At 37.4% G+C, this 288358-nt stretch overlaps 4 protein-coding genes and 1 long non-coding RNA gene across 11 annotated transcripts; 1 reads left to right on the top strand and 4 right to left on the bottom strand.

The window, feature by feature from the left end:
- Positions 1-50796: 50796 nt before the first annotated feature.
- On the bottom strand, positions 50797-62395 carry C1H3orf38 (chromosome 1 C3orf38 homolog). 2 transcript variants are annotated; one of them, XM_004002845.6, is made up of 3 exons: positions 61859-62395; positions 58649-58887; positions 50797-56584 (listed from the first exon to the last, which is right to left on the bottom strand). In XM_004002845.6, the coding sequence occupies exons 1-3, from the start codon at positions 62217-62219 to the stop codon at positions 56009-56011; spliced, it is 1176 nt and encodes a 391-aa protein (XP_004002894.2). In that variant the 5' UTR covers positions 62220-62395; the 3' UTR covers positions 50797-56008. The 2 variants fall into 2 exon arrangements, with proteins under 2 accessions (XP_004002894.2, XP_012043383.2); XM_012187993.5 differs by having other exon boundaries at positions 50797-56581.
- Positions 62396-68697: 6302 nt separating this feature from the next.
- On the bottom strand, positions 68698-159481 carry ZNF654 (zinc finger protein 654). Of its 2 annotated transcripts, XM_042230402.2 has the most exons (9): positions 159237-159481; positions 131350-131495; positions 107225-107306; positions 91701-91836; positions 88676-88878; positions 87955-88094; positions 81025-81166; positions 72409-74755; positions 68698-71806 (listed from the first exon to the last, which is right to left on the bottom strand). In XM_042230402.2, exons 1-9 carry the CDS (start codon positions 159423-159425, stop codon positions 71799-71801), a joined length of 3393 nt encoding a protein of 1130 aa, XP_042086336.1. In that variant the 5' UTR covers positions 159426-159481; the 3' UTR covers positions 68698-71798. The 2 variants fall into 2 exon arrangements, with proteins under 2 accessions (XP_042086336.1, XP_042086325.1); XM_042230391.2 differs by having other exon boundaries at positions 68698-74755.
- A 261-nt stretch (positions 159482-159742) lies between these two features.
- On the top strand, positions 159743-166640 carry CGGBP1 (CGG triplet repeat binding protein 1). The gene is made up of 3 exons (XM_004002842.5): positions 159743-159938; positions 160524-160727; positions 162608-166640. The coding sequence occupies exon 3, from the start codon at positions 162627-162629 to the stop codon at positions 163128-163130; it is 504 nt and encodes a 167-aa protein (XP_004002891.1). The 5' UTR covers positions 159743-159938; positions 160524-160727; positions 162608-162626; the 3' UTR covers positions 163131-166640.
- A 63-nt stretch (positions 166641-166703) lies between these two features.
- Positions 166704-198277, bottom strand: LOC105611303 (uncharacterized). 5 transcript variants are annotated; one of them, XR_006055807.2, is made up of 5 exons: positions 198150-198277; positions 183275-183378; positions 181747-181810; positions 174522-174691; positions 166704-168998 (listed from the first exon to the last, which is right to left on the bottom strand). It is a non-coding gene; the product is annotated as an uncharacterized LOC105611303 (long non-coding RNA). The 5 variants fall into 5 exon arrangements; XR_009597840.1 differs by lacking the exon at positions 181747-181810 and adding an exon at positions 175647-175791; XR_006055811.2 differs by lacking the exon at positions 198150-198277 and adding an exon at positions 190692-190880.
- Positions 198278-211899: 13622 nt separating this feature from the next.
- HTR1F (5-hydroxytryptamine receptor 1F) lies at positions 211900-213168 on the bottom strand. Its single transcript, XM_015092402.4, has one exon. It carries the CDS (start codon positions 213133-213135, stop codon positions 212035-212037), a length of 1101 nt encoding a protein of 366 aa, XP_014947888.1. The 5' UTR covers positions 213136-213168; the 3' UTR covers positions 211900-212034.
- Between the last annotated feature and the right edge of the window lie 75190 nt (positions 213169-288358).

Raw genomic sequence — 288358 nt, 5'->3', positions numbered from 1 at the left:
AATGATATAGTTGGTGTAGATATAGATATACATATAGGGGCTTCCCTTTTGGCTTAGACAGTGAAGAGGCTGCCTGCAGTGTGGGATACCCAGGTTTGATCCCTGGGTCGGGAAGATCCCCTGGAGAAGGAAATGGCAACCCACTCCAGTATACGTGCCTGGAAGATTCCCTGGATGGAGGAGCCTGGCAGGCGACAGTCCATGGGGTTGCAAAGAGTCCGACATGACTGAGCAACTTCACTTTCTTTTCTATGGCATGTATAGACACAAATGATGTGAGATGACAGAGCATATGATCATCATTTTTAACTTGATTTGACACTTAAAAATATTTTCTTAGGTTATTAAATGGTGTTCAAAAGCAACATGATTAAGGACTGGTAAACATATATATGCTACACATAGATATGTGCTACACATAGATATATTCCATATGTGCATAACAGTATATACTGTTGTGTTGTACAGTTGCTAAGTCATGTCCGACTTTTTGCAATCCCAGGGACTATAGCCTGCCAGGCTCCTCTGTCCATGGGATTTCCCAGGCTAGAATACTGGACTGGGTTGCCATTTCCTTCTCCAGAGTGTATATACATGTATATATATTGACTTATGTAATTTTATAATAAATATTCTATAACTGAGTTATAATTTACGTTCTTAAATTTAGGTTAAATTCCAAGACATAAAACAATATTAGAGTGCTGTGTAAAAATTTTAAAACTTGACAAGTCATAAATCAAGCATTAATGAATACCTTATTAAGGACCTGAGGCACTATTAGGATAGAATAGTTGTACCATCCCTGACACAAAGATGAGATGATGCCATCCCTGGTGCAAAGGGAAGGGGGGATGTGAGGAAGTCTCCTGTGCTATCTTGATCTGAATGATTTTAAGATTAGAGGTTTGTTTTCCTAAAGAGAGCTTCAGGATAGGTATGTGAGGTGTAAGAAGTTGAGATCATTTGTGAGATGTCCTGATAGAGGGCAAGAGCCGCCATCCTCGTCTAATTCATCATCCTCAGGTCTGGATGGAAGGGAGGCAGGACAAGTAGAACATGGCAACAGAGACCAGTCTACAAGTTCGTTTTAAGAGTTCTTCATTTCTTCCAAAGACGAGAGCAACAGAGGTAACAGAAGCAAGAATTCTGCAAGAATGTAGACAGGTCTTTCAGTAAATTCACAAAAGGAAGCTACACTCTTGATATTTAATTTCCAGACTCCTTACTCCCATGGTAAAATGAGTAACTTCTCAAATTCAGCCTCAGAGTTTAGTGGAGGTTATTTTTTAGTTGCTGTTTTTATTCTTAAAGCTGAGCCACGAGGCATGTGGAATCTTAGTTTTCCTGTCCAGGGATCAAACCCATACTCCCTGCAGTGGAAGAGTGGAATCTTAACCAGTGGACCATCAGGGAGGTCCCTAGTGTTTCATCTTTGGAGACTTCCATGACTTTCAAAGGGTTACATTCACCAGTTTTTTTTTTTTTCTGATTTTTAAAAATCAAATATCAAGACATGTTCTGACCATCAGTTATAGTCATTGGTTACAACATTTGGCAATGCAGTGTTGAAAATGGAAATGGAGAGGATCCCACTGGCCTGGAGATGGCTGGGTAAGGAGTTCTGATTTCTAGGGCTTATGACCCCATGTTGAGGAGCACCTTCCCCTCACCCCACCTCCCACTAGATATCCAAGGTTTTGCCTTCATTTTCTTAGGCTAACAGGTTTCCTTGAGTACTGGTAGGGGAGGGGCATTGAAAGTGGGTAGTAAAAGGAGGTTCAGTTTTTTCTCCTTCACTTCTGCCCCCAAACTTTATCTAAGTACTTAATCCTATTTCTTTTGGGGTAAACCCAAACAGTTAATTTTCCACATTAAGAGTCGCATCTTCCTTTCCTGTAAGGTGGTGGCGAATTTTGGTAGCTGCCAAATTGCCTCAGTAGCTCCATGAGAAAGAATGTATGTCATCATTCACTAGAAGATGTTATGCAGGTTGGAAGTATTGATATATTTGTGCAGGTCACCAAATCTGTCTGGGAAATGGTTCAGAAATGCCAGAGTCCAGAATGGATCACTGTAGAGTGCTGTATTTCTTTATTTCTGGGTCTCCCAAAGCCCAGAATGGAAGCAGCACTCTAAAGGAGTGTGGGAGGGAGGAGTCAAAAAGAACCAGAGCATAGAGATCTTAGCATTGAGACAGAAGAGTGAGAATCAGCCATTTTATCTTATTCCTGGGTGGGGTGGAGTGGGTGAATTGTTGCAAGATCTTCGTACTTCCACAGAAAGTGTTATAATCACTGGCTCCAACTGGACAGGACTGATACCTATAGTGCTGTACATGTTTCTGGAGGAAGTTTCAAAGGAGTCACAGTAAGTGAAGGAAATTCCAGCAACCACACATGGAAAATTAAGAGCAAAATAGCCAAGTCAGGGCAGGATAATGAGTAGAACACACTTGCAGAAGCCATGTGGCCAGTTTCTTTCCTGCAGCCCACCCCTCTCTGGGAAGATTTTCTTTTAATCAAGGATGAAATTCGTAAGAACTTGTTATGGGACACAGGTGCTGTGAGACAATAGAATTTAGAGTGCTGTGTTTCTTTTTATTTCTTTTGTGGGTACATATTAATTCTAAATACAGACTTACAATAAATCATTATACCCAGATGTCTTCCTATAAAGAAGTTGGAGTTCTGCTGAAGTGTTGCCTTTCCAGGAGAAGATGATTCTAGATTTCTGAGAAAGAACTGACATTTAAGAGGGGTCTTAGCCTTCCAAAAAATAATAACACAAAGGGCCTTCAGGTCATTGGCCCCTTTTTTGTTTTTTGCCATAAAAGTTGATAGAAACAACATAATCAGAAAGGAAAGCTTAAAAAAATTAAATGCCTATATAATTTTGTGATATGAGGGACTTAAATATGTGTAGAAGTGAAAGGAAAGGACCTCATGAGTATAACTGAATTTGTTAAGCACGATGGGTAATACGACCAAATAACTAAAAGGAGTAACAGTCAATGTTATCATTTAGGATTGCCAAGAGACAATGTGACTACTTGAAAAAAAAAAAAAAACCTTTAGAATAATGATGACTGTAAACAAGGGAATATTATGTATCTTTATGAACAGTTGGTTCCATAGGAGTAGGAATCTCAACCATAGTAGCTTAAATATGAGGGATTTTTTTGAGGCCACCTCTCATAAAAAGTCTATAGGTTGGTTAACTCAGTAACATGATGATGTCATCAAAAATCCAGGTTCTTACTCTGTGACAAAAATCACAGCAAGATCCTCTATGACCCACCTCCTAAAGTAATGGAAATAAAAACAAAAATAAACAAATGGGACCTAATTAAAGTTAAAAGCTTTTGAACAGCAAAGGAAAGTATAGAAGTGAAAAAACCCTCCGAATGGAGGAAAATAATAGCAAATAAAGCAATTGATAGAGGATTAATTTCCAAAATATACAAGCAGCTCTTGCAACTCAATACCAAAAGGAAAAAAAATAAAATCAAAAAGTAGGCAAAAGACCCAGACATTTCTCCAAAGAAGATGTACAGATGTCTAGTAAACACATGAAAAGATGCTCAACATCACTCATTATTAGAGAAATGCAAATCAAAACTATAATGAAATATCACTTCACACAGGTTAGAATGGCCATCATCAAAAAAATCTACAAATAATAAATGCTGGAGAAGGTGTGGAGAAAGGGAACACTCTTGCACTATTGGTGGGAATGTAAATTAATACAGCCACTGTGGAAGATAGTATTGAAGATTGTTTAAAAACTATACATAAAACCCATAAAAACCATATGACCCAGCAATCCCACTACTGGGCATATACCCTGAGATATAATTTTAAAAGACACATGTACCCCAGTGTTCATTACAGCACTATTTATAATAGCTAGGATGTGAAAGCAACTTAGATGTCCATCAACAGATGAATGGATAGAGAAGCTGAAGCTGTGGTACCTATATACAATGGAATATCACTCAGCCATAAAAAGGAATGCATTTGAATCAGTGCTAATGAGATGGATGAACCTAGAGCCTCTTACACAGAATCAAGTAAGTCAGAAAGAGAAAAACAAATACTGCACATTAATGTAAAGGCTACCAACTCCAGTATTCTGTCCTAGAGAATTCCATGGATAGTATAGTCCATGGGGTCACAAAGAGTCAGACATGACTGAGTGACTTACACTTTCACTTTCAATGTATATATATGGAATCTAGAAAGATAGTACTGATGAACCTATTTGCAGGGGAGCAATGGAGACTCAGGCACTAGTAGTAAAGTGCCACTAGACCAGGTGGCACTAGTAGTAAAGAACCCACTTGCCAGTGCAGGAGATGTAAGAGACGTGGGTTTGATCCCTGGGTTGGGAAGATCCCCTGGAGGAGGGTATGGCAACCTACTCCAGTATTCTTGCCTGGAGAATCCCATGAACAGAGGAGCCTGGCAGGCTACAGTCCATAGGGTTGCAAAGAGTTGGACATGATTGAAGTGACTCAGCACACACACAATGGAGATGCAGACATAGAGAACAGACTTATGAACATGGGAAGGGGTGAGGGAAGGAGAGGGTGAACAAATGGAGAGAGTAGCATGGGAACATAAAAACTGCCGTATGTGAAATAGATAGCCAGTGGGAATCTGCTGTATGACCCAGGGAACTCGAACTGGGGCTCTGAGATAACCTAGATGGGTGGAATGAGGTGGGAGGTGGGAGGAACTTTCAAGAGGGAGGGGAGATATGTATACCTATGGCTGATTCATGTTGATATATGGCAGAAGCCAACACAATATTATAAAGCAAGTATCTGTCAACTAAAATAAACTTAAAAAAAATGATTTCCAGGTTCTTTCCACTTGTTTTTTCACGGTGGCCAGAAATGAGAGCTGCAGTTCCAAGAGTTACATGTATTAACATTCAGAGACAGAAAAATGAAGCACAGATTAATTCATTGCTTTTTATGAGTAAAGATACAGTGTCTCAGAAACCCCCAGTAGCAGTCCCCCAGTAGCAGTCAGGGCCTACTCAAAAGAGAAATCATCCAGCAGGTTAAACATGGAAGTTTTATATAAGAATTATTAACTACAATAAAACAGTAACTATAAAATACAAAGAACCTCTCTATGGTATTTGAGACGTAATAGTGAGTCCTGGAGGAACTCCAGCCTCGTCGAAGCAGGTGCTTCAGCCATAGGCGAGCAGGGAACTTGGCCCGTGTGGAGTCTCTGATCACATCACCAGCAGCCATGCCCAGTGCAGGCCCGGGAGCAGGGTCATTTACCCGTGGTACGGGTGTCCAGTGGGAGTCTGGCTTCCTTGTGTGGGGTGGGGAGAGGGAGCTAGAGAAGACCTTTAAAGGGCAGTGCTGGCAGGGAGGGGCTTGCAGAGGGAGCTAGCTTTCTGTATGGATTCTCCCCCTCCGTACGCCAACCCCCCACTTTGGGTCCCAGGTAGCTGCACACAGATCAGCCAGGTTAAGGCCAGGCTGAGACTGCAAGATCACAGAGAGATTGAGTTCTGGGCCCCAGGCTCAGACAGGTCTCACCCAAAGTCCCCACACCCACAGTTCAGGCTGCAAATTGAAGAAGTATGTGCTTCCCAGGTGGCTCAGTGGTAAAGAATCTGCCTGCCAGTTCAGGAGACATGAGTTCAATCCCTGGGTTGGGAAGGTCCTCTGCAGAAGGAAATGGCAACCCACTCCAGTATTCTTGCCTGGAAAACCGCATGGACAGAGGAGCCTGGTGGGCTACAGTTCATAGGACCATTAAAGAGCTGGACACTACTCAAAGACTGAACAACTTCCCCCTACAATGCCTCTCCAGCACCCTCTACTGAAAATTTTAGCATCATGAGAAGTGAAAAAAGTGAAATGTAAAAGGGAAATGCTTACAGGAGTTTCATTATTTATCATAGAGTGTATGTCCAAGGGTGCATTCAGAGCTGAGAGGCAATACATTAAGAGCTGACATAGCCCTGGATGACTTTCTCTCCTATCTCCCTGGCCAGAAGTGCATGACATGCACATGCCTAAACCAATAATGGATGGAATTAATCACTATATTTGGCTTAGACTAATCAAGCTTTTTTTTTTTTTTTTTCGCCCAGTAGTCATGTATGGATGTGAGAGTTGGACTATAAAGAAAGCTGAGTGCTGAAGAATTGATGGTTTTGAAATGTGGTGTTGGAGATAACTCTTGAGAGTCCCGTGGACTACAAGCAGATCCATCCGATCCATCCTAAAGGAAATCAGTCCTGAATATTCATTGGAAGGACTGACGCTGAAGCTGAAACTCCAATACTTTGGCCACCTGATGCAAAGAACTGACTCATTTGAAAAGACCCTGATGCTGGGAAAGATTGAAGGCGGGAGGAGAAGGAGACAACAGAGAATGAGATGATTGGATGGCATCACCGACTCGATGGACATGAGTTTGAATAGGCTCTGGGAGTTGGTGATGGACAGGAAGGCCTGGTGTGCTGCAGTCCATGGGGTCGCAAAGAGTCAGACATGACTGAGCGACTGAATTGAACTGAACTGAATCAAGCTTTACCTTCCTAGGGCTGGAAAGGTGCTTTCTTTCCAGAGCACAAGATCTGCAAGGCCAGTCAGGGCTCTGCCCTCAGGAAGAAGCCTGAGATTGGTCATGGGCAGGCAACCCACAGCACATGCTACCCAGGCTTCTGTTTCAGTGGTTTTGGATACCCCAGGTCAGAAAAATGGCAGAAACCTACAGTCTATTTTCTCCTAAAAAAAACTTTTTTAAGTCTCTGAAACTTTAGCAAAATGAGTGGAAAGCAGATGATACCAGAGAGCAGAATCTTACAATATTTAAGTAGCTGAGTTAGAAGATTCTGTGTGTTTTTCATAATGTGAAAATTATCATTGGGCTGCCGTCTATGGGGTCACACAGAGTCGGACACGACTGAAGCGACTTAGCAGCAGCAGCAGAAACTAAAAGCTTGTTATAAGAAGGGAAAATGTTAATTTTGCTTGCTATGAAAAGAGAATGGGAGAAAACTTCAAGTATCCATCAAAAAAAGTCTCTAATCCTCACTTAGAGAAGTCTCCAGAAACTATTTCACCATTGAACCACTGTCATCCTAGCCCTCTGATAGAACCTGGCTTCTCCTTTTATTACTTGCTGATGTCTCTGCTCTTTTGCACACTCATTTGAATGACCTCATCTTCTTCTTCCTTGCCCTGCTTTTTCCGTATGATAAATCTGAATTCACATTTACCACCATACACTTTATTAGCCACACCTTCTGTCTCCATTCAAAGGGAGTTGTACCAAAAGTGTGCTTGATGGTGAAGCTGTTGTTGGCCAGTTCAGTTCAGTTGCTCAGTCATGTCCAACTCTTTGCATCCCCATGGACTGCAGCATACCAGGCTTCTCTGTCCATCACCAACTCCCAGAGCTTACTCAAACTCATGTCCATAGAGTCAGTGATGCCATCCAACAATCTCATCCTCTGTCATCCCCTTCTCCTCCTGCCTTCAATCTTTCCCAGCATCAGGGTCTTGGCCACAATGTTGGTTACAATATTGGTCACAATGTTACTAATTTAGAAATTACATCTGCTCAGTCTGAAATATTATTTGGTGAATAGTTTTTCTTATCTGCAAAATATAAATATATGGAGGACAGACATTGTAGTCCATACACAATTTCATTTTTTAAAAGATATTTTAAGTTAATATGCCATCACTTTTAATGGGATAAAGACAACCTTAACATTAAAAAAAAAAATTCAAGTTTTTCCACTAAAGAATTATCTCCTGCCAGCTCAATCAGTAGTCACCTCTAAAACATGATAGGAATCATACATTTTAGGGAGCATTACAAGAATTTACCACTAGGAGTCACATTTTGGGGTGACATGTAACAAAGCTTTGGTAGCAGGCTAGTATGTCATTTACTCACTGATGTGGGATGTTGTCACTGAGACATATTTGAAAGCTGCCAAGACCTTTCTGAAGAACAGAATGGCCTCTTTGTTTTGGTGATTTTGCCTTCTTTGGGAGAAGAGGAATTGTATTTATTCACAAATTTTGAATATTGAGTATATTCAAGACTTCAGAGCTTAACAGTGAAGTTCTATTTGGATGTGTGACTTAATCATTGAACCTCATTTAACACATAGCTAAAATGTATAGTCAACTCTAAGTAAAATTGGGCTTAGAGATTTTATACTGGGACAGCTACAAAGTGTCAAACTCATCCTATAACTAATTCAGGTTCAGCACCTCGATCTCCCAGGTGTAGGAAGAGGTTAAGGTCAGATCTAGGCTGCGATATGAGAGGGGAAGCTTCCTTGGTGCATCCCTCTGAGCAACCACCTTCTTCCCTATAGTCTCTCACTGTTACACCTGCAAAGTGCCCTCAACTCTTTTCTTTCACTTTCCTCCCATCTTGATAGTTGAGCACTCCAACTACCCTATCCTCATTCAACCAGGGGTTAAGAAGAAAGGACTCAAACATTATGGGTGGGGTGGGGGGGGATTGAAGGCAGGAGGAAAGACTGGCCCTGTTTTAAGGTAATCAGGCAGTTTTTGTCTTACAGCTGAGTAGATTCAAATTCATGTAGTTGCCTGGATTCAAATTCCATGTTTGATCCAGTATTTTCTGTACAACCTTGTTGATGTTATTTAATGTCTTTGTGCTTCAGATCGCTCTTCTGCAAAATGCAGAGAAAAGTCATACCTACCTGACATGGTTGTTCTTAGATTAAATGATTTGATACAAATATAGTTCCTAAAATAATGCCTGAGACAATGTATATATATCAAGTCAATGCAAAGCATTTTTCAAAATAGAGAATAAAAATGTTACTTGATATACACATGAAGTTTAAATAATTTGAGTGTCAATAATTTATGAATATAAAAGTGTATGAATGTAAAAGTCAATAATTTTGACTAGAAGGCAAACGAGCAATTAAATGATTGAAATGCTGAATTGTATATTTATTATATTAAGAAATTTTTAACAAGTGTAATTGTGGCCAGTTTTTGACATGTGCTTCTGTTAAATTTTAAATACACTGCTTTTGCAAATCATGCTATTCAATTAAATGAGTATTTATTGAACAACTGCTGTTTGTAAAGTTATTCCAATTATTTATTATTATGGGAAAACCTTCCCCAACACTTAGTGACATAAAATTGTAACTAATTTATTATGTTCATTATATTATAGATCAGGAATTTGGGTAAAACATAGTTTCTCACTGCTGCATGATAACTGAGGTCTCAACTGATGTTGAAGTTGAAACTCCAATACTTTGGCTTTCTGATGCGAAGAGCTGACTCATTTGGAAAGACCTGATGCTAGGAAAGATTGAAGGCAGGAGGAGAAGGGGACGACAGAGGATGAGATGGCTGGATGGCATCACTGACTCAATGGACATGAGTTTGGGTAGACTCCAGGAGTTGGTGATGGACAGGGAGGCCTGGCGTGCTGCAGTCCATGGGGTCGCAAAGAGTCGGACACGACTGAGCAACTGAACTGAACTGAAGTGAACAACTGGGTTGAGATGGTTAAACAGCAAAACGGAGGCTGAATGTCTGGAGCCTCATTTCTGGGTGGCTGCTGCATGTCTTGATTCTTCTCCATACCGCATATGCTAAGTCTGGAGTGTTCAAGATGCCTTCTTCCTCAAGTCCAATTACTACGACTGGGATGGCTAGAACAGACGGGGCAGCCCAGGTATCTCTCTCTCACCTACCCTCTCCACGTAACTAGCTTGGGCTTCCTCAGAGCATGGACTTCTCATCCTTAGACTTCTCATATGATGGTTCATGACTTCAAGAGCAAGTGTTCCAAGAAGCTAGGCCAGAAACTGCAAAGCTTTTAATGACTAATCTCAGAAGCCCCCAGACATCACTTTTGCTACATCCTATTGACCTGTAAGTCACTAAAACTAGCACAAAATCAAGGGGAAGAAAATTAGAAATGGGAAGAAAAGCAAATAATTTGTATTTTTTAATCCATCTCAAGTCAATGTCATCAACTTAATGTATATTTTTTCAAGCTACTGCCCATGACAGTTAACCTTCTCAAAAGAATTGTTTACTTGGTTGTATCTACTCTCTCTTTAATGGCCTCTAATCTTATGTTAACCCTCATTATATCACTTACACTCTTCTCAAAAAAGTTGTTAATGATCTCCATGTTCAGAAATAAACTGGAAAAATTTCAGTATCATTTATTTTGATTTCCAAAGGGTTTTTTTTAACACAGTTGAACACTTTCTTTAAAGAGTCTCTCCTCTAGGCTTTTTGACACCTTTACTCTCTAATTTTTCTGTTTCTCTGGCTATTTCTTCTTGGCATTTCTACTTCCTCCTTTTTTTCCACCCTCTTCCTTATCACCACCATATATGCCCCCCACACCCCCATCAGTTGTCACCTCTGTTTTAACCAGTACTCAATCCATTCATTTATCTTTATCTCTACTGCTACGAATCCAGTCAAAACCCAAACTCTCTAGCACCTGACTTTTTTTTTCAGTTCCTCAACTACCATGCTCCTAACACCATAGCATCTTTCTCCACACTGATCTCTCCAGATGGAAAATGCCATTCCACATTGTAACATGTATACTATCATGTAAGAATCGAATCGCCAGTCTAGGTCCGACTCAGGATACAGCATGCTTGGGGCTGGTGCACGGTGATGACCCAGAGAGATGTTATGGGGAGGGAGGTGGGAGGGGGTTCATGTTTGGGAACGCATGTACACCCGTGGTGGATTCATGTCAATGTATGGCAAAACCAATACAGTATTGTAAAGTAAAATAAAGTAAAAATAAAATTTTTTTTTAAAAAACTAGCAAAAAAAAAAAAAGGAAAGAAAATGCCATTCCTCCCTAACTGTGTCCTGGCCAGCTCTCACCCTACTCAGAGCTGAGTTAAGTTACTAAGTCATGTCCAACTCTTGCAACCTCACAGACTGTAGCCCACCAGGCTCTTCTGTTCATGGAATCCTCCAGGCAAGAATACTGGAGTGGGTTGCCATTTCCTTATCCAGGGACCCTGCACAGTCTCAGCTTAAATACCATCACCTCAGAGACAACCTCATCTCTCTACCTAAATTAGGTCTTCCTACAATTCTTTATCATTTCTCTTCATAAAATATATTTCTAATTACAATTGTATATTTGCTTATTTTATTTCTTTAACATTGTGTCTAGTAAGTAGGTTGTAAGTTTGATGAGGGAAGGAATACTATCTTTTAAATCACTTTTGTTGATATAATAGTGATAATTTTTGTCTCTGGAGTTAGATTACCTAATGTATATTCTGAGTACAGGACCAGCTATGACTTTGAGGAAGTTATATAATCTATTATGCTTCAGTCCTCTTATCACAAAAATATGGATAATAATTAAATATGTCTAATAGGGTTGTGGCAAGGACTTAATGAAATAATATGTATTAGATTAGCAGAAAGTCTAGGACATGGCATTGTATGCTTATTAAATATTTTCCATTGATATTTCTATTATTATTATTTCTGGTGCAGTGCATGGAATATGGTGCTCAATAAACATTTTTTTCTTTTTTAATTTAAATTTGTTTTTAATTGGAGGATAATTATAATATTGTGTTGGCTTCTGCCATACATTAATATCAACATGAATCAGACATAGGTATATGTATGTCCCTTCCCTCTTCAAGCTCCCTCCCACCTCCCACCCCATCTCACCCCTCTAGGTTGTCACAGAGCACCAGGTTTGTGTGCCCAATAAACATTTAATTATTGGATGAATGGTGAAAATTAAACATAGCTTGAGAAAGGTACTTTATGTGATGTAATATGTAATTTTTATATACAGTTTATATATTTTAAAAGATACATTTTGAAATATAAGGTAATAGTATATGAAAGAACTAAGGGAAAATTATTCTTATATCAGGCTAAACATTTCCCTTGCCTCAATGCCTGCTCTGTATTAAACTAAAACATGTCTTAATTATCTCTTTACAGATCATATAAAGGTTAATTCCAATTAGTCCAAGTTGAATATTTACATATTTTGAATGAATGACATTCTGATTAATGAATTTTTCTGTATGTATGATTTATTCTATTTTTTTTTTGAGGGTTTAAAATGAACTTTTTATTCTATATGCCTGTTACAGAATAAAAAAGGAGAGGGAATAGTGTGTCACAAAGTTCTATGACAATTTCCATAGCTAGAATTATTAAGAATTAAGGGCAAAAGAATAACACAGAAGTCAATACCTACCAAAATGTCCAGCAATACTATTTTCATCTGAAATAATTTAGAAAATAAAAGTCTGTGTTGAAAGATAAGTAGTGCATCCAAATAGATCACTCCAGTTGAGTCAACTGTGACTCTATTTTTTTTTTTCTTTAAACCAAAAAAGACAACTGACATTACCATTTTGTTCTTAAATAGGAAGAAAAAATAACTGGGAATGACTACCAAAATGTTAACTTAAATTTTGTTTTATCAAACTCCTTAAGTAACTAAATAAACATTTCAATATAATTTCTATTATCAGCATTTAACAGCTAATAATCACTACTCAAATTAGATTCCATTGATATTAATTATATCAACAACTTGTCAAATATATTAACGGTCTGCTACTGCTAAGTCACTTCAGTCATGTCCGACTCTGTGTGACCCCATAGATGGCAGCCCACCAGGCTTCCCTGTCCCTGGGATTCTCCAAGCAAGAACACTGGAGTGGGCTGCCATTTCCTTCTCCAATGTATGCAAGTGAAAAGTGAAAGCAAAGTCGTGTCTGACTCTTGGCGACCCCATGGACTGCAGCCTACCAGGCTCCTCTGTCCATGGGATTTTCCAGGCAAGAGTACTGGAGTGGGGTGCCACTGCCTTCTCCATATATGATTTATTCTAAAGTAAAAGTAAATTATACATGCTGATGAATCATTAAATTTGATTCATATAAGCATTTTAATGAAATAATTGAATAAAATTTCTCATGAATAAGCATATATTTGTGGAATTATTATTAGAAGACAAAAATTGACCTGTGAAATTAAAAGAATAATTACCTATTTAAAATGAAAAGGGAAAGAAAAGGGTTCTTTTCTCTATAACATAATTATAATATAGTTACTAATTTATAATATGGTTTGGCTTTAATATTCTAGGAAAAGATTCATAGGTGATAGTCAGACTAGATTTATAGGGGCCAGTATATAACAATATAAGTTTTGTTCTTTTCCCTTCCCACCAAATTTCCTATGAGAAAATAGAAATGAAAATTCACTCAAATTACAACTCGATATCTTACAAATTTCCAAATCAGTTATTCATCCATTTCTAAGCAGAAAAAAATATTATTTCTATTTATGGTAAAATCCAGAAACAAATTTACTCATATATATTTTAGTCAGGTTTATTCTTTTTTAGTAATTCAGTTTTATATTTTATTTCTGAATTAAATCCACTAATATTTCTGAAGGACATGTTCAGGGGATTCAATTATGTTATACATTTAAATATGTCTAAAATGAATTTTGTTCAGTTATAATGGTTTATATAATTAACCATAATCTGCTCAAACTTTGTTGCAAAAAAATCCTTCCTATGAGAGTCTTTTAACAGCATTCATAAGAACACAAGGTGTGGGGCAGGGAGGTAGGCAAGGAGCATATATTCATTTTGGTAAGGAAATCTTAGAAAAGGCCACTCATTTTATTAGGAAATGTTTTCCTAAGAAAGCAGTATTTGCCAATTCACTTCTTTTCTCTTAAACTATAGAAAATCATGGCAATCCAAGATTTTGTTCTATGCCTTTCCTTGTTTAAGAATGATAAATGATTTTATCTCACTACAGTCCTTTGGCCAACATGTATGGGGTTTATTGCAGCCATGAGAAAGTTGCATAAGATACTGGTGGCTTCTTTGTCTCCAAATTTACTGAAAATGTTTCTATAATCATTTTGTTAAATATCTTCCTATTGACTATGCCAAAGCCTTTGACAGTGTGGATCACAATAAACTGTGGAAAATTCTGAGAGAGATGGGAATAGCAGACCACCTGACCTGCCTCTTGAGAAATCTGTATGCAGGTCAGGAAGCAACAGTTAGAACCGGACATGGAACAACAGACTGGTTCCAAATAGGAAAAGGAGTATGTCAAGGCTGTATATTGTCACCCTGCTTATTTAACTTATATGCAGAGTACATTATGAGAAACGCTGGACTGGAAGAAGCACAAGCTGGAATCAAGATTGCCGGGAGAAATATCAGTAAGCTCAGATATGCAGATGACACCACCCTTATGGCAGAAAGTGAAGAGGAACTAAAAGCCTCTTGATGAAAGTGAAAGAGGAGAGTGAAAAAGTTGGCTTAAAGCTCAACATTCAGAAAACAAAGATCATGGCATCTGGTCCCATCACTTCATGGGAAATAGATGGGGAAACAGTGGAAACAGTGTCAGACTTTATATTTTTGGGCTCCAAAATCACTGCAGATGGTGACTGCAGCCATGAAATTAAAAGACGCTTACTCCTTGGAAGAAAAGTTATGACCAACCTAGATAGCATATTCAAAAGCAGAGACATTACTTTGCCGACTAAGGTCCATCTAGTCAAGGTTATGGTTTTTCCAGTAGTCATGTATGGATGTGAGAGTTGGACTGTGAAAAAGGCTGAGCACTAAAGAATTGATGCTTTTGAACTGTGGTGTTGGAGAAGACTCTTGAGAGTCCCTTGGTCTGCAAGGAGATCCAGCCAGTCCATTCTGAAGGAGATCTGAAAGGGATTTCTTTGGAAGGAATGGTGCTAAAGCTGAAACTCCAGTACTTTGGCCACCTCATGCGAAGAGTTGACTCATTGGAAAAGACCCTGATGCTGGGAGGGATTGGGGGCAGGAGGAGAAGGGGATGACAGAAGATGAGATGGCTAGATGGCATCACTGACTCGATGGACGTGAGTCTGAGTGAACTCCGGGAGTTGGTGATGGACAGGGAGGCCTGGCGTGCTGTGATTCATGGGGTCACCAAAAATCGGACACGACTGAGCGACTGAACTGAACTGAACTGAAGTAAATTTAATTCTTTGAAAATTACTGATTCCTACATTGTTAACTCTCATTTAATCAGGGCATTCTGGTTTTGCAAACAGAATTTATTTTGTTTTTATGATGCAATTTGGTTTTTTATTTAAATCAATTAAAAGGAGATGAAAGTGTGCCTGCAGATCCAATAGGAAGAAAAATCCTATCCTACCTGTCATCCTTACTGGCTTATGTCGTGACCCACCACCTCACTATGCCGTTGCTGCCATCACACAGCAAGCAAAATCTCTAAAATGCATCCGTGCCCACACCCACACCCACACCGCTGCCACAAACACACACAGCGATGTCTCCCATGACCCCAGATGAGATGTGATATGATACCATTCCTGCGCTTATGTTATGCTCTGTGAAGTTGACTCTAAAGCAGGGAGATTATCCAGGTGGGCCTGATCTGATCATGGATCTCTTAAAAGCAGAAAGCTTTCTCCAGCTGATAGCAAAAAGACAAGTCAAAGAGATCTGAAGTGTGAGAAGGACTTGCTGCTATGAGGATGGAAGGAGCCACCCTAAGAAGGATTGCAGATGGTCTTCTAGAGATAAAACCAGAAGCCCACTGATGGCAAACAAGGAAACAGAGGCCTAACATAACTGCAAGGAATTGAATTTTGCCAATAAACAGGGAAGACACCATGCTCCAGTTACTTACAAAGCCTGCAAATACCCTCTGTTCAGCGTTGTAAGACCCTCAGCAGAGAACCAGCCAGGCCATCCCAGATTTCTGATTTACAGAACTGAGTGATAAGTGGGTTTTGTTTTAAACTGCTAAACTGGGGATACTTTGTTATGCAGCAACAGAAAACCAATACAACTAGGAACAATCCTAACATTTACCAAATGACTCACTGAACTTATATGATGATTTGGATCTGTAACAAAGTACTTCAATTTGTCATATGTTGGTATCCTAACCACTGAGCGAGCATACACATGAAGACAACTATAGTTTGCCCTGGTCTTTTAAGTTCCTTTTTCAGCAACAATAAAAATTCTTATCATTATTCTTTAAAAATTGAACAAAATCTATATTCTAACAACTCACAATTTACTAATAATATGACTGAAATTTGAAGAAATATTTATTATAGCTACTTTCTTGAAGGGAGATTCCATTTTCACCCCAGATAGATCCATATTAGGAATCATTTTTAATAGTTTGATAATACTGCTTGTCAGCAGCAATATACATTCTTGTTCTAAAATATACCTCTATCATCCAAAATATTATTCACAATTGCCCACATGTGCCTGCTACACATCTGTTTTCAGCTTTTCTATCCCTATTCCTGGATTGTACTCTAACTCTTCAATGCAGTGATTTCTTAAAATTTCATCAACCGCAAATTAACCACCATTCCCCCCTCTTCCCATTTCCAAATGATTATCCACACCTGAAGACTTTACAACTTAACAGTACTTCTCTGCTTGCCTGGCATTTCTTTTAAGACTATTTTCAATAATACCAGCATCTTAAAACAATTTTAAAAATTGATATGGATGTGAATGACTTATTAGCAGTCCAGTTGAAAGAAATTAACAAGTGATTTAATCTGAATAAAGGGAGAAATAAAAAATAACACAAAAGTTTCAAGTAGATGTCCTAAAGGAAGATGCCAGTAACAGTAACAACAACAACAACAACAAAATACAGAAGAAGAAGCAAATCTGGAAGGAAACAGTGAGTAGATTTTAGATAATTTAATGTTCATTCAAATACTGAAAGGAGAGATTTGTACTAAGATTTAAAATTTTATATGAAGATTTACAACTTTATACTAAATCCTAATCTCCTCTCCCAAATTTTGGATTCTTCAACTCCCTATTATTAAGTAAATCTGTACATTTCTTTATACCTAGAAACTTAATTTCATTTGTATGTAATAAACTATACTTAATGTGAGTATAAGCCCATACTCTCATGTAAGAAATCATCTTCTACTATATTTCTCTTGGTAATTCAGGGATTGACAATCTCCTTTAGGAAATATTTTTCCAAACTTTATAGCTAGTTTGCTATTATGACCAAGCAAGGAAATTTCACTTCCAAGTATAACCACAAACCCAGCTACTTTCCTCTGTAAACTATTGTTCCAACATATTTCAGCCTGAAATTTTCCAGCTGTGCTCAAGGGCTTCTCACAACCACATGGAAACTATTTCTTGGGGCTTATTTTTAATTATAGCCTTTACTCTTTTTTGGTTCTTCAGATATTTCTGCTCCCAAGGTTACATGATGCTCTAGAGACATAACATTTGTGACAGTACCACTGTATGATATTCTACAATAAGGAATATCACAGGACAGATGGAAGCATTACCACAGAATTTGGATTTGTTTTTGTAGTTTATTCAGAAGGATGTCCATATTACCATTAATGTGTGTGCTTTGAACTCATCAGATGTTATTCATTCGGTTAGATGCCTGTGAATATGCCACACAACTAGGATCCCACAAAATGTCATGCTAAGCAAGATCCATACCCTTAATGACAGAAGTGGTAACATATATTACACATCCTTCCAGTAGGAAAATGTAGTAAGGAACATTGTGTAACATGTCTGATTTGAGAAGCAAGCTCCTATTGATTGATGTATCTTACTGGCAAAGGTTTCAAGCGAACTCTCAAGTTAAGTCCTGTTTATTTCTTATAAATCATCAAAAGTAAACCAGAAAGCTCAATAAGGTAGATATAAATGTTTTCAGTTCAGTCTGGAATAATTATAATGGATATATTCATAGTTCTTCCTCAAATTACTAGAATCTCAAAAGTTCAGGTGAATTCTAAAGTAAATCCAGAATTTGTGTATTCCAAGAAGGGGTAAAAGAGATCCAAGATGTAGTCTATCCAATAAGAATTCAGGGCCCACCATACTGCTTAAGGACTATTCAAGAATTGGCCAAGAATATTCAAATGATTTCTTTATGTGGGTGTCTGGAACATAGTATCCTGCAGTGGCTTTTGCCTTAATTTTTAGAGCTTTTTTTAATTAAAAGGATCCATACACTATATTCAGTATAATTTTTTTTCAGTGAAGTGTGTATGAGGAAAGAGGTGGAGTGAAAGTAGTGTTTATTAACTGAAAATTAGCTAAAGTAAAAGTGTTACTTATACAAGGTAGCTAATCATATAGGGTAATTCCCTTTCTACAGATGATGAATCTGAGATTCAGAGACACAGCATGACTTTCCAGTAAGGGCTGAGGAGGATTTAAACTAGAGTGTCTGTTTTCATTTTGAAATTCCAGTTCCCATGCTTCTTCAACTGTATAACACATGGTCCTCTCAAACTTATCACATTCTTAATAAAATTTTTGTTTGAGAAATTACTATTGCCAGAGTTAAATAGCAAAAATAACTATGCCACAAGACAGTGGTTTTCAAGGTAGGGTTCCCTAACTAGCAGCAGCTGTATCATCTGGGAAATGGTTAGAAATAGTCTTACACTCTAGTCCTAATGAATCAAAGTCACAGGAAGTGAGCCTGGGCAATCTGTGTCTTAACAAGGTTTCCAGCTGATTCTGGTACACATTCAATTTTGAGCTCTAGAATAGGAATTCTCAACATTTGATGGTGCATCATTATCACCGGTACAACTTTTCAGACTTGGATGCATTCCCTACAGTTATTGCATATGTGTAATTCTCACTTGCAGAAAAGGTTGTGTGACATTGCTACAGACAGTTCATGAGAGCAGCGAAATTCAGTTAAACAAAGAGCTTCATTATTTTCACATTTGGTCAATCTAATGATAACACTAAAGCAGTGGTTTTCAAGAGGGGACAATTTTCCACAATATATTTTATAACATTTTTCAGTATTGTGAGATTGAATTGTATCTGTAAGGATTTTATGTCAGACTTTTAGTTGAATATTTGTTTTGGGACCTGTGAGTGGAAAAACAGATAGATCTTGCCTTCTAGATATATCTAGACTTGCCTTCAAGCTATCTAGACTCTACATGTGGTTATAGAGAGATGACATCTTTGAAGAATAATATAAACATGTATAGGAAAAAACACTAAGCAGGGTGGAGAAACCTCATTGAATATACTGGTTTCATGGACTGAATTGTGTTCCGCAATATTCATATATTAAAACCTTATCCCCCAATGTAACTGTATGTGGAGATAGGAAATATAAGTAAATGATTAATGTTAAATGAGGTCATAAGGGTAGGACCCTACTCCGATAGTACTGGTGTGCTTATCTATAAGAAGAGGAAGAGACACCAAAGAGTTCAATCTCTCTCAGAACATGGACAGAGAAAAAGCGATATGACACCACAGTGAGAAGGTGTCCATCTACAGGACAGGAAGAGAACCCTCACCAGAAACCAACCCTCCTAGCACTTTGATCTTGGACTTCTAGGCGCTAGTTCTGTGAGAAAATAAACCTATGTAGTTTAAGCTACCCAGTCTGTGGTATTCTGCTATCACAGCCCGAGAAGACTACTACACTGGATGCATGGAGTCCCCAGAAAAGATAGCTTTTTATATTGGGAATAAACTAATCCTGGAGAATAGCTACATTTACCCACCCACAAATGACTGAAAAGTACTTATCAGTAACTAATGCAACTTGCCAGAACACAGTATAGAACTTGTTAAAGGAATGCAACAAAGTCTAACACCCAACAACAAGAAATTGACCATGTCTAGCATCCAATCAAAATCTTCTAAATGTGCCAAGAAGTAGGAAAACATGAATCTTAACCAGTTAAAAAAAAAATGCATTGATATAAACAGGCCAAGAAATGATAAGGATAATTAAAAGGCCTGAAAACAACTACAATAAATATTTTAATATGCTCAGAATTTAAGAGAACATAAATATAATGAGGAAAGAATTGGAAGATGTAGAAAATACTCAAATGAGACTTCCAGAAATGAAAACTCTATTATCTGTCATGAACATGTTACTGGATGGGTTGTCAGCAAATTAAAAAATTCAAGAGGGAAAAAGAGAAGTAAATGGAAGATACTGCAATAGAAACTATCCCACAAAAAGCACAAAGAAAATTAAAAAATAAATAGAATCTCACTGTCCTGTGGGACAGTATTGAGCAGTCTAACCTGTGTTTATGGTGTCTTGGAGTGGGAGCATGGTATGTGAAAGAAAAGAGTCGAAGAGAAAAAATACTTGAAAAAAAATAACTTTTTCCAAATTTGATAAAAATTGTAAACCCAAAGACTAAAAAAACATACACAAGTTTTTTTTTTTTTTAAAGGAAAACTATATTGAGAACATTATAGTTAAATTGCGAAAATAGGTAATAAAAACAAAACCTTAAAGGAGAGGAAAGATTTGTTATGTATAGAGGGCAGTGATTAGAATGATTTCAGACATCTCATTGTCAAAAATAGAAGGAAAACTACATTTTAACATCTTGAAAGAAAACAAAAAGTCAACCTAGAATGTTTTATGCATGTAAATATCTTTTAAAACTAAAAGTGAAAGGAACTTTTAAAAAAAGCTGAGAAAAGTCATATTAATAGTTTCCAGTCAGGAATTAGGAAACATGAATAGAACAGGCAGAAGAAAAGTGATACCAGATGACAATGAATCTGCATGAAGTGGAGAACAGCATCTCCAAAATGGTATGGGGGCAAATAAAAAATACCTTCATCACCAATTTTATTTAAAATGTCATTTTAAAAAGTACATAAATTAATCCCTCCAAACCTTTATATTTTTAAAACAAGTTTCCCATGTATTTATTTCTGTAAATTTTACATTTTTTTACCCTGAAGGTGGATTGCAAGTAGAGTAAATGGGAAAGAACTCTGTATCTTAATTTCATCCCTATAATGATTATTCACTCTTTATCATTTTGGTTTCTTTTCACTTTATATTCCAGCTTTGTAGCTAGTAAGTGTGGATGACATTTAACTATTTTAAGACCATTTAGTTCTGAAGCACCCTCAGTGATTTCAGCATATAACAATTGCTCTTCAGGACACACTGCTGCTGGAATTCTCAGTCTGAAAAAGAATGTAAATGGCTTATATTGAATGACATAACAAATTCTCTCAATAGGAAAGAGCCTAGTCTTTTTCACTGTCTGCCAAAAGATACTCAGCACAGTTTAAAGGATCTACATTCTTGCAAATTATGTACTGAACATAATCGTTGGGATTTTTTTTATTCTTTCTTTCCCCTGAATAATAAATTCAGTGAATATTCCTAAAACACAGTTTAGTAACTGATCCAAATGTTTTTCAAATGAAGTCCTTTCAACTAACAAATTATCAAAATCATGACTGACTGGAGAATTATGTTGCAAAAAAAAATTATGTTCTAGTGAAATATCACCAGAATCAAACATTTTTAATGGATTTCTTACCCAAAAAGCTCTATTCCTTAAATACTAAGCATATCCTGTGCAAGGTATTTTCTGCAAAAATAAATATAAAATTAAAGGAAAAAGAAAACTAATTTAAAAAATTCTTAAAAGTTTTTAATGTTTACAGTTGGAATTTCATAGTATAGCAGGAAGCAAAAAACTAATCTTGTACTTTCTTATAAACCCTCCAATGGCTTCCCACAAATTCTGGAATAAAGTCTATAGTCTTTGTCATTTCACTCACCCAGCTCAATGTTACCTTGGGCTGGAAGAAGCACAAGCTGGAAGGAAGATTGCCAGGAGAAATATCAATAACCTCAGATTTGCAGATGACACCACCCTTATGGCAGAAAGTGAAGAGGAACTAAAAAGCCTCATGATGAAAGTGAAAGAGGAGAGTGAAAAACTTGGCTTAAAGCTTAGTTCAGTTAAGTTCAGTCACTCAGTCATGTCCGACTCTTTGCGACCCCATGAATCGCAGCACACCAGGCCTCCCTGTCCATCACCAACTCCCAGAGTTCACTCAGATTCACGTCCACTGAGTCAGTGATGCCATCCAGCCATCTCATCCTCTGTCGACCCCTTCTCCTCCTGCCCCCAATCCCTCCCAGCATCAAAGTCTTTTCCAATGAGTCAACTCTTTCCATGAGGTGGCCAAAGTACTGGAGTTTCAGCTTTAGCATCATTCCTTCCAAAGAAATCCCAGGGCTGATCTCCTTCAGAATGGATTGGTTGGATCTCCTTGCAGTCCAAGGGACTCTCAAGAGTCTTCTTCAACACTACAGCTCAAAAGCATCAATTCTTTGGTGCTCAGCCTTCTTCGCAGTCCAACTCTCACATCCATACATGACTACTGAAAAAACCATAGCCTTGACTAGATGGACCTTAGTTGGCAAAGTAATGTCTCTGCTTTTGAATATGCTATCTAGTTGGTCATAACTTTAAAGCTCAACATTCAGAAAAGATCATGGCATCTGGTCCAATCACTTCATGGCAAATAGATGCAGAAACAGTGGAAATAGTGTCAGACTTCATTTTTGGGGGCTCCAAAATCACCGAAGATGGTGATTGCAGCCATGAAATTAAAAGACGCTTACTTTTCCTTGGAAGGAAAGTTATGACCAACCTAGATAGCATATTAAAAAGCAGAGACATTACTTTGCCAACAAGGTCCATCTAATCAAGGCTATGGTTTTTCCAGTGGTCATGTATGGATGTGAGAGTTGGATTGTGAAAACAGCTGAGTGCCGAAGAATTGATCCTTTTGAACTGTGGTGCTGGAGAAGACTCTTGAGAGTCCCTTGGACTGCAAGGAGATCCAACCAGTTCATCCTAAAGGAGATCAGCCCTGGGTGTTCATTAGGAGGACTGATGCTAAAGCTGAAACTCCAATACACTGGCCACCTCATGCGAAGAGTTGACTCATTGGAAAAGACCCTGATGCTGGGAGGGATTGGGGGCAGAAGGAGAAGGGGTCGACAGAGGATGAGATGGCTGGATGGCATCACTGACTCAGTGGACATGAATTTGAGTGGACTCCAGGAGTTGGTGATGGACAGGGAAGCCTGGCCTGCTGCGATTCATGGGGTCACAAGGAGTTGGACACGACTGAGCGACTGAACTGAACTGAACTGAACATGACAGAATCAACACCATCCCCAAGAAAAAGAAATGCAAAAATACAAATGGTTGTCTGAGGAGGCCTTACAAATAGCTGAGAAAACAAGAGAAGCTAAAGGTGAAGGAGAAAAGGAAACATATACCTATCTGAATGCAGAGTTCCAAAGAATAGCAGGGAGAGATAAGAAAGCCTTCCTCAGTGATCAATTCAAAGAAATCGAGGCAAACAACAGAATGGGAAAGACTAGAGATCTCCTCAAGAAAATTAGAGATACCAAGGAAACATTTCATGCAAAGATGTGTACAATAAAGGATAGAAATAGTATGGACCTAACAAAAGCAGAAGATGTTAAGAAGAGGTGGCAAGAATACACAGAAGAACTATACAAAAAAAGAACTTTATGACCCAGATAATCACAATGGTGTGATTACTCACCTAGAGCCAGACATCCTGGAATGCAAAGTCAAGTGGGCCGTAGGAAGCGTCACTGTGAAAAAAGCTAGTGGAGGTGATGAATTCCAGTTGAACAATTTCAAATCCTAAAAGATGATGCTGTGAATGTGTTGCACTCAATATGCCAGCAAATTTGGAAAACTCAGTAGTGGCCACAGGGCTGGAAAAGGTCAGTTTTCACTCCAATCCAAAAGAAAGGCAATGCCAAAGAATGCTCAAACTACTGCACAATTGTACTTATCTCACATGCTTGCAAAGTAATCCTTAAAATTCTCTTAGCTGAGCTTCAACAGTACATGAACCGACAACTTCCAGATGTTCAAGGTGGTTTTAGAAAAGGTAGAGGAACCAGAGATCAAATTGCCAACATCTGTTCAATTATCAAAAAAGCAGGAGAGTTCCAGAAAAACATCTATTTCTGCTTTATTGACCACACCAAAGCCTTTGTGTGGATCACAACAAACTGGAAAATTCTGAAAGAGATGGAAATACCATATCACCTGACCTGCCTCTTGAGAAACCTGTATGCAGGTCAAGTAGCAACAGTTAGAATTGGACATGGAAAATAGACTGGTTCCAAATAGGAAAAGGAGTACATCAAGGCTGTACGTTATCTTTCTGCTTATTTAACTTATATGCACAGTACATTATGTGAAATGCCAAGACGGATGAAGCACAAGCTGGAATCAAGATTGCTGGGAGAAATATCAATAACCTCAGATACGCAGGTGATACCACTCTTACGGCAGAAAGTGAAGGAGAACTAGAGACTCTTGATGAATGTGAAAGAGGAGAGGATAAAAGCTGGCTTAAAACTCAGCATTCAGTTCTAATGAGGTGGATGAAACTGGAGCCTATTATACAGAGTGAAGGAAGCCAGAAAGAAAAACACCAATAGAGTATGCTGACGCATATATATGGAATATAGAAAGATGGTAACGATAACCCTGTATGTGAGAGAACAAAAGAGACACAGATGTATAGAACAGTTTTTTGGACTCTGTGGGAGAGGGAGAGGGTGGGATGATTTGGGACAATGGCATTGAAACATGTATAATATCATACAAAAACGAATCGCCAGTCCAGGTTCGATGCAGGATACAGGATGCTTGGGGCTGGTGCACTGGGATGACCCAGAGGGATGGTACAGGGAGGGAGGTGGGAGGGGGCTTCAGGATGGGGAACACGTGTACACCCGTGGCAGATTCATGTTGATGTATGGCAAAACCAATACAATATTGTAAAGCTAAAAAAAAAAAAAAGGAGGAAAGAAACCTTAATTTTAAAAAAAGAAAAGAAAGTGGGAAAAAAAAAAACCCTCAGCATTCAGAAAAGTAAGATCATGGCATCCGGTCCCATCACTTCATGGCAAATAGATGCAGAAACAATAGAAACAGTGACAAACTTTATTTTCTTGGGCTCCAAAGTCACCGCAGATGGTGACTGCAGCCATGAAATTAAAAGACGCTTGCTCCTTCAAAGAAAAGTTATGACCAACCTAGACAGCATATTAAAAAGTGGAGATGTTACTTTGCCAAAAAAGGTCCATCTAGTCAAAGCTATGGTTTTTCCAGTAGTCATGTATGGATATGAGAGTTGGACTATAAAGAAAGCTGAGCACCAAAGAATTGATGCTTATAACTGGGGTCTTGGAGAAGACTCTTGAGAGTCCCTTGGACTGCAAGGAGATCAAACCAATCAATCCTAAAGGAAATCAGTCCTGAATATTCATTGGAAGGATTGATGCTGAAAATGAAACTCCAATACTTTGGCCACCTAATGCCTCATTGGAAAAGTCCCTGATGCTGGGAAAGATTGAAGGCAGGAGGAGAAGGAGACAACAGAGGATGAGATGGTTGGATGGCATCACCAACTTGATGCACGTGAGTCTGAGCAAGCTCTGGGAGTTGGTGATGGACAGGGAAGCCTGGCGTGCTGCAGTCCATGGGGTTGCAAATGGTTGGACATGACTGAGCGACTGAACTGAACTGAACTGACATGACAGGTCATCTCCTGCCTTTCTCAGCCCACAGTAAGCAATGTGCTAAACAGTTTCAAGGCCTATTAACCTAGTAACATCATTTCACACCGTTGACCTTGCCAAACTCCTTCCCCCTGAGGACCTCCCCAAATGCTCTTCCCTCTGCCTGGAATGTGTTCTACCTGTCTACCATCATCTCCCTCCTTCTTCTCTTCTCATCTGTATCAGTTTAAAATATTATGTTCTTTATCTTTTGTTCATTGCATTTATTTCACATAGTAATTGTATCTTTTCATATCTTTGCACTGACACTGTATTCCAGTAGGGAAATATCACATTTATTTGGCCTCTTTCCTCATGTCTAGGAAGTGCCTGGCACAGAGTAGGAACTTCATGTTTGTGGAATGAGTGAACAGCTTGATTTGCACATGAATTTATGAATGCCTTTTACCACAAGTGCCATTTCATTCTTAGATGAAACCCACAAACTGTGGTGGTATTTGCTATTATTTTATATGCTTTAATGGGTCTTTCAAGAACACTGTATACTGAAATTGATTCGTTTGGCATTACACGGATTCCTCCTTGTAATATGGAAGAGCAGTTAAAAGCATCATATGTGAACATTTAGCGGTAACAGATGCATAGAAATTCTAATGTTCCTTCCCAAAAATCCAATGCCATACACATGTATGAACTTGTACTAGAAAATGGAAGCACTTGTTTATGATAAGATGTTATAAAATGGAAAGGAAAATCAGTGCAGGCACTGGAAATCCCTGCTTCAGTGTGAGAACTCAGCAGGCCACCAGCATGCAAGCTGAATCTGTGCTGCAACATCTCCACACTGTGGCCAAATCTAGAAACATTTGCTTTTCTTTGGGAACACAAGCTTTTCGGGTCTTAAGTAAGGGTAATGCACACAAGCATTCATTTAATATTAAATGCAACTAACTTGAATAATTTCTTGAAAATTAATCTCTCAGAATTTTATTAGTACCCCTTAATCATCATGGCTTAATGTCATGCTGGCACAGTTTACTGTGGTTGATTTTCTAACAGCTCACTCCTCTGTTTTTCATCCTACTCATATCCCAAACCAATCTTTTTAAAAACTCAAATGCATGATACAGAAAAAACGGAAACTATACTGTATCTCTCTTCCTCTATCCTAGCAGCAGTTTGCTCCATTAAGCATTGCTCCTTTCCCCAAAATTTCTCTAATACACAATAACCTGAATTCTAAACTTAAGCTTAAATTTTGCAGTTACTTCAAAATTTTGTGCCATTATATAGAATATTTAAGATCAACTGTTTTCAATATATACTCACTTCAGAGTACCTTTGTGTACACCTTTCTCTTCTAGTATTGAGTGAGAAGTAAACAGAGATTTCCTAAAAGAAGGGAAAAGGCAGAAAAATCTATCTAAATTTCCCAATTCTGCTTGGTCAAGCCTTTGTGATGACAAAAAACTGAGTTGAAGTGAACTCTCAAAGCATTTGGCACTTGATAATGAATCATACTACTTTGCTTCAAAAATATTAATCTATAAAATCTCTTGATTGACTTGTCCGTTAATACTTTTACTATGTAAGAGAAAAGGCATTTTGTTAACCTAAGATCATTCGGCATTCTTACTTCATCCAACAGTGACAACTTTCTATATTAGATTCTATAGATGGTATAGTAAAGATTTTTCCCAAGTAAGTACCTCCTCAGTTCAGTTCAGTTGCTCAGTCGTATCCAACTCGTTGCAACCTTATGAACCGCAGCACACCAGACCTCTGTGTCCATCATCAACTCCCAGAGCCCACCCAAACTCATGTCGATTCAGTTGGTGCTGCCATCCAAGCATCTCATCCTCTGTCGTCCCCTTCTCCTCCCACCCTCAATCTTTCCCATAATCAGGGTCTTTTCAAATGAGTCAGCTCTTCACATCAGGTGGCCAAAGTACTGGAGTTTCAGCTTCAGCATCAGTCCTTCCAATGAACACCCAGGACTGATCTCCTTTAAGATGGACTGGCTGGGTCTCCTTGCAGTCCAAGGGACTCTCAAGAGTCTTCTCCAACACCACAGTTCAAAAGCATCAATTCTTTGGTGCTCAGTTTTCTTGACAGTCCAACTCTCACAGCCATACATGACCACTGGAAAAACCACAGTCTTGACTAGACAAACATTTGTTGGCAAAGTAATGTCTCTGCTTTTTAGTATGCTGTCTAGGTTGGTCATAACTTTCCTTCCAAGGAATAAGCTTCTTTTAATTTTATTGCTGCAATCGCCATCTGCAGTGATTTTGGAGCCCAGAAAAATAAAGTCTGACATTGTTTCCACTGTTTCCCCATCTATCTGCCATGAAGTGATGAGACCGGATGCCATGATCTTAGTTTTCTGAATGTCAAGATTTAAGCCAACTTTTTCACTCTCCTCTTTCACTTTCATCAAGAGACTTCTTAGTTCCTCTTCACTTTCTGCCATAAGGGTGGTGTCATCTGCATATCTGAGCTTACTGATATTTCTCCCGGCAATCTTGATTCCAGCTTGTGCTTCCTCCAGCCCAGCATTTCTCATGATGTACTCTGCATATAAGTTAAATAAGCAGAGTGACAATATACAGCCTTGACGTACTCCTTTTCCTATTTGGAACCAGTCTGTTGTTCCATGTCCAGTTCTAACTGTTGCTTCCTGACCTGCATATAGGTTTCTCAAGAGGCAGGTCAGGTGGTCTGTATTCCCATCTCTTTCAGAATTTTCCACAGTTTATTGTGATCTACACAGTCAAGGCTTTGGCATCGTCAATAAAGCAGGAATAGATGCTTTTCTGGAACTCTCTTGCTTTTCCGACGATCCAGCAGATGTCAGCAATTTGATCTCTGGTTCCTCTGCCTTTTCTAAAACCAGCTTGAACATCTGGAAGTTCATGGTTCATGTATTGCTGAAGCCTGGCTTGGAGAATTTTGAGCATTACTTTACTAGCGTGTGAGATGAGTGCAATTGTGCAGTAATTTGAGCATTCTTTGGCATTGCCTTTCTTTGGGATTGGAATGAAAACTGACCTTTTCCAGTCCTGTGGCCACTGCTGAATTTTCCAAATTTACTGACATATTGAGCGCAACACTTTCACAGCCTCAACTGGAATTCTATCACCTCCACTAGCTTTGTTTGTTGTGATGCTTCCTAAGGCCCACTTGACTTCACATTCCAGGATGTCTGCCTCTAGGTGAGTGATCACCCCATTGAGGTTATCTGGGTAATGAAGATCTTTTTTGTATAGTTCTTCTGTGTAGTCTTGTCATGTCTTCTTAATATCTTTAGCTTCTCTCAGGTCCATACCATTTCTGTCCTTTATTGAGCACATGTTTGCGTGAAATGTCCCCTTGGTATCTCTAATTTTCCTGAAGAGATCTCCAGTCTTTCCCATTCTATTGTTCTTCTCTATTTCTTTGCATTGATCGCTGAGGAAGGCTTCTTATCTCTCCTTGCTATTCTTTGGAACTCTGCATTCAAATGGGTATATTTTCCTTTTCTCCTTTGCTTTTTGCTTCTCTTCTTTTCTCAGCTATTTGTAAGGCCTCCTCAGACAGCCATTCTGCGTTATTGCATTTCTTTTTCTTGGGGACGGTCTTGATCCCTGTCTCCTGTACAATTTCATGAACATCCGTCCATAGTTCATCAGGCACTCTGACTATCAGATCTAGTCCCTTAAATCTATTTCTCACTTCCACTGTATAGTCATAAGGGATTTTATTTAGGTCATACCTGAATGATCTAGTGGGTTTCCCCACTTTCTTCAATTCAGTCTGAATTTGGCAATAAGGAGCTCATGATCTGTGCCACTGTCAGCTCCTGGTCTTGTTTATGCTGACTGTATAGAGCTTCTTATAAGAATATAATCAATCTGATTTCGGTGTTGCCCATCTGGTGATCTCCATGTGCAGAGTCTTCTCTTGTGTTTCTGGAAGAGAGTGTTTGCTATGACTAGTGCGTTCTCTTGGCAGAACTCTAATAGCCTTTACCCTACTTCATTCTGTACTCCAAAGCCTAATTTGCCTGTTACTCCAGGTGCTTCTTGACTTCCTACTTTTGCATCCCAGTCCCCTATAATGAAAAGGACATCTTTTGGGGGTGTTAGTTCTAAAAGGTCTTGTAGAACCATAGAACCAGTCAACTTCAGCTTCTTCAACGTTACTGGTCGGGGCATAGACTTGGATTACCATTATATTGAATGGTTTGCCTTGGAAACGAACAGAGATCATTGTGTTGTTTTTGAGATTGCATCCAAGTACTGCATTTTGGACTCTTTTGTTGACTATAATGGCTACTCCATTTCTTCAAAGAGATTCCTGTCCACAGTAGTAGATATAATGGTCATCTGAGTTACCCATTTCCTTCCATTTTAGTTCACTGATTCCTAGAATGTCAACATTCACTCTTGCCATCTCCTGTTTGACCACTTCCAATTTGCCTTGATTCATGGACCTAACATTCCAGGTTCCTATGCAATATTGCTCTTTACAGCATCGGATATTGCTTCTGTCACCAGAGTCATCCACAACTGGGTGTTGTTTTTGCTTTGGCTCCATCCCTTCATTCTTTCTGGAGTTATTTCTCCACTGATCTCCAGTAGCATATTGGGCACCTACCAACCTGGGGAGTTCATCTTTCAGTGTCCTACCTTTTTGCCTTTTCATACTGTTCATGGGGTTCTCAATGCAAGAATACTGAAGTGGTTTGCCATTCCCTTCTCCAGTGGACCACATTCTATACCTCCTAGAGGGAAAGAACAATGTTTTCCCCTCCTTTTGTTTCTACCTAAGCTCCTAACATAATTTGATGTCTATAGGAGAAATCTAATCATATTTAGAATTAGTAAACAAACAAATAATTATTTAATCATTTTATCAAATGTTGGTCTTTGTATAGCTCTGAATCATATATGATCTGCTAATATGCCATGTGATTTTTACCTAGTTTCTTAATTTTTCTGGGATTTTCATTACTTATATGTCAAATGAAGCATGTAATTTTCTCCAAGGTCTTTTCCAGATTTAGGATGCTATGATGATTCTGCAAGTGAAAATAATAATAATTTATTACATTAACAATTATAAGTAGTAACAAATATAAATTTTTATACCACATGCCAAATATTTAGGATTTACTATGAATTTTTCTAGAGAAATACTTGAAGGAAAAATCTACTGAGAGTCTATAAAAATATGAACTAGACCATACAAATGTTATTGAGTACACAGAACACCAAAGTTATATTTGTGTATCTGAGCAACTGGGTATATCATATGCTGACAGATTAGTTAAAAAGAAGAACAAAACTAGAAGAATGCAAACTAATCCCATTAATCTAATGGATGCAGCTAAAATAGGTAAACATAATAGGTATTATCACTAAACTTGCTGGCACAAAGTCATTTTTAAAATATTAGGACTTTAAAACCTTATCTCTGTCCATGGGAAAAGTGAAGCTAGACTGTTGGACTACACTTCATTTGTCCTGTAACTGTTTCTGGAAACTATTGTTTGGTAAATGCCCTAGAGATGAAAAAATTCCTACAACAATGATAAGTAGTAAGGGAAGAAAAAAAAAATCAAAGACTTGAATTAAATTACATAATTAATTAAAATAGCATTAGAAATGCATTAAAACTAAGTTATAATCAATCAGAAGTTCATTAGAGCTTTTAAACATTTTTAGCCTGTCTTTTGAAACCTTTCTCGCAGTAGGCACTGGTGACCTATGAATCATTAAATTCAGTTCTATCTCCTTGACCTCGCTTTCAGTTCAGTCAGTCAGTTCAGTCACTCAGTCGTGTCCGACTCTTTGCGACCCCATGAATCGCAGCACGCCAGGCCTTTCTGTCCATCACCAACTCCCAGAGTTCACTCAGACTCACGTCCATCAAGTCGGTGATGCCATCCAGCCATCTCATCCTCTGTTGTCCCCTTCTCCTCCTGCCCCCAATCCCTCCCAGCATCAGAGTCTTTTCCAGTGAGTCAACTCTTTGCGTGAGGTAGCCAGAGTACTGGAGCTTCAGCTTTAGCATCAGTCCTTCCGATGAACACGCAGGACTGATTTCCTTTAGAATGGACTGGTTGGATCTCCTTTCAGTCCAAGGGACTCTCAAGAGTCTTCTCCAACACCACAGTTCAAAAGCATCAATTCTTCTGCGCTCAGCTTTCTTCACAGACCAACTCTCACATCCATACATGACCACTGGAAAAACCATAGCCTTGACTAGAAGGACCTTTGTTGGCAAAGTAATCTCTGCTTTTGAACATGCTATCTAGGTTAGTCATAACTTTCCTTCCAAGGAGTGTCTTAATTTCATGGCTGCAGTCACCATCTGCAGTGATTTTGGAGCCCCAAAAAATAAAGTCTGACACTGTTTCCACTGTTTCTTCATCTATTTCCCATGAAGTGATGGGACCAGATGCCATGATCTTCGTTTTCTGAATGTTGAGCTTTAAGCCACCATTTTCACTCTCCTCTTTCACTTTCCTCAAGAGGCTTTTTAGTTCCTCTTCACTTTCTGCCAGGACACTTCAATTCTAATCAGAAAAAGGAAAAATAACTCTTCTACAAATTTTTCTTTTGATTTTGAGCTTAGCAGGCCACAACTTCCTAGATCTAGGAATATGGTTTTGATTTGAAATATTCTATACAGCACTCAGATTTTGTCCTATTTTTAGTTTCAGAAAATACTACCATAATCTAAAGCACAAATGAAAGTGATTTTCCTCCCAAATATCTGAATCCATGAAATAAAAGTCAAATAGAAATGATATGAGTCCTGCCCTTCAAACTTGTTTGCCTGCATATCCCCTGAAAGAATGCTTGTAATATTCACTCCCTCACAAATTTTGAGTTGACATCTGAAATATTATAGCTGAAAAGAAGTAATTTCTATTTTTAAATAAGTGTTAATTTTAAAAAATGTGTCCAACTTAATTGTTTTTCTACCAACCAGTATCTGTTTAAACATTTACAGACTTTTATACCTAGAAATTTTACTTGCACTCCTTTAATTTGTACTTTATTTCCCCGCTTTCTTTTACTGAACATTGATTTACAATGTTTCAGGTGTCAGCATTCAGCTGTATATAAATATTCTTTTTCAGATTACTTTCCATTATAGGGTATTAAATACTGAATATAGCTCCCTCTGCTATACAGTAGGTCCTTGTTGTTTATCTGCTTTATATATAATAGTCTGTATCTCTTCATCCAGGCCTGGTGTGCTGCAGTCCATGAGTTTCAGAGTCAGATACAACTGGGCAACTGAACATCTGTTCATTTTGAACATCTGTTCAAAATCCCTCATTTATCCCTACCTCCCTTTCACCTTTTGTAACTATAAGTTTGTTTTCTATGTCTATGTCTATTTGTTTTCTATGTCTATGTCTGTTTTGTAAATAAGTTCTTTTGTATCATGTTTTCAGATTCTGCATATAAGTGATCTCACATGTTACTTATGTTTATCTGACTTAATTGACTTAGTATGATAATTTCTAGGTTCATCCATGTTGCTGCAGATGTCATTATTTCATTCTTTTTATGGCTGAGCAATATTTCATTGCATATGTATTAATTTGTATTCCAGTTGTACAGTGGAAACAGTGTCAGACTTCATTTTGGGGGGCTCCAAAATCACTGCAAATGGTGACTGCAGCCATGAAATTAAAAGACGCTTACTCCTGGGAAGAAAAGTTATGACCAACCTAGATAGCATATTCAAAGGCAGAGACATTACTTTGCCAACAAAGGTCTGTCTAATTAAGGCTATGGTTTTTCCTGTGGTCATGTATGGATGTGAGAGTTGGACTGTGAAGAAAGCTGAGCACCGAAGAATTGATGCGTTTGAACTGTGGTGTTGGAGAAGACTCTTGAGAGTCCCTTGTCCTGCAAGGAGATCCAACCAGTCCATTCTGAAGATCAGCACTGGGCTTTCTTTGGAAGGAATGATGCTGAAGCTGAAACTCCAATACTTTGGCCACCTCATGTGAAGAGTTGACTCATTGGAAAAGACTCTGATGCTGGGAGGGATTGGGGATGGGAGGAGAAGGGGACGACACAGGATGAGATGGCTGGATGGCATCACTGACTCTAAGTGAACTCTGGGAGTTGGTGATGGACAGGGAGGCCTGGCGTGCTGCGATTCATGGGGTCGCAAAGAGTCAGACACGACTGAGAGACTGAATTGAACTGAACTGTCCCAGAGAATTTTATCTTAACATATTTTATTTTTTAAAAACTTCTTAATCACTGTATAACACTTCTATGCAGGGAAAAAAATCACAATTTTAAAAAATTTTGCTATGTTTAAAGTGTTAAACATGTCTTCTGGTTATTATAATTTTTAGTTTTATATAATTGACCAAAATTCTGTAACTAATTCACACACTTCACTGAAAATCCGTGATTTAATGAAGTAGGTTATTTCTTATATAAATCAGTTTGTCATCAGTTTTGTCTTTTAAATAAGCATGAGAAAGTACGCTTACACTGAGAGAGAAATGAAATTATAATAGTTGAGACATTTTCTAAGAGTTGTTCGTTTTAGTGTATATAAACTTTTGATCAAAAGGAAAAAAACAGATGGTGATTTATTGCCAAGGTTCATTTTAATAAATGATCAGATGATAGATCATCATCTGATAATATTTTCTTTAATTTTGTTGAAACCAAATAATTTTAATGAAAGCTTAGCAAGCACCTGACTTGCAAAGCTTTTGTTGAATGATAATTATAGTGATTCCCTTTCCCTACACCAACTAATGAAAAATTTTGGTTTTTAAAATTTGAGGTTTTGATACCACAGAATAATGCACTACAGTGAGGTGCAGGAGGGGTAAGAGTAACTGTAAAAGGAAGGTTGGAATAAAGGAAATGGCATAGTGCCTAGACTACAGGCCTGGTCCGGTTAGTATTGGGGGAGGGCAGGTATTGAAGTTACGGAAACTGATTACCTTAAGACCCTTTATATCAGTTTAAATTTTTGGAGTCTTCAGGTACTCTCAGAAGTACATTTTCCTGTTGGAAGCTCACTAGCACAAAGCCCATTCTATGATAGACATAGAACACTCAGAGAAAAGCCTTGGCCACAAGATGTCACTAAAATTCCATGTTCTACTTTAAGATGTTATTAGAAGCTCCGTTACTTCAAAATAATCAACAGCAACATTTGAGTTTTAAACAAGAGGGGGATAAAGTATTCTTAATGCCTTCTTAGTTTCAAAGAAAAAAATGTGATGGGGGAAGAAAGGATGATGAAGACAAGCAAGACAACAGCAACATTTGAGTTTTAAACAAGAGGGAGTTAAAGTATTCTTGATGCCTTCTTAATTTCAAAGAAAAAAGTGTGATGGGGAAAGAAAGGATGACGAAAACAAGCAAGATAGTTTTTGCACTATTATGCTATCTGAGCCTATACTAATTTGTTTCTAGCAAAATGTAATCCAACAACATTTAAATGGAATTAAAATCTAGTAATTTAAAGTAGGGTACTCTTAAAATGGAACATCTTGTAAAAATAAGCATTTTATTAAAACTCCTAGAAAATTAATACATTTTGTGGATGAAAATAAACCTATCCATTTCATCAGATTTACCTCAGAAAATCTGTTTATTCATCTACATAGCTGCGCAGCCCTTAAAACTTTTTATAATGCAAGTCCACTCAGATTTGAAAACTTAGCGACTGCTTAGTTTTTTAAGAGTGATGTATATTTATAGTACTCACTATATACTTAGGTATGTTGAGAACCTGTTTATTGGCATGCTACATTTATTATCAGTAAAAGGTAAACTAATCACAATGCAAAGTCTAGCAATTAGGAACAGGCATATTTTAAAGTTATCTGTGTCCAGTTCTTGGGACTTTCTCTAACGTGCAAACCCAAGAGTTTCAGAAGACCCAGCTTTATAAGGACTAACATATAATGAAGAAAGATATCACAACAAGCCATCTGAATGTAGGGATATAAATAATATAAATTTTCCTATTTACTAATTATGATAATGAATGCTTTATTTTGGCTAGGAAATAACAAAGAATATGAAAATCATCTGATGAAAATATCCCCCATCCATGTATCATGCAAAAACATACCCTTGCTCAACATACATCTAAAAGAATATGTACTGATTAATAACATTCTGAAAATGTTGATAATTGTAATTCATAAATGTGAATGAAAGAAAATAGGATTTTTTTAATGTCATCTCTAATTTTTATTGAAGTATAGTTGATTTACACCATTGTGTTAGTTTCAGTTTTATAGCAAAGTGATTCAGGTTTGGGATATTTTTTTGCAGGTTATATTTCATTATAGGTATTATAAGGTATTGAGTGTAATGACCTGCGCTATATAGTAAACCCTTGTTGCTTCTCTAGTTTATGTATAGTAATTTGTGTCTGTTAAACTCATACTCCTAATTCCTTTCTCCCCTCCCTTTCCCCTATGGTCACCCAAAATTTGTTTTCTAAGTCTGGAGTCTGTTTCCGTTTTGTATATAGATTCATTGCCATTATTTTTTAGATCACACGTATGAGTTATATCATATAGTATTTGTCTTTTCTCCAATTTATTTCACTAAGCATATTCTTTAAGTTCATCCACATTGCTGTAAATGGGAATAGCTCCTTTTTCTTAGCTGGGTAGTATTCCATCGTGTGTGTATAGAACCACTTCTTCCCAAGTCAGTTGTCTGTTGTGGACATTTAGGTTGTTTCCATGTGTTAGATATTGAAGTAGTGCTGCTATGAATATTAGAGTGAAAGTATCTTTTTGAATTAGAGTTTTCATATTTTCCAGATACATACGCATGAGCAGGATTTCTGGATCGTATGGAAGGTTCTATTTTTAGTTTTAAAGGAATCTCTGACAGTTTTTCACAGTGGCTGCTCCAGTTTAATTCCCACCGTGTTAAAGGGTTTCCCTCTACTCCATACCCTCACCAGCATTTATTATTTGAAGACTTTTGATGATAGTCTTCTGACTGGTGTGAGGTGATAGATACCTCATTGTGGTTTTGAGTTGTATTTCTTCAATAATTAGCAATGTTGAGCATCTCTTCATATGCCTGTTGGCAATCTGTATTTTTTTGGAAGAATGTCTATTTAGGTTTTCTGCATATTTTTGACATGGTTGTTTTTTTGATATTGATTTGTATCAGCTGTTTGTATATTCTAGATTTTAATCCCTTGTTGGTACCATCATTTGCCAATATTTATACCCATTTCATAGGTTGTCTTTAGTTTTGTTAATGGTTTTCTTTGCTGTGAAAAAGCTTTTAAGTTGGATTAAGTCCCAGTTGTTTATTTTGCTTTTATTTCTTTAGCCTTAAGATCTAAGAAAATATTGCTATCGGTTTACATTAGAGAATGTTTTGCCTATGTTCTGTTTTATGAGTCTTACAGTGTCATGCCTTATAAAGCTCTTTAAGTCATTTTGAGCTTATTTTTGTATATAATGAAGGAGTGTTCTAATTTCATTGATTTATAGGTAGTTGTCCAGCTTTCCCAACATCAACTGCTGAAGAGACTATCTTTCCTCCATTGCCTGTTCTTTGTCACAGCCTCCTTGGTCATAGATTAACTGACCTTAGGTGTGTGGGTTTGTGTCTGAGCTCTCTATTCTGTTAAATTTATCTATATTTGTTTTGGGGTCAATATCACACTATTGTTTTAGAAACATTTTATTTTACATAAAAGTATAGCCAATTAACAATGCAATGATAGTTTCACAGCAAAGGGACTCAGCCATACATACACACGTATCCATTCTTCTCCAAACTCCCCTCCCATCCCAGGCTGCCACCTAACACTGAGCAGAGTTCCTTGTGCTATGCAGTAGGATCTAATTGGTTATCCATTTTAAATAGAGCAATATGAACATGTGGATCCCAAACTCCCTGTCTTTTCCCCTCCTTCTCTCTCCCCTCCCCATATTTTGTTTTCTTAAGTCTGTGAGTCTGTTTCTGTTTTGTAAATATGTTCATTTTTATCATTTCTTTTTAGATTCTGCATATAAGGGATATCATATGATATTTCTCCTTCTCTGTCTTACTTCACTCAGCATGACAATCTCTAGGTCCACACATGTTGCTGCAAATGGCATTATTTCATTCTCTTTAATGGCTGAATATTAATGGAATACAATATTCCATTATATGTCAGTTCAGTTCAGTCGCTCAGTCGTGCCCGACTCTTTGCGACCCCATGAATTGCAGCATGCCTGGCCTCCCTGTCCATCACCATCTCCTGGAGTTCACTTAGACTCACGGCCATCGAGTCCGTGATGCCATCCAGCCATCTCATCCTCTGTCATCCCCTTCTCCTACTGCCCCCACTCCCTCCCAGCATCAGAGTCTTTTCCAATGAGTCAACTCTTGGCATGAGGTGGCCAAAGTACTGGAGTTTCAGCTTTAGCATCATACCTTCCAAGGAAATCCCAGGGCTGATCTCCTTTAGAATGGACTGGTTGGATCTCCTTGCAGTCCAAGGGACTCTCAAGAGTCTTCTCCAACACAACAGTTCAAAAGCATCAATTCTTCGGCACTCAGCCTTCTTCACAGTCCAACTCTCACATCCATACATGACTACTGGAAAAACCATAGCCTTGACTAGATGGACCTTAGTCGGCAAAATAATGTCTCTGCCTTTGAATATACTATCTAGGTTGGTCATAACTTTTCTTCCAAGGAGTAAGCGTTTTTTAATTTCATGGCTGCAGTCACCATCTGCAGTGATTTTGGAGCCCAAACAAATAAAGTCTGACACTGTTTCTACTGTTTCCCCATCTATTTCTCATGAAGTGATGGGACCTGATGCCAAGATCTTCGTTTTCTGACTGTTGAGCTTTAAGCCAACTTTTTCACTCTCCTCTTTCACTTTCATCAAGACGCTTTTTAGCTCCTCTTCACTTTCTGCCATAAGGGTGGTGTCATTTGCATATCTGAGGTTATTGATATTTCTCCCGGCAATCTTGATTCCAGCTTGTGTTTCTTCCAGTCCAGCGTTTCTCATGATGTACTCTGCAGGTAAGTTAAATAAGCAGGGTGACAATATACAGCCTTGATGTACTCCTTTTCCTATTTGGAACCAGTCTGTTGTTCCATGTCCAGTTCTAACTGTTGCTTCCTGACCTGTATAGAGATTTCTCAAGAGGCAGGTTAGGTGGTCTGGTATTCCTATCTTTCAGAATTTTCCACAGTTTGATTGTGATCCACACAGTCAAAGGCTTTGGCATAGTCAATAAAGCAGAAATAGATGTTTTCCCGGAACTCTCTTGCTTTTTCCATGATCCAGCGGATGTTGGCAATTTGATCTCTGGTTCCTCTGCCTTTTCTAAAACCAGCTTGAACATCGGGTATGACCTAAATCAAATCCCTTATGATTATACAGTGGAAGTGAGAAATAGATTTAAGGGCCTAGATCTGATAGAGTGCCTGATGAACTATGGAATGAGGTTTGTGACATTGTACAGGAGACAGGGACCAAGACCATCCCCATGGAAAAGAAATGCAAAAAAGCAAAATGGCTGTCTGGGGAGGCCTTACAAATAGCTGTGAAAAGAAGAGAGGTGAAAAGGAAAGATATAAGCATCTGAATGCAGAGTTCCAAAGAATAGCAAGAAGAGATAAGAAAGCCTTCTTCAGCGATCAATGCAAAGAAATAGAGAAAAAGAACAGAATGGGAAAGACTAGAGATCTCTTCAAGAAAATTAGAGATACCAAGGGAACATTTCATGCAAAGATGGGCTCCATAAAGGACAGAAATGGTATGGACCTAACAGAAGCAGAAGATATTAAGAAGAGGTGGCAAGAATACATGGAAGAACTGTACAAAAAAGAGCTTCACGACCCAGATAATCGTGATGATGTGATCACTCACCTAGAGCCAGACATCCTGGAATGTGAAGTCAAGTGGGCCTAGAAAGCATCACTACGAACAAAGCTAGTGGAGGTGATGGAATTCCAGTTGAGCTGTTTCAAATCCTGAAAGATGATGCTGTGAAAGTGCTGCACTCAATATGCCAGCAAATTTAGAAAACTCAGCAGTGGCCACAGGACGGGAAACGGTCAGTTTTCATTCCAGTTCCAAAGAAAGGCAATGCCAAAGAATGCTCAGACTACCGCACAATTGCACTCATCTCACATGCTAGTAAAGTAATGCTCAAAATTCTTCAAGCCAGGCTTCACCAATATGTGAACCATGAACGCCATTATATATATATACACCACACCTTCTGTATCCACTCCTCTGGGATGACATTTAGACTGCATCCATATCTTGGCTACTGTAAACAGTGCTGCAGTGAACACTGGGGTGCAGGTTTCCTTTTGGATACCTATTTTTCTCTGGGTATATGCCCACGAGTGGTATAGCAGAGTCATATGGTGACACTTATTTTAGCTTTTTAGGAACCTCCACACCATTCTCCATAGGGGCTATATCAATTGACATTTCCACCCACAGTATAGTAGGGTTCCTTTCTCTCCACACCCTCTCAGCATTTATTATGTGTGGATTTTTTTGATGATAGCCATTTTGCCTGGTGTGAGGTGAAACCTCATTGTAGCTTTGACTTGAAAGTGAAAGTTTCTCAGTAGCGCCCAACTCTTTGTGACCTCATGGGCTATACAGTCGATGGAATTCTCCAGGCCAGAATACTGGAGTGGGTAGCCTTTCCCTTCTCTACGGGATCTTCCCAACCCCAGGACTGAACCCAGGTCTCCCGCATTGCAGGCAGATTCTTTACCAGCAGAGCCACCAGGGCAGCCCTAGAATACTGGAGTGGGTAGCCTGTCCCTTTTCCAGTGGTTCTTTCTGACCCAGGGATCGAACTGGGGTCTCCTGCATTGCAGAGAAGCAGTTTTGACTTGCATTTCCCTAATTCGCAATGTTGACCATCTTTTCATATGCCTTTTGGCCATCTGTATGTCTTCTTTGGAGAAATGTCTATTCAGGTCTTTAGCCCATTTTTCAACTGGATTGTTTTGATGACGTTAAGCCTCATTAGCTGGCTTGATTGTTTTTAATCTGAAGTCTAGAAGGGTTATGCCTCCAGCTTTGTTCCAAGGCCTTGGGATTGCTTTGGCAATTCTGGGTCCTTTGTGGTTCCACATAAATTTAGGATTATTTGTTCCAACTGTGTGAAAAATACCATGAGTGTTTTGATGAGGATTACATTAAATTTGTAGATTGCTTAGGATAGGATGACCATTTAAACAATATTCTTCCAATCCAAAAGCATAGGATATTTTTCCATTTCTTTGAATCATCTTCAATTTTATCAATGTTTTATAATTTTCAGCATATAGCTCTTTCACATCCTTGTTTATTCCTAGGTTTACTTATTTTTTGATGCCATTTTAAACAGGATAGTTCTTTTAGTTTGTTTCTAAAACTTCATTACTACTATAAAGAAATGCAACAGATTTTTGTATCTTTGTATCCTTCAACCTTGCTAAATTCATTTGTTACTTCTAATAGATTTTGTGTGGAGATTTTAGAGTTCTCTATATATCATATCTGTATATCTCTATATATCACCAGGGCTTCCCTGTGACTCAGCTGGTAAAGAATCTGCCTGCAATGCAGGAGACCTGGGTTTGATCCCTAGGTCAGGAAGATCCCCTGGAGAAGGGCATGGCAACCCACTTGAGTTATTCTTGTCCTGAGAATTCCATACAGAAGAGCCTGATGAGCTACAGTCTGTGGGGCAGCAAAGAGTTGGGACACAACTGAGCAACTCTCTCTCTCTCTCTCGATCACACACACACACACACACACACACACACACACACACACACACACACACACACACACGTCATCTGCAAATAGTAACAGTTTCACCCCTTTTGTTCCAATTTGGATATTTTGTATTTTTCTTATTGGATTTCTGTCACTAAGATTTCTGATACTATGAGAGTAGGCATCATGAGAAGCTATGAGAAGTTATCCATGTCTTGTTCCTGAATTTAGTGGGAAGGCTCTTTTTTTCAGTTTAGTATTATGCTGACTGTGGGTTTGTCATATATGGCTTTTATTATGTTGAGGTATATTCCCTCTGTATCCACTTGAGTAAGAATTTTTATCAGGGATAGATGTTGAATTTTGTCAAATGCTTTTTTGACATCTTATTGAGATGATCATGTGTTTTTTGTCTTTCCTTAGTTAATATGATGTACCACACTGACTGATTTGTGTATGTTAAACCACCCTGTGACACTGGAATGACTCCAACTTGATCATGTGTATGATATTTTTTATACATTGTTGGATTGTTTGCTAATATTTTGTTGAAGATTTTTACTTCTATAGTTGTTAAAGATATTAGTTTATAATTTTCTGTTTTTATGGCATTTTGGTATCAAGGTAATTGGTGGCCTCACAGAATGAATTTGGGAATACTCCCTCTTCTTCAATTTTCTGGAGTAGTCTTCAGTGAAAACAAACTCAAATAAAATTTTCAGGATCATCACCCAAACAATGAGATCCAAATATCTGAGAACTCACCAGAACACCTGAGGAATACCAAGAAGCCAGAGCAGCACAGTGGGCCCTTACTGGTACTGAGCTCCAGTTCCAGGTAGACTCCAGGTGTCCTCTGGTGAATGTCTCTGATACCCAGGCAGCTGCACCAAGCATATGTCAACAAAAAAATTAGTCAATCTAAGAAAGAAATGGAAAAATTTGAGCCAAAATTGAGGACTATAACCCAGGAAGAATATCTCACAAAGTTCCAAGAACCATTCTACCCTTCAGAAGGCAGTTATACAAGTTTTTTGAGACAGAAAGCTGTACACTGAATGATAGTTTATTGACAGTTTACACAATCCAGAGCTAAGTGCTCAGTAGCTCCTTACAAGATCAAGAAGGAATGTTACTTTAAAGGAGTTGTCTTGCTCTTTATGGTTAAGCAACTATTTCTGCTGATGGGGGAGGTTTGGTTGATGTATAATGTTGATACATAATGCACAGTAGAGGGGAGAGGGGAAGTCCAAGGACAGAGAAATAAATGTTCAAATCCTTGTCTTTCTATAAAATGAATTTTATTTCATAGCCAGCACTTCCACTTTCCATGAGTCTACACATCTTGAGCCCTTCTATCTGTCCCAGTAGTTCTCCCCAGCATCCAAGGGGGCTTGTGTGCTCCGTGGAGGACCCTATGACTGGGCTGCCCAGTCTGTGGCTCAGCCTCCCTTGCTCCCGAGGGTGAGGGTCCACCCATGCAGACTGTTTCTTCCTTTCACATCCCTTTCAGGATGGGAGGTCCCAACTTTACGCTGCTTCTTCCATCCCTACCAGTATGTGATTTTTCTTAAAGCTTCCGTTGTGAACAAATTCCACAAGTTTCCAGTTAGTTTTCTATAAGAATTGTTCTGTATGTGGATGTATTTTTGATGTGTTTGTGTTGAATGTGAGCACATCATCTTGATCTGAACCCTGAAAATAGGTTCTTTTAAAATTTTTTCACTCTACTACTGAAAATGTTTCAAAGTAGCTTTATTTGGGTGGAAAGTAAAAGGAGATAGTTAAACTGATCTGCCAGAATATGGGTTATAAAGGACAGAAAATAAGAGCATTGACTAGCTGCTAAAAAATGATGATGATTCCAGTTAAGTGTTAGTGAGAGAAGGTGATTACTGTTTTTTTTAAACAGTATAGTCACGGCTGTGGATTTTCCAGTGGTCATGTATGGATGTGAGTTGGGCTATAAAGAAAGCTGAGCACCGAAGAACTGATGCTTTTGAACTGCAGTTTTGGAAAAGATCCGAGACTCCCTTGGACTGCAAGGAGATCCAACCAGTCCATCCTAAAGGAGATCAGTACTGGGTCTGCAAGGAGATCCAACCAGTCCAGTCAGTCATTGGAAGGACTGATGTTGAAGCTGAAACTCCAATACTTTCACCACCTGATGCAAAGAGCTGACTCATTTGAAAAGACCCTGATGCTGGGAAAGACTGAGGGCAGGAGAAGAAGGGGACGACAGAGCATGAGATGGTTGGATGGCATCACTGACTCAATGGACATCGGTTTGGGTGGACGCCAGGAGTTGGTGATGGATAGGGAGGCCTGGCATGCTGCAGTTCATGGGGTTGCGAAGAGTTGGACACGACTGAGTGACTGAACTGAAAATCAGGTCAGCATAAGCTTTTAGTGTACAACTTGTTCTATAAGAATGATATATAAGCAATTTTATCTTATCCCATAAATTTGTTCTGTATTACCATGTTCGTATGAAAGAGGAAGCTTGTCACTGCTTTGGTATTCTAACAGATATTGGAGGCCCCTAACCTCCTATATTTATGAATCCACATACCAAATTTCTTTTTAGTCATATACTTTCTCTCACAATAATCTTGAGTCATCATAAGAAATATCTACCTGTAGATAATGTTAAGTGGGTTTCCAACCTGTCCTTTGCATGCAGCTCAAGAAAGAACTTTTTCATGTTATGTTGCAGTACCCTAATATACCTAATGTTTCTGTATTAAGGCAAGAAAATAAGATGGAGGTTAGGTGGGGATAAAGCTCTACACAACTAAGCCATTTGCAGAAGACTTTTGTATTACAGTTAACATTATGGACCTGGAGGGATGTTTCTTCAAAAAAGTAGGTCAACGGGTTGAGTATGCCACATGAGCAAGGCACCTAAAATCAAGGAAAAGCCATTTACTGACATTAACAGTGTCTGAAAGAAATATTTTTAAACTCTGCTCTGATCTCAAAACCTCATGTGCACACCTTTCCTCTAAAAAAGGAAGTATCCAGGAAAAAGTTTTCACCTCATGCAGTGTTCACATTATAAAAATGGTGCAGACTTAGAAAATAAAACTTGGTGTTTTCTTTCCCTTTCAGCATTGGATCAACATCTAGACAGTTCATAGTTGATAATTAACTGTTCTTTTTTAACAGGATGAGTTGTTTGACTTTTTTGCATAACACTTTACTTTACCTAGCCACACCTTCATAGCTGCCCTAATAGATGGCATTCCATCATTAAAAGATCATGCTACATACTTTCTGTGTGTCTGCTTAGTTGCTCAATCGTGTCCGACTCTTTTCTGACCCCTCTGGACTGCAGCCTGCCAGACTCCTATGTCCATGGGGATTCTCCATGCAAGAATACTGGAGTGTGTTGCCATGCCTTCCTCCAGGGGATCTTCCCAACCTGGGGATCAAACTCAGGTCTCCTGCATTGCAGGCATTCTTTACCAACTGAGCCACCAGAGAAGCCCACATCCCGTACTGAAAAATAAATTTTGGTGAAGACATCCTTTTTAGTCTTCACCAATATTTATTTTCCAGTATATTATTACTTTCTATATACACAGATTTTCAGGGATGAATTAGGACAAGCTAAGGACTTCTCCCTCAATATATGTAATACACTTATACCCAATAATGGGTCTGAAAATATCCTCTAGAACATATATGAAAGGAATTACTCTTCTGTGTTGTCACTAAATTACAGAAATTTCTGATAGAACTTTTCCAGTACCATTTTTGTCCTGATTATGTTATTAATGTTGAAACTGTTTTTAACAAGCTTTCAACAAGTCTTTTTTTTTTATATTATTGCTATTACTGTTACAGATTTGACATTTGAACTGAGTCTACAAGTTCAGACCCACATGTAATGGATTGTTTCATCACTGTTGAAAGGCTAGTGTCATTATATAATTTTATACATAAATAAGTTCTGAGGATTACATCTGATGGCAGGAAACACATGACAGATGGATATAATCATTAAGAGATGCTAAAATGTGCCTGAGTGTCCAACAGACTTATCTAAAGTGGGGACCCTCTTAAGGCAGGGACTTAAGTTATTAATCTTAAGTGAGATGTCTTCATACTACGAGGTGCTGAGTGAGCTGTAAGCCAGGTGGTTGGGACAGAAACTGACAACAGTCTCTTACACTTGGCCTTAAGGAATGCAATTCAGGATGATGCTTCTATAATTTCAGACTCTCCTCCATCTTGTATAACATTTTAAACTGAGATATTTTACAATTACTCAGAACAAATAAAATTACCTAACTAAATTCATTTACTAGAGAATCAATGTTTTAAAAGGATCTGAAAACTTCAGCAACATGCAAATATATGTACTACTGACCAACGGTAAATCGATTCAGTCCAAAAACGTTTTTCGGATATTTATTACTGTCCTTCCTTATATGGTTTAGCTGATGTTTTGAAGACATCACACAAAATCTCCTGCACAGAACATACAGATTCTAACTCCATTCACACTGAAGTTCTTTCTACTATTTACGTTATGGAATTTTTTTGAACAGTAGTATTCATTACTATTCAATCATTTTTCAGTTATTTTTGTGAATTGGGAATAAAGAAGTATCAACTGTAAGATGCAAGTCTAATTAATTTACATGAAAATAGAAAGTACCTTAGTGAAGATGAACACCTTGTTGACTCTATGCTGGCTAAAGTAAATTGACCAACAGTCCTTGTATACATATGTATCTAATAACTAGAAAGAACATAGTTAAAAGCGACATTTTGTATGAAAACCATATCTTACATTTAAAATTTGGAAAATATGAATTATGTGCAAAAAATTTTAAAAATACATTTGAAAAAATATTTCATTTTTTTCCTTCTGAACAATGAAACTGTTTACTATGGTCTCCATTCTTTTAGCAGCATTGTTCTAATCTGAAAATTAGGATTTTACCTATAATTCAGATTAACCACTAAGAGATGTCAATGGTTAAAATAGTAAGGGCATCAATGAGAGATCACAGAGAACCACCTTCTAATAGTAATAAAATAAACTATTAACCAGTAATCATTGCTTTATACAAGTTAAAGTGAGAAAAACATTAAGAAACTAGAACAAATAGGCTACTTTATGTACCAACTGTCTTCTGTTAAAATACTTGCTACATAGTAAGAACTCAATAAATGTTCACCAAATTCAAAGAACATTTAAGAGAAAACACCGATGTTATTTAAAATCAACTTTTCCCCTCAGTCCTAAACTCTTGGTCTAGCATAAGGTTGCTCTCAGAATTAAAATAATGGCTTATTCTACGTTTCTGATCATTCCTAGGAGTCCACTGTTCATAAATTTCGATTGTCCTATTATTAGTTCCAGCATTAAACTCCTGACATGCTAAAATGCTCTAATGCTAGTTTCTGCACTCTAAACTCATTTTATCATAAAGCTGTACTTCTCTAATAAGTACAATCAGTACAGCAAAACCTTCTGTCTGCTCTACAAATGTTTTCATTACACTTCCTGGAATAATTTAAGAGCAGGAGCCAGTACCCATCAGGGGCCATGCTTCCCTCAGCAAAATCCTATCCCAAATCTGCCACTTGTCTCCAATGTCACTCCTACTACTAATCTCTTAGAGTCACAAATACTTGATTATTAACATCTTTATTTTTACTGGGGATTACTGGCAGTCTCTGTGCAGGAAGCGCAGCCAAGAGGAGCTACCCCATGCCCAAGGTCAGGGGCGGCGACCCAGAGCGCCAGGTTGCGACGGTGCAGGAGTGGCGGAGAGGAGCTACTCCACGTCCGAGGACACGGGTGGCGGCTGATAGCTACTCCATGTCCGGGGTCTGGGGCGACGGCCAAGAGGAGCAACCCCACATCCAAGGAGCGGCGGCTGCGCGGGCGCAGGAGGGCTGAGAGGAGCTACTCCGCATTCAAGGTCAGGAGGGGCGACTTGTTCAAGGTAAGGAGCAGTGACTGCGCTTTGCTGGAGCAGCTGTGTAGAGACGCCCCACATCCAAGGTAAGAGAAACCCAAGCAAGATGGTAGGTGTTGCGAGAGGGCATCAGAGGGCAGACACACTGAAACCGTAATCACAGAAAACTAGTCAATCTAATCACACGGACCACACAGCCTTGTCTAACTCAATGAAACTAAGCCATGACTTGTGGGGCCACCCAAGACGACAGGTCATGATGGACAGGTCTGACAGAATGTGGTCCACTGGAGAAGGGAACGGCAAACCACTTCAGTATTCTTGCCTTGAGAACCCCATGAACAGTATGAAAAGGCAAAATGATAGGATACTGAAAGAGGAACTCTCCAGGTCGGTAGGTGTCCAATATGCTACTGGAGATCAGTGGAGAAATAACTCCAGAAACAATGAAGGGATGGAGCCAAAGCAAAAACAATACCCAGTTGTGGATGTGACTAGTGACAGAAGCAAGGTCTGATGCTGTAAAGAGCAATATTGCATAGGAACCTGGAATGTTAGGTCCATGAATCAAGGTAAATGGAAGTGGTCAAACAGGAGATGGCAAGAGTGATGTTGACATTCTAGGAATCAGTGAACTAAAATGTACTGGAATGGGTGAATTTAACTCAGATGACCATTATATCTACTACTGTGGGCAGGAATCCCTTAGAAGAAATGGGTAGCCATCACGGTCAACAAGAGTCCGAAATGCAGTACTTGGATGTAATCTCAAAAACGACACAATGATCTCTGTTCGTTTCCAAGGCAAACCATTCAATATCACAGTAATCCAAGCCTATGCCCTAACCAGTAACGCTGAAAAAGCTGAAGTTGAACGGTTCTGTGAAGACCTACAAGACCTTTTAGAACTAACACCCAATAAAGATGTCCTTTTCATTATAGGGGACTGGAATGCAAAAGTAGTCAAGAAACACCTGGAGTAACAGGCAAATTTAGCCTTGGAGTACAGAATGAAGCAGGGCAAAGGCTAATAGTTTTGCCAAGAAAACACACTGGTCATAGCAAACACCCTCTTCCAACAACACAAGAGAAGACTCTACACATGGACATCACCAGATGGTCAACACCAAAATCAGATTGATTATATTCTTTGCAGCCAAAGATGGAGAAGCTCTATACAGTCAGCAAAAACAAGACTGGGAGCTGACTGTGGCTAAGATCATGAGCTCCTTATTGCCAAATTCAGACTTAAATTGAAGAAAGTGGGGAAAACCACTAGACTATTCAGGTATGACCTAAATCAAATCCCTTATGATTATACAGTGGAAGTGAGAAATAGATTTAAGGGACTAGATCTGATAGACAGAGTGCCTGATGAACTATGGACGGAGGTTTGTGACATTGTACAGGAGACAGGGACCAAGACCATCCCCATGGAAAAGAAATGCCAAAATGCAAAATGGCTGTCTGGGGAGGCCATACAAATAGCTGTGAAAAGAAGAGAAGCGAAAAGCAAAGGAGAAAAGGAAAGATAAGCATCTGAATGCAGAGTTCCAAAGAATAGCAAGTAGAGATAAGAAAGCATTCCTCAGTGATCAGTGCAAAGAAATAGAGGAAAACAATAGCGTGGGAAAGACTAGCGATCTCTTCAAGAAAAGTAGAAATACCAAGGGAACATTTCACGTGCTGAAGCGGAAACTTCAGTACGTTGGCCACCTCATGCAAAGAGTTTACTCATTTGAAAAGACCCTGATGCTGGGAAGGATTGGGGGCAGGAGGAGAATGGGACGAGAGGATGAGATGGCTGGATGGCATCACCGACTCGATGGACATGAGTTTGGGTAAACTCCGGGAATTGGTGATGGACAGGGAGGCCTGGTGTGCTGCGATTCATGGGGTCGCAAAGAGTCAGACACGACTGAGACTGAACTGAACTGAACTTGCAATCTATAATTTGGCCTTCTGTCAACCACTTTATACTTTTCTTGACTAAGACCTGGACTTATGATTTTAACCGTATGCAACAAAGCAAAACGTTGTAGAGAACACCACATTTTCACATTTAAGCATTTATAGTGATTAGAAAGTAAGAGTATTTTAAAGGCTTCATACCTTTTTCCCTTTTTTATTCTAGATATGATTTGTAATGTTTTTATATATATTTCCTCTGTAAACAGAAGTACATACTGCACACACATCCTCAAAAATGTTTGGAAAAAACAAAGAATGCAAAGTGTTTTTCAATGAGCATGATTTATGAAGAAGCAAAATAATAATTTCCTTAACAATGAACTGCAAATTCACTGAAAATATTTTTAAGTTGCTGAGAAGGTATACAATCACAAAATCATGTATAACTTTAAAAAAAATTGTAGCCAACCTTAGAAATCATCTGGTTCACTTTTACATGTGAAGCAATTGAGTTGAAATTCCTTCAAAATAAGGAAGTAGCAGTAGTCAGACTGGACTTAAAGTGCAAGAAAATAGGCTTTGTAATTTAAAAAGAAAACAAACCAAAAAAATAAAAAGCCAGAGTGAAAAAAAAAGTCTCTACAACAAAAGTATGTGAACTTTGGCACCTTATTTAACTTTTGGAGCCTGTTTCTTCATCTTTACAAAAGCATGGACTTTAATAATTCTGCTGCTGCTAAGTCGCTTCAGTTGTGTCTACCAGCCCACCAGGCTCCGCCATCCCTGGGATTCTCCAGGCAAAGAACACTGGAGTGGGTTGCCATTTCCTTCTCCAATGCATGAAAGTGAAAGGTGAAAGAAGTCGCTTAGTTATATCTGACTCTTTGCAACCCCATGGACTGCAGCCTACCAGGCTCCTCCGTCCATGGGATTTTCCAGGCAAGAGTACTGGAATAATTCTGTCGACCAGTTAATTTGAATTCATATTCAGGAAAATAACTTTGGTTTATTCATTAGAAATTTACTGAGTATCCAATATATGTGCTAGGCAATGTCTTTAGCAGATACACGAAGGACTAGGAACCTATAAAATTCTGAATAAAAACTAGCATTTGTTCCCTAACTTATATCTTTAATAAACATTATTGAATACCGTGTGTGCAAAGCAATGGAAATACAATGGAAAAGTAAAACAATCCCTGCTTTCAGCTTAAAATCTTAGTAAGGGAAATTCAACTAACAATAATATCTAAAGTGCTATAACTGAAACAAAGTGCTCTGATAAATACCAATATTATAAAGAGGGTCCACTTGTGAGAAAACATTTAAGGCAAATCCTCAAAGATGAAAAAGCAGCCATACAAAAAGCTGGGGAAAGATTATTTGTGATAAGACAAGGTACACAAAACTCAAGAGAAAATACAGTTTGACTTACGGAGAAATTTTCAGCTTTTAAACTCCATTTCTATTACAGTCCTTTTCTTTCTACAATAAGGCTGTCTGAAGCAACAAAAAAATTAAATTCTACAACTTTGGATACTGTCCAGTAAAAGCAAAGAGCTAAGTAAGCACAGGATAAATACAAAGACTACATAGCTACAGATGTCCGCTGGACCAAACAGCGTGTGCAAATGAATGGAATCAAGCTAGACAGTGATAAAAAAAAGACTGTGATATCCGGATTTTATTTTGTAGGTAATGTAACACCACTGAAATATCTGGAAGATATGATGAAAGCTGTAGTACTTTAAGGAAATTTTAATGTCACAAATATGCAAGAAATATTAAAGCAAAGAAATAAGAAATTACTACATAACAAGGGTTAGGTAACGAGGGTCTAATTTCAGCAGCTAAAACAGAAAACAGTACTATAGATATGCTACATCCAGACATGCCAAGAAACTGCACGTATGACACAAAGACTGTCTCTAAGGCCAAAATCTCAACAGTGTCACAAACAGGAAGGAGAGGGCACTAAAGCTTGTGACACACGGAGCTCAAGAAATCTGATACAAATTGTTACACTTTTAAATTATTTTAATTTCCCAATTATCCAATTTATCCTTTTTTCATAAGTAACACTGTCATACAGTAAGATTCTTTTATCTTTCTTCCAAGTGGTTTTATACCACCTAAAAAAGCAACTTAAGAGGTATAATATAATTACAAGAGGAAACAGTATGCATTAACACTCCCACCTAATCCAGGTGAACAATTCAAAGGCATGTTTGCTTTGGAAATGTGACAGCAAATGACAGTCAAAAAAGATTCATCAAAAACTACTTTAGGGACTTAGCTGGTGGTCCAGTGGTTAAGACCCCATGCTGACACTGCAATGAGCAGAGGTTCGATCCCTGATCGGGAACTATTAATAACATCCCACATGCTTCTCAACACAGCTGAAAACACAAAACCCACAGGCTACTGTAGATACAAGGCACTATGTATAGTAGTTACCACACACTGGCTCTCAAAATCTAAAATTTGGGTTTAACCCTAGGCTCTACCATCAGCTCCGAAAACTCGGGAAATTACTCAACCCTATTTTCCAATAAGTGATAGCTGTCCACAGGATTAATGAATTAAAACACACAATATGCACAGAAAAGTAACTGCCATATAATAAATACCCCAATTTAGCTACTATTTATATTGTGCAAGGCACAGGTGGGAATGATTGTGAAATAAGGAAGAATCATCAATTCCAGGAACTATTTAGGGAGACAAAAGTACCTTTAACAACTTGAGAACAATTAGTATAGTATAAGATCAGAAATAGAAAAGATTAATTCAAGTTTATGAAATTCTTCAAGCAAAAAGGCTTTTAAGTAGTTATGATGCTTTGTTCAGAAAATATCCCATCAGATAAGTAACACAGCTGGCAGTGAACACCAAGAGATTCCTTCAATCCTTAAACTCATTAACTCAAATACTACTAATTTCATACTTGAGATTTAAGTTGTTTTAAAACTTAAGATGAAATCTGCCAACCAAAGAACCCTCACTAAGTGACTCACTGAAAAGGTAAATGAGATTAGGCCAGGGATTCCAGTAACATTTCATGACTATACAGAAGGAATTCTGGAGATTCTGGTTTAATATTGTGGGGCACATTATGATTCACAGTAAATATCACTCAACACTTTACTGAAAGACTATAGGAAAGGTTCAAACTAGGAAAAATAAAGCTGAAAGGATTTAGTGCACTCTTGGACAATGCAGAAATATCTTCCAACTCTAGCAAAGGGCCTAATGCAGTTCTCACCTTAAGACATCTAAAATCAGAGAGTTGAATTCAAAACAAGTTTAGGTAGATCAACCTACTGATGTATTGTTTTCTCTTATGCTTGATTCACTGACTTAGATTGCAGATGTTCAATAAATACATGCATATAAACCCATATGTAGAAGTCTTGTTTTCCAGCACCACAGCTGTGCTACATGCATTCAAACTGGCTACATACACATTTCATCCCTTTCTCCAAAGCATGGCCATTAAACCTATCTTGTCAAAATAAAATGAATTCTGCATTAATATTTTTGTTTCACTTGATACTATTTTAGTAGGTTTTGTCATAACATCTAACACCTACTGAAAAAGAAAAACTCACAAGTTAACTATCATAAACAACAGACTTTCTAGATTATTCTTAGTAAGATTTAGTCTTTTAGCTTAAGGACTTTGGTAAGAGCACAAAATCTTCTAAAAATAATTTAAGTCTGCAGGAAATAAATTATTATGGCAGGATTTGGATATCAAATATAAGGATCCCTACAGGACTCACAGATGTGCTTTAGGTAAGTCCATGAATTCCCTGAATTATGCAAAAGTTACAATATATACAGAGGATGAGATAGTTAGATAGTATCACCAATTCCATGAACATGAATTTGAACAAACTCCAGGAGATAGCGGAGGACAGAGGAACCTGTGTGCAACAGTTCATGGGGTTGCAAAGAGTTGGACATGAATTACTGACTGAACAACATATGTAAACATTTTTGATAGAGAGAGAACATAGCTCCCTTTTTTCAAGAGGTCCCCCACAACCCAAATTTAAAACGGGGCATTTAAATTTGTGAAAATAGATGCTGAGAAATGGTTTTCATTCATTTTTATGACTTTTTAAGCTATAAGAGCCATTTTGCTAAAAGCTGAAATACAATGTTTCTGATTATCTTTTTTATTTAGTTATACCATTATTCTTTAAATCCTTTTCTGGAGTGCTATTACACTGTCTAACTGGGCTTAACTAACTAGTCTTCCTTTGGCATAAAAATGTTGCCTTTCTGATAGCCCAAGAATGTCTTCCTGTGTTTGCCATTTTCAAGTTGATTTAATAAAACTAGAGAGGGCTTTTTCTATTACTTGATATTTTAGCAAGACACATGAAATGTTTTTTGGTATTCTAGATACTAGTAAAACATCCAAATACAACAAATACATTTTCATTTTAACAAAAAAGGATATTGATGTGTCACAGTCAGCTACAGCAAATCAGCCTCCAGTAAACAGACCAGGTATGCCCTGGTTTGACCACTGAATTGCTATGAATTAAGTGCACTTTTGGATGTTCTCAAAGGCCTGGCCAAGCTTTAAGTGTCATGAACAAATTTCAGTTCCTCTAGATCTTTCTCTGAACAGAAATACGTACTTCCCCAAAACTGTTTCTAGGCCTCTTGCTGGTGGTGGTGGTTTAGCCTCTAAGTCATGTCCAACTCTCGTGACCCCATGGACTGTAGCTAGACAGGCTCCTCTGCCCATGGGATTCTCCAGGCAAGAATACTGGAGTGGGTTGCCATTTCCTTCTCCAAGGCATCTTAGGGCCCTCCAGTATATCCTACTCTGACCTTTATGTCAGTAAATTTTAATGGGAAGTTAAAATTTTATCCTAATTTGGGGCCTAAAAGTTTGTGCATCCACATATTAAATTCCAACAGATTATATAACCCCAAGACCACCACTAATGACTAGAACCAAAGACAAAACCTAGATGCAAAAAAAGTCTTTTATACAGTAGGTTAAGTGTCTTTTACTCATTCATTCACCCATTCACTTGGACATTAGGTCCCACTGTGTAGCCAGCTGTGGGGATTCAAAGGAAATAAAATATAGCTCTAATTCTCAACTGTGCTTAGTCACTCAGTTGTGTCCAATTCTGTGTGACTCCATGAACAGTAGCCCACCACGCTCCTCTGTCCATAGGATGCTCCAGGCAAGAATACTAGAGTTGCCATTTCCTTCTCTAGGGGAATTCTCATTTAGTACATCAGAAAGATTTCACATTTTTAAAGGGTGACTGAAGGGACACGCAGATTGCAGCCTAACTTGAACATTACACATTCAAAAATTCAATACTGAACATACCTACAGGTAATTTCTGCCCATCCTGAGCATCTTCCTTTGGTATCATTTCTACAGTATTTGACAGCAATAGAGCAAAGAAAATGTGAATAATTTTAAATTTTATCCTTTACTAAGGATATCTATCAATTACATGTTAAAATGATACTGCAAACTTAAAGAACAACAACAACAAAAAAAAACCTAAACAAAGCACTATTCTTACAGCAGACTAAAGGGATTTCCCTTATTAAGTTCTTATTTGGGGATGTATCAATTTGTACTCTTCATAAGAGGCATGGCACTAAAAAAAATTTACAAAGATCATTCTTTTCCTCCTGTTTCCAAAATTTTGTAAGTCACCTTAGATGATCATGAGCTGAGTTAAAGTTAAAAAAAAATTAATATGTACAAGCACCTGATCACAACATTTCCCAGCTGAATTTTTTCCAAATGACATTTCCGTAAATTAAAATTATTAAATAAATTCAGATTCAGCAAGCAGCTGCTAGGTGATAAGGAATTTAAACTTTAAAGCAAGTGTGTAATCTGGCAATCTAATCTTGTAACTCAAATCTAGTAAAACAAATTAGAAGTGCAAAAATCCTAATAATTTTAATTTATGATGTGAGAATATATCTCAACATATGTTTAATTTGGGGTATTGGTCACCTAAGATCATTCAAGAGAAAAAAATTCATTTAAATTAGAAACTGGGTATACCTTTTAAAAAATTTCAATAGTATAATAAATGCTCTATAAAACTGTTAGCTGAAAGCTTAAAGAAAAACGTCTGTTTTAAAAAAAGCACTTATTACCCAAAATACTTCAAAAAACATTGCATATTATAAGATATTTTGCTTGGACAATAGATAACTCTGAAAAACATTCATTAAATATTTTAAAAAGCAAATTAAATTTTTCTCCACCAGCTAAATTTCTGTACTTTTTCTACGAGAATGTCATTCAAGTTTCTAAAAAACACCCTGACTTTAAACATCTCTAAAATATGTACTTCTTTTTAAAGCAATACTGTCATTAAGATGTACTTGTAAAATTACTTAGATTTAGACAAAAGTAACTGAAAAACTTAAAGGGGAAGCCTTGAACACTATTAATTTTTCCCCCACATGAAAAGTACAGATAGCAGCAGAATACCCACTAAGTGAAAATATTAACTGATTTCGAAGGCACACTGTCAGTTACAACATCTGAAGTGGGATTTATTTGACGAATTGCATGAAATTTTCAGAATATCTGCTGCGACTCAAGTAGAAAAGAGGGAAGTGTTCACATAATATGTTAGCTTGTAGTCAAGAAAGACATTTCAACTAAAATATGTCAACCCCCCAATATGAAATCACTTAGACATTACTGATGTAGTATTTGGATGAATTTCCGTATAGAAGATTTTTCAGACTGACATTGTACTCAGTGCTTCAAGGGTGAGGTAAAATCAGTTCTCTTTTGTTCAACAGTGCCTAACTTCCACTAGATGAATCTTGGTCTCCAATCCCACTGTCCAGTGCCTGCCTTACATGGAGTTGTACTTCACTGGACCACATAAAGTGTTTATATTATAAAAGGCTTCTAGGTCACTTGGTTCAAATGTAATAGCCGGTTTCATTAATGTTCCAGGAGCAAGGGAACTCTCTCCTATAATCCTCAGGTTGATAAATTTGATTTTCCAAGTATTCTCCACAAAAGGGCAGCGGATGAGTCCAAAAATTTGTTCAAAAATGCCCAAACAAGTGTTTCCTCGGTGGACAGTCCCAGCGACTCCAACCATAACGAGACCATGGGGAGAAGCAGCACATTTTAGTCCATGGGAATCTAGGTTGGGACTGAGAAAAAGATATTCCTCTTTCACTAGTGACAGCAGACGAAGGCTCACAATTTCTGCTCCATGGTAGTCTATCACATTTTGTTCAGATGTGTTGTAATAAAACCTAAGCTTGACATCGTGCCAGAAGTGCTGTGGCCCCCATTCATCTTGAGGTGGTCCCAGAAGAGGATTCTGAGAATTCAGAAGTTCAAAGAACCACTGACAGAATTCTTCACCTAATCGACGAAAATCAACCTTTTCGGCATTTTTTTCTTCTTTCTCCTGCTGATTAATAAAACCAAGGTTAATTCTCGTATCTATTTTCTATCTAGGCTATTTCAGAGTCAAGTTTTAATGTACTAGTTGTAGCAAAAAGGAAATGAACCACCTATGAACTCAATGATAGTACATTCTTTCTCAAAAAGGGGAGGTCATTTAATAAGTTTAAACTTCTGACACTTCTAAGAAATTAAGATTCAACCAAGTCTCTTAAAATATAAGCATGAATTAAATCAATAATAATGATTTACATAAGCGTTTTCTCTTGATTGTGGCAGTGAATCACAGGTATGTTACCTGTCAAAACTTTCAAACTGCTTTAACTGAATACACCTTACTGCAGTATATTTCATATGCAGCAAAGTTTATAATAAAACCAGTCTTTAAAAGACACTTCTAAATTTGATTGAAATAGATTATTTTCTATGATTGGGATTAATTTCATACACAGGAAATATGTTTTCCAAAGGAAATATTGTAAAAATACACCTGAGAGACTACCATTCTATTCAACATGTATTCCAGAGCATAGTACTTCACATAAATGTTTAAGATCTTATATTTACTGGGCATATGCCCAGTACATTTACATACTACTAAATGTACTGGGCACTGTGCTTGGCACTTAAGTGCTATTTCCTTCTATCTTCACAAATCTTATGACACAGATTTATTGTTATGCCTGTTTTATAAAGAAAACAAGGCCCCCTAATTTGAAGTCACATCTATATGATTTCAAAGTTAACACTCTTTCCAGTACGTTAAGGAAGCCCTAGAATATCCTTTCCTAATGTGAAGGCAAACATCTCTCACTTAATTTAATGTGAGTGTGTAGTTTAAAAACTTCAAGTTATCTAAAGGGTCAATAGGTATTTAAATATTCACACAGTATTTAAAATGCACAGTAGAAATACAAAGAAATACAAACAGCCAACGTCAGTGGAGGAAGTTACTAAAACAGGGACTTTTTTTTATAGATAACAAAAATTTCTTTCATTTTTGCAATTTAATGCCAAAGAAAGTCTTCATAATAAGAAAGGGCTTACAACAGTGTTCTTTTAAAGAAGGGGGAAAAAAAATTAGAGAACCAGAGGCTAAATTAAAATTAAATTGACCCTGCAGTCTATCTTGGAGAGAGGCATGGCAACCCACTCCAGTAGTGTCTGGAGACTCCTTTGGACAGAGGAGCCTGGTGGGCTACAGTCACAGGATCACGACTGAAGAGACTTGGCATGCATGCAGTCTATCTACCGTCTTTAAAACCAAGTCTCCATTTGATAAAGGGTTGCAAAACATTTTTCCCTCACAAATCAACAGAATATCATATATACATTGAAGTGAAGTCACTCAGTTGTGTCTGACACTTTGCGACCCGTGGACTGTAGCCCACCAGGCTCCTCCGTCCATGGGATTCTCAAGGCAAGAATACGGGAGTGGGTTGCCATTTCCTTCTCCAGGGGATCTTCCCGACCCAGGGATTGAACCGAGGTCTCCCACATTGCAGGCAGACGCTTTAACCTCTATACCACCAGGGAAGCCCTTAAACACAAGAATACAGTCTCTCAGAGACACAGAACTTCAGATCCAAGTACTAACATCAAAGATTTCAAGGGAGGAAAGGAAGCCAGATTGAAAGAAGGGGGAGGAGGTGGGCAAAGGGGTGGCCTTATAGACGTCTCCTGCCACCTACAGATACCCATGTGTTATGGGACTTTTCCCTGGGCCTCCAGAGAAGGGAGGACTGGAACTCGGCCCTACCAGAAATCAGACCTGAATATATTAAAAAAAAAAAAGGTTCAAAAGGTAGGGGATATATGTATACCTATGGCGGATTCATGTTGAAGTTTGACAGAACACAACAAAATTCTGTAAAGCAATTATCCTTCAATAAAAACAATTAAAAAAAATACTTTGTCTTAGGTGCTTTACTGCTCCTTTAGGATGCAAAAGATATAAAGCTAAAATTATAAAAAATAAACATTAATTAACCATGTCACTCCAGATCTATGGTTATCTAAAGATTTTTACACAAACTATGGTTTAGGATTATCACTATGAAATCTGTTTTACCTGTTCAGAGGGTCTAATGTCCTCTGTCTTAACTGGCTCTGGCGTTTCCTTCAATTTTGGTTGTAACTGCTTTTTCCAGTAATCCTTTGCATGCTGAATAAGATTGTGTTTTTCAGTAGCTGGAGGTATAATAACACCCTGTGTTGCCAAGTACTTAAATATGACTTCTCGGTGGACTTTTCTTCGCCTCAAAAGTTCTTCTACACTTTGACTGTAGACTAATATTGCACGAATGGCATCTAAAAGAAAATTGTAAAGATTAGCAGAAAATCATGAGTCACCTGTAAACTTGTCCAGGGTTAGCAGAAACACTATCAAATGATATTTTATAAATTTTTCTCATGGCATTATTGCTTTTGTATGAGATGGTTATCATTTTTAAAAACCAGGAAGTGGGTTGTCAGGTTTTGGGTTTTAGAAACATTTCTTTATAAATTTCCCTACCTAAAATTCCTCCTTCCTTTTACTTCTCATAAAGGATTGTGAATTTAAGCATTTTAAGGAATGGTTGTATTTTAAGAAAAAAACTGAATAAGAGGAAAAAAAAATTTCTTTCCAATAAGGTCAATAGACCTACATTCATTTACAATCTCAAAAAACAGACAAAATTACAATTCTTTTCAGTTCAATCTCCTTACTCTACAAATAATGAAAGTCAGGGATACATAAGGCATCAATAATCATACTTGTAAGAAGTGGCAGAGCCAAGACCGTCTCTTTTTTAAAAGAATTTCTGTTAAACAGACTAAACATTATTTTTATATGTATGAGGTATGAAAGTAGTGAAAGTCACTCAGTTGTGTCCAACTCTTTGTGACCCAATGGATTATACAGTCCATGGAATTCTCCAGGTCAGAATACTGGAGTGGGTAGCCTTTCCCTTCTCCACAGGATCTTCCTGACCCAGGGATGAAACCCAGGTCTCCCGAACTGCAGGCGGACTTTTTACCAGCTGAACCACAAAGGAAGTCCAAGAACACTGGAGTGGGTAGCTTATCCCTTCTCCAGGGGATCTTCCCAACCCAGAAACTGAACCGGCTCTCCTGCATTGCGGGTAGATTCTTTATCAACTGAGTTATCAGGGGAGCCCATATAAAGTATACAGAATGGCAATAAAATGAACTCCTATATACACACGACATAGCTTAAGATATGGGAATAATTAGTATCTTTGAGGTCCTCACTTTACCTTTCTCTAATGCTATTCCCTCTCTCTCTTTACCTCACATGTAGATACTCTCCTAACTGCTATTTATAATTTCCTCGATTTTCGTTCTTTTTGGCTGCCCCTTGGGGCTTGTGGGATCTTTGTTCTTCGACCAGGAATTCCAGGGATTAAACCCAGACCTCCAGCTGGGGAAGCACAGACTCCTAACCACTGAACCACCAGGGAATTCCCTCAATTTTCTTTATAGCAGTACAATGCAACCATGTAGCCCTACAGAATATAGTTTGGTATTTCTTTGAATGGTCTATAAACCTAATCCATCACTATATTACTGTAATTTTAATTTTTACTGTTTCTGAGATAAACAGAGCTGTAGTCAACTGATTTTCAGTACTGCACTAAGATAATTACAGACTATACTACAAGGTATTTACTTCTGTTTTATAGGCTTATTATATGTATCCAAGTACTAATACTATTGCTTTGAACATCTCCACACTATTGGTGAATGTGACTAAAACTGTAATAGATTAAAATGCTGAATATAATTGATGGTGGATCTAAAAGCAAACAAGAAATGAAACTACCCAGTACACAAATGTCTCCCAGCCCAGAAGGGCAAGGAGAATGATCATCACCTGGAACCTGTTACAAAGACAGAATTTCTGGGCCTGCTCCAAAACTACTGAATAAAAATCTGCATTTTAATAAAATCCCCAAGAGATTCATGGGCATATTTAAGTTTGAAACACTCATGTAAGCAATCTTCCATTTTAGGAGATGATATCAAACTTGTTTTCCAAAGTAGTTGTTCCAATTTACACGCCCCAGTAGTTGTCAAAGACTTACTTCACAAGATAAACAATACTTGAAGTTTATATGTTTAGTTTTTGGAAATTTGGTACATATAAAAGAGACCATATATTTTCGGATTTTATTTCACTGCTTTCTAAAGATGTTGACTATCTTTTCTTATGCTCTCCCCGCCCCCTCCACCACCCCAGAAATGATTCTTCACATCACCTAACATTTTTGTACAGGGTAGTTTCATTTCTTGTTTGCTTTTAGATCCACCATCAATTATATTTTAATCTATTCATCAATAGTGTTAGAAGGTGATTACCATGTAAAATATATAAATGCCAAAGAACTACATTAATTCTAAAATTATTTTCAGTCTAACTTCTTAGAAATTCATTTGGTGTTCATGGTTCACTTTCAAATGAATGATCTTAAACGGCAAAAACGTAAAAGGTCTTAAAGGGAAAGGCAGACTTTAAGAGGCAGACTCTGATACTTAAGTCATAAGCTAATACAGGAGTCAGAAATTTTCCCATTTTAAAGTAAATTTCAGCAAATTTAAAATAAAACTAGTCAGGTAATATACAAAATGATAAAGGCTTAATGCTTAAGCTACTCATTACATTACGACCAAACAATATTTGTAACCCATGAAATCTACTCTACCGAAATGTTTATTTGGCTCTGAATGTAGTCCTAGTACACAGAATCATCTCTGAAAAAATTTCGATCCAAAAAGAGACATAAATTCAAACTGCTGCTCTTTCATCACAGCAGTTGTTTTAAGCTCATAAAGCAGCAGACTGATAGTGTTTATGGTATCTTCCCCAAGCTCAAGAAAATAAGCAGCAGCTGATAGTTCTCCCCTGATCGAAACTGAAAAAGGAGAACACCCGCCTTCCCGGAATTTCTTTAAAAAAAAAAAAAAAAAACAATATTCACGTACATTGAATTTTCGAAACGAAACAAGCAGCATTTGCCCATAACATTTAAAGGATTAAAACCTGGAAAGAAGCACCATTTTCGGCCCACCATTTCCCCCAGTGCTTGGCGAGGCAGGGGTCAGCCATGGATGGCTACGAGGCAACACAGCAGCTATACTGTCCACGATTCCCGGGGTATCCACCGCGAGAGAGACCTACCACGGCCTTCACTCACACGCTCCAGCAAGCTGGGGGCCGAGTGAGGCCTGAGGAGAGATGGCCACTCTTTGGGGGTTGGGGGGTGGGGTCTACCCTTACCTTGGCGGTCCTCAGGCTGCACCAGACGGTTGGTGATAGTGTCGCACAGGGCCATGATCTCATCGTTGTCCAATAGGCTGAGCAGGTTACGACAGCCCTCCATCTCCGTGTAGCTGAGCCCCGTCATCTCGACCCCCAGAATGGGGGGAGAGGACGCCGCCAACAATGTCGCTTCCTTAGGCCCAGCGGGCCGGCGCCTTGGCAACAGATACCGGAAGTGCCTTTCCTGCCGTTCGCCACCAGAGAGCCTTGGGTATTCCAGACCCGTAGGCGGAAGTCGTAGTAAATGAGGGCACTCAGGAAACTCGGTGCTCCGATCGGTGGTTCCGGGCTGCTGGGAACTGAGAGAAGTATCTCGCATCTCACTTTAGGGAAGCTCCACGTTTACACCGGAACGCCGGCATTCCACAAGATAAAACGAAACCCTCAATTCCTCAGGAGTCACGCCTCCAAAAGAGCGCCTGGGAGGCCTGCGCAGTACAGGTGCGTGGAAAGCTGGCAGCGGCCCCCGTGCAAGGCGAGCTCCCGTGATGCAGCGGGGCCGGCCGATGGAGGCGTCTCCTCCCCGCCCGCGGGTCCGGCCCCTCGGCAGCGCTCGAAAGTTGTCTGTGGCTACTTCAGAGTTGGGTGGTACACCTGAAGTTTTATATTCTTAAGTTACATAGTTGTGTGTTGAAACAGTCTGGCGTTGTTTAACATTGTACTTGGAAAAGTTTAGGAAGAAAATCACCTACCCTATGCCAAGCCTGTCCGCCTTTCAGCTTCACTGGCCAACAAGCTGGGGTCCGCTATTGCTTCTCTTCTGATCCTCACCGGCTTGGCTTTAGTAGAGGCAATATCGCGAGTGGTTTAATGTTGGGGACTCTGAAAACCAGATTGCCAGAATTTTATTCCGTCACTTCTTAACTGTGACCTTGAGCAAGCTCTTTGGTCTCCCAGTTTTCTGTCTCAAAATGGATACAGTAGAGATACCTACCTGATGGGGTTGTTGGAGCGGAGGAGGGTGAAGAACCGTAGCGCCTAGAAAGAGCCGAGTATGTATTAGCTCTTGTTATCACTGTTAGTGTCAACATTTACAAGAGCAAAACTTCAGGCTTAAATGCACTGTCACTGGCTTCTGTCTCCTTCCATTGTTTTAGCCATCGTTTAGATTTATTAACATTAATTAGATTATTGCCAGTTAGTAGCTGAAATGTGCACACTTGCATATCCAGGTGAGCAAAATTAGCCTTTATATAAATATCACAGCTAAATATCAGTCAAAATGTACTGTGAATATAGTCTTAAAGAGAAGGCATTCAAAGCATATTTAAACTGACTTGCCATTGGATGTCATTTAGGGTACATTTTAGTTATCAGATACCAATTCTTAATTTTTCATTAAGTGTTGATCGCCTACCATGAGAAATGACACATAACCTTCTCCAAGAAGCTTTTGGGAGTGTTGTAAATAAAGAGAAAAGTGCTCACAATACTGGTGTGGAGCCACATGAAAGACATGCCCAAGTTGTGTATGAGTGAGTGTGTGTGTGTGTGTTTAACATATATACTGAGCACTACTCGCTCACTTTCACTTGCTAGGCACTGTTCTTTATGCTGGGAACAATTACAGGTCTTTTCAGTTCAGTTCAGTCACTGAGTCGCGTCTGAATCTTAGCAACCCCATGAACCGCAGCGCGCCAGGCCTCCCTGTCCATCACCAGTTCCCGGAATCCACCCCAACCCATGTCTGTCGAGTGAAAGATGCCAACCAACCATCTCATTCTCTGTTGTCCCCTTCTCCTCCTGCCCCCCGTCTTTCCCAGCATAAGCGTCTTTTCCAATGAGTCAGCTCTTCACATCAGGTGGCCAAAGTACTGGAGTTTCAGCTTCAATATCAGTCCTTCCAATGAACACCCAGGACTGATCTCCTTTAGGATGGACTGGTTGGATCTCCTTGCAGTCCAAGGGAGTCTCAAGAGTCTTCTCCAACACCACAGTTCAAAAGCATCAATTCTTCTGCGCTCAGCTTTCTTTTTAGCCCAATTCTCACATCCATACATGACTACTGGAAAAACCATAGTCTTGACTAGACAGACCTTTGTTGGCAAAGTAATGTCTCTGCTTTTCAATATGCTGTCTAGGTTGGTCATAACTTTCCTTCCAAGGAGTAAGCGTCTTTTAATTTCATTGCTGCAATCACCATCTGCAGTGATTTTGGAGCCCAGAAAAATAGTGTGACACTGTTTCCACTGTTTCCCAATCTATTTCCCGTGAAGTGATGGGACCAGATGCCATGATCTTCGTTTTCTGAATGCCGAGCTTTAAGCCAACTTTTTCACTCTCCTCTTTCACTTTTCATCAAGAGGCTCCTTAGTTCCTCTTCACTTTCTGCCACAAGGGTGGTGTCATCTGCATATCTGAGGTTCTTAATATTTCTCCTGGCAATCTTGATTCCAGCTTGTGCTTCCTCCAGCCCAGCATTTCTCATGATGTACTCTGCATATAAGTTAAATAAGCAGAGTGACAATATACAGCCTTGACATACTCCTTTTCCTATTTGGAACCAGTCTGTTGTTCCATGTCCAGTTCTGTTGCTTCCTGACCTGCATACAGGTTTCTCAAGAGGCAGGTCAGGTGGTCTGGTATTCCCATCTCTTTCAGAATTTTCCACAGCTTATTGTGATCCACACAGTCAAAGCCTTTGGTATAGTCAGAAAAGTAGCAGTAGATGTTTTTCTAGAACTCTCCTGCTTTTTTGATGATCCAGCAGATGTTGGCAATTTGATCTCTGGTTCCTCTGCCTTTTCTAAAACCCGCTTGAACATCTGGAATTTCACGGTTCACGTATTGCTGAAGCCTGACTTGGAGAATTTTGAGCATTACGTTACTAGCATGTGAGATAGTGTAGTTGTGTGGTAGTTTGATCATTCTTTGGCATTGCCTTTCTTTGGGATTGGAATGAAAACTGACCTTTTCCAGTCCTGTGGCCACTGCTTGGAGCTTGCATTTTAGTAGGAGACAGAAATGTAATAATGCCAGGAAATTCTATGGTGAGAAGTCAGAGGGATGGAGGAGAGGATGTTGCTATTTTATACAGGCTGTGAAGAAAGGCTTCTCTAAGTGACACTGAATGAAAATCTGAAAAAAGTAAGAGACTGAACCACAGAAGTGTTCTAGGAAAAAGCAGCAATAGAGGTTCTCAGGAAAGAACAGAGTGCTTGGCATATAGGAAGGAGGCCAGGAGGCTGGAGCAGCTTGTGCAAGAAGGCAGTAAGAAGTGAGGTTAGAGCTATAGTCAAGATTGATCTAGAGCAGGGTTTCTCAACAGAGGCATTATTAACATTTTGGGCAGGATAATTCTTTTTTGTGGGTCTGTCCTGTGCATTACAGAATGCCCAACTGCATCCCTGACCTCTACCCATTGGATGCCAGTAGCACCTTCTCCCCTAGTTGGGCTGCCAAAATATCTCCTTCCTCAAATATTTCCTTGGGGTGCAGGGGGAGGGATGTGTGTGCAAAATTCCCTCAGTTGAGAACCACTGATACAGAACCACCTGTCCAAAAGTGCTTTCTAAGATGAAACTTTTTTACATCTGTGTTAATATAGTAATTGTCAGCCACCACACATAGCCATTGAGCTCTTGTAAGGCAGCTAGTATAGCTGAGTCAGTGAATTTTAAATTTTATTTGAATTTTAACAGTTACTTGTAGCTAGTGGCTACTGTATCAAATAGTGCAGTCTAGAGTCTTACAGTCCATTGTAAAGACTTCAGCTTTTATCTTTTACCTCAGTCTGCATTTCCTATTCTCAGTCTCTTCAGACTAGTCACAGTGGTTTTCTTGTTTTTTGTGTCTTAAACTTACCATGCAGGTACTTGCCTCAGAGCCTTTGCTCTTACCTGGCAGAGTCTTCATTCCCTCAGATGTCCGAGTGGCTGTCTTTCCCTTACTTCATTATTTCCTCTGCTCGACAGTTACCAGAAGTGCTATCATTTGCACCTCGCCCTCCTCCCCCCCCAATAGAATGTGAGTTCTGGCATTCAGAGGTTTTTATATATATATTTTTTCTTTTCTGTTGTCTATTAACAGAGGCTGGCACATAGTCAGTATGCAATAAATATTTGTTGAATAAATGAATGAACTGTAAAGCCACTGGAGGATTTTAATCAGACTGGATCATTTTGGCTGCTGCTGTCTAGAACAGACTGCCAGAAAGGCAAGGATAAGGGCAGGGAACTCAACTAGAAGATTAATACAATAGTCCAGGTGAGAGTGGAAAACATGAAAAGTCAGGTATTACTGGAAAGTTTTGGTTTGGGCAACTGGAGTTGCTGTTTACTGAGAGGAGAAAACTGGGAGAAATAGGTTTCAATAGAGAAATCCAGAATTATCAAGAGAGATCTGCTTTCTGCAGAGTGTAATGATGCTCTAGAAGATTAAGCAAAGAATGAGTGAAGCAGAAAAAGTAGTACAGGTAGAAGGAGCAGCAGGGAAAAATGCATGGACCAGCATGGCTGTTTTTGGCTGGAACAAGGACAGTACAGGAGCCATAACATGAAAAGAAAGTCAGGTCAATAAAATTCTAACTGGACCGGCTCAGCCCTAGGCCCTTCAGACACTTAATTCTTAAACTTTGAAGACTGGCTCTCCCCTTTAAACAAACATGGAAGTCTGAACTCTGTGGGATGGGCTGTCGCCTTAAAGCTATCATGCTAGAATTTGAATACATTTGATCTCACATCTTTGAGCTTTTCTCATTAAACTACATTCTGGTAGTTTCACTGACTACTTCATGGGAAAAAAAAAAAAGTTTTCTAGACTAGCAGATTTGGGGTATAAGAGCTGGTAAAAATATTCATTCATTCAACAGCAGTTGTTTAAAACCTATTAAAGGTGACTTCCTTAAACGCCCTGGAAATTGGGTTTCTAACAGTTTACCTGCTAGGGAAATATGAAGAACCTTGTTGATTCTTTGCAACCCCATAGACTGTAGCCTACCAGGCTCCTCTGTCCATGAGATTTTCCAGGCAATAGTACTGGAGTGGATTGCCATTTCCTTCTCCAGGGGATCTTCCCAACCCAGGGCTCGAACCCAGGTCTCCCACATTGTAGACAGATGCTTTACCATCTGAGCTACCAGGGAAGTCCTTTTCAAACATTAGTGTGTATCAAAACCACCTAGATGACTTAAAGACACATTGGTCCCTCAGATGATCAAAAATTTAGCATGTCTGTTTTCTTGGGGGCAGGGGCACAACCACATCCTTGTGACTTATGGAATCCTGTGAAAGTACCAAGTCCTAACCACTGCACTGCCAGAGAAGTCCCCCAAATTTAGCATTTCTAATAAGTTCTCAGATGTGCTGTTCTGGGGACCACACTTTAAAGAATCACTGCTAGTAGAAAATGAAACAGCAACCAGCCATGTCTCTACCAGACTTCATCCTTTGTCTCTGAAATCACTGATCCTCAGGCAAGTCTAACCCTCTCTGTTTGGATATTATCAGAGCCACTTGTGTCCCACATTTGTAGGGAAAACTGCGTGGCAGAATGGAAATCACATGACGTGGTTTTAGGAGGAAACCAGATTTTTCAGTCCCACCTCTGCATTTATTAGCTATGACTAGCCAGGTTACTTAACCTTCCTGAGGCTTTGTCTCTAAAAAGCACTGCTGCTAACCATATTTGGGTTGTTTTAACAATTAGAGGTAACACACATAAAGTAAGCTGGTACACAGTAATTTTTTCTCCATTTGCAGCACCCAATAAGGCATGGATCTCTCTACCATTTTTAGTTTTTATTCGAAGTAATACTGGATTGCCTCCATTCCAGGTATGGGTGGATATACAGCACAAACTTCTGGCCTCATTATCGGCTGATTCTTAAAATCAGTATGAATTTTATGTTCTGAAAGCAATCTAACTCATTTGTCTTGGAAATGTATTTAATATTCAGTTGCTTCCCAGCATTCCTCAAATTTCAGAAAAGGAAAAAATAGGAAGTCGAGATAACCCCAGTAACTTTATATCTAAATACCTCAATGCATTTATTTAATCATCTAAGATCATATGACCATGAATCATAGATGGTGAATCCTAGATCTCAGCCCTGGAATGCTTTAATAACTTTCTCATAGTGTTTTTCAAAGCATAACATTTGAATATTTGCAAATCACTGTAATAGGATATCTGTTCTTTCATTTGCAGTGCTATCATCGCATCAGAGAGCTTCTCTTTCTACTTCAGCCCTCACTTTTCCAAGTTGAAAATTATAGCAGAAAGTATAGGAGGTTTACCTTTGTTAGTGAGCCAAGAGAGAAGCCCTCATGACCAAGGACCTCACTTTTAGATACAGATTACTAACTGGCTTAAACATGTTCCCACTGAGGTGCTTCTGTAGGAAGCAATTACCATAATGTACATCTTATTTCAAAATGACTTCACAGTCTTTAAGTTCCACCACAGGCTCTTCGTCTCTGAAGAATTACCAATGTAGATCAGTCCATCCACTGTCCTGTAGAGTTCTGACATTTGTCTTCCATGTACTAAGTCTGCAGAGGCTACTATTTCATACTGAAACTACTTACCTGAAATAACTTTAGTAAACAGTGTTCTATCAACTTATAATTCCTGCATATGGACATTAGTTTAAACAATGTCTAAAAATATCTATTTTGTGTAAACTTTTTAGTTTTTGGTTTTCCATGTATTTTTAAATCACTCAATAATCTGAATATGGTAGTATTAACTGAAATACCTCATTCTCTTATGAAAGATAATTATAAATTTCTTATTTAACATCTACCTTAAGCCTAATTCCTTTTGAAGTAATGTGCTACATAAAACTGAACACTTCATTACCAACAAGGACAATGTTTTATTGAACAAATCTATGTACAGTACAAAAAATTTCTTGAAATGAGACACTATTGTTGATTTATTGCAGTTCAATGGCTCAGTTTTAATTTGTACTCTTATAAAATGCAAAGTAAAATAATTTAATGTTCAACAAGGAAGCACAAATTTCCTTTCTTGCTGAATCTGTAATACCTTTCACATATTAACAATTCCAAAATGCATATGCAGCATTTAGTCATTCTCAAAAGGTGTTTTACAGTACCAAATAAATTAAAAAATAAACACTACCATTCTTTTAGGTTTTTCCACCCATACTACAGTTTGAACCAAATATGAAAGGAGTACGGCTGTACTTTCAAGTGCGATTTGAAGAGAATCACAAGTTTGATGTTATAAGTTATCTTTTCATTATATAATTGGTGGTTTAAAAGGAAAAAAAAAATATGGCTAAAGCCCAAAGTACCAGTGTCCTTGTCCACGAAGGGTCTCCTTTTCTATCTTCTCCATAATATCTGAGCAGCAAAATTTCAGATTTGCTATTCTTTTGACCTTACTGAAACATAGCAGAAAGCTAGTATTTAATATTTCAATGGAAACTTTTATTTGACAATGAAGGATTGAAACCTGGTCCATGTAAGATAAACACATCCTTAAAATAGAAGGAGTAGAGGGAAAAAAAAGAGAAGATTTTGAGGAATAAGAAGAAAGCTTTCTTGTCTTCTAAATCCCACATTAAAACTGTTGGAAGTTTACACACCTCATAAAAGCAAAATGATGTAAGTTTTATAAGGCATACATAAGAAAATGCACATATTCTTTCAATAGCAATTATTTGATAAGAGGTTAGAAACAGAACAATGTGGTCCAATAGAATTTTACAAAACAATCTCTTGATGTATAAACCAATTTGATCTCAGTCTTTCAGAAAGTTTTCCCTTAGCAAAACAAAAGTAGAAATAAAACCTCAAATTAAAGACAAAAAAATAACAAGTGGAATATGTTTAAAATATTTTGGTATGAACTACAGAATGAATGAAAACAATCTGCAGACATGGATTTACGTCAATAGTTACAACTTATAAAAAAACAAAAAGTTAAAAATGTGATAAAATGTTAAGCTGTGATTTTAAACTTCTGGAAAACATACAAAGCAAAAATATTTCAAAATAACTTCACTGCCCATATGAACTAGTCTCCAAACAGGCATTTTTATTACATGACTGAACTGAAATAGAACTCAAGTATTATATTTTAGTATCAGGAAGCATGGAAAATGGTTTTTTCTTTAGTTGACCTTAAAAGACATTAAAATCTGATCAAGCTGTTTATGTTATTTAAATGTAAAATCCATAGCCTAATATAGGCTACGTAACAAAACAAAAACCTGATTTGATTGAAATGGATTGATGACTATCAATTGCATAGTAGTAAATGCCTATGATAAATAAACTAATAAAATTGGGACATTATTTTTGATATCTGATTTATCATGACCTGGAAATCCTAATTTAATAAAGTCTGGATGCTGCCCACGAAGAAAAGTCTCACTTCCTTAGTAGCTTCATTTAAGAAGCTTGAATATCCAAAAATTTATAATGTAGGGTCTGATGAGATTATATACTTTGAACAAGAATGTATCAGTTGGAATAACTGGAATATTTGGTTGACATATTTGTACGTTAATAGCTCTGTCTTTAAAGTATCTACCTTTGCAGCTTTTGTTCATTTTACCCCTGCTATAAATTAATACCCTATTAGGTAAAAGGAAGTCTTTAAGCTTCTTCTTTTAAAGACTATACAAGTGGAACACATCTGAGAGGTTATTTTTAAAAACTTTTTAAACAATTTATGGGCTATTAAGTAAAAATCTTCCTTAGGAAAATTACTGGTCATCAAAGAAAATAAATGCATCAATATATCTTACTGTGTTCTTGCTGTGCAAGTTTTTGTGTAAATATTTCCTTTTATATATAAAAATCACTATTCAGGCCAAATTTATCAGCAATAAATAAGAAAGCATGAGTAATATGGCTTATTTTAGAATAAACTCTCCTAATTGAAAAAAAAAAAACCAATGAATTCTTGACCTGATTCTTAGCTGCGTATTTTTTTTTTACAGCCAGTTATTTTCATAGGACTGTACTTAGATAACTCACATTAATGTCTAAAGGACCTTACTATGAATCATCAAGCAATGTCCTAACACTACTCTATATACAAATAGAAATATCCCAGTGTGCTTATACCATTATTCACATTGAAAAATTTGCAATTCAGTGTTTTCTTTCAACTAAGACATCTAAGACAGCCTTTAATGGTCGTACATTCCTCCCATCTCTCCTCAGAGTTACTGGTAGTATGTTTTCTATTGAGGCTGCTGCTTTACAGCTCATTGGTATTATAAAAATGGAAAGTGGAAGGTTCTGTCAAGAGCTCATTAGCAAAGCACTATTGTTTTGCCTCCTGTTAATTTTCAATGCTGGCATGTCATTCATTGAACTCTGACCTAATCAATCCTCTGGAAACAAGTTACAATCTTTTATGGCTAGGATGGTGATAAGTCAAGTTTTATTCTGTCAGTTTCTAAATAATAATAAACCAAATAGAAATGGTTCCTTAAGCATGTTTGATCCAAAAGAAGGACAAAATCTGATTACGCATGACAAGAATCCTATTTGTAGAATACTTTAAATTGTTTATTGTAAACCACTCCTTCTTTTATATATATCTATATAATGGGTTATTTTTCCCTTTCTGTAAGGCCATAGCTGGTTATTCTTTTTGACTAGTTGCCTCAACGTGTTTCTCACATAAGCGAAACTGAACATGCTGCTATTGATCATCATCAACTTTGTAAAAAAAAAAAGTTTTTTCTGGATAACTGGTACTTTGGGAGTTTTGTAATAACCCTTTTGGAGTCTAAACCAGCACATCTCCTCTGTGGGTTCATTCTAGAAAATGTGCTTTGTCTTTATCTTTAGTAATCCAAGATCGCTCTAAAATTAAGGCCATCAGGGAAATAGCAAACTGATGATGCATTTTCTTGTAGTGCTTTTTGCACACTACTGCTTGATCGACAGATCTTTCTGAAACATTTTTATCAGGCACCTGTAAAACAGAACACGTCTGTTAATTCATATTTTATAGATGTTCATCTAGTATTCTAAGTTAGATTTCCTGTTTGTTTATACCCTTACTCATTCAAAGAATATTAATACTAGTAGAAAAGCATGTTCTTCTTTAGCTCAGTTTGCTTTTCAATTATTTTGTTTTTATTTTTTGTTTTTTAAAAATTTTTGTTTTTGTAATAGAGGCTCAGCTTCACTTGTTTTATATTCTGGCATGCAGATGAAAAACACTTTCATCATAATTAGTTTGTCTTCAGATTTCTTACTACATAAAAACATGGAATGAAGAAAAGCCTCAGATAGTTAAAATGTATGATCCAAAAAGTATGAAAAAATTGTGTTTAAGTTCTGGCTTCCACAAGTTCATAGGCCTAGGCCTATGCAAATTACTTGTGAATGTCAGTTCCTTGATATATAAAACAGGAACAGAACCTTATGGTGGTTGTATGGATTACAGGAAATAATGTATGGAGTAGTGCTTTATTATCTGTGTTATACAAATGTTAATTTTTTTAACCTTATGACGATTTATGGCATTTTCTACTTCTACAGATATACCTACTGAGAAGACAGCAGACTTACTTTCATCATCTGAATCAAATCCAAAGAGGGTCTGACATTTCTTTTGTGCAAGGTGAGCCTCAAGTGCTTCTGCATTACAGTAGGTGGTCAGGCATTTGCCACATCTTAATCTTTTCACTGATTTTTTACAAACGTTATCTTGATCAGAACAGGCATCTACCCTATCAGTCAGAAATTTTCTGCGTTTTGGCATACTAAGGTACCGTTCATCAAGGTAACTGGGAGGCAATGGTCTGACATATGGCTTTGTTAAAATTAAGCCATATGAAGTGTGTTCGCTCGTCGGATTTGGTTTGGAAGGTGCCTGAGATACTGGCAGGGTATTGTGTTCTTGTGGTACAACACTGGGTAAAATGGAACCGTTTTCTGTCCTGATTCTACTTGTATCAATTTTCAAAGCAGGATCTGATGAAACTAAAGGTGTCTGCTCTATTCCACTGTGTCCATTGACTAAATCATTAATACTACAATTATTTTCAGAATTTGGCTCTATGTCAGGCATCTTTTGGTCTGTCAAGCTTGTATCAGAAACAGTGTCATCAGAATGTTCATCTCCATTCTGAATTAAACTGTCTGTTTTCTTTTCCATACTTTCTATACATGTCTTTGGTTCTGTAATCTCTTTCCTTGATTTGCTAATAGAAACTGGGAGACTAGTGGTCTGTCTCTCATTACCAGATGAGTCTTTTTCCTGATGATTAGATTTGGAGTCTGTAAGAACATCCCAAAGAATTGCTTCACTTGGCTGTGCAGATGATTCTGGTGTTTTACTTAAATAGTGCTGAGCTTCATGTTCATATAGCAGAGGAAGATCTTCAAAAAGCTCATGGCATTCTGGAAAACTACACTGAGCTTGAAATATCCTGTGACTTTTTGTGTGCTGAGCAAGTTGGAATGGCAGCTTAAATGATTCATTGCAATTAAAATGCAAACAAAAATACACATTTGGATAGCTGTGTCTATTAAGGTGATCTATAAAATGCTGAGAATCTTCAAACTGCCTTTGACAAAATTTGCATTTTCCTTTGCTCCACTTCATTACTGTTTGCCGCACATTTAAATCAGTTGGATGTACAGTCCTTGCATGCTTATTCAGAAATCCAATTCTTTTAAATATCCTGACACAGCCAAGAGCAGGGCACTTAAAATTTCCTTCTTGGTCTGTCGCATATATGTCTTTTGGATGGCACACAGCTCCATTGATTTTATGAAGTACTGAACTTTCTTGATTCAGGTCATAGTCATCTTCTTCATAGTCACCTTCCTCATCTTCTTCTTCCTCATAATCATCCACACAGATAGGTAATGGCTCTGAGACATTATTTAAAGAAGTATCAGGGCTGCCATTTTCAGTAATGTTTTCAATAACATCTTCTGATACATTTACAGGAATTTCAGTGAATTCACCCACGTGTGCAGGGATGACATCTTTGTTTCCATCACTGGAACCAGTAACAGTCTCTACTTCCAAATCCTTATTATCAGAATTCCCATTTTCAAATGAAATGAAAGTATCAGAACAATTCATTTCTTCCAAAGCAGGATTTTCTTGATCCTCTTGCTGAGCTGCAGCAATTTGCTGTCTCTGTATTTTCTTAACGTGATTCTTTAAATGCTTCTGCATAAGTCCTCTGTTTCTAAATTTCCTGCCACATATCACACATGAAAAACTGCCCTTTTTCTGATGAGCCTGGGCATGCCTTACAATGTGACCACCTAGAAATTCCTTGTTACATAACATACACCGATGCCTTGGGACATTGTGATCTACTCTGGAAGCATTAAGAGCTGTAAGGTTTTTCTTTGCATTAATAGGGCCTTTTGGTTGCACTCCAGATATATCATCAGGATCAAGCTCTCCAGGGCTCTGATCTGTAAGAGAGTCAAGCCCTTCCTCTAAACCGTGCTGATCCAATGCCTTTTTTACATTACCTGTAGAATTTTCCAGTGCACTTTCATTTAGAAATCTAACTGCTGATTTGTCACTCAGTAATGCTACACAGTTTTTCTTAATCATTATGAAGTTCCAGAATTCAGGATCAAAAAACAATCCCTTTTTCAAAATTGGAAGTAATTCAAAACGAACACGATTTTGAACACTACTTGTGCCTTCATTGTATTCTTCATCTGGACGTTTGTAAAGCTCTTCAACAGTATGATAAGCTTCCAAGGAGCGTTCAAGAAAAAATATTGAGAGTGCACAAATCCTGAGAATCTCCAAATCATTTGGTAAAAAATGTGCAATTGTTTTATAAATTAGACATTTAGTTTTAGGATCATCATGAAGATCTAGTTGTAGAGCACAACCACATATTTCAACACAAATTTGTAAGCCTTCTTCTTCAACCTGTAAAAGAAAAATATTACCACTGAATACCTTCTAAAAAATTATCAACACTTACTAGCTTATCTTTTTAAAATACAACTCTGAAACAAAAGCTGAATAAACAAACACAGTATTCTAAACATGCAGTTTTCTTCAATGGGTAGCCTTGTTTACTCTTTTTTAATATATAAATAAATTTCTTTTTTTTTACTTGAGAATAATCTGGAAAAGATAGCATTTTAGCTTCAATTTATTTAATTTTCAAGTTTATAAGCCTTACTAACCATAATACAAAATATTATAACCTTATGGTGATTAAAATATAAATGCTTCATAAACTTATGGTGATTAAAGTTTATTACAAATCTAGATTTTTTTGTTAAAAAGGATGGCTTATGGAAACTTTCATAAAGATGCACTAAATAATATTATTTTACTTATTAAGTAATATTATTTATCAAAATAAGCAGAGAAATGTAATCCATATGAAGAAGGCAATTACAAACTTTCCAAATAAGTAAGGTATCAGAATAATGAACGTACTGAAAGTTATCTGAAAAGTATTCAGACTTTGAAACTTTTACTGATGACTCAAATGTAACTGCATCAAGCTTTTAGTTGGGAATTTGTTGATTATCCACTTGAATTCCAGTTATAAATAATGCCTCTAGTGATTTGGAATATCTGTTCGTTTGAATAGAAAGAGATAAAATAGTCTGTTTTGAACAATTATGTGTGTGTATCATATCGCCTGCATATGGTAAATTACGGATGACAGGGAGGAACAGGACTTTGCCAGCTTCATGTCCTCTGAGTTCCTTACATGCTGTGTAACCCTTACTTACAGTTGCACAAAGCAGGCCTTAACTCTGCATATCACTTTACATAGCTGGTAAATTCCTACCTATCTCCTACTCATTCTTTGAGAATCCTAAATAGCAGGGACAGTATCTCATGTGGTTAGTATCTTCTGCGGTTAGCACAGGAGTTGGCAGACCTCTGAATAAGTGTTTGCAGAATGAATAAGATCAGATATATTATACCAATTTTCAGTTCAGTTCAGTCGCTCAGTTGTGTCCAACTCTTTGTGACCCCATGAACCGCAGCACGCCAGGCCTCCCTGTCCATCACCAACTCCCGGAATTCACTCAAACTCACGTCCATCGCGTCAGTGATGCCATCCAGCCATCTCATCCTCTGTCGTCCCCTTCTCCTCCTGCCCACAATCCCTCCCAGCATCAGAGTCTTTTCCAATGAGTCAGCTCTTCGCATGAGGTGGCCAAAGTCCTGGAGTTTCAGCTTCAGCATCATTCCCTCCAAAGAAATCCCAGGGCTGATCTCCTTCAGAATGGACTGGTTGGATCTCCTTGCAGTTCAAGGGAGTCTCAAGAGTCTTCTCAAACACCATAGTTCAAAAGCATCAATTCTTCAGCGCTCAATTTCTTCACAGTCTAACTCTCACATCCATACATGACCACTGGAAAAACCATAGCCTTGACTAGATGGACCTTTGTTGGCAAAGTAATGTCTCTGCTTTTTAATAATGTCTCTGCTATCTAGATTGGTCATAACCGTCTTTCCAAGGAGTAAGCGTCTTTTACTTTCATGGCTGCAGTTACCATCTGCAGTGATTTTGGAGCCCAGAAAAATAAAGTCTGACACTGTTTCCACTGTTTCTCCATCTATTTCCCACGAAGTGATGGGACCAGATGCCATGATCTTCGTTTTCTGAATGTTGAGCTTTAAGCCAACTTTTTCACTCTCCTCTTTCACGTTCATCAAGAGGCTCCTTAGTTACTCTTCACTTTCTGCCATAAGGGCGGTGTCATCTGCATATCTGAGGTTATTGATATTTCTCCCGGCAATCTTGATTCTAGCTTGTACTTCCTCCAGCCCAGCATTTCTCATGATGTACTCTGCATATAAGTTAAATAAGCAGGGTGACAATATACAGCCTTGACGTGCTCCTTTTCCTGTTTGGAACCAGTCTGTTGTTCCATGTCCAGTTCTAACTGTTGCTTCCTGACCTGCATGCAGGTTTCTCAATGCAGGTCAGGTGGTCTGGTATTCCCATCTCTCTCAGAATTTTCCAGTTTATTGTGATCCACACAGTCAAAGGCTTTGGCATAGTCAATAAAGCAGAAATAGATGTTTTTGCGGAACTCTTTTGCTTTTTAGATGATCCAGCGGATGTTGGCAATTTGATCTCTGGTTCCTCTGCCTTTTCTAAAACCAGCTTGAACATCTGGAATTTCACGGTTCACATATTGCTGAAGCCTGGTTTGGAGAATTTTGAGCATTACTTTACTAGCGTGTGAGATGAGTGCAATTGTGCGGTAGTCTGAGCATTCTTTGGCATTGCCTTTCTTTGGGATTGGAATGAAAACTGACCTTTTCCCGTCCTGTGGCCACTGCTGAGTTTTCCAAATTTGCTGGCATATTGAGTGCAGCACTTTCACAGCATCATCTTTCAGGATTTGAAATAGCTCAACTGGAATGCCATCACCTCCACTAGCTTTGTTCGTAGTGATGCTTTCTAAGGCCCACTTGACTTCACATTCCATGATGTCTGGCTCTAGGTGAGTGATCACAAAATCGTGATTATCTTGGTCAGGAAGATCTTTTTTGCACAGTTCTTCTGTGTATTCTTGCCACCTCTTCTTCATATCTTCTGCTTCTGTTAGGTCCAGACCATTTCTGTCCTTTATGGAGCCCATCTTTGCATGAAATGTTCCCTTGGTATCTCTAATTTTCTTGAAAAGATGTTTAGTCTTTCCCATTATATTGTTTTCCTCTATTTCTTTGCATTGATCGCTGAGGAAGGCTTTCTTATCTCTCCTTGCTATTCTTTGGAACTCTGCATTCAGATGCTTATACCTTTCCTTTTCTCCTTTGCTTTTCGCTTCTCTTCTTTTCACAGCTATTTGTATGGCCTCCCCAGACAGCCATTTTGCTTTTTTTCATTTCTTTTCCATGGGATGGTCTTGATCCCTGTCTCCTGTACAATGTCACGAACCTCCGTCCATAGTTCATCAGGCACTCTATCTCTCAGATCTAGTCCCTTAAATCTATTTCTCACTTCCACTGTATAATCATAAGGGATTTGATTTAGGTCATACCTGAATGGTCTAGTGGTTTTCCCTACTTTCTTCAATTTCAGTCTGAATTTGGCAATAAGGAGCTCATGATCTTAGCCACAGTCAGCTCCCGGTCTTGTTTTTGCTGATTGTATAGAGCTTCTCCATCTTTGGCTGCAAAGAATATAATCAATCTGATTTTGGTGTTGACCATCTGGTGATGTCCATGTGTAGAGTCTTCTCCTGTGTTGTTGGAAGAGGGTGTTTGCTATGACCAGTGCATTCTCTTGGCAAAACTCTATTAGCCTTTGCCCTGCTTCATTCCGTATTCCAAGGCCAAATTTGCCCATTATTCCAGGTGTTTCTTGACTTCCTACTTTTGCATTTCAGCCCTCTATAATGAAAAGGACATCTTTATTGGGTGTTAGTTATAAAAGGTCTTGTAGGTCTTCATAGAACCATTCAACTTCACCTTCTTCAGCATTACTGGTTGGGGCATAGACTTGGATTACTGTGATATTGAATGGTTTGCCTTGGAAATGAATAGAGATCATTCTGTCGTTTTTGAGATTGCATCCAAGTACTGCATTTTGGACTCTTTTGTTGACCATGATGGCTACTCCATTTCTTCTGAGGGATTCCTGCCCATAGTAGTAGATATAATGGTCATCTGAGTTAAATTCACCCATTCCAGTCCATTTTAGTTCGCTGATTCCTAGAATGTCGACATTCACTCTTGCCATCTCCTGTTTGACCACTTCCAATTTGCCTTGATTCATGGATCTAACATTCCAGGTTCCTATGCAATATTGCTCTTTACAGCATCAGACCTTGCTTCTATCACCATCACATCCACAACTGGGTGTTGTTTTTGCTTTGGTTCCATCCCTTCATTCTTTTTGGAGTTATTTCTCCACTGATCTCCAGTAGCACAATGGGCACCTACTGACCTGGGGAATTCCTCTTTCAGTATCCTATCATTTTGTCTTTTCATACTGTTCATACCAATTTTAGTCTTCTGAAAATCTACCATTTACAACTTACAATCCTTTTCTGAATTTAAATTTCTTATTTCTTATTGCTACTTATAATTTCTTATGGTCAATTACAAAACATGCATAAATTTTCCGGATACAGCAAATTCAAATCCACTACTTCAAGACAATTCATTCTCTTTTTCCAAAGTTCTCTCTGCATCCTCTACCTTTCTTCACAAATTATAATGTACTTAGTTGCTAAGGTTTAAAAAAATTTCAGGATCATCACAAAAGGGAACAAGCTAAGGCTACTTTCTAACCTGAAAGCCTTTAACAATTCCACTACATTTAGGAATTGTTTCAACTTTTAGTGTAATATTCAGTCTCTTCTGGATCTCTAGCAACCCCAACCCCACAGCAACTGAACTCTTTGATTAGTTTCCCCATCCACACTCTCCTGTTAATGTCACTGGACAGTTATGAGAACCAAATAATAAAATGAGAAAAAGAGGCTCTGTAAACTATGAGTCCTCTACAAATATTAGAATCATCCTATTCTATCATTTAACACCCAGGTGAAAGCATCCTCCTTTGTGAAGCCTGTTCAGATATGCTATCTGTAACGTCTCCTTCTGAACTCACACAGCATTACCTGTGCCTCCTTTCACAGCACTGAGGCATATGAATGATCTATTCCATTAGATAAAAATGTTTTTAGTAGAGTGGATAAGAAATTAAGCACATTTAAAATTCTTATTTCATCTTTGAATTTTTCTTATCATGTATTCTTATGTTGACCATGCATGTGAAATTGAGAAAGTTCTAAGATAATTGGCTGAACTTCACCTATATTTTAAACTTTCTATACTCTCTCAGTTTTTGGTGAAAAGTGAAAGTGTTTGTCACTCAGTCATGTCTGATTCTTTGCAACCCCATGGACTGTAGCCCTCCAGGCTCCTTTGTCCACTGGATTTTCTAGTCAAGAATACTGGAGTGGGCTGCCATTCCCTTCTCCAGGGAACTTCCCAATCTAGGTTTTGAACCCAGGTCTTCTGCACTGCAGGCAGATTCTTTACCATCTGAGATGAGAATCATTTGTTTAAAAAATATAGACAGAAATCTTTCTTTTTAGAAAAGTTTTACAGGTGATTCTGATGCACTTCAAATATTAAGTGCAAAATTTGCACTCTACAGCATAGATTTTTTTTTTCCATTTTTTGGTGGCATGAGAGGTTAACTTTGATGATGCATTTAAATGACAAATCACTATTTAATAATGAAGCTATTAGTGTAGTTAGCTAAAAAGGACCTAAAAAAGTCCTCTGATACAGTTCTTTATATCATGGGAATATGATACAAAACTTTGTACCAAGGGAATATGATCACTACATGGTCATACATCTAATGAGTAATGCAGTAATAAATATGATAAATGCATAAATATATAAAAAATTAAAATACATTATTTAATGGATGCCTCCTTATGTATTTAAAAGAAACCTACATAGAGATTCAGTTAAATGGAGCTATCTAAAATGTAAGGTAGCTTTATCTTTCCTATCTTTGTATTCAAAGTTGTTAATATTTGAGGAGAAAAAGTAAAAAGATCTATAGGATCTGCTTTTATGTCTATAGAACTGTACACACTTGCCAGTAGTCCATGAAAAACTTGCTTCAGAACTATTTTTAAAAACAGGTAATGGGTTTTTACTCTTATTTTAAATAAACATTTTAAAGTTTGTCCTTAGGTTTCAAAAATGCCTCAGAATTCATTGTTCCTTATCATTCTAAACATCAAACTTAAAACTATGAACTGTATTTCTCTACGACAGTGAATTAGGTATTACCTATAGTTACACAAAGATCATCTGCAAATTAGTTAAGATTATATAAACAGGATTTAGAATAATGTTAAAAGTGACAGGCTTATTTAATTTTAAGAAAAGAGATAACAGCTTCTTACAGAAGCAAGTTGTTCCCACATAAAACTTTATGTAATACTAAATTGGCTTTTTATCTCTCTTTTTTTTTTCAGTTATTTTCATTTATGTATAAGCTTTGTGTCTTGGGAGTTTGAGGTTAGGGCGAGGGGAGTATATAATATATGGAGAATGTGGCCTTAAAATCTTTCTTTACTTCAATTATATGATCAAATAAATGTTATAAGAGATGCAAGTTTTAGTGAACTGTCATTTAAATTTAACTTAAAATGAAGGGATAAATATATACTATTTACCTCATCTTTAATGATTTTCATGAAAGGAAATATGACTCTCACATTAGTTGCTGTTCTTAAGAGCTGGTAGCACTGATCTACAAAAACTTGTTTTGAAGGATTAGACTTAAGCTGAAGTTTACTCCATATGAAAATCAACTCCCTGTAAATGAGAAAAAAGAGAAATATCAAAAATACAGTTTATTCAAACACACACATTAGCTGTCTTTCCTTTATTCTGTAGTGCCCTGGCTGGGATGTATACAAAGTGGGTGTAAGTGGATATTAACTCCACTTCCAAGCTACTTCCAAAGCTACCTGTTTGGGACTAACAGAAGCTGGGAGGAAAGAAGAGATCAGAAATTACGACTTGCAATGGCACAGAATGTATCCCAATCATATGCCAACAAACCTAAGGCATCTAGTACTTGATCAAAACATATTCTAATTTCAGTGTACCAATATTAATGAGATTACTTTTAAAAAAATAACTTTGACCTTTAAATTAATATCCACTTGCAAATTTAGAAATCAGTGTTGTACTTTCTGCAAAGAAGAAATGATTCATACTTTTAAATCTATTAAGATACCAAAAGTACTACACATTAAAATTATTAAGTATATTATAGCATTGATTCTGAAATTTTATGTTTTATATCATCTGCTCTTCCATTACAGTGCAGTACTATTAAAGGAACAAGCTATGGACCATTTAAAATATTTCACAGGTAGATTCTTTTCTAAAATATGGAGGGCAGAGGAATCTGGTGTGCTGCAGTCACAAAGAGTTGTACACGACTAAGTGACTGAACAACAACAACAGGAGCGAGCAATGGGTTCTGAGACAAAGGAAATTGTAAGGTATAATTGAAATGTTTGGATATTACATTTCAGCAAGTTATAACTCCTTGAAAAGTGTCATAAAAGTTACATAAAGCATCATAGTCTAAAAAGTATTAAAATAATTGTTGAAAATATATATTTTTAAAAGCAATATACTGATTATGTACTTTGAGCCCAGCACATAAAGCTATTAAATCTAAGGACAGTTTGACTACTATCATGAAGGTACACATACTCTATTTAGAGAGACAATATAGAGAACACAAAACAAAAACTGATGGCAAGCATCACAGAAAGTAAAACCAGAATTTCACTTCCATTTCATACTAGCTGTGTAGGTGTTCCGAAGTTTCAGTCTACCGCTAACTTTTTTTTTTTTTTTTTTTGCACACAGAATTCCTTTGAGAAGCTCATGAGGTTTCATACCATGCTCCCAAATCTCTACCTCTGATTTCTCCAGTTTGCATAACTGGTTATTTCAATTTAGATTGGTTTCTATCACTTTAATCCATTTTAGTTCAGTTCAGTTGCTCAGTCATGTCCAACTCTTTGCGACTCCATGGACTGCAGCACTCCAGGCCTCCTGTCCTTCACCATCTCCCGGCATTTGCCTAAGTTCATGTCCATTGAACTGATGATGCCATCTAACCATCTCATCCTCTGTTGCCCAAAGACACTAAATATTCCTCTAACCTGTTTGTTTTTCATAGTCTCTAATTTTCATTATACTTTTGCCCACAATTTTATCATTCTCAATGTTATCACCTTAGACCCTTTAATTTTCCATATGTACTTCTGTAGGGGTTGCTAAACTAATCTGCTACCAGTCTCCTAGATTATTTTATTTAGTACTTGTTCAGTATGCTTTATGGTGTTAAAAGCAACAGAAACATGGGTTTTGGAGTCAGAAGGATCAGGATCTGAATCCTGGGCATTCTTCTAGGTTGGTTTCCTCAGTGTCAGTTAATGTGCCTTATTTATTCTCTTTTTTGTTTGTTGATTGCTCTACTTGGAAAATAATTATTTCTAAGATGAGCTTATCTGTCAAAGTCCTTATCAAGTAACTCTTCATGAAAACTTTCATGAATACCCCAAACTAAAGTGATAATTATTTCAGAACAGATCTTATCTCTCTTACTGATTTCATGCCTTTCATAAACTTCCTTGTTTTGGAAGGCCTGTTTCCTGACATATTAATGCATTGTAAATCTTCTCAATGACACACTGTATAGTGGAGCTAATGGAAAAGAACAGGGATTGAGAATAAATGAGACCTACTCAAGAGGCCTGCGTCTCAATCAGGCATTATATACCAACTAGGATGGTACCACCCAGTCCACAGTGAACCATCATTCTCTAAGAAGAGACCTAATACACAGGGTTGGAACCTCAGTGGCCATGCCTTCTATATGACCCTCCTCACTGTTCCTAAAATATTAATCTAAGGATGGGAAACTGACCTCAGTTCAGTTAGAACCCCTGAAATGGTCTCAACTCTAAACTATGAATCCTGGGGAGTGCTGCCATTCTTCTGGTCTACAAAGAGAAAGACTGAAGCCAACTGGCAGATCAGAGATACTTTTTAAAAACCCCAGCAATCTCAGCATCCTTGTTAGCAGTTATTTTTGAGGACCACCCATATCTCTGCCCTTGATGTGGCTTGTGTAATATCCCAGTATTCATTCAATAAATGCTACCTTTTCCCTGAACCAGTTAAGACACAGAATGATATCACTTGCAAACTGACTAGAATAAATTCCAACTCCATTTTGTTATTATTAATAGCTGTGTGGCTTTTACCTCTTTTATCCAGAATTTTCTTACACATAAAAAGCATTAAGACAGATAAGTGAAAACACCTAGGTAAAATGTCTAGTAGATACTGATGCTTAATAAATTGCTCACTGATAGTCTTTGTGAAGACCAAAGGGAAAGTTTAATGAAGCTTTTGTTTTCTTTCGCAAAAAGGATCCGTACAAAAAACATAGCACTGGGACTTCCCTGATAGTCCAGTGGTGTAACAATCCGCCTTCCAATGCAGGAGATGCAGGTTTGATCCCTGGTTGGGAACGAAGATCCCACATGCCTCGGGGCAACTAAACCCACTCACCGCAACTAGAGAGCCTGCATGCTACAGGTTAGAGGGCCCGCACCCTTAAGAGCCCACGCACCACAGGTAGAAAAGCCTGCATGCCACAATGAAGAGTCTGCACACCTCAATGAAAACCCAAGTGCAGCAAATAAAAAACAAACAGAAAGCCTCACAGCACTGACTTAGTGTACAAACACATTTCCCAGGTAGCTCACTGCTAATATAACCATCAAGTTATCTAATTGCAGAGAGATATAAAATGATTTATAGCCACCCTTACCACATAGATTTTTTTCATACTATACCCATTTTACAGTAAGTAATATTTAATAGTAGAGGCTGCTTAGGTTTGAATCTCGGCTTCATTTACCCCATGAGATTGCTGGAATAAATGAGATTATATATAAGCACAGACTAATGAAAGCACTCAGCCAATATAAGCAGCTGTTATTATTATATTATTATTGATGGTGACAGAACTAGATTAGTAGCTTGTTTCATTGGCTTGAAACAAGAGTAAAACTGGACTGTACATCAAGTTTTGTCCTCAGAAAGGGGAGATGAAGAACAAGCTGAAGACCAAATGAAACAGACAAAACAGACCTTGTAAGCTGGAAGAATCCTGCTCTTCAAGTTACAGTGAAAATCAACTTTTAGAAGAAAGAAGACCCTAGCACTCAGAAATATAAAGGAGAGAGATAAAAGAAATAAGAGGGCAGGCAATCAGAACTCAGCCTACTCAGAAGGAAGCACAAAGAAGCAGGCTAAGGAGTCCTTTTTTGTTAGGCAGCTGGGAGGCACACACCCACCTTCTATTTTTAGAAGGTGCCTGTGGCCAGGAGCAGGAAAGATAGAGACTGTTCTATTTTTGAAGTTCCTCTCTAAAGAGTAGAAATTGGTTAGCCAAGAAAAGAAGAAAATAAAATGTTTTCCTGGTCATTTTTTGGTTTATTTATAGGTGATTCCAGCTTACTTATAAGTATGTCAAAATGAAAGACTAAAGATAGTCTTAAATAGTTTAATAAAGCCAAGGGTGGAGAACATTCCTATTACCATAGAAAAGATATATTAAATAGTAATGACTATACATTGTTTCAAAATAATTACCTATCAAGAAATGATAATACTTTGAAAACTACTTAGAAGTGTAAGTCTTAACCACTATCTCCTGATCCTCTTCTCTATTTGCAACTCCAATTTACATAGTACACTTTTGAATAAAAATTTGTACAATCTAACTTAGAGTATAGTCCCACAGAAGATAAGTCCACTAGCTTCTAGACCTAACTCTATTAACTAGCTTTTGACTCCATCTCTGAATCTAAAGATTTTAATCTATAACATCTATATTAAATAAGTTTATCTTTACACCTCCTTCAAGCTATTCTTGTAAGTATCTAAGAACTTAAAATTTAAAAGCATTCATTAAAAAATATTTATAGCCCATACCATTTCATATTATTTTGTTAGGTAAATGAGACCTAGTTTTCTCTCAAGAATTGGTGACATGTCAAATTGGTAGTAATGTGTCTGTGTGTACTGAGGTAGAGGAGGCAAAAGTTATTAGGATTTTTTTCTAATTATTCTTGATTTTCTCTAATAGTAAAATACTCTCAAATTAAATTAAATGCTCTTAAATTAAAATACTCTCAAACCACATTCTGAACTACATGATTACCTGGATCATGTAATTGGATGCTTCATATGTTCTAACAACATTTTAATGGTTTTTAAATGCTCAGAAAAACTAACAGTCACATAATATCATTCATATTAGCACCCCCTCACCCCCTAAATGAACTACTTAGCTATGAATCTAGCAAAATATGTATGAGATCTACATGAGGAAAACTACAAAACTCTGATGAGTGAAATCAAAGGAGTAAATAAATGAAGAGATAGTCCATGTTCATGGACAAGAAGACTAAATATTACAAGTTATTAGTTCTTCTCAGCTTAATCTACAGATTCAACCCCAATCTAAATCCTGGTAGTTATTTTATGGATATGGACAAACAGATTCTAAAGTTGTTATGGAGAAACAAGAGACCCAGAATAGCGAATACAATACTGAAGAAGAACAAAGTTGAAGGACTGATACTTCCTAATTTCAGGACTTAATATAAACTAACATAATGAAGACAGTGTTGTACTGGTTTAAGAATAGACATACAGATCAATGGGAGAGAACAGAGCCTAGAAATAGATGTACATAAATATGGTCAATTGTTCTTTGACAAAGAAGCAAAGGCAATGCAATGGAGCAAATATCTTGTCAAGAAATGGTGCTCAGGCAACTAGACATTCACATTTAAAAAAAGATGAATCTAGACACAGATCTTGTGTGTTAAGTGGCTTCAGTCATATCTGATTCTCTGAAAACCTATGGACTGTAGCCTGCTAGGCTCCTCTGTCCGTGGGATTCTCCAGGCAGACCTTACACCCTTCACAAAAATTAACTAAAAATGGATCATGGTCTAAACAGAAAACACAGAAGACCTTGTGTATGGTGATGCCTTTTTAGATATAACACCAAAGACATGATCCATGAAAGAAATAACTGACAAGCTGGACTTCATCAAGATTGAAAACTTCTCTGTGAAAGACAGTATCAAGTCACAGACTGGAAAAAAGTATCTGTAAAAGACGCATCCAATGGACAACTGTTATCAACAATATACAAAGAACTCTTAAAACTAGACAATAAGAAATCAAATAACCCAATTAAAAAATAGACTAAAGATCTTAACAGATACCTCACCAAAGAAGGTATACAGATGGCAAATAAGCATGTGAAAGCATGCTCCACATCATATGTCATCAGGGAAATGCAAACTACAACTAAATTAAAACAACAATGAGATACTACTACACACCTATTAGAATGGCTAAAATCTGGGACACTGAAAATAACAAATGCCGGTGAGGATGTAGAGCACCATGAACTCTCATCCATTGTTGGTGGAAATGAAAAATGGTACAGCCACTTTGGAAGCCAGTTGGGCAGTTCCTTACAAAATTAAATATATACTCTTACCACAAGTTCCAGCAATCATGCTCCCTGGTATTTACCTAAAGGAGTTGAAAACTTATGTCCACATAAAAACCTATATACAGATGTTTATAGCAGCTTACTCATGATTGCCGAATCTTGGAGGCAACCAAGATGTACTTTAGTAGACCACAGATAAATAAACTGTGGTACATCCAGAAAATGGAATATTATTCAGGACTAAAAAGAAATGAGCTATCAAGCTATGAAAAGATGTGGAGGAAACTAAAATGCCTATTACTAAGTGAAAGAAGCCAATCTGAAAATGCTGTATACTGTATGCTTTTAGCTATATGATACTCTGGAAAAGGCAAAACCATAGAGATAAGGGGCAGGGGTGGGAGGGAAGAGATGAATAGGTTGAGCAAAGAGGATTTTTAGGGCAGCAAAAATACTCTGTGTGATACTATACTGATATATATCATTATATGTTTGTCAAGATCCATAAAATAATTAACAGCAAAAGTGAACCCTAAACATAAACTGGACTTTGGGTGATTAATATATGTCAATGTAAGTTCGTCTTTGGTTGAAAAATATATATATACCATTGTGGTGAGTGTTTTGATAATGGGGAAGGATATGCATTTGTGGGGACAAAGAGTATGTGGAAAATGTCTGTACTTCCCTCTCGATTTTGTTGTAAACCTAAAACTTCGCTGAAAAATAATCTCTTAAAAAATTTTAAAATAACTAAGTGTAATATAAAACATAATTATTTCATTATAACACATTTCTTAAATATAACACTGTTATTACTGGCACATTTTCTTTTTTATCATTTTGTCATTTCTTTTTGATCATTTTCTTTTTTAACCCTATTGTGCATTGTTTCTTGCACAATAAATGTGTGTGTGGGAGAAAAATGGCTTAACTTAAAAAAAAATAAGGTATAAATTCTACTAACGAATTCTCCTTCTGCATCCCATCTCACCATTTCTTTGTCTGTATTATGAACACTTACCAGATACAGTACATATCCCCATTCTGGAGCTGTGAAATAAGAAAGGATTCACAGAGTTGCAAGGCTAACATAGTCTTGCCTTCTTTTTCAGTGTTACAGATGATATCAATTCCACTCTTACAATCAGTTTTCAGTAAATGCTATAAGATGAAAAGAAAACTCAGTTCATATCATTAAAAATATCTAGAAAGATAGCTGTAATAAATGTTTAAGCATTCAGAAGAATTTAGATTTCGAATTTTCTTCTACAAAGACAATGAATTATACGGAACTATTTTTGTTTTTCCATAGTTTCACTATATAGCACCTACAGTTTATAATGACTACTTTTAACCTCAATGTCCACAGCTTGTAGGTACGTAGGGTCCACATTAGGAAAAGATTAATTCTTTCATCTTAAAAAAACACCAAAGTTAACAAACACTGCAATTTAATTTCTTAGTATTTTAATTAAGATGCAAAATCCTGATGCTTCTCAGTTTTTATTTAACCTGTCACACCAGAAACTCACTCAACATGAATAATGCTTATCAATGAAAATTTTAATTTCATCATTTGTTAATATGAGCTAATTCAATATGAGCTTAAAAATGGTGTCAAAGGGAATACATCTAGATAATGTAATCTTACGGCCTTTGATAGTACTGTAAAAGGAATTTACCAAAAATGGGCTATGTATTTTTTGGTAAGTTTAATAGGCAAACATAATCTCAAACAGTACCTCCCGGAATAGGTGATCTTCTACAGGTGACATAAACAGACAGGTGAAGAGTGCTTGATGGAAGTACAAGTCTTTACTGATTTCTGGGTGATTTATACAACATTTAATAAGAGCCATTGCTTCAGGTATGCGTTCACAAGCAATTAGGTATCTGGCACGTAGTTCAAAGAATAGTGGATTTTCAGAACTTAAATATTTGTTCACTATATTAAAAATAAAACAGACTCTTATTACTCTCAAAAAAAGACTGTCTCAAACATTTTTCTTTGACACTTCAGCACTAACATGTAGTATCTAATTAAATCAACTATTTAATTAAATAGCATTTTCCTTATTAGGAGTTTGTGAAAAGAATATATCAGTTAAATGGTTGGAAAAATAGCAATAAAAGACAACAAAACTGTGCCCAAGAAATATTTGCTGATTTTTTTCAATCTAAAGAAAGAAGCAAAATTTAAAAAAAAGAAAAAAAAAACACATGAAATACTCTTTTTCTGTGTTCTCTAATGTTAAAAAATGTTTCAGATAACACAGGATCTGGAATTTCTTGCTAGTCTAAGATTATATACTTTGTCTTCTTACCATTATTTTCATTACTGTAAAATTAGAAGGCTAAATCCTTATCTGCCATTAAAATCATATTAATTCAGATTAATTATAGTGAAATATAATTTGAATTAGTGAAAAGTTTGGTCATAAACGAAGTACATGTTATTACTTTCTAACAAAAAAGCAAGCTAAATGTAATGTCAAATAGGACTGCTTATTAATATATGTCCAAGGATAATCACTAAACTTAATACTTGGTTTTACACAATTTTAAAATATAAAAACACCTTTACCTACATAAGTTTATTCAGACCTAACAACAACCTCATGACAGATATAATACTTGTTTTACAGATCACAAAACTGAGTCTCAGAGAGGTCAAATGACTTGCCCAAGGACAAATAATTAATTAAATAAGTGGCAGAGCAGGAAATGGAACCCATATTTCATGATTTTAAATCCAAAAATGTTTTAGTTAATTATATATATTTAATCAATAGCTTCTGAAATGCCTATGAATAATGTTTTATTTGGGCTTCAACATTTGCCTTGCAACTCTGTTTATAATATCTTTACCCTAATGATCACAAGAGTCGAATCATCCACATTAATGAGCTTCTAGAGCAGCTTTTCCCAAAATGAAGTATACTAGGGTAAGTATAAAAGGAGTATGTATCAAAGAACTATACATAGTATGTGCTGAGCTGTGCTGTGTTTAGTTGCTCAGTCATGTCCGACTCTTTGCAACCCCATGGATTACAACCCACCAGGCTCCTCTGTCCATGGGGATTTTCCAGGCAAGAATACTGGAGTGGGTTGCCATGCCCTCCTCCAGGGGATCTTCCCAACCCAGGGACTGAACCAGGTCTGCAGCATTGCAGGCGGATTCTTTACCGTCTGAGCCACCAGGGAAGCCTATAAACTGTGTATATAAAGGGTATCAGCCTCACACCAACCAATAATGGTTTTGTTCTAGTTCCTACTTAGAGAAACCTAAAAGTTATCTGAAAAATCCAAACTCTCTCTCCTGTTCTCACTCCATATGAATCTGTCTTTGCTTAGCTCCTGTCCCCTCTGGCCACATTCCCCAGCTTCCTCAGAGATTCCTTCAAGGCTGTCACCCCTGCCTTCCCTATATTTGACGGTTCATACATTCCCTCAATAATCCAGCTCTTCCTCCTCAGATGTAACTACCGCCTCCGTCTTCACTTTTTTTTTTAAATTCCTGAGACCTTCACATCAAGTGCTAGTTCTCCTTTCTGTCCCTTATATTTACACGATGACACCGCTGCCACATGTACCTTAGCCCTTTCCTTCTGGTCTTGTCCTACTTCCCATCTTATTCCACCACTCTCATTATGTCTCCTGGCCTTATCTCTTTTCATCTTCTCTCACATCTTTTCTTGTCCCCTATGCTTGTATCTGGGGGTCAGCTTGCTTGTAAGCCCTAGAATCATAGCCCCTTCCCTACTCAGTTCTACTCACAACCCACTCCCACCCCTTTACCTGGGACAAATAGAAAGATCCTAACATACTCAGGCAGTTGGTGGTATGCAATGTTTTCTCCCCAATCTCTGAATGGTTTCAGAGGTCTTGTCTTTTCCCTTTGGCCATGTTATAACTACACTCCATAGGCTCTCTCCATGCTCTCGAATGTGTCCAGACTTTTGTGCTTATTCTAAGTTTCAGTGACCCAAATGTTCTGGGGCTCAGAAATAATATGGCAAATATATATATATATATTTTGAAGAATTAATTAGAAATAGTTGACAGAGCTTCCTGCCTTCAAAAGGAGATTTTGGCTCATAGGAATCTAGATTAAAAAGAAAGTGATGTCAAAAAGGTATGCAGGTAGTAAGGGAATGAGGCAAAACTCCTACTGATGAAGGAAGTTTGGGAAATACTGCTCTAGAGTATTTGGAACTGAAATTTACTTCCTCATTTAATTAGTCATACATTCACTTATGCATTCATGTGGTCATTCATTCAATAAACAAGTACTGATACTGAGTACCTACTACTCCGTACCAGGTACTGGGCTAGGTGTAGCATATGTTAGTGTTTATCAAAACAAAAGCTAAAGGAACTCCATCCTTCATAGAGTTTCCTGTATAAGGGAGATTCCATGTGCTTAAGCAGAGTGTTGTTTTTTTTTAAGGGTGTTCCTACTTAAATAGATTTTAAAAACATAACTTAAGTGACAAATACAAACTCTTTGTAAATAAGTAGCATCTGGATACTAAATATGTTAACACTCTGAATTTTAATAGGGAATTACCAGAGATAGTTTTACCTAATCTTGTGTCAAATCACTCTTGGGCTGGGTTAATATAGCAAATTAAACACACTTCATGTGAAAATACATTACTCTTATTCAGTACTATAAATAAAAAGCACTAATACTGCTCTAGTTAGAAAATGAAATTGTGTTTGTTTCTCACAAATGTAGGTTTAGATTTGAGTCTCCTGTAGTACCTATCTCCTGAGATGCTGGCTGGGCTTTTAGAACAGCTTGCAACACAGGATCTTCCCATGGGCCACCATCTCTAATGATTCGAGTCACCAGTTCCAGATTCACATTTCCATATCTGCGGAGGTGATTCTGGCATTCCTAGGAGAGAAAAATCATTTTGGCTTTGTGAATTTAAAGGGGTTAAAAACTAAACTTGATCATCATTGTCAATAAAATGACTGATGGTCAGTAAGGCAGCTGTCAAACTATGAAAGAGAAAGGGTTGCTTTAGTAACCTAATTAGGGTGTCAAAAACCCATTAGTACACAAATAGGCTTTAATGCCAAAGGTTACACAGTTTATACAAAATTGGACTTAGAAAATCCCATTATAGCAGGGATAAAGTGTAACCTAAGGAAAAAACATAAGGGATGCATCATTCCTAGGAAAAGAACCGGGCTGCAAAAATATAAAACATGTATGTTCAGTTATGTGAGGGCTCATAAAGTTTCCATTAACAATGGCAGGCCTGACAATAAGAAGGGAATAAAGAGGTCCCTGTCCAATGCAGACTCTGGCTGGCAGGTAGGTATAGGTCCTTGTCCCTGATACCAGATGTAGAATCTTAGATGTGGCAGCGGCTGGAAGAGGGAAATTTTATTCCACTTTGTTGTATAAGTAGATTTATAGTCTTGAGATGAGAAAGGACAGGCTGAAGGAATGAATCTAGCCTATAATATGAAGACTTTGCATTAGATTTAAGATAAAGATACTATTGATAAGTTGGGCATTAAGTGATAATTTATCTATGCATTTGTGGGGGTTACAAAAGATATTTGAAATGTTTTTATAGACTGGTGATTAACATAATGAGTTATATATAACATAAGTTTGTAAACAATGTTAAGAGAACTTGGTTTATTGAATTTACTTATTAGACTTAGATTTACAAGATTTAATCATTTGATTATGCATCTTAGATTCATTATGTACTTTGTCAGGTGTTTTAAAAAATATTTCATGGAATTTGATAATTTAAAAAGATTAACTGAAGATCTAGTGAAGGTATAGATAGATTTATTTTGTAATGCATAAATTGAACTTAAGGCCTTAAGAAAAAACTAGATAGTGGCATTGGCAATGCTAAAAACTGGAATAAAATGCACATCACTTAAAACACAAACAATTGTTAAAATTTTTTTCTGTGCTCAAAAAATCCCTCAGACATGAAAAACTTAGTTATAAAGCGAAGCTTAGGATAAAACCATATATATTTACAAATTTTACTTAGATGAATCATTAGGCTACATATTCAAAGTGGCAATTAACATTTTGCTTTTATTAAATTGTCATGTTCTTTCATTATTTCAGTAGCCCAAAGTGGTATCTATTTGCCACTTTTCATTTATTGTTAAAGTACATGAAAGAGGCTTTGTCTTTTAAGAGAACAAGGCAGTAGAAGAAATCACGTTTCAAGACAAAGAACCATTCAAAGAAGTACCACCAAGTCAAACAGGAAAACACCTTCTAAAAGTTACTTATGGAATTCCCAAATTAAAATAAGCAGGCAAGCACACAAAAACCCTATAAACAGTGGGCAAATTACTTAACCTTTCTGCTTTTTCAGTTAACTCTTCTACAAAATGGATACTACAAACACCTACTTCATAGGATTGTTATGAAGATTAAACAACACATAGTACTGATACTTAATAAATGCAAGATACTTTTTTTCTAGTATTTTTAAAGATTCTGAATAAATATTTAATTTTAGGACACCCAACCGCTTAGCATAAAATTAATTTCTATATTTCCATGTGTTAGCATGTTATAGCACTCATAAAAATAAGGTATAAAGTTATTGATCAGCCATGATTTTTTTAACACATGGAACACAGTAATGATCTGGGCAATGACTTCATGGATAAAAATTATAATCAGTTTCAAACCTCAAGGTAAATAAATTCCTAAATTACTCTAGACATACATATCATTGCCAATACAAATTAAGCTACTGTAAGCTGGCTTTTCGGAGAAGGCAATGGCAACCCACTCCAGTACTCTTGCCTGGAAAATCCCATGGATGGAGGAGCCTGGTGGGCTGCAGTCCATGGGGTTGCTAAGAGTCGGGCACGACTGAAGCGACTTAGCAGCAGCAGCAGCAGCAAGCTGGCTTTTGGTCCAAAGCACAAGAAATAGGTGAGCTGGATGCCAGCCCATGAATCACTGGTGAGGCTTTCACTCTGCTGTGGAACTCTTGGTGAGGCACCAATAATATAGCACTTAGCACTGTGGGACCTAAAACAGGACTTGGGCCTAAAGTCAAAAGATGATGAAACAGATCTACTGCTAATATCTTAAACTTGGCAGAAAATAAGAAACGCTTGGAGGTCTTGTTAAAAGATGATTCCCAGACCCCAATTCAAACCTAGTGTTTTAATTATTAAACCTACTGTTTAATTATTATAATTCAAAGTTTCTAAAGAAAAACCCTAATAACCTGTAGGTTTAACAATAGCTACCCCTCAGTCAGCTCTGGCATATGTTTTGATTGTACCTCTAACATTTAAAGTGTACTGTCATAAATGTTTATACTATAAAGTATATACTTGCACTCCTACCACTCCTTCTATTAAAATTAGTAAATTAGCTTAAGTTCATTTTCTACGATAAAATTATATTTAAGTGAAAGTTTTGGTTTTTGGTGCACTCCTTGAGTCAAATATAGCATATTTTGGAGACCACTTCTATGGGGAAGTAAGTCTGGATAGGAAATAGAGATAAAATAAAGATTTCACTTTGGTCTATTTTAGACACAGAATGAAAGAAAAGTTTTTAAGTATCTTTTGGCTCATTTTTCCTTAAATAGTATGGTGGCTTTTTTGAATGGTTTTCAATTTAAAAGCTCTCAAGTGAAAATGGAAATACTTAAATCACTCTAGATCTACAACTTATCTTTTCTAGAGTATATTTATATTGTATTTTTTAGGAGGTTTATTTAATTAAAAAACCTATGTATTAACTTAGACCTATATATTAACTTAATCCTTTATTTACTCACTGCACTGTGCTAAATATAATTCCCTTGGAAACTTACATTCAGCCTTGTGTCTTTGCCAAAGTAGAGAGAAAACATAACTTCCTCACTCTTCATTTATAATCTGTTTAGTTCCAGAAGACTTTTCTTTCACAAACTTGATGCCACTTTACATGTCTGTGTAGCTGCAGGTCAGTGTTCTGGCCATTACACAAACTCAATCTGAATCCTTTTGTTTATCATAGTATAGACGTTCTTAATGCTTAAACTTCATATTTAAGGACCTCTGAATTTACCAACCTAACTCATTCAACTGTTAATGAACACCAGGACTCTTCTCCAGCCTGGTTTTTAATGTCTCCTAAGCTTATCTGATACTTCCTTGCCTATGCCTTTTCTCCTACCACTCTCCGCTACAACTTTCTCCTGTCTTCCCACTGAGAAGCCTCCACTAGCTACCTCAATCCATAATAATTCTCCAGCAGTACTGAAAATCTGTACAACTCTACTCTTCTGGTACTCATTATATAGGAGCAAGGCCCTGCATTACTGAGTAGGTGTTGCCATCATCTTACTTCCTAGGTAGTTAAAAGTTTCTTCAGTCAGAAAAGGAATGTATACCAGAGAAGATATATACTTAAATAATAGATAACTTTTAAAATCAAATTAGGATTTTACAGAAATCTGTGAAAGTAGAAGCACTATGAAATATGTCTTATTTTGAATGAAATCAGATTCCAGAATAAAGTATAAAATACCATGTCAAATTCATAAGCAAGATATTGCAGCAGATCAAAGCAAAAATGTAAAAGGTATTCAATGTGATTGATTTATAAAAACAAAGACTTTAAAACACAGCAAACTCTTTATAATTTATAACACTTGGAAATGAGAATGATCATATCTTTTATTATTACATTTTCATTAGCTATGGTAAAGTACTTCAAAAAGGGTAAAATTCAAAGATGTTATGCACTTTTCTTTTACAAAAAGACAGTTCTCACAAATTTGCTGTTCTTTTCTGTGATAGGTTTCTGAGAAATATTTATCTGATGTTTTTGAGAAAATTAGCATTCTGAGTTTTCTAATATAGAAAGATAGTATACAGTGAGAAAGTTACTCTGAAAAAGAAAGTTCTTAGGACATGATCATTTAAAATAGATGTTTGGATGTATTTACATCATTACATGACTGTTGTTGCCCCAATTCATTACCAACTATAATGCTTGTATTTATGCCATTAAAAAAACTTAATTAGAATTTTCTGTTTAAAACATCCTTCATTTGGAGCATTTTAATGAGTTTTCAGTTTATTTGTTTAAAAATGGTTACTGTTCAAGAAAACAGTGATTTCAGAAACAACAAATTTAGTCAAATTGCAAAAAACTGAAAATTGCAAATTTTATTAAAAATTTTTCAATAATATGAACTTAAAATTTTTTAAAAATAAAGCACATTCAGTCATACTGGTGTCATTAAATTTTACACTGTTAAAATGTTATTTTACTACATATTTTTTATGTTTTATAATAGTTGTTTAGTTGGTAAGTCATGTCCAACTCTTTTGCGACCTCATGAACAGTAGCCCATGAGGCTTCTCTGTCCATGGGATTTCCTAGGCAAGAACTTTGGGGTGGGTTGCAATTTCCTCTTCCAAGGGGTCATCCCAACCCAGGGATCAAACCCATGTTTCCTGTATTGGCAGGCAGATTTTTTACCACCGAGCCACCAGGGAGCCCATATAGTATTAGTGGAAGTGAAAGTGTCCATCACTCAATCATGTCCCACTCTTTGCAACCCCATGGATTGTAGCCCACCAGGCTCCTCTCTCCACGGGACTCCCCAGACAAGAATACTGAAATGGGTTGCCATTCCCTTCTCCAAGGGATCTTCGGGACCAGGGATCAAACCTGGGTCTTCCACATTGCAGGTAGATTCTTTACCATCTGTGCCACAGGGAATATTTCCAAATGCTATAGTATTAGTACATGTACATAAAATAACAACTATACACATATTGGGGATATATGTTCAAACTGAGAAAAAAAAGGCTGAATGGGTATGCTATCAGAAGTCTAAGGATTCCTAGTTTTAGGTATTATTTATTTATTTTTGTGTTTGGTATCAGTTATAAAACTCATCTTCTTCTATTGATCCTAATGGCTTGGGAGTTTTCTTCAACATCCCCTGGTCTGCTTCTTCCTTGCCATTACTACAGTTTGTGCTCTAGTCGATGCCTTCATCTGCTATCACTCAGACAGCCGCAGTAAAGTTTCTTATTTCTCCCTCTCCCCATTAGGGTGGTCTTGAAAAGGCTTTAAAATGTTAAGACCATGAAGCATTTAAGATAGGAGTATAAATAAAAACATTTCTTTAAACCTATTCTTTTGACCCATACATTATTGCAAACACTTGGTTGCATTATTTAGTAGATTAGGGAACACTGGAAAGAGGGCTGAGTTGAGAACAGGATTCTGTAAACCTCAACTCTTTTGAGCTTAAGTTTCTGATCTATAAAATAAGGAATTATTGGATTAAATTTCTAAGGTGATTGTCATCTTAAAATTATAAAAAATTCATTATTGCATATAAATTATCCATATTTCATTTTAAAAAAATAACTAGAAATCATGTACTTATAAGTGAACTATTAGGGCTTTTGAAAAAATAAAAATATTTATGAGTTATTATTTCCTATTTAATAAACCTGATTACATTTAAAAATTTTAGGTAACAATGTAAATGTTACTTAGTTTTTTTCTGAAGGGGAAATCAATCATAAATAAAGTAAAACCACCAACTCAGAGTATAATCAGATTTCAGAATTAATTGGTAGTTGCCATGATAATGGTCTTCCCTGGTGGCTCAGATGGTAAAGAATCCACCTGCAGTGTGGGAGACCTGGGTTTGATCCCTGGGTTGGGAAGATCCTCTGGAGGAGGGTATGGCAACCACTCCAGTATTCTCGCCTGGTGAATCATCATGAACATAGGAACCTGGCAGGCTACAGTCCATGGGGTCACAAAGAGTAGGACGTGACTGAGCAACTAAGCACACACAGCACAGCCCTTTCAATTTAAAGACAGGAAGTTTTATTTCTGCATATCTTATTAAGAAACATTTCACTAATTTAGTTTAAAATTATTTTTACATAGAAAGTCTGAAGATTACAAAGAAATATATTTCTATGTGTGTTATCTGAGCATGAAAGTACAACCTACCCTACTATCAATAATTTAAAATAAGTAATGAAATGATATGGCCATCAGAGAAATGCTATTGTTACAGTTCTAACCTGTAAGATAGACCCTGAAGCAGAATTAAGGTAGCTACAAGATTACTTGAGCACAGGTTCCTAGGCAAACTAAATATAAAATATGACTCTGTGAGTAGGTCAGTCAAGAGAACAGGTCACAATATGGGTTATGCCACAAACTGACAAGTTACTAAAGCTCCAATAAATATTGTTGAATGAATGAATAAAATTTCTCAGGTCTTTGGTTTAATGATTTATTTAGAAATATTTTATCTGGGAACATATATATTACTTCAGGTATTAATATGTTCAGATAATATGGGAACACAATTTTGAAACTGCTTCTCACAGAAGGTCTTGCTCTTAAGCTGGTATTTGTTGTTCAGTCACTCAGTCGTGTCTGACTCTTTGCAATCCCATGGACTGCAGCATGCCAGGCTTCCCTATCCTTCACCACATCCGAGAGTTTGCTCAAACTTATGTCCATTGCGTGGAGTCAGTGATGCCATCCAAACATCTCGTCCTCCGTCATACCCTTCTCCTCCTGCATTCAATCTTTCCCTGCATCAGAGTCTTTCCCAATGAGTTGGCTCTTTGCATCAGGTGGCCAAAATATTGGAGCTTCAGCATCAAGCCTTCCAATGAATACTCAGGGTTGATTTCCTTTAGGATTGACTGGTTTGATCTCCTTGCAGTCCAAAGGACTCTCAGCGGTCTTCTCCAACACAGAAGGTTCAAGAAAGTATCAATTCTTCAGCGCTTAGCCTTCTTTATGGTCCAATCTCACATCCATACATGACTGCTGGAAAAACCATAGCTTTGACTAGACAGACCTTTGTCGGCAATGTCTCTGCTTTTTAATGATTGCTGTCTAGGTTTGTCATAGCTTTTCTTTCAAGAAGCAAGTGTCTTTTAATTTTATGGCTGCAGTCACTGTCCACAGTGATTTTGGAGCCCAAGAAAATAAAGTCTCTCACTGTTTCCACTGTTTCCCCATCTATTTACCATGAAGTGATAGGACTGGATGCCATAATCTTAATTATCTGAGTGCTGAGTTTTAAGCCAGCTTTTACACTCTCCTCTTTCTCTTTCATCAAGAGGCTCTTTAGATCCTCTTCACTTTCTGCCATAAAGGTGGTGTCATCTTCACATATGAGGTTATTAATATTTCTCCCTACAATCTTGATTTCAGCTTGTGCTTCACCAGCCCAGCATTTCTCATGATGTACTCTGCATATAAGTTAAATAAGCAGGGTGACAATATACAGCCTTGACCTGCTCCTTTCCCAATTTGGAACCAGCCTGTTGTTCCATGTCCGGTTCTAACTCTAGCTTCTTGACCTGCATACAGATTTCTTAGGAGGCAGGTAAGGTGGTGTGGTATTTCCATCTCTAAGAATTTTCCAGTTTGTTGTGATACACATAGTCAAAGGCTTTAGCGTAGTCAATGAAGCATAAATAGATGTTTTTCAGGAATTCTCTTGCTGTTTCTATGATCCAACAGATGTTAGCAATTTGATCTCTGGTTCCTCTGCCTTTTCTAAATCCAGCTTATACATATGGAATTTCTCAGTTCACATACTGTTGAAGCCTAGCTTGGAGTTATATTTAAAAACCTTTTAACCAGAGCTACAAAGGTAGTTTTGAATACTAAGATGAGAAATTTGCCAAATCATTTGGGAAATTTATTCCAATTAGTCTAGGGACGGGACATGATCTAGGTTTTGAGAAGGTTTTAGTGGAATGTCAATGGTTCTCAACATATTCCTATTAGCTAAAATAATAAAATCTGGGAGACACACTGGTCTTATGAAGATGATGAATATATATTCTCACTTCTTTTTGTGTGTGTGTCAGTTGCTCAGTCGTGTCCAACTCCTTGTGACCCCATGCACTGTAGCCTGCCAGGCTCCTCTGTTCATGTAATTCTCCAGGCAAGAATACTCGAGTGGGTTGCCATTCCCTTCTCCAGGGGATCTTCCCAAGTCAGGGATCAAACCCTGGTCTCCTGCATTGCAGGCAGATGCTTTACCATCTGAGCCACCAGGGAAGCCACTCTAACTTCTCAGGGGAGATCAACACTTGCCCCAGTAAAACAGGGTGGACGTAACAAGCTATTTACACTCCTCTCTTGTGGCTGGTTCTTTTACTTCTGATTATTTTTTGCTCTTCAAGATGCTATTACAGTATAGCCTTGGGCCTCCTCCTGTTTGGGAGTTTTTGTCCTCTATTTCCTCCCACCTCCTTTCCCTACTCACACAAAGGTCAAACAGATAGAAAAATAGGGTAGAGTACCAAGAAAAAAAAAAAAGCTTAACTAAGGCCAACTTCTATGCTCAGTCACTCAATTGTGTCAGACCCTTTATAATCCTGTGGACTGTAGCCAGTGAGGATCGTCTGTCCATGTGATTCTTAACACAAGAATACTAGAGTGGGTTGCCATTTCCTCCTCCAGGAGATATTCCCTGACCCTGGGATTGAACTCTGCATCTCTACAGAGCTCTAGCAGTAATGCTTTTAGATTACAGGTTGGCATTTTGTTGACTACTTCAGGGTCAATCTCTTTCCCCCCCGCCCCAAATAAAACAAGTGAACAAAAATCTATGTAAGTTATTTTTCTCTTGATTAATAAAATGATACATGATCTTGACTTAAAAAGAAACAAATTAGAGAGATACACATAAAAACCCATAAATCTACCATTAATTGATCATCATTCAGTTCAGCTGAGTTCAATTGTTCAGTTGTGTCCAACTCTTTAAAACAATCCCATGGACTGCAGCATGCCAGGTGTCCATCATGACTCCCGAGCTTGCTCAAATTCATGTCCATCAAGTCGGTGATGCCATCCAACCGTCTCATCCTCTGTTGTCACCATCTCCTCCTGCCTTCAATCTTTCTCAGGATCAGGATCTTTTCCAGTGAGTTGGCCCTTGGCATCAGCTGGCCAAAGCACTGGAGCTTCAGCTTTAGCATCAGTCCTTCCAAGGAATATTCAGGACTTACTTCCTTTAGGACTGACTAGTTTGATCTCCTTGCAGTAAAAGGGACTCTCAAGAGTCTTCTTCAGTTCAAAAGCACCAATTCTTTAGCACTAGCCTTATGGTCCAACTCTCACATCCATATATGACTACTGGAAAACCACAGCTTTGACTATATGGACCTTTGTTGGTAAAGTAATGTCTCTGCTTTTGGGCATCATTAGTACTTGGATATTCCAAAGATATTTAAAACTCTTGTGTCTAGAATGGAACTTATCTTCTTTCTAGATCCTCCTCTTCCCCCTATGATCAATGCTCAGTTAGTGAATAGCACTACTCTACGTGGTTATTTCAAAGAAGGAAACAGCAAGCCACTCCATTATTCTTGCCTGGAGAATCCCATTGACAGAGAAGCCTGGTGGGCTATGGTCCAAAGGGTTGCAAAGAGTTGGACAGGACTGAAGTCACTTAGCACATACATGGTTACTTCAGCTTAAATGCCCAAGAATATACTTGATTCCTCCTTATTTTCCTTAATTCAATCCAATCAGTACTATAATCTGAGATCTTAGTTGTTGATTATTGTGTGTGTACTTTTATTCAAAACTTATAGTTTCTTTTTTCAGAATCATTTCTGATATTAATAGGATTTTCATAACAACATATTAACAATAGTGTGCTTACTTTTACTTGTTTCTTCAGATCAATCCTTTTTTTTTTTCCTGTAACCACCCTGTGTAAATTCTTTGCTTTGATCACTTCTAAATCAGCTGGTTTCTTTCACTTTCCTGATAAAAGATAAGCTGGTTTGTCTTCTAAGTATCTGGGCTATTTATTTATGTTGCCCTCTGTTATAAACTACAGGGCTTGGCATCGTATTATTAAATAATACTTTTTTCCTTTAAAAACTCCAGATATTATTTGTTCTGGCATTTGTTACAATGAAGAAGTTCACTGCAGACCTGATTTTATTCTTTCCTTTGTGAGAACCCTAGTTTTTCTATGTGAGTCCTGCATCTGTAGGAGTTTTTTTAATCCTAAAAATGAAGACTGTAATAAGATATGGCTGTATGTAACCATGAATTGAAAATTAATTTTTAAAATTATTTACTTCACTGATTTGGTTTTTCTTAGAGCTAGTCTGCTGCTGATAGCCTTCACTACACTTTTAATTTAGTGGTTTCCTCTCCATACACTATTTTACTTCCATACATCCTTGAGGTTGTCCTTTCTTTTAAATTTCACTTCAGTTTCATGGAAGATACTTGAGACTCAACCACAGCAAGAACATAACTGATCCTTAAAAAAAGAAACACCTTTTATCTTACCATGTAACTGAAGGTAATTCAGGTTATTTAGTCTCTTCATTCATCTCTACCTAGACTATTTACAACAGAGAGCTGTTTTACTAATGGATAAATAGGTCTTTGTCAAATATTTCAAGTCCAAACACAGAAGGTAAAAGTTTCTGAGTATGATTTGTTAAGAGTAATGGCCTGTGAGGCAGTAAATTATGAGGAAGGTACAGCTGGAGCTGTACAGCTGAGCTATTCAGAAAACTTTCTTACCTCTGGGTACTGGGACAGGCTGCATTTAGTTTGGGTCATACCATCATTCTCTCAATGAAAGGAATGCTCTCATGCAGAGCCATACATGCCATTTTTAATGTAGGTTTAACAGTCACATCACAATTCCTGTTCTGTTGGTTCTGCTGCACACCTAGTGTATTTTCAGGAAGCACCAACCAGAATGAGATTGGCCACATACCAAATGACCCACTATTTGCGATTTCCTCTGGCCTCTACTCTTACAAGCTGGTGGGGGGAGCGACATATTGCTGGATAGCACTGGACGGTTCTCTCTTTTATCTCTGTCTCTCATTTCCCTATTTACTCACATTATGTCAATCAACTGCTGATTTTATAACATTCACAAGGAATTTTTTTCCAAATTTTACATTATTTTTATCACTTCATTGGGAGTCTATTTAATTAAATTAATGGAATTAAATTAATGGGTTTTAGAGACCAAGTGTAATGAATTCAATTACAAGCCTATGGAAAGCTCACCAATGAACAGATTAAAAATAACAATGATGAAGTTGGTACATCACACAAGAAATGTGTCATCTTCTTATGCTGAGGTAAAGAAAAATTACCAGAAGCCATGTACCAAGAAAGCAAGCTTTTAGGAGCCAGCACAGATCCTCCTCATCTTACGATGGGGTTAAGGCCTAATAAACCACTGTAAGATGAAAACACCATAAGTCGAAAATGCATTTAATACATCTAACCTCCCAAACATCATAGCTTAGCCAAGCCTGCCTTAAAAATGCCCAGAACACTTATACTGGGCTTGTAGTTGGGAAAAGTCATCTATCACAAAGCCTATTTTATAATAAAATGTTGAATACCTCATGTAATTTATTGATTATACTGAAAGTCAAAAACAGAATGGTTGTCTGGGTACAGAATGGTTGTCTACTCTCATGATAGCATGGCTAATTGGAGCTACTGGGAGCTGCTGCCACTGCCCAGCATCATGAGACAGCACCATATGGCATATTATTAGCCAGGAAGAGATCAAATTTCAAAATTTGAAGTACACTTTCTACTGAATGGTACGCTTTCACACCATCGTAAAGCTGAAAAATTCTAAGTTGAACCACTGTAAGTTGGGGACAATCTGTATATGGAACATCTGGCTCTAAGAATGACGTTTCCTCTTGGAATAAAGCACAGAGAAAATATAGTCAATGGATAAGAATAATAAGTAATTTCTACCTAAACAACTCAAGGTTTAGGAAATCTGAAATTCACAGAAGAAAAGAATAAGCTTAAGAGGTAGGTTTTGGTTTCATCGTGAAACAGAAATCCTAATAATATGACTTCATGAGTTCACATACTTCACCAGACAGGCTATAGGCCTTCCTTAGGCCTTAAACCTGATCATTTTTCTAAGAACAATGCCAAACGGAGGACCCTATACAGCAAATACAATTACTGTTCCCACTTTACAAACAATGAAACTGACACTGAAAGTATGTAACTTGCCCAAGATGACACAGTGGCAAGACAGGAAATGGGTGGGGGAAGAGAATAAACAATTAACTCAAATCTGCCAAGAATGTTAGTCTCTTGCTGATTCCAAGTGTGATCTAGGGACCAGCACCATCAGCATCACCTCATAGCTTGTTAGAAATGCAGATTCTTAGGTCCCAACCCAGAACTACTGAATTGTTAACTTGGATTTTAGCAAAATTCCCATATGATCTTTATGTACACTGAAGTATGAGCAGCTGTGTTTGTCCTACTTCTTGCAGAGAAGAAAGAGCATGATCTTAGCTGGTATGAACCTGTACGAAAGATGGATAGAAATGTACCACTTGGGAACTAGGGCTTGCACTAGTAGAAAGTATTAAAAAAAAAAAATTTCAAAAGGTGACATTGGGTTTGTCACTGGATTATCAAAGGTTGGTCTAAAGCCTGGAAAATTCACAAGCTTGCAAATGTGAGGTCTGAAAGGAGTATACATGATGGACTACATGTTGGCCTTTTTTGAGTCCCTTCGGGCACCTGGCTGGGGAAGTACCAGCAGCAGCAGTTCAGTTACAAAATGAAGACTATTCTCCAGATAAAGCTAAAATGGGAACAAAAGGGGAAATTTCTCCAAGGAGATAGGAATTAGAGGCTTAGGAAAATTTAGAGTAGGAATGGGCCACAATATCACAAGTAGCAGAAATGCAAAGACTGAAAACAAACAGGAGAAGGGGTGGGTTTTAGAATTTGTTGAGGAACAGAAAACAGTGCAAACCTATTGAGGTTGAGGAACTCTCTATTGAGGAATTAATTATTTAGATAACTGAATGGAAACTCTGTTGACAAAGCAAAAAAAGGATATACACTTAACAAATATTATGATTTCACACATTTAAAACAGAAGTCAAATACTGTCTCTCATCAACTCTAAAAATACTTCAGTATTTGCCACTGAAGTCATTTGTCATTTTCAAAAATACTTGCAATTTACAAAGGTTTGACTTCTTGTCTTTTTGTCTCTAAACTAGAATTAAAGCTCACAATAGCAAGGTTTTTCTGGTTTTGCTTATTATGGTTTTTTCCCCAGAGCTTAGTGCATAGCGTACAGTGGGAACTAAATAAATATTTACTGGAGCAAAAATTCAAGAACAGATTGCTAAGGACACAAGTGTCGAAGGAAAAATGGAATGGAAAATTATTTTAAAATACCTGAATATAGATTCTAGTTAGAATGCAGTTTCCATGAGAACAGGTATTTTTACCTCTTTTGCTCAATGTAAGGATGGATACAACAGAAAGTTCAATATAATGTAACTGAGTCTAAGATGTGTTTTTTTTCCATATTTTTTAACACTGAGATCATATTGTTTTATAATACTATCTGAATCCATGTCAGCCTGGTAATGGTTATGATGTAGTTGTCATTCTGAATGCAAGGACATTAAAGACAGCATGAAACCTTGCCAAACAGTTTACTGGTAACTCAGAATAAAACCCAAAAGACTAGCAGAGCACTATTTTAACTCTTGGATATCAAATGGTATAGGTATAGATAATTAATCTAACTTAGTACCCCTGAAGCAGGAGTCAAAAGTGACTAGTTAAACAGAACTTATTGTAAGTCATTTTAAGCTTTTAAAAACCCAGTATACATGACTTTTAGTTCTTTTATTAACTATTTTAGGAAATGCTACATCACCAACACTTTTGATGCCACTGAAGACAAAATAGTGTAGAAAAACAGACACTGATGACTGGAAAGGAAAAGCAATTCTAGAGTCAGATTCTGAGTGTGAAGAAGTTTTAGATATACTTTAGCCAATTAAGTTTGCTTATAGTTTTCCTATTTTAGGACTTCCCTGATAGCTCAGTTGGTAAAGAATCTGCCTGCAATGTAGGAGACCCTGGTTCGATTCCTGGGTCGGGAAGACCTGCTGGAGAAGGGAAAGGCCACCCACTCTAGTATTCTTGGGCTTCCCTGGTGGCTCAGTCGGTAAAGAATCCACCTACAATGTGGGAGACCTGGGTTTGATCCGTGGGTTGGGAAGATCCTCTGAAGAAGGGAAAGGCAACCCACTCCAGTATTCTGGCCTGGAGAATTCCATATATGTCAATGGGGTCACAAAGAGTCAGACTGAGCGACTTTCATTTCACTTCCTATTTTATGTATGTACCAGAATAATCAATCATAAAAATCTGTTTTAATTCAACCTAAAACTCTTTCAGTAAACATGAAATGAAAGTTATAGGGGAGAGAAAGCATTGCACAACTTCTCTGTGACTCTGATGATTTCCGTCCTCAATGCAGAATGCAGTATGTTGTCTGAACAATTATACCCCTAGGGGGAGCTCAAAGTCCATCTTTCTTATGTGTGTGTGCTCAGTCATTCAGTTGTGTCCGACTCTACAACCCCATGGGCTGTAGCCCACCAGGCTTCTCTGTCCGTTGGATTTCCCAAGCAAGAATACTGGAGTGGCTTGAAATTTCCTTCTCCAGGGGATCTTCCCGACGCAGGCATCAAACCTGTGTCTCCTGCATTAGCAGGAGGATTCTTTACCACTGCGCCACCTGGGAAGCTCCACATCTTCCTTTATTCCACCCCCAAAAAGGGCAGTGAGATACTGCCAAGGACACATTAGTGAGCCACAGTACTATATACTGCTTCCCAACAAAACGTGTATCTACAGGTGAGGTCTTAGATCTTTAGTCATTCCCTTCTAGATTTACTCTTCATTCATAAAGTGTATGCAAAAAGAAAAAGAAAAAAAAAACCCCATCTCCTCTCTTGGGAAGGCTATTAAGGAAATAGATGAGAAAATCAGAAAATAGCCAAGGGAAAAAGTGGCATGGGGACAGACAGCCTGCTTCTAGTCTAGGCAAAAAGAGTGCTTTTTCTGTGGCTAAGTTCTGCATGGGGTTTTGCAACAAAAGCCTTTAGCAATAAAAAGCATGCTAGCAATAAAAGGATGTGCTTAGGAAGCTACAGGGGGTGGTGGCAGCAGGCTCCATTCTAGCAAATAAAGAATTAAAATCTAATGTATGAACTTCTTAGAAGTACAGCTAAAAGTTACTTTTAAGAACTTTCTTTTCTGCCAATGTAACAGAATCTTAAGCATTGCCACGTTAGGAAATTTAGAAGCTTATAATCAATAAATAATCAATATATTATTTTCAGGCAGAGCAAAAGGGCCTGTTTCAAAGGTAGATTAAAATGAAATTAATAAACTGTTTTACCTGGAATGATCCAAGAATATCCTTTAAGGGCTCTTCATAAAATTCATCTCTTCCAAAGAACAGCAGCAACTCAAAGAAACTCCTAGAAAGAATAAGTGAATGGATTGATTTTTTTTGCCCCAATTTAAAGATTATCAAGAAATAACAGTTACATAATATCATATATTTAGTTTTAAAATAGTTGGCTTTGAAAAACTGTATTAATCATTTGAAGTAAAGTGAAGTTTAAGTCACTCAGTCGTGTACGACTCTTTGCAACCCCATGTACTATACCTACAGTCCATGGAATTCTCCAGGCCAGAATACTGGAGTGGGTAATTTTTCCCTTCTCTAGGGGATCTTCCCAACCCAGGGAACGAATCCAGGTCTCTCCAGCATTGCAGGCGGATTCTTTACCAGTTGAGCTACAAGGGAAGCCCATTAATCATTTAGGATTCATGTTATGTTTCTGGTAAAATTATAATAAAAAGAAATATACTGACATTCTGTATCAGTAGAATTACTTGAGTCTAGTAGTAGGAGTAGTGTTAGTCACTCAATTGTGTCCAATTCTTTCTGACCCCATGGACTGTAGCCTGCCAGGATCCTCTCCAGGCAAGAACACTGGAGTGGGTTGTCATTCCCTTCTCCAGAGGATCAAACTCAGGTCTCCTGTTTTGCAACCAGAGGGAAAAAATGCAGTGGTATACCAGGTGGCAAAAATATGGCTCCAGGTATCCAAATGATTAAAAAATCATAGTCCGACTTGAACCCAGTACAACAGACCCCAGAGAAAATGCAAAATCTAATTTTTTTTTCAGAGGGATATAGTGGTTAGTCGCTCAGTCCTGTCTGACTCTTTGCAACCCCATGGACTGTAGCCCTCCAGGCTCCTCTGTCCATGGAATTCTCCAGACAAGAATACTGGAATAGGTTGCCATGCCCTTCTCCAGGAGATATTTCCAACCCAGGGTTCAAACCCAGGTCTCCCGCATTGCAAGCAGATTCTTTACCATGTGAGCCACCAGGGAAGCCCTAGAACAAGGTAGGACTCCCAGAATATAGAGTAGTCTAGAGCAGAGCTGGCAAACTACAGTTTTTGTTTTTATTTTTCATAATACATGAGACAAGAACACTTAAATTTAAAACTTAAAATTGTTAAAAACCAAAAGGGGGGGGCGGCAAGAAAATAGTATTTCCTAACAGGAAAAATTACATGAAATTTAAATATCATTTTCAGTAACTACATTATGGTTCAAACAAAGCCACATCCATATATTTACATATTGACTATGGCTGCTTTCACACCAGATAAAAAAACTGAGTAGCTGCAACTAGACCTTACTAGTTAAGCCTAAAAATATTCGCTATCTGGCCCTTTACTCAGCCATGGTCTAGAGCCAACACTGGGTTTCAATCTCAGCTCCACTATTTCCTTTATATGTGACCCTGAGCAAGTCACTTAGTATCTCTGTGTCTCAGTTTCTTTATTTATAAAACAGGAACAATAATAATAGCTACCTCTTGTAAAGCACTTAAGACGATCCCTGGCAGTGCTATACAGGTGCTTGCTAATAATACAGAACTGTTTTTATTATTAATATTGCCATCAAAGTTTCCTTCAACAATCTAAGAGGAAAACTAAAGTATTCACAGATGAGTTTTTCCCAGATGTGCATATGCCAGTTTTGTTGAAATATAAGACACCAATTTTTCCTTACTTAAATTATGAAGATGTTTAAGATATCTTAAAAAATTCATCAAAATGTTTTTCTTCAAAAATGTATTATTGTGTAATGTAATACTGGAAATGTTGAATGTGTTTCATACATTGCTTAATATTTGGATAAACTATACATTTAGTATAATGCTTAATATGTAACGGTCTATACATTAGCCAATTATAATTAGTACTAGTCCTACTTATAGGTTACCTACAGTTCATTCAACTAAACTGAAATAATTATTCAAATTAGAATTACCTAAATAAAGTTATTTATATAAAAACAAATTACTTGCAGTGGCATGAGTATATTATAGATGGCATGCCTTTTTAATTAAAAAATTATACCTTTTATAGTCATTTTTACTTTTATCAAATAGTATATTCCTATTAGCTATGTAAGCTTAAATACCTAGAATACCACTAGAGTCCCCATTTATGAAACAAACTATATTCTGGCCTTAGAATTCAGATCATATTTTCACATATACTACAAGGGGTAATAAGGTACTTCCTAAAATACACAGGTACTGTTTGATAATTATGACCAGATTTACTTTTCGTTTCTGGGTCTCTGAAGCAGATTAAGTAATTTTCACAATGAAATACAAGAATGTGGATTTCTGCATTTATGTACCAAGGAAAATTCTACTAAATTATAATGCTTAACTATCCAAATACAAGAAATCCACCTACCAATTTAAGCCAAATAAAATTAGGTCTATTCTACATGAATTAAAGAAGAATAGAATAGAATGTTATAAATTCAATTTTTAACAATTTCTTCTATGATAATTCTAAATCTTTGATCAAATAGATATCTCAACTTAAATGCTACTTAAGCTTAACAAAGAGCATTTAGTCATACTCAACCATTTGAATGTATTTAACTTCAAAACAATTTCTTCAGTAATGTCTTTACTGAGGAAAGGTCTGTTATTTTATTTTTTCAAATATACAGATAAAGATACTGTACATTATTTTTTCTATATTATGAATTACCACCTTTGGTGATCCATCCTCTGAAAATAAGTAAAATGCCGGCTAAACAGCTGGCTTTTACCTTGACTAAAAATTAAAATAGTTATACTAATATGCTCCTCTGGTCAGTTTCACCACATTTCTAAGCCTGTAAGGAAAACTGCCTGCTTCCTCACTGAATTACACAGGAAAGGGAAAAAAAAAAAAGACTAATTTGAAAATCCTCTCATATAGGTTTTCACCTGAATTCATTTTCTGTAGATGGGCCAAAAATTCTCGGGCCAGGACTTTAGCTAAGCTTGGTCCTGTGCTAGTAGTATCTCCAGGTTTCTGGCTGAAACAAATGTAAATCCTCTCTAAATATCCACTTCAAACCCAGGCTTCAATTTTTACAAATAAATTTATTCCAATAAAATACAAATTCACAATTTGTAAATACTGTAGTATTTGTAAATATTAGTAATAATGATGATGTCAATAAAAATCATTGCCTATATAAGGACAGACAACACCACAAGCAAGAAGCAAAAGAAAATCCACAGAGACTTTATATATTTAAACCAGATCTAGAATATAAAATGAGGATAACATAGTTTAAGGACTCTTTGCAACCCCATGGACTGTAGCCCACCAGGCTCCTCTGTCCTTGGGATTATACTGGAGTGAGTTACCATTTCCTACTCCATGTTTAAGGAATAAATAAATATTAAAAATTATAAAAAAGATAATAGCAATCAAAAACTTATAGAAATAAAATCAACAAAATTAAAAGTCAATGAACACATTTAACTGCAGGTTAGACAAAGCTGAAGAAAAAAACTAGTAAAACTAGTATACTGAAAGATCTGTAAAAAAAATAAAGTGCAATACAGAGAGACAAAGACATGGAAAACACATACAAGGGTTAAAGACATTAGGAATGGAGTGTACAATTCTAACATGACTAATCATACTTCCACAAAAAAAAGAGAGAGAAAGAATGAAGCTAAGACAAAAACTAGGTAAGAATTTTTTATAACTGATAAGCCCAAGAAATTTCCATAATGATTACTCTATACCTACCTAATCACAGTATTTATAAAACGCCAAAGAACAATGTATAAACAACCAAAAAAAAATAGACTAGTTAAAAGACATGGGAAATTAAATGAGCAAGAAGAGTCTAAGAGGCAAATTAGTAAAGTGTATGTATGCTCAGTTCTGTCCAACTCTTTTGCGCCTCCATGGAGTATAGCCCGCCAGGCTCCTCTGTCCATAGGATTTCCCAGGCAAGGACAGTGGAATGGGTTGCCATCTCCTTCTCCAAGGGATCTTCTGGACCCAGGTATCAAACTAGCAACTCACGTTTTGTGTGCCTCCTACATTGGCAGGTGGGTTCTTTACTGCTTGAGCCATGAGGAAAGCAGATGCTAATTCACTAATGCAAATTAGTAAACATATAATGACTAAAAAATTTGACAGCATGAAGCAATAATAATAATTTCATCTGGGCTTTTAAAAATCATAGTAAAAATATATAACATCAATAGCATTAAAACTGGAATGAGAAGTTTCAGTCTTTGTGTTCTAGTGCTCTTGAGCTGAAGGAAGATAAAAAGCATAAAAAATATATATTTCAGTACTAAGTTCTCATAATTTATATATTTGTATACCTGAACGTAGAAAGTTGATTACAAAACTGAGTATCCATGAAAACCATGAAACAGCATGAGCAATGAAAAGCAACTAGCCAATATGAAAACATTTTGAAATATTAAAACATTTGAAAGCTTTATAACTGAACCAGCATTATATTGGCATGTTAACAAACAGCCTAATGAAATTTAATGGAAAAATCAAAAAATAGGACAGTTGCACGGGAGAAGTGAATATGTGACAAAAGCAGCATCTCAAATCAGGGAAAATGTTGGCTTCATATCGGATAGCCCAGTATTAAAAGACAAAACTGTTCCACTCCAACTTCCAAACATAAGAAAAAATTCAAACTGGATCAAAAAATTAATGCAAATATCAGAAATAATCACATCCAACTTGGTTATAGAGAAATTTTTCTTAATCATGATTCAGAAGTCAGGAGCAGCATAAGAATACTGAAGATTTTCTGTCTGGCATCATACTTGTGCTGCATCATTTTGTAGTTCACATCTTCTGGGAATAAAATCTTTCAGCTTTTGCTTCCCTGAACACATCTTCATTTCTCCCTCAAGAATTAACAGTTGGAAGACTTGTTCCTGCAGTACTTTAGAGATGTCACTTGACTATGTTCTGGCTTACGTAGATTCTGAGATGTCTGCTGTGGTATTCTAAATTAGGTAATGTCTTTTTTCTCTGGTGGCCTTCAAGATTTTTTCTGTGATTTTCTGAGTTTAAATGTGACACATCTAGGTGATATAGGTGGCAGGCTGAGAGAGAGTTTAAAATTATTCTGTTTGTTGTTCTTTGTTCTGAGATTTTTAGATCTATGGTTTAATGTCTTTCAGTATATTTGAAAAAATTCATGGCTACTGTCTTGTATTTCTTCTGCCTCATTTTGCTTCTCTTTCTGGGATTCTAACAAACTTATGCTATACAGGTTCATATTTTCTTAAAGTTCTTAGACCCTCTGTTCTATTTTCTTTTTTTCTGCATGTCATTTAGTTTAGGTAATTTCTTTTGACCTACACTTGAGTTCATTTATTCTTTCCTTAACTGTATTGTGCCAACTCTATGATGAGCCCATCAGAGGCATTCTTCATCTGTTACTGTATTTTTTATTTTCAGCATTTCCATTTGAATCTTTCTTAAAGTGTCCTAGCTCTCTGTTGAAATTCTCAATATATTTCAACCATGTTATCCACTTTTACCACTAGATCTTTATATGTGAATTTGTTTCTACAACCTGCTTTGTCCCTTGATAGTGCATTATTTTTTCTTTTTCTTTTTCATGTGTCCATAATTCTTGGCTGAAAGCTAGACTTCATGATTATGAAAGTAAAGACAGATACTAATAAAACTGGTGCCTGGAAAATGACATGCCTTTTCTTCTGCTAGCCTTTATTGTGGGGCATTTAAATAAATCTAGTCATGAGTTAAGTGGGCTTGTGTTATTGCTATCATGTGGGTTGTTGCTATCATGACCTTCAGTGCACCACTGGCTTCAAATTCCTCCGCTGTCATATTGTGTTGAAGGTGGAGCCTGGGTTGTCAGATAATATATTAGGCTTTCTGAGCCACATTAAGGTCTCCCTCCCATTTTTTTTTCCTCCCCCCTTCCCCATCCCCACTGCCACCAACGTCACTTTTTTTTTTTAATACCACTGCTTAAAAATATAGTATGTCTAGCTTGGGAGCCATATTAAAAAAGAAAACAGAAACAGCTATGGACAGCATTTGACCCCATGGGCCACAGTCTGCCAACTCCTGAGGTAAAGAATAATCATGTTAAACAGAGAAACAGAACACATAAGACCCAACTGAAACTTTTATAAATAAAAAAATACAATGTCTGAGATGGAAAATACATTTTATGGGATTAATGTCAGATTGGACTGCAGAAGACAGTGTCAAAACACACACAAAGACTGAAAAAAATGAAAAGAACAGTCAGTAATATGTGAGTCAACTGTGGATTTCCTTCAAGTGGTGTCCTTCAAGAAAACATAATGGTCATTTCTAAAAAAATTCTCAAAGGAATTTTACAAATTTGGGGAAAAAGTACAAACCCAAACCTCCAAGAAGCTTAAGAGTAAGAAATGTGAGAGAAACTACTGTGTAAAATTACAATCAAATCTCTTAAAACCAGTAATAAACTTCAAAAGCTCAAAAGACACCAATAAGAAAATGAAAAGGTAAGCCACAGTATAGGGAAAAGTATTTACAAATCACATATCTGATAAAGAATGTATAACTAGTATAAAGAACCCTTAAAACTCAATAAAGTAAATAATCCAATTTAAAAATGGGCAAAAGATTAGAATAGACATTTTACCAAAGAAGACAGGCACCGAAGAAAGGTACATGAAAAGATTTACCATCAACAGCACTGAGGAAATCCACCAAAACTGAGATACCATTATGCAACTACTAGAATAGCTATCATGGAAAAGATAAATGTAAGTTTGTCAGTGAACATGTGGAGACACTGAAACCCTTATAGATAGTGGGTTAGAATTTTAAAGATACAGTCACTTTAGAAAGAGTTTGGCAGTTCTATGTTAAACATAAAGACTCTGTCTGCAATGCAGAAGACCTGGGTTCGATTCTTGAGGTGGTAAGATATCCTGGAGAAGGGAATGGCAACCCACTCCAGTATTCCTGCCTGAGAATTCCACAGACACAGGAGCCCACCAGGCTCCTCTTGCATGGAGCCGCAAAGAATTGGATGACTGAGTGACTAACACTATTACGAAAGTAAAAGTCGCTCAGTTGTGTCCGACTCTTTGCAACCCCATCGACTATACAGCCAGTGGAATTCTTTAGGCCAGAATACTGGAGTGGGTAGCCTTTCCCTTCTCCAGAGGATCTTCCCAACCCAGGGATCAAACCCAGGTCTTCCACATTGCAGGTGGATTCTTTACCAGCTGAGCCACAAGGGAAGCCCAAGAATACTGGACTGGGTAGCCTATCCCTTCTCTAGGGGATCTTCCTGACTCAGGAATAGAACCGGGGTCACCTGCATTGCAGGCATATTCTTTATCAACTGAGCTATCAAGGAAGCCTACAACACTATCATAGGATATTGCAATTCCATCCCTAAATATCTAGTCAAAGAAAATAAAAACATTTGTCCACTTGTACACAAATGTTCATAGCCAAAAAACTGCAAACAGTCCAAATATCCATCAGTTACTAGATTTACAAATTGTACTGGATCTATAAAATGGATTACTATCCAGCACAAAAATGAATGAGCTACTGATGTGCTAAAACATGAACTTCAAAAACATTATTCTAAATGAAAGCACTCATATGTAAAAGCCTACATGTTGTGATATATTATTTACATGGAATGTCTAGGTATAGCAGCTATTAATATTAAGATAGAAAACAGATGTTCCTTGGGCTGGGGAGAGACTAAGGATTGTTTGAAAGTATGCAAGAGGGATATTTTAGGGGTGGAGAATCGTAGTAATACTGGATTGTAGTAATGGCTGCAAAGCTTTATAAATTTACTGTAAATCATTTGCTGTTGTTGTTTAGTCATTAAATCATATCTTACTCTTTTGTGTCCCCATGGACTGTAGCCTGCCAGGCTCCTCTGTCCATAGGATTTCCCAGATAAGAATACTGACGTAGGTTGCCATTTCCTTCTCCAGGGGATCTTCCCTACCCAGGGATCGATTAATAATACTTAAACTGCAAGAACTTATTGGAAATTATGCCTCAATAAAGGTATAAAAGAGATAACCAGCAGTGGGTAAGAAGTGTAGCGGTAGAGATAAAAGAAGGCTAATGATATATTCATAATTATTAAAGCTGGTGATGGGCAGTTCATTATACTATTCCTTTTAATTCTGTGTAAGTTTGAATTGTCATAATCTTAAAAATTAATAAAATGCCGCATTAACAGAGAGGTAGGGAAACAGGTCCCATCTTATATTGCTGGCAATATTGTATATTGGTTCAACTTAAACAGAGGAAATTTGGCACTATCAAAATGATAAACCTAACATTCTCTGATCCAGCAATTCTACTCCCAGGATACCTGTACAATATGTAAAAATCCTTGAAGTCAGATATTTCAGATTCAGGTCCAGATCACCACAATAAGGCAAATATTGCAATAAAGCAAGACACAAAATTTACTTTTTTGGTTTTCCAGTGCATATAAAATTTATGTTTACACTATACTATGTAGTCCATTAAGTGTGCAACAATATTATCCATAAAAATGCATATACCTTAATTTAAAAATATGGCTAAAAAGTGCTAACCATCATGTGAGTCTTCAGTGAGCTGTACCAGTAACATCAAAGATCACTGATTACAGATGATAATAACAAATATAATAATAATAAAAAAGTGTGAAACACTGTGAGAATTACCAAAATAAGACAAAGACATGAAATGAGCAAATTCTGTTGAGCACTAACAGAACTGCTCAATGCAAGGTTGCCAGAAACCTTCAATTTGTAAAATAGTTACCTATGAATCAAATAAAGCAAAATGCAACAAAACAAAATATAGCTGTATATATTCCTAGGGCCATTCATACATGGCAATTAATTAAGGGGTTGTTGATAAAGGGTTCTTGATAGCAATGCTGCTGCTGCTGCTGCTAAGTCACTTCAGTTGTGTCCGACTCTGCGCGACCCCACAGATGGCAGCCCACCAGGCTCTGCCGTCCCTGAGAGTCTCCAGGCAAGAACACTGGAGTGGGTTGCCATTTCCTTCTCCAGTGCATGAAAGTGAAAAGTGAAAGTGAAGTCACTCGGTCGTGTCCAACTCTTCGCAACCCCATGGACGGCAGCCTACCAGGCTCCTCCGTCCATGGGATTTTCCAGGCAAGAGTACTGGAGTGGGGTGCCATTGCCTTCTCTGCTTGATAGCAATAGACTGGAACAAAATCTAAACACTCATTAACAGAGTACCAGTTAGTTAAAACTTTTACATATCCAAAACATTTAAATACTCTACAGTCAATTTAATGACCGATGATAGTCCTCTGTAACGGGAAAAGATATCCAAATGAAGAAAGGGTGCATACTATAGCACCTTTTAGCATTTTTGTAAAATGGAGGAAAAGCAAACGTGATTTTTTTTTGTATATGCATAAAATATCTTTGGAAGGAAACCCAAGAAAATGATTACATTGATTGCCTATGGAAATGGAAACTTGAGGACGTTTCTACTGTAAACAAAATTGAAGGATATAAATTGAACAATATCTCTTTGTGTGTTCACCATACCTCTTGAATTTTGAACCACAAACATGTATTATACCACCTACTCAAAACTTAAAAAATTATACAAAGAAAATCTTAAAAACAGCTCCCCCAAAGGGTACATTATATACAGGGAAACAAAAATAAGGATGCCAGACTTTTCATCAGAAAAAAAAAAAATGAATCACACAAGCCAGAAAACAATGGACAGACACCTTTTAAAGTACTAAGGTAAAAAATCCTGTCAACCAAATATAAAATCAGTGGAAATACCTTTCAGAAACAGAGGTCTTTCATCTCCGTGACAATCAGCACACCACACCACAGTATCATATCTGTCTGAATGCTGACAACATTGTGAGGAACCTACAGGATGAAAGCTTCACCCAGGGAAGCTTTATAAAGGGTAAGAGGAGTTTGCCGCTAGAGAAGAAAAGAGAATCTCCCCCTTTCTTGGTGTTTGAGGAGTCAGCTTGGGGTCCAGCAAACCCCACCCTGCCCCCAGTTCAAGTGATGGTCCTCTCTGCTCCAGTCTTCTCCACCCTTCTTGGATAAATGAAGGCTGACTCATTTTCAGAGGAATGACTTTCCTCCTCACTGTGCTGGCCGGAGGTGTTGGAACAGCATGTTATTTTTCAGTGACTTCCTACAGTGGAGGTTCCTCCTTCAAGGTTGGGGGGCAATAACCACCATCCCAGGACTTCTCAATACATTTTTATTACCTAAACTGAGGAGGGTAGAAACCCCAGACATCTCTGTCAGTTATGCAGAAGGCAACTGCTTAATGATTAGGTTTGACCAAGGAGGCAGTGGTAGAAAATTGAAGGAGGAAGGGACCAGTAAGAGGTCTTTCCCTGCTGCTCTTCTTCTGGGTCCTAGTTAGAAGTAATTATATTTCTTCCAAGGTCTCCCCTCACAAAGGTCAATACATCTTCCCCTCATCAACCATCTCCAGCCCCTGAGTTCTAGCATTCCATCTTTGTTCCTCTGTCCTTCTATTTCCAGGGAAACGGCAACTTAACTACTAGCTGCTAAGTCTAGGTTCCTCTTCTCCGTGGTCTGTTCTCTCAGATCTCCCAACAACTATGAAACTGGTTCTATAAATTAAATTAAATTCCCTCTACTGAATTATCTAGCATGATTTACATTTCCCTAATTAGATCTTAATTTAAATAACCTATAAATCTTACCTGTAACTTATAAATTTATCTTCACCTACTAAACCTATCTTTGGAGAATGAAATGGCAACCCACTCCAGTATTCTTGCCTGAGAAATCCCACGGACAGAGGAATCCGGCAGGCTACAGACCATGGGATTGCAAAAGAGTAGGACACGACTGAGCGACTAAACAACAATATAAACCTATCTTAATCAAAAAGAAGACAGGAGACAAAAATAAATTTACTTGTGATTATTCCCTATATCACCAGCAGGAAATTATATTGCATCCCCCCAGTTCCAAAATTAGAATGGAAAACTTTTTCAAAAGTCAATGGCTTAAGAAAAATATAACCAATAGGATACAGCCAAGATAAGTGACAAATTTATTTTCATGAAATATTTTTAAAATATGAGTGTGTCTTAGTACTTTCATTCTGGATACAGCTAACATTATATTAGTTTCAGGTATATAATATGATAATTCAATACATGCATATATTGCAAAACGATCACAACAGTCTAGCTTAACATCCGTCACCACATATAGACAGCCACAGTGTTTTTCCCTATGGTAAGAACTTGTAAGATCCACTCTCTTAGCATCTTACAAATTTATAATGAAATATTAGTCACCAAGATATACATACATCCAATGACATGTTTATAACTGGAGTTTGTATAACCTCTTAACCATCTTCACCCATTTGGCCTACCCTCAACCCCCATCTATGGCAACCACTAAATCTGTTCTCTGAGTTCAGTTTTGTTTTAGATTCCACAACACAAATCATTATGGTGTTTGTCTGACTTATCTAACTTAGCATAATACCCTCAAAGTCTATACATATTGTCACAAATGGCAAAACTGCATTCTTTTTTATGGCTGATGAGTTAGTGTTTATAGACATATGAATACACATATACATACAAATCACATCTCTTTATCCTTTTCTGTACTGATGGACATTTAGGTTGCTTTCATATCTTGGCTACTGCAAATAATACAGCCATGAACATAGGGGTGGTGATATTTTTTGAGCTAATAGTTTTGTTTCTTTCATATTAATACCCAGAAATTGAATTGCTATACCATATGGTAGTTTTTTAACTTTTTGAGGAGCTTCCATAGCAGTGCTTTCCATAGTGGTGGTACCAATTTACATTCCCCAAAACAGTGCACAATAATTCCCTTTTCTCCACATCCTTGCAATGCTTATTACTTCTTGTCTTTTTGATAATAGCCACTCTAACAAATGTGAGATGATATCTCATTGTGGTTTTGATTTGCATTTCCCTGCTGATGAGTGATGTTGAACACATTTTCATATACCTGCTGGCCATCTTCATGTCTTCTTTGTGAAACTATCTATTCTTATCTGCCCATTTTTTAAAATCTGGTTTTTCTTTTTTGCTGTTGAGTTATATGCATTCTTTACACTTTTATATTCTGCATAACAACCCCTTCTCAGACATATAATTTTCAAATATTTTCTCTCATTCAATAAAGTTGCTTTTCATTTTATTGATGGTTACCTTTGCTGTGCAGGAACTTTTTAGTTTCATAGAGTCCTACAGGTTGATTTTTCCTTTTGTTTCATTTGCTTTTGGTGTCAAGTTAAAAAAAAAATATCACTAAGAACAACATCAAAAAACTTACCACTTGTGTTTTCTTCTGGGAGTTTGATAGTTTCAGGTCTTTCATTTGATTCATTAATCCACTGTTAGTTGATTTTTGTGTATGGTCCAGTTTTATTCTTTTGCATTTTGCTGCCCAGTTTTCCCAAAACCATTTACTAAAGAGACTCTCCAATCCCCACTGTATGTTCTGGGCTCCTGTGTTATAAATTGACTATATATGTGTTGGTTAATTCTGAGCTCTCTATCCTGTTCGATGACCTATATGTCTGCTTTTATGGCTGTACCATACTGTTTCGATTACTATAATTTTGTAACATACCGTTGACCCTTGAACAATCCTTGAACTGCACAGGTCCACTTATACCTGGATTTTTCTCCCCTAAATACATACTATAGTACTACCCAATCTTTGGTTGGTTGAAATCCGTGGATGTGGATTTCAAATACAAGGGCTGATGGTTAAGTTACTTTTCACTACACAGTGGATGGGAGAGTTGGTGCCCCTAACTTCCACATTGTTCAAGGGTCAACTGTAATTTGAAATTAGGAAGTATGATGCCTTCAGCTTTTTCCTTCTCAAGTCGCCTTGCCTATTTAGGGTCTTTTGTGGTTCCATACAAATTTTAGGAATGGTTAGTTCTATTTCTGTCAAAATTTTAATGTACTATTGCAACAATTAATGTATAGTTGCTAATATTTGATTGAGGATTTATACATGTTTTCACTGGACATTGGTCTGTAATTTTCTTTCATGATATCCTTGTCTGGTTTTGATACTAAGGTAATGTTGGTCTCATAAAATGAGTCTGGAAGTATCCCGTTCTCTTCTATTTTGGGGTGAGTTTGAGAAAGATTTGTATTAATTGTTTGAATGTTTGGAAGAGCTTCCCAGTAAGACTGTCTGGTCCTGAGTTTTTGTTTGTTGAGAGGTTCTGAATTACTGATTCAATCTTACTAGTAACTGTACTGTTCAGATTTTCTATTTCTTCATGATTCACTCTTAGTAGGCACTATGTTTATAGGAATTTATCAATTTCTTCAGTTTTTCAATTTATTGGGGTATAATTCTTCATAGTACATACAGGCCTCCTTATCCATAGGTACAACACACACAACACATCCATGGATTCAGTCTACCACATATGGAAAATACTGGAAGGGAAGGGAAATTCCAGAAGGTTCCAAAAAGCAAAACTTGAATTTGCTGAACACTAGCAACCCACTCCAGTGTTCTTGTCTGGAAGAATCCCAGGGATGGTGAAGCCTGGTGGGCTGCTGTTTATGGGGTCACACAGAGTCAGACATGACTGAAGTGACTTAGCAGCAGCAGCAGTGATTTACATAGTTTTTACTCTGCATTTACAGTGATCTACATAGCATTTACACTGTACTATATATTATAAATAATCTAGAGATGATTGCAGATACCATGTTATTTTATATAAAGGACTTGAGCATCTGTGGATTTTGGTATATCTGGGGAAATCCTGGAATACGCAGTGAGACAACTGTAGTCTCCGATGATCCTTTTCATTTCTGTGGAATTGGCTATAACAACTCCTCTTGTTTCTGACTTTGAGTCCTCTCTCTTTTTTTCTTGGTGAGTCTAGTTGAAAGTTTGTTAATTTTATCTTCTCCAAGAACCAGCTCTTAGTTTCATCCATCTTTTTAGTTTCTATTTCATTTAGTTCCACTCATCTTTAGTTACATGTTCCCTTCTACTGACTTCCCTGGTGGCTCAGATGATAAAGCATCTGCCTACAACGTAGGAGACGTGGGTTCGATCCCTTTGTCAGGAAGATCCTCTGAAGAAGGAAATGCCAACTCACTCCAGTACTCTTCCCTGGAAAATCCCATGGACAGAGGAGCCTGGTAGACTATAGTCCATGGGGTCACAAAGAGTTGGACACGACTGAGCGATTTCACATTCATTCATTCCCTTTACTGACTTTGGGCTTCATTTGTTGTTCTTGTTCTGATTCCTAGGAATATAAAGTGAGGCAACACTGTTTGAGATCTTTTTTTTTCTTTGATGTAAATATTTATTGCTATGAACTTTCCCCTGAGAACTCCTGCCATATACCATAAGTTCTGATATGCTGTATTTCCATTTTCACTTTTCTCAGTACTTTTAAATTTTCTTTGATTTGTTCTTTGACTGTCAGTAGCATGTTGTTTAATCTCCATATATCTGTGAATTTTCCAATTTTCTTCTTGTAATTGATTTCCACTTTCATATCATTGTAGTTAGAAAAGATATGATTTGATATGATTTCATTTTTCTAAATGTTTTAAGACTTGTTTTACGGACTAACATATGATCTATCTATCCTATGCATTTAAGAAGAATGTGTATTCTGTTGCTTTTAGATAGAATATTCTGTATGTCTGTTAAGTATATCTGGTCTAAAGTGTCATTCAAAGCCAACGCTACCTTATTGATTTTGTCTGGATGATCCACCGATTAATTAAAGTCCTTTACTATTGTATCGCTTGCCTATTTCTCCCTTTAGATCTATTAATATGTGCTTTATGTATCTGGGTGCACCTGAGGGAGTTTACAATTTCTGTATAAGGACAATGAGCAAAATTTTGTCAAATTTTCAAAAACCAAAGATGTATTTCTTATTTGTTTTTTGTTTTTTCTTCTGACTTCATTCCACAGTGAAAGCCAACAGTATAATGATATAGTCTAGTTCTGTCAACCAAAGCTACTATGGGAAGGAAATCAAAAGAATTATCAAGCTTTCCTTCCTTTAGTTAGAAAAATATAAATACCATTTTTAAAACTACACACATTCATCCTTCTAGATTTTAATAGGTACTACAGGTGAGAATAGAGGATGTCATCTGATCACTTCACCTCTGCCAAAACAAATATACCAGTTAATAATCCCTATATCTTTTTGCCTTTAAGATGACTACAGTCTCAACAGCTTCACTCCAAAATTAACAAAAGGAGTAATAAAAACCAAAATTACAAGGAAAAAAGATACCAGTCCACATATACCACCAAATGAAATGCTGAACATTTAAACATGGTCAATGTAAGTAAATGCATATAGGTTTGTCTAATTTGACTTTAAACATGACAAATCCTGAAAGCAAAATATTCTAATGTAATAGCAAAGAAAAAACAATGTTGAGAGAATTTAATAAGGGAATTTAATTAAGACCCCCAGTGAGCTCAAAAGGGATTTCTTCCTTAGAGAAAATGAAGCAATAGAAGGCTAGACAATCTTCATTTCTCTATAAAATAAATAAAGTTCACCTGCCACAAATGATTAGTAAAGATAATGAATACAGAATTGGAGAAGGTTCAAAATAGTTGGAAAGTCAAGAAGTAATAGAAGTGTTACATGTTGTAGAGAAAGGATATACTGACTGAGGCCTACAAAACTAACAGCTTTAACAGAGCCTTTGTTGTTATTTAGTCACTCAGTCGTGTCCAATTCTTTGTGACCCAATGGACTGTAGCCCACCAGGCTCCTCTGTCCATGGGATTCTCCAGGCAAGAATACTGGATTCGGTTGCCATTCCCTTCCCCATTTGTGGGGCCTACCATCACACCCCACCACCCCCCGCCAAAAAAAAAAAAAAAAAAATCCTTTAGAATTAGCCTTTCTTCCTTTGATTTCTAGGCTATCCCTTAAATTAGTTGAAACCTGGCCTTAAGTCATAAATACAACCAAATAAAACATGGTTTAACACAGTAGAGACTGAAGTTAGGCTCAAAGCCTATGTTTGAAGTGTGGTACAATACAGCAACATAATCAGAAATGGTCTCTGATCTCTCATTACATGTGTGGCCCATGACAGTCTAGCCACTCTTATTAAGAGGCAGGGTATACCCACTTAGTTCCATGAAAAAGAAGGCCCTTTGATCTTCTCTCCCTATGCAAATTGGCATATATACTTTTTATTTTTTTATTTTTTAAAGGCATATATACTTTTCATGTTTGCTGGTTTATATACTAAATGCTGCTAGCTGAACTAGTTCTTGCCTCCAGTAGATCATGTGGGTCCTTTTAGACCTAATGGCTGCCAAGCAAATTATTACTTCCATTACTGAACCCTGCCTAAAATGCTGAAATTATGAACATTTACTTTCTGCCCAGATAAAAGAGGCTAGAAAGGCAGCATTAAAGTTTGCTTTTATATAAAACTGATAAAGTTTACATTGTCTGAAGGCCCACTTAGTTAAAGGTGTTTGGCTTTGTTCTACTTGGAAAACTTAGAAACCAATATTTAACTGATCTAAAACAAGAAAACGACAGGAAAAAATAAACAGAATTTAATTAGCTTAGATGTGCAAAAATCCCTGAACTTCTCAGGTCTCAGTTTTCTTATCTATAACAAGGAATTAATTTGAGGTCCTTTTTAGTGCCAACACACATGTACACACACAGTAAAATTTTCATTTCTTTAGAAAATACAGCTTACAAGGAAAGTCAACCCAGATAAAAATTATAATTAGTCCATTTAAGAAAATTCCCTACATGACTATTCATTTCTGTAGAATGTAAAAAAAAAAAAAAAAAAAACACTCTGGTAAGAATCCAAAAAACAGAATCCAGTTTCTTCTCTGTAAAGAATATCTTAGAAAAATTATAGATTTTAGAATCTCCCAGCCTATAGAAGGTATATCTTCACATATGTATTAATTTACAAGGTGTGTATTGGTTTTTATGAAAGTGAACACATATAGACTGGGACAATACTACCAGAGAATATAGTGACTTTAACATATTATATATAATATATATTAGCATAAGACATGTTATAGATACTACTACTTTAGCTTGCCTGTACATTTTTTAAGTGAATAAAACTAGGAAAATACATGATATATATCTTAGTAAGAATTCTACAAACAAATATGAGTTATAGTGAAATACATTAATATCCTGACATCCTGGCAAAGCACCCTGAACATTCTGTTTGCCATTCCTGGAAGTTTCTTTTGCTCTTTTATTTATTTTACTCCCATCATTCCTTTAAAATTTAGCTAAAGTATTAGTTCACCAAGCATATTTTCCCTGACCTCCAAGACCAAGTCAGGTCCCCTGTTATATTCTCTCACTATACCATGTAATTGTTTTATACTTATGCTACTGGAGTTGCTTATGTAGTAAGTCTGTAAGATCTTTAAAACTAGACTTCATCTCTTATTTTCTATTTTATCTCTTAGAATGAAGCACAGAGATTTACAGAAGGAATGAATGAATAACTATAGAATAATTGTTAGAATAGTTTTCTGGCTCAAATATTTCAATAAAATAGAACACTGTTACAGACTCACTATTCTTTTAATGGTACCACCATGTGGTTATTTGTCCATTTTTTTTTTCTGGTATTAAAAATACAATTATCTTTTCTGCTAAAGTAAATTCAAATAATGCAGAAAGTTTCCCCTATATGAAACACTACTATTTAACACACCACTAAGATAATTTACTTTCTTTTGCCTAGCACTGTCCATCTTAGATACGATTTACTTTTGCTTAATACATTATTCTTTTCATGTGTAGTAAAAAAAAAAAAAGCTAGCAAGGCATAAAAGTCAACAAATGAGTTTAAAAATCTGTTTAAGTACTTTTGAAAACTTTAAAAGCATTTTCACATTACAATAAAAATATGAAATATTATATAGATGAAAGTGAAGTAATCCAAATTGGGAGAAATAATACAAATAAACACTGAATCAAAAATAGTACTTCTTGTTTAAAATTAATCTATTTCTTTCAGTATTTATTTTCTTCTCTTCAGAAATCAGCAGAGAATAATTGAAAATGTTTTGGTAGCTTTCAAAGTATCATATAAAAATATTTTTTGAAATGACATCCATTATTTTTGTCTACCTACCTAGCCAGCTCTCTATCTCACTACCTCATTCACTTCTTGAATAAACTCCTTACCTTCCAATAAATCGATGGTCCTTACGTGGTAGCCAATGTAGCATCCTCCTTTCCCCTTTTCCCCCTAGCTATGGGGTGTATTTACTATCAGACAGGCAAAACTCTTATCACACTCTCCTCAACACAGTGATTACTTCAAGCAACAGGCAAATAACCTCAGCCAGGCCTGAGTTCCCAAAATGTTTTGGGAAACAGAAGTGGGAGCAGAGGGTTTCTTTTCTTTTGGTTAAAAGTAACTTAATCCCAGAATTGTCAGAAGCCCAAGAGAATGAAGCCAAAAAAGGAGTGATGGAAAGTGACCAATTCTAGATATTTTATTCTCTGAATTCAGAAAATCCTGAAACTAGTTCTAGTCCTTGCTTTTCCATGGTTTAGTCATCTAATAAATTGCTCCACACCATTCTTATTTTGTTTAAACTAGCCTGGGTAAAGATTTGTCAATTATAGTCAAGAAGTCCTAATATTTCCCTAATAGTTTGTGGGGTCGCTACGAGTCAGACATGACTGAGCGACTTCACTTTCACTTTTCACTTTCATGCACTGGAGAAGGAAATGGCAACCCACTCCAGTGTTCTTGCCTGGAGAATCCCAGGGACAGGGGAGCCTGGTGGGCTGCCGTCTATGGGGTCGCACAGAGTTGGACACGACTGAAGCAACTTAGCAGCAGCAGGAGCAGCAGCAGCAGGGTAAAACTGACAAATACAAATTGTATATATTTAAAGCATACAAGAGTAATCATAGTTAAGCCAGTTAATATATCCATCACTTCACATAGCTCCTATGACTTTAAATACATATAAACTTTTAAAGAAGCATAATATACATGCTCTCTTTAAAATTTATATGTATATATCATATACATAAATCAAAAAACCATAAAGTTTATATATATGAAGTCCACACATCTTCGAGATTTAAAAATTCTAAGTGTACAGAAACACTTCAACCCTGTCTCTTACTGCCGATGCTCCAGAATTAACAACTTCAGCACTTTTAATAGTTACTGACAATAAGCTTTGCTAGTATTTCTTGATTTACCAATTTTAACTATTATCTCTTTTTTTTAAATTTTTTTATTTTTTAAATTTTAAAATCTTTAATTCTTAATGCGTTCCCAAACATGAACCCCTCTCCCACCTCCCTCCCCATAACATCTCTCTGGGTCATCCCCATGCACCAGCCCCAAGCATGCTGTATCCTGCGTCAGACACAGACTGGCGATTCGATTCTTACATGATAGTACACATGTTAGAATGCCATTCTCCCAAATCATCCCACCCTCTCCCTCTGAGTCCAAAAGTCCGTTATACACATCTGTGTCTTTTTTCCTGTCTTGCATACAGGGTCGCCATTGCCATCTTCCTAAATTCCATACATACGTGTTAGTATACTGTATTGGTGTTTTTCTTTCTGGCTTACTTCACTCTGTATAATCGGCTCCAGTTTCATCCATCTCATCAGCAGTGGGATTGCTGGGTCATAAGGTAGTTCTATTTGCAATTTTTTAAGGAATCTCCACACTGTTCTCCATAGTGGCTGTACTAGTTTGCATTCCCACCAACAGTGTAGGAGGGTTCCCTTTTCTCCACACCCTCTCCAGCATTTATTGCTTGCAGATTTTTGGATCGCAGCCATTCTGACTGGTGTGAAGTGGTACCTCATTGTGGTTTTGATTTGCATTTCTCTAATAATGAGTGATGTTGAGCATCTTTTCATGTGTTTGTTAGCCATCCGTATGTCTTCTTTGGAGAAATGTCTATTTAGTTCTTTGGCCCATTTTTTGATTGGGTCGTTTATTTTTCTGGAATTGAGCTGCATAAGTTGCTTGTATATTTTTGAGATTAGTTGTTTGTCAGTTGCTTCATTTGCTATTATTTTCTCCCATCCAGAAGGCTGTCTTTTCACCTTGCTTATATTTTCCTTTGTTGTGCAGAAGCTTTTAATTTTAATTAGATCCCATTTGTTTATTTTTGCTTTTATTTCCAGAATTCTGGGAGGTGGATCATAGAGGATCCTGCTGTGATTTATGTCTGAGAGTGTTTTGCCTATGTTCTCCTCTAGGAGTTTTATAGTTTCTGATCTTACATGGAAAACCCTAAAGACTCCACCAGAAAATTACTAGAGCTAATCAATGAACATAGTAAAGTTGCAGGATATAAAATCAACACACAGAAATCCCTTGCATTCCTATACACGAATAATGAAAAAGTAGAAAAAGAAATTAAGGAAACAATTCCATTCACCATTGCAACAAAAAGAATAAAATACTTAGGAATATATCTACCTAAAGAAACTAAAGACCTATATATAGAAAACTATAAAACACTGATGAAAGAAATCAAAGAGGACACTAATAGATGGAGAAATATACCATGTTCATGGATCGGAAGAATCAATATAGTGAAAATGAGTATACTACCCAAAGCAATTTACAAATTCAATGCAATCCCTATCAAGCTACCAGCCACATTTTTCACAGAACTAGAACAAATCATTTCAAGATTTGTATGGAAATACAAAAAACCTCGAATAGCCAAAGCAATCTTGAGAAAGAAGAATGGAACTGGAGGAATCAACTTGCCTGACTTCAGGCTCTACTACAAAGCCACAGTCATCAAGACAGTATGGTACTGGCACAAAGACAGACATATAGATCAATGGAACAAAATAGAAAGCCCAGAGATAAATCCACACACATATGGACACCTTATCTTTGACAAAGGAGGCAAGAATATACAACGGAGTAAAGACAATCTCTTTAACAAGTGGTGCTGGGAAAACTGGTCAACCACTTGTAAAAGAATGAAACTAGATCACTTTCTAACACCGCACACAAAAATAAACTCAAAATGGATTAACTATTATCTCTTAAATTTTTGCTATGATAAAAAAGAATTTAACTCCTCACATAACCAATTTCATCCTCCCAACAGTTATTCATTATTACTCCTCTATTATTTATCTTTGTAACTTTACTTATACTTTTATTTATGGTTTCCTGTACTCCTGAAACTCCATTTTGTAAAATACAAAATAAAGGAAGGTATTAGTGCTCTTGTCCTTCATTTTCAACTCACAATTTCCACTAAATAGTCTTACACTGAAAGGCTAATAATTCTCCTCTGTTCTGTAACTATAACTATTTGTGCTTTTATATGCATAAAGTCAATAAGCATCGTGTGTGTGTGTGTGTGTGTGTGTACGTGTGCACTAAGTCACTTCAGTCATATCTCTTTGTGACCCTAAGGACCATTACCCGCCAGGCTCCTCTATCCATGGCATTCTCCAGGCAAGAACATTGGAGTGGGTTACCATGCCATTCTCCAGGGGATCTTCCTAACTCAGGGATTGAACCCATGCCTGTTACGTCTCCTGCATTGGCAGGTGGGTTCCTTCCCACGAGGGCCACCTGGAAAGTACCCTAAGCATCATGTATATGAAGAATATATAAATAATATTTATATAAATAACATTCAGTGCATATTTAAGTAAGTGAGTTATCACTCTGTATCCTTTTCCTATTCAGATTATTTTTAATTTTCCTGGAGTATCTAATTGCTTTTTTATTTCCTTTACCTTGTCTGCTTATATTATTACCTTAAATGGTTCCAAAATCTCAAGGTTAGTTTCAAATCTCTTACTGAATACTTCGCTCTTGAAGTGACCTATCTGTAAGAACTACTATTCAGCAGTGACCCTGGAACTTTTCTCCTCTCTATCTTAAGTAAAAAATACTGTTTTCTAGATCCACTGTCATATGATCTTTTTATATTATAACCCATTTTTCTGGAGCACATTCTCTAATAACTTCTTAAGAAAGAAAATGTGGACAAATCAATCTCTCAGGTCCTACATGCCTGGAAATGCTGTTTCTACTCTGATACTATACTGAACAGTTTGGATGAGTATAAAATTCTACACTGAAAATAAGTCCTCATTAAAACTGTAGAGACACTGAATTATTTTCTACTACCCACTGTTGGTTGTATGAAAATTGATACCAATCTTATATTCGTTTCTTTTTAGGTGACCTAGTTTTTTCTCTCTAGAAGGTATTCAAATCTGTTTTTTCATTCTTGGTATTTTTAAGTTGCAAAATGATGTATTTATCTGAGTATTTTTTTCTAGTCAATGTACTAAGCACTTCTCGGGCTCTTTCAGTCTGGAAGTTTAAACTTGTTTCTGGGAAATTATTTTATTGTATCTCTGAAAATTTCCTCCAACATATATTCTGTAAATTCTCTTTCTGGAACTCCAACTAGTTAAATAATGAACCTCCTACATGAGGTCACTGCATCAGTTTTTTTCTGACACATTCCTTCATTTTGGTTTTGTTTTACATTCTGGATTATTCAACTTTCCAACTCCCTAGAGAATTCTAAATTTTAACCATCATATTTTCTTAATTTCCACAAACTTATTTTTGGTATCTCATTATTCCTTTCACACAGCATGATACATTGCTGTTTTAACATCCTACAAATCTCAACTCTCTCTGAAAAGGCAAATTATAGATTTTATATTTCCCTTCTCATTTTTTGGTTTTCAACATTAACAGTATTTCTCCCAGAATTTTTTAAGTTTGTTTTCATTGTGTTTTTTCCATGATGAAGTCATCCTTCAAATGTCTGAAAATTTTTGAATATCCATTAATATCTAAGGATTAATTGGGAACCCTATGAGCATGTTTAGAGTTTGGTGATTGATAAGCTTTTTCTTTGGGGTAATTAAATGATGAGGTAGCTGTCTCAAAGAAAAACCTTTAAATGCCAGAATACAAAGGTCACTGCTCCAAAGTCATTTAATTTCTTTAGAGAAAAAAAGAAAGTATCAATGCTGTTTCCCCACCTGACAGGCCCTGAGGTCTGGTGAGTAACCTGAATGGAAAAACTGCAATTAATGCCTTTATCTGTATTCTCCCTAAGTATCTCATTCCCTACTCTCTATTTCATGCCTTGCATGTTCAAAGTCTATACCTCCCTAGGATTCCAAGGGGGAGGCATGACAGATAGTCTTCCTCCCATCTTACAAGGCTAGAATAATTTTGTTTTATAAGCTACCTATAAGTTTCAAAAAATGTTTTACAAATAATAAAGTATACACATACATAAAAGTAAATATACAAAACAACAAGAGTTGCACAAAATAATACTTTTTCTGTGAGACACACTCTGATATTTTCTGTTGTATTTTGCAGTGCTGATAAATGAATTCACAACCCACTAATGTGATATGAGCCTAATTTAAGGAACCAAAAATAATTTAAAAAATTAAGTGGTGACTTGCTCTGCCATGTTTCAAAGACCACTCCTCTATTTTCTTTCCCAAACAAAACTGCTGAAATCTTTTCATTCACTGATGACTCTTCTCTATTTTCTTTTCACTGTATTTCCCTCTACTTCTTTACTACTTTAGTAGGATCTAGGAAGGCAAAAAGGATAAATACCAAGTGCTCAATTTGTGATCTTTAACTCAAAGTCCTTTACGAGTGTTTTTAAAAACCAAAGTTTCCTAACCTCTTTCTGACCTGATTTAAGTTCCCTCTGCTAACTATGATGGCCTCAACTGCTCCTGGGACTTACAATTAAAGTTTGCCAAGAGACTCTGGGGAATTAAAAAGGAAAGGTAAGTGCTAATAGTAAATCTAAAAATCTTTACAACTATTCCATTTAACTCTAAAGCTAAAAGTAAAATTATGGCTAAATGTTCAAAATTAAATCTAAACCCTTACATGAAGAAATGGAAATTTCTTTTTGAGGGAAGACTTTAAGAAAGGTTCTGTCTGCAAAAAAAAAAAAAAAATCAAAACCCAATTCTTAGATCAAAAAAAATACTTTGATGAGAAGTAAAGAGTACTTACAAAGCAAGGCTACTCAAAACATATTGTACGTGCTCACATTCATCTGGAAATGATGCACTGGCAGATGTAAAACAGCAAAGTGCCGTCTGAAGAACCTGAAGCTGTGGCAAAGGGACCTGCCATCTTCCAGCATAATCTTCAACCACCTGATAAGGAAGTAATGCAAAAAGTACATTATTAGAGAAAATGTTAAATTTGGATAAAACCTACCATATAAAACATTAGTTCAGCATGAACACAAATGATTTAGGAGGGGAAAAAGGTTCTTCATTGTTTGTTGTTGTTTAGTTGCTAAGTTATGTCCACTCTTTTGTGACTCCATAGACTGTAACCCACCAGGCTCCTATGTCCATGGGATTTCCCAAGCAAGAATACTGGAGTGGGTTGCCCCCTCCCTCTCCAGGGGATCTTCGAACCCACATCTCCTGCATTGGCAGGTGGATTCTTTACTGCTGAATCACCAGTGAAGCTCCTCTTTATTGTTTAGTTTCATTGTATACATCTGAAAATAAAATGAACTATTATCTGAAAATGTGGGAAAAAATTATAATATATAAAAAACCATATGGTTCAACTGCCAAATCTTTATCAAACGTTGTAATAAATGCTTTCACATCCTATATCTAGTTTTTTCCCAAAGTACAAATTATCAAATATTAACAAAGCTAGACAGCAGAAGATAGTAATAAATAAAATTAGAAATAAGCATCCATTACTATCATTATAATTTTTATAGGACTGAACTAAACATTCTGGCAACAAATGGGTATTAAAGATATAGTGGTATGATACTCTTTCATAAACTGTACCATATTATGGGGAAAAGATTACAAAATAAAATCAGTCTTGGCTCTGTTACTTAACTAGTTTTATGAATTTGGGTATGTCATCTACCTTCTTTGTGCATTAGTTTCCTCATCATAACATGAAGATAACAATGCTTATCTTGCAGATTTACTCTGAGGCTAATCTGGGAACAATTTATGAGACAACAATTTAGAACTATCAATTGCTATAAAATGTTAATTATGATCTCTCATATGCAAGACTACCGTATTCAAACTATTATATCCTAGAAATTCATCTTATAAAACCAGTTGGCAAACTATGGCATGTGGGCCAAAGTCAGCCTACCACCATCTTTGTATGACCTACAATCTAAGAACGGGCTTTACATTTTCAAATGGTTGAAAAAAAATTTGTGGTGCATGAAAATTACATGAAATTAAAATTTCAATATCCATCAAGTCTTACTGCAACATAACCAGGTTTATCCATTTACATATTATATAATCTATGGCTGCTTTCCTGCTATAACAGGTTGAGTCGTTATGATGAAACCATACGGCTAACAAAGTCTAAAATATTTAATATCTGCCCCTTTACAAAAAAGCTTGCCAACTCCTGATTTATAGCTGGTAAAACTAGAGAAGAGTAGAACAGCCAAGAACATGTAGAGCTCAAGGACTTTTCACACTCATCACTTCCTGTTACAGGTAATTTTCCATGGGTCCTTGTATTTCCAGTTTTAAAAGAGACCCAGACTGCCTTTATCCTTTCAGAGATGTTTATAGGAAACAGCCTTGAAATACAGAGATGATGTCTGTCTTCAAAGCAATGGCTCTCTCTGGAGCAAAGGTCAGGCAGATAGGCTTGCCCACTATTATAAAATATTGCTGCTGTTTGTTGCTGTTTAGTTACTAAGTTGTGTCCCACTATTCTGTGACTCTCTGGACTGTAGCCCACTAGGCTCCTCTATCCATGGGATTTAAGATTAGGAGTTCCTAAGCTTGGGTTCCTAAGCTGTGATATAAACGAGTTCAGGATTCACTTGGACCATTCACATAACCTTTGTGATACTTGAGAAGCAAAGGGAACCACCATGAACTTGAAGCTCATATTGTTTGTTGTGCTATAAAAGTAACAGAGTCTGCTATCTCTGACCCAGGAGTTTCACTTCTTTGGCCAGCATTTGTGAAAATATGGCAATCTACCTTAGATAAAATCCCTGACTTTTCAGTTCTTTGACAATTCCAAATTTTCACACCAGGTGCTAGTATGTCTCCCATGTTTCTAGGAGCATGTATAGATACAGAAGAAAGCTACAGAAAGCTAGAGAGCATCAGCTCTATGAACTTGTATCCCCCTTCTATTATCTAGTACTTCTTAACCTGGGAATTAAAAACTACTACTAACTATGACGATCCCAAGTAGGGCAGATTTTTCCAAACCACTATAGGCAAAAAAAAAGGAGGAGGAGGAGCATGTAAATGGTGGTTTCCTGGATTTAAATCTTCTCTTCACTGAAGTGTTTGACCAACTTTATTGCCTTTTTTTGGCCCACATAAAACCTCTCTGGTGCCACATTAAAAATAGGTACCTAACAAACTCACATTTTACTATCTTTAGTTTGCCCTAATACATTTCTACTTAGAACCTTATTCACTTCCTATTTATGGGCTGGGTTTATCTCCTTAGAAGAGAACCTTTCTACTTTTTCAGGTTCTATAATCACTGTAGCTTCCCTTATTCACCAAGATTCAGCTATTAATATCCCACCTGATCCATCTGAACCCAAAATAGTAAAACTACTTGTGTGCAGTACTTCCAATACGCTTCCCATAATACACATAAAGGAAAAGAAATTAAACTAGTTGAAATTTACAAGCAGTTGGCCTTCAGTATCTGCAGAGGTTTGGTTATAGGATCCCCCAGTTCAGTTCAGTCGCTCAGTCATGTCAGACTCTTTGCGACCCCATGGACGGCAGCATTCAAGGCTTCCCTTTCCATCAACTCGTGTTCGTCGAGTTGGTAATGCCTTCCACCCATCTCATCCTCTGTCGTCCCCTTCTCCTCCTGACTTCAATCTTTCCCAGCATCAGATCTTTTCCAATGAGTCAGCTCTTCGCATCAGGTGGCCAAAGTAATGGAGTTTCAGCTTCAGCATCAGTCCTTCCAATGAAAATTCAGGACTGATTTCATTTAGGATGGACTGGTTTGATCTCCTTGCAGTCCAAAGGACTCTCAGTCTTCTCCAATATCATAATTCAAAAGCATCAATTCTTCATCACTCAGCTTTCTTTATAGTCCAACTCTCACATCCATATAGATTACTGGAAAAACCATAGCTTTGACTAGATGGACCTTTGTTGGCTAATTAATGGCTCTGCTGTTTACAATGCTATTTAGGTTATTCATTACTTTTCTTCCAAGGAGCAAGCATCTTTTAATTTCATGGCTGCACTCACCATCTGCACTGATTTGGGAACCCAAAATTATAGTCTCTCACTGTTTCCATTGTTTCCCCATCTATTTGCCATGTAATGATGGGAACAAATGCCATGATATTAGTTTTTCAAATGTTGAGTTTTAAGCCAATTTTTTCATTCTCCTTTTTCACTTTCATGATTCCAGCTTGTGCTTCATCCAGTCCAGCATTTCTCATGAAATGACAGTGACAATATACAGCCTTGACATACTCCTTTCCCAATTTGGAACTGGTCTGTTGTTCCATGTCCAGTTCTAACTGTTGCTTCTTGATCTGCATACAGATTTCTCAGGAGGCAGGTCAGGTGGTCTGCTATTCCCATCTCTTTCAGAGTTTTCCACCGTTTGCTGTGATTCACACAGTCAAAGGTTTTGGCATAGTCAATAAACCAGAAATAGATGTTTTCCTGGAACTCTCTTGCTTTTTTGATGATCCATCAGGTGTTGGTAATTTGATCCCTGCTTCCTCTGCCTTTTCTAAATCCAGTTTGAACATCTGGAAGTTCATGGTTCACATACTGTTGAAGCCTGGCTTGAAGAATTTTGAGCATTACTTTACTAGCGTGTGCGATGAGTGCAGTTGTGTGGTAGTTTGACCATTTTTTGGCATTGTCTTTCTTTGGGATTGGAATGAAAAATGACCTTTTCCAGTCCTGTGGTCATTGCTGAGTTTTCCAAATTTGCTGGCATACTGAGTGCAGCACTTCCACAGCATCATATGTTAGGATTTGAAATAGCTCAACTGGAATTCCATCACCTCCATTAGCTTTGTTTGCAATGATGCTTCCTAAGGTCCACTTGACTTTGCATTCCAGGATGTCTGGCTCTAGGTTAGTGATCACACCAGTGTGATTATCTGTATCATGAAGATTGTTTTTGTATAGTTCTGTGTATTCTTGCAATCTTTTCTTAATACCTTCTGCTTCTGTTAGGTCCATATCATTTCTGTCCTTTACTGAGCTCATCTTTGCATGAAATGTTCCCTTGGTATCTTTTAATTTTCTAGAAGAGATCTCTTGTCTTTCCCATTCTATTGTTTTCCTATTTCTTCACACTAATCATTGAGGAAGGCTTTCTTATCTCTCCTTGCTAGTCTTTGGAACTCTGTATTCAAATGAGTATGTCTTTTCTCTTCTCCTTTGCCTTTTTTTACATCTTTTTTTTCCTCAGCTATTTGTAAGGCTACCTCAGATAACCGTTTTGCGTTATTGCATTTCTTTTTCTTGGGGATGATCTTGATCACTGCCTCCTGTACAATGTAACAAACCTCCATCCATAGTTCTTCAGGCACTCTATCAGATCTAGTCCCTTGAATAGATCTTTCACTTCCACTGAATAATCATAAGGGATTTGATTTAGATCATACCTGAATGGTCTAGTGGTTTTCACCACTTTCTTCAATTTAAGTCTGAATTTGGCAATAAGGAGTTCATGATCTGAGCCACAGTCAGCTCCTGGTCTTATTTTTGCTGACTGTATAGAGCTTCTCCATCGTTGGCTGCAAAGAATATAATCAGTCTGATTTCGGTATTGACTATCTGGTAATATCCATGTGTAGAGTCCTCTTGTGCTGTTGGAAGAGGGTGTTTGCTATGACCAGTGCGTTCTTTTGGCAAAACTCTGTTAGCCTTTGATCTGCTTCACTTTGTACTCCAAGGCTTTGCCTATTACTCCAGGTATCTCTGACTTCCTACTTTTTCATTCAAGTCCCCTATAATGAACTGCTGTGTAGGGCCACTCAAGATGGACGGGTCATGGTGGAGAGTTCTGACAAAACATAGTCCACTGGAGAAGAGAATGGCAAATCACTTCATTATTCTTGCCTTGAAAACCCCATAAATGGTATGAAAAGGCAAAATGATAGGATACTGAAAGATGAACTCCCCAGGTCGGTAGGTGCCCAATATGCTACTGGAGATGAGTGGAGAAGTAACTCCAGAAAGAATGAAGAGATGGAACCAAAGCAAAAACAACACCCAGGTGTGGATGCGACTGGTTAGGGAAGTAAAGTCTGATACTGTAAAGAGCAATACTGCAGAGGAACCTGGAATGTTTGGTCCATGAATCAAGGCAAATTGGATGGCAAGTATGACGTCGGCATTTTAGGAATCATCCAACTAAAATGGACTGGAATGGGTGAATTTAACTCAGATGACAGGATCGCCCACCCCAAATCAAAATTTATAGATGCTCAAGTCCTTTATATAAAAGTGTATTTGCATGTCATCTCTGAAATTACTTATAATACATAATACAGTGGAAGTACTATGTAAATAATTGCAAGCACACAGCAAATTCAAGTTTTGTGTTTTGGAACTTTCTGGGTCTTTTTCCAAGTATTTTTTAATACACAGTTGGTTGAATCCACAGATGTGGAACTCACAGATATGGAGGACTGACTGAATCTTCTTACACCATTTAATGTCATGCCAGATACTAATATTGTACTATAACATTCACTATAACACTTCTTTATATTTTCCTTAAAATATATAAAACTTTACATTACATTGTCTTTTTATTCTGAAATGTTTCTCGTGCACTATAACTTATTAGTAAGCACTTAACTAATGAGAGCTGATCCCGTGACATCATAATATGAAGGTACTCTACCCAGCCACTGTGCAGCAAGGAACACATCTTATTATATTTGGCATTTTCTTTGGTATTCTATCTAATAAGTAACAGTTTTTATGGTACTCTATAACGAACTGCTGTATAGAGAATTACATACTTTATTTAAGAACATTAAAATATATCATCCAAATTACTACAGACTGAAATGTGTTCCCCTAAAGTTCATGTATTGAAAGATGTCTTAACCCCAGTGTGACTGTATTTAGAAACAGGAGATTCTGTTATAGCAGCCAGGGCTGCCTAACACACAAACACAGCAGTTTAAGAACCCCTAAAATATAAGGTGATCAACTAAAATAAGATTATGTTTCTTAACTGAGTTCTCCTTTTTTCTAACACAACAGTGAAGACTGCCAAACACTAGTTTGTCACTAAGCAAAGAATCCTGATATCTAAATCCACGTTATAATAGACTTAAGATCATTAACACAGTATCCAGGATCCAGGATGACTACTTCTATTAGCTGGCCATTCGCACCCATGTCACTCTCCTACCTGAAACCTCCCACTGTCATCAACATTATTTCAAATATTTCACAGGTGTCAACAGAGCTGTTCACTAATGTTAATTTCATTACTTGCTTACAGTGAATCCCCCACTTTTTAAATCTAACATACCATGGCCATGATCTTTATTGGTTAGTACTCCGTCATGTGATCAAGCCACATCACAATCATTCTAAGAGCTTCAAAAAATGGTTATAATACATTCCAACCTATGCACTGAATAAATCTTAATCTTCTAAATACCTAAAATAAACATTGTAACAAATATTGTTAGTCTTTTCCCCAACCCCTTCAGTATCATTAGGTTATTCATTTATAATATAGCTTATATATACACATGTATATTTATGTGTATATATTTATTTCCTAGCTCTGTCCATTGAGAGGGTCTAGGAGCAATGACACCTCAGTAGCAGTATACACACTTAGGACCCAAATCTTTGTTTCTAAACACTATTCTCCAATATCCTTGGGTTTCCTCAGGCACAAGGAACTTGGGCTGCTCAAGCCCTCCTCCAGCAGGGATGGAACAGGGAAAATATCAAGATAAGACTCGAACACTTTGTGCTGCCAGAAAGTAATGAAATGCTGAAACAGTGATGGAATATAAGAACATGGGAGCCAACCTGAAGGCGCGTCGAGCAGTTAAAGCTAGAACAATTTGAGCAACAAAATAAATGATGGTACCCATGAGTCTCTACTGATAGAAATAATTTAAGTAATCAATAAAAGTTAGGGATGAGATTGCTTTTCCTCACAGCAGAATACCAATTAATACGTATCAATGAAAAGAGAGAAACAGAGAATCACGGTTAGGCAAATACTATATATAGCAATGAATGCTGCAGATAAGAACCACCAATCTATGCTATTATTAGTGGGTGAAAACTTTGAGATTTGCCATCTCAAAGCAATTCCCACAAGACAGTTATCAACTAAAAACAGAAAGATAGTATCTTTAAGTGGAGAAACCTCACAAACTTAACCAAGACATCAAGGTAAACAGCACCAATAACTAGTAAAGCATACTATCATAAACATCTTGATATGATGCCCCAAGAAAGACAAAAGCATTTTTGTGGTAATTTTGCCAAAATTGCAAAAACCTCATTCTAATTATGAGAAATCCTCAAACAAACCCAAACTATAGGATATTTTACAAAAATAAAAAAATTAAAAAAAAACACCCTGACCAGTACTCTTCAAACATGCAAAGGTCATGAAAGGAAAAACTGAAGAACTGCTGGAGAGTGGAAGACACTAATGACTAAACACAATGCGAGATCAGAAACAATACCCTGAAACAAAGAGAAAAAAGAGCAATGGTGGGAAAACTGGTAACTTTCTAATAAGGTTTGTAATTTACTGGATATTATACAGTGCTACTTTCCTGAGCTTGATAAGTATATTCTTTTCTACAAGTATAAAATTAGTTCAGTTTTTAGGTTTAAAAACAAAATTTTTTGTTCCAAACTTTCCCCTCAGATTTCAATGTTCTCACTTATTTTCTGGATGCTATTTTATAATATAAATACATTTACTTTCCTTACATTACCTAACTACACACCAAGACTTACCCTCACCTATGGGTTTCATTTGTAGAGTCAGACAGAAAAATAAAACAGGTATATTGCCAGCACTGTGGGGAGAATACAGGTTTTGGAATCAAGACAGACTGGGCTTTGTCATTTATTAGCTGTGTAACATTAGCAAAGTTATTAACCTTCTCAATCTAAGTTTCCAGTAAATGAACTTAATATTAATCACAGAGCTATTGAAGAACTAAGGTAATATGTCAAAATCCAGGATAATTCTGGGCACGTAACAAATAGCTATTATCAGTACACTCTGTTTCAAAAAATACCCAGCAAGCTTAAGCTTACTCTGGTGACTATTTCAATGCATCAGTATGAACTGGTTAACTGTTTCCAGATGTAAAATTACAACAAATTTTACTTGCTATTATAAGCAAGCAGATAAGTCACTCACAAGTAAAACCTATTCAAAAGCTATCACTGAGTTTCAACTATTTTGTTCAATATTCATTGACAAATAAAGTATATCCTAGATACAGCAATACAAATAAAATAATGTCATGCCTGAATAGATATTAATAGATTTTGGTACCTGTCAATTTTTCATTTGATTCCAAACTCACTAGGGAATGCAATATACTAAATGCTACCTGTATAAACATTAAAACTGGCATAAAACTTCCTGTGTAAACATTAAAACAAGGGAACTCCAAAATATGTGTAAATGTATATGAATATCAAATCAACATGTGGAGTGAACAGACCTCTTCATTTGTCTGCAGCTGGTGATATCCACAGATGTGTGTGTACATGATAAAGTCTTAACTAGCATGGGCTAAGCAGAACTTTGCCTCTGACTTCAATTTGGCATGGCCACTAAGGCAAAAGAAATAAAAGCAAAAATAAACAAATGAGACTTGAACTTTTTAAAAAGCTTTTGCACAGCAAAGGAAACCATAAACAAAAGGAAAAAAACCTACAGAACTGGAGAAAATAAATGCAAATCATGTGACCAACAAGGGGTATGCAAAATATACAAACTGCTCACACAACTCAATTAAACAAAAGCCAATCACAAAATGATCAGAAGACCTGAACAGACATTTTCCCTAAGATATACAGATGGCTAACGCATGAAAAGATGTTCAATAAACATAATTATAGGAGAAATGCAAATCAAAACCATAGTGAGGTATCACCTCACATGTATCAGAATGGCTATCATCAAAAAGTCTACAGGTAACAAATGTTGGAGAGGATATGGAGAAAGGGGAACTCTTCTACACTCTTGGTGGAAATGTAAATTGGTGTAGCCAATGTGAAAAGCAGTGTGGAGGTTTTTCGAAAAACTAAAAATAAGAATACCATATTACCCTATGATGAAGCAATTCCATTCCCAGGTATATATCTGGGAAGGAAAAAGAAAAAAACTTTACTTTGAAAAGATACATGCACTCCAATATCCAAAGCACTGTTTACAGTAACCAACATATGAAAGCAACCCAAGTGCTCATCAACAAATGACCAAATTAAGATGAGACATATATACCCAATGCAATACTAGTGAAAGTGAAGTTGCTCAGTCGTGTCCAACTCTTTGCAACCCGTGGCCTGTAGCCCACCAAGCTCCTCTGTCCATGGGATTCTCCAGGCAAGAATACTGGAGTGGGCTGCTGTTTATCCAGCCACAAAAACAAAAAAAATACTGCCATCTGCAGTAATGTGGATGGGCCTAGAAAATATTATGGTTAGTGAAATATGTCAGAGAAAGCCAAATACTATATGATAATATTCCAAATACTATATCTAAAAAATAATACAAATGAATGTTTATGCAAAACACAGACTCACAGATATAGAAAACCAACTTGTAGATACCAAATGGGAGAGGGAAAGCAGGAGGGGCAAATTAGGGGTATGTGATTAACATATACAAACTACTATATATAAGAGATAAGCAACAGAATATACCATAAAGCGTAAGGAATTATACCCATTATCTTGTAATAACCTATAATGGAATATAATCTGCAGAAATATTGAATCATTATGTTGCACATCTGAAACTATCACAAACTATTGTAAGTCAACTATACTACAACTTAAAAAAATTAGCATGACCTGGCATGATGGTATTGCAGGTGTTGTTGAGGCAATAATTATATTTTGAATTTTTTAAATGTCCTTTGGTTATACAGGTTTTTTAGATACCAGTAGGTGGAAATCTTTTTTTGTTCCTTCTGTCTAGTTTCTCAACAAAGTCCACAAGCCAAAGAATTAAACTGAAAAGCCAGTTAAGTTCCATATGGGTCTTAGAACATTAGTGTGTGTGAATGTCTAGACTTAAAATTATTAATATTAGTCTTAGATGAGCTGACTTATTTTGATCCCTGTTAATTTTGTTCTCAGAGAAGAGCTCTTATATTCCTGTGACTTGCCCAAAGGCTTCTAGAGTCACTGTCACATGATCTCTAGTAACTTCTGAGAATATGTGCATGAACTTAATCAAAGCTATATATATCAAGATTTTATTTGAGTTCAATGAAGATGTCCAGTGGATTTTATTAAGTGCAGAGATAAAGAAAGGTCAAACTTAATTATTATTTAGGGCATAAATCACTTTCCTAGACTGAGGCAGAAGAAAAATTAAATGGAATTACTACACATCCAAAGCAGAAACTAAAAAGGGTAACAAACACTAACTTTAGATACCAGGTATGCTTAGTCTCAAAAACTAAAAGATGACTAACTTTCAATCAAAATAACAGTGAAAGAGTTAAAATAAAACTATAAAAGGAGGTCATGTTAAGATGGAAGAAAAGCAGGACTTTCTTAAGAATGAATTCAATCTCAGAAACTAAACTAGTCAGATATAAAAAAAGAAAACAAGAATATACTGATATATACCAGAACTATGCATTCTTAAAGATGGAATTGGGGGGTGGAATGTATTTTAGCTGTTAATCATCAGAAAGGAAGAGTGACTGACTCCAAAGGTATCTAACAGAGGCATGGAGGTAAACTGAAGCATGGAAGTCGCAGTGAATCAGAATGGAAATCCAACTATGGTAAAACAGTATTTTAAAGAAACAGAAAATACATAATAAGAGTAAGTGTAAAAACCACACACCATGAAGACTGAGACTGCTATTCAGTACCACAAAAATCTGTACAGATGTGAAAGGTTAAAAAAAAAAACCTGAGATTATCACTGAATACCTGAAGCATTTCAGATGCATTTCAAATTACTAGTTATTATAGGAGGCAATGTATGATATGGCACAGTGTCACAAAGAAAAATGCCCCAGGAACTCAAAGTTAGGCCTCAGGGAATGGACAGGAAAAGCAAAACTGAAGGAAAGCAAAATAAGAGGTTAAACCTTGGTTTGATGTTAAGCTGGCAAGATTTCTTTAAATCTTGGAGATAAGAATGGGCAAAATCTGTTTCATGGTGAATGTTTTTCAGTAAACTCCAAATTCCTTGACTTTCATCTCTGATATTACAGGAGATCTTACTGAAGATAAGAGATAACTGAAGAATAATAAAACCTAAGCCCAAAAGCAAACAGAAAGGGAAAGGAAGACAGGAGGCACCAATTTAAGAATAGGCTAAAATATAAACAAAAACAAACCAACTATGTTTATATGAAATGGCATATCCTATCATTGCTGAAGGACTTTCCTGGTAGCTCAGAAGTAAAGAATCTGCCTGCCAATGCAGGAGACGCCCCTGGATCAGGAATCCTGGAGGAAGAACTGGCAACCCACTCCAGTATCCCTGCCTGGAGAATCCCATGGACAGAGGAGCCTGGAGGGCTACAGTCCATGGGGACACAAAAAGAGTCAGACATAACTTAGTGACCAAATAACAACAATCACTGCTGAAAGGAAAGTGACAAAAAGAAATGTTTACACTGCCAGTGAGGTAGAACAAATCATGCAAGGTCTAGAACAGTTAAAGGAGATCAAACCAGTCAATCCTAAAGGAAATCAATCTGAATATTCATTGGAAAGACTGATGCTGAAGCTGAAGCTCCAGTACTTTGGCCACCTGATGTGAAGGACTTATCAGAAAAGAGCCCAATGATGGGAAAGATTGAGGGCAGGAGGAGAAGGAGACGAGAGAGAACAAGATGGTTGGGTGGCATCCCTGACTCAATGGACATGAGTTTGAGCAAGCTCCAGGAGATGGTGATGGACAGGGAGGCCTGGCGTGCTGCAGTCCACGGGGTCAAGAGAGTCGGACATGACTGAACAACTGAACAACAACAACAAACAGTTAAAAGCAGAATAAAGAAATGATTTAGAGGAGCAAGTGGCAGAAGACATACTATCTTCAATAAGTACAGACATCAGAAATATTAAAAGTAGCTTTATTTCATATGGCTATTGTCCAAATAATACAAATATGTGGCACAAGAGGAGTGCTTTTATGATTTTAGCTCAATAGGCCTAAGAATTTCAGGGGAAGTGGCAAAAGTCATGGTAACACAAGGCTAAAAATGTCTTGGCACAGGCTGGGGACAGAGAAATCCAGAGACAAGGGCAGAACATCAGAGCTATGGTAATTGCAAGGCTTGAGTGTTGTGGAGCCTCGCAGAGATTATACTTTGAGCTTTACACACTACAAGTGATATACTCTTTACAAAAGGCAGTAAAGAAGATATACCACTAAACAGAATCTACACTTACTGTAGCACAGGAGTTCTAGGACAATACAGAAAAAAACAGAAATTAAAAGTTTTCAATATGAAGGAAACCTTAAGGAAGAGACATCAAGTATGACCTGGTGCCTGGGGCTGTCATTCATGAAATGTATAAACTTTGAAAGACAGAAAATCAGAAACAGCTTTCAAGAAAGCAGAAATGTTCAGGTAAAGTGCTTCCACCTCTAAAAAAATTATCATAAGCATAGAGTGGCACAACTGTTTGATGAATTTTCCCAGTAAAACTTTACAAGTTATAGACACTGGCAGTTGCTGTAACTGACTAGCACCCTGGTGAGGTTGAAACCAAAACTGACTTGATACCTTGATTTCTGTGTACCCATCTTACCTCTAATATTCATCTTTAGTGATACCACTAAATCCTACAGACAAAAGTGATGTGAGTCAACTGTACTATGTACTAAGTTCAAGGAATTACTGGTGTTTCTAAGTTTAATGGGTGTTGGCAGAGCAGTGTAACGAGCCTTTGCCCTACTGACCTTCTGGATTCTTAAAAAAGTATGGTTGGAGGTTAAATGATTTTCCTTTTGAGGTACAAAAGAAGCCACTCCCAGTGAGAAGACAACCAAGCTACAGTTCCTGAAAACTCCCCGGCCCTAACCAGACAGGCACAATGGCTCTGATTAAGCAATATTCCAGGAAGGCAGAAATTTTGTATCTTAACCTCCAAGCCAGGCTTCAGCAATACGTGAACTGTGAACTTTCAGATGTTCAAGCTGGTTTTAGAAAACACAGAGGAACCAGAGATCAAATTGCCAACATCCACTGGATCATCGAAAAAGCCAAGAGAGTTCCAGAAAGACACCTATTTCTGCTTTACTGACTATGCCAAAGCCATTGACTATGTAGATCACAATAAATTGTGGAAAATTCTGAAAGAGATGGGAATACAGACCACCTGACCTGCCTCTTGAGAAACCTATATGCAGGTCAGGAAGCAACAGTTAGAACTGGACATGGAACAATGGACTGGTTCCAAATAGGAAAAGGAGTACGTCAAGGCTGTATATTGTCACCGTGCTTATTTAACTTATATGCAGAGTACATCATGAGAAACGCTGGGCTGGAAGAAGCATAAGCTGGAATCAAGATTGCCGGGAGAAATATCAATAACCTCAGATATGCAGATAACACCACCCTTATGGCAGAAAGTGAAGAGGAACTAAAAAGCCTCTTGATGAAAGTGAAAGAGGAGAGTGAAAATGTTGGCTTAAAGCTCACATTCAGATAACTAAATCATATGGCATCTGGTCCCATCACTTCATGGGAAATAGATGGGGAAACAGAGGAAACAGTGTCAGACTTTATTTTGGGGGACTTCAAAATCACTGCAGATGGTGATTGCAGCCATGAAATTAAAAGACACTTACTCCTTGGAAGGAAAGTTATGACCAACCTAGATAGCATATTGAAAAGCAGAGACATTACTTTGTCAACAAAGGTCCGTCTAGTCAAGGCTATGGTTTTTCCAGTGGTCATGTATGGATGTGAGAGTTGGACTGTGAAGAAAGCTGAGCACCAAAGAATTGATGCTTTTGAACTGTGATGTTGGAGAAGACTCTGAGAGTCCCTTGGACTGCAAGGGGATCCAACCAGTCTATTCTGAAGGAGATTAGTCCTGGGTGTTCTTTGGAAGGAATGATGCTAAAGCTGAAACTCCAGTACTTTGGCCACCTCATGCGAAGAGTTGACTCATTGGAAAAGACTCTGATGCTGGGAGGGATTGGGGGCAGGAGGAGAAGGGGACGACAGAGGATAAGATCTGGATGGCATCACCGACTCGATGGATATGAGTCTGAGTCAACTATGGGAGTTGGTGATGGACAGGGAGGCCTGGCGTGCAGCAATTCATGGGGTTGCAAAGAGTCGGACACGACTGAGCCACTGAACTGAACTGAACCTGTTTGGGACTCTAGACTTTAATTTCTCTTTGTGAAATTAATTATAGGAGACCATTCGATTGTCCAAATAAAGTGTTTCTGGCAGACATAACAAGAGGGAGGAGAATATTTATTCAACTGAAGGAAGGGGCAAAAACACTAGAGTAGCTGAAGGTAAGTAGCAGAGACAAAAAGTAATAGGAGACAAGTTAAAAAGCTAGACAGAGGCTAGATCATGAAGCCTTGCAGTCCACTGCAAGAATTTTGGCTTTGACCTTAAGACAGAAAAACATGGAAGGTTTAGTTTAGAAGAGACCTCACTCTTATGTCTTTAAAAGGATCACTTGGCTATGTGGAGAAAAGAACTGAGAAAACTGGAAGCAGGGAGATAAAACTTCCCAGAGGAAGGACGACCATGGCTTGAATCCAGGTCGTGACAGTGGTTGCAGCAGTCAGATAAACTTTTTCTCCCTCACTCGATGATACAGCTTCTTGAAGGAAGGGATTGTGAACTTTTCCTCCTTTAATCTCCTATGATCATTAGGATGAAACTTTCCACATAGTACACAGCCAATGCTTTTTTTTTTAGGAATACCTTTATGTATCTAGATCTATGCCTAAGATAATTAAGGATAATTCAATAGATTGATATTAAAAAAATAAGTTTTATATATATATCCTGTCAGACAGGCATATATGCAGCATTTTATGAATACCTATTAAGTTATGAGCACTTACTAGTTACTGAAGTTAAGTTCAAAATATAAAGAGAATGCAAAGAATCTCAAGAGTTAAAGGGCAAAACATGTGGAATCTAAAACATGGCACAAATGAACCTATCTACAAAATAGAATAAGACTCACAGACATAGAGATCAGACTTATAGTAGGGGAGAAGGACAGGGGAGAGGACTACACTAGGAATCGGGGGTTGGTAGGTACAAACTATTACATATAGAATGGATAAACAAGAAGGTCTTACTGTATCGCACAGGGAACTATATCCAGTCTTCTAGGATAAACCATAATGGAAAATATTTTAAAAGAATGTATATATGTGTAAAATTGAATCACTCTGCTGTTGAGCAGAAATTGGTACAACACTGTACATCAACTATACTTCAATAAAAGACTAGCAATTCAAAATAATAAAATTTTAAAACAATAATAAAAAGGAGTTAAAGGACAAAACTGCTTCAGTTAATATAGAGTTTTAAAGAAACTACAAATAGAGTATTTTTTTCAAAAAAATCAAGGTAAGAAAGGACTGCATAGTAAGAGTTAAGTCCCATAAAGGGAAGCAGAAATTGCATATTTGCTCTTCACAAGCATGGGATGAAATGGAGGAAATTAAAACAATAAAAAAGGATGAATGAGTTTTAAGATTCTAACTCAGTTCTAATTTTTTTTCAACTGCCTCTCCTCTTATAAGTTATATACACTCACTGTAGTAAATCTGGATTATTAAAAAGTCATCCATCATTTTCTGCCCACATATAACCATTATTAACATCTTGGTAATTTCTCTTTTCTAGCGTGTGACTTGGGGTTGCTTAACTTCTCTGAGTCTCATCTGTCCCATTCATAAAATGAAGATTAAAAACAGTACCTATCTCACAGGATTATAGAAAAGAATCAATAAGAAAGTAGCACAGGGGCTGAGATACTTTTTTTTGAGAAGGCCAGAAAGCTGTTTACGAGCCACACATTATCCATCTCAACTACTTAACCGTGTTATATCATGAAAGCAGCCATAGAAAATACAGAAGTGAACAGGCAAAGTCCAGTAAATTTTTCTTTGCAAAAGCAGGCAGTGTTGCTTATGTCACAATGGCTTACAGCAAAGGCTCATAACTTGTTGGTGTGTTTGGATGACTGTGGTCTGTATTTGTTTAGTAAGTTTTGAAAATTCTTAGGAGAATCTGATAAAAAAACAAAAACTTAACACTTGCTCACCAAGGAAACCCAAGTACAACTTATTCTGCAAATAGTTTTAGAGTTCACAGACTTCCTGAAGTCACAAATGGCTCTTAAGGTTTATCTTCAAGAAATCCTGTCTCTAGTGAAGTAGCTCATTTGATTTTTATTTACAGCACCAACCCCCTCTAAAATACAGTGCATCTGGTGAGAATGGACCAGCCTATATTCAAACTGTATAGTCTTCCTACAAAGAAATTTTTCCACCTAATTTTTTCATCATTATATTTTATCTTCCTAGGTCATTATATAGTCATTGAGAACATTTTTTAAGGCTGAATAGTTGATGAGGTTGAAAAATGTTCAGCTGTTTTAGATGTTCTGGTTGCAATTTCATTTTAAACTCATTCCTTTAATTAGTTAATATTACAATGAATTGCTTTATATCCAAATTTATATTTCTCAGAAATTAATGTTTTAAGTCAAAAAGTACAAATCATTTTTAATGTTTCTAATCTATTTTGATGAATTATGGTTGAGAAAGCTTGTGGTGATTTCTGCTCCCATCATTTGAACATGAGGTATCCATTTCACCACACCCTCATGAGCATGGAATACAACTTTACTGATGAGTTCTATAACCTGAGAGATCTTCGGCAAGTTTCCAAAACATGGCAAAGGATAATAAAGTCTAAAAATGCACATCCACTGCTCTGTGTTAGTAAAATTTCAAGATATTAAAGATTAATCTAAATAATATGGAGAGACAAACTTTAAAATTTTAATCATTAAGAAAAACATCTGAAATATATTCCATAATCCTCCAGCCTTCAAAATACTTGGTAATAACATGAAGTAACTGGTTTTTAATCATCATTAACTCTTGCATTTTAAAAATGACCACTAAAGTGAGCCACTGCTTCAGAGAGAAGCATATCCCACTTAAGTGCGTGGGGAAAAAAATTAAAAGTTTGAAAATCACTTATTAGAGAGAACTTCTGATAGCTTAATTTTTTTTCTCTCTTTCGCATTCATGAACATCTTCAGTTTCTGCTGCCTTGAGTATTTTTAAATCACTACTTCCACTCAATAATTGCTTAAGCATAGTATATACCAATATATATGCACAGATACTATAATAGATACTAAATGCTTATTCATAGATATTTATATATACTGGAATGGTTAACTACTCAGGCTCGTGACAGACTGGCCAAGATTCCAATCTGACTTAGGCCATTTAATCTCTCTTGGTCTAAAATTTTCTAAACTGTAAAATGAGAATAATGGCACATACCACATAGGGTAGTAAATTAAATGAGACGGAAGAGGTAAAACACTTATCACAGTATCTGACACACAGAAAACACTCAAAATATCAGATATTCATAAACTTCAATAAAATAAGTAAACCTTTCCAATAACTAAAAATATAACACACACATAGCAAATCATTGACAAGTCATTAGGTAATATTTAGAACGTTTTAACTTCACGTAACTAAAACAGATATGGGTTAATTTTAGTAAACTCCAGTTATAGAACTATGTATTAGTAAATTGTGTACATGTTTTACCAGGGTATCAAATACATACACACATATATAAGGTACAAAGAACAATATTGTGTACCCATCTATTAATATCTACTGATACAACTACTTCTCTAATTTCTTTCTCTTTTCACTTCTCTGTTTTACCATAAATGTAGCCAGAAAAGGAGGATGTCCCCTTCTCTCTCAAAGTTAATTAACTAATCAATTATAGTGTATCACTCAACACTGAATAAATACAGCTAATCAAGTTCTCCATGCCTTTACCTACCCAGACAAGCCCTGAGGAACAAAAGTACAAACTAACGGTCACTCTGTTCTCAAAATCAGCAAACTCAAATGGTTCTGCAGGTCAATTAAATCTATCTCTTTAAGAAGCTACCATTTTAGACCTCTGTTCACTTTAAATCTCTAACCACCCCCATATACTCTCAAGAGATGAAGCTTCCACCTACCCCAAAACTCCTATACAAAGCACCTCTTCCATTTGTGCTTTGAATCTTGTCATCCTTTCCCTTTTTAGGATCTTATTTTACAGATTATCTTTTCTTTCATTATTTCTTCCTTTCAAATCAATCATTCTCATCACATTTTAAGCACAACAAATTCTCAACTATTTTAGGAAAAATAAAAAACTTCACCTTCAACCCACAAATTCTCCAGTTTCCACCCATATCTTCCCATCTCCTTTATAAATTATCTATATTACTATTTATGTCTTTGCTTCTCACTCCTCAAACTACTCCAGTCTGACTCCTGCTCCCATCATTAAATGAAAACAGAGCTTTGTTTAAGTCACCAAAGATCTCCATGTTAATTCAATGGTTGGACCGCAATAGTTTTCGATGTCAATTACCATTCACTTCATCCTTCATTCTTATCTTCTGTTTCACCAGTTACCTGGTTTTCTCCAAGCTCTTTAATTTTTCTCAGACTTCATATCAAGTCTCAGTATTTCTATCAGGCCATTTAACTGTGGAGTGTCTTCACTTCTGAGTCTTTTTCTCCGTATCATCTCTTTATGTGAGCTCATTCACATGCATGGCTTCAAATACCATCCACACAACTATGATTGACCATTCCTCACTTCTGAGCTCCAGATTATGTAAAGCCAATCACACCTTAAATTCAACATGTTCAAACTAAAGCAAAGAATCTCAGTCAGAGTCAACTTGCCCAAGAATGCCTGCCTGCATTTTATATACACTTTTTCTTCACAGACCTTATCAAAGTTATAGCTATACACTAAAACAGGGACAGTGCCTGTTTGATTTTCACTATATGACCAATGCATTATATAATCATTCATTAGGATTTGGGAGACTGGTTCCAGGATCATTCCCACAACCTCTACCCTGCCCACAGATACCAAATCTGCAGGTACTCATTTAAAATGGTATAGTATTTGCATATAACCTACACATATTCTCCTGAATACTTTAAATCATCTATGGATTACTTAAATACCTAATACAATGTAAATGCCATGTAAATAGTTGCCAGTGTGCACCAAATTCAAGTTTTGCTTTTTGGAACTTTCTGGAATTTTCCCCCCAATATTTTTTCATCTCTGGTTGGCTGAACTCGGGGCTGTAGAGCCGTGGATATGGAGGGCCAATTTTATAAACACTAAGCATCAACCCTAACATCAATCACTTTTTTTCCTACTGTTTAAACACAAAGCCTTTCAACTGTTTTTCACATTCACCACTGTTTTGGGGAACTGAAGGTATTAAGCGGTTGGTATATGAGTGTCAATATACTGAACTTTAGGATCTTATGTCACACATTATACAGATTGACCTCCTCTCATATTTAGTTGCCACCAAGTCTTCCACCACAGTGCTAAACAGGTGATGCTGACTGGGTCTCATCCCAGAAAGCTAACCTATTACTGAACAGAGTATACTGCTGAAATGATGAACCAACCTGTCAGAGATAAGCTAAAAAATAAAGGTGATACATATTACATGGAAGCTGAAGACTTCCTTGTATTAGATTCCTTTGAAATTACAAACTTTAAAAATACTCTCCAAATCAGACTAGGTATTATAAAAATATAACTAGAGTTAGTATTTTAATAAGTTATATTAGATTTCAAATGGCCTAATATCCTTTTCATTACATATTAATATACACTTTATTAAAATAACAACAACTTCTGGCTGCAAGCCATGTGGGCTCTTAGTTCCCTGACCAGGGATTGACCCCTTGCCCCCTGCAGTGGAAGCATGGAGTCTTAATCACTGGACTGCTAGGGAAGTCCCAATATACATTTTAAATGGCATATTAATTGACCATATTTTATTGATCGTGTTTTATTTTTCAAATGCCTCATCATATAAACCTTTTACCATATCTTTCTTTAAAGTTTTCTTTTTTGCTTTTATATGTAATTGCTAAAGGTATAGTTTATCAAATTTTGGCAAGAAAATAAAGATCATTGCCAACAATAACAGTACAATTGGTGCCTTAACATCTGTTTGGCAGAACTGTAAAATAATGGTATCACTCAAAGTTTTAAAGCAATGACTTCATTTAAAAGCATTTTCTACCATTTTATCTACAAAACCTGAAATAAATTTCTTTAACCCAATGTTATGGGTGATTATTAGAAAGTAGTAATGAATATATATTTTAATGCAAGACTGTATATAAAGAAGTTATTTAAGTTTAGGCTGTCAATGGTTAACTGAAAATTAAAAACCAATTCATTTTTTTAAAAAAAGCATTTCACATATTTTTGAGAAACAAAGGAGTTCAAATTTCATCATGCTCAAAATATTCTTGCATTTATTCACAGAAAATAAGCAATCTGTGAAATAGGAATAAATAAAATGTTTTTACTTTTTATTTTTCCTCTGATTATAAAGATAGAAGATTTAATATCACTAATAAATTATCCACTGTTTACAATTTGATTTGGGGGGGGGGCTCTTTTTATCTTTTTATTTACAAAAGTGATATCACCTGTCTTCTTTTTCTGTTGTTATAATACCACTAACAATTTCCCGTATGAATAAATATCCCTTAAATAATGACTCTTAGGGGCTTCCCAGGTGGCTCAGTGGTAAAGAATCTGCCTGCCAAGGCAGGACACATGGGTTTGACCCCTGCTTGGGTCAGGAAGAGCCCCTAGAAAAGAAAATTGGAACCCACTCCCATATTCTTGCCTAGGAAATCCCATGGACAGAAGAGCCTGGCAGAGCTATATTCTATGGGATCACAAGGGCCTAAACAACAACACATGGCTGTTAGGAGAAACGATTCAATTAAATGTAACATTTTCCTAACTTTTGTTATTAGCTAATTTTTAATAATTTGCTGTTACAAATAATGTCCTTATGAACAATTAGTAGTATTCAATGCATCACCGACTCGATGGACATGGGTTTGGGTAGACTCTAGGAGTTGGTGATGGACAGGGAGGCCTGGCGTGCTGCGATTTATGGGGTCACAAAGAGTCGGACACAACTGAGCGACTGAACGGAACTGAATGCTGAAAGTCAACCTTTCATAATTGAAAGAATTGAAAGTCAACCTGAAAGTCAACCAAAAAAAGCATACTGCTAAGTTGCTTCAGTCGTGTCCAACCCTATGGACTATAGTCCGCCAAACTCCTCTGTCCATTGGATTCTCTAGGCAAGAATACTGGAGTGGGTAACCATTTCCTTCTCCAGGGGGAAAGAAAAAGCATAAACAATAGCAAAATATTTAGCTCCCTAAATACAGCCAACAAGGTCTAGGATTCACTTTGTTTTGTTTTTCTTTATTACAATAACCATAATAAATAACATGGAGGTAAGCATCATACTTGCTAAAAGAATTGCAAGTGATTACTTCTGGGGAATATGTGGGGAGGGAATGGGACAAAAGTATGACCACTGCTTTTTTTATTATAATCAATGGCAAAATAGGAAAAAGAAAAATAAAAACACAAACAAAAAAAGGTTGCCTCTACAATATCCATTCTTATTTTCTTCCTTCCTTATTAACAGAATCATGTGAAAGTGACAGTCGCTCAGTCCTGTCAGACTCTTTGGGACCTCATGGACTTAGTCCATGGAATTCTTCAGTCCAGAATACTGGACCGGGTAGCCTTTCCCTTTTCCAGGGATCTTCCTAAGCCAGGGATCAAACCCAGGTCTCCCGCATTGCAGGCAAATTCTTTACCAGCTGATCCACAGGGGAATCACAGGCATGAGTTTATCCAGGAGAAAAATACAAAAATATATCCTAACATTCTTTTCAGATGGGACTAGCTAACAAGATTGAAATCAAAGCTACTGAGTAAAATTTACAGCAAGATGTTTTTGGCTTACCCCAGAGAAACCCCATTCCTGATACATGGAACTGAGATTTAATGCTTGGAATGTCAGCAACTATTTTGGATCATGAGGCAAACTTGAGATAGAAGATAAAGATGACTAATGAGAAAGAACAAATGATGATAAAGCTACCATATCATTCCTAGTAACCATTCAAGACTTTTCATATGAGAAATAAATATGTACTTGTTTAAACTATTTAAGTCAGTAAACAGTGGAAACAGTGTCAGACTTTATTTTGGGGGGCTCCAAAATCATTGCAGATGGTGACTGCAGCCATGAAATTAAAAGATGCTTACTCCTTGGAAGGAAAGTTATGATCAACCTAGATAGCATATTAAAAAGCAGAGATATTACTTTGCCAACAAAGGTCCATCTAGTCAAGGCTATGGTTTTTCCAGTGGTCATGTATGGATGTGAGAGTTGGACTGTGAAGAAAGCTGAGCGCCAAAGAATTGATGCTTTTGAACTATGGTGTTGGAGAAGATTCTTGAGAGTCCCTTGGACTGCAAGGAGATCCAACCAATCCATCCTAAAGGAGATCAGTCCTGGGTGTTCATTGGAAGGACTGATGTTGAAGCTGAAACTCCAATACTTTGAACACTTCATGAGAAAAGACCCTGATGCTGGGAGGGATTGGGGGCAGGAGGAGAAGGGGACGACAGAGGATGAGATGGCTGGATGGCATCACTGACTCAATAGACATGAGTTTGGGTAAACTCCAGGAGTTGGTGATGGACAGGGAGGCCTGGCATGCTGCGGTTCATGGGGTCGCAAAGAGTTGGACACGACTGAGCGACTGAACTGAACTGAACTTCTAGCAGCAAAATGCAATTCCTCAATTTTAAGTCTTATATGACTTATTAATGAACAAAGCACATACAAAAACATAAAACTAAATCAAAAAATAATTCCAGGAATAGTAAAAATGTATTATACTCTAAGTAACTGCTCAAGAAAACTATATTATATGAACTTTATACCAAGACTAAGAGATAAGGGTTGTATTTTCCTAAAACAATTAAATTTTAATTTAAAGAGGCATGAGTATGTATTTTGTAAAACTATGAAGTGAACTCTTTTTCTGTTAGATTGTTCATCTGTTTAAAGTGCTTGCTACATACTGTGCTGTGCTCAGTTGCTCAGTGGTGTCAGACTCTTTGCGACCCAAGGGACTGTAGCCCGCCAGGCTCCTCTGTCCATGGGGACTCTCCAGGCAAGAATATTGGAGTGGGTTGCCATGGCCTCTTCCAAGGGATCTTCCCAACCCAGGGATCAAACCCAGGCCTCCCGCATTGCAAGCAGATTCTTTACCATCTGAGCCACCAAGTAAGCCCAAGAATACTGGAATGGGTAGCCTATCCCTTCTCCAAGGGAACTCTCCAACCCAGGAATCAAACTGGGGTTTCCTGCATTGCAGGCAGATTCTTTACCAGCTGAGCTACCTGGGAAGCCCTTCTTGCTACCCAGGATGCACACTAGCTGCTTAAAATTATTTGATGAGATGATTAAATACTTTCTCTCAAGAGAGTATCCACTAAGAGTTCCAAATTAAGGTTATAGCAGGGTTTCTCAACTTTGGCACCAGATAGTTCTATTGATAATTCTATTGACCACTATGAATCAGATAATTTGCTGTTAGGGCTGCCCGGTACATTGCAGGATGCTCAAAATCTCTGGCCTCTGCGCACTAGATGCCAGTAGCAAGCCCCCAAGTAAGACAATCAAAAATATGTCCAGACGTTGCCCAATATCTGCTACAAGAAATAAAATCTGAAAAACAATATAGTCATTTTTGCATATCAGTGCTTCATTAGGAACATTTGGCTTTTCTAATTAACGATTTAGAATTGTAACATTTCTAAATTCTCTCTCAAGTTTACTGCAGGATACAAACTTTAAGTGACCTACAGATTAGATTATCTCTAATGTTCCTCTTAAACCTTCAGAGGATTTCACATGTGAGAAATATTAATAGCCTCTATCTATTTAAGCCTATCTATGTGCTAGGTATAGTACTGAGAACCTCATGTTCATTCTCTCATTTTATACTTATGACATCCTCATGGGATGGCTATTTAACCCCACTATAATAAGAAATGATTTTAAAGTCTATTTTAATCAACATATTGAAGTGCTTTCAGAAATGCTTATATATCATTCACTATATCTATTCTGGCACTGAACTAAGAAGGGTATCTTTAACTTAATTTATAATTTGTGATAAAAAATTTCAATGTATCTAGCAACAAAATTAAGTTGAATTACCACAACCTTCAGGTATTGGGGAAATGTTCACAGCCCCTAAGAAATCAGAGATAATTAACTGTTAACTTGGAATATTTTTTATACAGGGGCATAATGAAAGAATACTTTTAAAATTTTCCATCCATTATTCCCTGAGTTCTTCAGCAAATCTTTCTTCTCTCTTGTACAACTTGACCAAAAAAAAAAATAAAAGTCACTTTATAAGTATTTGAGGATTCATTTGTAATTTCAATCTATAGTTCAGAAGAAATCGAAGGCTGGGTCCAAAAATCCCAGCTTGTTCACCTAACAAATTAAGTTGCTCAGGCCTTAATTTCAACAATGTAACTTGCATAACAAGACCTATCTGAAGGCCTTAAGAGTTAGTAGGCCCTCAATAAAAATTACATTTCTCTTCCTTTCATCCTCAAATTAAATATAAGCTAAGGGCCAATTCTATTTAAGCATTTGTTGAAGTGTACTAATAAAAGCCAAGGGAGGATATGATGGGGCAGTCAAACATTATTCAGTGCAACTGGAAATGAACATTTTCAGTCTCCTAAATCCATCATCTCAAAAATCAGTTATAGGCTAAGGGATTATCCCCTTAGTTTGAGATTTATAATTACTAGTATTGTTTCTCAAATAGAAAGTTTATCATCAAATGCATTGAGTGCATGCATGATTTTTCACTTACATTATCTACAGTCTTCTGTTTTACTCTTCCCTGTGGTAAAAGACACAGAACCATTCTTGAAAAGAAGTGTTCCTTCCTCTCCCTTCACCCACACACTAACTGCCAAGAAATTTTGATTCATATTTCTAATAGGAGAAAGAAAAATTAGAGCCTTTCTTCTCAATTTTACAAGGCTGTGTGTATAATTCATATATTGAGTTAACTGTCACCAACTCAAGTATGTGTTATCCATTTTATGGATTACTCACAACTAGTAATTTACTAATGAAGGCAAGTTACCCTTAGCGAATATTAGGAAAACAAATATTTAAAAAGAAACAATCTTTAGGAATTAGATTGTATTCCTTTACTGGTAAATAAAGCATAATTATTATACTAGAATTCTATTAATCAGTCATAAAATGCTTAATTCAGGTAATCTTTTATTCTATTAAAGTTTTAACACAAAAAAACACTTCACAAAGCTCACCTGCAAGGTGGAACCAGGATAGGAACCCTAATAAGAGATCTTTTGGTAATGTAGAGTATTATAAAATATGTTATGAGATTTCAGGTAAAAGTTGGTAACATGAAAGTTATGTCAGTATAACACTCATAATTTAGTAATATAAAGTTTTACTAAGCTCTTCCTGTTTACTTTTACTTCCTTGGATATTTTAGGATGTAGCAGAGTTTTATAAAATAGTCAACTTCTTTTGTTCTGAAAATAATTTACTGTCACTATTCGGACACTGTATTTCACAAGCTAAATTTATTCATTTGTTCTCAAAGTTGGTTTCATGAAATGGAAAGTAATTAAAAGTTCTCCAAAAATGTTCTGGCCCTCAAACTAAATTTTGCGTTCTACAGCAAATAAATTTACAAACCTAAATGTAACCAAAGCCAAGATACTCATTAATGATATAAAAAGCAAAATATAGATAAAGATAGACTTTCTGCCTGTGACTCTATTAAAAAGATCAATTGTAACATAATTTTACAGCGGTTTAAAACTCCTACAGGTAAATAATCTACTGAAAACATGGTTTCTACATATAAAACATAGAAGATAAGCTCTGTAATGACACAACCTCTAAATTCTGAATGCCAATACAAAAAAAAAAATTTGTTTAAGAAAGTTACTAAATAGAGAGCAATGCCAAAGAAAACTCACATATCCTGTATAATAAGACAATTTCCACCACCAAACAAACTTATCTATTTTGGAGAAGAGGGGGATGAAATCTTCCTGAAGATGTCAACCCCACCCTGTTTTCCAAGCAATGTCTCAATGCTTGGAGAGACATAAAATCAAATGTCAGCAAACATGATGCTCATTTCTCCTTAGCTTTATTTCTTACTTGCTACCAGAATGAAAGTAATGGCTAACTTTAAGATGTAAAGGATCCAAAGGGTTTAGATCCTTTACATATTCACTCGTTTAATTACTATCCGGATTTGAAGGTAAAGAAACTAACGCACAAAGAGGTTAAGCAATCTGTTTAAGAAACACAGCTAGAAGTAGTGGAACCAAGATTTGAATCCTATACATCCAAGATAATAAACAAAGGAATGAGTTGGAAAAGAAGCAATTAAATTTTTTCCCAAGAGTTTGCAAAATATTAGTGCTATGAAAGAGAACAAAATGTTAAACTATAAATATATGCAGATGTAAATGTATAGATTACATAAATTCTACCCCTGCACAAATATGGTACTTTAATATTTCATTATGCTTAAACGTTCTAAATACATCAAATCGTTGTGGCTGTCGACCAAGTAAGTAATTTACTGTCACTGTTCAGACACTGTTTTGTTGTTGTTGTTTTTCCACAGGCTAAATAAAATACACTATAATTTAAAGGAAGAGGGGGTGGTGGTGATGTAACCAGAGCAATAGTTTCAGGAAAGCTACTTTCTCTATTAGCAGTTTATCAGAAAAGAGCTTGTGTGTATCGGGGAAAGGAGTAAGAAAAGGAAAGATGACAATCCCATGGCCTTAACCCCACCTCCCAAAAAAGTAACTAAATCATTGTGGGTCAGCGCCTAAGCCAACTGGAGAACTGGCCCAGCGGGATCTTCTGAGGGGATGACAGGAGACCCTAGCAGAGGGGGAGGGGTGGCGATGACAGGAGAGGGGGCGGTAGAGAGATGGCACGCCTCCCATATCCGAAAAAGGGGAGAAGACGGGGTGCAAGAGGCGGAGAAGGGAAGGCAAGATATGTTTCCAGAGACTCCAAATGAGGTGACAAGAAACAGGATAGGAAACACAAGAAAGGCGGGACCCTCGGGCAGAAAGGGGTCTGTCTGGGGCAGGGGAGGTATGTCAGTACAGAGCTTTCCTGCCAGCTGACCCTCCGGTTCAACCCCTCCACCCGGGACAAACTCTCACTTTCTCCGCAACCCTCAACCTGCGCGGGTCATCCCGAACCCGCTCCCCGCCCCCCACCCCAAGCCGGATAGGTGGAGGAGGGAGCTTCATCCTCAACGCTCCTCGCTGCGCCGGTGGCGCGAGCGCCGGACACAGCCCAGATTCGGAGACGGGAAGAGCAGGAGAGGCAAGGAGGCCCAGGACCGGCTGACAAGTCCGGGCGGGCGGCCGACGGGCGCCTCACCTGACAGAAGCGTCGGCAGTAATCCCGACTGCTGATCCCGACGCCGCCACCACCGCAGCTGCCGCCGCCAGCGCCGCCTCTGCCGTCGCCCGCAGCTCTAAGCCCGGGTGGGCCTGGCGGGGACTCCACAATGGCCACGAGCTCTTCTCCGAGGCGTTCGGCCTCTTGGTCGCTCTCTTCCTCCGCCATGAGGCTCTCGCCGCCCAGCGCGTACCAACCCCTGCGCCGCCGCCGCTGTAGCTGCCTCGGTTAACCTCCTCCTCCTCCTCTAGTTCCCTCCCCCTTCTCTCCTCCCCAGCCGGACAGGGGCCTCTCGGCTGGCTCTACTTCCGGCTCCGCCCACCCACGCCCCCAGTTTTCATTGGAGAAAGCTAGCCGCCAATCATGCACATGTCCGCCCTTCTGCCACTATTGGTCAAATTTGCCGTCTGTTTGATAGACTTGCAGTCCGTTGGTCAATGTTGCTCGGCGGTTGCTGGGGGCCGCCTACGAGCTCTGCCACTGGTGGCACAGGAGGACGGGGCGCGGCGGGGGACACGGCGGCCGCCGCGGGGCTCGTTCGTGCAACAGCGGCGGCGACGGCGGCGGTGGCGGCGGCGGCTGGTCCTCCTCCCTCTCCCTATTGCTCCTCCTATTCTTCCTCCTCCTTTCCTTTCCGGCCGTGTATCGTCCACTTCCCCTAGCGACGGCTCAGATCCTACGGTACCGAGGAGCTAGGGAGGCCGAGGGTGGGCCCGGCCGTTGGTGCGGGCTTTGGGCCCGGGGCCTTCCGTCCCGAGCGGGAGCCGGGGGCGGGGCCGGGGCGCCGTTGTCGGCGGGAGGAAGAGGGAGGGGACGGGAAGCCTGACAGCGGCCGCCTCCGCCAGGCGCCTGCCGCCTCCTCCCTTGAGACTGCCGCCAACTCGGCTGTCGAGTTCCTGGGCCCACGGCCGGCAGCTGGGACTCGGCCCTGCCCAGCTAGCGGGCAGGGGCGGTGAGACGCCGGCGTGCTGGGCTCCGCGCGGGAGGAGGGAGTCTAGACGCCGGGAGCGTCGCGAGCCCCGCCTTTCCCTCCTCCCTATCCCTGGGGCTGGGGCACTCGAGGAGGCTCAGATTGGGGCGGACGACTGAGGAGGGACTGGGCTGAGGAGAGCTGGGGTAAACGTTGGGATCCGGATTTATGGACTTAACTAGGGTGATTTTAAACACACCTGCGTGGTGGCTGTTGTGGATCTTCTTCGTTTTTTTCATCCACCCTTCTTCCCCCTCCTCCATTTTTTCTTTCCGTTTGTTTTTCGTATTTTACAGTAAAGGCATGACTTCCCAGCACCTCAGGGAAAATAGGGTGCAAGCCCAGAAACTGTTTCCCCATCACCACTTGTTGAAAAACTGATTTGAAGGCATATCCGGGTTTGAACAAACGGAAAGTGCCAGGATTTAATGCGTCTTTGGTTTTGCGCTGGAGACCCTTCACTGCTAGGTATCAAGACGAAAAAACTGGAAACTCATCCGGTAAACATTTAAACTTGAAAACTTCTGATGAGTTTTATTTTTATCCAGTAAATGATTTGCTTCTTTTGTTGGCCAATTACTGGCCTTAACTTTTAACTTCCTCGTTTAAAATATCTTTGCTTCTATGGAAAACACTTTTGTTCTTCGGTTCTGTAAACTCGAGCAACCTCTACTGGGTAGATACTTGCCTCTGCAGTAACACAAATGTACTAGAAAACTTACAAGATTTTATAATGAATAGGCCTTTCATATTAACACAAGTGATTGCGTGTTTTATGCTTCAGAGAATAACGAACATGTTAATTGTTTACAGTTTGAAATCCAAAGATAGACTTTAAACATAGAATGATTTAAGCATCACTAGTCACAAATATGTAATGTTTTCCATAAAGAGGTTGGAATTATTCATTATAATTGGGACTGACTTGGTATAAGATTCTACAACACATACCATAAAGTACAAATATGTGTAATGGTAATTCACTGTTAAGTACGCAGGAATTGTCTTCTGCAATTGAAAACCTATAGCCTAAATATTTGACACATGAGAGCCTTGGTTTAACAGATTTTTATTGGAAAAAAAAAATAGAATTAAACCTATTAAAGCCTAAACTTTCCAAGAATACTGGGAAATGTTGAGTTCTCTGAGGTTGTGTCCACAGGTGTCTAATACATAAATTCTTTTGAGAGAGATTTCATGTTAACCAGCTGTGAATTCTGTAGCATAGATTAATGGAATATTCCAATGTTTTTTATTATGCTTATAAAGCATAGTTCTTCAGAACACACCTGGGAATTTTTCTCTAGTGTATTTAAACGGAACAGAATTCCATCCTGAAATATATCAAATTCACTTCAGTTTCCTTTATCTGGACTAATGTAAGTTTAATCCAACAAATGGTATCATTTACAACCTTTGTTATCTCAAGTTTTCAGTGCCCATAACCTTATGATTTTGGCAATGATCAGAAAAATCTGTTGTTGGGATAAATTGAGAAATTATTAAGTTATTTCTGAGTTAAATATTTGTGAAAATAATCAATTATTATCCCATATCAAACAAATTGTGATTGAGCATCCATCATGTATGAGATACTGTGTTAAGTTCTTGGTTTTGGTCTAACTTAATAAATGAAACAAATATTAGCAAATGTAAACATTACTCTTCGATGTAAACAAAAGTGTTAGAAAAGCTACTTTGCGTATCTTGACTATCATCACGTTTTGGAAAGGTCTTAGTAGAGGTGTATATACATTAAATAAAAATGACTAATTTGAGCTCTATATTTTGACTGTAAAATTTAATGTCATTGTTGCTGCTTGTAATCACATTTGGCCTGTGTCCTTTCTTGACTTTTACTTTCTTTATTCTCAGAAGAACTTTAGAAATTATATTCATCTCCATATAGAATTATACTAGCTAAATGGCTCACCTGTTTAAATAAATTTTGTACATAATTCCTTGAAGTTGATTTCCTAAAATCGGTCATTCCAGAATTGTGACAGGAACAAAGTTCTTTTAAAATTGAACACACATCTAAATTAGATGAGATTCATACAATTGATACCATTAATATAGACCTGTGGTTAGATTTTTCTGAAGGATAGTGACATCTATGATAGTTGGAGTTCTTTTTTTAATAGTTCGAATTTGATTTCGTCAAAATCAAGGAATGGACTTAGTTGTTACTAGTAATTTTCTCTGGTTTTCCCTTCCCTTAACATATTTCAGGTAAGTTAAGACTTAATAGACAAGTCTATTAATAATTTGAATTAAATTTTCTGAAGCCTTTAATCTTAAAATGTTTATACCTACCTTTTATTTTTGCTTCCTGCATGAAGTGTTATAACACTTATCTTTGTTTCTCTTGTCTTGAAAGAACCCCATTCAAAGTCAGAATGGAACGATTTGTAGTAACAGCACCACCTGCTCGAAACCGTTCTAAGACTGCTTTGTATGTGACTCCCCTGGATCGAGTCACTGAGTTTGGAGGTGAGCTGCACGAAGATGGAGGAAAGCTCTTCTGCACTTCTTGCAATGTGGTTCTGAATCATGTTCGCAAGTCTGCCATTAGTGACCACCTCAAGTCAAAGACTCATACCAAGAGGAAGGCAGAATTTGAAGAGCAGAATGTGAGAAAGAAGCAGAGGCCTCTAACTGCATCGCTTCAGTGCAACAGTACTGCGCAAACAGAGAAAGTCAGTGTTATCCAGGACTTTGTGAAAATGTGCCTGGAAGCCAATATCCCACTTGAGAAGGCTGATCACCCAGCAGTCCGTGCTTTCCTGTCTCGCCATGTGAAGAATGGAGGCTCCATACCCAAGTCAGACCAACTGAGGAGAGCATACCTGCCTGATGGATACGAGAATGAGAATCAGCTCCTTAACTCACAAGATTGTTGACAAGGAGGTTACCACCATTGTGATCAAGATAAATAATGTGGAGTATTAAAAGTTACGTGTTGATTGTGTGGTTCATTTTTATATTTATTACATTTTAATCATGTGATGCAGAATAGTTTTGCAATGTATATACAGTTGCAGGCAAAAAATTAAAAAAAAAAAAACTCACTGCAAAATGTATTGTTAATTTTAGTCACCAATGGTGTAAAGCAAAACTTAGGGTTAGAGTGTGCTAGGATACCTGAAACCTGATGGTTATCTTTAAAATTGATGGTTTTTCTCCTGAAATGTTTGTGCATGGAAGAACTGCCCTGCTTTTTTACCCTGTTGCCATGTATAATTATTCCTTGTGAGATTACCTAATTACTTGGATTGACAACTAGCCTAGGAAATTGAAGCTGCTGCCAGGCAATACCACTCACAGTAACTTAAAGAAATTATTTCCCTGATTAGAGGATCCTCAAAAAAGGGAGGGTGGGAAACTATTCTCATATCTTCAGATTCCTAGCAGAAAAAGACTGTTTATTGCAGACTGTGCTTTACTTGTATATGATATAGTTACCTTAACTATCCTTCAGTTCCTCACTGTCTTTTTTCCTTTTTTTCTTTTTTTATTTTAAGGCTTCTTGTTGTATTTAGTAGCAGCTTCAAGTGACCAAAAGACTGAAATCTTCATGGCAGTGCCAAAGCCACTGGGAATTTTGCAGTGATACGATTTTAGTCTCTAACTATAAACAGATTTTTGAACCATAGGCTTTCATTTCAAGTGTCATTCTGAATTTCCAAACTTCTTTTTTTATGTCATGGTATTAAAAGACTTCAAGATTGGCATTTTAATTTAAACAAGTAGACATTTTATGATTGAGTTTCCTGTTTTTACAGAGAATTAGCAATTACTTTTTGGCTGACAAATCAGATAATAAGGAGATTACTTTTTATGCATTAATTTTCCATATGATATTATAAAAGTTTATTTAGATAAATAGACTAGAAATAAGTTTACTTACTTTCACTTTTACGTGCTTTGCCTCTGGTGGTACAAGGTTTTTAAACATAGATGATAAACCATTGTCTAGAAATACTGGCAAGGTTTTTTTGTAGTGGTGATCTGGCAGTATCCTGCATAACTGTTTGGGTGAGGAAATAAATCAGTTCTGTTAAAGGTCAACCATGTTCAGGAAATGAGCTCTATCTGAACTTCACTATCCTGTAAAGTTATTAAAGTAGCTTAGCCCAGTTGTCGTCTTTGTTGGGTACCCAAAATATATTTTTTAAAAATTGAACAGCTGAAAACTTGGACTAGAGCTTTAAAAAAGTCTTAAATTCTTTGAAAACATTCAAGTTAAAAGTGTTTATAAAATATATTTCTATTACAAGCACTGATAATTGATGCCCTATGTGATGTAGAGGGAGCTATCCTTGAGATCATTTTACCACAAATCTTCATTTTAAAAAAGCCAAAGTGAGTAAGAAAAAGATGTTTTTCAGAAACAGCTTTCTATATCTTTTTTGGTAGATTTAAGTTCCTAGTTTGGGTTGTCAAAGTGCCCATCTGATTTTAGATTTATGTGAGGTTTTTTTGGTGGTTTTCATTTTTAAATAAGCCTGCCACCAAAAAAGAAAAATCACTTGTCAAAATTTGAGCTACCCGATTTTCTCATGTTCAGTTGCGTTAAAGTAGCACAATTAATGCCCTGAATAGTGCTCTCATTGGTAAAGCACATGCAAGAGGAGACCAGCAGCAAAACATAACCAAAATGTACTTTGTTTTTACTTCCTCTAATAAAGGATTTGCAGGCAACCATGTTTGATTTGATGGTACCAGATCTACAAAGCTAGGAAAATAATTGAGTTTTATAGCATTCTTTTCAGAATACAAAGATAAGGTTAGATAAACAATCATTCTAATTTTTTCAAGACTCATGAATCAGACACCTCCCTATTTAGATACTAATTTGCAATAACAGCAAACACGTAGTGGCAGAACAGCTTTGAGTAGTCCTCAGTAAACTGGATGATGTGGCACCAGAAAAACACCAATAATTCACATTTGAATAGTAGTTAAAACTAATTTGATAATCATATAGGTCCCCTATAGTTTGATGTATTTCTCCAGGCTCCTAACTTTTCACACATACACTACATCTAGAGGCATAATCTATCCTGTTAGGATTATATCATGTCCTTAGAAGCGTTTTCCATCCTGTTGTGGAGGTTTAATATGTTTCTTTACTGATTGTGAAATTTTTCGTTCCCTGAAACTGGTTAACTTTACTTCATAGTTAAATAGATAAGGCAGAATGATTGTATTAGCCTGCTCAAACTGGTACAAATCTGTGAAACCATGGTTGGCATATGCTGGATAATGAACAGAATATCTAAGAGGCATATGCTGCTGTGGTGTGTAGTGGACGTGTACAGACGCTTTCAGTCTTAACTATAGTGTTAGTGTGATGCTATACTATTGGAAAAAATAGCACATTTTTTTCTATTTTATAAGTTGTATGCATAAACATAAGATTTGTTATGTTTCATTTATAAACTGCCTTCAACATGCTTACCTGTTAAAATAGCATTTTCTCTAAGTATGGTAGTATGTCTTCCAGAATCTCACTATATGCTTACAGTAAATAGTTCCTAACTTGTTGAAATGTTAAGTTCTTTGTTGGTTTCTTTTGATTCTCTGGGGCATATAGCAAGCCTGAAAGACATTTCTTACAGGGTGAAAATTTAGAAAGATTGCATATTGGAGCCTAAATAGTTATTTTATTCATTATCATCTTTGAGTAAGACTTCTTTTATTTTAAACAAATGCTACTTCCAGTTAAGGCATTTGGCCCTAATGAATTTTCAGGGACCAAAATAAAGTTCTGATTCTTAAAATTGTAACCAATTAAGTATCGGCTTGGGATTGTTCAGAAGTATTCATTGCTTAAATACTATTGTAAGTGACAGTTGGCAAGATCTTCAAGCAGAAAGTTCCACATTCAGACCTTTTGCCTGAAAGAATCTGTACGTAAATGTTAATGGAAAATACATTTTAGAAAAATGTAAGGTGGCCCCAAACAAAAGCCACAATTTGTCATTTGGTGCTTAGTCTTTGTAAGGGCTCTCTGTAATTTGACTTGCTCCAGCTGCCTTTAAATGAGTACAGATCACTTTCAAACGTTTATTAAATAAAAAATTCATTCTATAATTTAATTGAAAATCTTAGCCTAAAATGTTTTGGCTTCTAGTCCACCCTGATTAAAATGTGAATAGTGAAGTGACTATCCTAAGCCTGGTTTATCTCAATCCATACTACCATAGATTTCTGAGGTAAATACAGTTCTTACGTAGTGGTATTCTACTTGTATCCAGAATACTGTATTCATTAAAATTTTACTATGTTCATTTGTGTATTCCCTTGCTTATTTTTTTTGCTCATGCATGTATACTTAGTATAAATTGTTGCTTTTAAAGTTTTGTCTCTGTGACTTTTAGAAATAAATTTCAAAAATTATTTCAGAATTTTTTGAAAGCATGTTTTGTTTTGTGGGTCAGTAGCATATATTTCATAATTCCAACAGATAATAAAGTTTTATGAGTATAGATTTATTTTCCTACTAGTTACATCTCTTTGAAAGATTATCGGTCTTTACCCCCAGTATCAAAGCATATATTCTGTCAAATCACATCATAGCTACAGATGGCCCCTTTCCCCTAAAATTATATAGGTAATATTTAAATACTTAATCAGTACTTTTAATTGGCAACATACTGTAATTTTCTACCTTTAGAAATACTAACAATGGAAGACAAAGGCCTAATTTGCATCTTATAAGTTTTAGTGGGATTTTGAAAGATTTGCTATATCCTTATTCAGCACTGGAGGAAAATGTATAGAAGTGGAAACTTTTATTAGTTTTACCTAGTTTTGAGGGCAAACAGTCCTTCTACTTACTGCTATTTGTAAGATATTAATGAATTTATATTTTTGGTGATTCCCTGGCGGCTCAGTTGGTAGAGTCTGCCTGCAATGCGGGAGACCTGGGTTCGATCCCTGGGTCGGGAAGATCACCTGAAGAAGGAAATGACAATTCACTCTAGTATTATTCTTGCCTGGAAAATCCCATGGACGGAGGAGCCTAACAGGCTATAGTCCATGGGGTTGCAAAGAGTCAGACACAACTGAGCGACTTCAACTTTTCAGTGAATTTATAAAGTAATTGACTTGTTTTTTTTTCTGAAGTCAAAAAGGTAGGGCCTTAAGAAATTTGTCAATACTCTTGTTTCCAGTTTAGTATCTCCAAACCATCAGAGACACATCTTCATTTTTCCTAAAGAATCTCATCATAACCTTTATTAAATGTGAACCAATTGAATGTATGTGCTTTTGAGTTTCATAATAGTTCCCTGTTTTTCTGTGTAAATTGAGTTGTATTATGCACCTATAACATGGTATCTCATATTGCAAAATGTTCCTGGGATCAGACTAGCTAACCTAGCACGATGAAGATTAAAACTAGCAAATAGAATAGGACTTGTGATGCATTTTATACGTATGGCACAGCTTCCATTATGTTACTTGATTTCACTTGCTTTATATGCATACTACTTAGGATGAATGCTTGGTGCACTCTTGTTTAAATGTTGGAATCATAATTTAAAAGTTCATGGCCTCAAGTTCTTGGTTAAACATGAGTAATATGCAATCAACTAGTACTTAGTTCTTATTGTGTGCTTGAAGCTACTCTAGCCACTGGGGATACATGAGAGAAAGTAAAGATTTGTTGCCACAACACAGCGATGGGGGCAGAAGAGTGGGAGAGCACATGTCTTTTCTAGCCAACTTCTTTAAACCAATTCCTTGTAAGACTAGTAAATTACCAACAAAACACTTATCATTGGTTTTATCTTGATTGTCCCAGTCTTATTTTGTGCAGAAGCAGCAAAAATTGAAAATTTGCAAATTAAATTGTCTGCATATCCTTGAAAATCTGGTAGTGTGTTTTATCGATAAAATATAAATTTCTATATTAAAATCTGTTAAACAGTGAAAGTGTGAGTCAGTCATGTCTAACTGTTTGTGACCCCATTGACTGTAGCTCACCAGGCTCCTCAGTCCATGGAATTCTCCAGGCCAGAATACACTAGAGTGGGTTGCCATTCCCTTCTCCAGAAGATATACCCAACCCCAGGATAGAATCAGGGTTTCCTGAATTGCAGGCAGATTCTTTACCATCTGAACCACCAAGGAAAGCCCTATTAAACGACGGGACCGACCAATATAAATGCCTGTAATATAAGAACCTGCCACATTTTACTGAAATGCCCATGATAAATCAAGTGTCACTGAATACTGGATATCACGATAGTCACTGGTGTACTTCATCGATTAGACACTAACTAATGGTGATTATGATCTAACCTCCTGGGTTGATACGTATATCAGATGACAGATTCCACAATCCTGTCTGTTTAAGCATACAAGGAATCAGTATGTAATAGAACACAGTGACTTTTTAATTCTTTTCTTACTATGCTGATTTAGTACCTATTCAGTAGTAGTAATAATTTTATGCATTCCTCTTAATCCAACAAATTCCACTTTTATGAATCTATCAGAAAGAAAATAGCAAATGTATAAAGATATATATAAAAAGTTCATTTTAATATTATAATCATAAAAAAACTGCAAGTGCTATGAATGTCCAGCAGTACTGGCTGCTGCTGCTGCTAAGTTGCTTCAGTCATGTCCGACTCTGTGTGACCCCATAGATGGCTCCTCTGTCCCTGGGATTCTCCAGGCAAGAATACTGGAGTGAGTTGCCATTAGAATGGTCCAAAAATTATGTCACAAGTATATCATGACACTATTCAAGTGATCTAAAAGAATAGATTAAAAGAGACACAATGTTAAATTCATATATATATACACACACACATACACACACATATATAAATACAAAGTGTATTTTGGAGAAAAAATGTTATGCAAAGCACAATATGTTTTTATGTGGTTAAAAAAAAAGCATACATCATGATACAAATGATTCAGATTAAGATTACTAACAAGTGGTGGTATTGAATGGGGCTGGGGGCAATATTTACCTTGTTTTACACACTCTTGTATGTTGACTTAAAACAAGCACATGTTATCTGTGTCACACACACAGAATATATAGTAGACTTCATTGAAACACGCTACCATAACAGTTATATCCAAACTATAATGAGTAGAAATATCACATAATTCATCTACCTTGTTAATGAGATTACTAAAATATTTTAATAGATGAACAAATATTTTTAAACATCATTTTTGAATTCTTTAAAATTTACCTTCATAAAATTTAGTTGCATATTTACAAAGTAAAATCATTTTCTTTTCCCCAAGTTATTCATTTCTAAGTATGTAATGGGGAATCAGTTTCAAAATTATGACTTTAGTATCCCTGTATTCTATATATAACCTAAATTTTCTAGTTTTTGACAGCAGTTATAAGGACTACTACACAATGTTTCAATAATAACTATGACAAACATAAATCTAATATTAAGCTGCTTAAACCCTGTAGGTATTTCCTAATCTGCCAGGTAATGATGATAAGATGAATGTCATAAAATATCATCAGGTAGTTTCTCTCTGTAACACCTTACTATCCTATTTCAGAAAACCGGCACCAGATCAGGACGGGAACTCCATGTCTGATAACCATTGGTAATTTAATTCTGTTCCTCTCCATGCAGGTTGCTATTGTGGAATGTACATTTTTCTGACTACTCTTTTTCTACTAGGGGACAACCTAACATCTCCTTGCTTACTCCCACAGAACAACAGTAGTTTCTTTACTGTTGGGTTGGTCACTATGTTTCTTCACATTTTTCCACATTCATGGAACAAACATTGTGGCCAACCCAATACTTAGTATAATAGTAACACAAAACAAATAAGATGCAGCCTTTTCCCTAAATTTTCTTTCCTATCTGATTTCCTTTTTCTCCTCTGATGCTTTTTCATCTTCCCTTGTGGATTTTTATGCTATTTAAGAATAGCACAACTATTCTTTGACTAACACAGAGTATTATCAACTTACTGTGAGATCACAAGAGTTGTTAAGTAGGAAATTCATGTCTAGATCCCATGTAGTCATTAATCCACACTTTTAGATGTATCTGGAGTGTGAAATCAAGTGGGCCTTAAGAAGCACTACCACAAAGCTACTGAAGGTGACAGAATTCCAGCTGAGCTATTTGAAATCCTAAAAGATGAGGCAGTTAGAGTGCTGCACTCATATGTCAGCAAGTTTGGAAAACTCGGCAGCGGCCACATGACTGGTAAAGGTCAGTTTTCATTCTAATCCCAAAGAAGGGCAGTGCCAAAGAATGTTCAAACTACTGTACAATTGCCCTTGTTTCACACACTAGCAAGGTAATGTTTAAAATCCTTCAAGCTAGGCTTCAGCACTATGTGAACAAGAAATTCCAGATGTACAAACTGGATTTAGAAAAGGCAGAGGAACCAGAAAAAAAAAAAAATGGCCAACATCTGCTGGATCATAAAGAAAGCTAGGGAATTGCAGAAAAACATCTATTTATGCTTCATTGACTATACTAAAGCCTTTGTGTGGATCACAACAAACTGTGGACAATTCTTCAAGAGATGGGAATATCAAACCACCTGACCTGCCTCCTAAGAAATCTCTATGCAGGTCAAGAAGCAACAGTTATAAAGGGACACTGAAAAACAGGCTGGTTCCAAATTAGAAAAGGCTGTATATTCTCACCCAGCTTATTTAACTTATATGCAGAGTACAACATGCGAAATGATGGGCTGGATGAAGCACAAGCTGGAATCAAGATTGCCAGAAGAAATATCAATAACCTCAGATATGAAGATGCCACCACCCTTATGGCAGAAAGTGAAGAACTAAAGAGCCTTTTGATTAAAGTGAAAGAGGAGAGTGAAAAAGCTGGCTTAAAACTCAACATTCAAAAAACAAAGATCATAGCATCCAGTCTCATTACTTCATGGCAAACATGTGGGGAAACAATGGAAACAGTGAGAGACTTGATATTTTGGGGCTCCAGTATCACTACAGATGCTGACTGCAGTCATGAAATTAAAAGACACTTGTTCCTTGAAAGAAAAGCTATGATCAACCTAAACAATATTAAAAAGCAGAGACATTACTTTGTCAACAAAGGTCCGTGTAGTCAAATCTATGGCTTTTCCAATAGTCATGTAAGGATGTGAGAGTTGGACTATAAAGAAAGCTGAGCACAGAAGAATTGATGGTTTTAAACTGTGGTGTTAGAGAAGACTTGAGAGTCCCTTGGCCTGTAAGGAGATCCAACCAGTCCATCCTAAAGGAAATCAGTCCTGAATATTCACTGAAGCTGAAACTCCAAAACTTTGGCCACCTGATGCAAAGAACTGACTCCTTGGAAAAGACCCTGATGCTGGGAAAGATTGAAGGCAGGAGGAGAAGGGGACAACAGAGAATGATGGTTGGATGGCATCACCAACTCGGTGGACATGGTTGGAGCAAGCTCCAGGAGCTGGTGATGGAAAGGGAGGCTGGCATGCTGCAGTGACTCTTAGCAGAGTCACTAAGAGTCGAACATGACTTAGTCATAGAACAACAACAAGGAGAGTGAAAAAACATTCAAAAAACAAAGATCATGGCATCTGGTCCTATCACTTCATGGCAAATAGAAGGGGGAAAAGTGGAAGTAGTGACAGATCTTATTTTGTGGGTCTCCAAAATCACTGTGGATGGTGACAGCCGCCATGAAACTAAGACACTTGCTTCTTGGAAGGAAAGTTATGACAAACCTAGACAGCATATTAAAAAACAGAAACATCACTTTGCCAACAAAGGTCTGTATAATCAATGTCATGTACATATGTGAGAGTTGGACCATAAAGAAACACTAAAGAATTGATGCTTTTGAGTTGTGGTGCTAGAGAAGACTCTTGAAAGTCGCTTGGACTGCAAAGAGATTAAACTAGTCTATCCTCAGTTCAGTTCAGTTCAGTCGCTCATTCGTGTCCAACTCTTTGTGACCCATGGACTGCAACATGCCAGGCTCCCTGTCCATCACTAACTCCTGCAGTTTACCCAAATTCATGCCCATTGAGTCGGTGATGCCATCCAACCATCTCATCCTGTCTTCCCCTTCTCCTCCTGCCCTCAATCTTTCCCAGCATCAGGGTCTTTTCAAATGAGTCAGGTCTTCCCATCAGGCGGCCAAAGTATTGGAATTTCAGATTCAACATCAGTCCTTCCAATGAACACCCAAGACTGATCTCCTTTAGGATGGACTGATGGGATTTCCTTGCAGTCCAAGGGACTCTCAAGATTCTTCTCCAACACCACAGTTCAAAAGCATCAATTCGTCGACACTCAAGCTTTCTTTATAGTCCAACTCTCACATCCATACATGACTACTGGAAAAACCACAGCTTTGAGTAGACAGACCTTTGTTGGCAAAGTAATGTCTCTGCTTTTTAATATGCTGTCTAGCTGGTCATAACTTTCCTTCCAAGGAGTAAGCGTCTTTTAATTTCATGGCTGCAATCACCATCTGCAGTGACTTTGGAGCCCCCCAAAATAAAGTCAGCCACTGTTTCCCTATCTATTTGCTATGAAGTGATGGGCATGGCATGCCATGATGCCATGATCTTAGTTTTCTGAATGTTGAGCTTTAAGCCAGCTTTTTCATCCTCCTCTTTCACTTTCTTCATGTAGCTCTTTAGTTCTTTTTCACTTTCTGCCATAAGGGTGGTGTCATCTGCATATCTGAGGTTATTGATATTTCTCCTGGCAATCTTGATTCCAGCTTGTGTTTCTTCCAGTCCAGCATTTCTCATGATGTACTCTGCATATAAGTTAAATAAGCTGGGTGACAATATACAGCCTTGACATACTCCTTTTCCTATTTGGAACCAGTGTGTTGTTTCATGACCAGTTCTAACTGTTGCTTCCTGACCTGCACACAGAGTTCTCAAAAGGCAGGTCAGGTGGTCTGGTATTCCCATCTCTTTCAGCATTTTCCAGTCTATTGTGATCCACACAGTCAAAGACTTTGGCATAGTCAATAAAGCAGAAATAGATGTTTTCTGGAACTCTCTTGCTTTTTTGATCGTAAAGGAAATCAATCTTGAATAGTCATTGGAAGGGATGGTGCTGAAGATCCAATACTTTGGCCACTTGATGCAAAAAGCCAACTCTTTGGAAAAGACCCTGATGCTGGGAAAGACTGAAGGCAAAAGGCAAAGGGGATGGCAGAGGATGAGAGCAAACTCTGGGAGACAGTGGAGGACAGAGGCGCCTGGCATGCTATAGTCCATTGGGTCACAAAGCACTGGGCACAGCTTAGCAACTGAACAGTAACAATTGTATTGAATCTATAGAAAAACAGGTTCAGGTTGGCACAAAAGGAAAGAAGTCTAGGAAAGAAGGTCTCTAAGGAAACAAATGGAATACATATTATTTTGTATTACATTCATATTATTTCTTTGATAATTTATTCTCCTTCATTTATTCCATCCTGTTTTTTACTTCTAAGACCTCTATCTTGTTTACTGAACATTTTCTTTTCATAGCATCCCATTTTAGGTTTATGACTGCAGAATTTTCTTTTATCTTGTGACAACTAATTTTTTAAAAGCTTTCTTCTGCTCTTGCACTGTCTTTGTTTCCTCCAGGCTCTTCTATCTTGACTGCTTAATTTTAATCTATCTCTTCCTAATTGGAAATAGTATTTAAGTATATAGTGATTCATAGATATTCATTTGTATTTGAGAACTAAATAGCTGATTGGAATCCATATGTATATAATGGGACCTGGCAACAAGTAATCAGAAACAATTTTTGAAGAACTCAAAAATCAAATTGTTGAAAATCTCTTATCTAAGTACTTTCAGTTTCTTTAAACTCAGAGAGAAGGGAGACAAATGTAAAAATTAATAAAGAGAAAGCTCAATCAAATAGAGCCTAAAGATCAGAAGGGGGAGCTCTCAAGGCCTGTAATGATGGTAATGATGGCAGAACCCAACAGGAAAAAGAAAGACACCTATACTTTCCTAGCAAGGACTCAGCCAATGGAAAGCCATGAACTCTTTAAGACAACCCTTCCAACTTCCTTTTCCCTTTTATAAAAGCATTCTCATTCCTTACCATGTGTACAAATTTTTGTTTTCAGTACCTTTATTTTTATAGTTAAGTCATATTCATGGATATTTCACTTTGACTTTCCAACTATAGTTTTAATAGCTTTCTTTTTAAATAAATCTTTTGAAGTATAAAAAGGTACAGCAAAATCCTCAAAGGCACCATGTAATGCTACACAAATACGACCAAACACAAAACATGATGTGGCACAGAATGGCTAGCTGCTCACCAAACCTGCAGACAGGGAACTGCAGATCCCAGCCTCCCTTCCCAGGTGATGGAGTTCTGGAGTGGAGTCAAATTTTAATCTCCATCATGCAATCTTCCATTCTCTTCCTCCTCTGATGACTCAACTCCAGGCTCTTGTGAAAGGACAAGTTTGGGAGTTGAACTGTGTTCCTACAGAAATAATAGCAAAAGGTAATTTTCCTGGATGACAAGGCATATTGATGTGTGCTGTTTCGTCATCTAGGAAGATTTCCCTCTAGAAAGTCTTCAGGGCAGTGAACTTTATTTCACTTAATTGGTTGATAGTATGATCGAGAGACATACACAGAAACACCCTCACTCACTCCACATGCTTGTACCTAGTATTCTAGTGGTTATACTCCTTGCTCTGAGGTTTTTATTACATTATGTACAATAACTAGGTTTTTTCTTTTATCAGCATTTGAATAATCAACAGAATTCATTATATTATTTAAGATAATCTACTTTCTGAGGTTTTAACGAAGAATTTAATACAGGCAAGGAACGCTCAAATTACAAATTCATCTCATTTGTTCATTGTAGCAGGTGCATAGTAGGCTTGAAAGGACTTGGAAGCACCTTCTTCAAATTGTGGGTGTATGACCATAAGTTAGTAAAATCACATTAAAAAATTCCAAGGTTAAAGATTTTCACTACTTAAGACTGACCTTCATCCAGTTAGTACCAAACAGGGTTCTTATAATAATGAGAGAATGAATGAATTTCTTAACATTACTTACATATGTGTGAATTGTTCTTTTGTGTGTATGTGTATTTAACAAATTTCTAATCATGGGTGACATATACTCACTACCTATTATGTTTCTTGACTTATATGTTATGATGTCACTTTCATTTATTCAACACATATTACGGGGTACAAACTACTCAGGTGTTGTGAGAGCACTCTGCTCTAGACCTAAGGGGACACGAGACTAGGCTGCTATTCTCAAGAAGAAGCTCTAATAGGGGAGAATATGGAGAGAGAAGAAAACTGCAGTATAGTACAATAGAGCTTCCCAGGTCATGCAGTGTTAAAGAATCCGCCTGCCAATGCAGGAGATGCAAGAGACACAGGCTCAATCCTTGGGTCTGGAAGACTCACTGGAGTAGGAGATGGCGACCCCCTCCAGTATTCTTGCCTGAACAATTCCATGGGCAGAGAGGCCTGGCAGACTACAGTCCATGGTGTGCAAAGAGTTGGACACGACTGAGTACACGTGCACACACGCACATAGCACAAGTTCACTCTAGTGAAATAAAGGAAAATTAAAATATTAGTGAGGTAAATATTTCTGGCTGGTAAAGATGATACTATTTTTTAATGTTAGTTAATGCATGGGGAGAATGACTATCTCAAATTGCTAAGACAATACAAATGACAGATTCTAGATACAATTTGGGAACAAGCTATAAAAACCTTAAAATGTGCAAACCTTTTGGTCCAGAGATTTCACTTCTTTGATTCTGTCATAAATAAATATTCATGAATGTATGCAACCAATATGCTTCTAGATTATTCACCCAGTGTTGCTATTATTAGTAAAAAAAAAATATTAAAATGGTTAACAATTAGTATATTTTTCTAAACCAGCCATAGGATTGAACGCTGCACAACTTTTAGAAAAATATACTGTAGAAGAGGATTTAGACATGAAAATTATTTCACATCATGTTTTTAAATGAAAAAAAAAAAAAAGAAATTACAATATATCCACCCTTCAGTTCAGTTCAGTTCAGTCGCTCAGTCGTGTCCGACTCTTTGCGACCCCATGAATTGCAGCACACCAGGCCTTCCTGTCCATCACCATCTCCCAGAGTTCACTCAGACTCGCGTCCATCGAGTCAGTGACGCCATCCAGCCATCTCATCCTCGGTTGTCCCCTCCTTCTCCTGCCCCCAATCCCTCCCAGCATCAAAGTCTTTTCCAATGAGTCAACTCTTCGCATAAGCTGGCCAAAGTATTGGAGTTTCAGCTTTAGCATCATTCCTTCCAAAGAAATCCAAGGGTTGATCTCCTTCAGAATGGACAGGTTGGATCTCCTTGCAGTCCAAGGGACTCTCAAGAGTCTTCTCCAACACCACAGTTTAAAAGCATCAATTCTTCGGTGCTCAGCCTTCTTCACAGTCCAACTCTCACATCCATACATGACTACTGGAAAAACCATAGCCTTGACTAGATGGAACTTTGTTGGCAAAGTAATGTCTCTGCTTTTTAATATGCTGTCTAGGTTGGTCATAACTTTTCTTCCAAGGAGTAAGCGTCTTTTAATTTCATGGCTGCAGTCACCATCTGCAGTGATTTTGGAGCCCCCCAAAATAAAGTCTGACACTGTTTCCACTGTTTCTCCATCTATTTCCCATGGAGTAATGGGACCGGATGCCATGATCTTCGTTTTCTGAATGTTGAGCTTTAAGCCAACTTTTTCATTCTCCTCTTTCACTTTCATCAAGAGGCTTTTTAGTTCCTCTTCACTTTCTGCCATAAGGGTGGTGTCATCTGCATATCTGTTATTGATATTTCTCCCGGCAATCTTGATTCCAGCTTGTGTTTCTTCCAGTCCAGCATTTCTCATGATGTACTCTGCATATAAGTTAAATAAGCAGGGTGATCCACCCTTAGGTATTTACATTTATCTCTGGGTAATAGAGTCACAGGGATTTTTATTTTCTGGTACATGCATATGTATACTTTCTAATCTGGAAATATCCCTAGAACAAACAACTAACCATTAGGTAGTGGGAGACTACCGAACCCATTAAAAAGAGAATCTGTCATATATGTTATGCTTTTATGAGTGTGAGAGCTGCCTAAGGTATGGTGGTCATATTAATTTATAATTATAGATTGGGGGCAGGAGAAGAAGGGGACGACCGAGGATGAGATGGCTGGATGGCATCACTGACTTGATGGACGCGAGTCTGAGTGAACTCTGGGAGTTGGTGATGGACAGGGAGGCCTGGTGTGCTGTGATTCATGGGGTCGCAAAGAATAGGACACGACTGAGCAACTGAACTGAACTGATACTCTGAAGGATCTGCATAAAAGATGTCAATTGTTTCACTTTATGCTCAATACTCTGAAAATTCAGGAATCTTTGATACTTTTGATAATCTTTTTTATAAATTTGACATCGTCCTTCTTTACCCAGCTGCTTCTATGACATACTAGCATGTGTATGGTACTTAATAGCCTTTCTTTTTAAAGCATTTTGCCTATACTTTCAGTCTTAAAACAGCTAGAGCTGATTGATAGTGAACTCATAAAGTAGGTGCTATATCCTGAGTGATGAGAATAGTCTACAGGAAAAGTACTGTCAAAAATTTTTAAACTTGTTCCTGGCATTTGAGAGAGTTGTTTGTCACCTTGACTGAATGAGATTTGTCATTTCCCTGGAGTGAGATTTCTTATAATGACTGAATTTCTCTTAGTTATTTATAAAATCAATTAAATGAATAAATGCATTAATTATAAACCTTGGTGTTATAATTTTATCTACTCAAGTGCTATTTATCACCTGTATCCTCATTACCAGGCAAGCAGCCTGAGGAAAACTAAGCTTGCCAATAAGTTAAGATGAAATCTACAGTTGATTTGTGTCTTATAGGTTCTTTAAGAGGGGTTAGTTTTCTACTAGATATCCAAGGTGGGGAGTAACCAGGCAGTATGGAAGGAAAATGCATTCTATTGGGCTGGCCAAAAATTCATTCAGATTTTCCCCAAAGATGTTATGGGAAAAATGAATGAATTTTTGGCCAACCCAATATTTTCCACAAGAAATTATCCTGTAAACAGTCAAGAGTCAGTGGATGCATAAAGCTAAAGTGACCAGAATTGTGTTAAGAGACAGGAAGGATGTAACTGGGTAATCAGAGCAAATTCAATCATTTCTATGGCTTGGTATTCTGAATATGGTTAATTTGGCATTTAAAAATAGTTTTCCCCATATAGCACAGGCAACTCTACTCAATATTCTGTAATGACCTATAGGGAAAAGAATCTTAAAGTGGATATAGGTATATGTATAACTGATTTATTTTGTGTATCTCTGGAACTAATACAACATTATAAATAAACTATATTCCAATAATATTTTTTAAAAATAATTTTTTAGTTTTCTAATAAAATTCCATTTGAAAAATATACCAACCAAAAACACATATGCTATTTGTACAACTGAAGAGGATCAATGAACCCTCAATGTTACTTTAGGTTCATCCATAAATTATTTGCATGATTTGAACAAGCTTGTGTAGACTTCTGCGAGCCTTTGATTTCAGTCCTGTGAAATGCCAAATTTGGTCTATATGGTTCCCAAAATACTTTGGGGTTTACATTCTATCATTTAATGATAATGATAAAAAGTCTGTGCATGCTGAGATGCTTGTAATTACATACTCAATCTGTTTGAAAAGAGCAAAGAGACTGGAAGTATTTAAACAGTGGGAGGCAGAGAAGGAAAGAGTGAGGAGTAAAATGAGTGTTATGAAATTTCTGCCTTCACTTTTCATTCATATTGGTATATAAACAACTTGGGCATAAATAGAAAATATCTTAGTGTAGACTTCAGAAGTGGTGATTAAACTATATTTAATATTTAAATATATTAAAATATAGACAGTAGCATAATATAAGGTACAATGTAATATAGCTATAGCAGTATTAATCTGAGAACAGAGAGGAACAAAAAGTTTCTTTCTTTTGGGTACTGAAAAAATATATTTAAGAATATCATTTATATGCAAGAATTGCTGAATGGTAATTGGGCTGTTTGGTGGATCAAAAACGACTCCTAATTCTTTGACATTCCTCCTAAAACTGTGATACTCAGATTGGGATTTGACCCTATAGTTTTATAACTGAGGTCATACCTGTCTCAAGACTTAATGAAGCCTGGGTTCTTGATGTCTCACTGCAGAAAGAATTCAGTGAGAGACAAAGTAATAGGTAAGAAGTGGACTTACTTAGAATCACACTCCACAGACAGAGTGTAGGCCATCTCAGAATGAGAGCAGCACCAGGGTATGGGGTTGTCAGTTTTTATACAGGCGGGTAATTTTATAGGCTAATGAGTGGGAGGAGTTTTCTAGATATTTGGGGGAAGAGGTGGGGAGTTCCAGGAATTGGGCCATGGCCCACTTTTTGACCTTGATGGTCCACCTTGGAACTGTAATGGCATGGCACCTGTTCTTGTTCTTGTCATTCAGTCACTCAGTTGTATACAGCTCTTTGCAATCCCAAGGACCAAGCTCCTCTGTCTTCCATTATCTCCTGGAGCTTGCTCAAATTCAAGTCCATTGAGTCAGTGATGCCATCCCACCATTTCATCTTCTGCCATCCACCTCTCCTTTTGACCTCAATCTTTCCCAGAATCAGGGTCTTTTCCAGTGAGTCAGCTCTTCACATCAGATGGTCAAAGTATTAGAGCATCAGCATCAACAGCAATCTTTTCAATGAATAATCAGGGTTGATTTCCTTTAGGATTGAAACTGGTTTGATCTCCTTATAGTCCAAGGGACTCACAAGTCTTCTCTAGCACCACAATTTGAAAGCATCAATTCTTCAGGGCTCAGCCTTCTTTATGGTCCAACTCTCACATCTGTACATGACTACTGGAAAAACAATAGCTTTGACGATATGAACCTTTAGGGGAAAAGTGATGTCTCTGCTTTTTAATATTCTGTCTAGGTTTGTCATAGCTTTTCTCCCAATGAGCAAGGGTCTTTAATTTCACAGCTGCAGTCACTGTCCACAGTGATTTTTGGAGCCCAAGAAAATAAAATCTGCCACTATTTACACTTTCTCCCCTTCCATTTGCTATGAAGTGATGGGACTGGATGCCATGATCTTAGTTTTCTGAATGTTGAGTTTCACTCTCACATTTACTAAGAGGCTCTTTAGCTCCTCTTAATTTCTGCCATTAGAATGTATCATCTTCATATCCGAGGTTATAGATACTCCTGGAAATCTTGATTCCAGCTTGTGGTTCATCCAACCTAGCATTTCGCATGATGTACTCTGCCTATAAGTTAAATAAGCAGGGTGACAATATATAGACTTGTACTCCTTTCCCAATTTGAACCAGTCAGTTGTTCCAAGTCCAGTTTTAACTGTTGCTTCTTGACTCACATACACTTTTCTCTGGAGACAGGGAAGATGTTCTGGAACTCCCATCTCTTTAAGAATTTTCCACAATTTATTGTGATCCACACAGTCAAAGGCTTTAGCATAGTCAATGAAGCAGATGTTTTTCTGGACTCCTTTGTTCATATGTCCATAGCACCACTGTTCACAATAGCCAGAACATGGAAACAACCTAAATACCAGTCAACAGATGGAATGATAAAGAAGATGTGGTACATATATATACATGGAATACTACTCAGCCAGAAAAAAGAATGAAGCAACGCCATCCGCAGCAACATGGATGCAGCTAGAGATTATCATACTAAGTGAAGTCACTCAGAAGACAAACACCATATGATATCACTTACATGTGGAATCTTAAAATACAGCACAAATGAACCTGTCTGCAAAACAGAAACTGACTCATAGACACAGAGAAGAGAAGTTGGTTTCCAAGGGGAAGAGGGGAGGAAGAGGCACGGGCTGGGAGTTTGGGGTTGGTAAATGCAAACTATTACATTTAGAATGGATAAACAAGGTCCTACGGTATAGAACAGGGAACTATATTCAAAATCATGTGACAAACCATAAAAATTAAAGTCACTCAGTTGTGTCTGACTTTTTGTGACCCCATAGACTAAACAGTCTATGGAATTCTCTAGGCCAGAATACTGGAGTGGGTAGCCTTTCCCTTCTCCAGGGGATCTTCCCAATCAAGGTCTCCCGCATTACAGGCAGATTCTTTACCAGCTGAGCCACAAGGGAATCCCAAGAATACTGGAATGGGGAGCCTATTCCTTCTCCAGCGGATCTTCCCAACCCAGGAATCGAACTGGTGTCTCCTGCATTGCAGGCGGATTCTTTACCAGCTGAGCTACCAGGGAAGCCCCGTGATAAACCATAATGGAAAAGGATATTTAAAAAACACAATATACAAGTATATAACCAAGTCACTTTGCTGTACAGCAGAGATTGGCACAGCACTGTAAATCAACTACACTTCAATTAAGAAATATTTTTACAAAAGAGAGAGAAGCTGCCACAAGTACAGTGAGCCGACAGCCTCCAACAGCAGTACCTTCAGGTTATACTCCAGGGTTCAAATTAAGGCCAAGCTGTCTTCAAGCAGCTCCCTGGAGAGACTAAACACAGCAGGTTAGCAGAGCATGCAATTTCTTCCCAATTCGAAACTATGGACAATTTTGCACCAGCATTCCCCATTGGGCTGACTGAGACTTTCTCAGAGCTGCAGCGTGGTGTGAGGCTCTGCCTCCCGGATCTTGCTTCCCCTTTCACTTTCACATGTGTCAGACTTTCATTGTAGGTGGCAGACTTTTTTTGACCACTTTTGGTTCCTCTGCTTTTCCCCTTACACATGTGCGATCTCCACTATAGCTCTTGCATTTCTAACTCCATGTTGGTGTTTGTTTCCAGGACAACACAGATAGAAGAAAATTAGTGTGTGTGCACTTAGCACAGCACAGCACAGCATGGTATTTATTTAAGAAGAAAGCCCAGCCCAGAAGACTTGCAATCTGATTTTTCCCATACGCTGCTACAGGAAATGGACTACCGTTACCCACCATGCTCTGCTTTCCTTATTCCTTGTCCCATCAAGGCTTGCAGTGAAATGAATTTTGAGCTATCAAAAATAGATGTATTTTTATTATACATCAATAGAGTCTTTTTATTATAGCCTTCCATGGTTTGACATAAAGTATATTAATAGTATAAAAAGAATAAAAATACTATTAGCTCTTTAACTTACTTGTAGTTAACCAAATAGTCTCATTTTGTAGATCACAACTTAAGATATTGGCTTGGCAGCACCAATTAGATCATTCTTGTTTACTTTTTTGGCTTTAAGAAATCTGTGAGTGGTTTCTGATTTATTTAGAGTTAACATTTTCCATTTTCAATCTGTTGCTACTTTATAAAACACTGAAACTGAACAATTCAGATAGGAACAATTCACAGGATCTCTGAAGACTGTATAAGCAAATTATAAAAGAACACAGAAATATAAAGAAAAGAATTGTTTTTAAAAACCTGATGAATTTTGGAAATGCAAATATAATTTCAACATTTTAATTTTTATATTAAGGCATATTGACTTAGTAAAACATAAAGGACCTCTCTAATTACACTTAGTTTAGCTGTTAAAACACCAAACTTTTTTCGTTAAACATCAAATTTGTTAAAATATCAAGAGATTTATAGGTGCTCCTCTATCTCAATCAAATCACTGGAGTTTATAGTAGACAGTTTGTATTTCTCTAGACTGTAGCCTTTCTCCAATTACAGATACTTAGCCTGACAGTTAAGTATTCAAATTGGAGACATTTTATGAAAAACATGTGGTTTGTACTGGTGTGACTATGATTATTTACATTTCAATTTTTACCATGTATTAATCTGCATACTGACTATTTTGCTCTGTGGTTAGCATCAAATGTTTGGCACTGGGATATTTATATAAAATAGACTACTGTGGTGATACATTTCTGAGTTCACTGTTTATTTTTTGTGTCCACAAAACCCACAGAACTACTAGGTGTCACATGACAGCTGCATTGCAACAAATTTTTGCTCAAAGCCACACTTACTTTTGCCCCAGTTTAGTAGATTCTTATTGTATGTAATCCAAGGCTTGTCCTTAGAAGAAAAGTGCCTGGCTGCATATCACAGGCACTTTCCTGCGATTTTTTTCCTGAAATTGTAAATGTTCAAATTAATTCCAGTATAATAAAGACAAAAAATAGCAACTGACTTGTTACCTTGCATAGTAATTTTAATTAAACTTATCTTGCCAACATTTTCTTCATTGCACATAGCCTTAAAAAAACAGATGTCAGAAATCTTTGGGATATATTTTATAGATAAAGTAAGAATATAAACAAATTTCTGGTACAGGAGTTAATTCTGCATTAAAGGGGCTCAAGCTATTTAGTAGTAAAGTAGAAAATGTAAGAAATCACTTGATAAGACTAAGAAAATAAAGCATTTTAGTAGCTGAAAATATATTAGGGATACACTGGTATCCCATTAGCCCTTGTTTCTATTAGACATATTCTAGAGGAGGAGACAGACAATAAGTAAATATACATATGACTTAATGTCAAATAGTGAAAGGAGCTAATATTAATAAACCATGTACTTAGAGAGCAACTATTCTAAGTAACTTTAAAAAATAGAAAAAAAAAAAAGCTGGTCCTTGAAGAAATGGCTGATTTCAGATCTTGGGCAGTAATAATAAAACTTAAGAGTATCTTCTTATACCAGAAAGTAAGAGAATTATTAAAGATTACACAATATCATATCAAAAGGACTCAGAGGCCAACTTGAAGAACCTCTTTATCAGTCTAGATTCAGCTAAGGGAAGAGCCGCACAATTAATATGGGAATAAAAGGGTCTGTTATAAAAATCTGAATTTACAGGAGTGTGTGGAAAAGCTGAGAAAGCAGCCAGAGGATCACATCTCTAATTCTTCAGCATGAAGCTGAAATCAGTTTGAAAAGAAAGAATTCTATAAGAGTTTAAGAAGCTGTCATTCCACCTACAGTGACTCTCAAGAGTGAGCTCATGGGCAGATCTGTGAAGCCAATGAATCTGGCCACAGCCAACTCCTGCAAATAATGGCTTCTGCTTCCACTTTCAACTTTCAAATTTTGCGTGCATTCCTGTCACTGACAAACTCTGACCTAAAACCACACAAGAAAGGGGACTCTGGAAAATGTGGTTTCCAGACTTAGAGAATGTGGCAGGACTTCCAAGCAAATGGTGGCTCCCACTGCCCTAATACAGACAATTTGAATGCAGTATAACTACGATTAACTAAAATACATCAAATAAGATTAAATCCATGAGTTAATAATGATCCTAAGATTGATTGCAAAAAAAAAACCCTCAATTATTTCCTTTCCTTATGACATGACTGTAGTTCTTCTCATCAGAAGGGAGAGTATTTTTCTCCATCCCTTGCATCTGGACTGGCCCTCCAACTCTATTTGACCAACAGAATGCAACAGAAAGGACAGTGTGCCAGGTCTTAGGCCTCAAGAAATAAGCATGCTTCTGCCTGCTCTCTTACACAGCTGAGCTTTCTCCTTTTTGCCACCTTCCTACCATGTTGTGAAAAGGCCCAGGCTAGCCTGCTGGTCGATGAGAGATTACATGTAAAAGAATTAAGTCATCTCAACTGACTGAGGTCATTCTATGCCAGCCAGCTGCCTGCTGACCAACAAAGCTCAGCCTGGAGAAGTTGAACTGCCCAGATTACTTTTCAAGCCTACTTTTTAAACAGTTTTATTGAAATATAACAGATATACAATAAACTGCACATATTCAACCTGTGCAACATGGTAAATTGTGACATATGTGTACACACATAAAACCATCACTGTGAACGATTTGACAGATATATCCATCATCCTCATTTAATTTTATGAATGATCAGAGAATATACATTGTATGACTTTAATCTTTTTGAACTGAAACTTGTTTTATGGCTCAAAATACGGTCTTTCTTGGTAGATGTACCATGTGCATTTGAAATGAATGTCTTCTGTTACTGTTGAATGGAGTAGCCTATAAACGTCCATCAAGTCAAAGTGGTGGTACTCTCCTAGTCTTCTCTGTCATGCATTAATAGACTTTTCAATAAAGAAAAAGATAGTAAAAATATTAGGCTTTGCAGGCCATAGAGTTTTTGGCACAATTATGCAACTCTTAAGGTGGAAATTAATTTATTTGAGATCTTTCTTTTTTTCTTTTTTTGGTTCTTAGTGCTATAACTTTCCCTCTAAGTAATGCTTTAGTGATGTTTCAGAGTTTGATGTGTTGGTTTTTATTTTTGTTCTATAAAAAAATATAGGCACTGACTACTATTAACTTTTCCCCTAAATACTACTATTTTGGTACAGTGTGTAAACAGCCATAGACACCTTCTGTTGTGATGCAAAAGAAGCCCACAATACATACAAGTGAAAGAATGTTAACATAATAAAATATTATTTACAAAATCAGGTGGGACAGACAGAGGATGGATGTCGCTCCCAGGCCATAGATCACTGAACTCTAAGGACAATTACTGATTTTACATCTACATGTTACATTAATTATTAAGACAATGGTATTAAACTCTCTAAATATACTTGTAAACTTGCCAAGTTCTGCTTATAGCTATAAATTTTGTTTCATGTATTTTAAAACTTTCTTATTTGGTGAATAAACATTTAGGAATGTTTTGTCCTTTTGATAAATTGCCAATTTTACCATTGTGAAATGACGTTCTTTACCCTGCTGAAATGCTATGCTCTGAAATCTATTTTGTATGATATTAATGCATGCATGCTAAGTTGCTTCAGTTGGGTCCGACTCTTTGCAACTCCATTGAATACATCCTCCAGACTTCTCTGTCCATAGGATTCTCCAGGCAGGAATACTGGAGTGGTTTGCCATTTCATCCTCCAGGGGAGCTTCCAGACCCAGGGATTGAACCAGGGTCTCTTACGTCTCCTTCACTGGCAGGTGGGTCCTTTACCATTAGCGCCACCTGGGAAGCCATTCTTTCTTTGATTATTAATAGCATGGTGTATCTTTCCATTCTTATACTTTTAGCTATTTCTATCTTTATGTTTGAAGTGTGTTTTTTTGTAGGTGGCATACAGTTGGGTCTTGATTTTTTAACCCAATTTGACAATTTTATCCTTTTAGTTGGGGTGTTTAGACAATCTGCATTTAATGTAGATAGTATGGGTAGATTTAAATATTTTATTTTTCTACTTTATTTGTTTGTTTTTTCTCCCTTTTCCTTCCTTCCTTCGATTTAATTAAATATTTTATAAAATATTATTTCCATCATTTCCTTATTAGCTGTAACTGACTGCTTTGTCATTATTGTGGTTGCTTTAAGTTTTATTGTATATACCTTTATCATCCTTGCCTCGCATGCAAGCTCAGTCGTGTCCGAATCTTTGTAACCCCATGGACTGTAGTCTTCCAAACTCCCCTGTCCATGGAATTTTCCAGGCAATACTAGAGTGGATTTCCATTTCCTACTCCATTGCTTTATCATATGCATCTTCAAGTATATAAAGAGAACTTTACAATAGTACATAATTCCGTCTTCTCTCCTGACCTTTGCATTATTGTGGTCATATTTTTTGTTATACAGCTTGTCTGTTATAAACTCAACCCTGTACTGTTACTATTTTTGTTTAAATAATCAATTATCTTCTAAAAGATTTAGATAATAAAGAAATACTCATTTACCCATGAATTTACCATTTCCGGAATTATTCATTCCTTAGTGTTGGTCATATGTACATCATTTTCCCTCTAACTGAAGGATTTCCCTGAATAACTCTTACAGTGTGGGTATACTGGAGATCTTTCAGCTTTTGTTTGTCTAAAGATGTCTTTATTTTGCCTTCATCTTTGAGATATTTTTCACTGTATATAGATTGGACACTTTTTTCTTTTCAGCACTTCAATGTTCTTGCTTCACTATCTTCTTACTTGCACTGTTTCTGACAAGAAATCTGCTGTCACATGTATAGACTGTGTATTTTGCATTTTTTCATCTAGTTGTTTTTAAGATTACCTTGGTTTTGAGCAATTTGATTATGATGTACCTTGGTGTATTTTTACTCATGATTCATGTGCTTAATATTTGGAGATGTAGCTTTATAGTTTTCATTTAATCTGGAAAGTTTTAGCTGGTTTTCTTCAAATAATTTTTCTATCTCTTCCTTTCTCTCCTCTCTTTAGGGACTACAAATATGTGTAGATTAGTCTGCTTCAGTTGTGTTGCAGCTCACAGCTCTGTTCATTACAAAAAATTCCCTCTTTTCTGTGTGATTTATTTTGAATAGTTCTATTGTGGTATCTTCAGGTTTATTAATCCCTAAACTTTTCTTTTAGAGTCTCTAACCTGCCATTAACTACATTCAACATTTTCATTTCACACATTGCCATTTTACAGATTTAGTTTGGATCTTTTTAATGTTTCATTTCTCTCCTTAATTTGCTGAATGTATGAAATAAAGTTATAATAAATGTTTTAATGTTTTTGTTTACTGACAGGTGTGTCCATTCTGGATGGGTTTTGATTAAGTAGCTTATAGCCTCGTAACAGTAAGTCTTACTCTCTTGCTTCTTTCCATACTTAATAATACTTTATTGGCTACCAGAAAATCTAAACTTTATCTTGTCGGGTATTGGGTATTTTCTACATTCCAAAAGGATTCTTGAACTTTGTTCCGGGTTACAGTTTTGTGACCTGAAAATAGTTTGACCTTTGAAACTCTTGAATTTAAGATTCTTAAGTAAGATCAGTTCAGTGCTTAGTCCATTCCCAGGTAATCTCTAATTCTGAGACAAGACCCTTCCATGGACTGTTCCTAACACTTTATAAATTATGGGTTTTCTAGTCTGGTTAGTGGGAACAAACACTATCTGTGGCCCTGTCTGAGTTCTAGGCACTGCTGCCTCTAATCTTTCCTGTTAATTCTCCTCCAACCTCAGGTAATTTCCTCACATGCATATGCTGATCAGTACTCAGCTGATACTTGAGGATATACCTCTATTTATCCCCACAGTTCTACCAATGAACAGTTCTCTCTTCTCTGGTACTATCTCCTCTGAACTCTAGTTTCTCTGCACTCACTAAAATCTTGCCTGTATCTCCTCGATTTAGGGAGTATACTGGGATCTGCCTCAGCTTTCCCTTCCTTTGCTGTGGCCTCTAAATCCCTCCATGTTCGTACAGTGGGACATCCATGAGCTTACCTTGCTTGTTTCATGTCTCTCAGAGATAACTGTTCTTTGTTGTCTCATGTCCAATGTCTCACAAATTGTTGTCTCATTTATTTTATATTTTTAAATATTATTTTAGCCAGGATGATAATCTGGACCTTGTTTCTCCATCTTGGCAAGATTCATAAGTGCTTTATTGTTTTAAGCTATTGAGTTTGTAGGGGTGGGGAATGGGAGAGTTTTTTCAACAAACTGATATAAATCCCACAGAGAAGCCCAGTGAATTACAGTCCATCCGGTTGCAAAAAGTCAGACACGACTGAGCAACTTTCACAACTGGTAACTGCTACAAGATGCTGAGAAACTCATTATTTTGAAACTTCTTCTTTTTTTTTTTCAAAGAGAACCAATCAAGCATTTATCCCACCTTTCCCGTATGAACTCTACTGCTGGGTAACCAAAAAAATTGATCTGGTTAAGTTTTTCTTTATAACAGTACTCTAGTTACTAAGATAGAACAACAGAATTGAAGTTTATCATTTTAAAACTTCTAGTGCATTAATGGATCAAGTCAATACCAATCAATTTCTGCCTGTGTCACTAAAGTAGATAATATAATTTCTGTTGGAAGAACACCACAACCCCTATGAAGCAGTTTCACCAAGAAAACCACATATGATCCAACCATCACTTCACAGGAAATACCAAAGAAAAGTAGCAATGAAACTCATTAGCAAAATCCAGAATGGGAAATGATACAGGACAAATGATCAATTTTTTTTTTCCCAATAAATAGACTACCGAGGGAAAAGGTGGGGAGAGAGAAAAGGAACTTATCAACAAATCAGTTATATAGCTTATTTAAACATTGATTCAAACAAAGAAAACCTGATATTAATGAGTAACTTGGTCCTTTAAGCACTGACTATTTGCTACATTAGATAATTATTATATTTTCCCAGTTCTTTGCTAAATGATTGACATACATCAGTGTATCAGTTTAAGGCATCAACATGATGGTCTGATTTATATACATTGTAAATGACGACCACAGTAGGTTCATCTAACAACCATCTACACATACAGATGCAATAAAAGGACAAGACAGAAGAAAAAAGTTCTCCTTATGGAACGCTAACAATTTATTCTTACAATGACTTTTTATATATCATTCAACAGTATTAAATATGGCCATCACATCGTTCATTACATTGCTAGTATTTATAACCGGAAGTTTGAACTTTTGACCACCTTCTTCCAATTTACCCTCCCCCACACTCTGTGACCACAAATCAGATCTCTTTTTCTATGAGTGGTTTTCTCCCTCTCTCTCTTTTTAGATTCCACACATACGTGAGGTCACACAGTATTTGTCTTTCTCTATATGGCTTATTTCATCTAGCATAATGACTTCACATTCCATCCATGTTGTTGTAAAAGGTATGATTTCCTCTTTTTTTATGACTGAATAAATATTCCATTGTGTGTGTGTATGTGTATATCAAGACTTCTTATCTTTTTTCCAGTTATGATAATGGTATTATGGTTGCTGAATGAAAAAAAAACTCCATAGAAAATATTCATGGATGAAAAAATATTTCTGGAAACTACTTCAAAATAATATAGGAGGGGAAAGTTAGTGAGGAACAAGGTAAAACAAGCTTGCCCATGAATTAGGTAGCTTTTGAAGCAGTTCAGTTTACTTTCCTATGTCTGGAATTTAAAAAAAATAAACATAAAAAAGAGGATAACATAAGGAATAGAGACTGTATGACAATGAGTGCTGTTTTATTTGGGGCAATTAAGGTTTCTTTTTTAAGAGAAAGCTTTTGTTCAGGAGACTTTTGAGAAGAGGCTTGATGGAAATAAAGCTGCAAAAGGAGAATTAAAGTAAAGCGTCTGCCTACAATTCAGGAGACCCGGGTTCGATTCCTGGATCGGGAAGATCCCCTGGAGAAGGAAATGGCAATCCATTCCAGCACTCTTGCCTGGAAAATACCATGGACGGAGGAGCCTGATAGGCTACAGTCCACAGGGTCGCAAAAAGTCGGACACGACTGAGCGACTTCACTTTCACTTTCATAGGATTTTTCCGTTAGAAAGCCACTGATGACATTTATGACGGGTGAAGTGTAGGGGATGAAGTTTGAGTGCAGAGAGTTGAAAATGAGCAAGAGGAGACAGCATTATTCTTTCCAGTAGCTCACTGAGAAGGTCAGAGGACAGAGAGAGACAGGGGAGGACGCATCTCTACCCAGAATTACCTTCTATTAGATCCCTTCCTGGGGCCACTTTTTCTGATCCTGTTTACTTTCGGCTTCAGGTACTTGTCTCCCACCTAGCTGTCGGTTCCAGCCCTGCATAATTCCTTTCTGGAGCTGCCTTTAAGCCCCATATCACATACCAGTTACCACAAAGGGGTGATTGCTGGAACTCGTGTGCTGATGGAGGCTTTTCTTTCTTCAGCTTTTGCACAAACTGTTTTTTCAGTTGCTTCCTCCTTTTGTCTGCTCTCTCCTATCCTGACTTCTGCCTTCATTATTCGCTTTCTATTTTCAACCTTGTCTTGTTTTTTAGACTAGATTTTTAGCATTGTCTTCTTACCCATAATCTTTTTACCTGTTTATTAAGAATTAGGTCCTTTCTGTACACTGTTTGGGGCTGCATATCTCAACCCAGCCCCTGGAGATATGGGGTTTCCTGATGATATACCAGAGGAAACCACAGATTCAGTTGTTAATCTACAGTTCTGGATCACCTCCATGGCCATTTCATGCCCAAATTAAAGTCCTCCATGGAGAGCCAACCTGGCACTGAAGGTAGAACATTGCTCAGAATCCCTGGGCTCATTAACCATTAACAGGGACGAGGGCAGAACTGCTGGCTCTGTGTCAGAAGCCCAACCCCCTTCGCTCTGAGAGCCTTCTGGGCTCTGTGCTGTGTTCTCCTGGAAGTTCAGTCCTGCTGCTCTCTAACTTCTGTGTGATAACATGGAAAGTGTGCACAAAAAACTTTTGCTGAATGATGATGTATTATGATGGTTATCGTGACGAAAGAGCTTGGGCTCTGGTTTCCACTGCAATCTGAATTAGCTGCTGCTCGTGACTGGAAGACAACCCCGGTTATCCAGATGTAGGCACCAGACACATATTTTCTCAAAAATATGACTATCACTTCAAGGAAGTTAACTGACTGTATTTGTTGCCAATGATAACTTTCAAGCAAGGGAGAGCACCTCACACATGAGGCTTGTTTTAGTACTTTCCCTACTTAACTTTTCTCCACAATTATCCAAACTGAAGCCCAGAAAACTGCTTTCAATTAAGTGACTCATCCCATATGCTACTCAGTATTTGAGACAATTCACTTGTGTAATTTTGCGTGTGTGCGTGTGATAAAAGAGCTATTTCCTATAAAATCGGATTTCAATGCCAACAACTATACTTTTAAAATGTAATTTAGCAATTTTATTATCTTACCAGTAAGGGGCAGCAAACAACAATGTTTGTTTGAAATACTAAGCTAATTTGGAACTTGTTCTCCTATTTTTTGTTTTATGAATACATCTCTGATCCCTTTTCCACTCTTTCTAGTAATATGAAGCTGCAGAGACGGATGATTAAAAGGTCACCCAGAAAATAGTAAATTGTAACATTTAAAATATAATTCTAAGAAAAGATAAAATCTGCCAGCCCTTTGTGTTGACACATGGTGAAATCTCTTATAATTTCCAAATTACATCCTAGGAACTGCCACACACCAAGTATCCATAAAACTTACTCATAGTCTATTAATGAGAAGGAAAAGGTGAAAGTAGCATTTTGCCTTAATTTTGTCTCACAAAATACTGTTTCTCATCTGAGCTTTAGTCATCTAATTAAAAAATTATTTCACTTTAATAATTATTGATTACTTTGGTCACCAGACAAGAAGAACTGACTCACTGGAAAAGACCCTGATGCTGGGAAAGATTGAAGGTGGGAGGAGAAGGGGACAACAGAGTATGAGATGGTTGGATGGCATCATCAACTCAATGGACATGAGTTTGAGTAAGCTCCAGGAGTTGGTAACGGACAGGGAAGAAGCCTGGTGTGCTGCGGTCCATGGGGTCACAAAGAGTCAGATACAACTGAGCGACTGAACTAAAATGATTAAGCATGCACCATAAGCTAGCAACCATTCTAGGCAGTGGAGACAAATGGTAAGCAAAACTGATATAATACCTGTCTTCCTGCTGCTGTTTTTTTTTTTTGAGTTGGGGAAAGTTATCCAAACTAAGATAGGGGCTAAAGGTAGACAACATAAAGAGAAACTTTGGACACCGAATGTGAACAAAGACTAAGATGCTAGCGAAGGATGGACAAATGCCAAGTTCCACAGGTGCAGAGATTTATTCAAAAACTTCATTTGAATTTTTCACTCTCTTTCAGTGAATCTTTCACTTTCTTTTTAAAAAAAATTTTATTGGTGTATAGTTGATTTACAATGTCGTGTCAACGTTGGTTTCAGGCGTACAGCGAAGAGAAGCAGTTACACATGTACATATATCCACTCTTTTTAAGATTCTTTCCCCATATAGGTCATTGAGTCACCCTCTTTCAGAAACTTCACTTAAATCTTTCTAATCACAAATGCTGGTGTGAAAACCCATGTTAACTTTATTTTTCTTGTATTTCGATGAGCACGCTATCTTAAGAACCCATTCTTCTGAAGAATAAAGCTTAATTTCCAGTAAACTCTATTGCTCCAGGGATTTCTGAATATTTCGTGCTTTACTCAAATTCAGAATCTGCCCTTCACATCCCTCTTTCTTCCTGTTTGGGAAAGTACATCTACTTCTCTTGCTCAGTCTGTGTCAATGCCACGTTGTAATCTTTGAAATGTAACTCACATTATAAGGTACTCTGACACCCTCTTTCCATCATGGCGTCAATATTAAGATGTGATTGCAGCCAAGATCTGATCTTCTGTAGTGTCTTCCTGTACCCGTAGGGCCCCTGCAGGGCGGATGCTTCTCTCTCTCACTTCTACATCTAGGGTCTTTCAAAAGAACTCTCACGCTACCAGTGGCTCTAGGATGCTCCCTGGGCCTGTGTCAGTCCCATTTCTGCCCCCATACACCTATATGTAAGAGATTGCCACTGTACTTTTCTAGAGTAGCTAATTCTGTGGGAACTCAGCTGCTCAGGGTCATACTGGAAAGTAGATGCAAAAACTTTTCACTCTCAAGAGTCCCCTCAATACATTTTGGATTTTCTACCCCATAATTTGCAGTTTAATCACTGGGGACTAAATCAGACAAATATTCTCTTCTAATGCTATATGTTACATTTGCATCACCTGAAGGCCAATATTTAACATTTATTCCAGAGAAATTTCCTTGAATGAGGGAGGGTCAACTAGCAAAAGAAAATGCAGGGGAAAAAATAACATCAAGAAATATTTCATATATGGACCTCTAGGTTGAACTACACTGTGATTTAAGAATCAAACCCAAATCAACATTTAATTTCTACCTTAAGCATATTTCTCTGTTTTTTAATACTAAACTCAAAAGAGGTCTCCATTTCTCAGTCATCTAACAAGTAATAGTTCCAAGTCACATGGCATCTAGGCAGCAGAAATAGAAATACTTTGTAAGATTTCATGAGCATTCTTGGTTCAAGTTCAGGAATATACATCTGTACTGGAATATGGGGGCGGGGGGGGGGGCGGGGTTGCTTTTTCCAGAATTCCAATGTTACCTGTAAGTTTTAAGTCAGCCTGCAGAGGGCAGCAAATACGCTTGCAGGAGAAGTTGATTAGCAACAAAGCACGAGAGCTAGTTCACGTTGTTTGAAGTCAACACCAAATGATTTCATTTATGTAAGGGAGTTTTTGTGGCTTTTTTGTTTAAGTAAAAATTAGTGCTTCATTGCTTGTTAGTAAAAAAAGAAGCAGTCAAATCTGTTTAGCACTTATTCCTCTGGTACTTCTAGATCTTTCTTGCAGACAACCAGGACTTACTGTACCTTGGCTCTCCCTGTAGAACATCACAGATGCCAGGCACCCAGAATTATACCCCCTCCAACAAAAATAATTTTCTTGTATCTCTGCTTGTGCCTTCTTCTATGGGTAGCGATAATTTATCTAGAATGCACAATATCTTTAACAGACATATATTATTAAAACCTAAGTATCTAAAATAAAGCCATTAATAAAAAGAATAATTTGTATTGCAGGGCTCCAAAATCACTACGGACAGTGACTGCAGCCATAAAATTAAAAGATGTTTGCTCCTTGGAAGGAAAGCTACAACAAACCTAGACAGGGTATTAAAAAGCAGAGATATCACATTGCTGACAAAGGTCTGTATAGTCAAAGCTATGGTTTTTTTCAGTAGTCATGCAGAGATGTGAGAGTTGGACCATAAGGAAGTCTGAGCACTAAATAACTGATGCTTTTGAACTGTGGTGCTGGAGAAGACTATTGACAGTCCCTTGAACAGCAAGATCAAATCAGTCACTGAAATCAACACTGAATATTCACTGGAAGGACTGAGGCTGAAGCTGAAGCTCCAATGCTTTGGCCACCTGATGCGAAGACCCAACTCATTGGAAAAGACCTTTATGCTGAGAGAGATAGAAGGCAAAAGGAGAAGCGGGTGGCAGAGGATGAGATGGCTAGATAGAATCACTGACTCAATGGACATGAATCTGAGAAAACTCTGGGAGATGGTGAGGGACAGGGGAGCTTGGCATGCTGCTGTCCATGAGGTTGCAAACAGTTGGACACAAACTTAGCAACTGAACAACAATTTTTACAGTAAGGTTTACTTGGCTAAGGACCGTGGAATGAAGCAAGATTCCTCAATATCTAAATCAATAATCAAATAAATAACAACAACAACAAAACCTACAAAAGAGGGGAGGATAAAACTTAACAGCAGCAACAAGACAAAGAATCACAATCTAATGCCATAAAGAAATGGGGTCAAAGAAAGACAAAGAAAATGCTGCCATGTTGTATTACACCTCTTAACCTTCCCTTCATCTCCCAGAAGAATTACCATGAAAAATGAGTTTAGAGTATTTTGCAAGTTCTCATTAATGTCATTTAATTTAGAAATACATACACAGAGGAGTTAAGTAGGCATCCCTGAGAAAAATAAAGGAGAGACGCATAAAAATAAAACCTTAGTCGAACATTCGTTAGTGGTAAGAAGAGTTGATAAGCTGAATATCTTGAACGGAACTGTACGATGTTGGAATGACAGCCAACCCAAGAATTCTCTCACAACAGAATCTCTGAAAAGAACTCAGATGCCAGGTCTACAGCAAGGGTAACACTCATCCACAGCAGGGCTCTACCCCTGCCGTCCACACACACACAGCCTGCACCTCTGCCATCTCTGCATGCCTTTAAGCTTGAAAGAAAGACCAACTGGGTACAGGAAAGACGGGAAGTGATTCAAGGAAAATCTACACTATGTTCATCTGGGTAGTGGTATCTGATGATAAATGTGGCCAAGATAAATCACATGGCAATTACAGAACTATGATAGAGCAAAAAAGAAGAGAAAAAATGGAACAGAGGGCTGGAGGGGAAAATAGAAGAAAGGGAGGAAAAAAGGAAGAGAGACATAGTTCATCAAAAGCAAAAGTCTGGAAGTAAGCATATCGAAAACTACAGAGTGCCCAATGCTTTATGCTATGCAATAACATAATATCAAGAAATAATCCAATAAAAGAACAGCCAAAATTAAGATGAAATTAAAAGGTTAAAAAGAGATTCAGAGATAAAACAATCTGAACACTGATGTATAATTGTAGATGTTACCAATAAATCATAATACCAGAAACACAATGTACTAAGTATCAGACCGGCCCTAAATGCTGAGCAAAACTATCTTTAAAAATCTTAAATGTATGCAAGTATTAACCAAGAAAGCTAACACTAAGGCTAAAAATGAGTTAAAGGCAGGAACTCCAAAAGGTAAGTAAAGCACTGAGATTGCTTTTTGCCTTAATGGCATTGCTGAGCTCAGATGATCTGAGGCATTAATTTTTAAGGTTTCAGGGATAAGAGACAAAGCTCACACTCCACTCAAATTAGGGATTATATTAGGAGTCTCCCTTTTAAATGACACTAGACCCCCGAAGTGTTATACTCTCAGTTTAAAAATGAACTAGAACTATACACTGATACCAATCTGGAACTTGGGGGAAAAAGAAGAAAATTGCCCATCTTGAAACATGAACATCTTAATTCTGACTGGAGGTGAAAAAAGGACTTCTCCTGAAAATTCATAACCACAGTCTGACTTCCATTTAATATTGTATTCTGAACACAGATCACATGGTATTATGAAACACACACACACACACACACACACACACACACACACACACTCCTCCAGTCAACAGGTAGTTTAGTTTAAATTGATATAGCACTGTAATGCCCACAGATGTCTCATGGAAACAAACGCTAATCCTTCCATGGAGGAATCCACCTTCGTCCCAAGCTTCAAAGAATTTTCACAGATCAAGTTCAAATAAAAATGAGTGCCTGAGGTAAAAAGAAAAAATGTCAGTGAAGACATATGGAAACAAGGCACCATAAATATTAAGGTTCAAGAATCTTCAGATACAGGAATTGTCAGAAAAAATAAAAATCAATTTGTTTAAAATGTCCAAAATATAAAAGGCATGAAAGTCATGCGTAAAGAATACATATTTAAAAACCCAAGACTTCTAGAAATGAAAAATTAATAGAAATTTAAAATTCCATGGATGGTTTACAGCAAATTGTCTGTAACTGAAGTCCAGAGATACAAAGAAGTAGAAAAATATGAGAGACACGAAGGACAGAATAAGATGGCCTAATAGATATCTTACTGGAATTCCACAAGGAAGAGAATGAAAAGAAGGCGGGGAGGAGTGAGCATGAGGTAGGGACTATATTTCAAGATACTGACTGAGAACTTTTCACAATTGGTGAAAGGAAACAAGTATTAGAAGCAGGAACTCCAATGAACCGCAAAGAGGTCAACTTAAATCCGAATTTAAGATCCACTACAGTTAAATTGCAGATTCCTTAAAGAAAAAAGGGCTTCCCTGGTAGCTCTGATGGTAAAGAATCCACCTGCAATGCGGAAGACCTGGGTTCGATCCCTGGGTTGGAAAGGTCCCCTGGAGAAGGGAATGGCTTCCCACTCCAGCACTCTTGCCTGGGGAATCCCATGGACAAAGGAGCCTGGCTGGCTACAGTCCTCGGGGTGGAAAGGAGTCGGACACGACTGAGCGACTTTCGTTTAAAGAAAAAAGAAAAGATGATGGAAAAACATCTTTAAAGTTATATGGCAGTTTTTTTTTTTTTTCCAGAGGAGGAAATTTATCCAAATCTTATTCTCTACCTTATCTCTAAGAAATAGTTTGTCTTATTCTTTCCATAAATACTTGGAAAAGTATATAGAGAAATCCAGGCTTTTTGTTGGTCAGTTGGAACGGTTCCACTTTATTTGAACGGTTCGATTTTATTTCAGTTGACACCCGCAAGATCTTTTAAGACCAGTGTCAAGATGTCCTATGAGCATCTGTATCTTTAAACAGGCAAACGTGGTATTCTGATTGCGCTGTCCCCACAAAGTTAAATTCAGCTGATTCAGGCTGACAAAGTACGAGACAAAGTCTGCCCTAAAGACTCATCAAGGAGATCCACCGCTGTGGCAAAAAAATCATTACCAGCAAGCTGAGTAGTCTGAAGTAAACTCGCCAATCTTTTACAGTCAAGTTAGCTCTGCACGAACCCAGTAGCTGACACGGAGCGCAGACGTCTCGGTACTCACGAACTCGCGGGCTCCTGTGACTGCGCATGCTCCAAACTCCAAGCCCTCGAACTTCCGGAATGGGACCGAGGCCTCCGGCGAACACAAGGGGGCAGGAGTGGCTGCGGGCTTGTCTCCAGTGCTGGCTGCAGGTTTCGATTAACACTGCGGCAAGCGAGGCTCCGAGACTCTCGAAAGTTCCACCGTATAAATCGCAGCTGAGTATACTAAATTGATGGTGTAATCTAAAGAAGAAGGATGGAGAATGCGGAAGAGAGGGAGGAACGAAGAACCAAGTGTAATTAAACAACTCACATCTCTCCAGGAAGTAGTTACCTAAGTACAAAGATTTGAGAATAGGTGCAGATGTTTGTTTGTTTTTTCCTTATTATTTCCTTCTAATATAGTTTTAATAACTAGTGAATATATACCTTTCTGTATGGAATATGGGCAAACAGGTTTTATTTAATCAGCACTGTAACCTTTTCTTCCTGTCCTCATAAGTGCCAACGTTGTTTTCACTTCGTCTCTGTTAAGATTTATTTTGAGAGGGAAAAGGTGAAACAAGCTGTATCTCAAAAATCTAACACATACATACAACGTGATTACAGTCACAACTCTTCTTAGGAACTCAAAAATTAGAACTCATTGTAGGAATGAAGAAAATTCCTGTCCTTTTTCATTTGCTCTTGAATGTTTTTTAGTAACAACATATCAGTAACTACTTTTTACTGATTTCTCTTTTAATTTAAGAAAATAAAAGGAATTGTCTTTACACTAAACAGAATTTTACAAATAATAATGTGAATTCTTTGAGCTAACCGAAGGACCAGAAGTGAAGTTATTGTAGGTTATATTGTTAAAGGAGACTCATTTTATAGCTCAGTCTTCTATAAGCACTGTGGGAAAACATTTGAACACATAAAATCCATGTCTGCTTCATATTTTTACTCTTCCTTTATAGTTTTTATTTTTATTTTTTTGTCATAAAACTTTATTCAAATTTGTTAAACATAAGTGATCAGCTGTATTACATTGACAGTGTCTTTAGTAACACTTTCATAAAAGATATGGGACAATTTTTGATAGAGTTAATACTAAATCTTGGTTCTAATCCAGCATTTCTTTGGGAATCTAAAGTGCTAGGGTGCAGATATGAACATTTGTTTTCATTTGATTTAATTAGGGATAAAGTTTAAACTCTTTAAAGCCATAGTTGTCAAATATCAATGTGCAAATAATTTAACTGATAAATTTTTTTTAATAAAATACAGCTTAACTGTCCTTTTTTACTTCTCACTCCTAATTCTTTAAGTCTGCTGTTGCTGCTGCTAAGTCGCTTCCGTCGCTTTTAAATAGAATGCTATAGGATGTTCTGAAATGATAAAGTGAAAGTCAACACATTATTTGAACGATATGGTTTATTTCACATTTTACTATGTTTGGGGGCTAAGCAACATCAAATTCCAGAATATATGTCTTTTTATTACCCTTTTAATAGCAACAAACTGAGCAGACTCATATTTCATAGACTTCAGAATTCATGTTTGAACATTTTCTAGAGTTTGGGCAGTTGCTACTAAAACTGTTAAATGTAAGTGGTTTTCTTTTTTTTTTTTAACTAAAGATAATAACCACTATATATTATTTTTCATCATGGGAAGATTTGAGAAAAACACATTTAAAGTTTTGGCTCAGATTTAACAGTATACATATACAATTCTAGTTCATCGATTATTACTCAGTGGAAAATATAAACATAAGAAGTCAATTATCCAACTTGAGCCACTAGATGTTTTGCTTATGACATACTATAAGAACAGGGAAAAGGACAGAAGATTCCTAAAGCATGCGTGCATTTATAATTGGAGTTATTTTTGTGTAAGTATGGCAAGTAGAATAGATTGTATTTAAACTTTGAGATTAATAGGAAGATACAACAAAAAAGAAAATCAAGTTTAAAGTTATTGCTGGGTTAGGGTTCTATACTTTGAAAGATCACCATAAATGAAAATAGACAAAAATATGAACTCATAATTCACCTTTTATTCCCTTCTTTAGGAGTATGTAACTAGAACCTGAGTTTGTGGATAAAGATGGACCCTTGGAGAAAAAGGGAAGTTCACTAGGGCATCCAGAGTTAACACACTGTGTTCCCCTCCATTGGAGTTGATTCTCAAGGACTTGTTGTAGAGCTGGGCAGTTTTAAAGAGTTGACATTTCTGTGTCTAGTCAGCCTAAAAGTGCCTGTACCATAATAATATGGGATAGTGAGGTGCATTCAGTTCAGTTCAGTTGCTCAGTCGTGTCCAACTCTTTGCGACCCCATGAATTGCAGCACGCCAGGCCTCCCTGTCCATCACCAACTCCCGGAGTTCACCCAAATGCATGTCCGTTGAGTCGGTGATGCCATCCAGCCATCTCATCCTCTGTCATCCCCTTCTCCTTCTGGCCCCAATCCCTCCCAGCATCAGAGTCTTTTCCAATGAGTCAACTTTTCGCATGAGGTGGCCAAAGTGAGGTGCATACAGGCCCCAATTACTTATTATCTCTTTTAAGATGCTTGGGATAAGTGAAACTGTTAAGAAATGTTTCTCTGGCTTTTAAAAATATACAGTCATTTCCAGAATTCCCCAGGAAGTAAGAACTATTCCTTTGAACCGGAGAACATATTGTATCTTCTACTTCACTGCAGAGATATTTCCTACTCTAAAATGCCATCCTCTTTTCATTCATGTACACATTTTGGAGCAGAAGGGGACTGAGGCTGGGCAAGGAGTAGAAGAGGAGATATTCATGTCAGGTGGGCAGGAAACCAATAGCTGAGTTTTAATATGTCTAAGTATTTATATCTGTTTTAGAATATCAGTTAAAATACTGTCTTTAGAATAGACAGTTTAAAGCAGTTTTATATAGTGCATATATGGTTTACAATGTATAATTACCAAACAGCAAATTTTTCATAATGCATAGATATTGCCAAAATTTAATGTTCTATGCATTTCATGTCTTTCATGATCAGTAAGATACTCTCTAATCATTGAAAAACAAGAATTAGCTTTCTATTTCTAGCAAAACACATATTACTTCTCAGTTTCTTTTTTCATAATAAGTGACTGGTATTCCTTTTTAGTAAATTTAGGAATAAAGATAAATCAACTGTGAAAATTTCTAGTTACTAGGACACAGTGGAATGTACCAGGCCCACTTAGAGAAGGAGATCAGTATTCAAAAATATTTGTGATAAGTATGGAAGGAATATAAAGAAATAAACATATGTCCCTTAAGTAACTTGCATGACTCTTTCTAGTTAGTATAAATACCAAACACTAGCGATATGAAAAACAAGGAATTATTGAAGACCATATTGTGTGCTTACAGTATTGAAAAGGAGTACAAATTTAGTTTCACAGAGGAAGTGGAATTTAATCTGTGCTCTGAAATATAAATTGCATCAGCGGGGGAAGTGGAGGGCACTTCACATGGAAAGGAAAAAATACTGAGAGCAATTGAGAGGAGAATGAGCAAGACACACTGAGGGCACAGTGAAGAGAAGGACCAGGTGGAGAAGACAACACATGTTGGGGTGAGACAAGGTAGTGAGGAATAAGGTCCTCTAGAGAGTGGTTATCTTTTGTTAGTAATATTAAGGCCCTAGTACTAGGACTAAGCCAGAGAGTCTAATGCAATGTAATAAACAATAGGGAGGCATTATTGAATAGTTGCTTTAAATTTAATATTTTTATATAAATTAGTAGTGTTTTTTCTTACTCAGTTAAAAAAAATTAAGCCTCCAGTCCTATTTTCATCAACTTAAAAGTTCTCATTTCAGAAGAAGAGTTCTCATGTCAAATGCTGTCTTCTAATACGAAAACCCTTTAGTAGTTAAAGGATTAAACTAAACCCCTAATCCTGAAACATATGGGAAATCACCTTGACTATATCAATAGAAGAAATCCATGCTGGAATAATTGCAGTTCTGATTTTAATAGCATAGAAGGATTATATTGTATCCTTCAAGAAAGCTAACCAGGATTCCATAGTGCCAGGCTTTAGTAATAGGGATGGCAGGATACAGCAAGGAAGAGACTGCTCAGTGCACAGCAGGGTGGCTTTCCTGTGGCTGCAGATGTGGTTGTTGAGTTATTGCTCTGCTAAGGACAGAGTGCCCAGGGAGAGCGAGAAGCAGGAGGCCATCAGTTACTCACTTCTCTCCAGATACAGATGAAGCAGTGCATAATCCAGAACACCAGGTTCCCTGTGGTGTGCTCTGACTCATTCCAGACCTACCATAGAGAATAATGATAATGCTAATTTACATTTTGTGGTCCATTAGTGTTTTTCAAGGGTGTTTGCTTTATCTCACTCTACTTCCTTAGTCTTTCAACTCAAATTTGAGGCAAGCAGGATAGATAAAACTTGAAGTGAAGTCGCTCAGTCGTGTCTTACTCTTTGCGACCCCGTGGACTGTAGTCTACCAGGCTCCTCTGTCCATGGGATTCTCCACGCAAGAGTACTGGAGTGAGGTGCTACTTCCTTCTCCAGGGGATCGCCCCAACCCAGGAACTGAACCCGGGTCTCCTGCATTGGAGACAGATGCTTTAACCTCTGAGCCACCAAAACTTGCTCAACATCAAGTCAATGATTAGCAGAATCAGGACTCCCTTTTAGACTTTGCTGGTTTCAAATCTGGGTGGCTCAGCGGTAAAGAATCCACCTGCAATGCAGGAGACCCAGGAGACACAGGTTCGATCTGTGGGTCAGGAAGATACCCTGGAGGAGGAAATGGCTACCCACTCCAGTATTCTTGCTGGGAAATCTAGAGACTATTTGATGCCTTTAAATTGTTATTTCCTATGTGATGAAAAGCTTCCATTCTTTGTCGTAGAAAGTTTAAATAATATATTGATAAATAATTTGTTTAATTGAGTGCTTTAGAATCCAGTTAGCAATGCTGATTTTTAGTTCTGTTCAGTTTTGCATTAGGCACTTTTCATATAGTAGCAATTCTGACTGGACCTAAAAAAATGGTGGCAAAATTTCATTTTCAGTTATAAATATGTGTGTGTGTGTGTGTGTGTGCGTGTGCACGTGTGCACTCAGCCATACCTGATTCTTCGTGACCCCATGGACTGCAGCCTGCCAGACTCCTCTGTCCGTGGAATTTTCTAGGCAAGAATACTAGAGTGGGATGCCATTTCCTCCTCCAGGGTAATCTTCCTGACCCAGGGATCAAGCCTGCCTCTCTTGTCTCCTCCACTGACAGATGGGTTCTTTACCACTGTGCCACCTGGGAAGCCCCCAGTCACTGTAACCGTGTATATGTGTGTGTGCTCAGTCGTTTCCAACTCTTTGTGACCCTGTGGACTGTAGCCTGCCAGGCTCCTCTGTCCATGGGATTCTTCAGGCAAGAATACTGTAGCGGGTTACCATGCCCTCCTCCAGGGGATCTTCCTGACCCAGAGATTGAACCCACATCTCTTATGTTTCCTGTATTGACAGGTGGGTTCTTTCCCACTAGTGCCACCAGCTATATCCTGTAAAATACTTAACTAGCTAGCTGGGAGCTTTCAAACAATGGTCTCTGAAAAAGCTCCTAGCTCCATCTTCATTAGAATAGCTGGAAAACCCTGCTAAAACTCAGATTCTGGGTCTCCACTCAGAACTCACCAACTGAGAGTCTTTGGAATCTGCCTTTGTAGCCAGCATCTCAGGTGATTCTTCTGCACACTGGTTTTTAAAATCTCAAATTTAAAGACTCCTCTTGCTTTCTGCTGAAACTCGACCCTCCTTTCTCTAAGTTCAGTAGTGTGCTGTGCTAAGAAAATTATTATTTTTTTCCAGTTTAGTCCTTCTTGAAGAAGTGAAGTGAAGTGAAGTGAAGTGAAAGTTGCTCAGTTGTGTCTGACTCTTTGTGACCCCATGGACTCAGTCCGTGGAATTCTCCAGGCCAGAATCCTGGAGTGGGGAGCCTTTCCCTTCTCCAGGTGGTCTTCCCAACCCAGGAATCGAATCCAGGTCTTCTGTACTGTGGCTAGATTCTTTACCAACAGAGCCACAGGGGAAGCCCTCAGTCCTTCTTAACATCTGCAAAATCACACACATGCACTACTAGGGTCCCAGATCCACTCAAATCCTAGCCAGGCCAACTAACACAAAGAAGAAATTTTCAAAGTGTGTGTGTATGGAGGGATGTGGATGAGTAAATTTTATTTTATTAATAAGAGTTGGGACAGGGTAAACTCAAAGGCAGCAAGACCTAGTAATATAATGCAATTATAATTATATAACAATTAATGATGCAAAATAAAATATAATGATATAGTAATTATAATTTTAGGAATGAATGTTAATTACATATGATTTAGGATCATTAACAAGATATAATGAAAAGTTTGTTGGACAGCATAAGAAAAAAGACATAACAAGTTTTGCTGTATCCTCATAAACCAGTAAGATCATTTTACTGTCCTTGCAGACCTAGAAACACTCGATGATAGAAATTGGAACTATGACTAAACTTGAACTTTACTGAAAGGCTTGTTTGACAAAATTTATTTTTAATCAAAATAATATACATTTTTTTCTTCAGGATTTATCATTTCTGGACTAATCAGGGAGTGCAAATTCTTTGAAAAAATTTATCTTTCTCAGGCAGATTTCGAGCACTATCATGTTTTGTGCAGATTTATGACGATGTTGGAAAATATTTCTCTCAACAAGTTTCTCATTTAAGTGATAGAGGAAAGCATATTGATTCATGATACCATGAAATTATCACAGTGTCATAAGAAAATATTACTTTTTTCATGACAGAAATATTAACTTGCCTTTGGAACTACTTTCTGGCAAAATAAAGGTCTAAATATAATCACTTTAGATATTAGGAGGGTATTAGAAACACATTTTCTAAAACAGTTTTATGTGGACACATTTTCAATTGAGCAGGATTATTTTTGAAGGACTTTAAAATATATTAAGGAAAAATCCTTCAAGTTTCCTTTCTACTGCAATACAGTAAACTTGATTTTCTGACCACAAGTCAAAAAAGGTCTTGTGTAAATTCACGAAGAAGCTGTTCACTCCATGAGGTAGAGGAAAGCATGTCAGTAGGAAGCAAATAACCACTCCCACATTCATGATATTTGCTGGAGCAAATGTCCTAGTAACTGGTTTCCAGTTTTTCTCTATTTCTCTTTGACATGAAACTCTTGACACAGAGTTAAAGAGTTAAACTCTTAAGATTGAGCCTGTACACGGGCACCAGCCCCAAGCATCCTGTATCCTGCATCAACCTAGACTGGTGATTCATTTCTTATATGATATTATACATGTTTCAATGCCATTCTCCCAAATCATCCCACCCTCTCCCTCTCCCACAGAGTCCAAAAGACTATTCTATGCATCTGTGTCTCTTTTGCTGTCTTGCATACAGGGTTATCGTTTCCATCTTTCTAAATTCCATATATATGCGTTAGTATCCATGGCAGGTTCATGTTGATGTATGGCAAAACCAATACAATATTGTAAAGTAAAAAATAAATAAATAATAAAAAATTTTTAAAAAGATTGAGCCTGTGAATATGGGGATTATGCTTTACAAAGGAACTTTAAAATTTGGAAAGGCTAGAATAATTTGGAAGTGAGTCCAAAAGAAGCTTTTCTTCACTTGGAAACAGGAAACTAGCATAACCTAGAGCACAGGGAGGGGTCTGAAGTAGGAATGGAGGTGAATCGAGTTCACCAGAAAAATGAAGATTGTTTTTAGAGATTCAGAATGGAAATGCATCCTATACAGGGGCTGACCCATCAACTGCCAGTACCTGGATAAACTGTTTATGCTATGGATTTGACTCTGAGTGGTGGTGGGGGGTGGGGGCATCTATTGTGAAACAAAAAAACAATTAAGGAGGAGGGACACATATTCTCATACCAACCCTCTAAAACAGACCATGTTTCATAAACAGAAGTGAATTTTCAAACATGATTTGTACATGGCTATGCATCACTGACTCAATGGACATGAATCTGGGTGAACTCCGGGAGTTGGTGATGGACAAGGAGGCCTGGCGTGCTGCGATTCATGGGGTCGCAAAGAGTCGGACACGACTGAATGACTGAACAGAACTGAACTGATGCCAAATGTTTTGGTTGATTTAGTACTCTGTAGCTTGGCTTCCTATCTTTCTTTGGTGTTTTGACCTTGCCATTTACACATCTTTCATTTGCAAATATTTAGAAGATATTAGATATCTGGAAATATTAAATATTTAGAAATATTAGAACAAAAATCTTCCTCTTACTTTTCTGGTGCTGATATATTTAAAATTGTAGCAGGAACTTAACCTTCATTAGATCATATTTAACCATTTTCTGTGATATTTATTGGGCTTCCTAGGTGCACTAGTGGTAAAGAACCCACCTGTCAAGGCAGGAAACATAAAAGATGTGGTTCAATCCCTGGGTTGATACTATTTCTTCTACCTTATAGTTAAATATATGCATTATTATATCATTACATTTGTTATGGGTGTGAAACTTAATTTTCTTCAGGAGAAATCATTAGCTTTTAGTACTTTGGAAAATTTTCATTGAGAGAATAAATCCTAGGTATTCAGAGAAGCATATTATGTTATATGCAATCTGTTCTTCATACAATTTTTTAAAGGGCAAATTACAGATTATTAGCCCCTACATACCTACTGTTTACAGACATTAAAGAGAAATCACTCATATTCGTTTATGAGGAATGGTATGATCTACATCTTCATGTGGGGGAAACACGTAGATGGAATAATAATTACTGTAACGTGTTGTGATCCCCTTGGAATAAAAAAAATATTTCAAACACATAGAAATAAACTTCTAATTCCCTGTTATTTCTAATACTATTTTCCTAGATTTGAGCTTTAGTCCAACTCAGAGAAGGTAGTACGTGAATATGGGTGAGCCTCACCCTGCTTGAAAATTTGTCCTTTGGGTGGATGGGCTTTATCTCTTAGAATTCCCTAATTCAGTTCAGTTCAGTTGCTCAGTCATGTCGACTCTTTGCAACCCCATGAACTGCAGCAACCAGGCCTCCCTGTCCATCACCAACTCCCGGAGTTCACACAAACTCATGTCAATTGAGTCAGTAATGCCATCCAGCCATCTCATCCTCTGTTGTCCCCTTCTCCTCCAGCCCCCAATCCCTCCTAGCACCAGGGTCTTTTCCAATGAGTCAACTCTTTGCATGAGGTGGCCAAAGTATTGTAGTTTCAGCTTTAGCATCAGTCCTTCCAAAGAACACCCAGGACTGATCTCCTTTAGAATGGACTGGTTGGATTTCCTTGCAGTCCAAGGGACTCTCAAGAGTCTTCTCCAACACCACAATTCAAAAGCATCCATTCTTCAGCACTCAGCTTTCTTCACAGTCCAACTCTCACATCCATACACAACCACTGGAAAAACCATAGCCTTGACTAGAAGAACATTTGTTGGCAAAGTAATGTCTCTGCTTTTGAATATGCTATCTAGGTGGGTCATAACTTTCCTTCCAAGGAGTAAGTGTCTTTTAATTTCATGGCTGCAATCACCATCTGCAGTGATTTTGGAGTCCAAAAAAATAAAGTCTGATACTGTTTCCCCATCCATTTCCCATGAAGTGATGGGACCAGATGCCATGATCTTAGTTTTCTAAATGTTGAGCTTTAAGCCAACCTTTTCACTCTCCTCTTTCACTTTCATCAAATTCGGACTTAAATTGAAGAAAGTAGGGAAAACCACTATACTATTAGGTATGACCTAAATCAAATCCCTTATGATTATACAGTGGAAGTGAGAAATAGATTTAAGGGACTAGATCTGATGGATAGAGTGCCTGATGAACTATGGATGGAGGTTCGTGACATTGTACAGGAGACACGGATCAAGACCATCCCCATGGAAAAGAAACGCAAAAAAGCAAAATGGCTGTCTGGGGAGGCCTTACAAATAGCTGTGAAAAGAAGCGAAGGGAAAAGCAAAGGAGAAAAGTAAAGATATAAGCATCTGAATGCAGAGTTCCAAAGAATAGGAAGGAGAGAAAAGAAAGCCTTCTTCAGCGATCAATGCAAAGATATAGAGAAAATACAATGGGAAAGACTAGAGATCTCTTCAAGAAAATCAGAGATATCAAGGGAATATTTCATGCAAAGATGGGCTCAATAAAGGACAGAAATGGTCTGGACTTAACAGAAGAAGAAAATATTAAGAAGAGGTGGCAAGAATATACAGAAGAACTGTACAAAAAAGATCTTCATGACCAATATAATCACGATGGTGTGATCACTCACCTAGAGCCAGACATCCTAGAATGTGAAGTCAAGTGGGCCTTAGAAAGCATCACTATGAACAAAGCTAGTGGAGGTGATGGAATTCCAGTTGAGCTGTTTCAAATCCTGAAAGATGATGCTGTAAAAGTGCTGCACTCAATATGCCAGCAAATTTGGAAAACTCAGCAGTGGCCACAGGACTGGAAAAGGTCAGTTTTCATTCCAATCCGAAGGAAAGGCAATGCCAAAGAATGATCAAACTACCACACAATTGCACTCATCTCATATGCTAGTAACGTAATGCTCAACATTCTCCAAGCCAGCCTTCAGCAATACGTGAACTGTGAAATTCCAGATGTTCAAGCAGGTTTTAGAAAAGGCAGAGGAACCATAGATCAAATTGCCAGCATCCGCTGGATCATCGAAAAAGCAAGAGAGTTCCAGAAAACCATCTATTTCTGCTGTATTGACAAGGCCAAAGCTTTTGACTGTGTGGGTCACAATAAACTGTGGAAAATTCTTCAAGAGATGGGAATACCAGACCACCTGACCTGCCTCTTGAGAAACCTGTATGCTGGTCAGAAGCAACAGTTGGAACTGGACATGGAACAACAGACTGGTTCCAAATAGGAAAAGGAGTACGTCAAGGCTGTACATTGTCACCCTGCTTATTTAACTTATATGCAGAGACATCATGAGAAAAGCTGGGCTGGAAGAAGCACAAGCTGGAATCAAGATTGCTGGGAGAAATATCAATAACCTCAGATATGCAGATGATACCACCCTTATGGCAGAATTCTCTAATATATAAATTTCTGAGGTGGATGTAAAGAAATTAACAGATTATTTTAGCTTTAGCAAGGTCTTTGAATAAATAAATAATTAGAATCAAAGTTTGGTGAGAAGGAGAAAAAGAAATAACCAGGGGATGACAGGGTCTCAAGCAGGCTTTGACTGTCAACACAACACACTGGGAAATAAAGAGAAGAGGATAAAAGAGGCACCAAGAGCTTTAGATAAATCTCATCAGTTTTGCCTGGGCCAGACTGCTCAGAAGGCACCTGTAGGCTTTCACACATCTCTGTGTGCTTGCTGCTGCTAAGTCGCTTCAGTTGTGTCTGACTCTGTGTGACCCCATAGATGGCAGGCCACCAGTCTCCACTGTCCCTGGGATTCTCCAGGCAAGAACACTGGAGTGGGTTGCCATTTCCTTCTCCAATGCATGAAAGTGAAAAGTGAAAGTGGAGTCGCTCAGTCGTGTCTGACTCTTCACAACCCCATGGACTGCAGCCTATCAGGCTCCTCCGCCCTTGGGATTTTCCAGGCAAGAGTCCTTGTGTGCTGGTTGTACCCAAAAGAGAAGTCATCACTGCACTAATAGGCCCCTTCTCATGAGTTCCTCATTTCTGTTGAGAACAAGTTATCTCAGTGACTCTTGTCTGTCTGTCTGTCCATATTTGTTGTTAACATATTCTGCCTCCATATCTCTCTTCTGTTTCTTCCTTTATGTTCCCCAATGTCGGAATCAAGTTCAGGACGTTATCACCTCTTGTTCACATTAATGATTGCTTTCTAACAAAAAGTTATTATGTACTATCTCTGCTTAAATCATTCAGATTTTTTTAAATTGCCTTAAACTTGTAATATTTCTGCTAAAAAGCATCCATGACCACTCACTGACAGACAGCAACCAAACTGGCTGTAGATTTCTTTTTCTAACATTCAAAATCAGTCACAATAATGACCAATTTCTCTTTTAATCTCTTCTTCTGCATTCTAAATAGCTGCCAAACTCATTGTTATTTTATGAGCATGTCCCACTAAATACTTCCAGGATGCAGTCTGAAATCTTTATCTTGCCACCACTTGAAGTATGCTCTTCCATATCTTGTGCTCAATGTGGTTTCTTTGATATTCATTTTGGATAAATTCTTTATAAAACTTTCTTGATTTTTCTCAACCAGATGCAGTTTTTCCTTTGAATTATCATAAGAATATAAACAACTTCCATGCCAATCTTTGTTTTTTCTTTTCTCACTTTTTAGATTGTAAACATTTTAAAGCAAGAAATGGTGTATTATTTCTTGTATTTTCTATATAGTACATCTCAATGCCTTATACAAAATTAAAATTCTGTAAATACTTAGATTGAGAGGAACATGTCATTGATACACAAAAAAATTAGGTACTTTGAATCACATGACTGGGAAAGAATATTAACAATATACATAAAGGTGCATCTTAGAACAAAAGGGAATGTATTATTGTTTTCAAATTATTTTGCTTGATGGTAGATTAAAAGGTAGCATATAACCTTGCTTGTTCAAATGAAATGAAATCTTCTCAGAAGCATGGTTCTTTTGTTTTCAAATCCCTGTATAAATATGGTAGATAAACTTATGAAATTGTTTCGGCTCACTGAACTTGTGAAGTGGACTAATTAGGAGATGTATACATTTAATATATAATTAATATAATGTGAATCTTTGCTTGTTCATTTCTATCAACTGGAAAACTATAGAGATTTTTTTGAAGTCAGTGGAAAGTTCTAAGAATTTCTATCACATTCTCTCTAACAAAAAGGAAATATCTGCTAAAGTGCAAAGTAGCATAGACGTTTTAGTTGGCAGCTGAGCTTATTAACATAGACAGAAATGAAATATGTCATATTTTAAAAAAGACAGGCATATAATATCTATGACAAGTAACGTAGGGTTACTAAGTGCCTTCAGTCTGATTCCTAAACATGACAAACTTAGAACATCTCCCCCTTGACCCTCCCTGAGTTATTTCTACTAAAGGTAAGGCTTTGATTTCAAATGTTGATAATGTATGATTAAGAAAATATTCTTCTAGGAGTTCATATTAAACAGAATATGTTAAATATTCACAGTTCAATATCCAGAATTATTCTGCAGTACCTAACTCATTTTTTGATTACTCTTTACTATCTAAATACAAAGACAGTATCACCCTCTGACTTTCACATCTTCTCCTGTCACACTAAGTCTTTTTTAGCTCTCCCCTACCTCTTTTGCCCAGGGTAAGATGGAGAGGGGACAAGGGCTCGGTAGGAGAAATGTGTGCTTTGTGGTGAATTTAATCTTTCCTATAAAAAAATAAGATCATATAATAAAGCAATAGGATTATATAGAAATTATGGATGGAAGTATGTTGTTAATAGAAAATTCTTCTATAATTGTTATAAGACATAAACCTGAAAAATCAGTTATTAATAATATATATTTTTCCAGTTAGCTTCTTAGGGACTTTGCATAGGCAAAATATTGTTTACAAACAAAAATTATTTTCTAATTTCACATACTCTAGAATGATGGTCAAAAATGTCTTTAAATAAGTACATTGTATATGCATGTTGCTATTAAAATATATATTAATATCATCTTAGCAGCTTTAATTCCTTCTAAAATTTTAAATGTTTTATTTAACATTCATTTAGTTACTTCACCTCAATAGAATCCCAACCTTTTCATAAAAAACTTCTTTGAACTAACATCGACATCGCACAAGTTTTTGGAATGCTTTCTTGAAGTCTTCATTAAAGATTGTATAAATCAGTGGGTTTATAAGGGAATTGAGATATCCAAGCCATGTCAAAAAATTTGACATTTCTTCAGAAATCTTACACTTTTCACAGACATTAACAACCAATTCTTTTACAAAGAAAGGAAGCCAACATATTACAAATGCACCCAAAATTAATCCCAGGGTAGTGGCTGCTTTGCGTTCTCTTGTGCCTGAGATCTTTTGCCTTCTCCAAGATCTCTCATGCTTGAATTCAGACCTGGGACTTTTCACTGTGCTATGAATTTTATCAAAGTCCGTTGATGGATCAGATAAAGACTTTGCTAGCATGTACGGTGTGGAGACCAGTCTAGAGCTTTTTTCACCACTCTCCAAAAGGACTTGGCCATTCATTTCCTCCTTGGCAATCCTACTTGCTTGCCTCTTGTGATATAACGTCTTTGCTGCCTTATATATTTTGTAATAGAGGATCAAAATCAATGTTAATGGAATGTAGAAAGCTCCAAATGTTGAGTAAATCGTGGAAACGATGTGGTCGTGTTTGATGATGCACTCATCCTCTTGACTAGTTCCTTGGTGCCTCCAGAATAGAGGAGGCATAGAGATAAAAATAGATATAATCCAAACTATGGTGATCATAATGCCAGCATGCTTGGGAGTCCTTTTCCTGGCATACTCAACAGCATCAGTGATTGCCCGGTACCGATCCAAAGCTATAGCAGAGAGATGCAAGATGGAACATGTACAGCATGTAATGTCAACGCTCAGCCAGATGTCACAGACCACTTGTCCCATAATCCAGCTCTCTCTCACAATATACACAATGCTGAAAGGCATCACCAGAACGGCTACAAGGAAATCTGTGACTGCAAGGGAGCAAATTAAGTAGTTGGCTGGGTGGTGCAGCTTTCGGGTAACAATAATTGCAGCAATCACAAGTGAGTTAATGGTGGTTGTCATCAGTGCCAGTCCAGAGAGAATGAAGGACACCAGAATTTTGGATGGCATTCTGTTTAACAGTTCTTCTGAGGTCAAGTTTTGATCAGATGAATTCAAGAAATCCATTTTTTGTTGTTTTATAAGATTAATAAAGCTGTTGATACCTGTAACAGAAGAGGGGAAAACAGTTCAGTTCAGAGGTTTCAAAGATTTTTCTCTTCCTTGCTGAATACTGCTTGTTTGTTTTTAAATATACATGTACACTTTCTCAGAATACTCTATCGATTTAAAAAATGGAGTTGAGCTTGCAATTTTCTTTTTCTTTTCATTTAATTTAGGAAATCCAAAGGCAACAGTAACAAACAATAACTTTAAAAATGTTTCTTAGAATAGGGCTCAAATAAAACAATTTTTATGAGTCAATTAATCTATTAGTAAAATCTCTATTATAAAATTGTGTTTAAAATCTTTATTAATCTTAGGGGAGGAGAGGGTGAGATGTATAGAAAGAGTAACATGGAAAATTACATTGCCATATGTAAAATAGATAGCCAATGAGAATTTGTTGTATGGGTGTGTCAACCTAGAGGGGTGAGACCGGGAGGGAGATGGGAGGGAGGTTCAAAACAGAGGGGATATGTGTATACTTATGGCTGATTCATGTTGAGGTTTGACAAAAAACAACAAAATTCTGTAAAGCAATTATCCTTCAATTAAAAAATGTAAAAAAATCTTTATTAATATTAGCTATGTTTTTCTCTGTCTACAGAGAAACTTTAAAAGCACATTTCATCAGTATATATTTGTGTGCTATATAATGTAATACAAGAAAATATCATTTTAAAAGCAGTATTCAAAATCATAAGCAACTTTGTACTTAGCTCAAAGTTATGTTGAGAACATTATCATTGGGCTTGTGGAGAGTAAAGGAAGTTTCAGTGTATTTTATGTCAGGATATAAAGGTTATAAAAAAGTAAAATAAGCAAGAATAAAATATTTTTAGTGTATTTCTGGCATTCCATGATCATTTTATGAAATTAGGAGAATGTCCCAGTGTTTAGTAGACTTTGTGGATATAAGCAGTTAATTTGATTTAAAGGGACAAAATAAAACTGGTTGGAACCAAATAACCACACAACACTGCCCATTATTACAAGGACATATATGACCTTAAAGAAAACACTGAACAAGGTGAACTTGCCAATAAGAAAAACTCATAATGGCACGCACTCTGAAATGGAAATTATTCTTTACAAGACCTTACTTATAACCTTATTTTTGAAAAGGAACCCTCCAAACTCAGCTTATAATTTTTATTTCAGTTCATGCTGTTGCTGCTGCTGCTAAGTCGCGTCAGTCGTGTCCGACTCTGTGCGACTCCATAGACGGCAGCCCCCAAGGCTCCGCAGTCCCTGGGATTCTCCAGGAGTGGGTTGCCATTTCCTTCTCCAATGCATGAAAGTGAAAAGTGAAGTGGCTCAGTCATGTCCGACTCCCAGCGACCCCATGGACTGCATGCAGCCTACCAGGCTTTCCTGGAGTGGGTTGCCATTGCCTTCTCCAAGCTGTTATGTAATTGCAAGTCAAATAAGAGCAATTAGAGTGTAATGAAATAAGATTAATCTTTTTTTTTTTTTTTTTTTTGCATCAGCCCTTCTCTCTTTCTTTAACAATTCTTTAGTAACAAACCACATCTTTGGAAAAGACAAAGAAAAGATGGAAACCTGAAACTTTATTCTTGTAGTTATAACTATTATTGTACCTCTATCTTCCTTCTTTTTACTTTAAAATGGTTATGTTTCACTTATTGGAACTGATAGAACAATCAAAATACTTGATATTTTTACATCAAATGCTTTTATGGAGTGTGTGTATGTATATATACATACTATACAAACTTGGAGTGCATCATATTTTAATTTCCTACTTGTGTTTGAGTTACCAGTACTAAATTTAATTTCCCTTTTCTCATATTCATTGAAGGTAGGTGCTGGTGGCTTGCTCCCAAGCAAATTGAATGGCAGAAGAAATCTGAATACCTACTGCTCATAAAATAAATATTAATAGTTGTCAGTAGGTAACTGAAAAAGAGTTGTATGCATATCTAAATTACTTATATCAACACTTAACCATTTCTAAAGGGCAACTAAGACAACTCCAGATAAAAACGGGAGGCTACAACCTCCTTAGAAATGCTAAACCAGTGGTTCTGGAATTTAGTTTGCCTCAGAGTCATCCTGAGGGCTTTTCAGATAGGAGTTATTGGGTCCTTCCCTCTGAGTTTGAGACTCAGTAAGTCTGGTAACTGCAGCCATGAAATTTAAAGACGCCTGCTCCTTCGAAGAAAAGCTATGACCAACACATTAAAAAGCAGAGACATTACTTTGCCAACAAGTTCCGTCTAGTCAAGGTTATGGTTTTCCAGTAGTCATGTGTGGATGTGAGAGTTGGACTATAAAGAAAGCTGAGTGCAGAAGAATTGATGGTTTTGAACTGCAGTGTTGGAGAAGGTTCTTGAGAGTCCCTTGGCCTGGAAGGAGATACAACCAGTACCTCTTAAAGGAAATCAGTCCTGAATATGCATTGGAAGGACTGATGTTGAAGCTGAAATTCCAATACTTTGGCCACCTGATGCGAAGAACCGACTAATTAGAAAAGACCCTGATGCTGGGAAAGATTGAAGGCAGGAGGAGAAGGGGACAAGAGGATGAAATTGTTTGATGGCATCACGGACTAAATAGACTTAAGTTTGAGCAAGCTCCAGGAGTTGGTGACAGACAGGGAAGCGTGGTGTGCTGCAGTCCATGGGATTGCAAAGAGTTGGACATGACTGAGTAACTGAACTGAACTGAAGTCTGGGGCAGGCCCCTGAAACCTGCCTTAACAAGATCTCACAGGATGCAGATGCTATTAGTCCAAGGAGTCAGGGTTCTGGGGGATAATTCACACACTTGTTCCTCAGTGCTTTATCTGATCCTTTCACCTCTATGAGTTCCTTTCTGCTGAGAGCAGCTCTGACATTTCTGCTGTATAACTATCTTAGCATCTTTCTTACATTCTTAATTTATTTCTTAGAGTTTCTCAAATAAATGATCTTTCTCTAGCTTTTCTTTTAACTATTTTGAATCCTGACTTCCTGCAGCTCTTGGACCCTCAGCCCTAGACCTGTTAACTCCCCTTCTCTGACATCATTCCTACTCTTTTCACCCTCTTATGAGAGTTACACCATATAATCATATGTCCTATATCAGTTTTGCACTACAGGACCCGATAAGTAATGATGTGCTAATCTACACCATCAGGATGTCCCAGAAAATCCTCGATGTGTGCTTTCAATTATCAGTGGACCTCACAGTCTTTAGATTTTTCCCTGGAAACATCTTTAAGGGGTCAGTGGTCACGAGTGAATTGCTTACTCCAAGCCCAACTAGACATTAAAAACATGGTAGATTAGGGGACTCCCTGGCGGTCCAGTTGTTAAAACTATGTTTTTAATGCAAGAGGTGCCAGTTTTATCCTTGGTCAGGGAACTAAATTCCCACATGCTGTGTGGTGCAGCCAAAACTAATAATAATTTTTTAAAAAAAAACATGGTAGGTTAATTAATTTTTACACTTTTTCCAATCTCCCCATTCTTTCATCATAAAATCTGCACTGTATAGTCAATAAAAACCTAAATATTTTCTTAATTGATTAATTCCTTTGCAAAAGTGTTATTTAGTGTTATGAGAATTGATTTAAAAGTGCTGTCATTTTTCCACATTATAGGTAAAAATAACTTTTCACTTTAATTCTCCTGATAAACAGTTTTGGCAAAAGAGCCTCTTCAGGAGATAATCCTGAAATTACATTTTGAATAGAGTATTAAAAAGAAAAACTGTTTGGAAATAGTTATGTGTGTTTTCATAATAAAAATTAATTCTGTAGGAGAATGGACAAGCTTCAAATTAGAAGGTGAATTATTTGATAATTCACCTGATTTCTCTAAGCATCACACAGTAGCATTTAAATAGGCTCAATAAAATGGTACTTAATGCTAAAGACATTTTAATGCTAAAATATGTCACATAAATTCTACTGATTAAATAAGCATATTTTCCATTATTAAATTTAGAAAGTTAATTAATCTTATGATAATTGTTTTTGTAGAAAATACAGAAAAGAGGAAAACAAATGCAGTCAGTCACAATTGGGTTTCTTTTTGTCTTATTTTCTTTGCCACTTACAATTAGAATTTCAGTAAACCACCTGGGATTTCTTTGGAGGGAATGATGCTGAAGCTGAAACTCCAGTACTTTGGCCACCACATGCGAAGAGTTGACTCATTGGAAAAGACTCTGATGCTGGGAGGGACTGGGGACAGGAGGAGAAGGAGGCGACAGAGGATGAGATGGCTGGATGGCATCACCGACTTGATGGACGTGAGTTTGAGTGAACTCCGGGAGTTGGTGATGGACAGGGAGGCCTGGTGTGCTGCGATTCATGGGGTCGCAAAGAGCTGGACACAACTGAGCGACTGAACTGAACTGAACTGAACTGAAACCATCTACCTTCATTAATTAAGTTACAACATTTGATCAGATTATTTCTTATTCCTCCCTTAACATTTTAAGTTCCCGCTGTGAATCCTTGTGCTACTAGGAACCACCTCTGGGTTACTGCACAGAGACTATATCACACATTTATTCTCAAATTATATTCTGTATTTTGAATGTGTTCATTGGGAAATAGGATTATAAGTGGAGCCTGTAGTCTCACCATTTATGTGTAGCCTTCTTCATAATAACAAAGGAAAACTTCCCCAGGCTTTACTCTGAATGAAGATCTGCTGATGTATTGATTCAGCCATATGATACATTTTACTTTTCTTTTTCAGTTCAGTTCAGTTCAGTCCCTCCGTCGTGTCTGACTCTTTGCGACCCCATGAACCACAGCATGCCAGGCATCCCTGTCCATCACCAACACCTGGAGTTCACCCAAACCCATATCCATTGAGTCGGTGATGCCATCCAGCCATCTCATCCTCTGTTGTCCCCTTCTCCTCCTGCCCCCAATCCTTCCCAGCATCAGGGTCTTTTCAAATAAGTCAGCTCTTCATATCAGATGGCCAAAGTATTGGAATTTCAGCTTCAACGTCAGTCCTTCCAATGAACACCCAGGATGGATCTCCTTCAGAATGGACTGGTTGGAACTCCTTGTAGCCCAACAGACACTCAAAAGTCTTCTCCAACACCACAGTTCAAAACCATCAGTTCTTCTGTGCTCAGCTTTCTTAATAGTCCAACACTTACATCCATACATGACTACTTGAAAAACCATAGCCTTGACTAGACGGGCTTTTGTTGGCAAAGTAATGTCTCTGCTTTTGAATATGCTATCTAGGTTGGTCATAACTTTTCTTCCAAGGAGTAAGAGTCTTTTAATTTCATGGCTGCTTCTCTGTTAACACATAGTGTTTAAATCTAACGTTGATTTATATTCAGGTCTGCTTGATCCTGATATCCAACCGTACTGTTCTCATTCAGGTTAAACTATAAGCTCATTAGGGTGTTGCTTAATTTACTTTATATTGTTAACAAATGGTGGGACTATACACAAATGATTTTATTAATAAGATTGTATAGAGGCAAGAAAGCAAAATTTAATTCTATCAAAACCGCAAAAGAACCTACAAATTAGCTGCTCCAATTAGAATAACAGTAATATTTATATTTTCTGAGTATTTACTTCTGTAGAGACTATGCTAAATGGCTGCCAGTCCTGTGACCACTGCAGTTTACCAATTTTGCTGGCGTATTGAGTGCAGCACTTCCACAGCATCATCTTTTAGGATTTGAAATAGCTGAGCTGGAATTCCAACACCTCCACTAACTTTGTCTGTAGTGATGCCTCCTAAGGCCCACTTAACTTTGCATTCCAGGATGTCTGGCTCTAGGTTGAGGGATCACACCATCATGGTTATCTGAGTCATGAAGATCTTTTTTGTATAGTTCCTCTGTGTATTCTTGCCACCTCTTCCTAATATCTTCTGCTTCTGTTAAGTCCATAACATGTCTGTCCTTTATTGTGCCCATCTTTGCATGAAATGCTCCCTTGCTATCTCTAATTTTCTCCCATTCTATTGCTTTCCTCTATTTCTTTGCATTGATCACTGAGGAAGGCTTTCTTATCTCTCCTTGTTATTATCTGGAACTCTGTATTTAGATGGGTATATCTTTCCTTTTCTCCCTTGCCTTTCACTTACTTCTCTTCTTTTCTCAGCTATCTGCAAGGCCTCCTCAGACAACCATTTGGCCTCTGAATTTTGTTTTCTTGGGGATGGTTTTGGTCAATGCCTCCTATACAAACAAACCTTTGTCCATAGTTCTTCAGGCCCCTTGTCTATTAGATCTAATCCCTTGAATCTATTTGTCACTTCCACTGTATAATCATAAGGGGTTTGATTTAGGTCATACCTGAATGGTCTAGTGGTTTTCCCTACTTTCTTCAATTTCAGTCTGAATTTTTTAATGAGCAGTTCATGATGTGAGCCACAGTCAGCTCCCAGTCTTGTTTTTGCTGACTGTATAGAGTTTCTCCATCTTTGGCTGCAAAGAATATAATCAATCTGATTTCAGTATTGACCATCTGGTGATGTCAATGTGTAGAGCCATTTCTTGTGTTGTTGGAAGAGGGTGCTTTCTATGACCAGTGTGTTCTCTTGGCAAAACTCTGATAGCCTTTGCCCTGCATCATTTTGTACTCCAAGGCCAAACTTGCCTGTTACTCCAGGTATCTCTTGACTTCTGACTTTTGCATTCCAATCCCCTATGATGAAAAGGACTTCTTCTTCTTCTTCTTCTTTTTTTTTTTTTTTTGGTGTTAGTTCTAGAAGGTCTTGTAGGTCTTCATAGAACTCTTCAACTTCAGCTTCTTAGGCATTAGTGGTTGGGGCATAGACTTGGATTACTGTGATGAGAGCATTATAGAGATATGTATAAAGTATCCTAAAAATACTGGTGAGGAGGAACTAGTCATACCATGGTGAAACAGTGGGAATCTCCCCAGGCTGAGGGAAAAGTATGAGCAAAATAAATGCAGGATGTATTCAGACATGTGAATTAGTTGAATGTGGGTACTGCAAGGGTATGTTAGAACCAAGGCTGGACGTTAGAGATGACAGTTAACTGAGGAAGACAATAAAAGGGCTTGCAAGATATGATAAGGACATTGGATTTTATTTTATATGCAATCAGAATATTTCAAAATGTTTAAGAAGGTAAGTGACAGGAGAAGATCTGCTTTGGCAGAGTGAGATGCACAGGTAGGGTGATAGGGCTTGATGAGAGTGGAGCACCTGCTCTAGGGAGGAGGCATAATCAAGATTACAGAGTACTCTTCTTTCTTGAGGCTTTCAATTTCTAAGTCAAAGATCTCTCAGTAAATGTCACATTCGACTTGAAAATATGTGGGTTATCTTCAAATATCTTTTGATATTGATTTCTAACATAAATCCACAGATGTAAGAACACAGACTCTGTATGATTTCAATAACTTTAGACCATCAAATTTTTACATCCGGTCTTATGTCCTTGGATATTTTCCATTGTCTCCTAGTTTATAGTCTAATTGGTTCATAGTGCTTTTCAGGTCTACTATATACTTCTACTTCTCTGTATATTCCTTCTATTAATTTTGAGAGTTTGATATTGAAACTCCAAGTAAAAAATCTTAATTTATCTACTTAAAAAATAATGTACAGCAAAACTATATGTAAGTTTGTTCTATAATTTTCCAAGTCTCCTGTAAATGTGTCATCATATTTTCATAATTAAAAAAAAATTTAAGGCAAAAAATTAAAAAAAGAGTTGAGAGCCTAAAAAAAGATTACAGAACACTCTTAAGAATGTATGGTAGCTGAAATTAGGACCTTTATAAGGTCATTGGCATAAAATTGTCCTAGGTTTGGTTATCCTCCAACAGTGCTCTGCAATGATGGATTATATATCTCAGAGAAAAAATAAATTGACTTAGCATTTGGATCAGGAATTGGGATGCAAACTCTGGTCAAAGGCCAAGGGAAGATGTTAGTGACAATGCTAGATCAATGCTAGTTTCAGAAAAGACAAGACCACAGAGGGCAGTTCTGCACAGAGACAGATCAGGGTCTTAATGAATTTAAAGAGTAGGTTTAATACAGGCTCAGGTAATGTGCAAGGATGAAAGAAAAGGAGAGATTTCAGTTACTTTCAAAGCCTGAGACTCAGTTCAGTTCAGTTCAGTTCAGTTGCTCAGTCGTGTCCGACTCTTTGTGACCCCATGAACTGCAGCACACCAGGCCTCCCTGTCCATCACCAACTCCCGGAGTTCACTCAGACTCACGTCCATCGAGTCAGTGATGCCATCCAGCCATCTCATCCTCTGTCGTCCCCTTCTCCTGCCCACAATCCCTCCCAGCATCAGAGTCTTTTCCAATGAGTCAGCTCTTCACATGAGGTGGCCAAAGTGCTGGAGTTTCAGCTTTAGCATCATTCCTTCCAAAGAAATCCCAGGGCTGATCTCCTTCAGAATGGATTGGTCCAGTTTCAAACGTAAGAAGTGATTCCAAGGCTAGGATATGGGAATAGTAAGACCTGCTCTAACTCCTTCAGGCCAGTAAAGATTTGCTTACACAGAGCCCTGTGGATCTGATTTTCACAAAAGCTTTACAGCACTTCTAAAGTCAGTGAAACATTACTCACATTTATGTGTATTTTCTGTTCTATATTTTTTTATCACTGCCTGCTGGACTTGATCTCTAAGTCTCTTGAATTTTGGCTCCTGATGTACTCTGCTCAGATTTGTCAGCTCAGCTTCCTTCTTGGCATGAATACTCACTCCTTCCCCACCACATCTTGCTTCAACTCAAATCTGCCCATATTCCACTTGGGTGATGTACCTGCAAATTTCCAGATGTCTGGCCTAGTCTGACTCTTGGTCGGTACATGACCTTTTCTTTGTTTGTCTGCTGGATCCAATTACTCCTGTTTCTCTCATATTCAAAATACATTCACCTTCTTTCCTGGTCTCCCCACACTCACAGTCATGGCACCAGTCTCATGGTGTGCATGAGGTCAAGAAGCAGATGAGGCTCGTTGAAGCCACAGTGCCTCTTGATTCAGAGACCTGTGAACTAAAAAGATGAAGTTATCTGTTCCCCAATCCCCAATATAATGGTAAGTCAGGGACAGGATGATGACAACAGACATTCGTTTTCAAAAAGATGAGGAAACTGGTGGTTCGCAGTGGCCACTGATTTGAAATTCACCTGGAGAAGTCAAAGTACTCTACACTGAGGGTTAGAAATGCACCTTCATTAGGGCCCACTTGGGCTCTCTAATTCAATTCCCTAATCCACTGTACTCTGTGGATTTTAAATCTCCTCTCTGAGCCCTTAACTCTATTCTTGGAAAAGCCCTTTCTTTTCTATGAGAAACAGGCTGGATTTACAGTTAAATAGACTTCTCAGCTTGCTTTCTGCCTGTAGAAAATCTTTTCATTTCTCTTTTCTCTTTGATCCAAGTTACTATTAAACTTCGTGTTTCCCTATGAATCTGCCCAGAAGTCACTACAAGCCCCAACATGCCACATAATAATTTTTCAAGACATTCTTCTCTGTACCTTGCACAGAGTGTGAGTGTTGTGGATGACACTTAAGATTCTTGAGGTCTTTCTGTCTAGTGCTACTATGGAAATCTCTCTTAAACCTTTCAGAGCCTTATTAAAGGACTTTATAGTCAGATTCTTGCTCTGCTTTACCCTTAGGCCATTTTTACTTTGAGAATCATTTGCTACCCAGAGATGTCAGTGATAGGAAATAGCTTTGATTTCTTATCTGCAAGCCTTGGCTCTTACATATTTCTTCTAATTTTGCTTGCAAACTTTAATTTCTCTTTATTTCTACACTATATTATACACAGATAAGAAACTGTCATTGCCACTTTAAACATTCTGCCTGGAAATCCTCTTGGGCAGATGGACAAGTTCATGAATCACATTTTATCTTTCCTGGAGACTACACATCTACAAATTGTTTTGTTTGTTGCTCTCTTTCTAGTCTCTAAAACAGTTTCATCACCTCCTTTCTAGCCTTCACTAAAAGTTTGTTTTAGCCTTCACTAAAAGTCTCCTCACCCTTTTTTCAATCTCTGCCTGTCAGCTGATCCCAAAGCCAATGTCATGTGTATCAATGCAGAGTTCATAAGAATGAAATGCCCTGGATTGTTGTCAATCTTGTATCCACTATGAGCTCCCAATCCCTGAAATGTAAAGAAATAGGGAACTACATTTCCCAGAATCCCCTTCTCTAAGGAGTCTGATTTTGGAGTTGGTAACAAGAGGAATTCCTGCAAGGTTTGGGAGGCCGAAGAAGAGGGGAGTTCATGATTCTCTGAAGGTGGCTGCATCCAGATGAATGTGCATACGCTGACAGAAGCTTCTGTGTGCTCTTGGAAATAGTCATTGGGAATTTTCTGATATTTTTGAGATCTAACAAGTTTCCAATGAACACTTTTAGAACTACCTACTTTGCAGCTTTAGGCTAAGGTGCTTCATTGTCTGCTTCTTTAATTGTATTGAATTAAGATTTGACTTCCTTGACCTTTTCCCCTTAGCTTTCCCAACATTAATGTAAACCCCAATATCTTCATTAAATTCCTTTGTTTCAGGAATATTTTGAGTGACTCTATTTCCCTGATCAGTTCTAGACTGATGCAAGCAGTTATTTTGCTAAGTGGTTATTGAAAACTAACAACTAAAGCAGCTTTAACCAAATCTTTAAAAATATTAAGAATATTTTCATTAAAACCATTAATGAAAGCAAATTTAACCAAATCTTAAAAATATTTAGAAAGAAGAGAGGAATTCTAACATTAAATTAAATTTACACATTTCATGGTTAGAATGATTCAGGCTATTGTTTTCATAAGACACCTGCTTGTCAGTCTGCTACAATTAGGGAAATAGTTAAATTAAAATTCCGACAACGAAAATCCTGCAGTATATTCAATGGACACTGAAACTAGCTTAGAGGCACCTGCTGTAGACGAGGAAGCAAAGATGTGCACAAACTCAGTATGCTGTACTGCTTCCTTTGTCGCTGAAACCTAAAGAGGAAGGAAGCTGAGTATGTGTGGGAGTGAAGGGGAGGTGGGGCCATACAGGAAGATTCGGATTGTGAAAGCAGTAAGAACTCATGTTTATTCCTGAGAATGACACTTCAGTTTATTGAAGTCGGTATTGTGACTAAATCCCACAAGTTCTAGAGTTAAACAGAATATCACTTAAAGACTGTCTTTCCTACTAATTTATTAGTGTGAGCTTAGGAGAACTGTTTCAACTTTCAGAAACTCAGTTTTAATACCTGCAAAATGACGATAATAAAAGTGAAACCTTACAAAGTGTTTTTGAAGATTAAGTAGAAATCCTTTAAATGCCTGGCACCTAATAAACTCAGTGTTTATATTTGTCAGCTGTAGTGGGGGTCTAGAAACTTCTACATTTAGGATGATTAGAGAAATCATGAAATGATCTAACAGGGTAAAAAGTATTATTTTTATTTTTACCTCAGTCTACGTCTTATAGTGTCTAATATGAAGTTTTCTAATTTCGCTAAAGAAAGGTGGTGTGGGAAGGAAACAATGTACAATCACCATGAATGAGGAATGATGTACTTTTCAATATTTGAGTTAAAATTTAAAAAAAGAGTAACATGTTAGCAGGTTGGAGAAGAAGTTTTTGAAAGAACATGTTCACAATCTTTCTCTCGTCTGACCTAGCAGTTCCTCTCCTTGAGCACTCAGTATAAGGTGAAAAGTTCACTCTAAAGTGACAATGGATATAATAATATCTTATGTAAGTGGTTGTCACCAGGAACTAAATAAAGAATATGAAAATTCTGTACCCTTACTGGAGAGTTACTGAAAATTTGAGTTTTAGCTATAAGCTAGATGTGAAGAATATTTTTTAAAAATTATTTCTCAAGTTAATTATGTTCAGTCAGTTCAGCTCAGTTTAGTCTCTCAGTCATGTCTGACTCTTTGCGACCCCATGAATCGCAGCACGCCAGGCCTCCCTGTCCATCACCAACTCCCGGAGTTCACTCAGACTCACGTCCATCGAATCCATGATGCCATCCAGCCATCTCATCCTCTGTCATCCCCTTCTCCTCCTGCCCCCAATCCCTCCCAGCATCAAGGTCTTTTCCAATGAGTCAACTCTTAGTTATATTAGGTAGTTAGAATAGGACAAAGGAGTCCAGGATGGCAGTGGCTAAAAGACAAGGAAGGGAAAAGCCTGTGAAAATAGAACAAAGGAAGGTCTGAGGACCGGAGTGAGGGCCTCAGGCAGAACAAACAGCACTCCTGGCTAGCCCAAGTTACATAGGGCAGGCCCAGGGGGTGGAGAAAAACATATAAAAAGAGGAGTCAAAGGTCCGGAGGTCTCTCTCTCTCTTCTCTTCACGTCTTTTGGGTCGGCATGCCCTCACGCGTCAAGGATGTATTTTCTTTTATTTTCTAAATAAAACTGAGCTGTAACACACAGCTGTAACACTGGTCCATCCAAAAGCTGTGACAATGGTCTGTCTGAGAGCTGCAACACTGGCCCGTCTGAGGGCTGTAATGCCGGTCTGTTGCTTCAAATTTTTGTTGTGACAAGACAGAACCAAGGAAATTACACACTCCCCGGCCAGTTAATTATTAACAACTTGGCAAATATTTTAATCTAGATTTTTAAATCTTGGTCTAGAATAAAATATTGGATTGGACAAATTCTATTTCAAAATTTGGGACAACAATATCTAAGTGTATCTAAACAAATAAAAATGTAATGATAAATTATTTGGAGAAAAAATCACATGCTTAGGATGTGTTAAAACTCAAGGAAGCTATTATTATAAGGTTAAAAGAGATCTAATTTTAGTAATAATATTTGATTTAGCAATGTTCATTTTTATTGATGAATAATAACTAGTTGATCAAGCTAAGTTGGCAAGATTTAAGCAATTTCAAGCACAACAATCTCTCGTGTGCTTTTTTTTTTTTTTAACTTTTTGTTGTTGTCTTAACCAGCTTTTAAAAAGCATCAGACTGTTACTTATACTTTATGCAAATATAACTAATGGAACTAAAAAAATTTTTTTCACTTTATCATAATATATGAGCTTGCCATTTTATTTGCCTTTTGTAAATATGTTAAACTGGAAGCATTTATCTTCCTCTTCTTTCATCTTTAATCCATGTTTTCTCTTTGGGCTCCTTCACTTAAGCTTTATAAAGTACTTCTTTATATCTGCTAAGTTTAATAAGTACCAGCTAATTAACTGAATCTCATAAATAAAACAAATAATTATTATTGACATTTATTGGGCACCATTGGCTTGGTAGGATAGGTACATGAAGGAGAAATCTTGTAACATTGTGTGAGTGCTTAATTGCTGTCAGCTGATATTAGATAGTTAATTTGTCATATTTAATTAGTGACATTATAGAATGTTCAGCATTGAAACACAAGGCAGATGTTATATACCCATGATCTGGAGTTCTGCTCAAAGGCAATCTGGTCTTCCAGTCTGCTGGTTAAACAAAGCTATCAATACCAATTAAAATATGGAAAAAAACCCTTAACTTTAAAATTTGGATAAGACAGGTGGTGATTAAGACATATTTAGCCTAAATATTCACTGGTTTTATTTAAATACAAAGGACAAAGTAGTAGCAGTTTTAAATAAGAAGGGTAACTTTTTGTATTTTTAAATTTAGTTGGATTTACTTAATGCTGTAGAATATAATATCTTTTTTTCCCACTCTTTTGCACAGTAAATCATCTTAGACTGCCAAGGTACAAACTGAAGCACAGTATGGTTTAGACAGTAATTCATCTCCAGGATAATTGTGGGAAATCTGTCTACATTGAATGACAAGAAAGAACTACTCATGTACTTTGGCTTAACATGTTTTTCCTTCTGAGATACTGGAAATCTACTATCAAATAACTTTTCTCTTCTTCAAGATTTAAAATAGACTTTTTTTTTTCTGACTGTGCCTCGGGGCATTTGGAATCTCAGTCCCCTGATTAGAGATCCAACCTGCATCCCCTGTACTGGGAAGCACATAGTCACTGCCAGGGAAATCCCTCTTCAAGATTTTTAAGCTAGATTTTTATAACTTAAAAAACAAGTTCTCATTCAGTAGTTTCAATTACTTCTATCCTTTTAAAATCTTAGTGACTACTGTATTAGTAGCTATTATAATCTCTAGATTTAAAATATTTTAACATATGTATCTGTTTGGACTACCCGATGACCTCACCTACCTCCTGAAAAATCTGTATGCAAGTCAAGAAGCAACAGTTAAAACTGGACCTGGGACAACAGACTGGTTCCAGATCAGGAAAGGAGTACATCAAGGCTGTATATTGTCACCCTGCTTATTTAACTTCTATGCAGAGTACATCATGAGAAATGCTGGACTGGTGAAGCACAAGATGGAATCAAGATTGCTGGGAGAAATATCAATAAACTCTGATATGCAGATGACACCACCCTTATGGCAGAAAGTGAAGAAGAACTAAAGAGCCTCTTGATGAAAGTGAAAGAGGAGAGGGAAAAAGTTGGCTTAAAGCTCAACATTCAGAAAACGAAGATCATGGCATCTGGTCCCATCACTTCATGGCAAATAGATGGGGAAACAGTGGAAACAGTGTCAAACTTTATTTTTGGGGGCTCCAAAATCACTGCAGGTGGTGACTGCAGCCATGAAATTAAAAGATGCTCGGTCCTTGGAAGAAAAGTTATGACCAATTAGGACAGAATATTAAAAAGCATAGACGTTACTTTGCCAACAAAGTTTCATCTAGTCAAATCTACGGTTTTCCCAGTAGTCATGTATGGATGTGAGAGTTGGACTATAAAAAAAAGCTGAAAGCCAAAGAATTGATGCTTTTGAACTGTGGTGTTGGAGAAGACTCTTGAGAGTCCCTTGGACTGCAAGAGGAGATTCAACCAGTCCATCCTAAAGGAAATCAGTTCTGAATATTCATTGGAAGGACTGATGCTGAAGCTGAAACTCCAGTACTTTGGCCACCTGATGCGAAGGACTGACTCATTTGAAAAGACCCTGATGCTGGGAAAGATTGAAGGTGGGAGGAAAAGGGGGCGATAGAGGATGAGATTGTCGGATGGCATCACCGATGTGATGGACATGAGTTTGAGTCAACTCTGGGAGTTGGTGATGGAGAGGGAAGCCGGGCATGCTGCAGTTCATGGGGTCGCAAAGATTTGGACACGACTGAGCTACTGAACTGAGCTGAATATATATATATATATATATATATATATATATATATATATATATATATATATGGGACTGATACTAATAAAGTCATGTTTTTTAAAGAAAACTATTAAAAAATTATAAACAATGTTTTGATATTTTTAAAATGACATGGTTAAATGATGATGATTTATGTTACCTATTGTGATTTGGGACTTCTGTATAGCTCAGATGGTAAAGAATCAGCCTGCAGAGCAGGAGACTCTGCATTGAGTTGTGGGTCCAATCCCTGGATCAGGAAGATCCCCTGGCAGAGGGCATGGCAACCCACTCCAGTAATCTTGCCTGGAGAACTCCATGGACAGAGGAGCCTGGCAGGCTACAGTCCATAGGATTGCAAAGAGCTGAACATAACTTAGGGACTAGTACCCACATTGTGAGTTAGCATAGAACAAATCTAAAGTGTCAACCAAATGGAATAACAAAATATCAGAGAACTCAATGGTTGAACTTCCTGACTTGTTTCCTAAGTTCTGAACATGAATCAATAAATATTTATCAAGCAACACAGCATGTGTTAAGTTCTAAAGGTGATACATATTCATAAAAGACGCAATTCATGCCATCGAGAAGTATATTGAGAATCACATGGACACAGGAGCCTGGTGGGTTATAGTCCATGCAGTCACAAAGAGTTGGACACGACTGAAGCAACTTAGCAAGTCCGCCCAGAGAAAAGAGACATACACCTATTCAGCAAATGTTTATTTAGTTTCAGCACTATAGTTGGCACTTTAGATATAAAAATGAATATGTCATAAAACATTTTCTCAAAACGTTCACTCTCAGGTTATATGAATCAGTGTACTATGACAGTACATTACAGTAGTCACTAAAAAAAATTTCCAAACCTTTTCTTTCTATAATAGTAAGGCTGTTAACAGCCATAATTATTGGCTAATATATAATAAAAAATATTGAAATGTTTCTCTACCAGTCAGTAAATAAAATATTAAAACTATACTAAGCAGTAAATCTAATATACATTCTAAAATAATCTCATTGGTTCGAGTCAATCTAAGAATTTTCCATCTGTGAGAAGTAAATATGTACATCAATACAGATACATTATGTACATCCTTCAGTGAACACAGAAGCTCTTTATATTCTGATATGAAAAGATTTCCAAAACATATTTTAAAGTCACAAACCAGAGCGTAGAAAAGTAAGTATAGTATATTACTGTTTCTGTGACATAAAGAACATTTATGAATACACTTGCTTATTTGTACATAGAATAACTCTGGAAGGATACACAAGCAACTGGTAACTGCTATACTGAAAACAGAAGTATTTTCTCCCTTAACTATTGCTGCAGATTGAAATGGAAACTATGGTTGTTGATAGCCCCCAACAGTGGTCATCCACAAATTCCTTTGTGATCAGTGACACTCCCACAGCTTAGAAGAAAATAAGAGAGAATTTATCCTTTAGTCTGTTACTTTGTTTGTTACCAAGTACTTGGGTATTGGCACTATGTAGAGACATCCCTCAGAACACATGTGCTATCTTTCTTATTCAAATACTTACATAATCTGTACACTATCGAAAATGTCTTTGCTCCAATATTTTTGAAGGAAATACAAAAACCGATAGTGACAACTGTGGTTGTCTTCCGGGAATACAAATGTGTGTCTAGTGAAACAGGGTTTGGAAAGAGATTCTAACATTTTTATTTATTCTTAAATATTTATTACCTGTTTTATAAAAGAATATGATTAAAAAAACTAAACAATCTAAAACTAAAAACAAATTTATTGAGCACATTAGCTTGTGTCAAACACTTTCCTAAGTACTTTGTCTGTGTGGTGCTACTTGAGACCAGGAGGAAGGCGATAAATGAAAGGGAAAGTCTGTAGCTAGTGAACATGTGAGCTTGTATGTATTGGAGGAGGGGGCGGAAATGGCAGAGACTTGGAGGTTTTCATGTGTTACAGACTCTGTTTTTTCTTTGAATAAGAGACTGTCATCTGTTGAGTGGGAGGAGGCAGGGATCATGAAGACTAAGATGAACATTTGGCATAGTGGCTATAGAGAATAGGAACGGAAGTGATCAAAGGCAGATAAAAGAATTTTGTGTATTGTTTAAAGTTGCATAGGCATCAATCTTTATTGCAGTGCTATTTTTCTTCACAAATGCTCAGTGGCTCTGGGATAACAGTGGGAAATGAACACTGTTAAATTATATATCTTGTTGTGAGAGAATGAGAAAGTAGCAAGGGAGCAAGGAGTTGGGAATACTAGGTAGAAAAGTTCTTCTTTAGTTGCTTCAGTTGTGTCCCACTCCAAGGACTGAAGCCAGCAGGCTCCTCTGTCCATGGGATTTCCCAGGCAAGAATACTACAGTGGTTGCCATTTCCTTCCCCAGAGGATGTTCCCAAACCAGGAATCAAACCCGGGTCTTCTGCATTGCAAGTGGGTTCTTTACCGCTGAACTCCCGGGGAAGCCCTTAGGAGAAAAATAACTAAAATCAAATGCTAAATGAAGACACCAAAATGGAACTTCAATTCTCCCATAGCCTATGGCTTTTATTGCTCAGCACATAGTCCCAGAAGGTAGGCTTGCATAGTGAAATTTTTTCGGAAAGGCTCCAGCTAGCTCTGAGGGGCCCTCACCCACTTGGGGAAATAGCTGCAAACACCCTGCACATCTCTAGCTTTTCCTCCAGCTCACGGATTCTCCAGTGCCACTCCAGTCCAGCAGCAGCAGCAGCAGCAGCTGGGAACCTTTTGAAATGCAAATTTTTGTTCCTTCCCTGACACTGAATCAGAAACTTTGTGAGTAGAGCCCAAGGATTTGTGCATTAATAAACCCTGGAGAGAATTCTGGTGATAACAAACCTCCGGAGGATGCTGGTACAGGTTCAAGTAAGCCCAGCTGCTTTAGCCTGAGACAAGCACTTGGTTAAATATAATAATTCTATCTCTTCCTTCAAGTCTGTGCAAAATTCCTACTACTCTACTTAATATTTCAACCCACTTTACCTCTCTTCCTCTTTATGGTACACCACTCCCCCCCCCCCCATCTTCCTAACCTGCTCTAATTTTTCTTTTGTTCCTTATCTATTATAATCTTCAATATTATATACTTGTTATGAAAGTTTTTGTCTATCTCTACCCACAAGGATGTAATTGAGTGTGGGCATCTTTGTTTTGTTCATTGATATATTCCAAGTTCCCAGAACAAATGCCTGATGTCTAATAGCTCAGTTTAGTTCAGGCGTTCAGGCATGTCCTCATCTTTGCAACCCCGGGGCCTGCAGCATGCCAGGTTTCCCCTTCCCTGTCCATTACCAACTCCTGGACGTTGCTCAAACTCATGTCCATCAAGTTGGTGATGCCATCCAACCATCTCATCCTCTGTCATCTCCTTCCTCTCCTGCCTTCAATCTTTCCCAACATCAGGGTCTTTTTCCAATGAGTCAGCTCTTTGCATCAGGTGGCCAAAGTATTGGAGCTTCAGCTTCAGCATCAGTCCTTCCAATGAATATTCAGGACTGATTTCCTTTAGGATGGAATGGTTTGAACTCCTTGCAATCCAAGGACTCTCAAGAGTCTTCTCCAACACCACAGTTCAAAAGCATCAAATCTTAGGAACTCTACTTTCTTTATGGTCCAGCTCTCCATACATGACTACTGGAAAAACCATAGCTTTGATTAGACAGACCCTTATCGACAAACTAATATCTCTGCTTTTTAACATGCTGTCTAGGTTTGTCATAGCTTTTCTTCCAAAGAGCAAGCGTCTTTTAATTTCATGGCTGCAGTCACCATCTGCAATGATTTTGGAACCGAAAAAAATAAAGTCTGTCACTGTTTCCATTATTTCCCCATCTATCTGTCATGAAGTGATGAGACCAGATGCCATGATCTTAGCTTTCTGAATGTTGAGTATTAAGCCAACTTTTTCGCTCTCCTCTTTCACATCAAGAGGCTATTTCGTTCCTCTTTGCTTTCTACCATAAGGGTGTGGTCATCTGTATATCTGAGGTTAGTGATATTTCTCCCAGTAAACTTGATTCCAGCCTGTGCTTCATCCATCCTGGCATTTCACATGATGTAGTCCGGATATAAGTTAAATGAGCAGGGAGACAATTTACAGCTTTGATGTACTCCTTTCCCAATTTGGAACCAGTCTGCTGTTCCATGTCCAGTTCTAACTGTTGCTTCTTGACCTGCATACAGGTTTCCCAGGAGGCAAGCAAGGTGGTCTGATATTCCCATCTCTTTAAGAATGTTTTTGTGATCCACACAGTCAAAGGCTTTGGCATAGTCAATAAAACAAGAGTAGATGATTTTCTGGAATTCTCCTGCTTTTTCTATGATCCCATGGATGTTGGCAATTTGATCTCTGATTCCCTTGCCTTTTCCAAATCCAGCTGGAACATCTGGAAGTTGTTGGTGTATGTACAGCTGAAGCCTAGCTTGGAGAATTTTGAGCACTGTTTTGCTACCGTGTGAGATGAGTGCAACTGTGTGATACTTTGAACATTCTTTGGCATTGCCTTTCTTTGGGATTGGAATGAAAACTGACCTTTTCCAGTCCTGTGGCCACTCTGGAGTTTCCAAATTTGCTGGCATATTGAGTGCAACACTTTCACACCATCATCTTTTAGGATTTGAAATAGCTCAGCTGGAATTCCATTACCTCCACTAGCTTTGTTCGTAGTGATGCTTTCTAAGGCACATTTGACTTTATATTACAGGATGTCTGGCTCCAGGTGAGTGATCACACCATCGTGGCCATCTGGGTCATGAAGATCTTTTCTGAATAGTCTTCTGTGTGTTTTTGCCACCTCTTCTTAATATCTTCTGCTTCTGTTAGGTTCATACCATTTTCGTCCTTTATTGAGCCCATCTTTGCCTGAAATGGTCCTTTGGTATCTCTAGTTTTCTTGAAGAGATCGCTAATCTTTCCTACTCTATTGTTTTCCTCTATTTCTTTGCACTGATCACTGAGGAAGGCTTTCTTATCTCTCCTTGCTAGTCTTTGGAACTCCGCATTCAGATGGATATATCTTGCCTTTTCTCCTTTGCCTTTCACTTCCTTTCTCAGCTATTGTAAAGCCCCCTCAGACAACCATTTAGGCTTTTAAAATTTCTTTTTCTTGGGATGGCTTTGATCACTGCCTTCTGTACAATGTTGTGAACCTCCGTCCATAGTTCTTCAGTTCTGTCTGTCAGATCTTATCCCTTGAATGTATTTGTCACTTCAACTGTATAATTGTAAGGGATTTGATTTAGGTCATACCTGAATGCCCTGTGGTTTTCCCTACTTTCTTCAATTTAAGTCTGAATTTTGCAGTAAGCAGTTCATGATCTGAGCCACAGTCAGCTCCCAGTCTTGTTTTTGCTGACTGTATAGAGCTTCTCTTTCTTTGGTGGCAAAGAATATAATTACTCTTATTTCAGTATTGACCATCTGGTGATGTTCATGTGTAGAGTTGTCTCTCGTGTTGCTGGAAGAGGGTTGTTTGCTATGATCAGTGCATTCTATTGGCAAAACTCTGTTAGCCTGCACACCAGGCTTCCCTGTCCTTCATCATCTTCCAGAGCTTGCTCAAACTCATGTCCATTGAGTTTGTGATGCTATCCAACCATCTCATCCTCTTTTGTCCCCTTCTCCTGCCCTCAAGCTTTCCAAGCATCAGGGTCTTTTCCAGCGTGTCAGCTCTTCAAATCAGGTGGCCAAAGTATTGTAGCATGAATTTCAGCATGCATCCTTTCAATGAATATTCAGGGTTGATTTCCTTTAGGATTGACTGGTTTGATCTTCTTTCTATACAAGAGACTCTTAAGAGTTTTCTCCAGCACCACAATTTGAAAGCATCATTTCTTCAGCACCTAGTCTTCTTATGGCCCAACTCTCACATTCATACATGACTACTGGAAAAACCATAGCTTTCACTGCATGGACCTTTGTTGCCAAAGTGATGTCTCTGCTTTTTAATATACTGGCTAGATTTGTCATAGAAATCAGAATGTTTACTTTTTATTACATGTTACATGGTCTTCTTGCTTGGCTTTTACAGTTCTTTATGTTGAGACACAGTGAGCATTAAGCATGACTAGATAATTTTATTCTACTCTTCAGAATTCAATGACTTTTCATCATACTTACAATAAATTCCCGGAGAAGGCAAAGGCACCCCACTCCAGTACTCTTGCCTGGAAAATCCCATGGATGGAGGATCCTGGTGGGCTGCAGTCTATGGGGTCGCTAAGAGTCAGACACGACTCAGGGACTTCACTTTCACTTTTCACTTTCATGCATTGGAGAAGGAAATGGCAACCCACTCCAGTGTTCTTGCCTGGAGAATTCCAGGGACGGGGGAGCCTGGTGGGCTGCCGTCTATGGGGTCGCACAGAGTCAGACACAACTGAAGCGACTTAGCAACAGCAGCAGAATAAATAACCATACCCTTCAAGACCTTTCAAGAACTGGTCCTTGTCAATCTTTTCAGTCTTCTACGGCATTGCTGTCCTATACTCACTATTCTTGCAGCAACACAGGCCTTCTTAATTTTGCTACTTCTTAAATTCAAACTCCCTTCTAAATTAGGGCCTTTGCACTGGCTGATCCCTCTGCTTGGAGGATTCTCTCCTAGAGAACTTGCTCTTGTTTTCATTACAGTTTCAGACTCTATCATACTATTTTTCTTCACAGTATTTATCATTACTGGAAATTCTTATATTTCCTGCTTGTATGTGAACTGCTTCCCCCACTAGAATTTAAGGTTCCTAAAGTAAGGATCTAGACTTTTTGACTCAATGTGGTAACTTCAGCTCCAGGGACAATATCTAACATGTTAAGTTTTCAATAAATACTTTGACATTTTATTGCATGCTTCCCAGGTGCCAGGCTGTATATCAGTAGCACAATTTTAATCAAAAATTTAGTCTCTGCCCTTAAGAAACTTTTAGAGTATGAAAAACAAGAAAAAGAGCCAAATTTTCATAGCTGTAAGCATTATATAAGAGCAAAGTGTAAGAGCTTCTATGGACTATACAGTAGGTCCTTGTTTATCTATTTTTTATATAGTAGTTTGTATATATCAGTCCCAAACTTCATTACTTGTACTGTTCATAGGAGTGTTCAACATCAGTAAATTATATAGATAATTCTGAAAGCAAACTTCACAAAATAATAAAATGTATAGGAGTTATTGTATTTGAAAGATTTCCTAGGCCCTGTCAAATCAGAGTAATCATTTTATGAGTTTTAAAAAGCACGAACATAGTCTAATTAATCAATAACTATTTATTTTATTCTTAGTAACTAATGAAATTGTTTTCTGGCCATTTGGGTTGAGTCAGTTGAGTCATCAACTTAGAATTAAGGCATTCACCACTTTTTGTCAGACGTCACTTGTCGATACAGTGATAAAATTACATTGCAAAAGATGTCCATGTGACAGACATTATTTTTCTATCAAAGCTTAAGTTGAACATGCAGTAGAAATCAAACACCATAGTTAGCAATCAACTTTCTCCTTTGGAAGCAAAGAACTCACAAAAGTGGAAGAAAGATTGATTTAGGAGTTAATTAGGCAACAGTTCTGATACTTATCTACTCTGTTTAGGAAACGGAAAGACATAATATGAATTCCCTTAAAGGTATTTTAGTAAAGAAGGTATAAGGTCATCTGAGATGCAGAGGAACTAACATGGCTTTAACCTGGGTAGGGAAAGACTTAAGTCATTAACCTTTTGGCACTAACTTTAATAACAACTCATGGACACATGGATATTCACAACTCATGGACACGTGGATATTCATTGCTTTGATCTCTCCTGGCTAATTTTCTATTGCACGTCATCTAAAATAAGTGTTTTGTCAGCATAGTCCTTGACATTTGTGTTAATTCTGTGCTTGTCATATCCTCAAAATGCTTAATTTTCTTATATTACTCATAGGGAATGTTGCCACTTATTCTCCTAAGGATAGCATTTTTATCTGGTATCCTTAGAATATGTCTATTGACTTTACTTTTAAGAAGGCAGCACATGATCAAAATGTGTTTTTATCTTATACAGAAGGTCCAGAATGAAATGGCAGCCTCTCCTAAGTCTTCCCTTGGTTTTATAAGATCCAGTTCAATCTCACCATTTTCACTCTCCTGTGTAATGATTTGACATTACCCCTTTGGGCTGAATTCATTATATATATATATATACACACATATACATATATGTTCATATATATATGTTCATATATATATATATATATATATATGAACAAATGAGTGAACATTTCCAAAAATAATAGGAAATATCTATTAAACAGCTTTTGGAACATGTTTTTAAAGATCATATAATGTAGCATATTATTTGCATAGAAACGATGCCACTAATTCAAAGAGTTCATGCAAATACATGTTAACTGGAGTAATCTCAATTTATGAAAGACATGTCCATTTATTAAAAAAAAAAAAAGAAAGAAATTGAAATAAGCCAGCTTAATGAAAGGGGACCATTAGTACAAGTGACTTTATACCACACGAGGGCTACTCAGGGGAATAGGGAGGGATATGGAAAGGAGATTCTCTTACTTTTTTTCCAGATTTAAACAGTCTGTCTCATCGGCATTTTTCTTTGCTCTGTCCTGTCTCTGCTTGCATGTCAACCAACATGAGATCCTGGCTAGAGTGCTGGATAACCTTTTCATTCAAGTCTTGCTTCACCCAGCAGGTGATGGACTCAGTATCTCCCTGCCCTATTGATAAATACTGAAGAGTTTGAATCAATTTCAGAGCAAGGTGTTTGGGTGACTAAATTGTCAGAACTGGCACCAGATCCTTGCTGAAAATCCACTAATCCCCACCTCTACTGAAAGTGAAAATGAACGTCACTCCGATGTGTCTGACTCTTTGTGACTCCATGGACTATCAGTTCAGTTCAGTTCACTCGCTCAATCGTGTCCGACTCTTTGCAACCCCATAAATTGCAGCACACCAGGCCTCGTTGTCCATCACTACCTCCCAGCCTCTACTCAATCTCATCTCCATTGAGTCATTGATGCCATCTAACCATCTCATTCTCTGTCCTCCCCTTCTCCTCCCGCCTTCAATCTTTCCCAGGATCAGGGTCTTTTCAACTGAGTCAGGTCTTCCCATCAGGTGGCCAAAGTATTGGAGTTGCAGCTTCAACATCAGTCCTTCCAATGTACACTCAGGACTGATCTCCTTTAGGATGGACTGGTTGGATCTCCTTGCAGTCCAAGGGACTCTCAAGAGTCTTCTCCAACACCACAGTTCAAAAGCATCAATTCTTTGGCGCTCAGCTTTCTTTATACTTCAACTTTATAGTCCATACATGACTACTGAAAAAACCATAGCCTTGACTAGACGGACCTTTGTTGGCAAAGTAATATCTCTGCTTTTGAATATGCTGTCTAGGTGGATCATAACTATCCTTCCAAGGAGTAAGTGTCTTTTAATTTCATGGCTGCAATCACCATCTGCAGTGATTATGGAACCCCCCAAAATAAAGTCAGCCACTGTTTTTACTGTTTCCCCATCTATTTGCCATGAAGTGATGGGACCAGATGCCATGATCTTCGTTTTCTGAATGTTGAGCTTTAAGCCAACTTTTTCACTCTCCTCTTTCACTTTCATCAAGAGGCTCTTTAGTTCTTCTTCACTTTCTGCTATAAGGGTGGTGTCATCTGCATATCTAAGTTCATTGTATTTCTCCCGGCAATCTTGATTCCAGCTTATGCTTCAGCATTTCTCATGATGTACTCTGCATTTAAGTTAAATAAACAGGGTGACAATATACAGCCTTGCTGTACTCCTTTTCCTATTTGAAACCAGTCTGTTGTTCAACGTCCAGTTGTTACTGTTGCTTCTTGATCTGCATACATTTCTCAAGAATTATGTCAGACGGTTTGGTATTCCCATCTCTTGAAGAATTTTCCACAGTTTATTGTGATCCACACAGTCAAAGGCTTTGGCATAGTCAATAAAGCAGAAATAGATGTTTTTCTGGAACGCTCTTGCTTTTTCTATGATCCAGCAGATGTTGGCAATTTGATCTCTGGTTCCTCTGCCTTTTCTAAAACCAGCTTGAACATCTGGAAGTTTATGGTTCACGTATTGCTGAAGCCTGGCTTGGAGAAATTTGAGCATTACTTTACTAGCGTGTGAGATGAGTGCAATTGTGCAGTAGTTTGAGCATTCTTTGGCATTGTCTTTCTTTGGGATTGGAATGAAAACTGACATTTTCCAGTCCTGTGGCCCCAGCTGAGTTTTCCAAATTTGCTGGCATATTGAGTGCAGCACTTTCACAGCATCATCTTTCAGGATTTGAAATAATTTAACTGGAATTCCATCACCTCCACTAGCTTTGTTTGTAGTGATGCTTCCTAAGGCCCACTTGACTTTAGAGTCCAGGATGTCTGGCTCTAGATGAATGATCACACCATCGTGGTTATCTGGGTCATGAAGATTTTTTTTGTACAGTGCTTCTGTGTATTCTTGCCACCTCTTCTCAATATCTTCTGCTTCTGTTAGGTCCAGACTATTTCGGTCCTTTATCGAGCCCATCTTCACATGAAATATTCCCTTGGTATCTCTGATTTTCTTGAAGAGATCTCTAGTCTATCCCACGCTATTGTTTTCCTCTATTTCTTTGCATTGATCACTGAGGAAAGCTTTCTTATCTCTCCTTACTATTCTTTGGAACTCTGCATTCAAATGGGTATATCTTTCCTTTTCTCCTTTGCTTTTCACTTCTCTTCTTTTCACAGCTATTTGTAAAGGCTCCTCAGACAGCCATTTTGCTTTTTTGCATTTCTTTTTCTTGGGGATGGTCTTGACCCCTGTCTCTCATACAAAGTCATGAACCTCCATCCACAGTTCACCAGGCACTCTGTCTATCAGATCTACTCCCTTAAATCTATTTCTCACTTTCACTGTATAATAGTAAGGGATTTGATTTAGGTCATACCTGAATGGTCTAGTGGTTTTCCTTCCTTTCTTCAATTTAAGTCTGAATTAGCCATGGACTACAGTGTATGGAATGCTCCTGGCCAGAATACTGGAGTGGGTAGCCATTCGCTTCTCCAGGGGATCTTCCCAACTCAGGGATTGAACCCATGTCTCCCACATTGCAGGTGGATTCTTTACCAGCTGAGCCACCAGGGAAGCTCTCTATTAGGAATTAACATAAATCTTTATCTAGTCCCAAAGTCCAGAGATAAGAAGGGAAGACAGAGAAAGAGAAAAATGAAAGCCAGAGAGAGCTAGATGGAACTAAATTGGTGAGAAATATAAGCTTACTCCTTGGAAGAAAACTTATGACCAACCTAGATAGCATATTCAAAATCAGAGACATTACTTTGCCAACAAAGGTCCATCTAGTCCAGTGCTGGGGTCCAGCCCTGGTGAATCCAGGGTAATTCAAAGCAGGGACGGCGTAGGCGAGGAAAATTTTATTTATTTATTTATTTAGAAATATAAGATTAGATTAGGAAGAAATAGTGTAGTAGCAAAATTAAGTGGAGAAAAGAAGCTGAATAACTTGGTTTACGTGGAGAACTAATAAAACTTCAGGACAAGAAGTTTGCACCATCCACGTTAGGCCACTGGCATCCTCTTGAATATCGGAGGGTGCCCCACCTTGGACTCCCTCTCACGTGGAACTTAAAAACTGTGGCAAGTAAGTATACATGGCTAGCCTCCACGCCCCAGATGGGAATTCAGCCAGAAAATAGAGTAAGGAAAAGACACGGGGGAAACCAGTCCTTCCAATGACTGGCCTGGCCTCTATTGTCTAGAAAGGCCTTTTTGATTGTACATAGAGATCAATGGCTAATACAAAATTATGCAGGGTTAGCAGCCCAGACTCATTAAAACCAGGCTTCTCTCTCTGCACACCTAGTTGTATACACAAGTCTTAGGTGATTTACATCATCTTCCGGCCAAAAGGGCCAATTAACATTTTACAGCCTTTTTTATGATAAGGGTTTGTCAACCAGAAGACTTATTTCTGTTGTTCTTCTCAAAGTCTGGTGCCACTCTCAGAAAACACTAAATAAAGTTACATTCTTACATAGCAGAAATACAGCAATTTATAACAAGTAAAAGGAGTACAGTGATTTATAACAAAAGAAAAGTAATTAACTCAAAAGTCTAGTGTTGCTAACATCAAAACTACTATATACCTTTTTCCATATTCCAATTACATTGATTAATATCCTCCCAGGTGCCTAAAAGATAAAGAATATGGAGGCCTGGCAGCAATCATTGAGTCAACAGTAAAACCCGTCACCAATATGATTTTTAGCTCTTTAGAAAAGGCTCTGTATCTTTAAGATGCTTTAAGCTTTGTGCCTCTCCCGGCTGGGGGGCTGTAAGCAATTCACAAGCTGTAAAAAGTCCAGGGGAACCTGTTAGGCAAGCTAGAGAGTTATCAGAGGGGGTTTGAACTGAAACATCCCTTTCAAATGCTGAAGACTAAAGCCCTGAGTTAACTTTTTCCAGAGTGTGTCCGAAGAGTGGAAAAGCACAGTACAATAAGGCAGGCAGATTCTGGTTTTTGGGGTACATGCTCAGGAAATTCCAGGGGGAAACCCTGAGGTCTGACTCGCCTTGCCCATCAGACCTCTCCGCATGACCTTGTCATGGGTGGAATTCTTCACGCTGGCTCTTGGCAGTCAAGGCTATGGTTTTTCCAGTGGTCATGTATGGAAGCGTTGGACTGTGAAGAAAGCTGAGCGCCGAAGAATTGATGCTTTTGAACTGTGGTGTTGGAGAAGATTCTTGAGAGTCCCTTGGACTGCAAGGAGATCCAAGCAGTCCATTCTGAAGGAGATCAGCCCTGGGATTTCTTTGAAAGGAATGATGCTAAAGCTGAAACTCCAGTACTTTGGCCACCTCATGCGAAGAGTCGACTCATTGGAAAAGACTCTGATGCTGGGAGGGATTGGGGGCAGGAGGAGAAGGGGACGACAGAGGATGAGATGGCTGGATGGCATCACTGACTCAATGGCCGTGAGTCTGAGTGAACTCCTGGAGTTGGTGATGGACAGGGAGGCCTGGCGTGCTGCGATTCATGGGGTCGCAGAGTCGGACATGACTGAACGACTGAACAGAACTGAACTGATAAGCTCCAAGAGACACTGGGTCTCATTATGCACTGATTTTATCACATTAGTGCTTTAATGACACACCCACAGAAGTTATGACTGGAAGTCAAGGACCAAAAACGGGTAACAAGAGACTGCCACCCCACTCCCTTGGAAAGCCTTGGCCCTTCCCCAGTAGACTAAAGCCTATGTCTCCTATCTCCCCTTTATTAGCCCTATTCCTCCTCCCTTTGTCTTCACTCTTTAAAATCAAATTCCTCTTGCTATATGGGTCAGAAGTTGATGTGTGAACTAAGCTACGGCTTCAACACTCTTTGGCCTTTAAGTAAAGCTTGTGCTGCACTGATCTCAGCTTTGATTTTGTTATTTGGCTACAGAAACCCTAAAGTAAAAACGTCGTTTTCTTCTGAGGTGGCGGACCTTGGCTAAGGCTAGGGGCTGAGCCGAGTTCAATATAACATAGTCAATAATCCTGAAGAATTATATATTACTCCATGTTAATGACATTTGCTGATATGTTTATGTCAAGATAAAGAAATGACATCAGAACTTTAGTAGTGACTTACTTTGATCTGAGGTATACTCAGTTGAAGATGAGTGAATTGTGTATGGGTAAGAGGTATCAATATACTGCATTTTTATACTCTCATGAAAGTGAAAATTGTTAGTCACGCAGTCGTGTCCAACTCTTTGTGACCCCATGAACTGTAGCCCCTCAGGCTCCTCTCTCCATGGAATTTTCCAGGCAAGATACTGGAGTGGGTTGCCATTTGCTTCTCCAGGGGTCTTCCTGACCCAGGGATCCAACCCGGTTCTCCCACATTGCAGGCAGATTCTTTACCATCTGAGCTATCAGGGAAGCCCTTTATACTCTAATAGTTGAGGACAATTTTATGGCATATTAATTCCTACTTGTTATTAGAAGACCCTTGAAAGAGACTGAATACCTGGGCATTCTTCTTAGGCAGGGTGAAAACTAGATTAGATGAGTGTACCTGATGGCTGCATTTTGGCAAGTGGTACAGATGCTGCTCCAATCTTTTTGAAATGTAGCTAATTCTTCCTTTCTAGGTCACCTTGTATTTGTAGGACTGTATCAAGGCAGTTCCAGAGGAAATAACTTTAATTAAATGGCTTTTTTATAGTGCCTGGCTTTTTGCCTGCCCTTCCTCTTGCTTCTTTCAAAAAAATTAGTCTACTGATAAATCTTCAAGTAGAAGTGGGTAAGTTAGTAGAGGTTCTACTGTACAGTCTGTTTTAGGGGAAAAGAACCTCAAAGGGCTTGTGTGGGTTTTGGGGGGAAAGAAATTGGTTTGAGTTTTGGATCCTGCTGCAAAGAGGAAAAGGAAGGCCCAGAAACTGGCCTGGACTGGAGAAAGGTCATGTCATTAAACAGAAGAAAAATGCATTTAATTCCTTAGTATTAATCTCTGGATGTTTAAGGAGCTCCAGAAAGTGAAAGTGTTAGTCGGTCAGTCGTGTTCCTATCTTTGGGACCCCATGGACTGTAGCCCGCCAGGCTCCTCTGTCCATGGAATTCTCCAGGCAAGAATACTGCAGTAGGTTGTCATTCCATTCTGCAGGGGATCTTCCCAATCCAGGGACTGAACACAGGTCTCTTGCATTGCAGGCAGATTCTTTACCATCTGAGCCACTAAGGAAGTCCATATCAAGCCCATACATGAGCTCCTATCAAGTATGAAGTCCAGTGCTCTGGTCTATGAAAAAGAACTAACTGCTTTCAAAGAGTTTACAACTCAGCTGGAATAAAACAGCACACATATTGCTAGATAGGTTTGGATAAGATAGACCATGAGTTTATATGGAGCTAAGATCACAACAAATTGTGGAAAGTGCTTAAAGAGATGGGAATACCACATTACCTTACCTGCCTCCTGAGGAATCCATATGCACATCAAGAAGCAAACAGGCATGGAAAAATGGATTGGTTCCAAATTGGGAAAGGAGTATGACAAGACCGTATATTGTCACCCTGCTTATTTAACTTATATACAGAGCACATCATGAGAAACTCTGGGCTGGATGAGGCACAAGCTGGAATCAAGACTGCCAGGAGAAATATCAATAACCTCAGATATGCAGATGACACCACCCTTATTGCAGAAAGCAAAGAGGAACAAAAGAGCCTCTTGATGAAAGTGAAAGAGGAGAGTGAAAATGCTGACTTAAAATTTAGCATTCAAAAAACTAAGATCATGGCATCCAGTTCCATCACTTCATGGTAAATAGATGAGGAAACAATGGAAACAGTGACAGACTTTATTTTCTTGGGCTCCAAAATCACTGGAGATGGTGACTGCAGCTGTGAAATTAAAAGACACTTGCTCCTTGGAAGAAAAGCTATGACCAACCTAGACAGCATATTAAAAAGCAGACATTACTTTGCCGACAAAGGTTCATCTAGTCAAAACTATGGTGTTTCCAGTAGTCATGTATGAATGTGAGAGCTGGGCCATAAAGCAGAGTGCTGAAGAATTGATGCTTTTGAACTGTGAGCTCTTGAGAGTCCCTTGGACAGCAAGGAGATCAAACCAGTCAATCCTAAAGGAAATCAGTCCTGAATATTCACTGGAAGGACTGATTCTGAAGCTGAAGCTCCAATACTCTGGCTACCTGATAAGAAGTTAACATGTATACTATCATGTAAGAATTGAATCGCCAGTCTATGTCTGACGCAGGTTGCAGCATGCTTGGGGCTGGTGCATGGGGATGACCCACAGAGATGTTATGGGGAGGGGAGGTGGGAGGGGGTTCATGTTTGGGAACGCATGTAAGAATTAAAGATATTAAAATTAAAAAAAAAATAAAAAATAACCTTTTGTGACATTGAAAAAAAAATAAAATAAAAAAACAACAACAAAAAAAAGAAGAACTAACTCACTGGGAAAAGACACTGATGTTGGGAAAGATTGAAGGCAGGAGAGGAAGGGGACGACAGAAGATGAGATAGTTGGATGGCATCACAGACTCGATGGACATGAATCTGAGCAAACTCCAGGAGCTGGTGGAGGACAGGGAGGCCTGGCGCGCTGCAGTTCTCGGAGTCACAAAGAGTTGGACATGACTGAGTGGCTGAACAGAACTGAAGATCTCTGGCCCTGAGACACGAGCTTAGATACTTTCTCCTGAAACCTTTCAACATAATGGATTTTGAGGAGTCACAAGCCAGAAATTGTTACAAAATTGAACTATAAAATTACGGATTTTCTGTACAGGAACCAATGTTGCAGGTTAACACTTTAAGGCCAACAGACATATCAAGAGAGGGAGTTGCAAGGTTTGCACCTTACAGGTGAAAGGTGAGAGTGTCGTAGTGTCACAGTGGAGTATGATACACAACCGGTGGCTCATTGTTTTCTTCTCTGTAGGTTTCATTTTAAGGACAGATAAGATCTAGTGAGCGCATCTCTGGGTTTCTTAAGTTCGTCACATTTAGGTAATTTGGAAGATCAGGACAACACAGAACCTCCTTCCTACCTAATATTCTTGTACATTATAAGAAGCTTTCCTAGAGACAGTTGTAGCAGAAACTTTTTTTATAATGTGATACTTTTCCCTAAATGTAGTATAACTTTCTGACTATTGTCCGAGTGCAAAATTTATTGAGGAGTCACTGCATGTTAGTTCTATACACATTCCAAATGTTTGAAGCAAATTAAAACTTTCTTAACTGTGGTGGATTCTTCTTTTTCTTCCTTTTTTTTAATGTCTGAGCCACCAGGGAAGCCTGCAAATTTGCCTTATCTATTGAATAATCAGGTATGAAAAGTAAATCCAGAAAACAAGGATGTTTCAAAGAATAAGAAGACCAATAATTTATACTTGGTAGATTTATTTGGTTTGAAAGTTTAAATATGTTACAACCTTTGCCAGTAGTAGTCTTACTACTATTTTTTCCTATTTGTTAAAAAGTTCAGTAAAATATCATTGTTTCAATCAGAGTATAAAATCACTGTTTTAATTAACTTTGAGGAAATTACTGAAAAAGTACGAAATAACATAATGTTTTGATCTATCAGGAATTTGTGAGGAAAGTAAAAACACAAAATAGTTTTTGGTTTTATTAAAGTGACTATTTATTGCATGCAACGTTAAACTGAAGTATTAAAGAGAGAATATTTGGTTTGATGGTGCAGTGAGGACTTACCTGCACTTGTTTAAGAACTATCTGGAAGAATCTAATTTTAATTATTTTTAAATGCTTGTTCCAAGTAAAAGCAAAGCAAAGTGTCACTTGTATTCTCTTTTTCTGTTTTTTTTCCTCATTAGTTACATACTACAGAGATATGAATCTGAGAAGTATTGAATATAATGAAATAAGATGCCAATCAATGCAATTAACATAATTGTTTTCAAAAGAATCTGATTATTTCATATATTTAAATATGAAAGAAAAAATCTAGTATGTTTGTATTGAATTAATTCATAATACAGATATTCATTTAGCTTACTTTATTTTTAGAAACAGCTCTCTGACAGTACAATTCTCCTACGTTGACTTAAGTATAATTAAGTTCATGCTTCCTCTTTGCATAAGAATTTCTCATTTGTCTTATCTTTAGTTTTATGATGAAGGAATGTTATATTTATCAAATAAAAGCTGTTTTGAAGTGTGTGAGTAAAAAATCTGCATTTTAAAATAGTCTTTGTGGCTGTTTCTCATACCTTCAATCTCTATTTCCCAAAGCAGTTTCTGCAAAATTTAATTAAGATTTCCTTTTTTTCCATTTTATTCTCCTTAAATACTGCTGTCCTAAATACTTGCCAAACTAGCAATTCTGAATTCAGATCTAGTCTGTATTATCTGTTTGCAAAAAATTGAAATTGTCTCTTTTTTATTGTGGCGTGTCAGTATTTGAAAGCTAAAAAATGCTTTTCATCATTTGTAGTCTCTGTGTGCTTTGTTTGATGCTATTTAGATATTTAGCACATTTAGGTTGCCAGACAGATTTAACAAACAAGAAAGTAGAGAATATTCAGTTAAATTTGAATATTAAATAAACAATGAATATTTTTAGTACATCTGGAATGCTTATATTGACAAAAATATTCATTGTTTACCTGAAATTCAAATTTAACACACTTCATATTTCATAGGATTTGTGTAAACATTCAATTTCGTTTTAGATCCTATTTCTTCTCTTTTATACTATCTTCATTATTTCCCATTTTTTGGATTACAAAATGAGAAAGAGTGAATTCAGTTCTATAATTGTTACATACAGAGAAGTTGTCTTGATGGGTAAGGTACTAAATACTGTTTGTAGGCAATATATTAAAATTATTAGAAAAAATCAAAAGCACAAGTAGTCATAACCCTGATGACATTTTCAACTCTAAATCTCTAGTCTAACTTTTCATTTCAGAATTTACTTTTAACCTCTCCCTCTCACCCCCACCTCCCATTTCCAAACACACACACAGCTTTTAGGCTTCCTCTCTTGATCAGAGTTGGCTGGGATGGGCTCTCTTCCAATGACAAGGAGGGATACGTTATTGAAATTAGTTTTCTGGCTTTTGGCTAGTCATCAAAAAAACCATTCAACAGTATTCTCAGCTTTGCTCCTTACAGCTGGCTCACTAAAACTACTAATGGGTATCCCTATGGGGTTCAGTTCAGTTCAGTTGCTCAGCTGTGTCCATCTCTTTGTGACCCCATGAATGGCAGCACGCCAGGCCTCCCTGTCCATCACCAACTCCCGGAGTTCACCCAAACTCACGTCCATCGAGTCAGTGACGCCATCCAGCCATCTCATCCTCTGTCATCCCTTTCTCGTCCCGCCCCCAATCCCTCCCAGCATCAGAGTCTTTTCCAATGAGTCAACTCTTCACATGAGGTGGCCAAAATATTGGAGTTTCAGTCTCACCATCAGTCCTTCCAATGAACACCCAGGACTGATCTCCTTTAAGATGGACTCATTGGATCTCCTTGCAGTTCAAAGGACTCACAAGAGTCTACTCCAACACCAGAGTTCAAAAGCATCAATTCTTTGGTGCTCAGCTTTCTTCACAGTCCAACTCTCACATCCATACATGACCACTGGAAAAGTCATAGCCTTGAGTAGATGGGCCTTTGTTGGCAAAGTAATGTCTCTGCTTTTGAATATGCTATCTAGGTTGGTGATCAAATAAAATTAGGACATTCTGGATTAAAGGCATATATCTACTGTAGAACTTATCTGAAGCTAAAGTGTATGCTTCTTTTTACTACAAATCTGTAAGAGGAGGCCACAGTGAGACAGGCTGGGAACCGGGACCATTTGCCAAAGTGCTTGCACCCGAACAAACATCTCCAACAACAGAATACAAAGAAAAGATAAAGGATTAAAAATAACTGTGTACATGAGAAGTGGGGTAAATTAGGAGCAAGATACAAAAGGAGCAAAAACCCAACTGCTGCTCCTGAGGTGTTGGGAGCAAAAGAAGGGTATCACACATGCACCCTGTACATGGTACCACCTAGAGGGTGGGTAGACCACTTAAGTCACCCTTCCAGCCTGACACTTGAACTCACCCTTAACCACTTAAGAAACCAGCTTGCCCCCCTTCAGGGAGCAAACAAGGATTTGTTGTTGTTCCCTTGTGCTCTAGCATGAGTCCCAATAAAGCCTTGACTGAATTTCTCATCTGCTCTCTGATCAATTTCTATTGATTAGAGTCTAAGAAACCTGGTTGATAACGACAATATACTGTTTTCCCCTATTTTTTTCATATAGTCAAAGTTATGGTTTTTTCAGTAGTCACCTAAGGATGTGAGAGTTGGATCATTAAGAAGGCTGAGCACCAAAGAACTGATGCTTTCCAATTGTGGTGCCGGAGAAATTTGAGAGTCCCTTGGGCATAAAGAGATAAAACCAGTCAATCCTAAAGGAAATCAACCTTGAATACTCATTGAAATGACTGATGCTGAAACTGAAGCTCCAGGGCCTTGGCCACCTTGATGCGAAGAGCTGACTCATTGGAAAAGACCCTGATGCTGGGAAAGACTGAGGGCAGGAGAAGGAGATGACAGAGGATGAGCTAGTTGGATGACATTATCAAATAAATGGACATGAATCTGAGCAAATTCTGGGAGATAGTGAAGGGCAGGTAGGCCTGGAGTGCTGCAGTCTATGGGGTCGCAAAGAATCCAATATGACTGAGCAACTGAATGAAAAGAGACCTTTTTGTGTCTATGGCACCCCAAGTACTTTTTTGTGAGACACTGAGTTTTGGGAAAAACAGTTTGGGAATTCTGAATAAGGTTACAGCTCATTTTCATCTGACTTCAATATCTCAGGGCTTCCCTTGTGGCTCCTTCCTGTAATGCAGGAGACCTGGGTTCAATTCCTGGGTTGGGAAGATCCCCTTAAGAAGGGAAAGGCTACCCACTCCAGTATTCTGGCCTGGACAGTTCCACAGAATGTATTGTCCTCGGGGTTGAAAAGAGTCGAACATGACTGAGTGACTTTCATTCACTTCAATATCTCAGGTGGTTTGAGAACTAGAATAGTGTGACAATTCAGTCTGCCACAGTATCAGTCAGGTTGCATCAACAGAGAAGATTTCAAAGGGCCCACTTAGACCATTGCTGGATTAATTTAAAATAAATAAACTCATATTAATAAATAACAGGGACTAGGGAATCATTGATACAATGGACATGAACTTGGGCAAACTCCAGGAGATGGTGAGGTTAGGGACGCCTGATGTGCTGCAGGCCATGGGGTTGCAAAGAGTAGGACATGACTGGACAACTGAACAACAGGGAATAGGGAAGGTACAGAGATCAGAGTGAGGGAAACCTGGAAATAACCTTTGTTGAGCATCTACATAATTCCAGAAACTCTGTAAATGTGCCGCCCTCAATATGCCAGCAAATTTGGAAAACTCAGCAGTGGCCACAGGACTGGAAAATGTCAGTTTTCATTCCAATCCCAAAGAAAGGCAATGCCAAAGAATGCTCAAACTACTGCATTCATCTCACACACTACTAAAGTAATGCTCAAAATTCTCCAAGCCAGGCTTCAACAGTACTTGAATCGTAAACTTCCAGATGTTCAAAGTGGTTTTAGAAAAGGCAGAGGAACCAGAGATCAAATTGCCAACGTCTGCTAAATCATGGACACAGCGAGAGAGTTCAAGAAAAACATCTACTTCTGCTTTATTGACTATGCCAAAGCCTTTGACTGTGTGGATCACAAGAAACTGTGGAAAATTCTGAAAGAGATGAGAATACCAGACCACCTGACCTGCCTCTTGAGAAACCTATATGCGGGTCAAGAAGCAACAGTCAGAACTGGACATGGAACAACAGACTGGTTCCAAATAGGAAAAGGAGTACGTCAAGGCTGTATATTGTCACCCTACTTGTTTAACTTATATGCAGAGTACATCATGAGAAATGCTGGGCTGGAAGAAGCACAAGCTGGAATCAAGATTGCTGGGAGAAATATCAGTAACCTCAGATAACGCAGATGACACCACCCTTATGGCAGATAGTGAAGATAAAAAGCCTCTTGATGAAAGTGAAAGAGGAGAGTGAAAAAGTTGGCTTAAAGCTCAACATTCAGAAAACGAAGATCATGGTATCTGGTTCCATCACTTCATGGGAAATAGATGGGGAAACAGTGGAAACAGTATCAGACTTTATTTGGGGGGGCTCCAAAATCACTGCAGATGGTGATTGCAGCCATGAAATTGGAAGGAAAGTTATGACCAACCTAGACAGCATATTCAAAAGCAGAGATATTACTTTGCCAACAAAGGTCTGTCTAGTTAAGGCTATGGTTTTTCCAGTGGTCATGTATGGATGTGAGAGTTGGACTGTGAATAAAGCTGAACACTGACGAATTGATGCTTTGGAACTGTGGTGCTGGAGAAGACTCTTGCGAGTCCTTTGGACTGCAAGGAGATCCAACTAGTCCATCCTAAAGGAGATCAGTCCTGGGTGTTCATTGGAGGGACTGATGCTGAAACTGAAACTCCAATACTTTGGCCACCTCATGTGAAGAGTTGGCTCATTGGAAAAGACCCTGATGCTGAGAGGGATTGGGGGCTGGAGGAGTAGGGGATGACAGAAGATGAGATGGCTGGATGGCATCACTGACTCGATGGACATGAGTTTGGGTGAACTCCTGGAGTTGGTGATGGACAGGGAGGCCTGGCATGCTGCGATTCATGGCGTCGCCAAGAGTCAGACACGACTGAGCGACTGTACTGAAAGTTCACTGAGCAAAAAGAAAACTATCAATAATTTCCTTTTAGACTTAAAATTGTAATAGAGAGGATGAATTTATTTTTATTAAAATGTTGTTAAAGAGAAAATTATTCTAATGTTCCCCATACAATCAATTTATCTTATATACCCAAGCCACCTTTTTTTTTGTACTTTATTTAACTTAAAGACAATTTGAAAGTAAAATATATCTATTTTTAAGCAATATATTTTTTTCTTTCAATTTTTTTTGGCTGCACTGCACAGCATGTGGGAAATTAGTTCCAAAACAGAGATTGAACCCCTGCATTGGTAGAAGTGAGTTTTAGCCAGTGAACTGCCAGGGAAGTCCCAAGATACCTATTTTTAGCACAGTCCTTCCAGTAATGAAAATTTCAAATTACTCTGAAAAATAAGAAGACAATATTGTGGTAGCATTAATATTAGTTTGGTAACAAAAGTAATTGTATTAAATAATACAACTGCTGATATTAAATACAAGTTTTAGCTCAATCTTAGCTGTACAACTCATTGAGTTTTTACATACGTTTGGTGGGCTACAGTCCATGGGGATATAAAAGTCAGACATGACTTACTTGAGGCTTCTCTGGTGGCTCAATGGTAAAGAATCCGCCTACCAATGCAGGAGACACGAATTCAATTCCTGGGTCAGGAAGACACAGTGGAGAAGAAAATGGCAACTCACTCCAGTATTCTTGCCTGGGAAATCCCACGGACAGAGGAGACTGGTGAGCTACAGTCCATGGGATCACAAAGAGTCAGACATGACTTAGCGACTAAACAAACAAAAAACCATATCTATGTAACCACATCCCAGGCAAGATGTACATAGAAGACTCCAGCACTCTAGAAGTGTCCTTCTCAGTCCATAATTCCTTCAAGGATAACCACTGTTTTTTGAATTCTGTCACCATTATTTGACTTTATTTGTTCTTGAACTTCATAAAAATGGAATTAAGCAGAATATACTCTTGTGTATGGTATCTATCACTTAGCATAATGTCTGTGAGACTCATCCATTCATTAGCATATTAGTAATTCTTTTTTTAAATTGCTCTGTGGATTCCATTGTATACTGTACAACTAATTTACCCTTTTAAATGTTGAAGAACATTTGGGATATTCTAGATTTGGTTGTTGTAAATAAAGCTGTTACGAACATTCTGTCAGCTTCAATTGGCACTCTCCACCTAGAAATACCTTCAAAGATTAAGTCATGTGCTGCTGCACTGCTGATTTTCAACACGCCTTGAAAGGAGTTCAGAGTGGAGAGCAGAAATGAAGCACTCGGTGGTTGGGCAAAAGCTGGCAGGACAGGTCTTCAGACAGTTACATATTTTCAGGAGTTGATTTTATAAGCCCAATTCTGGTATCTCCTCCTATCTAGACAAGCACTAAAATTGTTCATGGTGACAGCTGTTTCTTATGACTAGCAGAGAGCTCCACCAGACTAGCAGAAACCTTCCAGGAAAATATGTGCTTGACTGCATGTAAATCACATATACACCGACCTCCCCCACTGCCTCTTTGGAGCAGTTCCTCAGAGTTATCTGAGGTGCTGTCTCCCAGGCTGCAGTCCTCATTTTGCCTCAAATAAAACTTAGCTCGCAACTCTCATGCTGTGCATTTTTTAAGTTAACAATTAAAAAAATTAGAATAAAAATAAAATACATATTTCATTTTAAAAGGGTTTTAAAGATACTCATTGAAAGAAATACTTGAAAAAAAGTCCAAAGATATCCCCAGACATCTAAAATATCTATGACCATTTAAAATACAACCATTAAATTATAAAATTAGCGAATCAGAATACTTTGGGACAGAATAATATTGTTTCTCTTTTTACTCTTTCTCTAAATTTATCAGTATACATGTGAATTATCTCTATCCTTTTATCCATATTTATCAGAAACTTTCAACTTTTAGTGTAAATAAATATTTAATTTTAGAAAAGTTAGAAAAATTTTATTCTTTTCAAAAACAATCAACTACATATGTTCAACTACTATAGTGTACAGACTCTCTTATTTGATTATATTTTTTCATAGTTTTCAAAAGTCTTAGGATTTAAACTAAGAACAAAATAAATCGATGGAGTAGGAAAAATAAATTAATGTGGGCCCTGCAGTTTTAGCTTCATCTCTCTCTTTTTTTTACTTTCTATATCTATGAAAGTGAAAAAGTTAAAGTGAAAGTCTCTCAGTTGCGTCCAACTCTTTGTGACCCCATGGACTACACAGCCCATGGGATTCTCCAGGCCAGAATATGGGAGTGAGTAGCCTTTCCCTTCTCCAGGGGATCTTCCCAACCCAGGGATCAAACCCAGGTCTCCCTCATTGCAGGCGTATTCTTTACCAGCTGAGCCAGAAGGGAATACTGGAATAGGTAGCCTATTCTTTCTCTAAGGGATCTTCCTGACCCAGGAATCAAAACAGGGTCTCCTGCATTGCAGGCAGATTCTTTACCAACTGAGCTATAAGGGAAGCCCTGTATCGATAGAAAAATTCAATAATAATTGACTTTTAGAATAACTTTGAGACATTTCAAAATTCTACATAGTCTGTTAGAACAGAGTATTACGGAAGTTCAAGTAAAATCCTTTTAAACCTACTGGTTCTAATGTTCAATATTTTCAAGTTGCATTTCTTTGCTTCTTACTCAAATACTATGAAGAGGCCGATATTTACATAGTTTAAATGAATGAAAAAGATATGCCAGTATTTCCCCAAATATGAATAAATTAAGATTTGTCAAATATGAATAAATTAAGATTCCATAAGTGTTTTTAACTTTGTGAATCACTTAATCATACTTCACATTTTTTAGAAGGTTTTTTTTTTTTTCTGGTTATTAAAGACACATTACAAAAAGTATGAAAACTACGTATTAGGATAAAAGAAGTGGGGCTTCCCTGGTAGCTCAGCTGGTAAAGAATCCTCTGCAATGCAGGAGACCCCGCTTTGATTTTTGGGTAGAGAGGATCCCCTGGAGAAGGGATAGGCTACCCACTCCAGTATTCTTGGGCTTCCCTCGTGGCTCAGACTGTAAAGAATCTGCCCACAATGTGGGAGACCTGGGTTTGATCCCTGGGTTGGGAAGATCCCCTGGAGGAGGGCATGGCCACCCACTCCAGTATTCTTGCCTGGAGAATCTCCATGGACAGGGGAGCCTGGCGGGCTACAGTCTGTGGGGTGGAAAAGAGTCAGACATGACTGATCGACAAAGCACAGCACAGGGGAAAGGAAAAATAAATGTCCCATAATCAGTATTGATTTTCCACTTAGACTATATTAAGGATTTACTTTTTTAAAGTAATTAAGTGCATGACTTAAAAAAATTAGTAATTTTTCCTTCTTAAAACACTCTAGTTTAAGACTGACCATGGAATTGGGGGGCAAAATCTGATGATTTTAACCAAATGTTGCAGCAGAACTTCTGAAAGGCAGTAAGTTATAAAATATAAAACAAAAGATAGCTGGGGTGAACTTTGAAGCACAAAAAATACATAATTTAAAATTGATTTCATACATGGAATCATGGAACAGAAACAACTAAAAAATTTTTGCTTGGGGTTCAGAGGCACCAATGATCTTAATAACAAACCTGCTTTACATGGGGATGTATAAACATACAAATCTGTTTGATTAAGATGTTAATTTTATCTTGAAAATTCTCCATTGTGTAAAACTTGTCAGAGTATTAATACATTACTTAGAATGTGTGACAGACAGGGGAGATTGGCAAAACCTCACGAACCCTAAAGCTGTGGGGAAAATGTTATTAAGCCTAAACTTCTCAAAGATATTAATTTCTTTGCCTAAATCATTTCATTTGTAGCCATTAAATGAATTTATAACATGGAGATATTTAATGAAACTCTCACAATTTTATAATTTTAGGACATTTTTCAACAAAACAAAATTAATGAAATACCAAAATGTTTTATTTCCAGATTATTTCATAGTTTCTAAATTTTAATTGGAGCACTTTTGGGAGAATATCTGGAAGCAAGCAGAACCCTCCAGTCCACCTCCCCCCAGTATAAAACGGATCAACTAATGATTAGGACAGTAGAGTCACAGACTCAGTGTCTGATACACATTCCTGAGTTGTTTCACAGATACTATAACTGCCACCAGAGTACATGACATAGGCTGTTCCATCTTGAATAGTGCTAAATCTATAGCTAACACAATTCTAAAGACTGCCCTCAAGAGAATGGGATTAACATTACCACTCACAATAATCTATATAACTTTCTGGGTATCAAAATAATTGCAGCTTGCTCTGTCCATATATGTAAGCGGGCAACTAAAATCGTCAGCAAAGATATGCCACAGACCCATGTTGACATCTTCCACTCTGAGAATATACACAGTATGTCAGCGTGAAGACATTATAGAAGATGGACCTTCAACGCCTAATCCCATAGAAACAGAATGAGGTTTGACAGTGGGAAATTGAAAGCAGCTTTCTTGCCTCTTTCCTGTTTGCCCATTTCTGTTCCCCTCTAACCTTGAAAGAACCGAAGTAACCTGTTTTCCTTTACAAAAAGAAGAAAGAATGAAGTAGTTAAAAAATGACTAGCTCTCTACCTCCAACACCTCCCTTAGCAATTCTGCATGTAGATCATGCAGGCAAGATAACATATGAAAAGAGAGTCAGCCAGCTTGTATGTAGTGGAGAATGATGCAGAACCCAACCTCCTGCCTCAATGAATGAGTCATTGAGATTCTTCCCCACTTTTCTCCTTTAAAAACTGTCATGGCAGAACAGAATCTTCAGGATTGGTCTCTGGGCATTAGTTTACCTTCCTCCCAGACTGCAAACTTTTCTGATTACAGCACCTTTCCTTTCTATTGACACTCTCAAATAATTGGCTTTTGAGTGGTGAATGGCAGAACCTGAGTTTGGTAACATGTATAATCCAGTTTGAAATTTTCAACTTGTAAGTTTCCAATTTGGGAGTAGGCCTTATGACTGAATAAAGCAATCTGATTTAGTAAGAAAGTCTTAGTGAGTTCAGGGAAGTTGTAGGAGCCTCACACTGGTAGAATTATTTAGATGAAAATGGACAAGTTGCCTGCCCTCTTATCTTCTGGGAGAGGAAAGGGGGTGAAAGTGAAAATGTGAAAGTGAAAGTCACTTAGTCATGTACAACTCTTTGCGACCCCAGGGACTATACAGTCCATGGAATTCTCCAGGCCAGAATACTGTAGTGCATAGCTTTTCCCTTCTTCAGGGGATCTTCCCAACCCAGGGATCGAACCCAGGTCTCCTGCATTGCAGGCGGATTCTTTACCAGCTGAGCCACAAGAGAAGCTCAAGAATACTGGAGCGGGTAGCCTATCCCTTCTCCAGGGGATCTTCCCGACCCAGGAATCAAACCAGGGTCTCCTGCATTGCAGGCGGATTCTTTACCAATTGAGCTTTCAGGGAAGCCCTAAGAAGAAAGGGAAGCCCTAAGGAGAACATGTCACTGACTTAAGAACAGTCAGTGAGATGCCAGGCTACCAAGAGATGGAGCCTGGTGGCAAGGAGCTGTAACATGAGTATGGAGGAGATCAGGTGCTACCCACACTCCAGGTCTTTTTTCTTGATGGCTTTTGGCTCCTAGTCAGTATTCTTCACATTGCTTTGTTTTTTGTTTTTGTTTTGTATCTTAATTTGTGCTAGCCCTGCTAGTGTCATTCAACACAAGTGTTGATTTTTGTGGATACCAGAGATAATCACTCAAGACCCATAAAATTCAGCTCAAAATCTACCAGATGGTTTACAGACAAGCAGTCAATTTTAAGGTAGAATTATAAAGTGAAAGAACTTTTAATAAGTGTTATTAATATAGTTTTTCAGTTTACAATGATCTTTCATGTTATCCCATTTGAATTTCAGCATAGTTCTAAAAATGCTTCTCATATATGAGGGATAAACTGAAGCTCAACAGAGGTAAATAAATTGCTGAAGGTACTATTACAGTTAGTAGGAGCAACTTCCTCAGCTTGTAATGAGCATATAGTAAATAGTTGTTGAAATCTTAATAAAAGTGGGGAAATATTCCTGATATTTCTGACAAGATTTCTGATTCCAAATCTTTACTATTATATTTCGTTTCATTTTTAGAAAAATATTTCTCACTTCTTTTATTTCTAAGACTGAACTTTACTGTTGGTATACCAATAAAACTTTGTAATTCTTGTGATAAGATAGTCTCTAAAACTTTTATGCTCAGATGCAACCTTAATATTATCATCTGAAGATTATGGCTTATTTTGGACTTCAGATCAGAGTCTTTAAGGTCTGTAGAGGGGACACCTACGCAGTGTCCATTAAGGATGAGCTCTCAGCAGTTCAGATCAGCTGAATTGTCCAGAGACAGAACTATGCCCAGAGCTGGACCAATCAGACACTCTTCTCTGGGACCCTTGAATATTTGAAATGAGAGATACAGACACCAAAAGTTTGGTGGCTGAGGCCTGTTGATGGCAGTGGTCTAGGGAGCAGATTCATGAGGATCTCAGAGCTGCCTTAGTTTCTGATGTGGTCTTTTTTTCTTGGTTTTTGTGAGATATCCTAGTATCCAAATATGCTTTCTGGCCAAATTGCTATAATTAATTTCTATTGATTGAAACCCAAAGAATCTGAATCAATAGAAAAGTGCATTGAGTGTGTAGAGTATCTGGGTTGAAGTACAGAATATCATTTCATATATGAAAGATGTTTAGAGTCGGGAAAGACTAACCAAATGGCAACCAGGGAGACTCTTCCCTGCCCTCTCTGATACCACGTTGTCATTGACACGTCAAACAGGAAGTCACTCTGCCCTGATGCAGGACCACTGCATTTTCTCTACCAGTAAAGTGCCAGGTGCCACATGCTTTCTGTTCACCACCATTGTTTACTGTTGTACGCACTACGGCCACCAACACTGTATGAATGGGAACCACCTTAACCATTGAACCTGCTTCTAGACCATAGCTGATTCCTGTTAGACTTGAGTTCTCACTCATCAAATCTAAATTAATCATGCCTCACATCCCTGTTCATCTCCAGTTGACAAGACAATATAAAAAGTTAAGATGTTTAATTTCTCTGAACTCACACACCGCAATCTTGCCAATAAAAATGGATGTGTTATCACATTATCACCAATAGAGATGCTCTGAGAAGCTGTTGGACTCAGGTTCTTTCTCACTCATAGCTTTCTTAGCAACAGGATTACATGGAAACTGATACGTTGCTTCACACACAAAATATATATTTCCTCTCGCTCTTTACAAAGTGAAAGTGAAGTCACTCAGTCATGTCCAACTCTGCGACCCCCATGGAGTGTATCCCACCAGACTCCTCCATCCATGGAATTTTCTAGGCAAGGGTACTGGAGTGGCTTGCCATTTCCTTCTCCAGGGGATCTTCCTAACCCAGGGATTGAATCCGGGTCTGCCGCATTGCAGGTAGATGCTTTACCGTCTCAGCTACCAGGGAATCCCTCTCCCTTTACAATTTAGTGTTATCTTTTTCTTCTCCTGTTGAGTAGTGGTCTTGCCTGGTTTCTGTGTTTATCTTTCAGGAGAGATGGTAAGCTGATAAAAGACAAAGGGCATAAACAGAAGAATAAATGGACTGAAATGGAAACAGTGAGGAGAATCAAAACCTATGGAAGACAGTTCATTTTAGCAATGCTTCTAGTCAGTAGTAAATTACATATGCACCCTGGCAAACAGCAGGAGTTGTTTCTGGTATGTGGATTGGCTCCGTACAAGTGAGTGGTACTCCTGCAAGTGAAAATATTTACTTTAGGAATACAAAAAATTCGATTTAATCATGAAATGTAAAAAAGTATATGGACAAGTGATCTTAAATCACCTAAAGTATTATTTAGAACTGCTAGAGCCATTCAAATAAAGCATATTCAATTCACAAATTTCATTATATAGCCACCCTCCCACATATGTATAATTAATTAGAAGTAAATGAGGATTATATGAACTACTTATATGTGTTCATGCTCAGTCAATCTGTCATGTCCAACTCTTTGTGACCCTTATGGACTGTAACCTGGCAAGCACCTCTGTCTGTGGGATTATCCAGGCAAGAATACTGGAGTGGGTAGCCATTTCCTCCTCCAGGGAACTACTGATATAAGTACTACTGATAGAAACACAATTTGTGGCATAAAAACTGATTTTACAAAATAATTTATTAAGAAACTAGTATAGATTATATATTTCATGATTACCTTTGATACAAAGTTTTTAAAACATGCTTTAAAATTAATGTAGTATAGAATCACCATCTGTAAAATTCTTTAACTGATATAATAATGTGTTGTCAGTTCACTGAAGACCTATTTGCGATTCACTGTTCCCTGTCTTAAATACTTGTGTATACAGTATCTAGCACTGTGCTTTATTCAGGGTAGGCATCAATGAACCTCTGTGGCATAATAAATTAGCAAATGCAGTAATCCAGTCAAAATGTTTGCAAATCCCAATTTGTATTTGTACAAATAGCACAAATGGTTGGAAAGTAGAAATCAGAAAAAAATTTGCAGAAAAAGGTTTATATTTATCTTTGCCTTTTCTTATTCAAGGAACAATTACTTTTATAAACTGTGGCATTTGGGAGCCCGATTTTTCTATGAAACATTATCTGGGTCTACTTTACACGCAATTCTTTTCACTGGTAACACTCAAAGTATAAACTGCTAAGTGGATTTTTTAAATTTCAACAAACCATTTTCACAAATAAGAGGAAGATGGATAAATATTTCCTGTTAATAGATGTGAAGGACCTTGTGTTTCCTTTCTTTCATAGTCTTTTCTTACCCATACTAAGAAATTATTAACACAGAGATGTTATGGAGAGGAGGGTGGGAGGGGGGTTCATGTTTGGGAACACATGTAAGAATTAAAGATTTTAAAATTAAAAAACTAAAAAAAAAAAGAAATTATTATCTTTTTATCATTCAGCTGTATTTTAGGCACTTGCTTCAACTATTAATTTATTTCCTTTGCAGGCCCACCAGTGATAATTTGCTCTTTTAAGCATTATACCATATCCCCACGGTACCCATTTTCTGCTTGACAGGACAGAACCCTTGAATTTGGGTAAGACGTCCGACTGTCATTTCTCTCTTTTATCTTCTAGTGAAAGTAAAGACCGAATCTACTGCTGCCCTCCTGGCTGTCCCTTCACCCAGTTGTTGAATTTAACCCTAGGCCATTTAAACTAGCTGGTTTCATAGTAGATCCTGCAGGAAAATATTTAACTGAGTAATCTTCAGAATAGGAGACAGTAGTGCTAGGGAAATACATTTCTGGAAATTCCTTGGTGGTACAGTTGTTAAATTCAGCACAGGGCCTAGGTTCGATGCGGTGTGCCCCCTCCCGCCACCCCCCGCCACAAAAAAAAAAAAAAACCCACAGAGGAAAAGTCTTTTGTTAGACAGCTATGGGTAACAACACTTTTCCTATGTGACACAAGCTTTTTCTCCATTTCATAAAAGTTAGTAATATGAACCCCAAGTGAACATGGTGACAATGCATATTACTGGAGAGGTCAATGAATCTTTTCGACTTTAAAGATCTTTCACAGTATAAAATCACCTGGAAAATATGTGAGCAATATTTAAGTTGGGAGAATAAGAGAAAATAAATTAATGTTACCTCAATAATGAATTCCCTGGTGGCTCAGACGGTAAAGCGTCTGCCTACAATGCAGAAGACCTGGGTTCAATCCCTGGGTCTGGAAGATCTCCTGGAGAAGGAAATGGCAACCCACTCCAGTCTTGCCTGGAAAATCCCATGGACAGAGGAGCGATGGGAGGCTACAGTCCATGGGGTCCCAAAGAGTCGGACATGACTAAGTGACTTCAGTTCATCTTCAATAATATATGTTCCTTAATCTCTTTGAAACATAATATGTAATAGGTGTTGTTATTGCTGTTGTTTAGTTGCTAACTCGTGTCTAACTCTTTGTGACTTCATGGACTGTAGCCTACCAGGCTCCTGTGTCTATGAGATTTCCCAGGCAAGAATACTGGAGTGGATTGCAATTTCCTTCTCCAGAGGATCTTCTCGACCCAGGGATCAAACCTGCATCACCTCCATTGCAGGTAGATTCTTTACCACTGAGCCACCAGGGAAGCGGCAGTCTAAAATACAAGAGTTAATGAGAAATATTTTATCAAAGGAGGTCCATAGAATAGGGAACATGTAAATAAACTAATAATTAGAATGCTATCAGTGTTTTTCGATAAAGAGAAAAATAAAGGCTATTGCAGCATATAGGAGAGGCACCTACCTGAGGCTGTGCTGATAAGTGTGAGGCAAGAAAGATATTGTTCCCAGAAAAGTTTCGCCTATATACATATCTTAATTTTATCTGCTGGCTGAGGACAAGTATCTGGTTAATCGGAAGTTCCTGTTGAACTTGAGAGTCAGCAATGAGTCATCTGTAGGGAGGACCTTTTAAAGGAATTGTGTACATACCATCCAAGGCTCAACTGCACATAGAAGATCTATCAATGCCAATTTAATCCACTTAGATACTCTCATTTCAGTAATGTCAAAGGAGTATGAATATGAATATCTGAATGACTGCATTGTTGTATAAGGCACTCATAAAAGCTCATGCCTTAAAATATAAAATGAATGTATGTGGTTTTTGAGAAATCAAAGAATATATATTTCAAGTTAAAATTTTCACAACCTTCTGGAACTTGCCTTGCATATAAATTACATAAATATTAGTTACACATATTACATTTGCTTTGTATCAAATTACCAGCAAAAACTCAATTCTTATGATAAATTATAATCTCTTTACATGAAAGAATATATGTTAAAACCGATCAATATATAAACACTAGGTATTCTATCATTTTCTATTTTGATAGCAGCTGTTAACATAACAAAAAGAATTATGTCCTGATATGTCATACTGACTTAAACCTAGCATTAGATATCTTCTATTGGTGGGGTACCTTCAAACATGAAAGATAAACTTTTTTCAGAATAATAAGGAAAAACTCAGTTGTGTACTTAATGTAGGATTTCCTCAAAGACCAAGTATTGAGCTATGGAAAATACTGTGTAAGATAGTAAATTAAAACCTAAGGAAATGTATAATCAGAAAACAAAGATGAGAAGCAGGAGGGAATGGTATCATTTCAATATGGCAGTTTCAAGTTGTAATAGGGGCCCAAAGGATTTGGAATCAAAAAAGGATCACTGAAGTATTGAGAAAAGAGAAAAATGGATAACATTTAAGACAATAATATTAATATGCGTATGAAGGATGAGCAGGAATAGAAATTAGATTTTAAGAAGTTAAAAATATTTATATAGAAAATTATTATAGCCAACACAGACTAGAATCTTTGGCAAGGAGTATGGCACAGATCATAGTAGCCATGAAATATTCATCTCCCTCCTAATTCTACCTAACAGATTGTACTTCCAGGCTGCATTTGCAGGTCAGTAAACTCACAGGACCAAGTTCTGGCCAATGAGGCATAACAGTGTTGTGAGGAGTTTCCTGGATAAACCATGAAGGCTGACTGAAGAAAGCTGGCTGGGCTATTCTTTTGTCATTTTCCCTTTTTTTCCAACTACAGGTCTGGGTGCCAGTGCAATGACTAAAGTTATAGTAGCTACCCTAGGCCAACATGGTGACCTTGAAGATAAAACCTTAAACTGAGAAAGGCAGAACAGAATAGACTCGAACCGGGATTCCTGAAGACACTATGCATCTTCCATACTGGACCTAGATTTCAAGCTCAGCTTCTTTTAGATAAAAGAATAAACTTCTCCATGATTAAGGAAATCTTTTTTTTTTTTTTTTCATCTCTGTTTCATGTAGCTGAACTTAACCCTTTTGACAGAGACTGATTCTGTATCTCCAGGCCTCTTGAAGTTCCTTTTATTTTTACTTTAGAAAAAAAAAATGTGGTTATGCCATGTGACATATAGGATCTTAATTCCCTGACCAGAAATTGAACCCACAATCTCTAAAAATGGAAGTGTGGAGTATCAACTATTGGACTGCCAGGGAAATCCCCAGAGATCTTGAATTTCTATAGTGTCTACCACTAGTAGGCTTCTACAGGGAAAAAGAAAAGGAAAATATGATTCAAAGCAATGAATCCTTTAAATATATCATATCAATAAACGGTTCCACTTTTAAGTCAAGCAGATGAAGCATATCATGAATACCAATCTACTTGTTTTTTTTCCCTATTAGTGAATGTACACATGGTCTTGAAGAAAGTTCCTGTATCTATAGACTGACCAGCGGTATTCTGCAGTAAACAAGCTAGGTTGTACTGCGGCTATGCATAAATGACAAAATTTCCATGTCTAAAAATAAAATTTCTTGCTCTCTGTACATGGCAAACACAGGTTGATGATGGGCCCTTTTCCATGTAGTCACTCTATACCGTATGAAGAGTTTCGGTTTTTTGCAAGAAGGGAAGAATGAGTTGGACAGTTGGGCACCAGTATTTACTGCTGATGATACACAGCTCCCCTCATATTTAATTTGTCAGAACTAGTTATATGACCATGATTAATTTCAAAGGTAGGGAAGTATAGATTTCCTCAAACCCAGAAACAGAAGAGAACCAAATATTGGGAAACATGAATGGTATTTACAACCCTACTAAAATGTAAAAGAATCTATGTGAAAACTTTTAATGCACAATAATAATGTTGTTACCTTTTGGTCACAAAATTTCAGTATAATTAATTCAATTTCTTTAGAAAGATTTTCCACCAGAAATAAAAAATAAAAGAGTTTCAGATGACAATATCTATGAGACTAATCTCTCTTTGGCAGCTGTGAGGCAATTTGACTGAGATACAACAAGTCTCTTTGTTTGAGAAGATGAGACTAAATTTTAAAGATTAGCAAACACCCACATGTTCATTCATCCATTTATTTAGCAGACACAGATGGAGCATCTGTTAAGCACAGTTCAGATGAAACCTACTAAAACGAGGGCATAGTGAGAAAAGTTTGAGAAGGGAAATGGGCATGATTCTAAATATTTTTAAGAATTCTCTCTCAAAATATAATTTTTTTCAGAATATAGCAATTACATTATAGCCTCCAAATACCTTTAAGTTTTCAGATAGCTCTTGGAAATTTATTATATCATCATGATTAAAATACTTCTGTGACATTTATTCCAATTGGGGAATTTTAAAAAAGAATACATCTGAGTAAACAAATAAGATTTCTCCACGGATAAGCTCTGAAGAAGACTTTCCTGACCAGCTGACACTAGCTAGCTGCATAAACATTTTGAAATAATATAATTATGTGGCTATTTTTCACCAGATTCAAGCATTTTAATTCAAGTCATCAATCTATTTCCTTAAAATGATATATACTGAGCTGCTCTAAATATTTACTGAACCAGAATCTCTTATAAAATTTTCATAGCAATATAAGGCAACATTTTTAAATACCTTAAGAAAAAAAATCTATGATGGAAAGTATCTCAATAAGAAAGTTGCCAATTATGTGTTTATGTTCTAAATGTGTTGGTGTAACATTTTTGGATTTATTTGAAAAAGCATTTTCCCAAATTCTGGTTATTTCTTTAGGATAGATGGCTCAAAATAAAAATATTAGTTCAAAATATATAAACACAAATTTACAAGAGTAAATTCAACATAGTTTCAAACTGCTTCCAGAAACATACTAATTTACACTCCAATATACCACCAGTATATTAATAGCTCTTCATTGTAGTTTAAAAATCTTACAAAAATTATTCTATTTCTTTGTTATTTTCCCACTGCTTTTATGCTGAAAAACTCTCTTCAGAAACCACATTATCTATTTATATTATATTATAGTGATTATAATTTTGTTTACTCTATTACTTTTCATCTATTAATAATTTACTAATATTTACTTTATTCATTCCTTCTTTCCTGCACAGCTTTAAACCTAGAATAGACCTTTCTCACAGTAGATATGATATAAATGTTTCTAGTATAAATGATCAATACATTTGTTTTTACCTTCAAAACATGAATGTGGTATGGCTTAACAGGATCTTTCAAATCAATTTTGTTTTAGACAACTGATTATTTTTTATTATAAAGCACAGACATATTTTTATTTGTGTTCAAACTATCTGATTAAGAATGTCATTAACTCTTCATCCTACCAATTAAAACTGCTAACAGTCCAGTTTGTCAAGTAATATTATCAGTAGACTGTCAACAGAAAAACATTTTTATTTCAAAACTGAATGTGAGAAAACAACTTTGGCATAGCATTCCTACAATGACTTATTCAATCAATAGCTATTATTGCTAATTCCTGGAAAGTAGTTGCTTTTTACAAAGCATACAGTTTGACATCAATACAGATACCAAAGGACAGGTAACTTTCATAAGACCTATAAATAAACAGTTTCAATGAATGCTACTGCTACCCCCAAAAAGTGCTTTTATGCAAAGGCACATTTAATCCTGTGCCTCCCCTCTCTTGCAATGAAGTGTTGGTCCTCGACCCAGTTCTTGGATGTCTTTTCTCTCTATGTATATTCACCCCATGGTGATTCATTTAATGTCTTTTTTTTTTTTTCCACCATGCATGTATTCCTGATGACTTTTAAGTTTCTATCTCCAGATTTTTTCCTCAGGATTTCATACTTATACACAATATTCACTCAGTTTCTCTCCGTGGATGTCTGATAAACATCTCAAACTTCACATATCCAAGTTTAAATTCCTATTTTTCGTTCTCTCCAAACTTGCTTGTCTAGTTGCTTTCTGTGTCTTAGTTAGTGGCAACACCGTCCTTCTAGCTGCTCTATATAAAACCCTAAGGCCCTCCTCGGCTCCTTGTGCTTTGTATTTACTACATCAGCAAATTCTATCGGTTCTAACCTTAAGATACGTTCAGAAGTGAGCCCTAACTACATCCTCCATGATCTCTCCAGTCCACACCTCCATTATCTCCTTCCCAGGTTAACGTTAGAGTCTTCTCATTGCTTTCCTTGCTTCAGCCCAGTCACACTCATCAATCCAGGAGAGTGATCCTGCTGAGACGTAAATCAGATCATGCCCCTCCATCACTGCAACCTCCAATCACTCTCTACCTTAAGTAAAAGCTGAAGCCAGAACAATGTCAAAAAACCTACTTCCAGGTATCTATGTGGCCTAGTCTCTGACAACTCTCCCCACTCTCACCTACTTGGCACAAGCTACACGGGCCCCTTTGATATTTTCTGGGCAGAGACAGGGAATGCACCGCTTGCTTGCCCTGCCTTTAAGAATCCTTTCCTATACATCTGCATAACTTAATTTCCATTGCCTCCTTCCAGTTTTGTTCAAATGGTATCCTCTAGGTGAGGCATTCCCTGACTCTGCTAAACTTAGGCTACTCTCTATCTTCCTTTTTTCTTTAGACCATTTTTATCACCACGAAAATACTACACAATGAAGTTATTTATTTTGCTTTATACATGCCTTTTTTGCACACACATGTAAGACCGATGTGGACAGGAATTTTCATTAGATTCAGTGATGGATTCCACGCACCTATAAATGACATGTGTGTGTGCTTGTGCCAAGTCGCTTCAGTCACGTCTGACTCTTTGTGATCCTTTGGACTATAGCCCACCAGGCTCCTCTGTTCAGGGGATTCTCCAGGCAAGAACACTGGAGTGGTTTGCCACGTACTCTCTTCAAGGCGACCCTCCCCACCCAGGGATGGAACCCATGTCTCTTATGTCTCCTGCATTGGCAGGCAGGTTCTTTAACACTAATGTCACCTGGGAAATTCATAAATGATATATTAATTCTTAATCCAAATATTTGTATTAGGCTATTTAAACTGTTCAAAAATTATAAAAACAATTTACTTTTTCTCTATGAGCTTTAATTTTTATAAACAGTCAACCAAGTTCTTTATAAATTAATAGGTAGTCAGCTGGTTTCCATTTTATTACAAGTAAAATAAAAGTTAAGAAACTGGCTACCAACAACAGATAAGTATAAACATGTTTTAAAAGCTGTATTAATAAAAGAATTCTGGTAGTATTTGTAGTGATCAAAGAAATGTACACCTAAAATATACCATGGTATATTAATAATATTGATGACATGAAAACTTGGGGCATTTCCTCCTTTATATCTGAGACTAGAAAATAAATTGTTTTGATTTTCTTAGTACATTACTTGGCTTGGCTAGCACTGTTAAATGGCAATGTTCACTTGTGATATTTATTAATTTTGATAAATGAAAAATTTGTAAGTTTAAAGAGGACCATAGAAAATAAAAATTAATTATGTCACAGAAAACTTAATGTCAGTACTTACTTTATGGGGCATATTAAGTATATTCCATGTCTTGTTTCTTACAGCAAATCTTTTTACAATTTCAGATCAAGGGGCATAGTTCCCCTGTAAGAGACAGACCAGTTACCTTAGTAGGTAAAACAATGCAGAGTAAGCAAATATCTTATCTGAGAAATAGCTGTTAAATCAAGCTTTCAAATATCCAAATTTCATTTAAAAAAATATAATTTGAATTTCCCTGAGTTATTAGTAAGCAACATTACTTATACAAATAACTTTAATAGGCAGATAATTATAACTCAGAAGAATGAATAAAAATATTGTATTTATATAAATCAAAAGCACTTTTTAAAAAGGTAAATGGAAATAGTCTTCAAGAAAAAAAGAAGGTGATAAGCTATCATATCTTAGTAGTAATACCAGCCAACTTAGCACATGATGGGTAGTGATTTCATATTTTTAAATTAAAAATAAATTCATCTTCCATATCAGATTAATTTTTTTCTAGTAAAAACTAAAGGAGTAGGAAATGGTAACCCACTCCAGCATTCTTGCCTCGAGAATTCCATGGACAGAGAAGTCTGGCAGGCTACAGTCCATGGGGCTGCAAAGAATCAGACATGACTGAGTGACTAACACCTTCACTTTCTTCAGTGAAAACTAAAGTGTTACCAAAGAAATGAACCATGCTACAATAACATACTACCTTAATCTTACTACTAGTTATTAGTAAACTAGTGATTTAGCTTTATGACCTGTGCTAATTTATTCCTACCCATTCTCTCTGGGTCTATAGGAAAAGCACCAGTATGAGCTAAAACCTCCAAAGGCTAAGCGACTTACCCAAGGCCTCAAGAGATTTCATATATCTGGGCCTCATTTTCTATATTTTAAAATGAGAGTCTAGGACAAGAAGACGTAAGATGAATTTCAGGCTTCACCATTCCACGATTCTAACCAGTGGACAATTATCCCATCTGATAAAGATCTGTATTCATCTTTCTTGGAGTTCTTTTTGCTGTATTGTAATTTGGATTCTTTCACTTGTTTTATTTTTAGCTCATCTTGTTTGTAATTTACTTTGTCTGAATTCTCCTTGCAACTGTGAGCACCTGGAAGTTAAGCACCATACCTGATATGTTTATGTCCCCAGTGCTTGACACCTTACCTAGTACATGAGAGGTATTAGTCAATGATCCACACTTATAGCAAAGTGTGTTGGTTATGCTCTTACATTCTTTATACTTTTTTTTCTGATCTTAAGTATATAAAATTCCATTAGTCAATTCTATTTCACTAGACATTTTAAGGAAGATGTCATTGCTGTCCTAACATTCAGAGTAATAAAAGGAGTATGCTAAATGCAAGGCTCTAGATATTTTAAGTCTCTGGATTGGCTAAAGATCATTCACCCCATTAAGGAGAATGTAAGGAATATTCACCAACAATAATAATAACATAATATAATATAGTGATAACATAGTGGAAATTTTAAGTACTAGGCACACAAATATGTTGTCTTTAATCCTAGTAAATATACAAAACAGTTAATTTAACACATAATAATGATGCATATAATAAGTTTTTCATGAATGATACTTATACCCAAGTTTAAACAGTTCATATGACTATAATTAGAATAATTTTTTCTTCTTTAAAAATTTTTTTCCAGTGCATAAAATCAATATCAGTGTTGATCACTTCTCTGATATTAAATATTTGGCTGTGATGCATATTTCTGCACATTCCTCTCATTTAGAGAGCATAATCTTTGGCTCTACTTTAGAATAAACAGAGTTCCTTTTTCTCCAAGAGTCCCACCCTGTCTTGCTTACATCCGTTCAACTAAGCATCCAGTCTATATTCATCAACTTTTTTCATCCATCTATTCTATCACTCATCATTCATACACTGATCTATCCATCCATTCATTCATCAGCTAATCATAGAGCACTTAGTCTGTGCAGGGCTTACAATGTTAAGGGGGACAGACAATTAATCCAATTGTAACATACCAGATAAGTATAATAAACAGGTTGCAAAAAAGTATATGCATCAGAAAGTTGATTTGGAATAGACAGCAAAAATTTCCAAGAAGAGGTACTAATAAGAGTTTTGGGATGGTGTGGGAAGATAGATTGGGAGAGAAGAAATGAGATGTGTAGGAGTTTAAAAGAATATGAAGACTGCATAAAGCAAACTTGCTTCTGTAAGAGGCTGTAAGTATGTATTTGGTGGTGAGGTGCTGGGGGTAGGGGCAAGAAACAGGAGGTGACAGGAATTGAGGCTGGAAAAATTGGGCACCATCAGATCACAAGGGGTTCTATAGGCCATATTAAGTACTACTGACTTAAGGTATCCTCATAGGGCTGGTAAGAGTGAATGAGCTCAAAAAGACTAATATTTTCATGGGGTCACTATATCCACTAAGAAATTTAAAATTGTTTTCAGTTTTTAGTTTCAAACAAAACTGAATCAATGCTTCTATCTGACAATTGAACAGATATGTGATCTCTTAATTGAAAAAGTTTTTAAAATGATGCGATCTCTTAATTGAAAAAGTTATTTAAAATGGAAGAATTATAAAAAAATCCCCAAATAGTTCACATACTAAATGAAGGGACTTAACTAGTAAAAATAAATCACCTAAACACAAAGCCAGTAAGACTAATTAACAATGGTTATTTGTCTGAGGTGGATTATAGAGGACTTTTGTATTCTTATTTATAAATCCCAGGGCTTCCTTGATGGCCCAGTGGTAAATAATCCATCTGCCAATGCAGTAGACGTGAGTTTGATTCCTGGGTCAAGAAGATCCTGTGGAGAAGGAAATGGCAACCCACTCCAATATTCTTGCCTGGGAAATCCTATATTCAGAGGAGCCTGGTGGGCTACAGTCCACATGGTTGCAAACGGTTGGACACCATTTAGTGCCTAAACAACAACAACAGTATTCATAATTTTATGTCAATAATAGTACATTGATTTATTTAATCAGAAAAAGTAAAATTATTTTCAATTTGAGGAAAAGTTTGAAAAAAATATTAATGACTTATAAAACTAAATAAAATATTAAATTTTTAAAAGTTGAAACTTCAGCTTAGTTAACTTTGAGAGAATTTAAATTTTCTTTATTGTATGAAAAAATGTAGCCTTCATCAATTTCAGCAGCACTGCAAATACAAGGTCTCCTCTTATAGCTGAGCTGTGATGAACTTAAAGTTTTAATTAAAATTCACCTTAGCAAGCATTCAATATTATTTGCTATAGAAATAAGAACTCAGAAATCTAAAGACACAAAATAAATCCTTTGCTTAATTAAAATGGTAGTAAACATTCACCAGTAATATGAACCAGTGCAGACAAACTAATTTAGATAAAACTCATTAATTTCATGGATCAATCAAAACTACTGTTAAGATTCCTTTCAGATGAAGACACTGTTTTTACACCATTTCTAAAATAAATGTATAACAGACTGGAGAACAGATCAAATTTTAAAATTATAATTTTTATGCCAAAAATATTTTTAATGTCATGTATAGAGTCTTAAAATCGAAGTTAGGTAGATGCAGTTTTAAATTTAAATCATTTAGTGTTCTTTCAGCTAATGACTGAATAAAAATACAAAGAATGGCCTATCTTGGGTAATTTAACATAGTGATGTCTAGCACTGTGCCTGGCACATAAAAGGCAACCAGACAAAACTGTAGATGCCTGGTGATCCCCTTCCCTGAAGCCTGATTAGGTTCCAGCTGCCTTCACAAGGATATCCAGGCTGCTGCTATGACTACTAGCATAGGTATTATAGTTAACGGCTCTGGGGTGAAATACACTGGCAGGTAAAGACAGGTCCTAGTTGAGTAGCACTGGCAGAAAGCCGCATTCAGAGACCGAGAGGCCATCTGGTGTTCCCTAGCAATGTCCCAGAGTAGAGAAAACTAAAGATTTACAACAGTTTTTCTTTCCCATTTTAATTTCTTAAGTATTTATTATTTAGCAAGACAGGTGACATTTAAACCACTCTTCTAGTATATACATCTTCTGGAAGAGATTCAATTCATCACGACTATAAATCACTTACTCACCACACCACCTGACAGTGTTTCTCTCCCCCCACCTCTCTTTTCTGGTGTCAGTGTGCTATTAACCCACATCTTATCTGTACCACTTTTTATGAACTGTTAGAAAAATTTAAAAATTATCAATGTCTCAAAATCATTCTAAGAAAATTTTTAAAATGATGAGTGAGTGAGTGAAAGTCACCCAGTCGTGTCCAACTCTTTGTGACTCCATGGACTATAGAGTCCATGAAATTTTCCAGGCCAGAATACTGGAATGGGCAGCCTTCCCCCTCTCCAGGGGAATCTTCCCAACCTAGGGATCAAACCCAGGTCTCCTACATTGCAGGGAGATTCTTTACCAGCTGAGCCACCAGGGAAGCCCTTAAAATGATGAATGTTCATGAAATAAAAGCCTTTTTTATCTATATGCACAATATGATATATTCACTCACCTAGTCTGGAAAATAACAGGCAATTTGAAGATGATAGTTGAAAACTACAAAAAGCAGAAAGCACACACTGGAATTTAATTCCATTTCTCCTATAAGCTGAACTTGTTATTAAGTTGATAAAATTCAAAGATGTATTTGTATGGTAGGGAAATCAGTGCCAACAGTCAAAAAAATTTTTAACAGGAAAGGGTAGGAAATAACATTGTTGAAGTACCTACCCTCTGCTAGAGAAACAAACCTTGTTTCTGTTTTATATATAGTAGTGTGTATATATTATTTCCAATCTCCTTTTACTCAACCATAAAAAAAGAAAACATGGCATCTGTATAAACATGGATGGACCTAAACATTATCATACTAAGTGAAGTAAGTAAAACATAGAAAGACAAATATTATATGATATCACATTTATGTGAAATCTAAGAAATATAAATAAACTTATTTACAAAATGAAAACAGACTCACAGTCAGAGAAAACAAACTTATGGTTACCAGAGGGGATAATGGGGGTGGGAGAGGGTAAAAAGAGAGATAGTTGGGATATTTTTAACTTCTGGTTACCTATAAAGAAATCATTGCTAGTAAAGCCAAACCCCATATCTATTTAATATTGAGTCTGTGCCCTTTTCAGCACTGCTGCATCTGAGCAGACAAACTTTGAAACAGTTTTTGAATTCTGAAAACTATTTAACTCCCTTTAATCCCTTAGACTAAATACCTAATTCATCATTTTAAACCTATAGTAGTGAATAACATATTAGTTTTATTAATTGATCCTTAATTATGAACCATGAACCAGGCAACATGCTAATAGGTGCTATTCACTCTATTCTATTCTATCCTCTCAAAAATTCGCAGTTGTTGCTGTTCAGGTGCCAAGTCATGTCCAACTCTCTGCACCAACCATGAACACTTGCGTAGCCCTTCTAATGTGTTCATGACTATTCTCAGCACTTCACACATATTCACTCAATCCCAGGTGGCAGTGATTACTTATCCTCATTTTAGGGTTGAGTAAACTGAGGTAATAACTCAGTTATATAACTGAGCAATCTTATAATTACTCAGTAATAACTGAGTAATCCCCTCTGAGATTAAATTTCTTGGTAAATGTAACCCAGCTAGCAAATGCAGAGAAGACAATCACAATCCAGAGAGTCTGATTTCAAAGTCTTTGCTCTTTATTTTCTTATTTTGAGGATGAGCAAACAACTCAGAAAATTTAAGTAACCAGAAGAAGATTATTCAGGGGTAAGTGGTCAAGGAAGGCCTGTAAGATAATGTATATATGAGACTATGATTTCAAGGAACTTGACAAACCTTTGTTTATCCAACTTCATAATGAAATTAATGACACAACTTGTAATCATTTAGAACAAATATAATCTTTGTCTTGTTAGATATGATGCAGAGCATAATGTTCTCTAAATAATGTCCTGAAATGACTCAGAATTCAGGCTCTACTACAAAGCCACAGTCATCAAGACAGTATGGTACTGGCACAAAGACAGACATATAGATCAATGGAACAAAATAGAAAGCCCAGAGATAAATCCACACACATATGGACACCTTATCTTTGACAAAGGAGGCAAGAATATACAATGGAGTAAAGACAATCTCTTTCACAAGTGGTGCTGGGAAAACTGGTCAACCACTTGTAAAAGAATGAAACTAGATCACTTTCTAACACCGCACACCAAAATAAACTCAAAATGGATTAAAGATCTAAATGTAAGATCAGAAACTATTAAACTCCTAGAGGAGAACATAGGCAAAACACTCTCAGACATAAATCACAGCAGGATCCTCTATGATCCACCTCCCAGAATTCTGGAAATAAAAGCAAAAATAAACAAATGGGATCTAATTAAAATTAAAAGCTTCTGCACAACAAAGGAAAATATAAGCAAGGTGAAAAGACAGACTTCGGAATCGGAGAAAATAATAGCAAATGAAGCAACTGACAAACAACTAATCTCAAAAATATACAAGCAACTTATGCAGCTCAACTCCAGAAAAATAAACGACCCAATCAAAAAATGGGCCAAAGAACTAAATAGACATTTCTCCAAAGAAGACATACGGATGGCTAACAAACACATGAAAAGATGCTCAACATCACTCATTATTAGAGAAATGCAAATCAAAACCACAATGAGGTACCACTTCACACCAGTCAGAATGGCTGCGATCCAAAAATCTGCAAGCAATAAATGCTGGAGAGGGTGTGGAGAAAAGGGAACCCTCCTACACTGTTGGTGGGAATGCAAACTAGTACAGCCACTATGGAGAACAGTGCGGAGATTCCTTAAAAAATTGCAAATAGAACTACCTTATGACCCAGCAATCCCACTTCTGGGCATACACACCGAGGAAACCAGAATTGAAAGAGACACATGTACCCCAATGTTCATCGCAGCACTGTTTATAATAGCCAGGACATGGAAACAACCTAGATGTCCATCAGCAGATGAATGGATAAGAAAGCTGTGGTACATATACACAATGGAGTATTACTCAGCCGTAAAAAAGAATTCATTTGAATCAGTTCTGATGAGATGGATGAAACTGGAGCCGATTATACAGAGTGAAGTAAGCCAGAAAGAAAAACACCAATACAGTATACTAACACATATATATGGAATTTAGGAAGATGGCAATGACGACCCTGTATGCAAGACAGGGAAAGAGACACAGATGTGTATAATGGACTTTTGGACTCAGAGGGAGAGGGAGAGGGTGGGATGATTTGGGAGAATGACATTCTAACATGTATACTATCATGTGAATTGAATCGCCAGTCTATGTCTGACGCAGGATGCAGCATGCTTGGGGCTGGTGCATGGGGATGACCCAGAAAGATGTTATGGGGAGGGAGGTGGGAGGGGGGTTCATGTTTGGGAATGCATGTAAGAATTAAAGATTTTAAAATTTAAAAAATAAAAAACTAAAAAAAAAAACAAAAGCTCAGGTGAAGATAATTTGGAGAGAAGAAAATGTAAAACTACATGCAATTATTATTATTATTATTTTTTACTTTATTTTACCTTACAATACTGTATTAGTTAAAATAATAATAATAATAAAGGGGGTTGTGGGGCAGGAAAGTAAACTCAGGGTTGCAAAAAAAAAAAAGAAAGTGTACTGGTTACTGTCATGTACTGTAAAGCACTGATCCTAAAGGGTCATTGCAAGTGTCAGTTTTTGTGCTAACATACAATTTATGTTAATAGGCTAAACGGTTCCAGGTCACTGTACTTGAAAACTTCTTCCTGGTGTCAAGCATTTTATGAGCCTCTGTGTGCTGTGCTGTGCTTAGTCACACAATTGTGTCAGACTCTTTGAATCCCAAGGACTGTAGCCTGCCAGGCTTCTCTATCCATGTAATTCTCCACATAAGAATATGGAAGAGGATAGCCATTCCCATCTCCAGGAGATCTTGACACTGTACTTAAATCTAGCAGTCTTCTAATTTGGTATGCTGGAGTGAAGTGTCAAAAAATAGACAATTGGTTGGTATTTCTCAAAGCTACAAAACTCTAGAGTCTAAGGATGTATTAGGATTCTTTGAGGATTTTTTTTTTAAAGGAGATCTGATGGTGTGATTAATCACTGAGAGCCAGACATCCTGAAATGTGAAGTCAAGTGGGCCTTAGGAATCATCACTATGAACAAAGCCAATGGAGGTAATGGAACTCGAGTTGAGCTATTTCAAATCCTAAAAGATGATGCTGTATAAGTGCTGCACTCAATATGTCAGCAAATTTGGAAAACTCAGCAGTGACCACAGGACTGGAAAAGGTAAGTTTTCACTCCAGTCCCAAGAAAGGCAATGCCAAAGAACATTCAAACTAGTGCACAATTGCACTCATTTCACATGCTACCAAAGTAATGCTCAAAATCCTTAAAGATATGCTTCAACAGTATGTGAACTGAGAACTTCCAGATGCTAAAGCTGGATTTAGACAAGGCAGAGGAATCAGAAATCAATTGCCAATAACCACTGGATTATAGAAAAATCAAGAGAATTGCAGAAAAACATCTATTTCTGCCTCATTTACTATGTTAAAGCCTTTGTGTGGATCACAGCAAACTGTGGAAAATTCTTCAAGAGACGGGAATACCAAACCATGTTACCTGTCTCCTGAGAAATCTGTATGCAGGTCAAGAACCAACAGTTCTTGAACCAATGCCAGCCCATGGAACAATGGACTGGTTTCAAATTGGGAAAGGAGTACGTCAAGGCTGTATATTGTCACCCTGTTTATTTAACTTATATGCAGAGTACATCATGTGAAATGCTGGGCTGGATGAAGCACAAGCTGGAATCAAGATTGCCAGGAGAAATATCAATAACCTCAGATATGCAGATGACACCACCCATATAGCAAAAAGCGAAGAGGAATCAAAGAGCCTCTTGATGAGGATGAAATAGGAGAGTGAAAAAGCTGGCTTAAAACTCAACATTCATAAAACTAAGATCATGCCATCCAGTTCCATCACTTCATGACAAACATATGCTGAAACAATGAAAACAGTGACAGACTTTATTTTGGGGGCTCCAAAATCTCTGCAGATGGTGACTGCAGCCATGAAATTAAAAGATGCTTGCTCCTTGGAAGAAAAGCTATGAGCAACCTAGACAGTGGATTAAAAAGCAGAGACATTACTTTGCCAACAAAGGTCCATCTAGTCAAAGCTATAGTTTTTTCAGTAGTCATGTGTGGATGTGAGAGCTGGACTATAAAGAAAGCTGAGCACCAAAGAATTGATGCTTTTGAACTGTGGTGTTGGAGAAGACTTCTGAGAGTCCCTTGGACAGCAAGGAGATCAAATCAGTCAATTGTAAAGAAAATCAACTCTGAATATTCATCAGAAGGACTGATGCTAAAGCTGAAGCCCCAATATTTGGCTGCCTGATGCAAAGACCTATGTTTGGAAAAGACCCTGATGCTGGGAAAGATTGAAGGCAGGAGGAGAAGAGGACGACAGAGGACAAGATGGTTGGATTGTATCACCTACTCAATGGACATGAGTTTGAGCAAGTTCTGGGAGTTGGTGATGGACAGGGAAGCCTGGCGTGCTGCATTTGATGGGATCACAAAGAATCGGACACGACCAAGCAACTGAACGGACTGAACTGAACTAAGCAACTGAAAAACAACCACAAAATGAATTGCTCAAACTTATGCACTGTAATTTATGGGTATTATTATACATGAAATCTTTTTTTGACTGTGAACAGATACATGCATATACTAGGGTTAATGCTTGTGCTTCCTTGGTACCAACATTTTTGATTGTTTAGAAGTCTTTTTATCTTTCAATTATGCTTGATAGGTTTTGGGTTCCAAATAAATGAATTCCAGGCAAAAACACTATTAATGTTATACTGATAAATACACCATGGACTCCCTAGGTACATTGTTACTGGACTAGAAATAAAAGAGCATCTGAACCAAATCCATTTATATTTTTGGCACTGTCTTTTACCAATTAAGACAATTTATCAGCTGTTTCTACAGATGTTTTTAATTCATACCATAAATATGCTTCTATATTTATAATCAATCATACTTAATATGGTCATGAATTTCTAAGCTCATCAATGCTCCTGAATGTCTGGCATTGCCTAAATATGTTTTATAAATAATCTTAGTCAACCTGCTCAATTTATTTTTATACATTTTAATGACTTACTAGAATGTTATATAAAAGAGATTTAGATAATAACCTATTCAAATATATGGACTTTTCCTAGGTGGCGTAATAAAGAATCCACCTGCCAATGCAGGGATGCAAGTAGACGTGGGTTCAATCCCTGGGTTGGGAAGATCCCTTGGAGTAGGAAATGGCAACTGACTTCAGTATTCTCATCTGGAAAATTCTATGGATAGAGGAGCCTGGTAGATTACATAGTCCATGGGGCTACAGCATCAGATATGACTGAGCCCACATCAGACACACACACATTCAAATATACAATGCCAGGACTGAAAATGTTTTTAATATTTAGTCTTATGCCATAAAATTTTTATATCACTGACATTGATCAACTAAAGGTTAGATTACTGTTTAGACAATATGTTAGTCACAAGTTTATATAAGCAAGATGTCAATAAAACTATGTACCTCTACATTCAAGTGAATTAAGAGTAAACTATTTTATAAAGTTTTACAACTCTTATCAGAATTATTTATGCTTCAGTTCAGTTCAGTTCATTTCAGTCACTCAGTCATGTCCGACTCTTTGTGACCCCATGAATTGCAGCACGCCAGGACTCCCTGTCCGTCACCAACTCCTGGAGTTCACTCAAACTCACGTCCATCAAGTTGGTGATCCCATCCAGCCGTCTCATCCTCTGTCACCCCTTTTCCTCCTGCCCCCAATCCCTCCCAGCATCAGAGTCTTTTCCAATGAGTCAACTCTTCGCATGAGGTGGCCAAAGTACTGGAGTTTCAGCTTTAGCATCGTTCCTTCCAAAGAACACCCAGGACTGATCTCCTTTAGAATGGACTGGTTGGATCTCCTTGCAGTCCAAGGGACTCTCAAGAGGTCCAGATGATAACTAACTGCTCTTCATTGTAAGACAAATGAAAATGAAATAAAGTCCCCAAAATGTGCACAATAATACAATTTTGCTTTATTTTTAAAATGTTACATTTGAGTATGTGTTGAGTCAGTAGCTCAACAGGAAGATGATGTTGATTTAAAATGTCTGTTTTCCCCACCTCTTGGCATTCTAGAGTAGCCAAAAAAGACGAATAACAAACAATGCTAATTGCAGTGTTGATAAATGAGTTTAAAAATTCCTTGAAATAATTACGTCCGATGAACAGAACAAAGAACTTGAGAGACATGGCATAATGATTAATTGGAGTTTGGAACAGGTAATTTTATGGGCATTCCTCCATGAAATAAAGAGCTAAATGGGTGACATATATTGAGAAGCAGCAATGGGTTAGTAAAAATGACCTTAAGTGATGATGAGTCTGACTGGTAAGCAAGTAAAACATAGAGAGGGTTCAGAAATCAACCAGGTAACAAGCAGATTATTTTCAGTTTGCATAAGGATACCAACTCTCAATCTTTTTAGACAATGAAATGCTACATTTTTATAAGAAAGGACCCTTATTAAAAATATGCTGACTAAATCATCCTGAAAGATGAACCCAGATTCCCATATGCTGGTATCTTTGCTTACTAACATCATAAATCCAGCCTGTTTTGCATTCTTCCACATAGTCAGCAAATGACTCTATGTCATTCATAGCAGTAGAAATGTTACATATTATTGATAAAATAAGGAAGTAAGACATATATTTATGTTAAATTTAGGAATAGATTTTATAACCTGCATGGTAACTTGTGTGTGTTTTGTTCATTAACTGTGTAGATGTTGAAGATAATTTAACATTAGAGAATCCATCATGTTGAATTTGTCATCTTAATTTAAATGTGATTGATATTAAACTTATGAGTTTTAATTTGGGATTTGCAGGATTATTTTTTTGGTGTTAGAATTTTGATTTTAAGATGAAATAATAAAAGGTACACATTTTGTTCTTATTATTTTAAATTGATAACTGTAAGATAAGTTGTTTGTATACAATATTTGTTTAACTATTTGATAGTTTAATACTCTAGAAATTTAGACTTCTTACATTTATAGAAGTGTTAGTTGCTTAGTCATGTTTAACTCTTGCGACCCGATGAATTGTAGCCCAGCAAGCTCCTCTATCCATGGGATTTTTCAGGCAAGAATACTTGAGTGAGTCACCATTTCCTTCTCCAGGGGATCTTCCCAACCCAGGAATCGAACACACAACTCTTCTGTCTCCTGCAATGGCAGGCGGGTTCTTCACCACTAGTGCCACCTGGGAAGCCCTCATGTTTATAGACAGTGGTTAAATGTTTAAGAGGTTGTTATTTATTAGATTCATAAACCTTTCTTGTTAGGTGTTTGAAATGATGGAGGGATTTGGATGTGTTAAAATTTGTAATCACAATTTAAAATGTCTAAGGAAACTGAATTAATCAGATTTATAAGTGATGCCAAATATTTAGGGGAAATTAATCTGTCAAACTTACAAGTCAATTGAACATGGATTAAAGAATAAGGAAAAATTGCATGTTTTTCATTTTAACAAAAATATTAGAATTATAAGTGCATTTATCAGAATTTCCCTTTGCAGATTTAAGAGTTGATTCAAATTGCAATTTTAATAAGTTGAATGCAAATTAAAATATGAAGAACTACAACCGTTTTTACTATGAGTGAAGTCACTCAGTCATGTTTGACTCGTTGCGATGCTATGGACTGTAGCCCGCCAGGCTTCTCTGCCCATGGGGATTCTCCAGACAAGAATACTGGAGCAGGTTGTCACTTCCTTCTCCAAGGGATCTTCCCAACTGAGGGATCAAACCTGGGTCTCCCACTTTGGAGGCAGACTCCTTACCCCTCTGAACTACCAGGGAAGCCCCAGTGTATGTATGCACACATTTTTTTTTCCTGGGCATAAAGAAATAATTGTGTTGAGGTATAATGGGGGGAATACTTTCAGTAGGAACTCAGCTTAGTCCTAACACTGGCACTAATACATGAGAACTTAAAAAAAAAAAAAGTTCATTTTGGAGTAATTAGGAATAGCGAGAAGTGCTCTTCTCATCTCATATCATGTATTCATCTTTTCAGAGGGTATATGATATCTATTATGGTTTTTCTACTAGTAATGTATGGATGTGAGAGTTGACCATAAAGAAGGCTGAGCATCAAAGAATTCATGCTTTTGAACTGTTGGGTTGGAGAAGACTCTTGAGAGTCCCTTGGACTGCAAGATGATCAAACTAGTCAATCCTAAAGGAAATCAATCCTGAATACTCATTGGAACGACTGATGCTGAAGCTGAAGCTCCAATACTTTGGCCACCTGATACCAAGAACAGACTCATTAGAAAATACCCTGATGCTGGGAAAGATTGAAGGCAGGAAGAGAAGGTGATGACAAAGGACAAGATGGCTGGATGGCATCACCAATTCAATGGACATGAGTTTGGGCAGTCTCCAGGAGATAGGGAGGGACAAGGAGACCTGGCATGCTGTGGTCCATGGGGTCACAAAGAGTCGGACACAGCTGAGCGACTAAACAACAACATCAAATTATATTTCTGGTAATATTAATTTTAACCACTTAGTTAAAATAGTCTTTCCAAGTGTGTCCACTGTGAAGTTACTATTTTTCCCTTTTGATATTGTATTCTAAATCCAGCCCCCACTCAACAGAAGGGGTTGGAGACTAAGCTTCACCTCCTGGATGGGGTAGTTATCTACATATACAATTTGGAATCCTATTAAGATTTGTCTCTTCTCTTCCAGTTACTTATTAACTTCTGGAAAACTGCAACCTCTAAAATTATCTATACTTGTTTCTTTAAAGGATTGCTAAGAAGACCTATAAGACCTTTTAGAACTAACACCCCCAAAAGATCTCCTTTTCATTATAGGAGACTGGAATGCAAAAGTAGGAAGTCAAGAAACACCTGGAGTAACAGGCAAATTTGGCCTTGGAATACGGAATGAAGCATGGCAAAGGCTAATAGAGTTTTGCCAAGAGAATGCACTGGTCAGAGCAAACACCAGCTTCCAAAAACATAAGAGAAGACTCTACACATGGACATCACCAAATGGCCAACACCAATATCAGATGGATTATATTCTTTGCAGCCAAAGATGGAGAAGCTCTATACAGTCAGCAAAAACAAGACTGGGAGCTGACTGTGGCTCAGACCATGAACTCCTTATTGCCAAATTCAGACTTAAATTGAAGAAAGTAGGAAAAACCATTAGACCATTTAGGTATGACCTACATCAAATCCCTTATGATTATACAGTGGAAGTGAGAAATAGATTTAAGGGACTAGATCTGATAGATAGAGTGCCTGATGAACTATGGAGACAGGTTCATGACATTGTAGAGGAAACAGTGATCAAGACCATCCCCAAGAAAAAGAAATGAAAAAAGGAAAATGGCTGACTGAGGAGACCTTACAAATACCTGAGAAAAGAAGAGAAGTGAAATGCAAAGTAGAAAAGGAAAGATATAAGCATCTGAATGCAGAGTTCCAGAGAATAGCAAGAAGAGATAAGAAAGCCTTCTTCAGTGATCAATGCAAAGAAATAGAGGAAAAGAACAGAATGGGAAAGACTAGAGATCTCTTCAAGAAAATTAGAGATACCAAGGGAACATTTCATGCAAAGATGGGCTCGATAAAGGATAGAAATGGTCTGAACCTCACAGAAGCAGAAGATATTAGGAAGAGGTGGCAAGAATACACAGAAGAACTGTACAAAAAAGAGTTTCACAACCAAGATAATCACGATGGTGTGATCACTAATCTAGAGCCAGACATTTTAGAATGTGAAGTCAAGTGGGCCTTAGAAAGCATTACTACGAACAAAGCTAGTGGAGGTAATGGAATTCCAGTTGAGCTGTTTCAAATCCTGAAAGATGATGCTGTGAAAGTGCTGCACTCAATATGCCAGCAAATTTGGAAAACTCAGCTGGGGTCACAGGACTGGAAAAGGTCAGTTTTCATTCCAATTCCAAAGAAAGGCAATGCCAAAGAATGCTCAAACTACCACACAATTGCACTCATCTCACATGCTAGTAAAGTAATGCTCAAAATTCTCCAAGCAAGGCTTCAGCAATATGTGAACCGTGAACTTCCTGATGTTCAAGCTGGTTTTAGAAAAGGCAGAGGAACCAGAGATCAAATTGCCAACATCTGCTGGATCATGGAAAAAGCAAGAGAGTTCCAGAAAAACATCTATTTCTGCTTTATTGACTATGCCAAAGGCTTTGACTGTGCGGATGACAATAAACTGTGGAAAATTCTGAAAGAGTTGGGAATACCAGACCACTTGACCTGCCTCTTGAGAAACCTATATGCAGGTCAGGAAGCAACAGTTAGAACTGGACATGGAACAATGGACTGGTTCCAAATAGGGAAAGGAGTATGTCAAGGCTGTATATTGTCACCCTGCTTATTTAACTTATATGCAGAGTACATCATGAGAAACGGTGGACTGGAAGAAGTACAAGCTGGAATCAAGATTGCCAGGAGAAATATCAATAACCTCAGATATGCAGATAACACCACCCTTATGGCAGAAAGGGAAGAGGAACTAAAAAGCCTCTTGATGAAAGTGAAAGAGGAGAGTGAAAAAGTTGGCTTAAAGCTCAACATTCAGAAAACTAAGATCATGGCATCAGGTCCCATCACCTCATAGGAAATAGATGGGAAACAGTGAAAACAGTGTCAGACTTTATTTTTCTGGGCTCCAAAATCACTGCAGATGGTGACTGCAGCCATGAAATTAAAAGACGCTTACTCCTTGGTAGGAAAGTTATGACCAACCTAGATAGTATATTCAAAAGCAGAGACATTACTTTGCCAACAAAGGTCCGTCTAGTTAAGGCTATGGTTTTTCCAGCAGTCATGTATGGATGTGAGAGTTGGACTGTGAAGAAGGCTGAGCACCGAAGAATTGATGCTTTTGAATTGTGGTGTTGGAGAAGACTCTTGAGAGTCCCTTGGACTGCAAGGAGATCCAACCAGTCCATTCTGAAGGAGATCATCCCTGGGATTTCTTTGGAGGGAATGATGCTAAAGCTGAAACTCCAGTACTTTGGCCACCTCATGCGAAGAGTTGACTCATTGGAAAAGACTCTGACGCTGGGAGGGATTGGGGGCAGGAGAAGGGGATGACAGAGGATGAGATGGCTAGATGGCATCACTGGCTCGATGGATGTGAGTCTGAGTGAACTCCGGGAGTTGGTGATGGACAGGGAGTCCTGGCGTGCTGCGATTCATGGGGTCGCAAAGAGTCGGACAAGACTGAGTGACTGAACTGAACTGAACTGGTATAAGCCATGTGATCTAAATCCAAAGCTCAGTTCTAAATCACAGTTAAATTATTAATCTCATTTTCATATCAGAAATTCACTTATCAGACTCAGCAGGCTGGCAATTACTCAGCACAATAGGTTTCCATTTATTAAATAATGAAATGGTAATTGTCAAACATCAAACATGGGTTCATTTAAAGGAAATAAGAAAACAACCAATTTGCTGTAGTATGGATTATTAAACAGGACAGCCTCATTTTTGAAGAACTTTTAAACTAACATTTTCCTTGTAGCATCTCAAACCCAGATATATGTGACTTTTTTCACCTTATACTCAATAAAAAGCTTGAACTACTTTGGAGGAAAAGAGAATTTTCTCTACTTAAAATGACGACATTATATGTTTTATGTTTTAGAAATGCCAAAGTCTTTTTGGAACAACCTAAAACCTAAAAATGAAGTAGTCTTCCATTACAATTGGGGAATGACATATTTTAGGATGAAATATATGAATCATTTTATACTGTAAATGTAGTCATTCTATCTCCTTTAGTTCCTTCTAAAATAATAGTAACTGTAGATGCTAATATTTCCTGAGTTCTTATTTTGTACTAAGTACTGTGTTAAACACTTTAAGCTCATTATTTCATTTAATCTTTCAAACATCCTTGAAGAAACTACTTTTATTCTCCCATTTTATGTATGAAGACACTGAGTTTTAAGGAATTTAAGAAACCATGGAGGAACAGACTGCAGAGACTATGCTCATAGCTGGATAATGGCCTCCCAAGGATGTCCATACCCCAATCTTTGGAAACTATGAATATGTTTAAGCTACATGATAAAAGCGAATTAAGGTACCATACAGAAGTAAAGTTGCTAGTCATCTGACCTTAAAAAAGGAAAACTTTCCTGGATTATATGAATGGGCCCAATGTAGTCACAGGGCTCTAAAATGTGGAAGAAGGAACCAGCAGAGTCAGTTTCAGATGATGCAATATGAGAAAGACTAGACCATCCATGGCTGGCTTTGAAAACAGAAAAGGGCCATGAGCCAAAGAAAATCCGATGGTTTAAGACACGAAGAAAAAGGGGGAAAAAAGATGGGGCTGCATGTATATTTTGAGATTAATTCTTTGTCAGGCACTGGGATGAACCTGAGGGATGGGATGGGGAGGGAAGTGGGAGGGAAGTTCAGGATGGGGAACACATGTACACCCATGGCTGACTCATGTGAATGTATGGCAAAAATCACAATATTGTAAAGTAATTAGCATCCAATTAAAATAAATAAATAAAAAGATGGGAGGGCGCTCCAGAAAGGAATGCAGTTTTGCTAACACCTCTGTTTTATGTCACTGAGAACCATTTCGGACTTCTAATGTCCAGAACTGTAAGACAAATTTGCATTGTTTAACTCACTAGGCTTGTAGTCATTTTTTACACAAGCCATAGAAATCTCATACAGATTTTGGTACTGGAAGTGCAGCGGTGCTGTAATAAATCCTTAAAATATAGAAGTGACCTTGGATTTGGGCAATGGATTAAGCCTAGTAAATTTTTCAGGAAATGTCTAGATTACCTTGACAGCTGATTAATAAAAATATGGATGTTAATCACCTTGCTAAGAAGACTCAGAAGGAAATAAGCAACATGTTATTGGAAACTGGACAAAAAGCGGATTACAGTGGCAGAAAAGTAGAATTGTGTTCTGCAGTTATATAGAGAATAGAACTTGTAAGTAATGAACTCAAATATTTAGTTGAGAAGATTTCCAATCAAATGACTGAAGCTGTGGCCTGATTTCTTTTTGCTTCTTAGAGTAAAATGTGAGAGAACAGAGACACAACAATGACAAACTATTATACAAAAAGGATCAGGATTTGATGACTTGGGACATTCTCCATCCATCCAGATTGCAACAGACACTAAAATTAAGACATTCACTGTCAGGAAAATGTGTTCTAGTATAAAGAAAACAAATGGGGGTACAGCTAGACAATCTTTTGCTAATGCTTCCAAAAAGATTTAAAGGGCATGCAATTCATTCACGTAAAAGGTTCTTTAAAAAGACTGTGTATGATTCAGATCCTTTCAGCCCTTCATGTACGTGTGCATGCTTAATCATGTCCAACTCTTTGCGATTCCACCAACTGTAGCCCGTCAGGCTTCTCTGTCCATCGGATTTTTTTCAGTAAGAATACTGGAGTGGGTTGCCGTTTTCTCCTCCTGGGGATCTTCCTGACCCAGGGATTGAACCCATGTGCCTTGTCTCCTGCACTGGCAAGCAGATTCTCTACCACTGAGCCACTTGGGAATCCCTTTAGCTATCTCAGCAGAAGATAAAGTTAGAGGAAGATGACATGTAGAGAAGTCAGAAAAAACTGACATATTATGTATGAAAGAGTAACAATTTCAATGATTCAGTTTACATCACAGATAATGAAAGCAAGAAGAGAGCAGATCACCTTTGCAGTGATGGTTTCTAGGTCAGATATGCGGAGGAGCCTCTTGTCTTATGCAGTGAATTTGTGTGACACATAGGAGATCCATAGGCATGCTAAGTTGCTTCAGTCATGTCCTACTCTTTAGTGACCCTATGGAATCTAGCCCACCAGGTTCCTTTGTCCATGGGATTCTCCAGACAAGAATACTGGAGTGGGTTGCCATGCCCTCCTCCAGGGTATCTTCTAGACCCAGGGATCCAATCTGTGTCTCTTAAGTCTCCTGAAGGAGGGTTCTTTACCACTGCTGCTAAGTCACTTCAGTCGTGTCCGACTCTGTGCGACCCCATGGACTGCAGCCACCCAGGTTCCTCCATCCATGGGATTTTCCAGGCAAGAGTACTGGAGTGGGTTGCCATTGCTTTCTCCACTAGCGCCAACCATAACATCCTTGAAAATTTTATACCAGCAGAAACACTATCAGTTTGAATTTTATCTTATTTTTTTTTAATTTTTATTTTTACTTTATTTTACTTTACAATACTGTATTGGTTTTGCCATACACTGACATGAATCCACCACGGGTGTACATGCGATCCCTGAATTTTAAAACGACGGAGAGAATACAAAATGTAAAAAATAAAGGAAGGCTATCGGACTTCCAAAACTCTATAGGCGAGATACAGGATGGTAACACTCAGTTCAGTTCAGTTCAGTTCAGTCGCTCAGTCGTGTCTGACTCTTTTCGACCCCATGAATCGCAGCGCGCCAGGACTCCCTGTCCATCACCAACTCCCGGAGTTCACTCAGACTCACGTCCATCGAGCCAGTGATGCCATCCAGCCATCTCATCCTGGGTCATCCCCTTCTCCTCCTGCCCCTAATCCCTCCCAGCGTCAGAGTCTTTTCCAATGAGTCAACTCTTCGCATGAGATGGCCAAAGTACTGGAGTTTCAGCTTTAGCATCATTCCTTCCAAAGAAATCCCAGGGTTGATCTCCTTCAGAATGGACTGGTTGGATCTCCTTGCAGTCCAAGGGACTCTCAAGAGTCTTCTCCAACACCACAGCTCAAAAGCATCAATTCTTCGGTGCTCAGCCTTCTTCACAGTCCAACTCTCACATCCATACATGACCACAGGAAAAACCATAGCCTTGACTAGATGGACCTTAGTCGGCAAAGTAATGTCTCTCAGCTGCAAATACATACCTTCACAAAAGGAAGGATTACTCAGAGGATGGCACATTGATTCCAAAGGGTGCTGCTCTGTATCACAAAGGACCATCCCCCAGCATTGAAAACAAATGGAGCTTGCTTGTTTGGATTTCCAAATTGCTTGTGACTGGTGGTGTGAAGACCAAGAATGTTTTATCCATTGAAAATATTCTTAAAGAACAAAGTCAAGTTAAAGACATTTTCAGATAAAAGAAAACCAATAAAATTCATTGTAAGTAAACATATACTACAGAAAAATGCTATAGGACATTCTTCTGGCAAATGGTAAAGTGAAGTCGCTCAGTTGTGTCTGACTCTTTGTTGACCCCATGGACTGTAGTCTACCAGGCTCCTCCGTCCATGGGATTTTCCAGACAAGAATACTGGAGTGGGTTGCCATTTCCTTCTCCAGAGGATCTTCCCCACCCAGGGACTGAATTCGGGTCTCCCACACTGTAGGCAGATGCTTCACCTCCTGAGCCACCAGGTAAGTCTTAATGATACCTTTAACCTCTAGGAAGGAATAAGGCATATCAGAAATGGTAAATATGCTGTAAATACAAGAAGCTAGTCCTTCCCTTCCTAATTTATTTAAAATATACATAGTTGATTAAAAGAAATTATAGCAATGAATTGTGGGTTTTATAACACATATAAATGTAATACATATGAAACACTTAAAAGATGGAGGAGTAAATGAACCAACATGGTTACATGGCTTTGATGTTTATGTTCAAAGATACTACATTAACTCCAAGAACTATGTAAAAAGTTAAGGATGTAATTCCTAAAGCATTCATCTAAAAATAATTCAGAGGAAAAAAAAAATTCAAAGTGTGCCTAAAAATACAGCAGACAAAAATGAAAATCAACAAAGGAAAACACAAATTTATGTAACTGGAAGAGCTATGGAAAGGAATTCACCATCTAATTTTCACAGTGCAATAGGAAAGAGTTATTTTTGTATTTTCTAAAATATGTATGAGCTCTATGGCCTTAAACGTTAGCAAGAGAAATTTAAACCAGGTATAATAAAGACTGTAAAGCATGTTCAATATTGTTACCCTATATAAGAGCAGAAAATGGTTTGTGTACCTATACAAGTTAAAGTCAGTAATGGCTATTGCTATATTAATGGAAAGTTAACCCTTTATAAAGGAAATGATTTTTCTTCTAACTGGAGATTAAAAACATATCATTTCTAAGCAGTAAAATTTTTCATCCTAAGTTTTTAAGCTTTACTTTAGAATGTAATTGTTTGG

Source organism: Ovis aries, chromosome 1 (assembly GCF_016772045.2).
Source record: "Ovis aries strain OAR_USU_Benz2616 breed Rambouillet chromosome 1, ARS-UI_Ramb_v3.0, whole genome shotgun sequence".
Classification (NCBI taxonomy): Eukaryota; Metazoa; Chordata; class Mammalia; order Artiodactyla; family Bovidae; genus Ovis; species Ovis aries.
The sequence above is the reverse complement of the archived record's forward strand: the minus strand, read 5'-3'. Positions and strand labels throughout refer to the sequence as shown.

What these genes read in the sequence shown, in the direction of transcription:
- C1H3orf38 (XM_004002845.6), bottom strand. Translation starts at nt 62,219, where the DNA reads ATGCGAGATACTTCTCTCAGTTCCCAGCAGCCCGGAACCACCGATCGG. An exon ending in GCAGCCTGAGGACCGCCAAG is followed by an intron (nt 58,888 to 61,858) that starts GTAAGGGTAGAC and finishes ATTTTCTTTTAG; the next exon opens with ATGCCATTCGTGCAATATTA. An exon ending in ACATTAGACCCTCTGAACAG is followed by an intron (nt 56,585 to 58,648) that starts GTAAAACAGATT and finishes TTTATTAATCAG; the next exon opens with CAGGAGAAAGAAGAAAAAAA.
- ZNF654 (XM_042230391.2), bottom strand. Translation starts at nt 159,425, where the DNA reads ATGGCGGAGGAAGAGAGCGACCAAGAGGCCGAACGCCTCGGAGAAGAG. An exon ending in GTTTTGAGTAGCCTTGCTTT is followed by an intron (nt 107,307 to 131,349) that starts GTAAGTACTCTT and finishes TATTCTTTCTAG; the next exon opens with GAGTTTCTTTGAGTTGCTGC. An exon ending in ATATTCTTGGATCATTCCAG is followed by an intron (nt 91,837 to 107,224) that starts GTAAAACAGTTT and finishes TTTCTCTCCTAG; the next exon opens with GAATGCCAGAATCACCTCCG.
- CGGBP1 (XM_004002842.5), top strand. Translation starts at nt 162,627, where the DNA reads ATGGAACGATTTGTAGTAACAGCACCACCTGCTCGAAACCGTTCTAAG.
- HTR1F (XM_015092402.4), bottom strand. Translation starts at nt 213,135, where the DNA reads ATGGATTTCTTGAATTCATCTGATCAAAACTTGACCTCAGAAGAACTG.